Source organism: Muntiacus reevesi, chromosome 5 (genome assembly GCF_963930625.1).
Source record: "Muntiacus reevesi chromosome 5, mMunRee1.1, whole genome shotgun sequence".
NCBI classification, from domain to species: Eukaryota; Metazoa; Chordata; class Mammalia; order Artiodactyla; family Cervidae; genus Muntiacus; species Muntiacus reevesi.
In genome coordinates this window covers 73,876,097-74,164,454 of record NC_089253.1, presented here as the reverse complement: position 1 = coordinate 74,164,454, position 288,358 = coordinate 73,876,097, and the positions used below count along the sequence as shown (strand labels likewise).

At 43.1% G+C, this 288,358-nt stretch overlaps 3 protein-coding genes and 1 long non-coding RNA gene across 7 annotated transcripts; 1 reads left to right on the top strand and 3 right to left on the bottom strand.

Annotated features, from left to right (window-relative positions):
- Positions 1–17,362: 17,362 nt before the first annotated feature.
- FBXO28 (F-box protein 28) lies at positions 17,363–45,752 on the bottom strand. Its single transcript, XM_065938400.1, has 5 exons — positions 45,471–45,752; positions 33,837–33,946; positions 29,207–29,345; positions 21,370–21,565; positions 17,363–19,940 (listed from the first exon to the last, which is right to left on the bottom strand). Exons 1-5 carry the CDS (start codon positions 45,735–45,737, stop codon positions 19,546–19,548), a joined length of 1,107 nt encoding a protein of 368 aa, XP_065794472.1. The 5' UTR covers positions 45,738–45,752; the 3' UTR covers positions 17,363–19,545.
- An 86,448-nt stretch (positions 45,753–132,200) lies between these two features.
- On the top strand, positions 132,201–198,968 carry TP53BP2 (tumor protein p53 binding protein 2). Of its 4 annotated transcripts, XM_065938395.1 has the most exons (19): positions 132,201–132,217; positions 159,653–159,800; positions 165,708–165,821; positions 169,327–169,409; positions 174,346–174,447; positions 176,543–176,717; positions 177,271–177,452; positions 177,814–177,978; positions 178,361–178,589; positions 180,288–180,398; positions 180,709–180,857; positions 181,636–181,792; positions 181,883–182,101; positions 183,795–184,570; positions 188,034–188,171; positions 188,857–188,990; positions 191,468–191,634; positions 195,443–195,642; positions 198,183–198,968. In XM_065938395.1, the coding sequence occupies exons 2-19, from the start codon at positions 159,653–159,655 to the stop codon at positions 198,222–198,224; spliced, it is 3,291 nt and encodes a 1,096-aa protein (XP_065794467.1). In that variant the 5' UTR covers positions 132,201–132,217; the 3' UTR covers positions 198,225–198,968. The 4 variants fall into 4 exon arrangements, with proteins under 4 accessions (XP_065794467.1, XP_065794466.1, XP_065794468.1 ...); XM_065938394.1 differs by having other exon boundaries at positions 181,636–182,101; XM_065938396.1 differs by lacking the exon at positions 132,201–132,217 and adding an exon at positions 132,685–133,024 and having other exon boundaries at positions 181,636–182,101.
- A 1,518-nt stretch (positions 198,969–200,486) lies between these two features.
- CAPN2 (calpain 2) lies at positions 200,487–257,333 on the bottom strand. Its single transcript, XM_065938398.1, has 21 exons — positions 256,922–257,333; positions 251,456–251,525; positions 226,207–226,325; positions 225,105–225,238; positions 223,815–223,983; positions 222,546–222,629; positions 221,031–221,116; positions 220,049–220,123; positions 219,190–219,350; positions 217,062–217,231; positions 215,328–215,339; positions 213,940–214,151; positions 212,674–212,710; positions 211,690–211,755; positions 210,216–210,273; positions 207,205–207,269; positions 206,178–206,246; positions 205,627–205,705; positions 203,667–203,783; positions 203,349–203,407; positions 200,487–201,453 (listed from the first exon to the last, which is right to left on the bottom strand). Exons 1-21 carry the CDS (start codon positions 257,156–257,158, stop codon positions 201,430–201,432), a joined length of 2,103 nt encoding a protein of 700 aa, XP_065794470.1. The 5' UTR covers positions 257,159–257,333; the 3' UTR covers positions 200,487–201,429.
- Positions 257,334–266,595: 9,262 nt separating this feature from the next.
- Positions 266,596–269,323, bottom strand: LOC136169019 (uncharacterized). Its single transcript, XR_010663363.1, has 3 exons — positions 269,169–269,323; positions 267,854–268,003; positions 266,596–267,728 (listed from the first exon to the last, which is right to left on the bottom strand). It is a non-coding gene; the product is annotated as an uncharacterized lncRNA (long non-coding RNA).
- Between the last annotated feature and the right edge of the window lie 19,035 nt (positions 269,324–288,358).

Sequence of the window (288,358 nt, the reverse complement as noted above, 5' to 3'; positions counted from 1 at the left end):
TAGAGTGAGTTAGTGATGGTGGACTGGGCTTCCCTTCTCTGGTGCATGAACCAACCACACGTTATGCTGACAAAAAGCATGGTCACTTTGTAAATCCTGGCCAAATGAGGGCTTCATGAAAGCACCCCTAGAACTTGACTTTTGGGTCTGGGGACACACGAGGGGTCTAATCACTGCCTCGGGCCTGACAATACCTAAAGGTGAGAGGTGCTTAGGAGCTGTCAGTGGACAGAGGGTCTCTGCAGGTAGTGGCTTTGCCAGCAGGGAAATCAGGTGAAATGGGTCAGAGTATAACATTTGACAAGGGCTGGATCTGCACCTTCATGGTTGCTGGCATGGCAGAGGAAAACTACCAGTAGTGTGGGATTCTGTCCTTTTAAAAAACCTGCCTATCACCCCCTCGCCTTCTCCCACCTTCCTCACCCTCCTCTCCCCCAGGTTAGATGTCACAGAATCCTGCAAGAGGGGGCAGAGGAAAAGCCAGGAAGAAATCTCCTCCTCCCTGCCTTTCTCCTCTGTAAACATCTAAGCCCAAATCAGGCCTGACCGGTAGAAAGAGGAAAGAAGCTTTTAGTCCAGTGAGACAATATCATGTTTACCTGGATCAGGCTGGAGTTTTAAATACCCAAATAAAGGGAATTAATTTGTTAGTGACCAAGAGAAACTGAAAGGCCCTGGGCTCTGCCTGAGACTTCGTCTGAGTCAGAATTCAGCAGAACAGTGTAAAGGGCAGCTATGAAAGAAAACATATCATCTACTCCTCTCTGCAAGCAGTTGCGCTCCGATGACTCTTGCATCCTCCAGTGTCTCTGGTTGATGAGAAACGAACATCATGACTTGGAAGAGGGGCAAAGGGCAAAGACTAGAAAGAAACGTCCTGGACTTCAGATTCCCTGATGAGAGATGTGTCACATGTTCCGCACGTTGTTATATGGGGAAGCTATGGCCCGGAAAGGGTAAGTGGTGCATCTTAGATCACACACCTTACAAAATGGCAGTAGCTCAGCTGGTAAAAAATCTGCCCGCAATGCAGGAGACACTGGTTTGATTCTTGAAAGATCTACTCCCTTTGATTCCTGGAAGATCTGTCAGGAAGATCTGCTGGAGAAGGGATAGGCTACCCATTCCAGTATTCTTGGGCTTCCCTGGTGACTCAGCTGGTAAAGAATCCGCCTGCAATGTGGGAAACCTGGGTTCGATCCCTGGGTTGGGAAGATCCCCTGGAGAAGGGAAGGGCTACCCACTACAGTATTATGGCCTGGAGAATTCCATGGACTGTATAGTTCATGGGGTCGCAAAGAGTCGGACACGACTGAGTGACTTCCACTTTCACTTTCAAGAAGGAACCAAGGCTATCTGGCTCCAAATCCCAAATGGGGAAGGGAATGATCTGGAAGGGACTTGCACTGTGAGGAAGGCGGGGCTTAAGACCCTGTGAACACCATGAACCTGTGACAGAACGGTTCACAGGGTGAAGTATTTGCCAACCACACTACTTCATGAGTGGAGGAAATGGTGTGTAGCTTTTATTCTTTCCGAGTCTGGATTTTGCAGGCTGAGTGACTGTTTTGTATATTTGTAATAAATATACAGGGGACTTAGGGTTTTTCAATGCTTTGAATTTTCTAGAAAACAGAGGCTGTTTTCTAGGCTTTTATTGATATGATGCATATCCAAAATAAAACCATAAAAGGCTCATGCTTTCTTAAAAATACTATGTTTCTGGTTCACTGATGCCTGGAGAGGCATTAGAATTGGTACAGACCATTTCAGGAAAAAAAAAAATAGGAAGAAAGAAAAAGAGGAAAGAGTTTTCACATTATTGCCCGTAAAATATATAGAGCCTGAACATGAACATACAGAAATTATTTCTTCTGGCAGATGTGTAAAGGAGCTTCTTTACTTTTTTTAGCCACAGCACTTCTGACACCAAATGAGAGGCTTTTTTTCCCTCCTGACATGAAATAGGTGGTGTCTTTTCCAACATCATTTCTTCAACTTGCTGACATGACCTACTGAGAATTAGCATCAGATTCCACAGACTTAAAGATTCAGTCCCCCCCCCCCCCCAAAAAAAAATTCAGTCACCTCAGTGGTCCTCCACTTCAGATGTCAATCATAAGTCCTGGGCCTCGTGAATGTTTGACCAAGCCCAGCTATAAGTTGGGGGTTCCCATAGCCCCTCCTCAGGTTTGATAATTTGCTAAAATAACTCACAGAACTCAGGAAAGTGCTTTACTTTTCTCTCTCTCTTTTTTTTTTGGCTGCACTGAGTCTTCGTTGTGGCTTGTGAGGATTTCTCCTGTTGCCGAGCGTAGGCTCCAGAGTACTCAGGCTCTTTATTGAGGTGCGTTCAGCTTAGTTGCTCTGTAGCATGTGGGATCTCAGTTCTCTGACCAGGGATTAAGGTTGAAAATTCTAACTCTGTAATCATAACCTGGCCTTTCTGGTGACAAGGCCCATCCTGAAGCCATCTAGAGCCCTGCTAAGAAACGCTTCATTAGGGGAAAAAAAGAAAAATTCACCAGATGACTCAAGGAATTTCAAGCCACTTAGGAGCTCTATGTCAAGAATAAAGATCAAGAATCGTTTTTATATTTCTTATTGTATCACAGGAACAGGTACAGCTTAGCTGCTTTTGCTAAAAAAAGATTCTCCACATTGAACATTTTTTTTTTTTTCACATTGAACATTTAGAGAGACATATACCCTCCCTCAGTCCTGAAAAGAATGCTATTTGCCCATACCTATCAGGCTCAGGAGGTACAAGTGCTCTAATAATTTTTTTTTAACTTTTTAATATAGTCCTCCTGCCCCAGATTATTATATGTATGTATTTATATATGTATGTATGTATTTGGCTCCATTGGGTCTTAGTTGTGGCATGCAGGATCTTTATTGCATCATGCAAGATTTTTCTGCATTTACAATGGAGAAAAGACAATCTCTTTAACAAGTAGTGCTGGAGAAACTGGTCAATTACCTGGAAAAGAATGAAACTAGAACACTTTCTAATACCATACACAAAAATAAACTCAAAATGGATTAAAAATCTAAATGTAAGGCCAGAAACTATAAAACTCCTAGAGGAAAACATAGGCTCTGACATAAATCACAGCAAGATCCTCTATGACCCACCTCCCAGAGTAATGGAAATAAAAGCAAAACTAAACAAATGGGACCTAATTAAACTTAAAAGCTTTTGCACAATGAAGGAAACTATAAGCAAGGTGAAAAGACAGCTTTCAGAATGGGAGAAAATAATAGCAAATGAAGCAACTGACAGTTAATCTCTAAAATATACAAGCAGATCATGCAGCTCAATACCAGAAAAATAAATGACTCAATCAAAAAATGGGCCAAAGAACTAAACAGATGTTTCTCCAAAGAAGACATACAGATGACTAACAAACACATGAAAAGATGCTCAACATCACTCATTATCAGAGAAATGCAAATGAGAAATGCAAATCAGAAAACCACAATGAGGTACCATTTCACACCAGTTAGAATGGCTGCTATCAAAAAGTCTACAAACAGTAAATGCTGGAGACGGTGTGGAGAAAAGGGAACCCTCTTACACTGTTGGTGGGAATGCAAACTAGTACAGCCACTATGGAGAACAGTGTGGAGATTCCTTAAAAAACTGGAAATAAAACTGCCATATGACCCAGCAATCCCACTGCTGGGCATACACACAGAGGAAACCAGAATTGAAAGAAACACGTGTACCCCAATATTCATCACAGCGGTGTTTACAATAGCTAGGACATGGAAGCAACCTAGATATCCATCAACAGACAAATGGATAGGAAAGTTGTGGTACATACACACAATGGAATATTACCTAGCTATTAAAAAAAGGCATTTGAGTTCTAATGAGGTGGATGAAACTGGAGGCTATTGTACAGAGTGGAGTAAGTCAGAGAGAAAAACACCAATACAGTATATTAATGCATATATATGGAATTTAGAAAGGTGGCAATGATGACCCTATGTGCAAAACAGCAAAAGAGACACAGGTATAAACAACAGACTTTTGGACTCTGTGGGAGAAGGCAAGGGCTGGATGATTTGAGAGAATAGCACTGAAACATGTATATTACTGTATGTGAAATAGATCACCAGTCCAAGTTTGATGCATGAAACAGGTACACTGGGACAGCACAAAGGGATGGGATGGGGGTTTGGGACGGGGGACATGTACACCTGTGGCTGATTCATGTCAACATATGGCAAAAACCACCACAACATTGTAAACTAATTAGCCTCCAATTAAAATAAATTAATTAATTTAAAAAAACTTTAAAAAATAGCCCTCCTGCCCCAGATTATTTTATGTATGTATGTATATATATGTATGTATGTATTTGGCTGCATTGGGTCTTAGTTGTGGCATGCAGGATCTTTATTCCATCATGCAGGATCTTTCACTGTGGCATGCGTACTCTATAAGTTGTGGCTCTTGGACTTAGCTGCTCTTTGGCATCGAACCCAAGGCCCCTGCATTAGAAGGTGGATTCTTAACCACCAGACCATGAGTGAAGTCCCTGCTCTAATAATTTTTGAATGCATTTCTCGTGACGTGTTTTGAAATGACTTTGATTATAATAGGAGCTTCTCTTCATGGCCAACCAACCTGTTATTTGAAAAACATGTTAAGTCTTGTGCAAAAAACTCTTTTCATCATCTTATCATCTTACAGCAAACAATTGATATAAACAGTAATTCCTTAAAACCATAAATTTTGAGGTTCATAATCTTTGGGAACACGAGCAGACAACATACTCAGGCACCATTCCTTTCCCTGGGCTTGCCCTTGAAACCATTCATCTATGCTGTGTGGTCCGATAAGGGAATCAACTAACTTTATATAATCTTTGCTAATTTAAGCTGAGATTTGTCCTACTGATAAACAAAGATATTCTGGAGTCCTTGGTGAGATGAATCACCACCATTCCCAGTGGCCACTGGCTTATATTTGCCTATTTTTTTTTCCCTAGGCAGTTATTTTGTCAAATTATGTATATAAGTCAAAGAATTGCCCCTGCTAAAGTGTGACTAAAAAGGGAGCTGCTGTGGTTAAAGTTTAAAAGTTGACCAGATGTAGAGACAGAAAAAATAATAGACGTTAACAGAGGGACAAGAATGGGGAGTTATTTTTTAATGAGTACAGAGTTTCTCTCTGGGCTGATGAATGGATAGCAGTGATGGTTGTATAACATTGTGTATATACATAATGCCACTAAATTTTACAGTTAAATATGGCTAGAATGGTAAATTTTATGTATATTTTATGACAATAAAAGAAATGAATAGGGCCTCAGAGAAATATGGGACACCATAAGCTCATCAACATACATGTACTGGAAATACCAGAAGGGGAAGAGAAGTAGGAAAAAGGAAAAAAAAAAAAAAAGCTGAAAACTACCCAAATTTGATGAAAAACGAAGCAATCTAAGCTCAATGGACTCCAAGCAGAATGAACACAAAGCAAAGAGCTCCTGACCCAGGCACATCACAGTAAAAATGCTAAAAGACAAAGAGAAAACCTTGAAAGAGCAAGAGAAAAACCACATAAAAGGAGACCCCAAAGGATTAACAATTGACTCCTCACCAGAGACAAATGGGAACCGGAAGGCAGTGGGATAGCATATTCCAAGTGGTGGGGATAAACACTGTTAACCAAGAGTTAGATTCCGCGGACTTACTTCCCTGGTGGTCCAGTGGTTGAGAATTTGCCTTGCCATGTGAGGGACTTGGGTTTGGTCCCTGGTCAAGGAGATAAGATCCCACATTGCTGCTGGTCAACTATGCCTGGTGCTGCAACTACTGAGCCCATGCTTTTACAACTAGAGAATTCACGCACTGAAATGGAAGATCCGGAATGACGCAACTAACATCCCACACAGCCAAATAAATGCATAAATCAATCAATCAATATTAAATAAAAAAGAAGGTCCCGCACACCATACTAAGGGAACTTGTGGGTCACAGCAAAGATCAAAGACCTTTGCAACTAAAACCTGGCCCAGTGCTCACTTTGGCAGCACATATCCTAAAACCTGGCCCAGTCAAATAAATAAATATTTAAAAAAAAAACCCAAAAACCAGATCCCACATGCCGCAGCTAGGAGTTTGCATGCCACAACTAAAAAGATTATGAATGCCACAACTAAGACCTGGCACAGCCAAATAACTGAAAATAAATAAATATTTTTTAAAAATTCTCTTTCAAAAGTGAAGACATAATGTAGAGGTTTTCAGGTAAACAAAAACTGGGAGAATTGCGGCTCAAAGAGCCACTTGATAAGAAGTATGGAAAGAAGTTCTTTAGGCTAAGAGCAAAAGATCTCAGAACGTAACTGAAGTCCACATGAAAAGATAACTAGCACCAGTATATGTCAAGTAATGATGAAAGACAGCATAAATGCTTATTTGTTTTCCTTTCTCCTCTTAACTAATTTTAAAAGCAATTGTGTGTGTTTTGTGTGTGTGTGTATGTGTGTGTGTGTATGTGTGTGTAGTATATATATGTAAATTGTATTATTAGGCCTATAGCATATAAAAATGTAAAATATTTGACAACAGCACAGAAGATATAATGGGAGCAAAGCTGCCTTGGAGTAAGGAAATGACACCAGATGATGACTTAATTCCACAGAAGCAAAGGAAGACAACTAGAAATGGTAAACAAGGAGGCTAGTATAGCAAACTTTATATGTACTTTCCTCTCAGTTTCTTTACAAGACATAAAACTATATAAAGTAACAATTATAACAGTGTATTTTTAGGATTTGTAATGTATATAGATGTAATATGTTTAACAATAATATTAGGTTGGTGCAAACATAATTGCAGTTTTGGACCATGAATTTTAAATCACTATAACTAGGCTCATTATAACACATCTTTATTAATCAAAATAGGAATCATTACAATCAACATGTTTTTGCCAATGAGAAATAAGTTTGTTTATTCCTGTGGCATAAAAATCCATGAATTTCCTGTATCCTGGTGGTTGTGGAAGCATTTTCCTTGCAAAAAGATGTCAGTATGCTTGAAGAAGTAGTAGTTGGTTGGCAAGAGGGCAGATGAATATGGCAGATGAGGCAAAACTTCGTAGCACTATTTGTTCAACTTTTGAAGCATTGGTTGTGACATGAGGTCAAATTTGTCATGGAGAAGAATTTGGCACTGTTGACCAATACCAGCTGCAGGCGTTGCAGTTTTCAGTATATCTCATTGATTTGCTGAGCATACTTCTCAGATGTAATGGTTTCACTGGGATTCAGAAAGCTATAGTGGATCAGACCAGCAGCAGTGACCATGACCTTTTTTTGGTGCACGTTTGGCTTTGGGAAGTGCTTTGGAGTTTCTTCTCAGTTCAGCCACTTAGCTGGTCATTGCTGGTTGTTGTGTAAAATTCACTTTTGTCACATGTCACAATCTGATTGAGAATGGTTTGTTGTTGTTGTGTAGAATAAGAGAAGACAACACTTCAAAATGACAATGTTTTTAATTTGTGCTCAGCCACGAGATACCTATTTATTGAGCTTTTTCACCTTTCCAATTTGATTCAAATGCCAAACAACCCATTGAATGGTCAACTTTGAGTTCTTCGGCAACTTCTGGTGTAGTTGTAAGAGAATCAGCTTCAGTTATGGCTCTCAATTGGTCATTGTCAACTTCTGATGACCAGCCACTATGCTCCTCCTCTTTAAGGCTCTGCACTGTACATTTGTTAGCAGTTCTTGGTCCAAATGCATTATTGAAGTTGCAAGTCCTCTCTACTGCTTTATGACCCATTTTGAACTCAAATAAGAAAATGCATTGAATTTGCTTTTTGTCTAATATCATTTCCATAGTTTAAAATAAATATAAAATAAATAGCAAGTAATAAATCATTAGCAAAAAAGAGAAATGCACATTAAAATGATGTATAATATAACCACATTTATTTAAGAATGTATTCTAGTATCAAATGGCAAAGTTCAACAGTGCAAGAACTGCAGTTATTTTGTACCAACCTATCAGCACGATCGCTTCTCAGCCTTTTGGCTAAGATCAAGTGCAACCTATCAGCATGAAATGGAGGAAAAGGAAATAGCTATATATTTCTACATCTTATTGGAATTAAATTAGAATAAATTTAAAATATTCTAATTAGTTAAGATGTATATGTTAAGTTCTAGTGCATCCACAAGGAACATAACAAAAACACACAGTGAAAAACTTAATGGAATTAAAATTTTACATAAGAAAATATTCATTTAATGCAAAAGAAAGCAATAAAAGAGGAATAGTGTGAAAAAAGAGGTGGAACATACAGAAAAAACAAAAACTAAAAAAGCAAACATAAATCCAAACATACCAATAATAATATTAAATGTGAATGGGTTAAAGAATCCAATCAAAAGATAGAGATTGACAGATTAGAATTTTTTTAAAAAAAGATTCAATTACATGGTGACCACAGGAGACATACTTCAGATTTAGAGATACAAATAATGAAAATAGATATGTGTGCAAACGGCAATCATAAGAAAGCTGGACACAATAGACTTAAAAAAATTGTTAGCAGAGTTAAAAAGGAACTTTTTTTTAAAATGGGATATTTTATAAGGATTAAAAGGTTAATGGATATCCATCTAAGAACAGAGCCCCAAAATACATTGAAGGGACAAATAGAAACTCAATAACTGATGGAGATGACAATGTCCTACTTTCAATAATGGATAGAACAACTACACAGATGTTCCACAGGGTAACAGAAGAACTGAAAACAAACCCACTAGACCTCAAAATCCATAGAACACTCTGTGAAAAAGTGCACATCCTTTAAGATATACCACATTTGAGGCCATAAAGCAAGCCTCAAAATGTTTGTAAGGATTGCAACATGCTAAGTAAGTTTTCTGATCACAGTTGAATGAATTAAAGTCAAAAGTAGAAATTTGAAATTTGGAGAATCCACATATGTTCTGGATATTAATTCCTTTTCAGATATATGCTTTGCAAGTTATTTATTCCCATTCTGTGGGCTGACTTTTTAAAAACATTTATTTATTTGGCTGCGTCAGGTCTCAGTGGTAGCACGTGCAGTCTTCATCGTGTCTTGTGGGAGCTTTTGTTGTGGTGCAGACTCTCTTTTTTTGTGGTGCAAAGGTTCTCTAGTTGTAGCACGTGGGCTCTGGAGCGTGGGGGCTCAGTAGCTGCAGAGTTCAGGCTTAGTTACCCCGAGGTATGTGGGATCTTAGTTCCCTGACCAGGGATCGAACCAGAGTCCCTGGCATTGCAAGGCGGATTGTTCATCACTGGACCACCAGGGAAGTCCCCAATACTAGCGTTTAGACTGATGATTTTTTTTTAATTTAATTTTATTTTATATTGGGGTTTAGTTTTACAATGTTACGTTAGTTTCAGGTTCCAGCAAAGTGATTCAGTTATCTATGTATATGTATATCCATCCATACATCCATTCTTTTTCAGATTCTTTTCCCCTGTAGATGATTATAGAATACTGAGTAGTTTCTGTGCTATACAGTAGGTCCTTGTTGATTATTTTACATATGGTAGTGTGTACACATTAATCACAAATCTTTTTAAAAAAAATTATTTTTGTTTTTTTAACACCAAAAACATTTTGTCTTGGGTATGAATGGATACATGTAGGAATGGCTGAGTTCCTTTGCTATTCACCTGAAACTATTGTTAATTGGCTATACCCCAATCCCAAACTCTCAATTTATTCCCCCACCTTTCCCTTTTGGTAACCATACGTTTGTTTGTGAAGTCTGTGATAGACTAGTTCTTTTTTCTTTTTTTTTAATTTTAAAAAGCTTATTTATATTAAAAATAATTATTTCTGTATTCTTGGTCTTCGTTGCTGTGTGTGGACTTCTCATTGTGATGGCTGCTCTTGTGGAAGCCCTGGGTACGAGGGCGTCAGCAATCACAGCTTGTGAGCTCAGTAGCTGTGGGGCTTTGCTGCTCCGTGGCATGTGGAACCTTCCTGGACCAGCGATTGAACCCACGTCCCCCCACATTAGGCAGGCAGATTCTCATCCACTGCACCACCAGGGAAATCCCTTTGAGCAGCTCCAAAAAAGTTATTTTAAAGTGTCTGTCTTGTATATCTGCCATTAGGCCTTTCTAAGGGACAGTTCTGCTGATTTGTATTTTCCTCTTTAATGGACTGTAAGTATAAGCTTATACTGATAAGTATACTTATGTCCTGTGTCTTTGTATGCCTTGTGGGCTTTTGTTGGTGGTGCTGAAAACTAGACATTTGAATCTAATAATGCGGTGACTTTGGGAATCAATCATCTTTATATGTTTATTTTGACAGGCTCTCTGTGCTGAGGCTCTGGCTGAGGTGTAAACTTAATGTCCTTTCACGTCTTTATGTGAGCCTTTCCCTCAGCATACCTCATCACTTTCTAGTTTTCTCTGTACATATAGAGGTTGTTAAATGTCTTAGTCTTTAATGTGTGGCTTTTAGACAGTAACAGAGAGAAAGATGAAGGAGTGTTGGGAAAAGGAGTGCTGGCTTTTTAAATCTCAGGGCTTCCCTTGTGACTCAGACAGTAAAGAACCTGCCTGCAATGCGGAAGACTGGGTTTGATTCCTGGGTCGGGAAGATGCCCTGGAGAAGGGAATGGCTACCCACTCACTCTACTATTCTTGCCTGGAGAATTCCACGGACAGAGGAGCCTGGTGGGTTACAGTCTATGGGGTCGCAAAGAGTCGGACACGACTGAGTGATTAACACTTTCGCTTATACTTCAGAAGGCTGGTTGGGGAGAGGCTTGCAACAATGGAGGAAGGTACCACAATGGCTTCCCACCATCTTTATCTGCACTCCTGTGATTAGAAGCAGCAATCAGTGATCAGAGCACAGATCCCGAACACGGCAGGGACAGGGCTCCTTTTTGCCCAGCATAGGACCCTGTCTATTGCCCAAATCAACAGATCTCCAGGGTTCCAAAGTAATTACATCAGACAGGTTCTGCCAGTGTAATTTTTCTCTAGGTGGGAAGACAGATTCTTGGTTCTTCCTACTCCTACTCCACTCTTCCCAGAGTCCTTTGGATTTTTGTACTGACTCTCTGAGGTAGAAAGTATCTTACAGATGATGAAACTGAGCTTCAGAAGTCTTAACTACCCAAGCTGGTATTACATAACTCCTAACAGGTCTAGCTGGGAATAGGAGCCTACTAATTCTGGTTCCACAGCATGTATGCTTGACTCTTGGTTGTGTCTTAAGGTGACAGAAGTTCTGAAGAGTCTCCTCTCTTTATTCTATCAGGTGCAGCTCAAGGTCTCTTTATTCTATCAGGTGCAGCTCAAGGTCCTCCTTCCCTTTCAGGTCCATCAGCCCAAGGTGGAGAAGGATGGAGGCTGCCAGACGGGTTTCTCTCCCGTGGCTCTCAAGGAAGTACTGTTGTTGCTTAGTCGCTCAGCTGTGTCTGACTCACTGCGACTTCATGGACTGCAGGACGCCAGGCTCCCTTGTCCTTCACGATCTCCTGGAGTTTGCTCAGATTCGTGTCCATAGAGTCAATGATGCCATCCAACCATCTCATCCTGTTGTCCCCTTCTCCTGCCCTCAGTCTTTCCCAACATCAGGACTTTTTCCCATGAGTCAGCTCTTTGCACCAGGTGGTCAAAGTATTTGAGCCAAAGTATTCAGCTTCAGTCCTTCCAATGAATATTCAGGATTAGTTTCTTTTAGGATTGACTGATTTGATCTCCTTTCTGTCTGTCCAAGAGACTCTCAAGAGTCTTCTCCAGCACCATAATTCAAAAGCATCAATTCTTCAGCACTCAGTTTTCTTTATGGTCCAACTCTCCCATCAGTACATGACTACTGAGAATCCATCGCTTTGACTAGATGGATCTTTGTTGGCAAAGTGACGGTACTAGGGGGCAATGTAAAAAGTTCTGAGAAATATTAAAAATATCAAAAGCAAAAGTTTTAAAATATTAAAAATAAACTTTTCCGGGAGGTTGGAAAGGCTGTAATAGCAAATTGTTTTCTGTGGTTAAAAAAAAATAAATATGCTTAAAGTAGGACTTAAAGGAAATACATGTAGCCAATGCAATATATATTCTATACTTCTATTTCCTTAGTCATATCTATCGCCCTGTATAAACCACTATTTATTATTAGTTACCTGCTTATTATGCGCTGAGCACTGTTAACCCCTTGACATTCACCCCTTTATTATCCTCTTATAAGTAAGACGGGCTTCACTGGTAGCTCAGCTGGTAAAAGAATCCACCTGCAATGCAGGACACTCTGGTTCAGTTCCTGGGTGGGGAAGATGCCCCGGAGAAGGGATAGGCTACCTATTCCAATGTTCTTGGGCTTCACTAGTGACTCAGACAGTAAAGAATCTGCCTGCAACGCGGGAGACCTGGATTGGGAAGGTCCCCTGGAGGAGGGTGTGGCAACCCACTCCGGTTTTCTTGCCTGGAGAATTCCCCATGGACAGAGGATCCTGGCGTGCTACAGTCCATGGGGTTGCAGAGCTGGACATGACTGAGCGACTAGGCGCACACAAACTGCATTTTCTTTGGGAATGAAAAGCCGCTGCTGTGGCAGCCCCTAGGGTTATAGAACCTGGATATCTAGAGAGCTAAGGCACTTTCTCGTAAGCTTGCTGCAACCCTTCAAAGGAAGAACAAGCATTTTAGGTCCCCTTCCCTTCTTCCCTCACCCCATCTTCTGTTTAGCCTTGAAGTTTTAGCAGAAGTTTTCCCTGTGTCTTTTTTTGTTGTTGTTAATTTTTTTTATTTTTTTTTTTCTGTATATTATTTATTTTTTTTTTAATTTTACAGTGGGTTTTGTCATACATTGATATGAATCAGCCATAGAGTTACAAGAATTCCCCATCCCGGTCTCCCATCCCACCTCCCTCTCCACCCGATTCCTCTGGATCTTCCCAGCCCAACAGGCCCGAGCACTTGACTCATGCCTCCCACCTGGGCTGGTGGTCTGTTTCACCACAGATAATATACATGCTGTTCTTTCAAAACATCCCACCCTCCCCTTCTCCCAGAGTTCAAAAGTCTGTTCTGTACTTCTGCGTCTCTTCTTCTGCCCTGCATATAGGGCCATCGTTACCATCTTTCTAAATTCCGTATATATGTGTTAGTATACTGTAATGTTCTTTATCTTTCTGGCTTACTTCACTCTGTATAATGGGCTCCAGTTTCATCCATCTCATTAGAACTGATTCAAATGAATTCTTTTTAACAGCTGAGTAATATCCCATGGTGTATATGTACCACAGCTTCCTTATCCATTCATCTGCTGATGGGCATCTAGGTTGCTTCCATGTCCTGGCTATTATAAACAGTGCAAACTAGTACAGCCACTATGGAAAACAGTGTGGAGATTTCTCCCTGTGTCTTAAGACAGAGAGACACACCTTAGGTCATCCCTGGAGCCAGTATTACTATTTACACTGCTGCTTCAGATTCCAAGTAGAAACTGACTTTTGTTCAATGCAAAGAACCCAGGGAAAAAGAATTGAAGGAAACCTAAGACTTGAGGAAGTTGAAAGCTCTTTGGCTGAACATTTTTCTTTGAATAAAATGGACTGAATTTGGGGGAAGTTCATCCTTGATTTGTATTCCCTTTCCAGTTGTACTTTGGACTTTGTGCTCAAACATCCACATTGTTTTCTTCTCCTTACAATTTCCTATAATTTTGCTTTCAGGAAATGACTCACCAATACCAGAGCAACACAAGCATGTTAAAACATTTTCTGGATGAAAGAATCACCTATAATGGATCCTCTAAGTGTTGTTTCAGGAATTAACATGAGAAAGGTCATAAATAAAGAGACATACTTTTATTTTTAAATCAACAATACTGGTGAAGTTCTTGGTTTCCCAAAATGTGCTTTTTACACAACTGAACCACCTGAGTGCTACAAAGAATTCCATCCCAATCCACCCTCTGAAGACAGGGAGATACACAAGGTGTCTTTATTTTTCTAGGTTTCTATGATAGCTTGATGACTAGAATGCAGTGATGGGTGTTGGGATAACTGGTAACACCGATGTCATCCTCATCTTTCAGCATAAATTCATCTGTGATCTGTTTTCTGAACATCTAAGTTATGAACAAAGTGGGTAAAGTGTGTCTCAAAGAGTGTTTCCAGTCATTTTGTTTCTAGTAATTCCTTATCAGTTACATCTTTGTGAAACAGAGGTGAAATTGATTTGTATGGTTTTATTTCATTGAAATTTTGAATATTTAGTTTTGGAGCTAGAAGGAATTTTGAAAAGAGAACTAGTCTTCTTCCCTGGCAGGGCAAGAGAATTGGTATCACTTCCTTTGTACTGATCAATAGCCAACTTTATAATAAAGTGACTGCGTTAGTGGCCTCTGACCACATCTATTACCAGGACTTCCTATTTAAGATTACGGGTTCTCAGAAGTTGGACATGACTGAGCGATTAAGCACACACACACACAGAGGTCTTAAAAATATTTTTTACCCAAATGCCTAATGTAAACCCATTGCCAAAAAACTTAAGGACAAAAGCTGCCTCTTTAAAACCTAGTCTTTCCATGATTTTAAGCTTTGTATATTACTCTTAACATTAGTGATTTTGGCATAGACTGCTTCTGATGTATGAAATCTATGTATTTACTGAATTTGAAGAAGTAATGTAATCTGGAGTCCCACAGCTCCCAGACATTTTAGAATGTAGTAGTGTAGCAGGAATACATAAGCTTTGGAGGCAGGGATCAAGTCGCACGTAGGTGACATTGAGGCTATGTTGCTTAACCTGAGCTTTTAACTTCCTTATAGACAGTGAAACCTGCTTTATAAAGCAGCTGCTGTGTTGCGCTCCGTCGCTCAGTCGGGTCCGACTCTTTGTGACCCTGTGGACTATAGCCTGCCAGGCTCCTCTGTTCCTGGGAATTCTCCAGGCAAGAATACTGGAGTGGGTTACCATGCCCTTCCCCACATCTTCCCAACCCAGGGATCGAATCCAGATCTCCCACACTGCAGGCAGATTCTTTACCATCTGAGCCACCAGGGAAGCCCAAGAATACTGGAGTGGGTAACCTATTCCTTCGCTGGGGATGGATCATCCCTACCCAGGAATCGAACTGGGGTCTCCTGCATTGCAGGTGGATTCTTTTACCAGCTAAGCTGCCAGGGAAGCACTTATAAAGCAGCTGTGAGGATTAAAATAACAAAATGAACTGCTTTTAAGAGGTGGTAGCTATTAAGATGGCATTTAAGATGTCTCTGTAATCTTCTGTGTATGAAATACAAAGAAAACAAGTAGCACTGGTAACAACACATTTATTTACGTACCCTGTTGTGTGACCGGGAGGTGTTTTTCACTTTCCAGTAATTAAATTAGGTTATAACAATTAAAATTCCAGAAGATAAACTATTGTAATTTATTGTTGCTCATGACCATAAGTAAACAGACATGGCACGACATAAAGGAATTTTAAACACGTCTAACTTTAGGTATAGCTTTGAATACGGACCAGTATCTACTTTTGGCAATGGACCTAAGAGATTACCAATATGCTTCTAAATCTCATGGTTCTCTTCTGACACAACAGGAAAAATTTCAATTTTTGACGTTTGAATTTCAGAAATTTAACAAAGATTCTTAGGAAGCTGAAAAGGCCATTACTTAAGCCTATCATATTTATCACAAATATAAATATATTGCCATTAAAAATAAACTCATGGTAGGCAGCAGTCAACTAATTGCTAATTTCATTTTGTAGATTATATAGTATTTCTTGAAAATAACTCAAGATGGCAGGCTACAGAGCTTTTTGAAGTAGTTCTTACTTATTAACCTTTTGAGGACTAGTGAAAGAAATTCAGATCCCAAGCCAAATCACTGAATGTATTGGATTTTACATTAGGAACAGCCATTTTCAAGAGATTGCATTATACAAGGCAGAATGCCTTTATTCCTGGCTTCAAATCTTACTTACAATGTATGATTATTTTAAAGAAGGTTTGGTAAGTGTTAACAAATGGGTACTCATTGCTAGAGCGGTATATTAAGAATGTGCTGATCACCAAGTATGAGATTTTAAATTAAATTATATACTGTTGGAAATAAGATAGGGAGTTCCTAGATCCTAGAAAATATTATGGCTAAGGAAATAGAGAACTCAAAAGAGGAATCTACCTCCAAGAAACTACTTCGATATAGTAAAATAGAATTAAGTGCCCTGTCTTAGGAAACAGTTATTAATAAGGAACAACTGGGACATCACACATCGTTTCTTTGGAGATTAAAGTGCAGGCTATGAAATGGCATATAAAATAATGCATAAAATAGTGCAATCTTAAGGTGCCATTATTTTTATTATACATAGCCTATGTTCATATGTCCATTTTCTCTCAAAAATCCAGCTGTAGTGACACCTTTTAGCTTATTTATTTAAGCATTACTTATACTCTGTCTTACCCACCTTAGGGGCTACATAGAATATTTTAACAAGTAGAATAATAGCACATATATCTTGAAACTACTAAATAGAGATTAAGGCAAGCCCCTGTAAAGTTCAGTACTCCAAAAACACACACAAAAAAATGTTGCTTCCAAAACCAGTGGCTTTAGACCTGATGGCACCCCAAGTTTTTAAAACAGTATGATTACTCTGATTACATTTGTGTTTGCCCTTATTTCCAGGCTCTGTACATCAAAAGAGGAGCTTCAGAAACAACAGGTTCTATATCCTCATGTTCTAAAATAATACCTAGTTCAGAATAGGTGAAAACCAAGTCCACTTGAGAAACAAGCAGACTCCTGTGGGGGTGAGCGGGCGGCCGTCCTTTCCATTTTTCATCCGCCCTTCCACATTTTATCTATGTCTGTAGTGTTGCGATCAATTTGTAAGTGGGACAACTTTAAGTATCCTCTGAAAGACCAGCCAAGGAAGATGATGGGAATACTTTATGAAATGTCCTAATATTTAACATATTAACATAGTATTAACATACAGCATTTAAATTACTGACCTACAATCCAGAGCAAGATAGTTCTCTCTCAGGTTGCTAACTTACAATTTTCCTGTAACATACGTCAGTTTTAGGTGGTGGAAATATTTTGTGATTTGTTGACACTTAAATACCATTATACTACCCAAATGCATGTATAACAGCTATCAAACTGGCCAAGACAATATCCTAACACATTTTAGCTAGTTAAGATTTAAAACAACTGTAGTGCTTTATTTCCTACTGTTATGCCACATTCACCCATTAACAAGTGCAACTCATAAAATTTATGGGCAGATGATTACAAGTGTATATTGTAGAAATTTGGATTTTGAAACAGAAAATCTATCTTTTAATAGTGTGAATGTTTATTATGGAAGCCAAATATTCGTGTTAACTAAGACTGTAGATACATTTAGGGTATCTAGATGGAGTTTAAAAAGAAACCCAGGAAACTTTAAATAATTCATTAACATTATTAAAAAAGATCATCTGAGGTTATATCCCTTTGATGCATAAAGATCATACTTACAAACCTGTAAACATGTACTTTGTTATTTAAAAACATCTTCGTATTACCAGGAAAGCAGACTATTAAAGGCCATGAGTAAGTATTCCAGTAGGCCTCCTCCAAAGTTGTGATAATATGGCTAAATCCTATGACTAAAGAAATGAGACCTGCTGAGAAAATGAGTTCCAGACAGGGACTTTTACGGATGATCTTGGCTGACAAATGTTTTTTGGAAATTGTTTATTTTAAAATTACCTTCCCAACAAACCATGAAAACACTTGGACGTTATTTTATGGTTTTTCATTGAAAACATAACTACATTGTAAATGGAGTTTTAATGTTAGACAAAGAATTGATCAAAATCTAAGGACACTATTATGTAAGGACAATATTAAAAATGGATAAGAAGTTTCACTTGGTGAGGTTAATCTCAAGGATGCATAAATATATCATGTTGGACGGATTAAAAAAAGATAGTGACCTTGTGCTTTTCTTCAACTAAGGTACTTACCAAAACCTTAGGTTTTATACAGGTGTCAAACTCCCGCCTGGAAAGGGATAGTATTCTATATTACACCTAAGTCTATCTTAAATAACTGAAGCCCAAGGCAACAGTCGTTTAACTTAACAGTCAAATAATGACTACATAATTTAGTACATTAAAATAAAACTAGACAGTAATAGTTGACTGTTTCAAAAATACACAACTGGGGAAAATAATCACTGTACAGTTGTTAAAGTGACCACTTAGAAGGTTGACAGTGCAAGACATGCTTTTCCAGTTACAAGCTCAAAACAGGAGTGCAAATGAAATTAAAGCTTTTGTTGAAAGCTGAAGGATAAGGAAAGCCTGAAATTAATATTAAAAAGCTTCCCTCAGGTCACCCCCCCAGAAAGGAAAACAATCAAAATGCTTTTTCATAGTACAATTTTCTTCAATGAACTGTTTTTCAGTGGCAAAACAACTGCATCCCATAAGTTGGGTTCCCTACTCACACCACTGGTCATGGCCACATTGGATCAATGCGCATACACAGTGGTGAGTAAGGAATAGTACTAGTTACCAGAGGTCTGACATCAACATAAAGAATTTGGGGTTCTGTCTTAGCCAGTGTACCTGAACCCTACGGAGAATAGCTAAAGCAGCGGGCTTTAATACTCTCTTATTCTGTAAAACTGGAGGACAAATGGACATACAAATACCACTCCCCCTCACCCACGGAAGCAAGCTGTTGTGGTGGAAGATGTTAAGCGCTTAAATGAACTAAGACACTGCTCTAAAAAGTGGAGAAGTATAGAGGTTCAAGATCAATACCAGTGCAAGAGCTTTTTTAAGTGAGTTGACTAGGCAATGCATGCATGCATCCATGCAGATGTAGGTCATGGCCCCAAAGGAGAACTGAAAACATGTATATAACAGCTGGATAAGCCCCTTGCCAGTAGTTTATAAAAATATATAGTCAATACTGTAGAGGCCCCTTCTACAGTCAATACTATGGAAGTCCGTTTTAGTTACCCATCACTTCAATACCAAAAAGCATTTACTACTTTTCAGACATTCCAGACAAAGGTCACTTATAACAAAAAGTCAACTTTTTTTTTTTAAAAACAAGATACTGTCCATTTAAAAAGTAGGTCTTTTCTTTCAAGTGAACAGGACATTTTCTGTATTAAACTTAGTTTCTAGTCTGTCAAGACTGGTTTAAGATCCTTATGTAATGTGCATATATGCAGAAACAAATTTGCTTTAAACATTATCTGCACAAAAAAAAGGTTAACTTCTCAAAACATGATAGAATAGGTCTGGTTAGTACAAATCTATTGCAAAGTAAAAAGATTTTGTGCATCAGTTCAATGAGGAGAAGCAGGAAAAAAAAAAGTCCCAACTGTGAGAGTTCAAGTTTAAGTTGTGTTCTGAAAGCCTAGAGCTGAGGGACACCACGTCGCGCAGTGTCCACATACGCAGAACTGGTCAAGCTACAGAGCCAGGTCTTCCTCTGGCGCTAGAAGCACATTCTGATTTACTTTCTATTCCGGAGACGTTTAGATTTCCTAAGACAGTCTATGGCTTCTGCGGCCTTTTTCCGTTTCCGAGGAGACTCTTCGCTTTGCCCAGACCCTGAGGAGTTACCCACTGCACTTTCCATTACTTCTCGCAATTTGCGCTCCAGCTCTGCCAACCGTGCGTTCTGTTCACCTATGATCTGGGTCTGCTCTAGAAGTTTCTGGTCCTGGTCTTGAAGTTGTTTCTGCTGTTCTTGCACTTTGGTGCGAAGCTCAGAAATTTCACGCCTGAGAACAGTCACCCCAGCACCATTTGTCTTAACCTGCTGCTGGAGTTTGGTAACCTCTTGTCTTGAAGGGTTTTGCTTGGAGAAGAGTTGCATTGTAGTCAAGGCTGCAGAAGGTCCTGGAACTGTGGAGAAATGGTTTAAAATGGTCAATCACTTCAATGGCTCACCACCAGTAATACTTCATTAATGAGATTTCTTCAAAATAGAATGTCCTTAGTAACATCATCTCTGCAGATTTCTTCTTTGCAACCTACTTGGTCTAATGAATTAATCAAATACTTTGTCTTAACTATAAATGAGTCTGAATTCTGATTCTCATGTTCATGTGGCAGTATGTGGATTGCCAGCAAAAGCAGAGTGTCCAGGGGTGTTAACTTGGTTTTAAAAATATTATAAAGCTCTTTTAGAACCTAGTTAAGAAAATAAAAATGTAAAATTAGAGTAGAATTTCTTTCTTATTACATACAAGGAACATAAATATCTGAGTCAGAAGCACAGACCTATTAGGTTCATAAGTCCTCTCTGCACTTAACAGTTGACTGTTTGGTCTCAACATTAGCCAAACAATTGGGATATCACCAAAAAGGGTTACATCACACTCAACGATCAGGAAGAACTTCTGACATGATGTAGGAAGGTTTGGAACTATTCTGTTTCAGGAATAACAATGTACCATGGGCATAAAAATCACTATATAACCTGCTTTTTTTAACCTTATCTCTGAAGCTTTTCTAAAAGAATCATATGGATCCATCCACACCCTAAAACCCATCTTGTTAGTTTTCTCCTCACACATTTAAATAACCAGAATATTTTCCTTGATTGATACATTGTTCTTTCTCAGCTTACCTTTAGCCAACTAACAAGGCTCAGACCAGTTCTCACCTCTTGTGAAGTCTCAATCAGACCAGCCAACAATGATCTTATCTTCCTTAAGATTTTCTCTCTACTCATTTGGCATGTAAATAGACACTCCTTTAAACTATTCTCTTGCCTGCAATAATTTAAGTCATGATTACATCTTGCCCTATAAAATAAGATTCTTGAGAGCAGATACCATGTATTACATTTCTTTTTAGTCTTCATAGGACACAGTATAGTGCTGTCTGCATAGTAAGTACTCAATAAGTAATAGATATATTAATGCTGAGATGCCATAAACTTTATTATTAAATTATAGACAGCCACTCACTCTACTGAGTACTCCAGGGAGCTAACTAATCTGAATGAAACAAATGTTTTACTAAAAATTGCTCTAACAAATTTATGTCCAGTTAAAAATGTGGATATGTACAAAGATTCAGCCACAAGATTGTTCTTCAGTGTGGTTCAAATACTGAAAAACCTGGAGACAAATGTGCATAACAGCAGTGGATGAACTACGTAAGATATGGTCTGTAATCTAATCTGTCATTAAAAATGATGCTGCAGATACATAGTTACAGACCCAAAAACGTTCAAGATACACAGTTAAGTGGGAGAAAAAAAGGCAAGTTACAAACCTATGTATGAACATTATTATAAACTGAAAGTATTATAAACAAAAGATACCTGGAGGAGAGCCCATGAGTCTTCCAGATACATCTGATCCTGGTAATTTCCTCTTTAGAATTGGAACAATTTTTTCATCAAAGTATTCCATTGCCATGGAGGAAATATCCCTTAACTCTTGAAGTACTTCATGAGCTCGCTGAGGGGCTCTGGTAGAATTGACATATCTCAACACACGATAAATCTCATCAATCACCTAAAATAATGAGCTCTCATTAGCACTTTATTTTTTTTAAAGAAAATAGGTAAATAGAGAGTAAGGTGACTACTTGTTTTGCAAATTCTACAGAGATCTACAGGGTGACTGAACTGATATACTGACCACTGGTAACATTACCACCTGTAACAACTGGCTTTGGGCTTGTTATAATACTATATATGTTTCATATTTATATTTATTAAGCATATTTACTGTTCTGGGGCTAAAAAAATTACCATTATTTATATATAAGTAGAAAATGGTGAATTACAAAATATACACTTATATACTTTAGTAGTAGTCCTTCATATTACTAGTCTGTCACATTCTACCACAAAGAATCTACTAGTGATAGGATATTAACCGATCCATAATAGCGCTACATGTGTGTTATAAATATGAGAAGTACTGCAACACTCCAGTATTATTTGATGTTGTCCTCAGTGCTAGTACACTCCACCTACAGGTACAAAGTAACCCTCGGCTATCTGACCTAAAGCAGACCCTCTCTCTCTTTGCTGCTCAGGGTTTTGCACATTATGATCTCCTTTCTGTCATGTTCTCCCTGCTTATCTCCCCTACCTTCTCCAGCCCCAAATTTCTTATTCACACCTGAGGTCTCAGTAACACTTTCTCAGAGTAAGAAGTCTTTTCTGAACCTTCTTGCAGTTTAAGTATGTTAACACCTTCATCAAATCCTTTATTTTTTCTTCAGAATACACATTACAAGGTTTAAGTACTACCTTTTTCTGTTAATTTCTTCTTCCCATAACATAGTAAGCTCAATGAGAGAAGAGACCATACCTAGTTTCCACTGTCAGATCCCCACAGCCTAGCAGTATCTGGCACATAGCAGACACCCTAAACAATGTCCATTAAATGAGTGATAAAGATTGTCATAAACTGTCTAATATTGACACATCTAAATAAAACTGTTCAGGGACAAGACACAAGGTTAAAGTCAATACAAGAATATGATTTTTAGAGGCTAGATTTTGTTTTGAATACAAAGGTCACTGTTACAGAATTTTTACTGAGAGGATAAATGGACCTAGTTAAGTTTATGTACATAAATACTGGTAGACAGAATATTTACTGTATGTTTGACCTAGACTAGATATGACTGTTATAATGACTCAAGCATGAATAGGACCTATGCAAGATGACTTAGTGAAAGACCCATACACAGCAAAGACTAGTTCAAACTGAATAAGTTCAATGTACAAACATAGCATTGTGTGAAAAAGGAAGTCGAAAGGGCTAAGATTTGTCTGAGGATGGAGTAGGCCTAAAGAAGGACTTGTCAATGAGAAATAAGCAGAATTTCAATGAGAAGAGAAGTCTGAGCAGGAGGAGGGTGTACATGACTAAAGGAGGAATGCTGCAGTGAGGAGCTGGCTAGGAAATAAAAATGTATGTAGTGTTATTATGTACCATGGGCTTCCCTGGTAGCTCAGTTGGTAAAGAATTTGCCTGAAATGCGGGAGACCGGGGTTTGATCCCTGGGTTGGGAAGATTCCCTGGAGAAGGAAATGACAAACCACTCCAGTATTCTTACCTGGAGAATCCCATGGACAAAGGAGCCTGGTGGGCTATAGTCCATGGGGTCACAAAGAGTCAGACACAACTGAGCAACTAACACTTTATTATGTACCATATATTTATTCTAGGTTTTTAAAATAAATTATGTAGTGAATCCTCTTCCATAACCCTGATTCTTCAGAATTAATTTCATATCAAAATATTGCATAGGGATTACTAATGCTAAATGACATCTGTAAACCAAAGTGTGAAATATTCTTATCTACTGTATTCAGTCTTCTAAATACAGTGTGAAAGCAAGGTGCATCTCTTTCCCTTTGCCTAAGTGTTCTATTAGGAAATTTAGTGTTTTTAAATCTTACTACATAGAGGTTACTTTAATTAAGTGGACTCATCCAATCCATGTTATCAATAAAATTAAAAACATTTTCTTTCCTGTGTCCAAAAGTTACAAGACAAGGACAAGGTGAAGAAAAACAGCATGTTAGAACCAGACTGCTTCGAGCATTCAGTCATCAGTGACTGAAATGGTTGTAGAGGTGCATGTTAAGAAAGCACAGGATTTACCTGATTTTTAAAACATTTCATTTTCTAAATAGGTTTAATCACTTTCTGAAAATTACTTTAGCAACAAGAATGTAATGGTTTGAGTCTTGTATCCAGTGTGAGGGCCACAGGTCTTAGGCAGGTCACTGAAACTCTTTAATGGCTATTTACACACTTTTCAAGTAATATTTCTCTGCTGAATACTAGAGATAATTAATACTTGTGAAAAATATTTTTAAGTTTAAGAAAGAATGGTAAGAAACCAAGTGTGAACAGCCATCTCATTCCCAGCACATACAGTTTACTCTATCATGCTTATGTTTAAATTGGCACAGTAATAAATGACATACTATGAACATCATTTAAGGTTGTTAACTATTATAGATGAGAGAATTTCTATCTTATTTAATTTACTGTTTAGCAAACAAAGTAGTGCAAGTGAGTGAAAGTCGCTCAGTTGTGTCCGACTCTTTGGGACTCCATGGACTATAAAGTCCATGGAATTCTCTAGGCCAGAATACTGGAGTGAGTAGCTGTTCCTTTCTCCATGGGATCTTCCCATCCCAGGGATTGAACCCACGTCTCCCGCATTGCAGGAGGATTCTTTACCAGCTAAGCCACCAGGGAAGCCCAAGAATACTGGAGTGGGTAGCCTATCCCTTCTCCAGCAGGTCTTCCCGACACAGGAATCAAACCGGGGTCTCCTGTATTGCAGGCATATTCTTTACCAGCTGAGCTACCAGAGATGCCCTCAGCAAACAAAGCTCCCATTAGAATACTGAACCTTGTATGTTCTCATTTTCTGTTTCTTTTTGTTCCACTTGCTGATGTGCTCAGTCATGGGCGACTCTTTGTGACTCCATGAACTATAGCCCACCAGGTTCTTCTGTCCATGAAATTTTCCAGGCAAGAATACTGGAGTGGGTTGCCATTTCCTTCTCTTTGCTCCACTTGAGATTTCCTTAATTTTCCTCTCACCTCTTTTATTTTTTCTTCCATATTTGTGAATAATTCTTTATATACCATGTGTTTGTCTGTATTTTTCTTATTAATATTTCTCTTAGACTATTAGTCACAGTTCGTTCAAGTTTTATATCCTTGTACTGCTTTCTCAAAGGTCTTCTGTTCTCCACTTGTTTTACTTTGTGTTTCTTATTAGCTTGGTGATTCTTTACTCCTTGCTTATATTTAAAAATGCAGCAAATAAAAAGCTGATCAGATTTCCTAGTTAGCCAAACTGGTGGGAAAGGTAGAGTTTAGGGGTGTAAGACAGGGACCTAAAAAATTCAATGAAAATAGATTAATTGTTTCTTCATTTTAAAGGTTCAATGACTGCATGTATTTACTTGAGGACCAGCAAAATGAAAGGAGGAAATGGTTCTAAGCAAGAGTTATTTTTAAGAATGTCTTCACACTAAAACCAATTTTAAAAGAAACAAAAATACAACATTCTGGAAACATTAGATAAACTCAAATTGAAGGATATTTATTCCTCAAAATAACTGATTTATATGACCTTCAAAAATTTGAAGCCCAAGAAACACAAGGTGTAAGGAATTATTCTACATTAAAGAGGACTAACAAATTCATGTGTGATCCTAGATTGGATTCTGGACTCAGAAATAAGAATAGCTAGGAAAACTATTATTGGAATAAGAAATGAAACTTGAATATGAACTGCTGTTCAGTGTATTGCATCAATTTTAAATTCCCTGAGCTTGTTATCTGTACTGTGGTTAAGTAAGAAAATGTCCTAGTTCTTAGGGAATACAATGAAATATTTCAGAATATTCGGTCACAGTATCTCCAACTTTTCTTCAAACGGTTCCGAAAAATAAAACACATATGCAGAGAGAGAACAAAAACAAATGAGACTAAAGGTAAATAATTGTTGATCTGGATAAAAGAAATACGGGAATTCCTTGTCATATTGTTTGTAACTTTTGTGTAAATGTGAAATTGCATCAAAAGAAAGTTATCCCTCAAAAAAAGAATATAGTGACCATCGCCAGTTCCACCCCACCCCCGCCACCAAAAACATTATTAAAAACAAACCAGCAATACAAAATCTATAGATTTTAAGTTCTTTCAGGGAAATCTAGCTTCATGACAATTATACCGTGAAAGCACTGACTTTTGGAGACCACTGTATTTCAATAAGCACAAAAGGGTTACTAGGGCTGTTAGTAACAATGAAGAAAAGAAATTATTCATGTCTTTTTTCATTATTATATCTCCTGGAATGGTTAGCTGGCTTCTGCTCCATGTGTTTTTCAGTTTGTGTGAACTGCTGATATTGATCAAGAATTTACTATAAAAAGTTTGACTTCTGTATATCAGATAGAAGATTTGAGAAATATATATAGGAATAAGCCAAATATCTATACTGGATTCTGAGAAAAGATGAATGGAACATCAATATAGTGGTCAGAGTCTGCAACTATGGTCCTAACTGACCTGTGCCTATTTCTGTAAATAAGGTTTTTATTAGAACATGAGCACACCCATTCATTTACCACATGTAGAATCATGGCTGTTTCTCAGTTGAGAAACAGACTATGACATGACACAGACTATGTGGTCCACAAAGTCAAAAATATTTATCACCTGGCCCTTTACAGAAAAGTTTGCTGATCCTTCCCAGAGCTCTCGTGGCAAACTCCCAACCAGTCTGAATTCTTTAGACAGATCTTTAAATGCCTTTGTTATTTGTATGGCTTCCTTGTCAAGAGACTCCATTTTAAACCTCTCCCTTGAATAAGCCTTAGATTTTCACTGGGTAGAAGGGGAATGATCTAGCTTGTTTGGAGTTGGAGAGGGGACCTACAGATTTAAGTCATTCCTAAATATAGATTCTCAACCAACCTTTCTGTTTTAGCCCCATTTTCAGAAGTGCTTTCTTTCAACTCTAGAATAGAGATTCAGCTGTGCATACTACATTGACTTCCAGCTTCCCCCACTGCCAGGTTAGGAATTAACTTCCTCAGTTTTTCTAAGTCAGTTATCATCTGTTCATCTACTTTCCAACTTCCAAAATTCTGCTGCTACTGTCTACTCTATTGACCTCCTTTTCACGGGGCTTTATCTTTTCTTCCTTTTAAAGATTATATCATTTACTCTGCTCCACTGAGTCAAGTATGGGGAGAAGTTAAGAGATAAACATACATTTAATCTTCTATCTTCATCCTACCATTTAATTTTACAAACGAATTTGATTGTTCTTTCAGAGAATAATTAAAAAAAATTTCTTCCCCCAACTGTTAGTTTAAAGGTCCAAAATTCTGCTATATATCAGGCAATCTAATTTAAATGAAATTGCTATTACTCAGACTCACTTAAGTAACTTGTAAAAACTAATTTGTGAAATGAATCCAGGAGCAAGATGCTGGGGAAACCAAGAATAAACTACTATAGAAATCATATACCAAATCAAGATTATACGCTAAACTGAAAGACAAGTATTTCATAGAATATCTTCACTTAAGGATATGAAACTTAATTCCATATCCTTATGTTCTGAAGACAGAATATGAAAGTTTAAGGATGAGAAAGTTCAAAAAAGAACAACGATAAAACAACCCAAACATTGCAAACTATGTTAAGTTAGCAGTTTAGACTTAGCCTAATTAAGCTAAAAAGTACCAGCTACATAAAAATAAAAAGTAGTAATCTAAGTATACAGTGTTGATTTACGCAAAATATAAGCTATAAAGATGGCAGAATAAGCCAAAGTGATAATCAAAACAAAATTTATTTGTTTTTTGGGAGTTGTTTTTCTAGTTCAGACTTGTCAGAGAAAAATAAATTAGGATAAGATCTTGTGAATAAATGGGTAATATTAAGGAAAAATGGAAGACTTTTCCACTGCAGGTAAGGTAAAGGTCTCAGTTAAGGAGCAAATGCCCAAGGGGAAACACATAAGCTCTAAAACTGAAAACATCCTCCACTGCTACCACCTCAGTTGGTACTAGAATTAAAAGAGAAAACAAGTGGTTTCCAAAAAAAATAGCAAGACTCAACTGAATTTAACCTCATTTGTTTAGACAGGAAATATCATCATTTCAATCACATGATCTTGATAAACTAGAACAACAGACAGACAACTTCTGTAAAGGGTAGGTACTAAAATACCTTTGGCTTTGCAGGGCATATGGACTTTGCCACAAGCTATTCAGCTCCCATTAACAATAACTGGTTGAATTGTCTCTTGAGGTTATGAAACTTAGAGAGGTGTCTTAAATATTCATAATCTTAACATTATTGAGATATGCAATAGAAACTATGAGGCTATAGGAGACAAGCTATTCTAGTTCAGTGAACATCAAGAATTAAGACCTATGAATTAGACCTGGATAATTAGATCTGGCCTAATAATTAGAATCTAAAGTTTCTAACTGGTCACCTTTTTATAGAAAAACATCAGTAACTAATATGAGGAAAGTATTAAAGAATACTTTAAATAAGAAACAGGACTCCTCTGGCTCCCAACAAACATTACAGAATATTGAAAATGAAGAAAGTAATACAATATTGCCAATGTTAATCATCAGTGGAAATAACAAAAAGAAAGCATTCAGATTTTACTAAGTATTAATTAGTTCCAACCATGTTAAGGGAACCTTTTGTCAGTAGCAGCTAAGTAGTGAAATGATCTTTAATTCTACCTCCATCTCTTTCACATAAAAAGATACTGAAGTTATTTCATTTTGAATTTATACTCAATTCAAGAAGCAAGGTATTAGTGAAGGTATGAGCAGCATGTTGAACTGTGGGTCCTTTATTCACTTAGTCACAGTAAATACACCACAATAAACTTATTTCTGTGTTAAACAGCACTATTACTTAGCCCAAAGTATACTGCTATACAGTAATTATCTATTTTTGTAGAATCTGGAAGTTTGTAAGTTGTTTTCATGAAACATTTCTCAAACAAACAAAACCAGCTTGTCTCTCCCAACCCCCCTCCCTAAAATGTAACAGTCTTGAAGGCAGAGACAATACCTATTCTTGCTCATTGCTGTATCTCTGGCATCTTTACAAAAAGTAAAAGCTTCGAATTTTTTCTTTGCATATGGACCCTTAAAAAGCTTTCCTGAAGAACAGTAGGGCTTCTATAGCATATTTCATAATCATAATTTTAAGTATACAGATCACATAAATGACATATATATTTATATAAGTTATTGCAGAGAACCTAAACAAATCCATTCCTAGAAACCTACTCAAAGAAGTAGCAATGGGACTTCCCTGGCAATTCACTGGTTAAGACTCTGCACTCCCAAAGCAGGGGGCATGGGCTCAATCCCTGCTCAGGGAACTAATTAAGATCCCTCATGCCTCACACAGTGGCCAAAATTTTTTTTTAAAAAAAGTCAAAAGCCCACAATTATCTATACAACTTACCCTTTAATATTGTGACTACTGAATTCACAGATGACCAAAGAAGTAGGAGTGATTCTGTCATTTAAAAAAATCACTTTGTAACTTCATAGTAATTTAAAGCTTACACAGTTCAACCCAGCTGTTACTAAATAAGCAATTCTATTTTACCTTTCCTGGGATGAAGCAACAGAGATTGGAGTCCACATACTTCATGAAAGTCATATTTAATAATGACAGCCTTGTTTCAACAGCAGCGAGGATGTCTGCATGCCGAGCTAATGAATGGTTTCTCCTTTCTGACTCTCTCCTACCAAAAAAAAAAAAAAAACAACCATTAAAAGAAGTACTGTGGGCTAAAATGCTAACCAAACAAAATACCTTAATGTAAGCCTAACATTTACATGTTAATTTAGAAATCTACAATTGGGTCATAATTTAACTGCAATGATAAATGAATCACTATGTTTAGAAATCCTTGCTAAGGATCAATCAAATATTTATTGATAAAACATTTGAAAAAAATTATTTTTTTTGTTTTGCCCTTTGGCTATATGGATTCCCTAGTGGCTCAGTTGGTAAAGAAGCTGTCTGCAATGCAGGACACTCGGGTTCGATACCTGGGTTGGGAAAATTCCCTGGAGAAAGAAATGGCAACCCACTCCAGTACTCTTGCCTGGAGAATTCCATGGACAGAGAAGCTGGGTAGGCAAAGAGCTGGACATGACTGTGCACCTAACTTATACTTTCACTTGGGTATATCAAGCTCAAGCCTAATGGCTATTGGAATCAGAGAAATTAGATAAATGAAAGTATACATGGACATAAAGACAAGAGATCATATATTTTTGCTCTAAGATCAGCTCATTTTAACTTTTCAGAAGTTTTGAGACATAATTCACATATAATTCACTTTTCAAGGGTACCATTTAGTGATTTTTAGTATGTTCTTGTGTACACATCACTACCATCTCATTTCAGAACATTTTCATTATCATAAAAAGAAAGCCTGTAACCATTATTAATTATTCTCATTATCCAGCCCTTGGCAACAACTAATTTACTATTTCTATGGATTTGCCTATTCGGGACACTTCAGATAACTGGAATCATAACAGTATGTGTTTTGTGTCTTTCTTTCTTTCACTTGGCATTTTTCCAAGGTTTATCCATGTAGAAGGATGTCTCAGTAGTTCATTCCTTTTTATTGCTGAACATTATTCTATTATACGGACACACCATGATTTTGATGATCCATTCATCTGTGCTGGACTCTTGGGTTGTCTCCACTTTTTGGCTATGATGAACAAAGCCGCTATGAATATCTGTGTACTTTGTGTAGACATAGTTTCATTTCTCCTGAGTATATACAGCAGTGAAATGCAGTATACAGCAGTATATGCATATAAGCAGTATACACAGCAGTGAAACTGCTACATCATTTGGTAACTCTGTATTTCATTTTTTGAGAAACTGTTTTGTAAAGTGGCTGCACCATTTCATTATGCCACCAGTAATATGTGAAAGTTCCAATTTGTCCACCTCCCTCCCAACATTTGTCATTTTAAATTTTAGCCATCCATCCTGGTGGGTGTTCACTGGCATCCCACAGTATCTTGCATTGCAATGCCCTGATGACTAATGATGTTTAGCCTTTAGTACAGCATCTTTGGAGAAATTTCTATCAAATTCTTTTCCCATTTTCAAATTGGGGTTATTTACCTTTTTATTGTTTATGCCTTAAAAAGAAAATTTTGGTAACACCAGGAAAATATGGGATCTTAATTCCTGGACCAGGAGTTGAACCTGTGCCCCTTGCATTTAAGTATGGAACTTTAATCACTGGCTACCGGGAAGTCCCCCTTTTTATTGTTGAGTAGTTAGAGTTCCTAATATAATCTGGATACAAGTCCCGTAACAGATACATGGGCTGCAAATGTCTTGTCCCATTCTGTGGCTTGCCGGGAGCCATTGTGAGATCCCACCCATGACGAGGTCATGAAGAAAACACCTGACGGGCAAGGCCGTCCAGGATATAAGGGACTCTCCAGGTTGGCCTCGGTCTCTACCGCACCCTGTATCCCCCCTCCTTTTCTGTTGGTGTTCTTGTTTGCCCTGCTGCAGATTCTTGTGTTGCCTGCCGAGAGTTCTCCTGCTCCTCTTTCACTGAATAAAGACCAACTTAAAATGCTAATTAATAAATCTCCTAGACGCTGGTACCCTATGAAGGGGCCAGGGATGAAGGAAATGTTTCAATTCAAACCCTTTTGCTGGCATTCTGGCTTGTTTGATAAATGTGTGCTCATTGCAAAAAATGCTCATGATTGTTCTAAACATCCTAAGCACAGTACACTAACAAAAGAAACTATTAAGCATAGATCCCTCCGAGGGGTGAGAAAAACTCCACAGATAATAGTCACAAATGTGCCTAATAGAAAATACTTTAGATAGAGATTAGCTGGTGACTTCTTGCAAGTAGTTAACTTTTACTAAGAGCCTGTTTTGTGCTATATCTGCTGTTTTTGCAATCCTTTGCATTTCTGTTCTGTAAAAATGTAATCCTATCTAGTTCCCATAGAGATGACACCTATTAGAAAGAAAATAGATTAATCACAAGAAAAACAGGGTCAGCTACTGAAGTTGCTTAAGTCACACCAGGTGCAAGCCATAAAATGTTAGCAGGCCTGAAGGCCAAATGATAAGACAGACTCTGAACAAAAAGTATGTGGGTGACATCCTGTTTCTGTTGAAGGTCAAGTTGCTGTAATGTTTTGAGATGACCTGTGTGTAAGCAACATGCACTTCCCCAAAAAAGATGTTGAGAGTATAAAGTGGCCGTGCAGAAATAAACTCCAGACTTAGCCCCGAGCTTTGTCTCACTGTCTCTCTCTCATTCGCCGACGCCGTTCATCCTGAGGGTTCCCCTGGATCCTCCTGGGGCTGGACCCCGGCAGTGGCTGTCTTTTCATTTTCTGGATGGTGTCCTTTGAGGCACAGGCATTTTAAATTTTGATGAATTCTAGTTTGTCTACTCTTTTCTTTTGTTACTTGTCCTTTTAGTGTTGTACCTAAAGAACCTAATCCAAGTTAATAAAGGTTTAAGACTGTTTTCTTCTCAAGGTTTTATAATATAGCACTGACATTTACACTTAAGCCTATGATTCATTTTCACCTAATTTTTGTATATGGTATAAGGAATGTCTTCAACTTCATTCTTTTGTCCCAGCATCATTCGTTGAAAACACTATTCCTTCCTCACTGAATTTTCTTGGCATTCTTGTTGAAAATCAATTGACAAAAAATGTAAAGGTTCACTTTCTGGACTCTATTCCATTGATCTGGGTGTCTATTTTTATGCTAGCACCAGAGCGATTATTGTAGCTAAAGCTTTGAGACTGGAAAATGGTAGTTTTCCAATTTTGTTCTTTTTCAAGATTGTTTGGATTATTCTGAGTCTTCTGCATTTCCATAGGAATTACAGGATCAGTGTGTCAATCTCTACAGAAAGACAGCTAGGATTCTGACGGGGGTTGCTCTGTGCGCTAAGTCGCTTCAGTCATGTCCGGCTCTTTGAAACCCCATGGACTGTAGCCCGCCAAGCTCCTCTGTCCATGGGCTTCTCCAGGTAAGAATACTGGAGTGGGCTGCCATGCCCTTCTCCAGGGCATCTTTCCGAACCAGGGATCAACCCTGTATCTCTTATGTCTCCTGCACTGATAGCCAGGTTCTTTACCACTAGTGCGACCTGGGAAGCCCAGGGATTTGCACTGAATATATATGTGTCAGTTTGGGGACTAATGCCATTTTAATGGGCTTCCTAGATGACTCAGTGGGTAAAGAATTTGCCTGCAATGCAGGAGACACACGAGACTCAGATTCAGTCCCTGGCCATCTTAAAATGAAATCTTCCAATCTATGATCACAGAATGCCTTTCCATTTATTTAAGCCTTTAATGTCTTTTTTTTTTTTTTAATTTTATTTTATTAGTTGGAGGCTAATTACTTCACATCATTTCAGTGGGTTTTGTCATACATTGACATGAATCAGCCATAGAGTTACACGTATTCCCCATCCCGATCCCTCCTCCCACCTCCCTCTCCACCCAACTCCTCTGGGTCCTCCCAGTGCACCAGGCCTGAGCACTTGTCTCATGCATCTCACCTGGGCTAGTGATCTGTTTCACCATAGGTAATATACATGCTGTTCTTTCGAAACATCCCACCCTCACCTTCTCCCACAGAGTTCAAAAGTCTGTTCTGTACTTCCCTTTAATGTCTTTTAACAGTGTTTTCTGGTTTCTAATAAACAAGTTTTGTACTTCTTTTGTTATACATTACTATCAATGCTACTGTAAATGGAATTGTCTCCATTTTTGGATTGTTTATCGCTAATGCATAGCATTATACAATTGATTTTTGTATACTCTTTTATTTAGTATCCTTGCTGAACTTGTTTTTAGCTCTGATAACTAATCAGTGTATTTTATATACAATATCATGTGTATACAAGATCATGTTATCTATGAATAAGAGTTTTATTTCTTCCTTTTAATCTGGATGCCTTTAATTTCGTTTTCTTGCCTAAATGCCCTGGCTCAAACTAAAATGTTGAATAGATATGGCGAGAGTGAAGAAACCATAGTAAAATCATTTATTGTGATCTGTGTATACTTTGCTACAAAAACTTGGAAACGACTTAACATGTAAACCCTTACTTAAATTAAAAAAAACAATAATAATAATCAAGAAACAAATAAAATCCCCAGCTGTAGAATTACTGCCACTGCTAACCACAACATACCTCGGGAGTTGTGCTTTAACTTGTTTCTGACATAGATTATGGTACCTTTCCACCTTTAGAAATCCCTGATTCAACATTCTCTGGCAGACCAAGTCCATTCTTTTACAAACCTATGGGAAGACAGAATGAGAAAGAATTTTAAAAAGTAAAAACTTCAGAAAATTTTTGTGGTAACCTAAATAGAGAGGAGATCTAAAAAGGGGATACATATGTATGTACATATAACTAATTCACTTTGCTGTGCAGCAGAACTAACACAACATTGCTAAGCAACTCCACTCCAATAAAAATCAATAAAGGGACTCCCTGGTAATCCAGTTGTTAAGACTCCATCCATGCTTCCAATGTGAGGTGTGTGGGTTCAACCCTTGGTCAGGGAACTAAGATCTCAGATGCTGTATGGTGCAGCCAAAAAAGTATATAAAAATTAATTAAAAAAAAAACCAAATTGATAACAATTAACTTAGACTCATTAACTGATGGTTCAAAGTTCTCTGTGCTAGAATTGTTCTCCAGTTTGCTATCTGAATCTTTGAATCAGTATATGTGAATTCCTCACTGTAACCTTCAATACTACATTTAAAAATTAATATTATATGTAAGCAAGGAATAATTCACTCTTTTTAAAAAAAAGAATATATATGTTTTCTCGTTTATTTATATATTTGACTTTTTTTTGGCTGTGTGACATGGCTTGCAAGATCTTAGTTCCCTGACCAGGGATCAGACTCATGGCTCATGCAGTGGAAGCTCAGAGTCCTACTTGACTTCTTTACTTTAGATATCTGTTGAATATTCTGAATGTATCCCCTCTATTATGGTCAAAGTCTATAATTCCAAAGATCATTAAAACAAAATATTTGAAGGCTTTTAATGATCTGAAACAAGAAAATTCTTCTCTGGCCAAAAATACATATTCAAACTTGAGTCTAACCTCTCACAAAGTTTTTATCATTACCAGAATGAAAGTTTTAAATCATTTCTTCTAGTGACTTGGATGAAGTATGACAGTTTATAATGGTCAAAGCCTATACTAGATATTGTCATATCCTTCAAAATATTTTAACATGTATAGCAGAAATTTAACTTTAAAATGGCATCTTTATACAATAAAAGCATAGGATCTAAAGTCAAAACACCTAAATGTGAGTCCAGCCATTTTATGTCCTTGGGCGAGTCAGTTTCTTTTTGAAAGCCTGAATCAGACATCTGAAAAATTTGGATAGTACCTCATACACAGGGATATCATTAGGATTAAAAGAAACAGACATTAAATCACGGTAAACTATAAATCACTATATAAAAATTGTTTAAAAAATTTTGTTAACAATTATGTTTAACTTTACCACTAATTTGAAAACTTTGCTTTATATACTTAGCTTTTATATTTCTGAAATATCCCAGTATCTTTCTTATCTTAATGAAACCTACTACACAAAATATGTTTGTTGTTTGTTTCCTGAGTATTTTGCATTGACTCAGATGTATCAACCTGGACCTTAATTCTCACTGTAAAGGTGTGGATGTTGAAAGCACAATGCTGAGATAAAATTGAGATAAATCTACATCAAGGCTAAGTTGATTAGGCAAGGGCTGTCTCAACACTTCTATCTCTCATAGCACCCAAACACAAATGCTTTGAAAAATACTTGCTAAAACCAAATACTGATGAAACTCAAAAGTTGCTTTCTCCTGAGATTATATAAATAAAAATTCTGGTAAATTGGGCTGAGCTGATAAAGGTTCTGATACTCTAATACTAAATACCAGCCACTCCCTATACAATAGTATGCCAGATGAAAGGTATGACGGTAAACAGTTCTTTTCAATTTCAAAGCAGATGAAAACATAAAAAAGTACTGATACTTTACTGATAGAGTAATTCTAATAAATCATATTTTAAAATACAGTGGAATCTATTTCTAACCGAATAAGTTATAAACATTTGTTCAGTGTCTACTGAAAAAAAATAATAAACCCAATACGTACTGATATAAATGTTTCTAAAACAAAACATTTAATGAGTACATTTACAAATCTCTTTAATCTAGTTTAGGTCTAGTAGTTTAATAGAAATAAGTGAATTTTCATATCTGCTTCCTTTTTTTTTTTTTTTAATTTTATTAGTTGGAGGCCAATTACTTCACAACATTTCAGTGGGTTTTGTCATACATTGACACGAATCAGCCATAGAGTTACACGTATTCCCCATCCCGATCCCCCCTCCCACCTCCCTCTCCACCCGACTCCTCGGGGTCCTCCCAGTGCACCAGGCCTGAGCACTGGTCTCATGCATCCCACCTGGGCTGGTGGTCTGTTTCACCATAGATAATATACATGCTGTTCTTTTGAAACATCCCACCCTCACCTTCTCCCACAGAGTTCAAAAGTCTGTTCTGTACTTCTGTGTCTCTTTTTCTGTTTTGCATATAGGGTTATCGTTACCATCTTTCTAAATTCCATATATATGTGTTAGTATGCTGTAATGTTCTTTATCTTTCTGGCTTACTTCACTCTGTATAATGGGCTCCAGTTTCGTCCTATCTGCTTCTTTTGCATTAATCTACTGAGGTATTCTTACCTAAGAAAATTCTAGAAAACACAATATACAAGTGCACATGTCATTAGCTGTATGATGACACCATCACATGTCACAGAACTACTGGAAAACTCCACCGGACCTTTGTGGAAGAAGGGGAGTAACAAATGCAAACAATACCGTAACAGTAATGAAAGTATTTTAGATCATGCAGACTCCCCGAGTCTTGGGAGTCCTTCTGGTAAACCTACCGCATTTGAGAACCACACTGCCATAAACAATAGTACTGAACTTTGTGTGAGGAAAAAAGAAACTTTTATCATATTATTGGAGGAAGAAAAAGAAAGTATGTCTTTGTGTGTGTGATGAGGGAATATAAAGCTGACTAAATCCTCATCTGTCATAGGAGAAAATCAGTCAGTTCAGTCACTCAGTTGTGTCCAAAAGTCAACAGATATTATCAAGTAGAAAAAAAAAACCCACCCAAAGACTTCAAAATGAACTCTGAGGAATAAAAATTGGGGATTTCATTGTTGTTAAAACTATTTAATGTGAGGCACCCTCTAACACAACTTTGTAGAAAAATACTCTTTCGATCTGTGGACTCTATAACTCTGATAATTTCTGAGTTGAATAATGGAACTAAACCCACTGTGGTAATGATTTCCTATTTTTTTTTTAAGTCAAATCATTATTTCGTACATCTTAAACTTATACAGTGCTATATGTCAATGCCATCTCTAGAAAACTGAAAAAAAATGTTTATTTACAAAGTAAAAAATTAAAAAGTCAGGAGGCTCAGTGGTAAAGAATCCGCTTGCAAGGCAGCAGGCACATAAGCAGCAGGCTCAATCCCTGGGTTGGGAAGATTTCCTGGAGGAGGGCATGACAACCACTCCAGTATTCTTGTTTGGAGGATCCCACGGACAGAGGAGCCTGGAAGGCTACAGTCTGGAGTGCTGCACAGAGTAGGACATGATTGAAGTGACTTAGCACACAGAACACTGCTGTAATAACCTCCAAGGTACTTTCTAAATTATTTCATTATTCTAGGATATTGCTGCGCTAAATCTATAGCTAAATGCTCAATTTAGGAATCTTTTAATAATCTAGAAATCCAATGGAATGAGTACTGATTAGTATGAGTATACACTCGACTGAGTAATTTGCTATAAATAAATAACCAGGTAAGGTCAACCAAGGAGACTTAACGTGATCCTAGGCTTTAAAAGAAGAAAGGACAGGAATTCTAAGTTAATGCTGATGGAACAAAGGCACAAAGCCTGGAATGAATAAACCATTAGCAAACTACTTCTGAAGACAGTCAGATACGTAAGCAAAGCTGAGAGGAATAAAATCTTCCATGCTTTGATCAGGAAAATCAGACAGTAATGAGAAATAAATTTAAAAGGAAAAAGAGCATCCATTTTGGGAAAGACCTGGTATTGGGACAGCTGACTGGTCATTTTCCGTAGGCAACTATAATGTTACAACTAAAGATAAGGTTCTGGAAATCTCACACGAAGATAGCTGAAACAACTGCAGATGAATCCCAAATAAAGAGGTAAAAGACAAGAAAAAAGACTTATAAATGAGTCTTAATTGACCATTCTAATTAAAAGCTGGTAAAAAGATCAGAAAATATACATCTGAAACAAATACTATAAATCAACTATACTTCGACTAAAAAAAATTAGAAAATAGGAGGTAACAAAAGCAAACTAGAATAGCACCACAAAAACCAAAAAGATCTGAAGCATCAGTTGATATTATAGGAAAAGAACAGTATTTAATGTAATATTCTTCCTTTCATAAATGTTTTATAAGCACTGACTGACCAATAGCATAAAAACAAAGACACCATAGAGCATATAACTATTTTTCGTTTAGGATTCAGAAGGAAGCAAAGTGACCTCTGAAAAAACAGAAATATATTAATTTTCCCCAAGGTGAGCAGTATAATTATAACTGCTGTCAATGCATATTAACTTGCAAAACAAAATTACCTTATTTCAAGTGTAGCTCTAAATTTGGGGTTACTTTATTTCCCAAGGCTACAGTAAAGAAATATCATTTCCCCAGTTATTAAAACAAAACAAAAATCCTAGCAGTTTGGCGATTTACTCAGGACAGAAAAATTCTAGAATCTAATAAACAAAGATGATGACTATCTCAAAAAAAGATCAATGTATTTAGAGATTAGGAAAATACATACTATATAAACAAAAAGTAACTAATGGAATAAGTATACAACAGAAACATTTAGCTTGCCCCTCTGTTATTTGCTGTTCTAGTATGAAGAACACATTTGTTTTCTTTGTTAATTATTTCAAGATTTAAAATGCCATGTTTATTCTTTTTACCATTTTTTAACAAGTGATCAAAAATAAAAATTTTTCTTCACTTGTAAATCTTTTTCAATCTGTTGTGCCACTATGGCCCTTCTTAAAAAGGCAAGACACACACCTTAAATCCGTGAAATCCACAATTTTCTTGTTAAACCTAATCTCTAATATAAAATCTTGGTTGACTCTAAGATGTACATTTTTCATCTTTTAACATGTGACAGTGGAATGACCTTACAATATATATTATAACTGCCGAGCATTTCTTTCTCAGATATCTTAGATGCCTTAAAATACACTGGGTTTCTTCAATTTTAAGATGCTGTGGCGACTTTAAGATATGTTTTCAATTTAATAAAAAAAATTTTTTTTAAGTACCACTATAATAATATAATTTGATCAAGATGCGCTATCATTTCAAAAATGTTAAAATATGAAACTATATCTTAGAATCAAGGAAATATTGTAGTGGAATCACACTTTTAATGTACTCATTTCATTCTCTACAGTTCTCAAATGAACTGAACAGTCAATGCATGTGTGCTAAGTCGCTTCAGTCGTGTCCGGCTCTTTGTGACCTCATGGACTGTAGCCCGCCAGGCTCCTCTATCCATGGGATTCTCCAGGCAAGAATATTGGAGTGGGTTTGCCATGCCCTCCTCCAGCGGATCTTCCTGCCCAGGAATCAAACCTGCATCTCTTATGTCTCCTGCATTGGCATGAGGGTTCTTTACCACTAGCGCCACCTGGAAAGCCAACAGTTTTCCCCAATTACTAAGGAAGCTATTATCGAAGATTAGGCTGCTTATTAGACCCTTGACCTGAAAGGGACATAAGACACCAGAACCTACCCTTTCTTTTTACAATGAGAAATCTGAGGCCGTAGGAACTTAGAAGACTTGTTCAAGGTCATCCAATCATAAAGGGCAAAAAGTGAACTTAAGAATTTGGGTAGGGGTACTCTTTGCCCCCTTCTGATGCCTATGTCAGAAGCTTTCTCTATCTCCTTTATACTTTAATAAAATTTTATAAAAAAAAAAAAAGAATTTGGGTATTTATTCATACACACACACACACACACACACACACACACACATGTATCATTCTAATATGAACTTTAATATGGATTACTCTCAGTTTCCTCATTTTTTCATACTGGCAGGAAATGGCAACCCACTCCAGTACTTCTGCCTGGAAAATTCCATGGACTGAGGAGCCTGGTGGGCTATAGTCCATGGGGTCGCAAAGAGTTGGACACGACTGAGCAACTTTCACACATTTCAAGGGTTAGCAAAGTATCTAGGATGGCACCTCAATACAAACCAAGCTATGCTGGGGACGGGGGGGAAACAATCCAGGTCTTCTGATCTGTGTATTCCCTTCCCTAATTTGTTTATTTATTTTTGGCTGTGCTGGGTTGCACCAGCTTTTCTCCAGGTGCAACAAGCGGGGGCTACGCTCTTGTTGGGGAGCATGGGCTTCAGGGTGCTTGGACTTCAGGAGCTGCAGTTCCTGGGCTCTAGAGCACAGGCTCAGTAGTTGTGGAGCAAGGGCTTAGCTGCTCCAAGGCATGTGGGATCTTTCTGGACTAGGGGTTGAACCTGTGTCTCTCGCACTGTCAGGTAGATTCTCTACCACCAGGGAAGCCCTGATTTGTGTCTTGTTAAATTTAGTGATCAGTAGCTATGTATATTGAAATGTTTATCCAAATGATTCTCAACTGATTAGGGTCTCTAATACTCTACTGCTATAGAAACTGTTGGCACGAATCTAGAAAGCAGGACTTTCGTGGGGGCGGATTTTGCCACATTACTAGTTTTGCGATGGAGCTAGACCAAGATCTTCCTATAATCCTCTCAATCAGACAAATCTTCTGTGCAGAATATTTCACAGCCATCTGCGCTGGATTCTTTAGAAAGTCATGAAAGAATGAAAACAGTGAAAAGGCGGGAGAAATGTTCCAGATTAAAGAGACTAATGCTTTATTAGATTTAAGAACTTAACTACCTCCCCAACCCTTCTCCAAGCTATCAAAACACATTTTGGGGACAACTGAGAAACCTGAATATAAAATGTAATATTAAATACCTTGGAAGTGATGAAATAGTGATTATACAGAAGTATTTTAGGGGTAAAATGTCACTGTATTTGCACCTTACTTTCAAATGGTGAATGAGCCACAAGTAAATGTGGCAAAAAGTTAATGATGGATGCATGCGTGCTCAGTTGTGTCCAACTCTGTGTGATCCCATGGACAGAGGTAATAAAATCATTTAAAAAATGAATAGTGAATGAGCCGGTCCTCTACAACTTCCCATCTCTTTTACAAGAACACTTTAATCTTTTATAAGAAAAAATTCTATCCTCTTGGCATGGACCATTTAAGATATACTACATACAGAGACAGAGAGTTAATTCTCAATTGTCTGTAGGTAAAATTACAACAAATTAAAAATACCCTGAGTGTTCCTCCTAAATATGCACTTGGAAAGAAAATATAAATTTAATATTAGCTTGAACAAAACAATTAGGATAATTATATATCTTTTTTTTTTCCCCCTACTGGGAATGTTCTTCCATCTTTACTAACTGGATGAAAATTCATGACTCTGAGGAAGCCTCTGCTGATTAACCTCAACATTCTTGTATTTACTACTATGCATTTGTTATACTGATTCTTTGTAAATGTGCTCAAGGAAGGTGTGTACATTCTGTCTCAGTGATGATACTGTGGACAGGGTTACTGATTGGACACCTTTGAGAATCTGCAGGAGTGAAGTATTCCCAAAATATAATTTCTTACCTATACTTAAGAACTTGTTAACAAAATAAATAACCTGATGATGACATGGTAGGGGAAAAAACCCCCAGCAGTACATATATAATACAGCAATATTATATTCTATAATATAGCAATACAGAGCAATGGTTCTCAAAGTGTGGTCCAGGGACCCTTGGGGTTCCCAAGATCCTTTCAAGAGTTTGTGAAGCTAAATCATTTTCATAATACTAAGATGTTATTTGCCATTTTCATGCTTATTCTCTCACAAGACACAGCAGAATGTGTGTGGCAACACGACATGTAATGACAGCTAATGGAATTATGCATTGTGCATTCTTGTATATTTTAGAATTTTCAAAGGAAAGCAATTTGGGTCCTCAATAACTTTTAAGAGTGTAAAGGTGTCCTGAGACAAAATTGAGAACTATTGATCTAGAGAAAGAGATATAAGGAAGACATCTTGCCTACTTAAAAAAAAAAGGTAATACTTTCCCATTTTCCTTCATATTTTCTACCACTCAACCCTCTCTATAACTGAGTTTTTCAAACACATTTCAAGAAAAGATGTGAAAGGAACTATAAATGAGTAATAGGTTTAACTAGCTAGAGTGCACCAGAGAAATATCCTGGGACAAAAACATAAATTTGTGTATTCTGTTGTCAAATGGAAAATTTCATTCCAGATAATAAGCATGACACTTCAATTGAACTTTTAATCAAATCTGTCCTGAACCACTAACAGGATTCCATTACATTTACAGGAGCTCCACGAGAACCACAGAGGAAAAATCTATAGGATCTCTTTATAAAAAAAGTGGCAGTCCACTGGGCTGCCAGGGAATTTCCTAAGACAACTTTTAAAAAGCCTTCCATACTTTTTTTTTCCAGCGAGAACTCTGTACTCATAAGTCAACGTTATTTGTTCCAATTGGGCTGTGATGTGCTCTGCAACTAGGTGCAGGACCTTCCTTAACCTTTGCCACTTGTTTCAAAAACTCTCATACCTGTGAAGGGGGCCTTATGTGACAGACTATGCTGCATCAGCGCAAATTTATGTGATTTACTGGAAAACAACTCAAAGTACACGCTTTGTCATTTCAAAAGGTATCTTCATCCAAACAACTTTAAATATATTAGAGAAGTTAAATATTTAGAGAACTATTTTTATGTAACCAGGATTTCCAACTTCTGGGTACATTTTGGGAGCAATAGTCAGTGGCAGAAAAAACAAAACAAAATAAGGGATTCAGTTCAATAAGGGATCTGGACATTCCTTGGGAAATAACCAGACTGGAGAGTCAAATTTCAATTATTCGTGGCAAGAGGAAGCAAAGATAATTGGAAAATGTTATTCTAGCAACTTGGGACAAACCGTATAAAGAAAATACAGAGCAGTAAGTACATGGACCTGTCCTCTAATTTAGGTGTTAACAATAGTTATGACTGAGGTCCTAATGTGTGTGCTCAGTCATGTCCGACTCTTTGCCACCCTTTAGACTGCAGCCTGCCAGGCTCTTTTGTCCATGGGGTTTTTTGGGCAAGAACACTGTAGTGGTTGCTATTTCCTCCTCCAGATCATCATCCATGACCCAGGGACTGAACCTGAGTCTCTTGTGTCTCCTGCATTGCAGGTGGATTCTGGACCACCGAGCCATCTGGGAAGCCCAAGGCTCTAACAGGGCAAGTAAGCTGAAGGAAGAAAAAAAGAAGCACCTGACAAATACATAAACCAGCTCATTAACTACTGAATGGCTGACATTTAGCTTTATGGAAACTAATTCTGTTCTTAATATCTCTCTTTTCTAAGTACACCCAACCTTAACTCTATTCAAAAAAATACTTGACAATAAAAGAAACTGTGCAATTTATATGACAGATAGCAGCATACATACTGGTATCGATTTTCTTGTAAACAGTCTGTTAGGTATAAATGGTCACTTAAATTAGAAAAGGCATGTAAAGCACACACTAGGCACTATCGCTAGATTGCCAATTTCATTAACGACCATAATTAAATTAATGCTGACACCTAGTGGCAAGAATCTTTCATGTTACTTGAATTGCACCTTATGACATATGAACCAAAGAATTTAAAACCAAAGACACTTCCAAATCGCCACAAAAGATTACCCACTTAATCTAAGAATTATCCATTAACCTTAAGTAAAGAAAGGAAGAAGAAATAGTTTCCCATTACTAAAACAGAGAAAAACCATCTTTAAGAAGTAAAACTGGGAGCTGAATCTTTTCAGGGGAGTGGTAAGGGACTCCTTATGAAAAAAATATCTGAAACTACAAATTTGCATCTTTAAAATACTAGAATAGATAACCGCTCAAAAATAAGATTGCAGTTGAGTATTTCACTTGAAAGAGATGTCATTTACTAATAAACTGTGGGATGTCTTTTTAACTCTGTCCCCTAGGATAGGCTGGTTTTCTCCCCTTTAAGAATGTTTTTAATTTTTAAAGAAGTAAAATGAATAACAAATGAACACCTCCTCCCCCCAGTTTTTCTCAATACTTATAAAACAGAACGGTGAACATTCCAAGCTTTACAAAGGCATTGTCTGGCTGAAAGGCTCAATCCAAATATCATGTCCAATTTCCAGGCAATAGGAATGTATACCATGAATTCTGATCAAATATCATTCTTCAGAAAAAATGGAAGGAATAGTTAGGATTCTACAAGAAATTCTAGGATAACATGTTTTGGAAATTAAGGGACAATCATTTTGAAATATTACTTTTCAAATGAATTTTCTATCCTGCAGACTGGCATGGTTAATGTGCTCTGTTGACAAGAAAATAAACTGTTCACCAGTTTGAATATTTAATAGCCTCCTTTAAAAAATATGCTTGCATCTCAAAAATACAATTATAATCAATTTTAAATTGAAGGTGTAAATCTAAAATACAGTATATTGATTATTAAGAAAACGCTATACACAGCACATTCAGATGTCTTTGTCCTCTTAAAAACAGTCCCGACCACATATTTAGCTTCTCACAAAAACGGTTTGTAATCATTTCAAAATGTCCACCTCCTTCAATTTGCTTATCACTTAAAGATAAATTCACTGAGGAAGCAAAATAACTGACTGAACTAAGATATTCACTGAACCTTCAGTGAAGCCTCTGGGATGAAGAAAATCCCAAAGGCAAATTCATTTATTTTCATTAATCATGGACAGAATTACTGTGATTTTAAGGTATAAAACCTCTCCTAAAGCTGGCGGGTGGGATTAATCACTAGTTAGAAAATGAAATGCAGGAGAGGAAAAAAACCTTCTCAAGGGGCCAGGTGCTTCACTATGGGGTGGGAAGTGTCAGGGGTGAGGCAAAGCCCGATAGCCACTTCTCAGGACTGCCTTCATTGGTCAACCAAGGCGCTGGGGTTGAGGTTACTAAAACGAGTTTGAATTCCTCCAAACCTCTACTTGCTTTTGGGAGGACTGACCGATCCGACTTTATCTTTTCCAACAAGGAAACTTGGGTGGTAGGGGGAACAATACGTTCTTCTCACAGACAAACCAAACCTAGCCCGGATGATCTCGCCTACTTCGGAGTGCTGGCCCCCAACTCCAGCCTCGGGGTGGAAGGTGATATATAAAAGGCAGGTGATGAGACCCCCTCCAACGTCCACACTCGGGCCAGATAAAGGCTGGAAGCCCAGCTCTTGCTGCCCCCGCCCGTGGCCCGGCTTCCGGGTCGGGGGCCCAGAGCGCCCGAGCCCCCCAAAGCCAAGTTCCCGCAGGCAGTCGCCCCCACTCCCCAAGCAAGGGCGGAATCTGGACAAGCCCCGCGGGCCAGCCCCCAGAGAGACTCTGGGGCGGGAGGACTGCGGTTGGTGCTTTAGCGGCGGCTGCAGCTCGCCAGGGGCTCCCTCCCCGGGGAACGCTCTTCCCTTTCGAGCCCTCCCCAGACCTCGGCTCTCGGAGAGGGCGGCAAGGGTCCCCAGGGGGCCTCACCAGACGGAGCTGGCTAATTTCGTCGTAGGACATAAAGCTGAGGATGTTCTCGATGGCTACGATGGGCAGCGCCACCAGCGTGTTGTTTTGAGGCAGCTGGTCCGGAGCCAGCGCCGGGGCTGGGGGCGCCTGGGACCCCGGCTGCGGGGGCTGGGGCGGGGGTGGTGGGGGCAGTCGCTGGGTAGAGGCGATGGCCGAAGGGGAGCCACCGTCGCCGTGACCGCCGCCTCCTTCTTCAGCCATCCGCTCCTCCGACGCTGCCGCCATCTTGGGGGTTTGATTCCTTCCCCCCACTGCAAGGGGAACAGGGACACTTCCGGTGCGTCACTTCCTTCTCTTGAGCTGCCGGGAGGGGCACCTGGAGGAGGGGGAGGAGCCTATGGGGTGACGGGCCGAGAGAGACACTTTGATGTTAGTTCAAGTGGGAAGAAGACCAAATAACCCCCTGGAAAGGTGGTCATTGTAAGCTCTTTCATCTAAGATTGGAAACGACTTGAGGGCAGGGGAACCCTGTCTATTAACTTCACGGTGCAATTTTTCCTAAAGTGCTTCTCTGATAAAGGGAGATAAAAATAATGTTAACTAGTAAGTGTAGTAAGATCATGGCATCTGGCCCCATCACTTCATGGCAAATACATGGGGAGACAATGGAAACAGTGACAGACTTTATTTTCTTGGGCTCCAAAATCACTGAGGACAGTGACTGCAGCCATGAAATTAAAAGGCACTTGCTCCTTGGAAGAATAACTGTGACAAAACTAGACAGTGTGTTGAAGAGCAAAGTCAGACTTTGCTGACAAATGTCCATCTAGTCAAAGCTATGGTTTTTGTGGTAGTCATGTAGGGATGTGAGAGTTGGACCATAAAGAAGAGCGCTGAAGAATTGATGCCTTCGAACTGTGGTGTTGGAGAAGACTCTTGAGAGTCCCTTGCTCTGCAAGGAGATCAAACCAGTCAGTTCTGAAGGAAATCAACCCCAAATATTTAGTGGAAGGACTGATGCTGAGGCTGAAGCTCCAATACTTTGGCCACCTGATGTGAAGAGCCAACTCATTAGAAAAGACCCTGATGCTGGAAAAGATTGAAGGCAGGAGGAGAAGGAGGAGACAGAGGACAAGATGGTTGGATGGCATCATGGACTCAGTGGACATGAGTCTGAGCAAACTCAGGGAGATAGTGAAGGACAGGGAAGCCTGGTGTGCTGCAGTCCATGGGGTTGCAAAGAGTCACACATGACTGAGCGACTGAACAACAGCAATAGTAAGTGTAGATGAAACAATGTAGAATATCATCATTTTTCAAGAACCATACTAATGATTGATTTAGGCAAAAAGGAATGAAGAATTGACTAAAACTGCCATGTGAATGAGCCTTAAAAATGTTTTCAATTAAAGAAGCAAGGCCCAAAGGACCACATATTGTATGAATCCATTGATATGAGATGCCTGAAATAGCCAAAACAATAAAGACAGTAAGTAGACTAATGGTTCTCAGAGGCTGGAAACAGCAGAGGAAGGGGGAATGACTGCTAAAGGGTGTAGGGTTTTTTCCTGGGGCGATGAAAATGTTCTGGAATTAGACAATGGTGATGGGTACACCTCTGAATCATACACTTTAAAATAGTGAATTTTGGGACTTCCTTGGTGATCCAGTGGTTAAGAATCCACCTTCCAATGCAGGAGACTCAGGTTCCATCCCTGGTCAGGGAACTAAGATCCTACATGCTTGGGCAATTAAGCATGTATTTTGCAATTATGGAGCTTGTGCACTCTGGAGCTGTGTGCCACAACTAAAGCCCAGGGCCACAGTGAGAGAGCTTGTGTTCTAACAACCCAGCCAAATAAAGGAAAAAATAAATATTTTTTAAAATAGTGAACATTATAATATGTGAATTATATCTCCATAAAAATTGATTTAGGCAAGAATCATCAAAAGATGCTAAATAAGAAAGTAAGGGTGTGATCTGGAAAATAATATTTACATAGATTCAAAATAACCACCACAAATTAATTATCAATTACAAGATAAAAAGAAGTTTGCAGTAGAGAGATTTGGTGGACACCACCATAACCAAATGATCAAAATTAGCTTCACAAGTTATGAGTGGAATTGACATCATGTAGCTCCTGTTATGATAGCTTGAAAAGGACATAGCATAATGTGGTATTTCTACCAAAAATGCATAACCTGTATTTGAGGTAGACAAATCTAGTTAACTACCCCATAATCTTTTTATTTATTTATTTTTATTTTTGGCTGTTCTGGGTCTTGTTGCTGCTCACGGGATTTCTCTAATTGTGCCAGACGGGGACTACTTGTTAGTTGTGGTGTGAGGGCTTCTCGTTGAGGTGGTTTTATTGCAGAGCACAGACTCCAAAGCTCGAGGGCTTCAGTAGTTGACCCATGATGGCATGTAGAATCTTCGACCAAAGATCGAGACCATGTCCTCTGCATTGGCAGGTGGATTCTAAACGACCAGACTACCAGGTTAGTCCCCCCATAATCTTAAAAACGATTACTGTCATGAAAGACAAAGACTATGAATTTGTACCAGATGAAAAGAGACTAAAGCAACAAGACAACTAAATGCTTGGGTGATCATGGACTGGATCATGGATTAGGAGGAACAGTAGTGAGAACACTATTGTAAGGATTGGCAAAATTTATAATTTTTAATTGTATTTAAATTTAAATTGTTATCATATTGTGTTTAAATTGCAATCATATTAAGTTTCATATTACTATGAAACTTAAGTGTAACCATATTAAGTTTCCTGATTTGGATAATTTTATGTGGTCTTTTAAGAGAATGTCCTTCTTCTTAGGAAATACACATTGAAATATTTCGGGGTAAATGGTGTCACGATGTCTCTGTTTGTTCTTCAGTGGTTCAATATGTAGATAGAGAATTAGATGAATAAAGCAAATATGATAAACATTAACACTTGGTGAATCCAGATGAAGAGCACACGAGAATTTGTACTATCTTTTTTTTTTACGTTTCAATTTTCTGGAGATACAGTTGACATACATCACTGTTTAAGTTTAATGTGTACAGTATAATGACTTGACTTACATACATCATGAAATGATAAATTTCACTATTATTATTTCACAATAAATTTAGTGAACATCCATCATCTCTTGTAGGTACAAAATGAAAGAAATAGAAAAATTTTTTTCTTGTGGTGAGAACTCTTAGGATTTACTCTCTTAACAACTTTCATATATAACCTATGTGCCTGTTCAGTTGCTTCAGTTGTGTCTGGCTCTTTGTGACCCTATGGACTGTAGCCTTCCAGGCTCCTCTGTCCAAGGGATTCTCTGTGAGTGAAAGTCACTCAGTCGTGTCTGACTTTTTGTGACCCCATGGACTATACAGTCCATGGAATTCTCCAGGCAAGAATACAGAATTTCCCTTCTCCAGGGGATCTTCCTAACTCAGGGACTGAACCCCAGTCTCCCACATTGCAGGTGGATTCTTTACCAGCTGAGCCATGAGGGAAGCCCAAGAATACTGGAGTGGGTAGCCTATCCCTTCTCCAGGGGATCTTCCCAACCCAGGGATCAAACCCATGTCTCCTGCATTGGCAGGCAGATTCTTTACTACTGGGCCACATTGGGAGCCTATCCTTGTAATAGCCCATGACAAAGATAAAGGTGCAAAAATCACTGAATTTTTAACCTTTCTCTTTTTTTTGGGGGGGGGGGGCGGTCTTAACCTTAAAATTGCCAACATGTTTTTTCTTTTTCAGCTTTGGTTTGGAATCTAATTGTTGCATGGTAGAAACCGCAGAGAAAGCCAGGCATGACCAAGAACTGAGGAAAAGCAGGTAACAGTTAAAGCAAGGAGATGAACTGGAAGTGCTGTGGGTAGCTTATTAGAGTTGGCATCTTTTCCTCACTCATGAGTCTGTAAACTGTTGGTCATTTTACCTATCATTGTTTCAGATCATAAAATTCTTTGAAGTTATTGAACCCAGGTCTCTCGCCTTGCAGGCAGATTCTTTACCAGCTGAACCACCATGGAAGCTATATCTTCATAGAACCTGTTCCAATTTGATCTGAAATGAATTCACTATTTTTTTTTTAGTTTATGTGCTGCCGAAGCGAGCACATGAATTCACTTTTTACCTTGTTTTATTAGAGTTAGATACTTTCTTGGTAGATTGGATCGAAATTGAATTTCTATAAATGGAATCATGCTTTTTATTATAAAAGAAACCCATAGAAAATCTTTTAAAAAGTGAATCATCACTGCCTTCGTCTATTCGGTGAATAGTTATGTGCACTAGTTATGTGCACTAGTTATGTGCAGTTTTGTTTGGCTTGAAATGGACATGTGGAAAGCCTTCCTGCCCCCTTATCTCTCCACATGTGGTCAACTAGTTAACATCTAGGGCAGGCTGACCCCTGAGCTAAACAGCAAAATAAAACTTTGGAAACAATTTAAACCACTTCCTGCCAGTAAGCCCACTTAAATTATCCTCTGTTTATGTATATTGGATCTGTGCCCCTATATTTCTTACACATCTTTTTTTTTTAAGTGAAAATTTCAAAATAAATGATTGCTTTGTTTCAATTATTGAAACCAATGCTTGTTTTGGAGACGTTTCCTGATCAAAACAAATACTTGTACCTAAAACAAATATTTGAACTTGTAGGAGTTCTGAGTTGTAAGTGTGGTTTTCACACCATCAGCAAGAATTTTTACACCATTGCAGGATGATGATCTCAAGTATAGGATGGACCTATGCATTTTTAGATCTCTGTGTTTCTAGTTTCACTATTTATACCTTCCTTCTTTATCTCACAAAGTTAATCTGAGGCTGAGTGGAGACAGCAAATGGGTGAGCTTTTGAATTCCCTAGATTAAAGACATTCGAGTCAATTTAACATGAGACAGTTACTGTATAGACAGCATATTAAAAAGCAGAGACATAACTTTGTCAACAAAGGTCCATCTAGTCAAGGCTATGGTTTTCCAAGTAGTCATGTATGGATGTGAGACTTGGACTATAAAGAAAGTTGAGCGCCAAAGAATTGATGCTTTTGAACTGTGGTGTTGGAGAAGACTCTTGAGAGTCTCTTGGACTGCAAGGAGATCCAGTCAGTCTATCCTTAAGGAAATCAGTGCTGAATATTCATTGGAAGGACTGATGTTGAAGCTGAAACTCCAATACTTAGGCCACCTGATGCGAAGAGCTGACTCATTTGAAAAGACCCTGATGCTGGGAAAAATTGAGGGCAGGAGGAGAAGGGGATGACAGTGGATGAGATGGTTGGATGGCATCACCAACTCAATGGACATGTGTTTGGGTAGACTTCGGGAGTTGGTGATGGACAGGGAAGCCTGGCGTACTGTGGTTCTTGGGGTCACAAAGAGTTGGACACGACTGAGTGACTGAAATGAACTGATCTGATCCTGGCCCCCATTGTCCATCTGCCTTCCTGGTTAAGGCGTATGTTGGGGGACAGGATTGGACTGAGTGCAGTGAAGTAAGGTAGGGGCTAAGCTATTCAATGGTACCTTCACAAGATGTTCTTCACAATGAAAAGAGTTAATTAAACCCAGACATTGTATTTCCTATCTGTTAGCAGATTTGTAACTTATAAAATAGACTAAATAAAAAGAGGTTTGAGAGTTTCAATGGATTCTGATTAGCCATATATACTTTTTCTTTTTTAATTGCAGAAAAAACATATAGCACAAAACTTACCACCTTAACTATTTCTGAAAGTAATGTTAAGTATAGTCACATTGTTGTGCAATCAATCTCTGGAAAACTTTCATCCTGCAAAAGTGAAACCCTATGCTCATTAAACACCAACTCCCCATTCCTCCCTGCCCTCAGCAGCCTCCATACTACTTTCTATTTTGATGAATTTGACTACTTATATAAATGAAATTATTCTATTTATCTTTTTGTGATTAGTTTATTTCACTTAACATTATGTCCTCAAGTTTCATCCATGTTGTAGCTTGTGTCAGAATTTCTTTCCTTTTAAGACTGTATAATATTCTATCATATGTATGTACTAGATTTTGTTTATCTATTAGTGGACACTTGAGTTGCTTCCACCTCTTGGCTGTTGTAAATAATGCTGCTATGAACATGGGTGTGCAAATATTTCTGCATGATTCTGCTCCCAGTTCTTCTGGATATATGCTCAGAGTTGGGACTGCTGGATTGTATAGTATTTTCATTTTTAATTTTTTGAGGAACTACTTTTCCATAACAGCAACACTATTTTGCATCACCAACAACAGGGCACAGGGGTTTCAGTCTCTCCATACTTTTGCCAACACTTGTAATTTTCTGTTTTTTTTGATAGTAGCCGCCCTAGTGAGTGTGAGGTGATATCTCCTCAGGGTTTTATTTTTCATTTCCTTAATTATTAGTGATATCAAGCATATGCTTGTTGACTATCCGTAGATCATTCCTGGAGAAATGTCTATTCAAGTCTTTGCTCAGTTTTTAATTGTTTTTGTTGTTGTTGAGTTGTAGGAGTTCTTTATATTCTGGATATTAGCAACATGCAAATAGTTTCTCCCATTCTATTAGTTGTCTTTTCACTTTGTAGATTGTGTCCCTAGATGCACAAAGGTTTTTGAGTTTGGTGCAGTCCTCTTTATTTATTTTTTCTTTTTTGTGTGCTTTTAGTGTCATATACAAGAAATCATTGCCAGCCAGTCCAATGTCATGAAGCTATTGTCTATTTTTTTTTAAAGGAGAGATATAATTTTAGAACTTACATTTAGGTCTATGATCTATTCAGAGTTAATTTGAGCTTCTCTAGTGGCTCAGTCCATAAAGAGTCTGCCTGCAATTCAAGAGACCCTGGTTCAATGCCTGGGTCAAGAAGATTCACTGGAGAAGGAAATTGCTACCCTCTCCATGGGAAATCCCATGGACAGAGGAAACTGACTGGCTATAGTCCATGGGATCATAAGAATCGGACATAACTTTAGCAACTAAACCACCAGAAGGTAAGGGTCAAACTCCTCTGATTCTTTGCATAGATATCCAGTTTCCCTAGTATCATTTTTGAAGAGCCTGTCCTTTCTCCATTAAATGATCTTGGATTCTTGTCATAGATTTTTTGATCACATATAATAACCGGGCTTATTTCTGGCCCATCTAATCTATTCCTTTGATCTGTGTACCTGTCTTTATGCTAGTAACACCCAGTTTTGATTACTATAACTTTACAATAAATTTTGAAGTAAAAAATGTAATACCTCCAACATTACTCTTCTTTAACTATGTCTTTTAAGACCCATTTTTAGACTAAATGAACAGTTTCCTGTCACAGCTTATGTCTGAAATTCTGTCATTAGATGCATTCTTTTAAATTTAAAGCTTTAACTTTAGGGAAAGATGGTTCACTAAACTTCCAATTCAGCAAGTGTTTATTGGTTGCTAGATGGATAAGGCACTAGGGAGATACTAAGATAAATAATGTTTCACATCCTTGAGAGAATGTGAATCTGACTGCAATATTGGTTACCACGTGGATCTGCTGAACTGATTCCATTGGCCTGGCTGACTGGACCACTGTCTCCTTATTTCTTCATAGATAGCGTTCCTAAAGTTATATAGGTCTTCCCAGGTGGCACTAGTGGTAAAGAACCTACCTGCCAATGCAGAAGATGTAAGAGATGCAGATTCAGCCCCTGGGTGGGGAAGATCCCTGGAAGGAGGGCATGGCAACCACTCCAGTGTTCTTGCCTGGAGAATCTGGTTGACAGAGGAGCCTGGCAGGCTACGGTCCATAGGGAAGCAAAGAGTCAGACACAACTGAAGTGATTTAGCACAAAGTTGTATATTTGGAAAGAAAAGGTGGATTTCATGGAATATTTTTCATACAGAGTGATTCAGTTAACTGTGTTTTCCCCTGTCATTAGAAAAGTATACAAACAAAAATTATGGGAATATGTAAGTAGTAGTTAATCCAATTTAAAGAATCAAGGAAAGCCTCACAAAGGTTACATTTCGCCTTTCCTGGAAAGATGAGGGTATTGGAATACTTGTAAAAGCTTTCTAAATTAAAAAGTGAAGAAAGTTATGTTGTTGTTGTTCAGTTGCTGTCGTGTCCAGCTCTTTGCAACCCCGTAGACTACAGTATGCCAGGCTCCCTTCTCCATCACTATCTTCCAGAGTTTGCTCAAATTCATGTCTATTGAGTTGGTGATGTTATCTATCTATCTATCATCCTCTGCTGCCCCCTTCTCCTTTTGCCTTCAATCTTTCCCATCAGGGTCTTTTCCAGGCTCTTCACATCAGGTGTCAAAGTATTGGAGCTTCAGCTTCAGCATCAGTCCCTCCAATGAATATTCAGCACTGATTTCCTTTAGGATTGACTGGTTTGATCTCCTTGCTGTCCAAGGGACTCTCAAGAGTCTTCTCCAGCACCACAGTTTGAAAGCATCAGTTCTTCAGCACTCAGTCTGTTTTATGGTCCAACTCTCATATCCCTACATGACTATTGGAAAAACCATACCTTTGACTATTCAGGCCTTTGTCAGCAAAGTGATGTCTCTGCTTTTTAATGCACTGTCTAGGTTTGTCATAGGTTTCCTTCCAAGGAAAGGAGCAAGCGTCTTTTAATTTCATGGTTGCAGTCACCATCCACACTGACTTTGGAGCCCAAGAACATAAAATCTGAACATGCATGTTCAGTGTGTTTGACACTTTGTGACCCCATGGACTATAGCCCATCAGGCTCCTCTGCCCACAGGATTTCCCAGATAAGAATACTGGAGTGGGTTGCCATTTCCTTCTCTGGGGAATCTTCCTGACCCAGGGATCAATCCCACATCTCCTGAGTCTCCTGCATTGGCAGTTGAATTCTTTACCACTTGAGCCACCTGGGAAGAGTGAAGAATGGTACAAGGACATTTCAAACAAGAGGAACAATAAAAGCAAATAAATGAACTATGTAAATATGCAGAAGATCAGAAAAATGCAGGTGGGTACAGGAGTTTGGACTTTAATTCTGTAGACCAGTGGGGATTCTTTTTGTTCTTAATTCTTTTAAAATTCTTGTGTCAATTATCAATTTATTGCCTCTGAGCTCTAAATTCACTCTTTTTGCCTGCCCTATGAATATTTTTTCCTTCCTGGAGAGATGTTGCAGCAGAAAAGGGTTTTCTTACTGGTTTCTGTGAGCTTGCTTGACAGGCTCCTACAGTAAGCATGTGGGTGCCTTCTCCTTCACCAGCTCCTAAACAGTGTATTAGTTAGCAGCACCCTGTGATCAGCAGCTCTCCCTGGCACCTCCTCCTCCCTTCGTGGTTTTGTATTAAAATGCCTCTGGTCTCCCTCCTGGAGAACAGCTTTCTCTTTCAGTAAGTTCCAGAGGGTGGGTTATTTCCAGAAACTTCTGTCAGCACGGCACGACACAACAGCAACTTTTCTACTGTCCTATGAACCACAGCTGTGCCCTCCCACAAAGTCAGGGTCTCAGCCCTTGAGGAGCCTCTTCCTTCAATGTTGTATCTTAGTTCAAAGAATATGGCTACTCCTTATGTTTGCCATTTCTGTATTCTTTAGGGTTCTCTTTACTGCTTACTAGCCAACCTCTCATTGTTCCAATCTGCTACTATATTCAATCTTGATATTAAAGTTTTCTTGTTCAAATTGCTATATGGTTTCTCTCTCTTGATTGGACCCGGACTGATAAAGTAGTGAAATTGATTTTTTATGATGGATATCTTTCAAGAATCCTAATACAGGGCACATAAAACCAGATCTTTTCTAATCGAAGCCAAGTGGGAAGATCCAAGACTCATCTCATTCAATCTTTCTTTTGTTCCCTGAGGAAACTTATCAAAACCTACTACTCTACAAATACTTGAAAACTATTGCTGTGGGCAGTTGGGAGCCATCTTGAGTTGGAGAAATGACTTGATCAGTGGTGTGTTTCAGGAAAATGATTCTATTAATAATAGACAGACTACATTGGAAGGCAGAGAGTTGGTAGGTAGTGATGCCTATTAGGAGGATAGAGTGGTAGTTACAGAAAAATAAGATTTGGGGACTGAAATAGAGCAGAGACTTTTAGGAGGGAAAAGAGAAATGCACAGAAACTTTAAAATTGCCAAAAATGAAAAAAAACTGACACTACTTAATGACTGATGCTGGAAATCAGGTACCGGAAAAAGATGTTAAAAGATGACACTGTTACCCAAACTCAGCAGTAGGATGACTGGATGGGCCGTTAATGAACATTAGGACTATCGGGAAAGGCTTAGATTGGGGGTGGGAGGAGAGAAAATGAGTCTGATTTGGGGCCTATTGAGATTAAATGCCTATAAGGCACCCAGAGAATGATAACAGCTCTAATTCTTTGAATACTTACCATGTGCCAATGACTCTTGCAGGGGTTCTAATTTTCTTTATGCTCTATTTTTAAATGTATCCAGGATTTTGTTTTAATCAGGTATAGTAAGATCACAGACTCAAAGACAACTACTTTGAAAGGATAGTTTATCACTTACAATTCCTGAGAGGAAGAGGCACGCCACACACACACAGACACACACTCCTCCCTCCCCCCACTCCACGTGAAGTCACGTGGGGAAGCACCATGGTCAGTTACGAGATGGAAGGAACAGAGAGGAAGGTATGGCTGCAGACTTTATTGTGTTTTTTGTAGGACGAAATGGGTGAAGCAAGGTAGGCAAGTTGACCAAGTTTAGGATTGGATAGCTTGAATAATTTCAGCAGACTCTGGGCTCCTGGGTTATCTCTGGTTCCACTGTACTTCTCTCTGGCATGGTTTACGGCAAGGGTATAGTGTTCCAAACTCCCAGAGGCTGTTAAAGGAGTTGGTTGGACTCTGAATTAGTCAGTATGCTTATCAAAGGCATGTTCAAAGACCAGTTGTTTTCTGGGGGAGAATGGATACATATGTATGTATGGCTGAGTCCCTTCCCTGTTCACCTGAAACTATCACATCGTTAATTGACTATACCCCAACACAAAATAAAAGGCTTAAAGTTTGGGGAAAAAAAATAGACAAGTTGTTTGCTATCTCAGGGAATATGCTAACCCTGGGAGGATCAGTCCTTGCCCAGGTTGAAATGCCCCAAGAAGTCAAAGCATCGTAAGATATAGAAAATAAAAAACATGATCAATACATTCTCTCTAATCTCTCTTCTTCTCCCAGTGATCTTACCTTCCATTCTATCACAGCTACTTACTCTCATAGTCAATGTAGTAGAACTTGTCATTATCAGTGACTGCAATTTTTTCTACCTGTTTCAAGCATCCCAATCTCCAGCCATCTCTTCCTGTCTTTGCAGCTCACTGTCTCTAATACCTTAGTGTTAGGAATCCTCTGAGCCCACTGGGACCTACCTCCACTGATCACATTAGTTTTTTCCTGTTCCTCATCCTTCTCATAACATCTCTTCCTGCCTCACTCTGCTAAAATTCCGCTGCTAGTCCTGATCTTTCCTCCCTTGTAGAAATCCTCTACTCTCTCGGCCTTTCTTGCTTTATTGTGTGTGCTCGTGCATGCTCAGTCACTTCCGTCATGTCTGACTCTTTGAGACCTTATGGACTGTAGACCTGCCAGACTCCTCTGTCCATGGGATTCTCCAGGCAAGAATACTGAAGTAGATTGCCATGCCCTCTTCCAGTGCTTTATCATACTTCTGGATAAACTGTGGTTTCAGTTCAGCTCAGTTCAGTTGCTCAGTCGTGTCCGACTCTTTGTGACCCCATGGACTGCAGCATGCCAGGCCTCCCTGTCTATCACCAACTCCCGGAGTTTACCCAAACTCATGTCCATTGATTCAGTGATGCCATCCAACCATCTCATCCTCTGTCGTCCCCTTCTCCTCCCGCCTTCAATCTTTCCCAGCGTCAGGCTTTTTTCAAATGAGTCAGTTCTTCACATCAGGTGGCCAAAGTACTGGAGCTTCAGCTTTAGCATCAGTCCTTCCAATGAATATTCAGGACAATTTCCTTTAGGATGGACTGGTTTGATCTCCTTGCAGTCCAAGGGACTCTCAAGAGTCTTCTCCAGCACCACAGTTCAAAAGCATCAGTTCTTTGGTGCTCAGTTTTCTTTGTAATCCATCTCTCACATCCATACATGACTACTGGAAAAACTATAGCCTTGACTAGATGGATCTTTGTTAGCAAATGTTGTCTCTGCTTTTTAATATGCTGTCTAGGTTGGTCATAACTTTCCTTCCAAGGAGTAAGCGTCTTTTAATTTCTTGGCTGCAGTCACCATCTGCGGTGATTTTGGAGCCCAAAAAAATAAAGTCTGCCACTGTTTCCACTGCTTCCCCATCTATTTGCCATGAAGTGATGGGACCAGAAGCCATGATCTTATTTTTCTGAATGTTGAGCTTTAAGCCAACTTTTTCACTCTCCTGTTTCACTTTCATCAAGAGGCTCTTTAGTTCTTCTTCACTTTCTGCCATAACGGTGGTGTCATCTTCATATCTGAGGTTATTGATAGTACTCTCGACAATCTTGATTCCAGCTTGTGCTTCATCCAGTGCAGCATTTCTCATGATGTACTCTGCATATAAGTTAAATAAGCAGGGTGACAGTTTATAATATGGTTAAAGTGTGATTAGATCCAGTTCTCTACTAACTCCTGCCTATATTAGAGAATTGAATGTGACTGCCAAAAACAAAACCCCCAAAAAACTAACCATGCTGATTGTTCTTACTTTAAATTCATGATCATGACTCTCAATTGAACCTTACCACTACTCTGCAATCACTGTACATTTTCCAAGTTCATTTCCTCTACTGTTTTTCTAATGATTATTTCATACCATCTCCTCTCTTCTCTAACTTTCAATATTTTTCCACCTCCCCTTTTACATTCAGTTATTGATCTGACTTCTAATTGCTTCAGTGACAAAGATGATGCAATCAGAAGAGGGCTTCTACAAGCTCTCATTTCACACGTACCCACTGACCTGTACCTACCTATGTACTCTGACTTTCTTTTGTTACTTTGGATAAATTTTCTGTCTTTTTATTTTTTATTATTTAGCCATGCTGCATGGCATGTGAAATCTTAGTTTCCTGACCAGGGATCAAACCCATGTCCCATACACTGGAAGCAGGGAGTCTTAACCACTGGACAACCAGGGCAGTTCCTGGATGAATTTTCTAGTCCCCAGCGAGGGCTAACCTTTCTGCTTGTGTAGTAGATCCTGCCTTCCCTCCTCTACTCAAGGAATCACTCCAGAAATTTTTCTTTCTATTAAAAGTTCTCTCTTTACTTGGTATTTCTCCTCACCATACATACATGCCATTAGTTTTCCCATCTTAAAAAAAAAAAACAAACAAAAAAAACCTCTTGACCTCACATTAACTTGAGGTAACTTGACCTTCCAGTTACTACTCCATCTCTCCCCTTCCTTTCACAGTAAAACTTCCCTAAAGATTTGGCCATAATTGCTACCTCTAATTTCTCTTCTCTTATCCTGTCTTGATTCCCCTGCAATCAGGCTTTTGTCCTGGCCACATCTTCAATATTACTCTTAATAAGGTTTCTGGGAGCTACTCATTGCTAAATCTAATGGCCAATTGTTAGTTCTCATCTTATTTGACTTGTCAGGGACATTTGTGACAGTTAGTCATTCTACCCTTTTTAAAATACTCTGCATCTGGCTTTCAGCTTGTATGTCATCCTGAGTTTTCTTCTATCCAACTAGTCTCTTCTTTAGTTCTCTCTTCATTTCCCTGATCTCCTAACATTGCGATGCCCTAGGGCTCAGTCCTTGACCATCTCTTTATTTTTATATTCACTCCCTAGGTAGTCTCAGCTAGTGCCTTTTTTTTTTTTTTTAAGTATTTATTTGGCTGTGCTGGTCTTTTTTTATTTGTTTGGCTTGTAGCATGTGAACTCTTAATTGCAGCATGTAGGATCTAATTCCCTGATCAGGGATCAAACTTGGGCCCCCTGCCTTGGGATCATGGAGTCTTAGCCACTGAACCACCAGGGAAGCCCCTGGATGGTTATCTTCTTGTATACTCAGACGGTAGAGAGCAGAGAGTTAGCTATCTTGTTCCCCTAATAAGAAAATAAATCTCATCATGGGACTCCACCTTCTTGACTTCATAGTTCACCTCTTCACATAAGTGGATTTGCCATAAAGCAAAGGAAGTTTAAATGTCAGGCTCTTTCACTTCCTATAATCCCTTTATCTCACATTCAGATGATGTTTTAATGAAAGATGGTGAGAGATGGTGAGTTGATAGCAGGGCAGCTGGATATTTGAATCTCAGTGTTCCAATTAAGTGTCGGGACAGTTAGGTATGATCTGCCCCCATCTCTTGTTGCTATGGATCAGCATGTCTCAGAAGTGGGGCCAGAAACTTGCATCTGAAGAATCTGGAGCATTTGTTAAAAATGACGTTTCTTAGGCCTATCCAAAATCTACCAAATCAGAACCTCTGAAAATCGTCACTGTAAATAGACTCCACAGCTATTCCTTAGACATGGTATAGGGCTGGCTTTTCTGTGTTTATGTGTTTCCCCATTCCTTCTCCCATGGCACAGTCTATGAGGAAGCTGATATTTTTAGATTGCTTAATTGTGTACTCAAGTTCATAGTATTGTTAGAACTCAGATTTTCTCATCAGTTAACTATTCTAGAATTTTTCTTTTCTCTTGCTTTCAGGCACTGACCCAAAAATGTGATTTTCATTTGTGCAGAATAGGTCATCCTACTTTTTTGATGAATAAATACTTTTGATTTTTTCCCCCATAAATTTGGATTTGTGATTCTTTTCAAACATATTGACTCATGTATGCCTTGAATAGCTAGAATCATGTATTAGCAGAATAGATGTGAGCAAATATCCAGTGAACAAGATTAGATGACCATGATGCACAGTAGAGGGATGTTTACATTTATTAGTCATGGAAATGAAATGCGGGGGGTCAGCTCTTGAAGGTCTGTGGAGGTTGGGCAGTGGTAGAGGAATTGTCATCCATGTGAGCAGCAGCAGTCTGATGTTTGAAGGAAATTATTCCCCCCAGGCAGATCCTCATCTACAAAACTTCAGGATTGAAAGTGGTTCTGATTCAAGACTAAATAGAGACTCCTGCCTACAGAGGCTTCAAAAGAAATGATGGTCCATGACTCACTAATAACTGCTTCACATTTTCCTAGGCTTCATTGAAATATCACCATGGTTTGGAGTCCCAAACCCTAAGCAACAAGCTAAAATGATTCTGAAGCTTAAAAAAAAAAAAGCTGGCAACCTTTGGATGGAAACACCACATACAGCAGTTCAAATGTCTTGATTGTCCTCTGTTCATTGTCCCATACCCACTGGAGGGGGCACGTGTTAGGGCGTAGGTATGGTGGACAGTTGTGCAGCAGAGCCAGATTAGGAAGTGAGGACGGAGTTAAGGAGCAAAGCCAATGTACTGCCTGTCAGAAAAGAAGATGCCAAGAGCTGAGAGGGTGGATGGCAGAATTGGAGGCACGGAATGGTAGCCAACAGTCAAGAACTTATCAAACAAAATGAGATGGCAAGAGCTGAAGACTAGGGATGCCTGACATATTTCTGAGTCTTGTGGGGTCTGAACTAACAGTTGTGGTTCAGATCCCATCTGCTTGATTCAAATACATCTCAGACAGCAGAAGGCCAGTGAGAAGGGCTTTTTCTTTTTTTTTTGAGGAGTGGATTTATTTAGAGAGAAACACACTCCACAGACAGAGTATGGGCCATATCAGAAGGTGAGAGTGGCCAGAGGGACTTTTTAAACAAAAATGATTAAAGTAGAGTTGATTTATGATGTTGTGTTAGTTTCTGTTCTACTGCAAAATGATTTAGTTATACATATGCATATATACATATATTCCTTTTCATATTCTTTTCCATTATGGTTTATTATAGGATATTGAATATCCTGTGCTATATAGTAGGACCTTGTTGTTTATCCATCCTATATACAATAGTTTGCATCTGCTAAGTCCAAATTCCCAATCCATCCCTCCCCTCACCTCCTCCTTGACCCTCAAGTCTCTCCTGTATGTCTGTGAGTCTCTTTCTGTCTTGTAGATAGGTTCATTTGTGTCATATTTTTTTAGATTCCACAAGTAAGTGATATCATAAGATATTTGCCTTTCTCTCTCTGACTTATTTCACTGAGTATGATAATCTCTAGGTCCATCCATGTTGCTGCAAATGGCATTATTTCATTCTTTTAAAATTTCTGTGTAGTATTTCATTGTATATATGTGTCCTATCTTATTTTTTTAAACTTTATTTATTTTTAAGTGAAGGATAATTGCTTTACAGAATTTTGTTGTTTTCTGTCAAAACTCAACATGAATCAGCCATAGGTATACATACATCGCCTATGTGTCCTGGGTCCTACCTTCTTTATCCATTCATCTGTCAATGGACATTTAGATTGTTTCCATGTCTTGGCTACTGTAAATCGTGCTGCTATGAACATTGGAGTGCATGTGTCTCTTCTAAGTATGGTTTCCTCCCGATATATGTCTGGGAGTGAGATTGCAGGATCATATGGCAACTCTTTTTTTAATTTTTTGAGGAACTGTCATACTGTTTTCCAGTTGGCTGCACCAACTTATATTCCCACTAACATTATGGGAAGGTTCCCCTTTCTCTACACCCTGAGAAGGGGTTTTAGAGAACTGGATTCCTGCCCTTCTGCTCAAGTTCTGAGCTTTGTTGTCTCTGAAGAAATTAAGAAATTGTTACCTCTTTGAAAGTTTCTTTATCATTGCCCTGTTACAAAATGTCAAGTGCATGCTGTTAACTAAAGTCCTTGAGCATCTTTCAGATGTCCTTTGTGTATTGGTCATTTCTTAAATTGACCCAAGTATACTGTCAGAGGCTGGGATGAAGAATAAAGGGCTTAGGAGAAACTGCCCCCAAGGATGAGTGGTCAGGAATCCACTATCTCAAGGGGCTTGGCAAACTGGAGCACAACACTCTTATCAGAGGGTATTTTGTCTGGTGAGTTGGGGCAATATTTGGCAGAACTAAGCAGTAGTGTTAAGTTCTGGGATGTCATCTCAGAGAGCAGGAAGTGAGGGAGGAGGCTGATGAGAGGAAAGCTCATGTTGGAATCTCTAACTGAGCTAATAATGTTCTAAGCTGGACTCTGACACCAAGTTTGAACTTGCAGAGTTAAATGTGAAACCATGGCATACAGGGACCTAATCTTACAGGTTGGACCAGCACTGTGAACAGTGGGAGGAGGCTCTTGTTCAGTCCAGCAAAGAACATTTAGGAACTCTGTTGCCATCACCATCAGAATTGGGCTATTGTCTAAGAAAGAGAGTCTGCTCCATTCAAGGACCTGGACCCTGAGCCATTTGACCTGTTGTGGCCTTTGCTTTCTTCTTTCTTTCTTTTTTTTTTGGCTGTTTTGTGTCCTTGTTGCTACACTTGGGCTTTCTGTAGTTGCAGCAAGTGGGGACTATTCTTTAGTTGCAGTTCACAGACTTCTCATTGTGGTAGCATCTCTTGTCGCAGAGCATGGGCTCTAGGGCATGAGGGCTTCAGTAGTTGCAGCACGCAGCTTTAGCTGCCCCGAGGCATGTGGAATCTTCCAGGACTAGGGATCAAACCCATGTCCCCTGCATTGCCAGGTGGTTTCTTATCCATGGTACCACCAGGAAAGTCCCTGTCCTTTGTTCTTTCCCCTGACTCCCCTGTTACACGTCCACAGTTCACTTGGCAAGCTTTTGAGACACACTTCCACGTTGTCACATGTTGGGAATGAGTATATGAACAACTCCCTTCCCCTTGGGAACATCTTCCCAGCATTCAGCCTAGTAAAACTTGAGCTGGGCCCTTGGGTAGGATCTGCACCACCTGGGCCTCTCCCCCTTACCCTGGGCTGGAGGTGGGGAGGAAATGAGAAACAGGGGCACAAAGGAAGGTCTATTTTGTGTTCCTCTCTCTTTCCTCCTTCCATTATTACCCTCTCCTTAAACTACCGTCACGATGACTTAACACCTTAAAAAAAAATAGCTTCTTTTTCTCTGATGTCAGATCTCATAAACAGTATGGTGGTCTGCTTTCTACCTGTAATTCGCTGAGGACTCCAAATCAGCCTCCATGCTTGTTTTTTGTTACCATGTACTGCTTGAGAATATTGCTGCTTTGTGAGCTCTCAAAAAGTAGGTTGGGAGGCTAATTAAGATGGTTCACTGAGGTTCTTTAATAAGAGGGAATTCAGAGGAATGAGAAACATATACTTAAGGATAGGAGCAAAACCAATTGGAGGGTTGAAAATGACATTTAATCTTTCAGGTCACAATGATGTCATTTGCTGCCCTAAATTAGTGGTTATCAGATCATCGGTGCTTGTTAAAAATAAGGGTTCCTGGGTACCTCCTCTGGCGATTTGGAGTCAGTGGACCTGGGATGGGTCCTGGGTATCTTCCTTAACAAGAATGCTGAGAAATTCTTAGATGCCAGCAAGTTTGGAAGCCCTGTCTTTACCTATTACTGAACAGTCCCAGAAGATCTGAGGGTACACATGATTTTATTTTGTATAACAATTTTCTCATAAAACTTATTGATTCAATCTTAAAGAAAAGTTTGGAAACATAAACGATCTCTATTTCTGTCATTCAAATACAGTAGTTTCACGTCTTCAATTCCTTGTGTACTGCACTCACATGTTACCTACTTGTAAACAAAAAACAAAGTACAGAAAGTTTTATTCGGCTGTTTTTTAACAAAACATATAAGAAACATTTTTCCTTGATGTTATAGAAGCTTGGTAGTTATAATGTGAAATGTCTATAATTTATCTACTCATTTACCAAGTATTGGCCATTTCAGTTGTTTCTAATTTTTTATTTACATTATAGGTGATATAGAAACATTTAGTGGATATAGCTTTTATTTTTTTTTAAAAAACTTCAGGATAGTTTCTTAAAGATATTATTGAATTTAAGTGTGGATATTTTACGGTCAAAGGGTCACGTATTGGAATATAAAATAGTTCCTCATTGGTAGAAACTGGTTAACTAGTTTCATGTTTAAAATGCTTGTAAACTTATGTCTCCACCTCTTTCTAATTAAAAGTAAATTTTCCTCTATTTGTATAATAACTGTTTAGTGTGCACTTCCTATATAGCAGTTACTGTTCTAATCACAAGGCCATGGGGAGTAAGACAGAAAGGTGGAGTAAGATAGACAGTAAGTTCAGTTCAGTTCAGTCTCTCAGTCGTGTCCAACTCTTTGTGACCCCATGAACCGAAGCACACCAGGCCTCCCTGTCCATCACCAACTCCCGGAGTCCACAAACCCATGTTTGGGTGATGATGCCATCCAGCCATCTCATCCTCTGTCGTCCCCTTCTCCTCCTGCTGTCAATCTTTCCCAGCACCTAGATCTTTTCAAATGAGTCAGCTCTTCACATCAGGTGGCCAAAGTATTGGAATTTCAGTGTCAACATCAGTCCTTCCAATGAATATGCAGCACTGATTTCCTTTAGGATGGACTGGCTGGATCTCCTTACAGTCCAAGGGACTTTCAAAAGTCTTCTCCAACACCACAGTTCAAAAGCATCGATTCCTCAGCAGTGAGCTTTCTTTATAGTCCAACTCTCTCATCCATACATGACTACTTGGAAAACCATAGCCTTGACTAGATGGACCTTTGTTAGCAAAGTAATGTCTCTGCTTTGTAATATGCTATTTAGGTTGGTCATAACTTTCCTTCCAAGGAGTAAGCATCTTTTAATTTCATGACTGCAATCACCATTGGCAGTGATTTTGGAGCCCAGAAAAATAAAGTCTGCCATTGTTTCCACTGTTTCCCCATCTATCTGCCATGAAGTGATGGGACCAGATTCCATGATCTTAGTTTTCTGAATGTTGATCTTTAAGCCAACTTTTTCACTCTCCTCTTTCACTTTTATCAAGAGGCTTTTTAGTTCTTCTTCACTTTCTGCCATAAAATAATTGTACAAATAAGGAGACAAAGTGACCTTAGACGGCAATGACACAGAGTGTGACAAGATGCATGTGAAGTGTAATTGGGATTGAACGGTTTAGCTGGGTCTGGGTGGCAACGGGGAAGTGAGGTTGAGTCTTGACCTGAAAGGCAAGACTGTGCTAGCCAAGCGAAGGATGCAAGCGAGAGAATGTCAGGCGAGAGAACTGCAAACGCAAATGAACCGGGGCCAGAAGGAACTCGGTGCTTCTGACAGAAATCCAGGTGGGCGGGTGACAGTGAGAAGGACAGTGACAAGCTGAGGAAAGATCACATAGACTCTTCTGGACCCTGAGAACGAGACTGGATTTTATTCTAAGGGCTCCAGGAAGCTACTGTAGTCTTTTCATCGGGAAGTAACATGTCCTGATTTGAAAAGGTCACTGGCTGCTGTGTGGAGATTGAATGGGAGAGGATTTAGTGATGTGGGTGGAAAAGTCAGGAGCTATTTTAATGTCATCTTTGTTAAATAGATAATTTTGTTTTTAAAGGAAACTACTGGGGAGTTTTGAGCTAGGAGGTCACATGAGCTGCTATATTGTAAATGGATCATTCTGGCTACAGGGAAGCTCCAGGAAGCTACTGTAGTCTTTTCAGGGAAGAGAATAGTCATAGTTATAAGGCAGGTGATGGAAGCATGGAGACCAGTTAGGAGGTCCTCACATCAGGCAAGAGATGGTGGGGGCTTGGACCAGGGTGGAAGAAGGGAAAGTAGTGAGAAGGGATCAGATTTTGGATATCCTTCCAGTGTAGATGAGACTAAAGAAAATACAGAGAGAAGTCAAAGATGACAGCAAGATCCAAACGAAAGAATGAAGACATTTCCTAAGATGGGGAACATTGGGAGGAAGGTTAGGGTGAAAAGAATTAAGAGTTCTGTTTTGAATCTACTAAGTTTTCTTTTAAAATCAGCTTTATAGAGGTATGATTTGCATATGGTAAAGTACACACATTTCTAAAAATGTAAATATGATAACATAGTTTTATTTCCAAATGTTAAACAAATCTTGAAACAAGCCAAAATTTTTGTGATATAACATCCTTTTACCTAGATTCAAGCAATTTATATTTTATTTAGGTTTAAAAAATTTATTTATTTATTTAATTGGAGGCTAATTACTTTACAATATTGTGGTGGTTTTTGCCATACATCGACATGAATCAGTCATGGGTGTAACATGTGTCCACCCATCATGAACCCCCCTGCGACCTCCCTCCTTACTTCATCCCTTCGGGTTGTCCCAGAGCACCAACTTTGAGTGCTCTGCTTCATGTATTAAACTTGCACTGGTCACCTATTTTACATATGGTAATATACGTGTTTCAATGCTATTCTCTCATATTGTCCCACCCTTGCCTTCTCCCACATAGTCCAAAAGTCAGTTCTTTACATCTGTCTCTTTTGCTGTCTTGCATATAGGATCATCGTTACTGTCTTTCTAAATTCCATATATATGCAAAAACTATACTGTTTTGGTGTTTCTCTTTCTGATTTACTTCACTCTGTATAGTAGGCTCCAGATCCACTTCATTAGAACTGACTCAAATGCATTTTTTTTCACAGGTGAGAAATATTCCATTGTGTATAGGTACCACAACTTCATTATCCATTCATCTGCTGATGGACATCTAGACTGCTTCCATATCCTAGCTATTGTAAACAGTGCTGCAATGTCTGTTTCAGTTCTGGTTTCGTTAGTATGTATGCCCAGCAGTGGGACTGCTGGGTCGTATGGCAGTTCTACTTCCAGTTTCTTAAGGAATCTCCACACTGTTCTCCATAGGGCTCTACTAGTTTGCATTCCCACCAACAGTGTAAGAGGGTTCCCTGTTTCTCCTCTCCTTCTCCAGAATTTATTGTTTGTAGAATTTTTGATGGCAGCCATTCTGAGATGGTAACTCATTGTGGTTTTGATTTGCATTTCTTTGATAATGAGTGATGTTGAGCATCTTTTCACATGTTTGCTAGCCATCTGTATGTCTTCTTTGGAGAAATGTCTGTTCAGTTCTTTGGCCCATTTTTTGATTGGGTTGTTTATTTTTCTGGTAATGAGCTGCATGAGCTGCTTGTATATTTTGGAGATTAATTCTTTGTCAGTTGTTTCATTTGCTATTATTTTCTTCCTTTCTGAAGTCTGCCTTTTCACCTTGCTTATAGTTTCCTTCATTGTGCAAAAGCTTTCAAGTTTAATTAGGCCCCATTTGTTTATTTTTGCTTTTATTTCCATTACTCTGGGAGGTGGATCATAGAGGATCTTGCTGTGATTTATGTCAGAGTGTTCTGCCTATGTTTTCCTCTAAGAGTTTTTATAGTTTCTGGTCTTACATTTAAATCTTTAATCCATTTTGAGTTTACTTTTGTGTATGGTGTTAAAAAGTGTTCTAGTTTCATTCTTTTCCAGGTAGTTGACCAGTTTTCCCAGCACCACTTGTTAAAGAGATTGTCTTTTCTCCATTGTATATTTTGGCCTCTTTTGTCAAAGATAAAGTGTCCATAGGTGCATGGATTTATCTCTGGGCTTTCTATTTTTTTTTGGGGGGGGGCTTTCTATTTTGTTCCATTGATCTATATTTCTGTCTTTGTGCCAGTACCATACTGTCTTGATGACTGTAGCTTTATAGTATAGTATGAAGTCATGCAGGTTGATAAGTGCACACATTTTTAAAAACATTTATTTTTATTTATTTGGCTCCTCCAGGTCTTTCGTTGCATCATGCAGGATTTAGTCCCCTAACCAGGGATTGAATCTGGGCCCCTGCATTGGGAGCGAGGAGTCTTAGCCACTGGACCACCAGAGGAGTCCCAAAGTGCACACATTTTGATGAGTTATGTCAAATGTACAGGCTCATGTAAGCACTATCACAATCAAGATACAGAATATTTTCTGAAATTTCATATAAAAATACTGTACTTTAAAACATAAAAATTAAAATTTATTTCAGAACACCGAAAACTCAGGACAAAGATATAACAGAATTGGCAAGTTTATAACTACATATGATATATTGGGTTTATAATGTTTTTGTAGTATTTTAGCTTTTAAGCATTTATTTCACACTCATTTGTATTACGTGCATATGCCTGGGAAACACTGCTGATCAAGATTCACAGGTTTCCTGCCTTCATTAGTCTTATGGTCAAATAGGAAAGAGAGAACTACCAAAAAAGTTTCTAAATATAACTTTAGGGGAAGTAGGTGATGTAAGTAAAAAGGGAAAAAACACCCTGAAACAAAAAAGCAAGCATGTATTATACTAATTAAGAAATAAATTTGACCTGACACCATAAAGTATCTAGAAGAAAACAGAGAATTAAGCTCTTGTGACGTCAGTCTTGGCAATGATTTTTTGGATTTGACACCAAAAGCAAGCACAACAAAAGCAAGGAGAAAAAAAAGTGGGACTACATCAAACTGCAAAGTTTCTGCACAGCAAAGGAAAGTGAAAGTGAAAGTTGCTCAGTCGTGTCCAGAATTTTCCAGGCCAGAATACTGTCGTGGGTAGCCTTTCCCTTCTCCAGGGGATCGTCCCAACCCAGGTCTCCTGCATTGCAGGTGGATTCTTCACCAGCTGAGCCACAAGGGAAACCCAGGAATACTGGAGCCTACCTCTTCTTTACTGAATCTTCCCGACTTAGGAATTGAACTGGGGTCTTGTGCATTGCAGGTGGATTCTTTACTAACTGAGCTATCAGGGAAGCCCCACAGCAAAGGAAAGCATCTATAAAATGAAAAGGCAACCAATTGAATGGGAGAAAATCTTTGCAAATCATACATCTGTTCTTGTTGTTCAGTAGCTAAGTCATGTCTGACTCTTTGCAACCCCAGGACTGCAGCACCAGATGCAGAAGATATTATAAGGATACACAGAGCTATATCAAAAAAATCTTCACGACCCAGATAATCAAGATGCTGTGATCACTTACCTATAGCTAGACATTCTGGAATGTGAAGTCAAGTGGGCCTTAGGAAGCATCACTACGAACAAAGCTAGTGGAGGTGATGGAATTCCAGTGGAGCTATTTCAAATCCTGAAAGATGATGCTGTGAAAGTGCTGCACTCAATATGCCAGCAAATTTTGAAAAGTCAGCAGTGGCCACACGACTGGAAAAGGTCAGTTTTCATTTCTAACCCCAAAGAAAGGCAATGCCCAAGAATGCTCAAACGACCGCACAATTGCATTCATCTCACATGGTAGTAAGGTAATGCTCAGAATTCTCCAAGCCAGGCTTTAACAATACGTTAATCGTGAACTTCCAGATGTTCAAACTGGGTTTAGAAAAGGCAGAGGAACCAGAGATCAAATTGCCAATATCCGCTGGATGATTGAAAAGGGAAGAGAGTTCCAGAAAAACATCTATTTCTACTTTATTGAATATGCCAAAGTCTTTGTGTGGATCACAACAAACCGTGGAAAATTCTTCAAGACATGAGAATACCCTACCACCTGACCTACCTCTTGAGAAACCTATATGCAGGTCAAGAAGCAACAGTTAGAACTGGACATGGAACAACAGACTGGTTCCAAATAGGGAAAAGAGTACGTCAAGGCTGTATGTTGTCACCCTGCTTATTTAACTTAAATGCAGAGTACATCATGAGGAACACTGGGCTGGATGAAGCACAAGCTGGGATCAAGATTGCCGGGAGAAATATCAATAACCTCAGATATGCAGATGACACCACCATTATGGCAGAAAGTGAAGAAGAACTAAAGAGCCTCTTGATGAAAGTGAAAGAGGAGAGTGAAAAAGTTGGCTTAAAACTCAACATTCAGAAAACTAAGATCATGGCATCTGGTCTCATCACTTCATGGCAAATAGATGGGGGAAACAGTGAAAACAGTGGCAGACTTTATTTTTCTGGGCTCCAAAATCACTGCAGATGGTGACTGCAGCCATGAAATTAACAGACACTTGCTCCTTGGAAGAAAAGTTATGGCCAACCTAAACAGCATATTAAAAAGCAGAGACATTACTTTGCCAACAAAGGTCCGTCTAGTCAAGGCTATAGTTTTTCCAGTAGTCTTGTATGGGTGTGAGAGTTGAACTATAAAGAAAGCTGAGTGCCAAAGAATTGGTGCTTTTGCACTGTGTTGTTGGAGAAGACTCTTGAGAGTCCCTTGGACTGCAGGGAGATCCAACCAGTTCATCCTAAAGGAAATCAGTGCTGCATATTCATTGGAAGGACTGATGCTGAAGCTGAAACTCCAGTACTTTGGCCACCTGATGTGAAGAACTGACTTATTGGAAAAGATCCTGATGCTGGGAAAGATTGAAGATGGAAGGAGAAGAGGACAACAGAGGATAAGATGGTTGGATGGCATTGCTGACTCAATTGACATGAGTTTGAGCAAGTTCCGGGAGATGGTGAAGGACAGGGAGGCCTGGTGTGCTGCAGTCCATGCAGTCACAAAGAGTTGGACACAACTGAGTGACTGAACAACAACAACAACAACAACAACAACAGCCTTCTTTATGGTCCAACTCTCACATCCATACATGACCACTGGAAAAACCATAGCTTTGACTAGATGGACCTTTGTTGGTAAAGTAATGTCATTGCTTTATAATACACTGTCTAGGTTTGTCATAGCTTTTATTCCAAGGAGTAAGCATCTTTTAATTTCATGGCTGCAGTCACTGTCTGCAGTGATTTTGAAGCCCAAGAAAATGAAGTCTGTCACTGTTTTCATTGTTTCCCCATTTAAATGAATGAATTGATGGGACCGGATACCATGAGCTTTGTTTTTGAATGTTGAGTTTTAAGCCAGCTTTTTCACTCTCCTCTTTCACTTTCATCAAGAGGCTCTTTAGTTCCACTTCGCTTTCTGCTATAAGTGTGGTGTCATCTGCATATCTGAGGTTATTGATATTTCTCCTGGCAATCTTAATTCCAGGTTTTGTTTCATCCAGCCTGGCATGTCACCTGATGTACTCTGCATATAAGTTAAATAAGCAGGGTGACAATATAGAACCTTGATGTACTCCTTTCCCTATTTTGAAGCAGTATGCTGTTCATACATCTGATAAGGTGTTAATATTCAAAGTATATAAAGAGTTCATACAACTCAATAGCAAAAATAGTATATAAAGAATTCATACAACTCAATAGCAAACAAACAAACAAACAAACAAAAACCCAAACAATCCAATTAAAAAATGGGCAGAGAAAATGATTAAGCTTTTATTTCTGCCCAAAGAAGACATCAGTCCAGTTCAGCTCAGTCGCTCAGTCATGTCTGACTCTTTGCGACCCCATGGACTGTAGAATGCCAGGCTTCCCTGTCTATAGATGGCCTATAGGTGCAGAAAAAGATGCTCACCATCACTAACCATCAGAGATATGAAGTAAAACCACCATGTGATGTCACCTCACAGCTGTCAGAATAGCTGTCATCAGAAAGACAAGAAGTAACAAGTGTTGGTGAGGATGCGGAGAAAAGTGAACTCTACTGCACCGTTGGTGGGAATGTAACTTGATGAGGCCACTATGAAAAACAGATCACCAGCCCAGGCTGGATGCATGAGACAAGTGCTCGGGCCGGGTGCACTGGGAAGACCTAGAGGAATCGGGTGGAGAGGGAGGTGGGAGGGGGGATCGGGATGGGGAATACATGTAAATCCATGGCTGATTCATGTCAATGTATGACAAAAACCACTACAATATTGTAAAGTAATTAGCCTCCAACTAATAAAAATAAATGAAGGAAAAAAAAAAAAAAACCAGTATGGAGGTTCCTCACACCCATACATGACTAGTGGAAAAACCATAGCCTTGACTAGACGGACCTTGTTGGCAAAGTAATGTTTCTGCTTTTTAATATGCTGTCAAGGTTGGTCATAACTTTTCTTCCAAGGAGCAAGCATCTTTTAATGTCATGCCTGCAGTCACTATCTTGTCTTTTTGATGACAGTTATTCTGACAGGTGTGAGGTGACACTGCATGGTGGTTTTGATTCAGCCATCTCATGTGAAGAGTTGACTCATTGGAAAAGACCCCGATGCTGGGAGGGATTGGGGGCAGGAGGAGAAGGGGAGGACAGAGGATGAGATGGCTGGATGGCATCACCGACTTGATGGACATGAGTTTGAGTAAACTCCGGGAGTTGGTGATGGACAGGGAGGCCTGGCGTGCTGTGATTCATGGGGTCGCAAAGAGTCGGACACGACTGAGTGACTGAACTGAACTGAACTGAACTGATCCTATAATTCAGCAATTTGCCTTCTGACTGTTCAGCCAAAGAAAATGAAAATGCTAGTTCAAAATGATATATTCTCTCCCATGTTTTTTGGAGTTTTTTTTTTTTTTTTTTTTAACAATAGCCAAAATAAGGAATACTAGTGTCTACTGATGAAGTGCTGTTAGTTGCTCAGTATGTCCAACTCTTTGTGACCCCATGGACTGTAGCTCGCCATGCTCCTCATTCCATGGGGTTCTCCAGGCAGTAATACTGGACTGGGTTGCCATGCCCTTCTCCAGGACATCTTCCTGACCCAGGGATCGAACCCGGGTCTCCTGCTTTGCTGCCAGATTCTTCACCGTGTGAGTCACCAGGGAAGCCTTACTGACAAATGAACGGATAAAAAACTGTGGTACAGGAGTACCTGGTTTTATTGGACTTTGCTTTATTATGCTTCACAGATACTGCATTTTTTCCTTAAATTGAAGGCTTGTGGCAACTCTGCATTGTCAGATGCTGGTTAGCATTTTTGATCAGTGAAGTATTTTTGTTTGTTTGTTTGTTTGTTTATTTGGCCAGATGTTGGTTGGGGTATGCAGGATCTTGTTTTTTTTTTTCTTTTCTGGTTGCAGCATGTGGCATCTTTAGTTGCAGGACAGGGGTTGAACCTGGGCCCCCTGCACTGGCAGCATGAAGTCAAAGTCACTGGATCACCAGAGAAGTCCCAGGGAAGTATTTTTTAATTAAACTAAGAAAGGTACTGAACATTTTCATCACCCCCAAAGATTCCCTTGTGCCCCTTTCCAGTCAACCCCCACTCCTCATGCCCCTTGCTCTAGGCAACCACTGAGATTTATTCTATCATGACATGTTGGATTTTTTTTTTTGTCTTGTAGATTTGTGTAAATGGAGTCATAAGTACCGGGCAGAGGAAGATGAATCAGACATGGTCCACTGTCTGGCGCAAGGCTTCTCAACTTTTAAGCCTGTGTCCTCTTTGATAGTGATGGAAATCTCAGATCCTTTCCTGATTTACAGGGTAAGTCTATAGTGAGGCATGACCCCCTGTTTCCTGCTTTCTTAAGACTTTGAGATATGCTGCTTTTTTGTATTCTCTGCAGCCAAGAAGACCTTGTTGAACATTATTTTCAGATGTATCCAAAATGTATCAAAAAGGAAAAACTTTCCTTTTTTCCCATACAAAATTATATTACAACATTATAGTGTGATTTCAAATTACATAGTTCACGTCTCCAAATTTTGAGATGGTCCCATCTTGGGGTTGAGGGTAGGAGAAGGGAATGGTCCTTACCTTTGAGAATTACTTGTCTATTCTTTTTTTTTTTTTTTCTCTCCTGGATATGGGGGCAGCTTGTAGGATCTTAGTTCCTCAACCAGGGATTGAACCCGGTCCACAGCAGTGGGCTTCTCAGATGGTGCTAGTTACAAAGAACCCACCTGCCAACACAGGAGATGTAAGAGATACAGGTTCAATCCCTGGGTCAGGAATGGCAACCCACTCTTGAATACTCTCCAGTATTCTTGCTTGGAGAATCCCGGGCACAAAGGAGCCTGGCAGGCTACAGTCCATAGTGTTACAAAGAGCCAGACACAACTGAGGCAGCTTGGCATGCATGCATGCACAGCAGTGAAAGCGCAGAGTCCTACCTGCTTGACTGACAGAGAAGTCTCATCACTCATCTGTTCTAACAGAAATTAGAAATTAGATGACTTTAGAAATTAGATGAAATTAGGTAACAGAAATGGAAATTAGATGACTAACCATTGGCATTGATCTGCCAGAGGACATTCTGGGAAGAGTTGTACAGCCTTTTGCCTCATCCTGCCTCATTTAAAGAGCTTGGCCTTTTGTGGGTGCCAAACATTTCATGATCACAGACCAAAGCAATTACTCATGTCTTTGTTTTATATCCTTTGGCTTCCTGATATTATTTTTAATAGTTCTTCACGTAATAGCTCATTTATAAGGTCATTGGGATCAGGAAATAATGAACATTCAAATAGGTTTACCAGAGACTTCAGGTTAGTTATACAGGCAGGGCATTCCCAGCCGGGCTGTTGTGGGATTTAGTTTTTACAGCAAAGAAATTACAAAGTATCATATTGCAGCTGCAAAAGAAGAACGTATACCTATTGGAATCTCATGTGTTCTGATAAAACATTGAAATTCTGACTAGTGGGAGGCCAGTGTACAGGGCAGTAGCTGTGGAGGAGGGTTAGTTTGTCAGAAGGAAAGAAAGAAGCAGTTGGTTTATTTCGGGAATAAGTAAATGTTGTTTGGGAACATTCTCCTTTTCTTCTTCTTCCTCCTCTCTATGACAGTAATTGTCAGAATGACTTTGTACTAGGTTTTCATTTTCAGCCCAAGTTTTTATAGCTTTTTCACTAATGTTCATATTACCAAAGAGCAGGTTATTAGAGTAGGGGGAATAAAAAAAAATATATTTAGAAAGGAAAGAAAGAAAAAAAGAGAGAGAAGCTAGACACTGATTTGTTTTTCTAGTTACTATAAAATCTGTGCCTGTGTTGAGCCATCAGCAGGGAGCTGGGTAACATTGTTTTAGTTCCTATAGATGTTTCTGTGGCTGTTGATGACTATATCACACACTATTTCCTTTGTGAGAGCCTGCAGGAAAAAGTTTTTCTCTGGTTTTAACCAGGAACGGTTGTTCTTTTCCTGTGCAACAGATTGCCTTAAATTTCTGAGTACTATGTATCATGTAATTGATCATATTTTTTTCTTCCATTCTAGAATCTTGAGTTCAGAATTTGTGACTCCCAGTGGCTCTACCCAGTGAATAAGCCCTCCTAGCCTCCTTCTACTTTTTCTACCCTGATTGTCTCTTCATTCTGATTTCCTCACTTGATTTTATTTTATTATAGGATATTGTAGGAGTATTGAGACATGCTGTATCCTTTTTGAAAACAATGGCATATAAGTAAACAGTAATTAAAAACCTGAGGGGGAGAAATGCTTTGCTAGTAAGGGACCTTGGGCAGTTGTCTTGTGGTTTTGCAGTTTGAGTTTTTATTGGAAGTTATTTATTTGAAGGCACTGATTCTGGACTCTGGCCACTGGGGTACTTCCTGTTTGATCTAAGGGAAGTCATTTAACTTATTCACTCCAATAGTTTTCTGCTTAAGCTGATTCATCTAATTTTTTTTTTTCATTTACCATTATCATTCAGGAATCCATTTGCTTGCTTTAATCTTCTAGGTTCTCTGTGTCCAGGGCATCACTGTCTTTTAGTCACAACATAGTCAGTGTATTAGTTATGTGCATTCTATGTAACAAATTATCCCCAAATTTAGCAAATTAAAGCAATACATATTTATTATGTTATAGTTACTGAGAGTCCAGAATCTCTGATGGACTTAACTGGTCCTCTGCTTCAGAATTTCTTACAAGGCAGAAATCAGGGTGTTATCTGAAGGCTCAGTTGGGGAGGCATCAGGTTCCAGCCTCACACACATGGTTGTTGTTCTTTTGGGCTTTTCCAAAAAATTGAAGTATAACTGATCTACATTTTTGCATTAGTTTCAGGTGTGTGGCAAAGTGATTATGATCATATATCTATATCTTTGTCTATCTGTCTATTCTTTCTTTTTATCCTTTTCCATTGTAGATTGTTACTGAATATAGTTTCCTGTGCTATATGGTAAATCCTTGTGGTTTATTTTATATATGGTAGTATGTATCTGCTGATCCCGTACTCCTAATTTATCCCTTCCCCTCTTTCCCCTTTGATAACCATAAGTTCGTTTTCTATGTCTGTGAGTCTGTCTGTTTCTGTTTGTAAATAAGTTCAGTTATATTATTTTTTAGAGTTCACACATAAGTGATATCATATAGTATTTGTCCAACTCTGTCTGATTTGCTTTAGTTAGTATGATACTCTCTAGACCCATCCATGTTTCTACAAATGACATTATTTCATTCTCTTATATGGCCAAGTAATATTCCATTATATACATATGTACACATTTTCTTAAACCAGTCGTATGTTCATGGGCACTTGAAATGTTTCTATGTCTTGAATATTGTGAATTATGCTACTGTGAACATTGAGGTGCATGTATCCTTCCGAATTAGAGTTGTAGTCTTTTCCAGATATACATTCAGGAGTGGGATTGCTTAATCATATGGTAGCGCTATTTTTAGTTTCTTAAGGAACCTCCATACTATTTTCCATAGCGGCTGCACCAATTTACATTCCTCCCAACACTGTAGGGAAGGTTCCCTTTTCTCCACACCCTCTCCAAATCTACATTTACTATCTGTAGACTTTTTGATGATGGCCATGGCTCACTGTGTTTTTGATTTGCATTTCTCTAATAATTTGGATTCAGTTCTTCAAGGGTTGTTGGACTGAAGCCTCCCTCAGTACTTTGCCATTTGTTTCATCAAAATCAGTAATAGGGAATACCCTGGTGGTCCAGTGGCTAAGATTTTGCCCTCCCAATGCAGGGGGCCTAGGTTCAATCCCTGGTCAGAGAACTAGATCCCACATGCTGCAACAAAGAGTCTGCATGCCCCAACTAAAGATCCCGCCTGCCACAACTAAAAAAAAAAGGATCCTGTATGCCACAATGAAGGTCATAGATCTCATATGCTGCAACTAAGACCCAGTACAGCTGAATAAATAAATATTTTTTTAAAAACCCAGTAATAGAGTTGTTCTGCTAGCAAGATGAAAGTCACAATCTTTTGTAACCTAATGTATAGTACTCTGTCTGATCTTTGTTTCTGTTTCCTGAAAGATAACCTCTAAAGCCTTGGAATTTCCTGAGTTATAGGAATGTCTTTGCTATTCATGGTGGGACCCTTGACCATGAGGGTCATGAGGTGACTCAGGATGGAAGGTCATATTAGAAGGTTTGAACTTTCAGTTCAACCTCTAGGGAGAGAAAGGGTTGGAAACTGAGTTCAACCGATGATTAGATCAACCCAGCACAGTTAATGAAATACCAATAAAAACTTTGGCAACTGAAGCCCAGTGAGTTTCCTTGTTAGTGAACACCTTGATAAACCAAGAGGTTGCTGTGTCCTGATTCTCTAGGGGGAGGACGTGAGAGCTCTGCATCTGGGACCCTCCCCCAACTGTGCTCTGTGGGTCTTTCTATTTGCCTGGTCCTCATGTGTATGCTTTGCAATAAGACTGTCAGTGTAAGTAGAGCACTTCCCTGAGTGCTGTGAGTTGTTCTAATGGATTATTAAACCTGAGAGCGTCTTGTGAATCCTAGGATCTGCAGCCAGTTGCTCAGAAGGACCAGTGGCTTGGGAATGCCCAAACTTGTGACTGGCATCTAAAGTGTAGGTAGTCTCGTTGGGGTCTGTGCCCTTAAATCTGTGGATTCTGCAGTCACTTCAGGCGGTTAGTGTCAGATTGCATTGCAGTATTGCACCTCATCATGAAATGACATTGCGTCACTTTTGCTATATTCTGTTGTTTAGAAGCAGTCGGAATGTTCAGCCCACACTGGAAGGCAGAGGGCTGCGTAAGCATGTGAACCCCAGGAGGCAGAGAACATCGGCAGCCTTGCCAGAAGTTTTTGATCACAGTCAGTGTGGCCCACAGAGTACGCTTACTTGTCTTAGAACATCTTGATTGATTAGACGCACATGAGGTCACGGACTGTGAAATTTTAATGCTGGAAAGGACCTTAGGTATTGTCTAGTCTAGTTCAACCCTCTTGTTTTACAGATGAGAAAAATCAGGCTTAGTGTGCGTAGGTGTCTTGCTTGAGAGCATGCAATGAGCCAGTGTCAAGGTCAGGACAAGAATTCAATGCTCTTTTCTCAATACTGTGCTAAATTATTTAATCTAGCCAATACGTAAATCAAAACTGCTATAGATAAATGTGTGTGCTTAGTCACTCTGTCATGGCCTACTCCTTGTGACCGCATAAACTGTAGCCCTCCAGGCTCCTCTGTCCATGGAATTTTCTAGGCAAGAATACTGGAGTGGGTTGTCATTTCCTCCTCCAGGGCTATAGATAAATAGTTATATTGATTAAAACACATTCACAAAGTTTATGGACTCCTTAGCCAAGACAGAAAACTCCAAGGATGAGAAGATTCAGGTAGGGCCAAAGATTTTGCAAAAGGCAAAGATTTTAACTGACAGAAAATTGAAAAAACCCTTTGTTTCCAGGACATGATGCTGTGATTTTTTTTTTTAATTTAGACAATTGAATTAAGAAGGAAGCAAACAAAATATAGAAGCAAAAGGAAATTAAGCTTCAGTCTCACAGTTCACAGTATTAGTCATGTTCTCTCGACTGATCCATACATGAATTCAGCTTTTTGATTAGTGTCAGGATCAGTGTCAGGGGAGTTCTAGAACCTGTACTGAAATGAATGTTGCACAGCTCATAACATGCTAGCAGAAATTGTATGATATGCTGAAGTGGTTTGACTTTAAATAAGATGGGCAGAAAAAATGCTATTAGGACATAATAAAGGAGCTAATTGTGGCTTCTCTAATTGGGTTTACAAAATAGCTTCAATTCTGACCTCTGGTTAGGTTGCCAGGAAACAGCAGATTTTGGAGCAGGATTTGGAGGGAGTGGGCAGGAAGCAATGGTCTGCTTCATTTTCAGCAAAGACACAGGGCAGCTCGCACAGTCAAGGTAAGCTTCAAACAATAATTCAGGACTAACAGGGGCTTTGGCTTCCAAAGGCATTTTTGGAAGAAAGGACTTCTTAGAGCAGTGTAGTCATGTCACTGATCGTAAACAATGTCACTAACTCTATCATCTTTACCAATAAGACTGTGCCCTTTGGCGTGTAATTCACAGCTGACACTCCCAGCAGCGTTATCTCTCTTACCACACTCAAAGTGAAGCCCTTGTTCCATTCCAACAGTTACTCAGAGTTCCTCAGTTGGGGAACCCAACCTCCTATGGGGTTCCCATAGGGATGATGGGGTCCCCAGCCTATGGTGGTTTTTCCCAACCTCAGGGCCTTAGACCAGTACCTCCTGTCAGATTGGTGGCAGCATTAGATTAGAAATAAAATACACAATACATGTAATGCGCTTGGATCATCCTAAAACCAGCCCTCTCATCCTTAGTCCATGGAAAAATTGTCTTCCGTGAAATTGGTTCCTGGTGCCAAAAAGATTGGTGACCGCTAACCTATAACTGCTGTGTCACCTATGACATTTTTGCCCTTATGTCAAATCCTCCTACAATGCAGGATACCCCCGGTTCAATTCCTGCATCGGGAAGATTTGCTAGAAAAAGGAAAGGCTACCCACTCCAGTGTTTTTGGGCTTCCCTTGTGGCTCAGCTGGTGAAGAGTCCACCTGCAATGTAGGAGACCTGGGTTCGATCCCTGGGTTGGGAAGATCCCCTGGAGAAGGGAAAGGCTACCCGCTCCAATATTCAGGTCTGGAGAATTCCATGGACTGTATAGTCCACGGGGTCACAAAGAGTCGGACACAATTGAGCGACTTTCACTTTCACATTCCCTGTTCCATCTAAATCTTCCTCATTTTTCTGGACCAGGTGAAGCCTCCTCCTCTCTTGGAAAACATCACATATGACTCCACTTTATCATTGAACAAAAGGCTAGCATTGTGCTAAGTGCTTTATAAGTATTAATTCAATCCTTACAATAGCTTTAAGAGGTAAATCCTATTGTTACTGTCAAATGAAGGCTCAGGGAGAGGAGTATTTCAAAAAGGAAAGAAAAACTTCACTTACAAAGAATGCAGGAGAGGCAAACTTAAGCAGGTCTGGCTCAGCAAACCCAAACACAGGATTTCAAGGGATAAAACCTAAAAGTTACCAAGGTTACAAGATTACATATCTGTTGACTATGTAAAAACAACTTTCTCACATGATTGTCATATTCTCAAAAGTTATGATCGCTCTTCAGACAACAGTATTACATGAAATAAGAGATAATATCACTTTTTTAACGGGAGTTTATGGAAAATATTCAAGATTTTGTTATTTGGGGGGCAGAATCAGACTTATTTTTCGTTTATCTCAGATTCAAGGTGGTTTTTGTTCATCTGAGTCTGGAATGTACAGAATCATGTTGAAAACAAGGCAAATTATCAATTTTTTGCTTCTGCATTATTCCCCATCCCAACCTTGGCTCATTGCATATCAGGAAACTGAGGCAAATAGAGGTTAAAGTCACATGTTTCCGGTTGTAAGGGTGGCAGATGGAGGAGTGGATTTGAATACAGGTGGCCAGGTTCCACTGGGTAGTGATATCTGCCCATTCTCAAGGGTACCTCCTTCCTCGGAAATTTACTAGCTATTTCCTGCCTGTCATTTAATGATGCATGTGTGTGTTAGTCCCTCAGTAGTGCCTGACTCTTTGCAACTGCATGGGGTGTTGCATGGGGAGGAACCGCCAGGTTCCTCCATCCATGGGATTTTTCCAGGTAAGAATATTGGAGTGGGTTGCCATTTCCTTCTCCAGGGTATCTTCCTGACCCAGGGATTGAACCTGGTTTTCCTGCATTGCAGGCAGACTCCTTACCGTCTGAACCGCCAGACAAGCCCTTAATGATGCATGACCCTATACTATTATTTCATTTTGCATATGTGATTGTTCTCTTTCTCCACTGGCCTGAAGGACCCTTACTAGCAGGGATTTTGTGATGCTGGCATTTGAAAGCGCTACACACACAGCTTTTGCTCTATAAATATTCAAGAATGGGTGAATGACCTCTGGGCCCATTTTCACTTGTAAAAATTGGTGGGTGACTGCTTATTATTTATCAAACCTATTCATGCTCAGGATTTTTGGAAATAAATGCAGCATTATTTTGAACAAATAATTTGAGCAAAATTTTGAAAATTTTAGCAAAATGTTGAAAATTGACAGCAGAAAGATCTGCTCTAGGCTTGGGAATGCTAAAACTCAAGTTATTTTTCTTCCCATTTACATTGAAATACTTACCAGGACTTCTGAAATGTCACTGAAGGTCAAAATTTGAGGTTGCCACAGAGAGGTGCTGCCATCCAGGGACATGGTTTCAGCCAGTACCCATAGCAGTGACCGAGGAAAAATGGCTTAATCTTCCTAGGCTCTCATTTCCTATGACACAAGCTTAAGAATTCATCAGTATAATGATCTCCCCAAAGAGCTGAGGTGAGAAATGTCAGAAATAAGCTTTTCAAGAGAAAGAGATTCACAATAATAAACTTTTGCTAAAAAGCCTTCAATATACTCATAGGCTAGAAAAAGAACCATCTTTTCTTTTCCGGTGAAAAATAACATTTTCTTAGCATTATCAAGAGCTGATTGCTGGTGAGTTGTTCCCTATTCATGGGTTATTTGATGATGGCATTTTAAACTCTTGTAATAAATGGTTTCTATCAAAAAGCTTGGCACATCCTCATGTCACAGAGTTATCGCCAGCAGTGCAAACTTCATCTCTGTAGCTTAAAAAAAAATCTAACTTCCTCTAAGTATTTACATAGTGCATAGTATTCTTTACTTTGCAAAATGTTGGCTTCAAAATGCATACTTTGGATGTCATTCTTTTGACGCAGAGAATTTCATAATGTTATTTTAACATACCAGTGTGTAGTACTCCTTTTCCCCTTGGATAATTTTTTCCCCAGTCAGTAGAAATCCCTTTTTATGAGAAGTAAAGAAAACCACACACACTGTTTAGTTTCTCTCTGAACATATTATAGTAGCATGCTATCTAATTTTTAAAATAAGCCAGATCCTAAGTAACACACAACCAAACAAAAAGAAAATTAATTATGGTATAAGAATAACCTCTGTAAGGAAGCCACAAAAACACACCATTATTCTACTTTGGGTAAGTCAAGAGATGTGGCATTGTCAGCCAGTGAGAGAGTTGTTCTAGCCTTGGGCAGTTATTGAAATTGTTCCGCTTTGCCACTGACTATTGGTTTTGACTTTTATTTTTCTTTATTTTTCCTCTTTCTCTTCGACTAGTTCAACTTCAAGGGAACTATTTCATGTTCTTCTATCGCATGATGAAAAATTCCCCCAAATGTTCTTGGAACTAGGGTCTTTCGAGGCTGGGTTTTTTGGCTGCCTTCGGTCCTAGCTTGTTGAGTGTCTAGGCTCTGCTCAGTTTTAGCACCAGCCATTTGATTATGGCTCAAGCCGCTCCATGGAAAAGGTCTGATGAGCCAGGACCCTGCAGAGAGTGGGACACGGCATGAGCACCTACAGCGAAGTTCAGTGGCAGGTGTTGTTCTGAGAGCGCTGCTGTCCTTTCTGTCTTCTAGTAACACATCCAGATTAGGCCTGGCCTAATCTCTTTTTGGCCACAATAACCCAGGCTTGGCCAGAGTACTTTCTTCCTTTGTTCAGGGATCAGTATACATCTCAAGCAAGGATAATCTGAGTCTTTCCCAGGATTCTTCTCTTGAGCCAGGAAAGAAGACTTATCCCTTATTTTGAATCCCAATGTGGAGAAACCTCCTCCTTTAGTAGGAGAGAATAAGACCAACTCACAGAGAAAATCTGCAGATAGAGGAAGAGGATGAGAGTTGAGAACTGTGTCTATAGTTGAGACCTATTCCACTCCTGGGCACCTATAAGCCAATAAATCCCCATTTCTGCTAGCTGGTTGGAACTGGAAATGTATCATTTGCAACAAGTTGAGTCACGATGAATGGGGAATTAAGACAGATATTGTCTCAGCTTTGGTAGAGCTTACTGTCTAGTGGAAGAGTTCTAGAAATTGGAATACATGTGCTGAATGTTTCAATGGTGTGTGAGAGGAACTCCCAGAAGGGGAAACCACTCTGGTATAGGAGGTCAGGGGGTGTTTTGCACAACCACATCCTGAAGCATGTGCAGGAATGAGGCAGGGGAAAAGGGGCAAGAGTGTGAAAGCTCAGTGGAGAGACAGCAGGGTAAAATGGAGAAAACGTATAATTTCCATATGGAGGGGAATGAAACTGAAGAGGCTGTTGAAAAAATATATAGTTCCTATCAGATTGCTGGGTAGTTTGCTAAAATGATGATGCCATTAAAACATGTCGTCAGGGCAATGATCTGATCAGACTTCTAGTTTAGAAAAGGCCATGCAGCCGCCCTGTAGAGGGTAGATTAGAAGAGAATAAAGCTGGAGGCAGGAAGGCTGTTGTAGGAGCCTGGGAAAGTGAAGCAGGTGGCCTTGTTTGGACAGCAGGAATGGGGTTGGATAAAAGTGAATAAAATCAAGAAGGTGACATTGACCATCCTTGGTGACTGACCTGTGTCCTCTTTCTTCAAAATCCAATTATATGTTCAAGTGGTAGTCCTTATTCCTTTGCTTCACTTCTGGTGCCTTTCCACTTGGTTTTGAAGTATTGGATGAGTTCTATTCCCTTTTCACTCATCATCGAAGGATTTTCTTAGCAAGGCTAAATGGCTTTTTCAATTCCTTTTTTCCCCCCTTCATTTATTCATTCTGATTTCAAATAGTTTTTATTTTTATTACAATTTTTGTGCACATAAAGAATCAATTCTTCAGTGACAAAAAATACTGCTTTCTTCTGCACCCTGTTTCTTTCCTTAGAGGCTATAGCTTTCAAATCTTTAAGCTGCTTCTTTTGATATATATCTTCCTATCTCTACATGTTGTCATTCAAGATACCGTTTATATTGTTATTTCTTGGTATTTCCGTTTTAGACATTATCTGTTGACTCCTTCCATAAAAGGTAAAGATTTAATTCTCTTTCACCACTGCCCTCTGCTACTATACACACACACACACACACACACACGTACTTACATATATACATGTATATCCCATCACTCCATTCCATCTTGGATAGAGGATGATTCCCTGTGTTCACTATAATAACTACATAAATACTATTCACAAATGGACCAGGTAGCATACTATGATTCTTTACCCTTTCTTACAGAGCTTTTTTATTTTCCCTGAGGTTAATAATTGTCTTTTAAAAAATTGTTGTTGTTCCTTGGTTTTCTTTATACTTATAATAAATCAACCACAAACTTTCCACAATTGTCTAAATCTTCTCTTAACTCTTGCAACCTCATCTGTCATCTTTATCTTGAAGAATTCTTTCCCTGAGCTTTCTAGCTTGCTCCTATATGACTTGACTGCTCTCTGTGCTGGCTGCAAGGTGGTCTTCCTGGATTATCTCCGCACCATCTTCCTAGGGAGATCCTTTGCTTTCCTCTTGAGTTGGAACTTCTGTTTCTTGTGACTTTCTCTCCCATGGTTGGCTCCTTGTTTTGGTGGTATGCATTCTTTCAGGAGCTTCCTGAGAAACTATAAATAGGAAGGAAAATTTGGGGGCCATTCATATCTAAAAATATCTTTATTTTACCTTTACATGTAATTGATACATGAGAGAGAATTTGTAGTTGAAAATAATTTTCCCTCTGAATTTTGAAAGCAATGCTCCATTTTCTTCTGTTTTCTAGACATTCTGATTCCTGATTATATATGGCCTGTTTTATAGATCTTTTATGAGTTCTCTTTGTCACTAGTGAACTGAAATGTCATGTTGATTTGTTTTTCTGTGGTTCTATTTTCAGATATTGTGCTGGACATTGGATGAATGCTTTCCATCTGAAAACTTAAATCTTTCAGTTCCAGGAAATTTTCTTGAATTATTTATCTGATGATTCCCTCTCTTCCATTTCCCCTGCCCCCATTCTTTCTTTATAGAAACTCTTACTATTCAAATATTAGACATCCTTGAAAGATCTTTTTTATTTTCTTATCTCTACACTCATGTTTCCCATCTTTTGATCATTTTTCTCTACTTTCTGAGAAATTTCTTCAACCTGATCTTCTAAACCTTTTACTGAGATTTTCATTTCTGCTAATGGTCTCCAAATATTCTTATTTCATGAATGCAACATCTTCTTAACTTTCTGAGGTTATTAATTATTGGTTTGCAATGTTTTATTTCAGCAACTTTTGTTTCCTTTAAGTTTTGTGTGTGTGTGTGTTTGTTGTGATCTGTTTTTCATGCTGGGGATTTTCCTCAGATGCGTGGTGAGCCTTAAAAGTCTTCTTATATTTTAGAGAGGCACCCTTGCAGGTTGTTGGGAAGTTCTGAGTATGTGGGTGGGGCTTGCTTGTGGACGTCACCTATGATGACCTAGCTGAGGCATGTCTTTGAGGAACACAAGTCTGAATTCTTGGGTCTTTCCTCTTGGACTGGTTGGATTCTTTTGAGAAGAAGCCAATAACATTTTGTCTATAAGAATGATAAAATGAAAATGATACTGAGCTGAAAATATTCCCTTTAATCCTCTGAAAACAGTATATCAACCTTAGATGGTGCCTTACTGTCCAGATAATACATCTCCTACTAATAGGGTGGGGAAGGGGCAATCTATGAAAGTTAGATAGCAACTTTCATTCAATCAGCTGTTTGGGCCCACCTTCCTCCTCACTTCCAGCAGAACCTCAAGCCATCAATTCCGGAGCATTTTAGGACTTTGGGAATACACATCAAACTGCATCTTTCCCACTGCTGGCTGAGGATCTAGCTTTCTCTGATGTCCTGAACTACTACTTGTCCATCAGCTTTTCAGATGCCAAAATTTTATTACTGTCGTGGCCTCTCCATTCTCTTTATCTTTATGAGTTTGTGGCTTAAACCCCAAATCCCTATTTTGTTAATTTATTGGGGTTTTAAGAGGCAGTAAAAATAAACGCAGGGTTCAGTCTGCCCTCTTAATTTTGAAGTCACTAAACTAGGCTTCCTACTTAACTCTTTGCTTCCCGGGGCCTATTTCCTGTTTCATTTCCTTGAAGGTCCATTACTGATCCCTTTAGCCTTGAGATTTTGCTGTAGAATCTTTCAACACTAACTGGATGAAATACAGCAGAGGTAAACTTTAAGGTTTTTCCTTGGAATAAAAATCCTAATTAAACATGGACTATAAGAGGTATTGCTTAATGCCCATATACATGAAAAAGATTATAAGATCAGTGTAATTCAATAATGTGATATGACTGTTCGTCAAATGCTAATTGATATGTGGGCTGCATTAACAGAAGTAGAATGCTCATAATAAGGGAGAGGAGATGTTCCTTCTATCTTTGGTATTCATCTGCGGATGCTCTAATGTCCCCTACCGTGTCCTTTGAGAAAGATGATGACGGCACAGAACAGTATAAGACAAGAGTGAAATGCGTGGAGACGGGACTTGAAATCTCAGTGAACAAGGAATGTGTGAAACAACCAACAATACTTTGCTTGAGACAGAGAATGTAGGAAGGGAAATGCAAAGAGCTGTCATGTGAATGGGGATTAAATTTGAATTATGGGAACTTCCCTGTTGGTCCAGTGGCTAAGACTCCAAGTTTCCAATGCAGGGGGTCCGGGTTGGATCCCTGGTCAATTCTGTCAGTCAGCTCATTCACCCAGTCATGTCCAACTCTTTGCTACCCCATGGACTTCAGCACACCAGGCTTCCCTGTTCATCACCAACTCCCGGAGCCTACTTAAACTCATGTCCATCGAGACAGTGATGCCATCCAAACATCTCATCCTCTGTTGTCCCCTTCTCCTCCCACCTGCAATCTTTCCCAGCATCAGGGTCTTTTCCAATGAGTCAGTTCTTCGCATCAGGTGGCTAAAGTATTGGAGCTTCAGCTTCAGCATCAGTCCTTCCAATGAATATTCAGGACAATTTCCTTTAGGATGGACTGGTTTGATCTCCTTGCAGTCCAAGGGACTCTCAAGAGTCTTCTCCAGCACCATAGTTCAAAAGCATCAGTTCTTTGGTGCTCAGTTTTCTTTGTAATCCATCTCTCACATCCATACATGACTACTGGAAAAACTATAGCCTTGACTAGACAGACCTTTGTTAGCAAAGTAATGTCTCTGCTTTTTAATATGCTGTCTAGGTTGGTCATAGCTTTTCTTCCAAGGAGCAAGTGTCTTTTAATTTCATGGCTGCAGTCACCATCTGCAGTGATTTTGGAGCCCCCCCAAAAGAAAGTCTCTTGCTGTTTCCATTGTTTCTCCATCTATTTGCCATGAAGTGATGGGACCACTTTATTGACTTTATTTCTTGATTTGTTGCTTTATTCACTACACCAAAGCCTTCAACTGTGTGGATCACAATAAACTGTGGAAAATTCTGAAAGAGATGGGAATACCAGAACACTTGACCTGCCTCTTGAGAAACCTGTATGCAGGTCAGGAAGCAACAGTTAGACTGGACATGGAACAACAGACTGGTTCCAAATAGGAAAAGGAGTATGTCAAGGCTGTATATTGTCACCCTGCTTATTTAACTTATATGCAGAGTACATCATGAGAAACGCTGGGCTGGAAGAAGCACAAGCTGGAATCAAGATTGCAGGGAGAAATATCAATAACCTGAGATGTGCAGATGACACCACCCTTATCGCAGAGAGTGAAGAGGAACTAAAAAGCCTCTTGATGAAAGTGAAAGAGGAGAGTGAAAAAGCTGGCTTAAAGCTTAACATTCAGAAAACTAAGATCATGGCATCTGGTCCCATCACCTCATAGGAAATAGATGGGGAGACAGTGGAAACAGTGTCAGACTTTATTTTCGGGGGCTCCAAAATCACTGTAGATGGTGACTGCAGCCATGAAATTAAAAGACACTTACTCCTTGGAAGGAAAGTTATGACCAACCTAGATAGAATATTAAAAAGCAGAGACATTACCTTGCCAACAAAGGTCTGTCTGGTCAAGGCTATGGTTTTTCCAGTAGTCATGTATGGATGTGAGAGTTGGACTGTGAAGAAAGCTGAGCGCCGAAAAATTGATGCTTTTGAACTGTGGTGTTGGAGAAGACTCTTGAGATTCCCTTGGACTGCAAGTAGATCTAACCAGTCCATCCTAAAGGAGATCAGTCTTGGGTGTTCATTGGAAGGACTGATGCTGAAGCTGAGTACTTTGGCCACCTGATGCGAAGAACTGACTCATTGGAAAAGACCCTGATGCTGGGAGGGATTGGGGGCAGGAGGAGAAGGGGATGAGAGAGGATGAGATGGCTGGATGGCATCACCAACTCGATGAGCATGAGTTTGAGTAAACTCCGGGAGCTGGAGAAGGACAGGGAGGCCTGGCATGCTGCGATTCATGGGGTCACAAAGAGTCAGACACGACTGAGCGATTGAACTGAACTGATGGGAACAGATGCCATGATCTTAATTTTCTGAATGTTGAGTTTTAAGACTACTTTTTCACTCTCCTCTTTCACTTTCATCAGGAGACTCTTTAGTTCTTCTTTGCTATCTGTCATAAGGGTGGTGTCATCTGCATATCTCAGGTTATTGATATTTCTCCCTGCAATCTTGATTCCAGTTTGTGCTTCCTCCAACCCAGTGTTTCTCATGATGTACTCTGCATATAAGTTAAATAAGCAGCATGACAATATACAGCCTTGGTGTACTCCTTTCTCAATTTGGAACCAGTCTGTTGTTCCATGCCCAGTTCTAGACCTGCATCCAGATTTCTCAAGAGACAGGTCAAGTGTTCTGGCATTCCCATCTCTTTCAGAATTTTCCACAGTTTGTTGTGATCCACACAGTCAAAGGCTTTGGCACAGTCAATAAAGCAGAAGTAGATGTTTTTCTGAAGTTCTCTTGCTTTTTCTATGATCCAATAGATGTTGGCAATTTGATCTTTTGTTCCTCTGCTTTTTCCAAGTCCAGCTTGGACATCTGGAAGTTCATGGTTCATGTACTGTTGAAGCCTGGCTTGGAAAATTTTGATCATTACTTTGCTAGCATATGAGATAAGTGCAATTGTGCAGTAGTTTGAGCACTCTTTGGCATTGCCTTTCTTTGAGATTGGAATGAAAACTGACCTTTTCCAGTCCTGTGGCCACTGCTGAGTTTTCAAAACTCCAAACTCTGACCCATGGTCAGGGAACTAGATCCCACATGCTGCAATTAGACCCGGTGCAGCCGAATAAATGAATAAATAAATTTTTAAAATTTCGGATTACGTTGTCTAGAAGAAAGGATTTGGACTGAGGGTAGAAAATACAAAGAGAAAGGTGGCTGTTCAAGATGAAGATCTTTCTCTGGTATGGCTTCATTGCCTGGTTTGCCCCTGATTCTGGTAGGCCTCTTCTATGGTATGAATATCTTGTCCTTATTGAGTACCTAAAGATAGGCCACCTGATGCGAAGAGCTGACTCATTGGAAAAGACCCTGATGCTGGGAAAGATTGAAGGCAGGAGGAGAAGGGGATGACAGAGGATGAGATGGTTGGATGGCATCACTGACTCGATGGGTGCGTTTGGGAGGACTCTGGGAGTTGGTGATGGACAGGAAGGCTTGGCGTGCTGCAGTTCATGGGGTCGCAAAGAGTTGGACATGACTGAACGACTGAACTGAACTGAACTGAAAGATAGGAGAAACCATGTATGGATAGCGAGGGGAAAAGGGGTAGGTGATATGGGAACTCTCCGGATTAATCTGTTCAAATTTTCTACAACTCTGAAACCATTCTAAAAACTGAAATATGCTGGGACTTCCCTAGTGGTCCGCTGGCTAAGACTCTGCCTCACAATGCAAGGGGACTGGGTTTAATCCCGGGTCAGGGGTCTAGATTCCAAATGCCACAACTAAAGATCCTGTATAGTACAATGAGAAGGAAGTGGCAACCCACTCCACTGTTCTTGCCTGGAGAATCCCAGGGACGGGGGAGCCTGATGGGCTGCCGTCTATGGGGTCGCACAGAGTGGGACACGACTGAAGCGACTTAGCAGCAGCAGCATAGTGCAATGAAGATCAAATATCCTGTGTGCCACAACTAAGACTTGGTGCAGACAATTAAATATTTTTTAAAAACCCTAAGATTTGTTAATAAAAACAAAGCAAGACCTTTCTCCTGATAAGAGTTGTTGGGAAAGGGCATGGACTGGCTAGGGAGAGGCTGTCCTTTATGTCTTGAAAGATACGGTTGAATTAAGAAGCTTCCAGGATCCTTTCCAGACTTGTGATTCTATCTCAAGGTCAGAGAATCATTCAGAACTGGAAGTGCTATAAACGTGGTTCAGAACCACCTTCCTTAACTTTTTAGACAAAGGAATTGAGAGCCAGCAGATCAGTGCCTGAGCAAGTTCTCCAGCCAAGCCTTCTAATTCCCCACCTGGCATTTATCCTGGTCTTCCAGACTATTTTCATTTTAAGAACCTTAACATTTTTGAACATTTACAACAATAGCTTCCCCGTGGAATGAAACTAATTTTACATACAATGTTTTTGCATTTGCTGATGATAAAGTGCTTCTCAGAATTTATATACTTCATGGTCTCTCTTCCACTGTCAGCCCAGTAGCAATTCCCTGACTGTGTATTTTTTGCTGTATATTCCAGGGTGTATTTTGAGGGCTATGCTCCCTGTTCTGTGATCTAGGTTTGAAAAGTCTATCTCTCATTAGTGTCCTGAATGAATCACATAGATATAATAAATGAAACCTAAGGCCTTATAGCAAGTCATATGTCCCCTCATTTGGACATTTGTATGATCACTGAATCCTTGGGTGGTCTGAGCTTATTTATCATGAACTCTGATCTTGACCATTTCAGTCTATGAACATCTCCATCTTCCCCAGACTGTAAGGACTGGCCTTTCAGGAACCCAACAATCACAATTAAAAATCAGGTGGAAGGCAAGGATCTACATAGGTAGAACTGATAGGTATTTAGTCAGACATGAGTGGGTCCCTGCATCCTTCTGGATGGAGTCATCTTCCCCTCCCCAATCTGTACACTGGTGATCAAAACATGCTCAGAGATCCTCCCCTTTTTGTGGTCCAGGACTGCTAAATTTCCAGCTTTATCAGGACCAAACAAGATAAAACCCACCAGCATAGGTTGGTGGAGGTGCACCAAGACCTAAAAGGTGACTCAAAGTAACCCGGGGCTCATCATGCCATATTTGTAATAAAGTATCATTGTGGTTTTTGACCACCTCCATGGCTTTCACTTGGGTGCTTATGGATAAATGCCCACATACCAGGAGAAAATATATGACCTAAAACTGTCAGTCAACTTGTCAATCAAATGACACAGCACAGAGGGAGGGACTTTCTACCACTCAGAGAAACCTACTCTACCCCCATTGCCGGGTGCCTTCTGGTATCCAGACAGCCTGTTCTCATCCTGTTTTGGGAGTATGCTATCACTTTGCTTAATACAGCTCTTGCTACTTGAAACTGCTCTATATGTCCCATCTGAATTCTTTCCCTCTAGAGGACAAGAACCAAGGAAATCACCATTCTGCGAGTAATAGCGCAAATGTTAAGGGACGTGCTGTTGCTGGAAGTCAAGAATAGATCAGGAAGCTGGGGGTGGGGCAAGTCACAAGTTAAAGGACAGGCAAAGAGTCTTAAATCCAAGCCCATTGGAAAATCAGGCCCAAAGGCCAGCACTCAGAACACTGTGATGGAAACCAACCCCTGGGGCAAATCAGAAATCTAGGTATATATGGGCATAAGCTTGAAAATCACTTGTCACTGTGCCTACCTGTTCAGAGAGGGGATCAGATTCTTGGTAGGATCTGCTGATAGAATTAGAGAATAGCTTTGAAAAATGTCATACTTCCTTCTGACTGCCTAAGGAAAAAACTCTATGGTGATACTTAACAGTGCATGCTCAGTTCACTCTTTGTGACCTTTTGGACTGTAGCCCACCAGGCTCCTCTGTCCATGGCATTTTTCAGGCAATAATACTGGAGTGGGTTGCTATTTCCTACTCCAGGGGATCTTCCTGACTCAGGGATCGAGCCTGTGTCTCCTGTGCTTCCCACATTGCTGGCAGATTTTTTATCTGTTGAACCATCAGGGAAGCCCTGATACTCATAATACTTTGTGATTACAGAGTACTTCTTCTAGAAACACCATTTAATTCATTCCCTTAAATTTCAATTGGAGAAAGCAATTTCATTCTTGGAAAATAAAGGGCAGTTGTGATTTTAAATTCCTATGCTGCAGTTTTAGGAACAGGTGGGGCAAAATTTGAAACAGCTTTTCCTGACCATCAGAAGTAAGCCAACACCCCTAATAGCAAGGTCTTGTTTTTTTATCTTCTCCTTTCTCTTTGTCTGTAGGTAAAAGCAGAATAGCACCAATCTTTTTGATTGAGCAAGGGTCAGGAGGTTACAGTAGAGAATAATAGTCAGTGAGTAGCAAGGATAGGCTAAATATTAATTCCTTCATGCGCAGGATGGGTGACCACAGATGAAATGCCCTATAACCCATGACCAGGCCATGGAGTCATCCTAGCTTGAAATGACAGGCTTCTATTAAAGTAAATGGAAGGAGACCAGTGATGGAAGGAGACCAAAAAAGCAGTATCGACCTTCTTATTTATAAACCTTTCCATTTTCTTACCTTAGGCTCATTTTAGGAAGTATAATTTTTCCTCTTGATCCAATCAAATAGGAGTTTTTTTTCTTACATTTTTGGCAAGACTTGAATATACTAATCTTATCCTAGGAGACTTCCTGATTTGAAATGAGAGAGGGAGGCAAACATAAGAGAATTAAAAAGAAACAACCCAGTGGTTGGAAAAAAATTTTAAAGATTATTTAATTGAACTCTGAGTAGCAGCTTCACTTGAAACCCGACTCTTTCAGGAAATGGAATTTATTTCCTTAAAAATTCTCAAGGAAAGACTTATAACCATTTTAGGCACTTAGGCAAGTACTTAAAGGTTAGGTTTCATTTAAGTTCATTCCAGTGTTTCTTGCTTCTATAAAGGATATAACCCAGTCATAATCTGCAGAGCCCTTTTGGTTTTAAATGATTCCATAGGGAAATTAATTCTTAAAGGGGCAGCTACAAGTTGTACTACTGTCCTGAAATTTTCACTTGGAACTCGTCTTAGTATTTGTAGAACATTTTAAATACCAGCCCTAGGGCATTCATACAATGGGCATGGCAGGTTACAGATGAGGAAACTGAGATACAGAGAGCTCTGGTGACACTATTAGACAATCTTGCTTTTACAGCAAAGATAATTCTTTCTGGATAAAGATTTGTCTAGACAGTTGTTTTTGTTAATGGCAAATGACTTCAAGAAGAGCCTTCAGCCCATTTGCTCCTTATGATCAGAATCTAAGCTGTCAACCTGGCAATGATGAGTGAGGTTTGCTGTTCACTGCTGCTTGGAATAAATTAATATTTCAGGAAATTTTTTATGATAAAGGTCAATAACTGACCTTGAAAAAATTAAGTAAAAAAAAAAAGGAAGGAAAATTGCCCTTAATTGTGATCAAATAGCAATGGAATTTTCAGACCAACTGCCTACATTTGGGATGGCTTAGTGATTTGCTTAGGTTGTAACTTCCTTCTCATGTTCTTCTATCTTCTACTTCCTTTCAATGTGTGTGTTTAGTTGCTTAGTCGTGTCCGACTCCTTGCGACCCTTTGGACTGTAGCCCGCTAGCCTCCTCTGTCCACGGGGTTTTCCAGGCAAGAATACTGGAGTGGGTTGCCATTTCCTTCTCCTTTCAATATCCTCCCGAAAAGATGGCATGAGGGGACTTCCTGGGAGGTGAGAACATGTTCATTGTTTACTTTTGGCAATCTGTCTCTTACAGAGGGCTTCCCTGATAGCTCAGTTGATAAAGAATCCTCCTGCAATGCCGGAGACCTGGGTTCGATCCCTGGGTTGGGAAGATCCCCTGGAGAAGGGAATGGCTACCCACTCCAGTATTCTTGTTTGGAGAATTCCATGGACTGTATAGTCCATGGGGTCACAAAGAGTCGGAAATGACTGAGTGATTTTCACTTTTCTCTTACAGAAGGCACTTAGATTTTCTTTTAGGCTTCTGAAGTAATTGCCACCCATTATCTTTTTACTTTATTTTATTTTAAAATTTTATTGAAGTTTCATTGATTTACAATTTGTGTTAATTTTTTCTGTACATCAAAGTGACTCAGTTAGATGTATGTGTATATATACATATCAGTTCAGTGCACTCGCTCAGTGGTGTCTGACTCTTTGTGACCCCATGAACTTTAGCACGCCAGGCCTCCCTGTCCATCACCAACTCCCGGAGCTTACTGAAACTCACGTCTATCTAGTTGGTGATACCATCCAACCATCTCATCCTCTCTCATCCCCTTCTCCTCCCACCTTCAATCTTTCCTAGCATCAGGGTCTTTTCCAATGAGTCGGTTCTTTGCATCAGGTGGTCAAAGTATTGGAGTTTCAGCTTCAATATCAGTCCTTCCAATGACTATTCAAGACTGATTTCCTTTAGGATTGACTGGTTTGATCTTCTTGCAGTGCAAGGGACTCTCAGGAGTCTTCTCCAACACCACAGTTCAAAAGCATCAATTCTTCAGCGCTCAGCTTTCCTTATAGTTGAGCTCTCATATCCATACATGACAACGGGAAAAACCATAGCTTTGACTAGACAGACCTTTGTTGGCAAAATAATGTCTCTGCTTTTTAATAGTTTTTCTTCCAAGGAGCAAGCATCTTTTCATTTCATGGCTGCAATCACCATCTGCAGTGATTTTGGAGCCCCCAAAAATAAAGCCTGTCACTGTTTCCACTGTTTCCCCATCTATTTGCCATCAAGTGATGGGACTGGAGGCCATGATCCCATGATTTTAGTTTTCTGTATATTTTTTTCCATTATTGTTTGTCACAAAATATTGAATATAGCTCCCTGTGCTATACAGCAGGACCTTGTTGTTTAATAATACTTAACCTCTGCTAATCCCAAACTCCCATTCCTTCCTTCTCCTACCTCTCCTCCCTCTTGGCAATCACAAGTCTGCTCTCTTTATCTGTGAGTCTGCTTTTGTGTTGTAGATATGTTGATTTGTATTATATTTTAGATTCCACATATAAGTGATATTGTATATTTCTCTTTATCTTTCTGATTTATTTTGCTTAGTATGATGATCTCTAGGTTGATCTATGTTGCTGCAATTGGCATTATTTCATTGCTTTTGACGGGGTGAGTAGTATTCCATTGCACATGTTTATCCCATCTTCTTTATTCATTCCTCTGTTGAAGGACATTTGGGTTGGTTCCATGTCTTGGATATTATAAATGGTGCTGTTATGAATATAGGGGTGTATGTATCTTTTCAAATTATAGTTTTGTTGGAGTATATGCCCAGGAGTGGGATTGTTGGATCATACTCCATTATCCATTTTTCTTGGCTGTGCTGGGTCTTTCTTGAGACCCACAGGCTTTTTTCCTCTAGTTGTGGCACCAATGGGCCTCTCTTGTTGCGATGCCTGAGCTTTAGAGCATGCGGGCTCAGTAGATATGGTGGGCCAGCTCAGTGGCCCTGCGGCATGTGAGATCTTAGTTCCCAGACCTGGGATCGAACTCACGTCCTCTGCATTGGAAGGCAGACTTTTAACCGCTGGACCATCAGGGAAGTCCCTGTAGTAGAATGTCTTTTGATGTGGGTTTATTTTATGTTTTCCCATGACTAAGCTCATGTTTGCCTTTTTTTGCTGGAATAGTACGGAAGTGCCAGTGCATCCTACCAATTGCATGAAGTCGGGAAAACTCAGCCTGTCAATTTGTCCCACTAACTACTGGTGATGTCAGCTACTTTCTGGTGTTTTGATCATTGACCAACACAGTAAACACTACGGGAACAATGACTAGTCAATATGTTGGAATACACTTAAGTGGAGGACTTCTTAGACTAACGTCATATGTTTCCTGGAGTTTTTTGTGTGTCTGTTTACAAGTTTCTCTGTATACATCTTCCAATTTTCAATTAGTTCAGAAAAAGCAAATAATTGTAGTGCTGTAACAGGATGGATTTCAGGAAAGAGGACTTGAAACACTTTGAGGCTGGGAGGAGATCAGCTAGAGGGTTGATGGGTTCCCCACCTTTGAGTGGAGAGGGTGTGCTCGGGTCCTGGGACTCATCAAAGCTGTAGATGGACCTGAAGAGTGGGCCTGACCCCCCGCCCTGCCACACACACACACACACACACTCACCTCCCCCAACTTCACATCCTGTGTGACTGGTGTTTGCCATCCTGCTTATACTTCCGGATTTTACACGAGTGTGCCAGTTCAGGTGGATGAGAAGGGAAGGGACTGATGTTTATTGAGCTCCTGCTATGATCCATGTACTTTGATGATGCAGAATGAAAAGCTGAGTCATCAGGAAGTTGAGGTCAGTAGAAAGAGTAACCAAACAAAAGCTAAGGTAGTCAGTTGTCAGCATCCAGAAGTTCCTTTCCAGAGAGACTTTCCTTGTCTTTTTAAGGTCTGTCTTTCTTTTTTTCCCCCTGAATTGACTGTACTGGGTCTTCGTTGCTGCTCCTGGGCTTTCACGAGTTGCTGCCAGCAGGGGCGGGCAGCTCTTCGTTGGGGCGTGCAGGCTTCTAATTGCGGCTCTCTTGTTGTGCAGCATGGGCTCTAGGTGTGTGGGCTCAGTAGCTGTGTATAAAAGCTTCCATCTGCTAACCCCAACCTCCCACTCCATCCATCTTCCCAATCTCCTCATAAAGTGTATTTATGTTCGTGAATCAAGTGCTACTTTATTATGTTTAATAATAAAATATATTGCTGTGTTTCTGGACATGAATTAGAGATTGTGCTAGGGCAAAGGGGGTGGTTTTTCTGTCATTAAGTACTAAATCTCAATCACTCATATGCAGTAGTAATGTATCCTACATGTGGCATTTCCAGGGGAAAGATAATAGAGAGAGGTGTATTGATTGAGGGTGACAAAAGGTGTGATTGAGAACCCTGGTGAAGATGAGCAGAAGCGATAAGATTTGTAGGAAATAGTGATGCTAAACCAGGAGCCAGTAAGGTACTTTTGTGAGCATGGAAAGCTGACCAGAAATTGGCGGTCAATCCCAGTGCTACTTAGCTTGTCTTGCTACCTCTAACCTCTGAATCAACTGAAGTGTAATTCTCCGATGCAGCCACCAGGTGGCCATAAACTCCCTTGGGTGGACAACAGGCAGTTGCAGGGCCCTTGGTGCCAAAGGTGGGACATCAGTAACCCAACGGAGAAAATCTCTCCTCTGCTGGTACTGACCTATCGCTGAGTCCATCTGCTCCTCCCTGTTCAGTCGTAATGTCGACCAGATGGCTGGACTCTGTCTTGAGACCTGAAGCAACCGTTCAACCGAAACCTAATGAAGACTTCATTATAAATTGTTTCCACTCCTCCACGCTCATTTTAAAAAATCTTTGACGATTCCTCCACATAGGCTTATGTAATTATAACAAATGTTTATCTACTATTTGGTGTTCTGTTTTTAATTCATTGTTATTTCAGATATTCGAATTAGTATTGTCTACATGCATACACTTTAGAAAGTTAAATATTGTTTCAGTGCATTTCACACAGTTTCACTATTATAAATAGCAGGAGTAAGAACACAAACGTTTTGATCCAAAGCAGAACTAAAGGATAAAAGAATGATTTTACAATTCATTATAAGTGATTTTACAATTCATTACAATTCATTATATATTGCCAGGTGACTTTACAGGAAAAAAATTTTTTTTAAGTGTTGCTTTCTCTGAAGCCTCTAATTTCTGATAAAAAATAAGTTGCTGGTATCTTGAGAAGCTGAACAATACTCCCTTGCCTTTCCTGCATTGTGTATGACCTGCCACCTTCTCTATTCAATTGACTGTGAACTTGCTTCTTCTGAAAGATTAGGTAGGATAAGAAATGTATTTCAGCCGATACATATCAGCTTTGGGGAAAGTGCTCAGACACCCTTTGAATGATAGAACCATTTTGAAAGTTCCAGGTTTTCATCTTAGATAGTATGTTTTCTACTTTGCCTGAATCTTTCTTTCTTTCTTTAGTAACATGAGTTGGCCCTCCCTGGCAATAATTATCTCTTTTCTACTTAACTGTCTGAAAATGACTCACTGGCTTTGACCACTCATCACAGGAAATCTGAGCACCAACATTATTTGTTTTTTAAAAATATTTTGTTGATGGTATGTTTCACACCTTGTATTCCTGATTTTCAATTTTCATCAAAATTTTTAAGTTGCATTTTTCTTGGGAAGAAGCTGTTTGAAATTAAGTAATTCATTACTCTCAAATAGGTTAATAAAATCCAAAAGTATTCATAGAGTGTAAGTAAAAAGAAAGTATCCACTCCTCACCAAGTCTCCCAATTTCTTTTCCCAGAACCAACCACTGTTCATGGGTTGTTGTTGTTTTTTAAAAAATATTCCCCAGATATAGTCAATGTATAAAAACATGTATATATTTATATTTATACATCTAAATGGGCTTCTCCGGTGGCTCAGGGGTGAAGAATCCGCCTGCAGTGAAGGAGACTGGGGCTCAATCTTTGGGTCAGGAAGATACCCTGGAGGAGGAAATGGCAACCCACTCCAGTGTACTTGCTGAGAAAAATCCCATGGACAGAGGAGCCTGGCAGGCTACAGTTCATGGGATCACAGAGAGTCAGACATGACTGAGCATAGCACAGCCAGTCTGTGAGTAGCAAAACTATACATTTAAATTTGTGCTTTTGTTTTTAAATACTGAGAATAACTACATACACACGATTTAGTTTCCTGCCTATTTTTAAATTTTATGCTATTTCTTGGAAATCTTTCCACATCAAGATGTATGCCCTGTCTCATTGTTTTAACAGCTGCATGGTATTTCATTGCATGGCTATATCACAATTTATTCAACAGTCTCCTTTGGGTGTGCATTCATTTTATTTCCAAACTTCTATTACTAAAGAATCCACCTGCAATGCAGAAGACCCCGGTTTGATTCCTGGGTCAGGAAGATCCACTGGTGAGGGAATAGGCTACCCACTCCAGTATTCTTGGGCTTCTCTTGTGGCTCAGCTGGTAAAGAATCCACCTGCAATGCGGGAGATCTGGGTTTGATCCCTGGTTTGGGAAGATCCCCCAGAGAAGGGAAAGGCTACCCACTCCAGTATTCTGGCCTGGAGAATTCCACGGACTGTATGTATATCATATCCGTGGGGTCGAAAAGAGTCGGACATGGCTGAGAGACTTTCATTTTCATTACTATAAGTAGTAGTGCAGTGAATATCCGAGTATCTATGTTTTACATTCACTTGCAAGTTTAAATGTTTGGAAGAGGAATTGCTGGGTTAGAGATATGAGTTTGAAATCTGATTGCTATTGTCAGTCCCCCCCATTTGCATATTTAACATTATAAGTAAGGTCAAGTAGCTTTTGATAAATTAAGAAGCCACCTGTTTTTTTTATCTTCTGGGAAATATCTTTTGTTTTCTTTTTAAAACATAATTTTTTGGTGTGAAATTCACATAGCACAAAATTAACCATTTTAAGGTGAACAGTCCAGTGGCGTTTGGTGTATCTCCAATACTGTGCAACCACCACCTCTGTCAAGTTCCAAAATGCTTTCATCATCCCGGACAGAAGTCCCATCCCCAGTAAGTAGCCACTCCTCACTCCCCTTTCCCCCAAGCAGTCCCTGGCAACCACTAGTCTATTTCCCATCTATGGATTTATCTATTCTGCTTATCTCTTCTTGTTCTTTTTGTTTTATTGGGTTTTCAAATTTAATATATAGGAATTCTTTAAACATTAAAGAAATTAGTTCTTTGTCTTATGTGTTATAAATATCTTCTTTCGTTTCTCCCTTGTCTTTTGCCTTTGTCCATCATATTTTCCTGCAGAATTTTAATCTATATGAAATTAAGTATGTGAAATTATTACCAAAAAGTGGGATCCGGCTGCTCACCGCTCAAAAGCCAATAAACAGGCTAGGTTGGTAGGAAGGAAAGTTTGCTTTATATCAGATGCTGGCAACTGGTGGGGAGGGCAGATGTCTGTCCAAAGGCCATCTGTCTGCCACTGACAGCCGTGGGCCAAGAGCTTTGATAGGCCAAGGGAGGGGGCTACATGCAGAAACAGCAGAGTCAGCTCTGAAGGTTGTCCTGAAATCTGTCACTGGTGGTCTGACCAGCGTCATCTGGATTGTTTTAGGTACAGTTAATCGTCACTTCCAGGGTCAGTTTGTTTCCATCTGAGGCCAGTTCTTGGAACTGTGGCAGCTAATGTCGTGGGTCAGCTTGGTCATCATGCAGTTAACTTCTTCCCCCTGGTGTGGGTTTCAGTATCTATAAGACCAGCTCACAGGGTATGGCGCAGGATGTTATCTATGGCCCTTGAGAAGGAACTAAAGGTCCTTGACTGTGCTCAGTGACTACATTATTTTTGTTTGGTCTCCTTTGTTTTCCTTTGTTTCTGCATGTTTTCATGTCTCTGATTAAACCTATTCTTTGACTAAAGTTTTCCACAGCAAAATGCAGGCAGAAGACATGAGGGGCCAGGACCATAGGGTCATGCTTCATTTCAAAACTAAAATACATATATATATATACGTATTATGTATATCATGACCATTGAAACCTGACATCACAAGTTTTTACCCTGCCTTACCATTTTCTTTATTGTATCTCCCTTTTCCTACAGAATATCCTGTTCCTTGAAATGTCAGTAAATTTACTCATTGCTCTACAATGCAAACAAAATAGCTTTGGCTGTATCACCAATGCAACTACTAAAAATAAATCTATTGATTAAAATTCAATGTTTCTAGTTCTTTTTGTCCTTAGAATATGTCCCACTAATGATGTGTCGTGTTAGTAATTACTTTCAATACATTCCTTTCTCTGTGTCCAATGGGATCACTTTTAAAAGATGTAATTTAATTCATCAATCTTTAAAAAAAAAAAAGGCATCTGAGTTTTGTGTTGCTCCCACTAAGGTTATGGAGAACTTTCCCCATGTTTCTTTAAGTACTTTTAATTTTTTATTTTACATCCTACTGCTGCAAGGAACAAAATTTAATAGACTAGTAACAGAGGAAAAAGAGAATATAAAAAGCAATTACTAATAGTGACAGAAAAAGTATAGCCAAGGCAGACTTCTGGTCTTGCAGAAACCAATGTAGTGATGAAATGAGTGGAGCGTGAATCTAGGGTTGGAAACCAGATTCCCCTGCCAGGAGAAGGGGCGCAGAGAACAAGCCCTGTCCCAGGAATGGATCAGGACTGGGAAATGTGGTATCATTATCACATAGGTATGACTTCTAAGCATTCTGATGTGTAAAAGTTTTTCTTTTTTTGAGGGGTTGGTGGGGAGGGAGGTGGGTATGGTCATCACTGATGGGAATCCAGCAGGTCACACTAGTGGCACCTCTGAGAGATCCCTGAGGTCAGGACTCAACTCAGTCCTTGGTTTTTGGGTCCAGTACCCAGATTTTCTTTGTCCAGCCAGTGATAGATTTATGCTTGTTAAACATTATGTTGTTGGTGTTGGTGTTATATTTCAACAGGACAGTGCTATCTACTCTCTTTTTTTTTCTTTTTTTTAAAAATTACTTATAAAGCTTTATGGAAAGAATACATCTGAGTATCATTCTATTTGGTGATGACAACTGAGCAATACCCATAAAACATAACTATTCTTGAGTAAATAATAATTATCAAAGATTGTAATTGACTGGCCTTATATCAATACATTTTTAGAGAGTGATACAATTAACATCACTGTGCGAATTTGATGGAGCTTAAAATAGATCAAGGGTTCATTACACAATTTACGATTGTTGTTATCAATCACATTTTGCTCTGTTAGGCTTTTGCTCCAACCTTGTGTATATTATAAACCAAACTTACCGTAAAACTTAAAAAAAAATGACACAATGTGAAATTTTTAGTGAAGAAGAATTTTTTGGTGAATTTTAAGCAGATGCTTTACCCAGTATATACACTAGTGTCTCAGAAGATAATAGTTCTTCGGAATATACTTCTGATTCAGACGATGTGAATATTAGATTCACAAAAAGACAGAAAGCCTTAGTGATTCATTTTGGTGAGGAAAGTAAAAATGAAACTCTTGGTGCTGGAGAAGACTTTACAGGTGTGCCAGGTGTAACTATGGAATATCCCACAAAGTGTTATGATATAACAGAATTAATTTTAATTAATTAACTGAATTAATTTTGTTAAAATTCAATTAATTAATATCTGGCCAACCAAAATAAAAATCGCCAGCCACAGGCATTAGTTTCTGCAAAAATCCCCCAGTCAGTAATGAGTTAAACTGACAATGGACTGATTTGTTCGTTAGAATTCCAGCAAAATGATTGTAACAAGGGTTTCCCTTTGCAGTGACCAAGATGCCTGAGTCTCCAAGCCTTGCCTGTGGGAACAGAGCCATCATTTGTAGTAGAAGGGACTTGGGTGACCAGGTTATTAATCAGAAGGCTGTTTTCTGTGAACAGAGTATAGACAAGAAAGCATTCTACCTGTGGGGAACTCTTCACCTATGTTCCTGTAAAGCCTGATGAAAAATCCCTTCTCTTCATCAGAAGATACTTCTCCGGTGACAAGGCTGTTTGTCCAGTGACCCCAGAAGCAGGGTCTTGGATAGAAATAGATGCTATTGGTTTCTTTTGTCTCCCTAAATCCATTCTTTCTCCCTAAGTCACCTCCTCTCTGACACTTTCTTCTTTGGATGGTTTTAGCATAATTGATTGAAGCTACCATCAAGGGCTATTTCTGTCAGCCTGGCACATGATTCTGGAAAGCACATCAAGCTTTCCAGAATTTGAGGGGTGGATTTCTGTCTCAGTTAATAGTGTTTGTTGGATCGGGAGTTTGGGAAGGATTTCAGCTACCCTCAATTTTTTTCCGAGTTGACTAATCTGTTGTTTGTGTTGAGAAATCTGCATGACTCTTTTTCCCAGCAGCCTTGACTATTCTCTCTGCAGCTCCAGTAAGAGGGGATAAGCCAGAGGGATGAAACATTCTGGCTTCTACACCAGCTCCTACAACACACCTTGGATTCACCTCCACTAATTTCCCATTTCTTCATCCACAGGAGAAGTAGGTGGCTTTGCTACTAAGAGGGGTCCCACACATTTCTCTAGACTACTGTTTCCATTGTGTATTTTTAGTTCATGTTACTCTGGCCCTGTTCAGGGGCTCCCGATGAAATCCTAACCTTTGACATCTCTTCTAGCACCCTACTCCGTTGTAGGATTGTATGTATGTGTGAATGTTATGGTGGGAATACCATTCTTCCCATTGCAACCCTCTCATGGGCACCAAGGAGGGAGCCTGCAGTAAACACTGAGGCAGAAGGTCTTTCAAGTGGAAATCCCAGGGCGGGGAAGGAGGTGCAGGTCATTGGATGAATGCCTTCAGGGTTGCTGGCAGGTTGCTACATGGATGAGGACCAGAGAGGATGAGTCATCTCAGGAAACATAATCCATGGGTGGAGATGGGAGGTAATGTCACACTGAGCATGCTTGTTTTAGAGTTAACTTATTAGCATTGATCCCCAGGGATTTAAGCAAATCATTTACCTCTGTTTTTCTGGAAAATAAACATGAAAAACCTCATGCAATCACAAGAATGAGATTAAGGGTCATTGACCCAAAAAAAAAAAAAAAAAAAAATAGTGCTGATCTGTCTTCTCCTTTGTGGCCTATCACTCTCAAGCTACCAAGACCCCAGGTAGGTCAGGATTATGTAGCAGAAAGAGTGGGATTTGACATCAAGCAGACCTGGGTTTTAGTCACATTTCCACTTATCTGGTTCACATTACCATACCTTTTTGAGTGTTTGTTTTCTCTGTGAAATGGAGATCTAATAACTACTTCATGAAGTTGTGAGAATTAAAAAGAATAATACCATAAAAGTTCTTGATAAATTGTAACCACTCAAAAAATGACAGCCCTCATTATTTGAAAGACCTAACAATGTCATTTTGTTCTTTTGGTCAGCTGGGAGAAAAGACATTTGGCAAAACTTAAGGTTTTAAAGTGAGAGACTTTATTTTTTTGGGCTCCAAAATAACTGCAGATGGTGACTGCAGCCATGAATTTAAAAGACGCTTGCTTCTTGGAAGGAAAGTTATGACCAACCTAGACAGCATATTAAAAAGCAGAGACATTATTTTGCCAGCAAAGGTCCATCTACTCAAAGCTATGGTTTTTCCAGTAGTCATGTATGTGGATGACTACATGGATGTGAGAGTCGGACTATAAAGAAAGCTGAGTGCTGAAGTATTGATACTTATGCACTGTAGTGTTGGAGAAGACTCTTGAGACTCCCTTGGACTGCAAGGAGATCGAACGAGTCCATCCTAAAGGAGATCAGTCCTGAGTATACATTGGAAGGACTGATGCTGAAACTGAAACTCCAATACTTTGGCCACCTGATGCAAAGAACTGACTCATTTGAAAAGACCCTGATGCTGAGAAAGATGGAAGGCAGGAGGAGAAGGGGATGACAGAGGATGAGCTGGCTGGATGGCATCACCGACTCAATGGATATGAGTTTGAGTAAACTCTGAGAGTTGGCATTGGACAGGGAGGCCTGGCGTGCTAGAGTCCTACAGTGCTACAGTCCATGGGGTCGCAAAGAGCTGGGCATGACTGAGCAACTGAATTGAATTGACTGAAGGTTTCATCTTTGATTCTATTAGAACCTTGAGGACTTGGTTTTGTTTTTATTTCCACACAATTGAGGTTAAGTTATAATACAATAGTTTTGTTGGAGGCCTGGAAAACACACACTTTTTGTTCTTCTTGTTATATGTTTGCAGGTAAGAATAAAACATCTTGCATCTTCCTACCTAGGGAAGTAAGCTCTTCGTTGGTTCTAGTAGATTGTGAAAAGTCTGGTGCTGGGTCACATATTAGAGTTAGTTACATATTGGAATTCCACCGGGTAGGAGACAGTGGGAAAGGCCAGGGAGGACGTGTCCACCACAGGCAAAGCCACCAGTGTGGCCCATGGAGGTGTGTGATATTTTAAGAGCTATTGGTACCATCTGGAGCTTTTTTCTGTACCCCCACTCCTTTACACAAATAACAATTGGTAAGCCCCATCTATGACTTAGTATTTTACAACAAAGAGCAACAGGATATAAGACATAAAACATGACATTAATTATGGTGTATGGCTCTATAGCTTGTATATATATAAATATTGATGTTAAAGTCAATGTTGGTCCGAGGACTGCACAAATGATATGTTTTTACTCCATGGTTGACTTTTTTGTCAATGACCCTCATGTTTGAAGCCTTGGTCTCCTCTTGGGCTCTTCTCTTTTTGTTCTCTTCACATCCCAAGGGTTTGGTCTACTGCTCAGTTAGCTATGTAGTGTTTCTATCTCTTTCTCATCCACACTGCCAGCCTGGATTCAGCCCTCTTTACCTGGGTGTATTAGTGTGGGTTTTCCCCACAAAAGAGCCTGACATAAGGACTTGGGTATAAGGAGCAGGAGTGAGGGGGAGTGGAGAGAGAGAGAGGGAAGGAGGGAAGAAAAGCCAACATTGGGGTATGTTACTGAGGGTCCAGATCGCTTTGAACAAGGGAGATGTGATCCCACTGGGACCTTTTAGAAATGTAGAGAGTAGCTACCACAACAGTCCACCTAAAGGACAGAAGACAGACATTTATTCAAGGTTTCTGGCCCTGGTGGGCTCTCAGAGACTTACAGAAAGGCTGAAACAGTCACCTGAAATTGTTACCGAAAGGTGCAGGGTCTCGCGGCTCACCACTCAAAAGCCAATAAGCAGGCCAGGTTGGTGGAAGGGAAAGTTTGCTGTATCTCAGATGTCAGTACCTGGGGAGGAGGATGGACATCTATCCAAAGGCCCACACCACCCCTGACAAGCAGCAGGAGAGAGTTTTCTAGGCTGAGGGAGGGAGCTACATAAAGAACAGTGCAGTCAGCTCTGACAGTCATCTTGACATTGGTCATTGGTGGTCTGACCAGCGTCATCTTGGTTGTTTTAGGTATAGTTAATCTTCAGTTCAGGGGCTTCCCTGGTAGCTCAGCTGGTAAAGAATCCACCTGCAATGCAGGAGACCCTGGTTCGATTCCTGGGTTGGGAAGATCTGCTGGAAAAGGAATAAGCTACCCACTCCAGTATTCTTGGGCTTCCCCATTGGCTCAGACGGTAGAGAATCCGCCTGCAATGCGGGAGACCTGGGTTCGATCCCTGGGTTGAGAAGATCTCCTGGAGAAGGGCATGGGAACCCACTTCAGTGTTCTTACCTGGAGAATCCTATGGGCAGAGGAGCCCGGTGGACTACAGTTCATGGGGTGGCAAACAGTCGAACGTGACCCAGCACAACCTTTAGTTCCAGGGTCCATTTGCTCCCATCTCTCTGAGGCCCGTTCTCGGAATTGCGGCAGCTTATGTTGTGGGTACAGCCTGCTCATCATGTAGTTAACTTCTTCCACCTGGGGTTTCAGTAGCTATAAGACAGCTCATGGGATATGGCTCAGAATTTTATCTATTGCCCTTGAGAAAGAACTAAAGGTTCTTGGCTCTGCTTAATGACTACATTACTATTATTTTGTCTCTTTTGACTGCTTTCCTTTGCTTCTGCATGTTCTCATTTCTCTGATTAAACTTATTCTTTGGCTAGTGTTTTTCATAGACAAAAGGCAGGCACAGGACATAGGGCGGGGAGCTGGGCAAAAGCCATAGGGTCCTGATTCTGTTTCAGAATCACAGGTGTGTTGAGGGGATGGGATGTGGGCCCCGAGGTGTCTGGTTCTCTGGGCAACTGTGATAACTCCCTACTTCTGAATCTCTGCCTCCAGTCTACCTCTACCTGTGATGTCAGCTTCATCTTCCTCAAGAACAGTGCTTATAATGTACTCCTCTGCTTGAATATCTTCAGTATCTCCTTATGACATCCTGGAGAAAAGATAACCTTGGGATGGCATTCTGGATCCCGGGAAACTGACTGAAGACACTTCAACCTCACAGGAAACCTGGCAGCCGTGTTATTAGTGCCTCCTTGAAGACTTCCTGACATTTCTTTTGAAATTCTATCCATCCTCAAGGGAAAGTTCAAATGTCACCGTATTAGTTTTCTATTGCTGTGTAACAAGCTACCATAAACTTAGTGGTTTAAACCAACAGCCATGTATTACCTCCTGACTTTGTCGGTCAGAATTCTGAGCAGGCTCAACTGGATTCTCTGCTCAGGGTCTCACAAGATGGAAACCAAGAAGTCAGCTGGAGTAGGCATTTACCCAGAGGCTCCCAGGTAGAATCTGTCTCCAGCTCATCCAGGTTGTTGACTGAATTCTGTTTCTTATGTTGTAGAAAGATCATTGTTCTTGCTGGCTGTTGGCTGGGGTTTCTCTGACCTCATAGAGGTTGCTCTTGGCTCTTTACACATGTCCTCCTCCATCTCAGCTGCAGAAAACCTCCCTTGAGTCCCAAGTTGCTCTCATGTTTAAGTTTTCTTCTAGAGATTCATGTGATGAGACTGGGCCCACTTGGATAAGCTCCCTTTTGCCAAATAAAGGAACATGATCACGGGAATAATATCTCAACATATCCACAGGTTCTGCCCATACTGAAAGAAGATGAAATTATAAAAGGGTGAGGATCACTGGGGTCATTCTTTAAATTTTGCCCATCATACCACCTCTTTGAGAATCCTCTTCCGATCCCTTCGGATGAGTGCCAGCCCCTTCTCTGCACCTCACAGCATGTCGTGAGAATGAATTCACTCTCTGCACTGGAGTTTCTATGACCTGGTCTCTCTCCATAGAAAGTAAGAGCCCTGATAACCCTGTATGCAAAACAGAAAAAGAGACACCGAAGTACAGAACAGACTTTTGAACTCTGGGGGAGAACGTGAGGGTGGGATGTTTTGAAAGAACAGCATGTATATTATCTATGGTGAAACAGACCACCAGGCCAGGTGGGATGCATGAGACAAGTGCTCGGGCCTGGTGCACTGGGAGGACCCTGAGGAGTCGGGTGGAGAGGGAGGTGGGAGGGGGGATCGGGATGGGGAATACGTGTAACTCTATGGCTGATTCATGTCAATGTATGACAAAACCCACTGAAATGTTGTGAAGTGATTGGCCTCCAACTAATAAAATAATATTTAAAAAAAAAAAAAAAAGTAAGAGCCCACAGGTCTTCCTTTCCTCCTCTTTGTCTTTCTTAGTCTTGGTTCTTCAAAGTCCCTGAATTATTTTTGGGCCAGAATATATTTTGGTATTGTACTATATTTAAATACTGAAAGACACATAAAGGACTAAACCTTAAAATGTTAAAAAAAAAAATGTACAGAGCCATGAAATAAATGAAGTTCTAGAGAAAAGGAAGTTCTAGTATAATTTTTACAAGAGTTTTCCATGACATTTTCAGTTATGTCTTCTTGGTGGGTTAAGTATGAAACACCCCTCTTTGTTTCTTTTATTACTATTCCCTTAAATTCTATAATGTTTTAATTAAGGTATTAATTTTCTTTTTATAAATAGTAAGCTGTATGTCCTAAAAAGAGTTGGAATTTTTAAATCCAGTCCAAGAGTCTGTCTTTTATTTGCTGTGTTTTACCATTTACATTTATCATGATTACTAAGTAGACATATTACTACCATCTAATTTTGTTTTCTTTTTTCTGCACTTTTATTTACTACTTTTTTCCTTCTTTCCTGCTGTCTATTGTGTTGATAAATTTTTCTTTATTCTTCTTCTTAGAACTACATCAGTTTGTTTATTTTTTAAAAGATTTATTATTTATTTATTTTATTATTTTTTGACTGTGGCGGTTCTTTGTTGCTGCATGTGGGCTTTCTCTGGTTGCGGTGTGCAGGCTTCTCATTGTGGTGGCATCTCTTGTTGTGGAGCACAGGCTCTAAGCACTTGGGCTCAGTAGTTGTGGCCCATAGCTGCTCTGAGGTATGTGGTATCTTCCTAGACTAAGGATCAAACGGATGTCCCCTCCATTGCAAGGCAGACTCTTAACCACTGGACCACCAGGGAAGCCCTCTTTATTCTTATAGCTCTGGGTGTAGTATTTTTGTGATGACCTTAATTTTTAACATGCATACCTAGTTTTTTCCAATAAAGTTTGAAGCTAATTGGTGTTTTTATCCTCTTCTTGAATGAGGCAAGAAGGCACTTGAGTTTAGTGCCTAGATCCCCTGGAGAAGGGAATGACAGCCCACTCCACTATTTTTGCCTAGAGAATTCCTTGGACTGAGGATCCTGGCAGGCTGCAGTCCATGAGGTCACAAAGAGTTGGACAGGACTGAGCGGCTAACACTAAAACATTGTATCACCTTCTTAAATGAGGCAAGAATTTAGTGCCTGTCAACTTCTTGCAAACTCTATACCTAGCCTGATATGGTGTTTGTTTTAGTTCGTTTTTAAACATGCAAAAACTATTTTTATTATTACTATTAATGATTTAAATTTAGTTTTAGATATAGATGTATTACCATATACTACCAATTTCTCTGTTCAGTCTTATTTTTTATTTTATTATTTACATTTTGGCCACCCTGTGTGGCATGTGGGATCTTAGTTCCCTGACCCTAGGGATTGAACCCACGTCCCCTGTGGTGGAAGTGCAAAGTCATAACCACTGGATTACGAGGGAAGTCCCCATTCTTATTTTTATTTTGTACATCTTTCTTTATTCTTTTGCATCTTTTGAAAATTTTTCAGTGAGAATATTTAGGCAGTAAACTTTCTAAGTTATATATTTAAAAGTATTTACTTTTTTGTTTTGTGTCTTAATTTTTATAACACAAAATTTCAAACATGTACAAAGGCAGAGAGTTTTTTTGTGTCATATTTCATGTGTTCATCACAACTTAAACAACTACCAATGCATGCTAACATAACTTCATCTGTATGTCTTCCGCCACTTCCACTGTCTACTTTCTCTTTTGAAGCAAAGCCCACGTTATTATCAAACTGAAGACAAACAGTAATTTCTTAGTATCATCAAATATCCAGTTAATGTTTAAATTTCCCAATTTTCCCTTTTTTACTCTCTCTCTGTAGTTTGATATTCAAATCAGCATTCGTACATTGCAGTAGACTGATCTGTCTCTTGTCTCTATAGGTTCTCCCCCTACCTTACCCTTTTTTCTCTGCAGTGTATTTTTTTTTAGGAAATAGCATTGTTTGACATATAGTTTCCCATAGTCTGAATTTTGCTGATTGTGTTTCCTGGATGTCATCTAACCTGTTCTTTTGTCTCCTATATTTCCTAAACCAGTAGTTAGCTCAGAGGCTTGCTCTTCTAGGTGCAATTGATTTTAGCAAGGATTTATATGCATAATATATAAGTAATTCTCAAAACAATAATACAAAAAACCCCACCCAATTTTAAAAGTGGGTAAAAAATTTAAATAGGCACTTCACTAAAGGATATTTAGTTGGCAAATCGTACATGAAAAGATCCTCAATATTATTAGTCATTATATTTTAATTTTAAGTACAAGCAAATACCACAAATTACCCCTGTATAATTAGTGGTCTAAATTAGAACGGCTAAAATGAACAAGAGGGACCTTGCCAAGTGTTGGTGAGGTTGTGGAGGAATTAGAACTCTCATATGCTGCCGGTGCAACGTAAGATGTTACAACACTTTGGAAAGCAGTTTGGCACCTTTTTAAAAAAAGTTAAGCATATATCTATCATAGGACCAAGCCATTCCACTCCTAGTTATTTACCAGAAATGAAAACATGTGTCTATACAAAGACTTGTATACTAATGTTTGTAACAGCTTTATTTGTATTAGGCCCAAACTGGGAACAACCCAGATTTCCATTAACAGATTAATAGGTAAACAAATTGTGGCATAACCAGACGATGGAATATTACTAAACCAAAATCACAGCAAAAAATTAGGATGAAACATTGATACACATAAAAGCATAGGTGAGGACTTCCCGGGTGGCATAGTGGAAGAGAATCTGCCTGCCAATGCCGATTGCATGGGTTCGCTCCCTGGTCCAGGAAGATTACGTGCACCTTGGAGCAACTAAAGCCTGTGAGCCACAACTATTGAGCCTGTGTGCTGCAACTATTGAAGCCTGTGCACCCTAGAGCCCGTGCTTAGCACAAGAGAAAGCACCGAAAAAAGAAGCCCGCACACTTCAGTGAAGAATAGGCCCTGGCTCACTACAACTAGAGAAAGCCTGTGCGCAGCAGCAGAGACCCATTGCAACCAAAAATAAATAGATAAATAAATTTTTAAAAAGACGCTGCACCTTAAAAAAAATAGGTGAATCTCAACATAATTATTCTGAGCAAAAGAAGTCAGACCACTCTCCAAAAAGCACATACTGTATGATCCCATCTATATATAAAATTCTAGAAAATGCAAACTAATCTACACTGACAGAAATCAGTCTGGTAGCTACATAGGGATGAAAGGGGAAAGGAAGAGGAAGGAAGTAGAGATTATAAAGGGGCACAAAGAAACTTTTGAGCATGATGGATATGTTATTATCTTTTAAAAAGATGTTTTATTTTTACTTTTTTGGCTGCACCATGCAGCATGTGAGATCTTAGTTCCCTGACCAGGGATCAAACCTGCATCCATTGCATTGGAAGTTTGGAGTCTCAGCCACTGGGTCTCTAGGGAAGTCCTATTTTTATTATCTTGATTGTGGTGACATTTTCAGAGATTCACACACATGTTAAAATTCATGGATGGTATGCTGTAAATTTTGCAGTTTTTAGTATGTCAATCATAGCTCAATATAACTGGCAGAATAGTGACCCTCTCAGAACCAATGAATATATTACATAACAAAAAGTAATTAAGGCTGCATATAAAATTAAAGTTGCCAATCCACTGACCTTAGAATAGGGAAATTATCGTAGGTTATATGGATGGGCCCAATGAAATCACAGGGATCCTTAAAAGTGGTAAGTAACCCTTTAATTATTTGAAGACCTTTTCTTACCTTTTTACAATATTGTGGAAAAATTTAAACTTATACAAAAATGTAGAGGATATTATAGTGAATTCCCAGGTACCTATCACTTTTCTTTAACAATTATCTGCTTCAGGCAAATCTCATTTAAGTTATACTCTCATCTACTCCCCCCTTATTATTTGAAGTAAAAGTCAGATATCATATCATTCTATCCTTATCTATTTCAACATGTATAATTAGAAGATAAGGACTTAAAACGATAGCCACAGTAGTATCATTATCATTCTTTATCTTTTTTTAAAGACCTTCGGATATGAACCATTTTTTAAAGTCTTTATTGAATTTGTTACAACTTTGCTTCTGTTTTATGTTTTGGTTTTTTGGTGGTCCCGAGGTATATGGGATCTTAGCCCCTCGATTGAATCCCATGGATTAGAAGGTGAAGTCTTAACCACCAGATCACCAGTCTAGTCCCTGTCACTCTTAAGTCTGTAATGACCTCATGATATCATCAATTATCCAATAACGTATTCTTAAATGATAGTTTGGTTGGGCATATCACCTTTTTGGGGGAGGAAACAATTCGTATGAAGATTTTTTCAAAACATCAGACACTCAGAAGAGGGGTACCAGCTTCACCTCTAAGCTGCACGTGCGACAACTTTTGTGTAAGTAATAGTGGGAAACGCCTCACCTGGAGAGCTGAGGAACCATGTTCACTTTGGCATATGGCAAAAAGTTTATCCAGACTTGTGAAACAATCATGTTAAAATTTATTTTTTATTTTTAAAAATTCTTTTGAAGTAGTGGTATTCAAATTTAAATCTAACTCCTTTACAGAGTTCATAGTCATATAAAATGTCATTTTTCATCCAATGAATGTTTAGTTTTGCAAATGTTTTATTATTGTTGTTGTTCGATGACAGTCCTGTCTCACTCTTTGGGACCGCAAGAACTGCAGCACGCCAGGCTTCCCTGTCCTTCACTATCTCCCAGAGTTTGCTCAAACTCATGTCCATTGAGTCAGCTGTGCCATCCAACCATCTCATCCTCTGTGGTTTTATTAAGTTACAACATTTGTTAATTCCATTTCTTATAATCTGGTGGAAACTATTCATAGGATCTGAAAACATTTACAAAGTATTTCCACATCTGGTGCAGGTATTTTCCTGGGCTCCTCAGCCTCTGGAGGCACTCAAACTGTGATATGATAAGAAATCTCTTATTCCCGGGGGCCGTCTTGCGAACTACCAAGTCCTGCACATCCTGACATGCCTCTTCGCTGCTGAGTTTCTGTGGGGGAGACTCTCATTGCCCCTAGATTACCTCTGTCTGCAGTGCCACTACTGATGCTGGGAGCATCTGTCTTTGCACAAACACCACACCCAGAGGTTCTGCCTGCCCTCTCTGCAGCCCCTGTGTGGGGCAAGTACCTGTGCTTTGAGGTATAGCCAGCAAGCAGCTGGATGAGCTTATTCCCAACCTGCTTGTCACGTGCTTGGGTCTCAGGACAGAGCTGACCACGTCTCACACGTCTTATCTTAGTCTTGGGCCATGTTGGTCATTGGGAACCAGGTTATTTTCTTTCCCTCTTCCAGGTGCTGGTTCTAGAGTTGAATCAGTCATTTTGACCTAAACCTCGTGTTTCTCAGTGAGGTTTCACTTCATCTATAGTCATATGGGCTTCACTGGTAACTCAGCCGGTAAAGAATCCGCCTGCAATGCAGGAAACCCTGGTTTGATTCCTGGGTTGGGAAGATCCACTGGAGAAAGGATAGGCTACCCACTCCAGTATTCTTGGGCTTCCCTTGTGGCTTAGACAGTGAGGAATTCACCTGCAATGCGGGAGACCTGGGTTCAATCCCTGGGTTGGGAAGATCCCCTGGAGAAGGGAATGGCTACCCACTCCAGTATTCTGGCCTGGAGAATTCCACGGACAGAGGAGCCTGGTGGGCTATGGTCCATGTGATCACAAAGAGGTGGACACGACTGAACGACTTTCATTTTTTATAGAGTAGTGTCTGATCCCCATGGCAATCTCATGAAATAGGAAAGGCAGGCATGATGATCTTCACTTAAAGACAAAACTGAGGTTTAGAAACAGTAAAGTCAGGCTTTGAGGGAGCACAAACCTGTGAAGGAACAACTGGAGTCAAACACTGAGGTAAGACTAGACAGCCGCTTTGCTCGGGACATGAAGGGCCTGAGGAAGACAATCACAGAACCGGTCCTCCGAGCTGAAAGAGACATCCCTCTCCCGCCTCCCCCCCACCCCCACCCCACCCCCACCCTGACAGAGACACGCAGACCAGATTTCCCCAGAGGGTTTGCAGGTTTGCTCTGTATAATGAGCAACAACAGCTGTGGTTGGGGAGGAGAAGGTCTGACTTTGATACTATGTAAAAATATGTGTAGCCCCCTTATGGAATGCTTACTAAGGATCAGATTCTGGGTTAAACCTTCCCCCCCCCCCTTTTCTCTTAGTCTTTTTTGTTTTTGGTTGTGCCGGATCATAGCTGCAGCATGTGGGATCTAGTTCTCTGACCAAGGATTGAGTTCCAGCCCCCTTTGTCGGGAGCTTGGAACACCAGCACTGTGCTGGCTGCTGGAACACCAGGGAAGTCCCTGGGCTAAATCTTTTGCATGTACTATCTCCCTTGATTTTCACAGTAACTTGAGAGCAAAATAATACTGTTCTCATCTTAACGCTGAGAAAATGAAAGCTTCCAGAGGTTTCAATAACTTGTCTGATGCTACACTGCTAGTCAGTGTCAGAGATGGCTTCCAGTATGGTCCTGTGTGTGACACCGAGTCCATAATTCTAGTCACTCTGCTGTTTTCTTACAGGAACTGAAGCCCCTAAACACAAAGTTGGCTTTATTCCAGGGGCAGTTAGGTAGACTCATGCTGTCTCTAGTTAAAGAGACTAATTTTCCCTTGCTTGTGGCTGAGAAACATTTATGATCAGAGACTCAGCGGCTCTTAGATTTCTTAATGAATCAATCTTTTGCTGCACTGCAGTCCTTGGTACCCTGGAACCAACATGCTCAGTGGAGGTTTTCTTTTAGCTTGTTGAAATTTCTTCTATTTATGTTTACCCTGTGTGTGTGTGCTAAGTGGCTATGGTCGTGTCTGATGCTTTCTGACCCTTTGGACTGTAGCCCACCAGGCTCCTCTGTCTGTGGGATTCTCCAGGCAGAAATACTGGAGTGGGTTGTCATGCCTTCCTCCTGCGAATCTTCCCAACCCAAGGATCGAGCTATTGTCTCTTATGTCTCCAGCATTGGCAGGCAGGTTCTTTACCAGTAGACGTCGATTGCCCTATACCCCTTTGAAAGCAAAAAACTTATTCTCAGGCTGACTTAAGATTCATGGCTTAAGCTGTTGGTGTTAACCAGGAGGAGCCATTTACTTGATCACTGTCCATGTAAACATCTCTCGCTATCCTCAGGTTCAACCAGCTGTTGGTTACATAGGCCCAGCTTAACTACTCAGCTTGGTGTTTAGATTCGACACATCTCCCCAGCATTTCCCTTTCAGATTGTCTTTTCTGAACCTTATCCCGGCCACAGACATCCCCAGAGATGATGGTGTCAACTCACCTTCTGCTTCTCAATGTAACTGTGAGGTCCCAGCTTTATCCCAACTTTGCCATCTGGGGGCATCCAGGCTGTTATCTGGTTCAACAAGTTCTATCAATGAACTCCAGGTCCAGGAAGGTACTCCTTGCTAGATGCAGGTATGTTCTTGCCAGGCCTCTTCACAAGAGTGGTTTATAAACCTTTTCATGGTCACCTAGAAATTCTGGTGACCTTCAATTTGGAGAGAGAATCTGCTAGTTAGTGGATACCTATGCATTTGTGTCCATATAAAGAACCAGATAAGCTGATCAAAAGAAGGCCTCAAATAATTCCAAGAGAGGATGGAATCCTTCTTGAGGGTCTGATGCATCATCCTGGTAGTTTTTGCAGCCATGAGCTACTAACAAAAGTGACAGACTTCAGGGTCTTCCCTGGGGTGGTTTAGTGGTTAAGAATCCCCTGCCAGTGCAGGGGATACGGGTTCAATCCCTGGTCTGGGAAGATGCCACATGTCACAGGGCAACTAAGCCCGTGTTCCAACTACTGAGCCTGAGCTCTAGGGCCTGTGCTGTGCAACAAGAGAAGCCACCTCAGGGAGAAGCCCACATACTGAAGCTAGAGAGTAGCGCTCACTCACCTCAACCAGAGAAAGTCTGTGCGCAGCAGTGAAGACCCAGCACAGCCCCAGAAAAAGTGACAGAATTCAGGCCCTGTTGGGGAACCCACGGTGTTGGAGCTGCTGCGGTTACTGCTGCCGTGGTTGCCGCTCAAGTGTTCCTCCAAGGTTTCTTTACTTATGGTTGGAAGGGTAGGCTTTAATCCTGCTTCTGGCCAAGATGTAGTAATTGGTACTAAGCTAGCCATCCTGTCATAAATAAGCTTAAAGCTAGGCAAAATATATGCAGCAACTGTTTTCAGGGATTTGGCAACAGACTCTATAAGACCGCGATTCTCGAGGACAAGGACGCTCACGGGGTGAGCCCCACGTGCCCTGCATGTGTGCGTGCTAAGGTGTTTCAGTCGTGTCTGAGTCTTTCGACGCTATGGACTGTAGCCCACCAGGCTCCTCTGTCCTTGATATTCTCCAGGCAAGAATATTGGAGTGGGTTGCGTGCCCTCCTCCAGGCGATCTGCCTGACCCAGGGGTTGAACCAGCACCTCCTGTGACTTCTGCACTGAAGTGGATTCTTTACTACTGAGCCCCCAGGGAAGCCCTCATTTGCCCTGATTCGGGCAAACTGCACCTGGGGATAATTTGTATGGCATCATGATATAGAGCCCAAACAGAGTCTGGGGGTCCCTCTGAGGTGAGGAAGCAGAAATCAGAGTTTGGGGCTGTGAATGTGGCTTGAATCCATGGGCTGGGAGGCAGGAACTATGGGACATCGACAGGATAGAGTGGAGAGCCCAGAAATATACCCACACATATATAATTAGTTGATTTTTGACAGAAAAGCCAAAATAATCAAATGAAGAAAGGATAGTCTATTTCACTGAAGTAGACTGGATAGCCATATGAAAAAAAAGAACTTTGACCTTATTTTATACCATACACCCAAAGTAACAATATAGGTCATGGGACTAAATATAGAAAGTAAACTTATAAATTTTCTAGAAGCAAATATAGGAGAGAAATCTTTGAAAGTTTGGGTTAAGCAAGATTTCTTAGGACAGAAAAAGCACAAAACAAAAGTATGATAAATTGAACTGCCTCAAAATTAGAATTTCTCCTCTTTGAAAGACACCATCAAGAAAATGAAATGACAAGCCACATAATGGGAGAAATAGTCTCAACGCACATGTCTGTCAAAGGGCATTTTCCCAGAATATACAAAAATCCTTACAACTCAATAATCATAAGCCAAACAGCCCAATTAATGGGCTAAAGACTCGGACAGATACTTCACAAGAGAAAATATGCACATGGCCAATAGCACAAGAAGATATTTACCAGAAGTAAAGAGGCAATATCAAATATCCTTTTTTTAAAGAAATAATTTTATTTATTTATTTATTGGCTGTGCTGGGTCTTACTTGCAACGCAGACTTTTCTCTAGCTGTGGCTAGCAGGGGCTACTCTCTAACTGTGGCGCGTGGGCTTCTCGTTGTGGCGGCATCTCTCATAGTGGAGCACTGGCTCTAGTGCACTCGGCCGCAGTAGTTGCAGCACGTGGATTCAGTAGCTTCCGCTCCCAGGCTCTGGAGCACAGGCTCAACAGTTGCGGTGCCTGGGCTTAGTTGCTCCAAGGCGTGCAGGTGGCGTCTTCCTGGATCAGGGATCGAACCCGTGTCTCCTGCATTGGCAGGTGGATTCTTCACCACAGAGCCAAGAGAGGAGCCCAATCCCAAGTATTCTCAAATATGTGGAGCAACTGGAACTCTCATACCTTGCTGGCAGGAGTGTAAAATTGTCTAACTACTTTGGAAGAGAGTTTGGCAATTTTTTATAAAGGTAAACATACAGAAACCAAATGACACACCAATTCTATTGCGAGATTTCGAGATATTTACCAAAGATAAATAAAAATACATGCTCAGAAAAAGATTTATGAAAGTTCACAGCAAGTTTATTCATAACTGTCAGATCATGACACAGCCCAAATATTAATCAAAGGGTGAAGGGTTTGACAAATAATGGAATGCTACTCAGTAGTAACAAGAATGCTCTATTAAATACATGCATTAACATGAAGAAATCTCAGAAATATGCAGAGCACAGGAAGTCAGACATGAAAGAGTTCAATGCTATCTCATTTTATTTCTCTAACCTTCTAAAACAAAGCCAAACTATCTCTTAGTATAAGAAAGTAGATTGGTGGTTGCCAGGTGTGGGAAGATTGATGCAAAGATACAAGAGGGGGTGAAGAATTATTAACCTTGATTTGATGGCATTTAGCACAGTGGTGAAGAATCTGCCTGCCAATGCAAAAGACATGAGAGGCAGGTTTGATCCCTGGGCTGAGGAGATCCCCTAGAATAGGAAAAGGCAACCCACTCTAGTACTGTTGCTTGGAGAATTCCATGGGCAGAAGAGTGTGGAGGGTTACAGTCCATGAGGTCACAAAGAGTCTGACACAACTGAGCGATTGACATGTATGCATGCATGCACAAGAGTTTACACATTTGTCAAAACTAAAATGACTGCTCACTTAAGGTATGTGCAATACACTGAATGCAAATTATACCTCAATAAAGTCGATTAAAAAATAAAGAGCACAGACATAGCCCAGGTAAGGAGACCTTTGGCTGTTTCTCACTAATGAGTGATCTTGCATGAGTTACTTATCTAAGTCCAAACTTCTTTATCTGTAAACTGGACTATTAATAGCATCAATTTCATGGGGTTGTGGTGAAGATTTCATAAGATACGATGTGCTGTTTTAGGATCTGGCATGAAAATTAAAATCAGAAGTATTGGGCTGGCCCAAAAGTTTGTTTGTATTTTTCTGTTATAGCTTACAAAGAAAGCCCAACGAAACTTTTGTGCAACCAGATAGTTCCTACTACTACTATTCATGGATTGTTTTTCCATGGATTTTTCCCCCTTAATCAAATCATGAAAGAATGTGGTTCATGATTCATCTCATTTTTAGAAGGGCTGACTCTGTAGATCTCAGAGGAGATCTGTATCTTTGCCCACCACCCACAGATCACACAGGCAGAACATACAAATCACACCCTGGAAAAGCACCTTTTTCTAAATGCCAACTATCAGCAGGAAAATTGGGCTAATCATCCTCCCCTGGCTGAGCTGGAATAGAAGGTTCTGTGTACTTGGATACAGAGAAGAGGCCCAGCCCTTTAAAACTACGTGAGATTTCTCTGGGACACGGCCATGCCATTAAACCCAGGCTGACCTGCCTTAAAGTGGGCTGATTTGACCCAGCAAGGTGTTAGAAAACTTGTCGCTCTTGGATCCACAGATGGTGTTTCAATTTGATAAAGTTTTCTGCCTTCTTTTTCTATGACAGCTTGCTTGGCAACTTGAGCCTCCCCTGCCCACAATTTGGCCCTCTGCCACTTACCCGATGATGACTATCTCACAACAACTCCTGTCTGAACCTACCACCCTCTCCCGTACGTGCACTGGTTTAATCACACCTGATCAGCCAACCCTGCATGGTCTCCTGCAGAAACTCTCACCTGGATGGCTCCTGCCTGCCAAGGACTCTTCTCTTGGAGCCTCCAGAAGTAGGGGCCCTCCAGACTGAGTACTTCTCTGCTGGCATCCGTGAGAAGCTGGAAGAATTCTGGACACTAAGTTTATCTGAGCTCCTAATCTGAAGTATTAGAGCTGCCTCCCATTACCCCCAAGGGATTTCAGTCTGCGATAAGAACTGTGAATGCATAATGGGCTGAGGTTAAGATCAGGGTTAGGTGAAGCTGGGTTTGATACAGCTTGTGCAATACAACGCCTTATTTGTCTTCAGACCTCCTCTCTGAGGGAAGCCTTTCTGCTTACGAGACTTCTATTCTGACTTTTGTATTCCGTGTGTTCCTTTTTCTTTGGATTTTCTTTGGGTTGTTCAAGCTAAAAACACACTTCTACATGTTGATGACAACAAGTAGCACATTTGATTTGTTCCTTCATGCAATTAGTTTAGTGGTAGTGTGCGGGCTGTGGCCATAGGCAGAGCTTGATTTGACTGTCCTCTGTGCGTCTGTGCTGGTTATTGTCTGTATGACTTGGGGTAAGACCCCCTGCTCCAGCCTCTCTGGCTTTCCGCTTGCTCATCAAACGTGTCAGGCTCACTTCTCCCTCAGGGTCTTCGCAGGTGTTCTTTCCTCTGCCTGGGACCCTCTTCATTCAGATCTTTTGAGGATAGTTTCATTCAGATCTCAGTTCAAACATATTCGGACAGAACTTTCCTGACCACCATTGCTAAAGTGCCCACTCCATTCCAGTCACTGTAACATTGTCTCATTTTAACTTCTTCATAGCATCTGTCCCATTTACTTCTTTATCACCTGCCTCCTCCATGAGAACAAAAACTTCTAGAGAGCAGAGCAGGAACCTTCTTTCCTATCACTGTATTTCTAGAGCTTAGAATTGCACTGCACAGGACTTCCTTGGTGGTGCAGCAGATGAGAATCACCTACCGATACAGGAGACACAGGTTTGATCTCTGGCCTGGGAAGATCTCACACGCTGTAGGGAAGCTGGGCCTGTGTGCCACAACTACTGAAGCCCACGCGCCTGGAGCCTGTGTTCTGCAACAAGAGACAATGGTGGTGACAGTGAGAAGCAGGTACGCTGCATTGACGAGTAGCCCCTACTCACAGCAAAGCCCCTGCAAAGCAATGAAGACCCAGTGCAGCCAAAAAAATGACTGCATATACATAGTACACAGAGAAGACTCTACACATGGACATCGCCAGATGGTCAATACTGCAATCAGATTGATTATATTCTTTGCAGCCAAAGATGGAAAAGCTCTATACAGTCAGCAAAAACAAGACCAGGAGATGACTGTGGTTCAGATCATGAGCTCCTTATTGCCAAATTCAGACTTAAATTGAAGAAAGTAGAGAAAACGACTAGACCATTCAGGCATGACCTAAATCAAGTCCCTAATGATTATACAGTGGAAGTGTGAAATAGATTTAAGGGATTAGATCTGATAGAGTACCTGATGAACTATGGACGGAGGTTCGTGACATTATACAGGAGGCAGGGATCAAGACCATCCCCAAGAAAAAAAATGCAAAAAGGCAAAATGGTTGTCTGAGGAGTGACAAATAGCTATGTCACTTACAAATAGCTTACAAATAGTTATGAAAAGAAGAGAAGCAAAAGACAAAGGAGAAAAGGAAAGATATACCCATTTGAATGCAGAGTTCCAAAGAATAGCAAGGAGAGATAAGAAAGCCTTCCTCTGTGATCAGTGAAAGAAATAGAGGAAAACAATAGAATGGGAAAGACTAGAGAGCTCTTCAAGAAAATTAGAGATATCAAGGGAACATTTCATGCAAAGATGGGCTCGATAAAGGACAAAAACGGTACTGACCTAACAGAAGCAGAAGATATTAAGAAGAGGTGGCAAGCATACACAGAAGAACTATACAAAAAAGATCTTCAAGACTCAGATAATCACAATGGTGTGATCACTCACCTAGAGCCAGACATCCTGGAATGTGAAGTCAAGTGGGCCTTAAGAAGCATCACTACGGACAAAGCTAGTGGAAGTGATGAAATTCCAGTGGAGCTATTTCAAATCCTAAAAGATGATGCTGTGAAAGTGCTGCACTCAATATGTCAGCAAATTTGGAAAACTCAGCAGTGGCCACAGGACTGGAAAAGGTGTTTTCATTCCAATCCCAAAGAAAAGGCAATGCCAAAGAATGCTCAAACTACCACACTGTTGCACTCATCTCACACACTAGCAAAGTAATGCTCAAAATTCTCCAAGCCAGGCTTCAACAGTACGTGAACCGTGAACTTTCAGATATTCAAGCTGGATTTAGAAAAGGCAGAGGAAACAGAGATCAAGTTGCCAACATCTGTTGGATGATTGAAAAAGCAAGAGAATTCCAGAAAACATCTACTTTTGCTTTATTGACTATGCCAAAGCCTTTGACTGTGTGGATCACAACAAACTGTGGAAAATTCTTCAAGAGATGGGAATAACAGACCACCTGACCTGCCTCCTAAGAAATCTGGATGTAGGTCAGGAAGCAACAGTTAGAACTGGCCATGGAACAGCAGACTGGTTCAAAATTGGGAAAGCAGTACATCAAGGCTGTATATTGTCACCCTGCTTATTTAACTTATATGCAGAGTACATCATGAGAAATACTGGACTGGATGAAGCTAGAGTCAAGACTACTGGGAGAAATACCAATAACCTCAGATATGCAGATAACACCATCCTTATGGCAGAAAAGGAAGAACTAAAGACAGGCAATGGCACCCCACTCCAGTACTCTTGCCTGGAAAATCCCATGGACGGAGGAGCCTGGTAGGCTACAGTCCGTGGGATCGCTAAGAGTCAGACACCACCGAGCGACTTCACTTTCACTTTTCACTTTCATGCATTGGAGAAGGAAAGGGCAGCCCACTCCAGTGTTCTTGCCTGGAGAATCCCAGGGACGGGGGAGCCTGGTGGGCTGCCATCTATGGGGTTGCACAGAATCAGACATGACTGAAGTGACTTAGCAGCAGCAAAGACCCTCTTATGAAAGTGAAAGCGGAGAGTGAAAAAATAGGCTTAAAACTTACCATTCAGAAAACTAAGATCATGGCATCTGATCCCATCACTTCATGGCAAATAGATGGGGAAACAGTGGAAACAGTGACAGACTTTATTTTTTTGGGCTCCAAAATCACTGCAGATGGTGACTGCAGTCATGAAATTAAAAGACACTTTCTCCTTGGAAGAATAGTTATGACCAACCTAGACAGCATATTAAAAAGCAGAGACATTACTTTGCCAAAGAAGATCCGTCTAGTCAAAGCTATGGTTTTTCCAGTAGTTATGTTTAGATGTGAGAGTTGGACCATAGTGAAGGCTGAGTGCCGAAAAATTGATGATTTTGAACTGTGGTGTTGGAGAAGACTCTTGAGAGTCCCTTGGACTGCAAGGAGATCCAACCAGTCCATTCTAAAGGAAATCAGTCCTGAATATTCATTGGAAGGACTGATGCTGAAGTTGAAGCTCCAGTACTTTGGCCACCTGATGTGAAGAACTGACTCATTTGAAAAGACCCTGATGCTGGGAAAGATTGAAGGCGGGTGGAGAAGGTGACGACAGAGGATAAGATGGTTGGATGGCATCACCAACTCAATGGACATGAGTTTGAGTAAACTCCAGGAGTTGGTGATAGGACAGGGAGGCCTGGTGTGCTGCAGTCCATGGGGTCGCAAAGAGTCAGACACAACTGAGCAACTGAAGTGAAATGAGCATTTAGTAAGTGCACAATAAATGGTGGATCTAGTTATTATAATTTGTACCCACATTTCCCCCTTCACCAGTTTCTAAGCTGGTGAAACTTTCCCGTTTCACCAGTTTCTGATCAAGGGCCCAGATCAAGTCTATTGATATATTTTATACTGCTATGCGTATAGTAGACACTCAATATAACTTAGTTTAAATGAAGTTAAATGTACTATTTAACCAGGGATTCAAAGAAATGAAATAGAAAATACAAACCCTTCAGGTAAGTTAATCTTTTAGACTCAGCTCCTAAGCCCTTCTCTCAGTGTTTTCCAGAGTGTCCTAACCTGGGAGGGTCAGGGGATTAGGGAACAAACAGTTCCCCATGCCAACTTCAGCCAGACCACCTGAGTGTTAGATTTCATGCATGGCTCATAGGGATGCACACACTAGGCTGTATATGTTCTGAGTCTTACTTACCTTTATATCCTCACTGGCTGGTCTGGTGTCCCCAGGCACTCAGGGTAGAAGTGTTGAAGGAAAGGAGACCATAAAGGAAAGTAGAATAGTGGTTAAGAATGCAGACTCTGGACTCAAGTACCTTGGCTGAAATCCTACCTTCTGCAATGCACCCCACTGTGAGGCTTTAGACAATTTACTTAAACTCTCTGGGCCTCAGGCTCCTTGTCCTTAAGACAGGATAACAGAAGTACCAACTTCACAATTATTGTGGAAATTAACTAGTTTAAGATTCCCCTTTGTGTAGCCTTCAGTTCTATATCTGTACCTCGTTTCATTGTATCCTGTATCCCAGACAGTTTGTGGCTCATAGTAGACATTCACTAGTGTTTATTGAATTAAACAGAAAAGCTGTGTGTAGATTGAAAGTTAGGGAAAAATGCCTACCGGTTCAGGAGACGAAAGAGACTCGGTTTGAACCCTGGATCGAGAGGATCCCCTGGAGGAGGGAATGGCTACCTACTCCAGTATTCTTGCCTGGAGAATCCCATGGACAGAGGAGCCTGGCGGGCTATATAGTCCACGGGGTCACAAAGAGTTGGACACGACTGAAATGACTTAGCACAAACACAAAGGCATATTTAAATGGACTGCAAGAACTTGCTGTAGCTGGTCCCACAAGCATGCCTTAATTGATTGAGTTTTTTCAATTGCATGTTTATTCTATTAGATGTGGTAAATGTGAAGTGTATTTGAAATGAGATTTCCACTTTTCCCCCAAATCAATTCATAAACACTCTCAGAGAACAAATTGCTTAAAGAAAAAAAAATAATGTTTAGTGCTTACAGCTTGGGGATTCATTAATTTGAAGTGAAAATTCTCTCTAACCAGATAATACTATCTTTTTTCAGTTTTATTGGCTTCTAAGTATACTTTCTCTGTGGGTCTTTTTTAAAGCTTTCTCTGGGCCTTAACAACAGCAGTAATAACTGAGTTCAGCCAAGACTTTTAGAAATGAGTGTTCTCAACTGTCAATTAATAACTAACCTGAGTGTTGCAAATAATTGGTACTGAAACTGAGTTATGGACTTCACGTAAATGGGGTTTAAATGATGGTACAGAAAATCCAATTCCTTTCTCATTCAATTGGTTATCTTTAGATACTGGGAAAAAATTTACAGTAGCAACATGATTGCATTCATTCAATACTTAATTGATGATGAACCATTGTGTGCTAGGCTAAAAGGAATATCAAAAACTTTAAGCATTGGTCCTTTCCCTAAAGGAACATTGGTCATGAATCTGTAAAACCACAGTGTTTTTCATGGGCACTCTTGAAAAATATTTGAATAAATCCCAAATTTAAAAATGGTTTTAAACAAACCATTTAAAATGGTTTTAAATAGAACTGACGAGACCTCAGTTCATTCTGAGCTAACATAGTGTATTTTAATAAAAACCAGGAGGAAATACATGTACTTTTCTCACAGTGAAATAAAAACCCCTTTGCACTGGGGAGAAGAAAGCCACAGCAGGCTCTGTTGATGGCCAATGGCCTTGGTGACATCCCAGCACTTAAAAGTGTCCATTTTCAGTATTTCAGGCTAGACTTCTCTTGCTGGCTCACTAACTTCCTGAAATCTCACCAGGTGGGCTGACTTTCTTTTCAAATGCTGTGTAGTAATTTTCAATATAGTCCTTTATGGATGATGACATCATAGAATCAGCAGAAGGCAAGTACCTTAGTCTGTTTTTCAGCAATGGACTTTATTTAGTTCCATAGAGCCTTTGACCCCGACTCAACTGGAACCTTTTATAGGCATTTATGAGATGGCTTTTGGGGGTGATGAGTATAATGCACGGCCATAGGATTGGAAAACTGTATAATTACGGCTGTTATTGACAGTTATGGACTGAATTGTGTCATCCCCCCATTCATATTTTGAAGCATTGACACCCTCCCTTCCACTTTCTCACCCCCCCAACAACCCCCCCCCCCCCCCCGCCATGTGATGATATTTGAGGGTGGGGCTTTGGGGAGATAATTAGGTTTAGCTTAAGACCTGAAGGTGAAGCCCTCAAGGTGGGATTCTCACTCTTATAGGAAGAGATGCCAGAGAGTTTGCTTCCTCTTTCTGTCTCTGCTGTGTGGGGATAAATGCTAAGACAGTAGTTTGCCAGCTAGGAAGAGTGTCCTTACCTGGAAACCAAACTGGCTGACACCTTGGTCTTGGACTTCCCAGCCTTCAGAACCATAAAAAACAACAAAAAAGTAAACTCCTTATGGTTTAAGCCACCTATTCTATGCTATTTTGTTATGGCAGCCTGAGCTGACTAATGCACTGGCTTTAATCACATGCATTGCAGACAAATGAACAACTCATTCATTTATTCATTCTTTTGTTCATTCAAATATTCATTCTATTACTATGTACCGGGCCCAATTTTAAGTACTGAAGAATCTGTGGTAAACAAGGATGAGTTGAAATTCCTACCCTATGGTTCAAAGTCTTGTGAGAGAGAAAGCATTAATTGAATGACACTCGAAACACAAATCATCTGAATATCCAGTGGTGACACGTGGTATAAAGGTGAGGTCCTCAGAGTATGCTGCCGTATGTCCTGGAGGAAGCACAGAGGGCGAAAGGAAGGAAAAAGGATGGTGTGACTGAGTCTCAGGAAGGGAGGGGACTGTGGTAGCTGGTAAGGAGAGGGGATGGGTGGGGACAAACAATCAGGGCTTGGAGGCAATGTTAAGGAAAGACTTTAAGTAGGTAAGGCTATCTATGATAAGGCAAGAGAGAAATGGTTATGACTTTAACAGGGTGGTGGTGGTGGTGATGGAAAATGGGGAGTATGAAGAAGTGTTAAAGAAATGGAATGAACAGGGGACTTCCCTGGTGGTCGAGTGGTTAACACTCCATGCTTCCATTGCAGGGGACATGAGTTTGATCCCTGGTTGGAGAATAAGATCCTACATGCCACATGGCATGGCCTATATATATATATCTCCAAAAACAGAAATAGAATGAACTGAGTTTGATGACTGAATAAATGTTGGAGATAAGGAAGAAATAAAGTTAAGCCTGATTCCTGAGTTATTGGCTTGAGAAAATGGATGAACACTTGTGCCATTCACAGAGACAGAATATACTGGGGAGAAAGACCATACCTTTGGTTTTAGACAAGTTGAACTTGCAATCCTTTGAGACAGCCAAGAGGAAACATCTAATGGGCAGCTGGATATGACTGAATATAGATATTTAACACTCTTCAGTAGAACTTTCTGTAATGATGGAGCTATTCTGCATCTATACTGTTCACTATTTTAATCACTACTGGCCACTTACATTTGAATGAATTAAAGTTAAAATTTTAGTTTCTCAGTTGCACTAGCCACATTTCAAAGGCTCAGTAGCTATATATGGTTAGTGACTTTGTCACTGGATAGCTCAGTTCTAGAGTCCAGAGAAACAGTCTGGTTTGGAAATATAAAAATTGACACCATGTGTATATGAGGTTTAAGACTGAGGATAAGATTGTCTAGGAAGAAGGCAGTCAGTGAAAAAAAAAAAAAAAAACAGTTAGGATTGAGCCTTGAGGACCTTCAACATGTAAAGGCTGGTAAGGAGGAAGCAATCTTCAAAAGACACAGAGAACGGACTTCCCTAGCAGACCAGTGTTAAGAGTTTGCCTTCCAATGCAGGGGGTACTGGTTCGATTCCTGGTTGGGAAGTTAAGATCCCACATGCCCGGTGGACAAAAAACCAAAATGTAAAACAGAAGCAATATTGTAACAAATTCAATAAAGAGTTTAAAAAATGGTTCACATGAAGAAAAATCTTAAAAACAAAACAAAACAAAACAGAAGAAGCAGGGAAAGAATTAGGAGGAAGACCACGAGAACACTGTCCTAAAAGGCAAGGGAGAGGGGTGTTTTGGGATTTCCCCTGTGGCTCAGTAGTAAAGAATCTGCCTGTGATATAGACATCACAGGAGACACAGGTTTGATCCCTGGGTCAGGAAGATCCCCTGGAGAAGAGAATGGCTACCACTCCAGTAATGGTCCCACATGATACATCCAGACCAGGGCTACATCTTCCACCTCCCTGACCACTCTCCTCCTTGCTCACTCAAGGCCAGGCACATTAGCCTTTGTTGCTGTTTCTTTAATTGCACACTCCTGCCTCAGGCTCTTTGTTCTTGCCATTTCCACTGCCTAGAGTCTAATTTTGTCCCTCACTTCATCCATCAGAGCCTTTTCTGACCACTTTATCCAAAACAGACTTTACTCTCTTTTGTGTACCTAGCTGCTCCCCACCCCTGACCCAAAGCATTTATTATAACCTCATTCATTTATTGTCTAACTCCCTGACCTGAACACAAGCTTCATGATGGCAGAGTCTTTGTTTTGTAGGCTGTTGTAGCTCTAGAGTCCAGAACAGTGCCTGGTACTGTGTGCCTGGTAAAATACAGGCACACAGAGTATTTGTAAAGTGAATCCATAGGAACTTCTTTGGTGGTCCAGTGGCTAAGATTCTGTACTTCAAATGCAGGGGGCCTGGGTTTGATCCCTGGTCAGGGGAACTAGATTCCACAGGCAACAGCTAAGAGTTTCTTTGTCTTCTGCCACTTAAAATCCTGCAAAGAAGATCAAGGGTCCTGAGTGCTGCAACTAAGATCCAGTGCAGCCAAAGAGAATAAATAATTTTCTTTTTTTTAAAGAACAGAATCCACAGTAGGAGAGGGAAGGAGAGGAAGAACGCAGAGAAGGCCACATAGGTTGGAGGTGGAGAAAATAATATTGCAGGTGTGTAGTGCAAGCCCCAATAACCTCTATATCATTGGGTAAGGAAGATGGGAGTTCATCTCCTGGGGGTGAGGGGGAGGGATGCAAGGTTTGGGACACTGTGGGAAAGAAAGTAACATGGGAAGGAAGTTGGGAACACAAACCTCTGAACTCAAGCCAAACAGGTAATTAATTGTACTGTGCCTGGGGGTGAGGTGAGATCGGAAGAGAAGACAGATGCTCTCCACCCAGCGAGTGGTGATTTGATTTATCTTTCTCAGGGGTGAATGCAGAATTATCGAGTTGGGAGAACTGAGGGTAGGTTCTCCACGAATAAGCAGGTGAGAGTGGGCATGAAGAAAGAGATGGAAGGAAGAAAACAGCTTATCTGAGAGCTCAATATGATGGCACAGAATTTGAACGAATGAAACCAAAGCCCAGAGGTTTCTTTGGTTTCATGCTTCTATGCTAAAAAAAAAAAAAAAAAAAAAAAAAAAAAGAGGAAAGAAAGAAAACAAAACAAAACCCTCAACTAGAAACATACCTGCTCTTTGGCAGCGCGGAATTCTCAATTGGCTGGAAGTAGGTTTCGGGACACACTGCCAGGTGCTATCCCCTTTTCTTTCCTGTTCTTGGGAGAAACAAGCAGCGAAACAGCCCGTTTGTGAAAAAAGGCAGTAAAGAAATAGACCCGGGCCATCGCATCCCAATTCTTCTCTCCTTTCTTCTACTTTGGTTATTATTTTATTAATAAGTCAGGGCTGCTAATGCTCCCTCTAAATATAATTTACTATTGTGTGTGACCAGTAACACACAATATTTTTTGGATATGAAGGAGAGATGTTTTCTCATTGTTGAGAATGGGAGGTTTAGTGATTGATACCCAGAATTCTTTTTCTGGATAACCTAGATCATGGTTGTTTCTGAAACTTTATTTATAGTTGTTTCTGATATTTCTTTGCATGCAAGAAAATAATGAAAGTCAGTGGAATACGAGATAGGTTTTTTTGGTTATACAGTCCCTGCAGGTTGCCAAAAGTCAGTCTTGGTTCCCATAAATGTGCTAAAATCCAGGATTAGGGCTTTTTTTAATTAAGATTCTCAAATTTAACGATTACCTCTTTCTGTAACATGCTCTACTCAGGGTTTTCTCTGTCTCAGGGGGTAGCAATTTCCATTCTTTAGGACAAAAGCCTTGGACTTCTCTTTGACATTTTACTCTTCTATTTCATATCTATCTTGTCACAAAATTCTATGAGTTTGGCCTTCAAAATACATCCCACATCTGACCACTTTTCATGTTCACCATTACTGCCCAAGCCACTTTCATCTTTTTCTTGCATTATTGCAAGGTCTTCCTACAGGTTCTCTGCTAAACTTTCAGTCTGTTTACCACAGCAACTAGTATGATTCCATTAAAACAGAAGTCAGATCATGGTAGCCATTGGTTAAGATTTTTCCATGACTTACCACTTCACTCAGAGTAAGAGCCAAAGTTCTTATAACGGCCCGAAAGGCTGTATATCATCTGGCTCCTTATTTAACTCTACCTCATCTTCTGCTTTTCTCCACCTCATCCAGTCCGCTCTAGCCATCCAGGCTTCCTTTAGGGTCCTGAAAACACCAAGTAGTCTCCCACCTCAAGGCCTTAGCACTGGCTGTTCCCTCTGCTTGGACGCCTTCATGAAGGCTGTAGTTCACTCCTTCAAGTCTGTGATCACACATCATCTTTTCAGTGAGGGCTATCTCGACCACTTATTTAAAATTTCACCTGCATGCCTCTTCCCCTTAGCCTCTTAATTTTTGTCTTATAACTATAATTGGTCATTTTTTTTGGACTGGCTGAGATAATTGGTAATTTATGTAAGTATTAATTATTAATATACTCAGCTACTGATTTTACTGTCCACCTAATTTTGTTGTCTTCATTAATGTATCCCTGTACTTAGAAGAATACTCAGCATGTAGTAAGTATTAGACAAATATTTACTGAATGAAAGGAAACCTTTGCAATTTAGGACAACCCTCTTAAAGTAACTAGGCTTTAAACGAGACTTTTGGAGAATTTTTGATTCTAATTGAATTAGCCATAGTTTAATATATTAGTATTTCCAGACATGTAGCTGGGATAAGAAGGCTAAGAGTGTGATGATGGAGATTCTGGTTAGGAATATATTGGACTATAAGACTCTTGAGAGTCCCTTGGACATCAAACCAGTCAATCCTAAAGGAAATCAAACCTGAGTATTCATTGGAAGGACAGATGCTGAAGCTGAAGCTCCAATATTTTGGCCAGATGTGAAGAGCTGACTCATTGGAAAAGGCCATACTGGGAAAGATTGAAGGCAGGAGGAGAAGGGGGCAACAGAGGATGAGATGGTTGGATGGCATCATCGACTCAATGGATATGAGTTTGAGCAAACTCTGGGAGACACTGAAGGACAGGGAAGCCTGGTGTGCTGCAACCCATGGCGTCCCACAGAATTGGACACGACTGAGCGACTGACCAACAATATTGAACTAAGAAAGATCTGTCCATGCTTGAGGCTAGGTGAATCCAGGTGCTTTATTCCACTTAATCTCACTCACAAGGACAATTTAAACAGAACTACAGTTTCCTGTAGTTAGGGTTCCAGGAATCTGTGTCCTTGGAAGGTGGAAGAAGGTGCCTAAACCAGCTCTGCTACTCTTTCAAAATGAGCCACTGCAATTCTCCTAGGCCTTCACCTAGCTCCTTGCAAAGGGAGCAGAGTGGCCATTTCCGAGACTGTTCTGAGGGTGTAACAAGCACCCTTCAGAGAGGAAATCCAGGACTTTCTAGGGCAGCAGAAAAAGAAACTCCTCGGAAAGCTGCATTATGCACTTCAAATTTTTTTTGGTTTTATTCACTTATTTTTATCGTGGTAAAACAAACAAAATTGATCATTTTAGTTATTTTTAAATGTTCAGGGTTTTGTTGTTTGTTTTTAGTTACAGAAAGTCACACGGAGTTCTAAACCAGAGTTTGGGCGATGAGGAAGAGAGGGAAGGCGACAGTCCGAGGACTCCTCCACCAGGAACTCTCGGAATGCGCTGCCAGCTGAGACGGCCCCGCCGATCTCCATCTTGCTGGGACCGGGCCATCGCCGGAGCCTCCAGGGACATCGGCCGCTCCAGCCCCGCGGCGGGGTCCTCCCAGGAGGTACGGTCGTCTGGCTCCGGCCGAGCCCGGCGGCGGTGCCGCGGGGAGGAATCATCCAGGTGCCGAGTTTCCGCCCAGGATTCAGCCCCCACTCCCCCCGCTTTTCCCCCACCCCGGCCCAGTTCGAAACTGCGGGGAGGTGACGGCCGCAGCCCTGGGGCTCGTCCGGCGCTTTCCTTATTTTGTCTTCCAGAGGCTGCCTCACAGTCCCCGGCTCCGCCTGCGGGAAGCGCGCGCGCGCTCCGGTGGCTCCGCCGCGCGCGCCCCCGGCAACTTGTCATCCCGAAGGCAAATAAAGGCGGCGCGGCCCCGCCGCCCTGGGCGCGCGTCCGCTCCCTGGCCTCCCCTCCCGCCGCGGGCCCGCGCAGGCGCGCGCGGCTTCGTCCCCGCGGCCTCCCCTCCCCCACCCCGCCTCGCGCGCCGCGGGCGGGGCCCGGCGCGGGGGGCGGAGCCGGCACGGGCTCGGTGGGGGCCAGGCCCGGGGATTAGTTGGTTTCGGAGCCGAGGAGCGAGCCCGGGCCGTGACGAGCGCCGAGCAGACAAAGCCACGTACGGGGGGGCCCGGCCGGAGGTGGGCTCGGGGCTCGCTGGCGCCCCAGCCCGCACTGAGAGCTCTGGGAGCCCGCACGCCGCCCCGCCACCCGCCGCCTCTTTGCAACAGGTCCGCCGCCTCCGGGCTGCCTCCCTCTGCGCTCCCCTCCCCCACGCCGTGCGACCCCCCCCCCCCCCGCCCGGGGCGCCTCCGCTTGGCTCCGGGCCGTCATCTCGCCACCAGCTTCGATGCGGTTCGGGTCCAAAATGATGCCGGTAAGCGGACGGGCCGTAGGGGCCGGGACCGGAAGTGTGCGGGGTCGCGGGCTGGGGTCTGGTGCGCGCCTTCGTGCGGGTCCTCAGCAGAGCCCCGGGATGGAGGCGGCGGGGGGCTGAGTCCGCGTCGCGGGTGGTCCATGCATAGCTCACCTCCCGCGAGCGGCTCCATCCTCCAGACTCCCCACCCCAAGCTCCCTCGTGCGGGAGCGGGGAGACCCTCACCGCGGGGAGGGGTTCCAGCAACTGCTCCCGAGTCGGTGCGGCAGCCACTCTAAACTTTTTTCTCTCTGGCTGGGTCCTGACTTTTTTTTTTTTGCAGTTCCTGAAGGTCAAGAACAAGGGAACCGGGAATCTTATTTGCTTTGTCTTAAAAAAAAAACAAAACCCCAAAAAACAACTTCAAGTTGGCGTGAAATACACATACCGAAAAGCGTACCTTTGTTTTTAGTTGAATTTCGATCTTGATATCGGTGATGACCAACTCACTCTCTTTTTATCTGGAAACTGATTTGAATAAATGCAGCCTCAAAGTTTTTGATCGCAGTAAAGACGCATTTGCCAGGCTCCCACCGTTTCCACAGCTTGTTTAGCGAGTCCTTGGAGAGGGTTAGTGAGTTCTTTATAGACTCCATAGGCTTTCGACGTGTCCACCAGGCCATACAGGTGAACAGCAGGTTTGAGACATTTGAAATGCCCATTTTCTTCAACGGTCACAGAAGCTGGAGGGTTGCAGTGGCTTATGCAGGTTTCAGTAGTGTGTTTCCTCTAGCAAATTGTATGTACTTTACACTTCTGCCACTGAAGCGGGCTTATCTTGCAGTAAGCGATGTTGTCTTATGGCTTCATTTGTGGAAACAAAGAAACAACTTTTCTTTTACTTTTAGAGAGTCTGTGGAATGAGTGAGGACAAATTTTGTGTATATGCAGTCACAGATGCAGAATATACTACCTTCTGGCTCCCTAGCTTGTGTTGTGGGAGGGTTTCTTAAACTTTCACATACCTGACACATTTGATTTATTGTTTTTGATAATTGAGTTTAGATGGTTTGGGATATTTTGTCCTGCCAGGATTCAGAGAATTTGAAAGTGTTAATAGCATTATGTGTCCTTTTTTAGTTTGATACCTGGTTATGAAGTTAGATTTGTGACATGAATGACCAATATTTAAAATATGGAGAAGGGTGAGGGATTTTGTCATTAAAATGTTTTATTCCTTGGATTTACATTTCTTTGCCTAAAAATAACTTTTGCAGTTTGTGAATTTTTTTTCTTAAAATAGGAACAAGACAACAAGTGTTAGTTGTTGCGTTATGATTTCTTTCTTAAAGATAAGTTGTATGTTAAGGTATTCTTCGGCCTTTCTTAATGCTTATGAAAGTTTTCCTTCTCCCAACTACATACCAGATCATCACAATGTATAGAAAGTTATATAGCTCTTTAGGCTATTGCCTTTCCTAAGGTCAGTAGTCTCTTTTAAAAAAAGATTTATTTGCTTTAGACTGTGCCGGGTCTTCCTTGCTGCCCGTGGACTTTGTCTGGTTGCTGGGAGCGAGGACCACTGTTCATTGTGGTGCATAGGCTCCTCTTGTTGTGGAGCACAGGCCCTAGAGTACTGCCTCAGTAGTTGTGGCACGCGGACTTTGCTCCTTCTTGGCATGTGGGATCTTCCTGGACCAGGGATCGAACGCTTGGCCCCTGAATGGCAGGCAGATTCTTAACCGTTGGACCACCAAGGAAACTCTGTCAGTAGAATCTAACAGGACTCATTATGATGTGGTGGCATGTGCAGTATTTGCTCAGCCCCTACCTTTGTGACCATAGCCTTTTTTCTTTTTTAGTGATTTGTTTCACGATCTGTAAAATGGGGATTTTAGTAGTAGTACCTAGCTTTAGGATGGTTGTGAGGATTAGAGTTATTGTTTATGAAACAGTTAGTGCCTCCTTGCCTCTCTTGGGATAGTTGCTAGGTAAGAACTTCTGAATTTGCAGTATTGGTTAGGTTAAACTGGAGATTCTTATACTTGCAACACATAAAAAATATGAAATAATATTTCATTTATTAACCTCATGTTATATCTTTATCCTGTAATATTTGGGATATTTGAAAATAAGACTTTTCTTAAATATATCTCTTCTCTTTAGCTTTTAATATGTATTTTTATTCCATCATCAAGTGAGGTTTTGAATTTATTACTTTGAAAAACTCTAACCAATTTATCAGAAAAAGCACTTTGCTTAATAGGGAAAAATGGATAGTCTCAGAATATGGACAGTTACCCTGATATGCTTTCTTGTTGTGGTGAAATGTACATGACATAAAAATGACAGTTTTCACCATTTTTAAATGTACAGTTCTGTGACATTAAGAATACATTTTAAAAATTGCTTTTACAGGAATGCTGGAGATAACAACTTACTATTTAGACTGCATTATATTAAAGTTGTGCAAATAAATTGTGTTCATGTGTTTTCTCACCAAATGGTAGAGAATCAAGTGAATTTCTTTCATGTGGGACATGAAGTGATAATTGGATCCCAAACAAGAAGGGGATGATGCATTTTAGTAGGCTAACTAAAAATAAGTAGGCAAGTGCTGAGAATCACAGTAGAGATAATGATAGGGTACTGCAGAAAAGCGTGTAATAATTACACTCATTTTCAGATACCTGCCATAGTTGGTATGTCTGGTTCTGTGATATTTCCACAACTTGGTGAGGAGAAACTGATTACTTCTTCTTACTTGACACCGTATCTTTTTCTTCATTAAAGAAACAGTCGTTTGTAGTTTGACAATATGGCTGTTTAATGAGCCATTCTCATGTATTTATCAACTAAAGGGAAATCATCATTAAAAACATTTCTCAGCTGTTTAAACTTTTCATTTTGTGAAACGTTGTATTCAAACAAGAATATTTTTTATGAAAGAGCTTAGCTAACTCTAAAAGCATTCACTGTTCTTTTTAGATACAGTTTTATAAAAATTTCTGTTTGTACCTGCTAAGTGGCTGAAAGGTAAATGAATAAAACCTGCTCACAAAACCACACACAGTGTTCCACAGTGCCATGTGGAAGGCTAGAGCACTTGAATTTGCCTGTCTCAGTGGTTGATGTCATATATGTGGCATTTATATTCAGCTGTGATAGAAAATGAACTGTATCTGTGCTGTCCAGTGTGGTAGCCACCAGCCAGTTGCAGCTACTGCACTTAAAATGGGACTAATGAGACCAAGGAATTGAATTTTTTAAAAAAATTTAATTTTAATTGCATCTAAATAGCCGCATATGCCTGGTGGCCACTGACTATCGACAGGGCAGTCAGTTTGATGAAGGGGCACAAAGGGGCATTTTCCATTTGAATCCCATATTTGCAGCTTCACATTAACATTGATACTTTAAATGAAATTGTAATGGGTCGTTTATCCCTAATGACTTGGAGAATGGGTTTTCCGATTATTTAATTTAGTGTTCTGTTTAAATGAATTTCATCACATAGCCCTAATATGGATAAAATTTTCGAGAAAATAATAGCTTATTTTAAAGAGCTCCATTGAACTAATCATGATTTATTTTTAGGTTTATGGCATTTTATCTTTTGATGCTACAGAGGTATCATAATTATACCTAGCTATTTCATTACACTGTGAAATATCGTCTGATTATTGGAACTTATAATTTTGGAAATCTGGGACCAAAAAAATGGGATATTGCAGTAGCTCCTTTAGAAGTCTGATTCTTGGTCAGTCGGATTTATGTATTTCTAAAGGCAGCCTGGTCAGTTCCCCAGCCTGAGAGCTTAACTTCTGCTGAAATACTTGCATTTTCATGTTTTAAAGTATTATTTGTATTATATATAGGTTTTATTTGCACATACTTTCCCAAACTTTGTGTTTTGAAATGACAAACCTTTCAAGTTATAGCATCAGAACATGGTATTATTATGATTATACCATGTTCTGAAAGAATTCCTGTTGTTGAGAAGTAACGTAGTCCGTTAGCTTAGGTTTTATTGCAGAGTAAAGTTTAAGGTAGGTTCTCTATAGAATTGTAATTCTCAAAGTTGTTAAACAAATCATCTATTTAAAAGAAAATGTGCAGAGTATCTCATGTTTCCTGTGCTGTAGTGAAATTTGTTTCTTGTGACTTCTGCTACACTAATTAAAAGCCGAAAAGTATTTAACAATTTCTGTATTTTTACCTGTTTCAGAGAAACTGGATTTAGACTTTATAAAGAACTGTAGCACAATCATACACCTGCTTATATTTTAAAAATTAACTTAGAACTTATCTGAGAGGGATACAGAGGGTCATTTATTCATACACTGCTTCTAGGAAGAACTGTTTTCTCTCCGTCTTCATGTTCCCTGCCCCCCAGCAGCAGATGGTAAAAACAAGAAAACAAAACCTCTCTTTTCTGGAGCTTTTAAGGAACACTGTAGACCTTTATCTCTTGGTAATCTACCATAGTGTGCGAGACTTCTTAAAAAGTCTTTCTAAAGTGAACTTAACACTGAGCCATTCTTGCAGCTCATGTGAGGTCCAGCCTCTTTCTAGTTCGTATAGGGTAACAGTGTACCAATACATGTTGGTATGATTTCCATCATGTACCATAAACCTCTGAATCAACCTGAATATTCCTTGGAAGGACTGATGATGAATCTCTAATACTTTGGCCACCTGATGTGAAGAACCGACTCATTGGAAAAGACCCTGATGCTTGGAAAGATTGAGGGCAGGAGAAGGGGACAACAGAGGGTGAGATGGTTGGATGGCATCATTGACTGAATGGACATGAGTTTGAGCAAACTCCGAGAGATAGTGAAGGACAGGGAAGCCTGGCATGCTGCAGTCCCTAGGGTCGCAGAGTTAGACACAACTGAGCAATTAAACAACAATACCACTGTAAACCTCTCACCAGCCCTTTCTACTTACAAGTACTGCAAAGAACATGAAGAATGGGATAGAAGAATTCAGGAATCCAGAGTGTTCTTTTCAGCTCATGCCACTTTTTCAAGTCAAACATTATTTAAATACTTCTTTTTCTTTTTTCACGGTACTGAAAGCAGGTACTGAACAGAACATTTTCTTTTAATCAGATGTCATTGAGAAAAGCAAACACAGATGACAGCCCTTGTGAGAGGTATACTTACACTGGAGTGGTAGGTGTGACGGTAAAATTTTTCATCTTGTTGGGGAGAGCTGAGAAGTCTTAGTCATTAGGAGAGCCTTCAGGAGCACTGAGCATTAAGGACGCAGTGATTCTTAAAACATTCTGCATACTCTCTTATCAGAGGAAAACTCTCTTATCAAAGAAATGCAAATTCTCAACATAGTTAGAGCCTGTGTAGGAAAAGTAGCTTCACAGACTCTGCGACTGTGGCCATTTTTGGCTTTTCTCTGCTTAAAATTTATTCAAAAACAAATGATTCATTGGGTTAACGGAACCAGATTTTCTTTGAAAATCTTCACGGGACCAGTAAATACTGAATTTTCCCTTTTGGAATGCATACTTCAGTGGTTGTTCTAGAAACATATTTATGACTTGGTACTATTTATTTAAATTTCAGACATCTCAACCAGAAATCCTTAAGAGGCAAGTTTAGAAAAGTAATAGAAAACCATAAGGAGTAAACTATTGTAAAATATGACTAAACTGCTAGTGGTAATAATAAGAAATGGTCCAGACAGTGTGCTAATCTTCCATGGTGGAAAGAATAATTTCTCTGTCAACCAGTGTGGTTGAAAGCTTTCGTTTCCCACCAGGGTGGAGAGGGAGCTTCTGCTGGAACCCCCTGTGTGCCCAACACCTGCCCCTCTGTTGGACTGCTCATCTCAGATAATCCTGTTTTGACCCTGTGAAGCAAGGCTTCCCCCTTCTCATATAACAGATAAAGAATTTGAAGCCCAGAGGGTTTTAGTAATTTACCCTGGGTCACTTGGCAGAAATGAGACGCAAATCAGGTGCACCTGTGAAGAAATGCTCTAGATTGTTTCTGTATACTTACCAAGACAGTAGTCATGTATTCTTTTGGCTAATGACAACTTCAAATACTGCTTTACAGAGCATAACTATAATCATTTTTGACTTAGAAAGAGGAAAACAGAGGTATCTTCCCACATGTAAATCCAGACTGGGTGAGAAGATTGGTAAGTGGGTCTCTTATCAAGTTTCGGCTGATGTGGCGCTGACCTCACCCTGTGTGAAGGAAATGGCTCAGTGACTATTATTTTTTTCTACCTTTAATGCTTCCATAGAGATCTTGACTCTTTTCTCATCAGCTGGGAAAGAGAAAGGGTGTAATGATTCTGATTCCTTTTTTTTTCCTTCTTCTTTCTTTAAAACAATTGCCTTTTGTCTGAGGGGTATTGGATAATCTTGCTTTTTTTTTTTTTTTTTTTATCACCTCCGCTACCCGGGGGCGGGGGCGGGGGCGGGGGCGGAGCGTCCCGCGACCTGCGCGCGTGCGTCCGCCCCGATAATCTTGCTTTTGATGGTATGTTTAAACAGGGTGTGAAAGTTGTGAGGTAGGAGAGTAAGGGTCAGAGTGGCATAGGTGGTTGAGAGCCACTGAGGGCAGGGAACCAGAGAGTCTGCTGTGAGGTTGCCATCCTTGTTGTGCAGTCATTTCCGGGGGCTTGAGAGGTGAATCTGTGACTTGCAGAAGTGCCCGCTGCTGGCAGACTCTCTGGATGAGGGTGAAGTGACAGCATCTCCCCTTGCTGCCCCAGGGGGATGTGTATAGTGAGGAAGAGTGATTCCATTTAATCAGATGAATTTATTGGAAATAAACTGGAGACTGGTATGGAATGAAATCATATTAAATCAGTGATCTTCATTCGTTCTCATTAACCTGCTGATTGTTTCTGGATGGCCTTTTGGGGACAACATCTGTTCAATAAGTGTGTAATGAACATCCACTATATTCCAGGCACTGTTCTAAGTGCCATGGATACAGGAAAGAAGATGACAGTTTTCAAGGAGCATACCTTTCTTAAAGCTTAGTGGGAGGCTTGGAGTGGGGAGGATATGGAAAGTAGAAACAAAAGGAGATTTATGTGGGATTTAAACAGCATCATGTAAATAGGATGGCTGCTGCAGATTGGTGATCAGGGAAGTGACATCATGGCTGAGACCTCTGCAGATTTGTGGGAGGAGCAGCAAGCTATGATAAACCTAGACAGCATATTAAAAAGCGGAGACACTACTTTGCTGACAAAGGTCCATATAGTCAAAGCTATGGTTTTTCCAGTAGTCATGTACAGATATGAGAGTTGGACCTTACTGAAGGCTGAGTGCCAAAGAATTTATGCTTTTGAACTGTTGGAGAAGACTCTTGAGAGTCCCTTGGACTGCAAGGAGATCCAACCAGTCCATCCTAGAGGAATCAATCCTGAGTATTCATTTGAAGGACTGATGCTGAATTTGAAGCTCCAGTACTTTGGCCACCTGATGTGAAGAACTGACTGATTTGAAAAGACATTGATGCTGGGAAAGATTGAGAGCAGGAGGAGAAGGGGATGACAGAGGATGAGATGGATAGATGGTATCATCGACTCAATGGACATGAGTTTGAGCAAACCCCGAGAGATAGTGATAGGGAGGCCTGGTGTGCTGCAGTCCATGGGGTTGCAGAATCGGACATGACTTAGTGACTGAACAACAGCAACATATCAAGTAGGCAGATTTCCCAGGGGCTGGTGCAAAGGCCTGGAGGAAGCAACGGGGACTCTGAGGCTGGAGCTTAGTGGTTGGGAGTGAGGGACCGGAGTGGAGGTGGAGAAGTGCAGCGTGTGGGGTTTCCTGGGCCAGGGTGAAGAGTTCAGTTGTCACGGGAAGGGATGTAACAGCCCCAGGAAAAGTTCTAAGCAGTAACAGTGACATAAATGAGAGGTTAGAAAAGATGCCTCCATTGCTGTGTGAGAACAGATTGTAGAGGTGCCACAGTCAAAGAACTGGGAAAGGTGGGGGGAGCCTGACAGCCTTCATGGTAGGAAGACAACAGAAAACCACAAAAGATGGATAAAAGCTTTATCATATACTGGGAGGGCCCAGCAGTTAGTGTGAACTAGCTGTAAACTCAGTCCATGCAGTGTGTGACTTGCTCTGGAGTTCAGAAGCCCCAGGGATGAGAGAATGGTTGATCTTACCCCAGCGTTGGGCATGAGATCAGGACAGGGTTGGGCGGGGTTGCTGCATGTCCACAAGCTCCTCCTGTGGGACTCAAGAGAAACCAGACTTGTTGCATCCTTAGAGAGCTCTGCAGCGCTTTAGAGAAAGCCGTCTGTGGCTGTGCGTGCACATCAGTTCCTTGCAGATGCCTTAACCCTACAAGTGTTTTACGACAACTGTGCCTTCCACCCCGTGATCATCTACTTTGGAAGCTTCAAGTGCTTTCACCTACAAGTTCCTTCACCTTTTTTTTTTAAAATCAATGGTAATCTTCATTTTATTGACAGAGATATAAAACAGCCAATGACCTAGGAAATTGAAATCAGAGCTGACCTAAATTCTAGAAAGGGTCTCTTCTTGTCAGTGTTTTTTTGTACCACAGCAATATCTAGTTGCTAACTGCTAGCTGTTGATAATTTGTGACGTATAGGTTATTACTGGGTTTCCCTGGTCGCTCTGATGGTTAAGAATCTGCCTGCAATAGGGAGACCTGGGTTAGGAAGATCCCCTGGAAGAGGGCATGGCAACCCACTCCAGTATTCTTGCCTGGAGAATCCCCATGGACAGAGGAGCCTGGTGGGCTACAGCCCATGAAGTCACAGAGAGTCAGACGTGACTGAGCGACTAAGCACAGCACAGGTTATTATTATTTTTCTTGTAATTTGTTGATCTGGAAAGGGGTAGTATTTTGGATACTAATTTTAAAGTTAAATAGGATCCTTTCTCTGGTAGGTTTTGAACGCTGCTTTCGGTCGCTAAGAGACCTGGATGTTATCCTGCATTCCATCCGTTCTTCCATTTTCTCCCATGACGGTTTCATCACTATGTCCCGGACTCCTCTAGCCCCTGGTGCTTTTCTGTGTTACCCCTCTCCTGCCTGGAAGGGGTGATCCTCTCCTTAGTTATCTTCTTACCTTTACTGTCCTTTACCCTGTCAGTCCATCTCCACACTACTTCCACGGTGATCTGAGATAGCATCTGTCGCTTCCCCTGTCCAGAATTCTTCAAGACTGACTTGTATTACCTATAGCATACCAACATAAACTCCTTAGCTAGATCCAAAGTTTCTTTATCATCTGGCCCAGTGGATTGCAGCCTTTTTTGTGTCCAGATACACCTGCAGAGTATTGGCCTCTCAGGGGGGAAGGGACATGATTGAAAGACTCAAAACATGGAGCAAGTCAGCACTTAGACCCAGCACCCTCCGCGGAGGGAAAGGAAGCAGTGCGTTGCTTCATGCCTGGCAGAAGGGTATCCCCCTTCGCCCTGCTCAGCCGGCCTTCCTTCAGGATTGCAGGGCAGTTGGGGAAGCCCTGCTCACTGCCTCCTTCATGCCCCCAAGGGACCCTGCGATAGGACTGTCTGTGGGGCCTGATGATCCTATTTCCTCTCGCTCAGATTGAGTTGTACCTTCTTGTACATTGACATCCATCGCCTGCTCTGCGCCATCTGACTGGGCCATAATTGTCAGTGTAAAATGAGTCGTGTGTGTCCCGAGTTTCTGCGGCACAGCGGTGACTCAGGGGCTGAGAGGTGACCTGTCCCTTCTGTTTGTCCTCCCACCTTCCTGTTTCAGCAGTTCCGGGGCTGCGGTGACGACAGCACGCCGGGTTTCCTCGCCCCGCTGTGCCTTAAATGTGTCGTTTTTCTGCCCGGACAGCCCCGTTCCTGCTTGTCTGACTCAGCCTACCCTTTGCGGTTCAGCAGTATTCCTTGAGAGGGGTGGTTTTTTTCCCTGTTCTCACTGGCCGTCATCTGAGCCTCCACCAGGAAGTGCTCCGGTTGTCACGTGTTTGCGGGGCCCTTGTGCTCCCTGCTGTGTGCGCGGCTGAGGGTGTGACCCATCCTCTAATCTTTGTGTTTCTAGCACTGAGCGCAGTGTTTGACACACAGTGGCGTTTCATAAATGTTGTTCCGGCGAGTGAATGTTCTTCGTTTTAATTTTCCTTGGGGAGGGTAGTGCTTGCCCCTTTAAATATATGTCCACTGTTGGGAGAAATTTCACAGAGGTGAAATCTTTGAACATAGAGTACCACTTCCCTAGCAGACTGCCGGGTAGAAAGGAAAGAACTAGAAGCAGTGGATTAGTTGTACTCGGGCCATCCTGCATGATCTTAAAAATACGGTGCTTACAGGGAACTCTAGGAAACTTTTTCCATATAGGTCTGTAATGACCTATATGGAAAAAGAATCTCAAAAAGAGTGGATATATGTAATATGTATAACAGATTCACTTTGATGTACACGTGAAACTCACACAGCATGGGAAATCAACTATACGCCAATAAAAATTGTTAAAAAATACAATGCTTAGTGAATTAAAGCAGAAGATAGAATGAAGGCTATAACGGTGCCTTTGTGTAAAATAAGACATGCTCCTAAGACAGCATTGCTCAGCTTAGAAGAAAGCTTTGACTATATGGACCTTTGTCAGCAAAGTAATGTCTCTGCTTTTTAATATGCTGTCCAGGTTTGTATAAGGCAACATGAAGCTTATACAGAAGGGTTGAGGTAGGGATGGAGAATTAACTAGTTGAGTATATTTATTTAGTTCTTTTATTTTGTTGTTTATTTATGGCAGACATTGAAAGCAGAGTAGCTTCAAGTGAGCTACTTTGCTAGATGCTTTGGAATTTGAAATCTTGCCTAAATCAGGCTTCTGGCATAGTTGAAACGGAGAGGAAAGATTTCTTAGGTTATCCTAAAGTAAGCAGAATGCTTTGTTTTCTTCCCTTGAGACATGATCTGGCTCTGAGAAAACTCACTTTGAAGTTACGCCGCGAGTTCACGTATAAACACTTCTTATGCCTGATGACGTGAACACGCTGTTCACATCTGTTTCCTGTTCACGTTCCCGTCGTCCGGGGAACTTTGAGTCTCTGAGCCACAGTATCGGTTCAGTTGAACAGTCATATTCTCAGATTTGCTGTGTGTCATATATGGAGATTGTGTTTTTCGGGGGAGGAGAAAAACTGGGAGGGAGCATTTGAGGACCAGAACTTCTGTCCCAGAGGAATTTGTAAACCAGTAAGACAGATAAGACCGGGATCCAGACAACTATGGTGTGAACAGTCGTCTGAGAAGCAGAGAGAAAGCTTCCTTCTGACTGGAGGTGCGTGTCTGTGGGAGGGACAGGGCTGGAGGCAATTTTATGGTTTTGAATTATTCCTTCTGGAATAATAATAATCCTTTTAGATTTCTCATTTGGTGATTTGAGGCTGTGACTGTGGAACAGATAACTTCTATGTTTTAGGTCTTTATATTTCTTATAATTGATTGGAAATTCCTTGAAATTAAAAATATGCAAAGATAGAACATCACTGTATATGAATCTGATTTTTTTTTGAAGTATAGTTGATGTACAAGTAAGTTATAGGTTTAAAAGTCTGTGAAGTTTTGATTGTCACTGGGTTAACCATTGACATTTTAACAGTTAATATACACTATACAGGTTAATATGCACTGCTGTTATCTATTGGGGAAAGAACTAATGCTGTAGTTCATTTACCCAGAAATTTAGTTTCATGTTACATCTCTGCTTATAAGCCCCAATGCAGTGGTTCTCAGACTTCAGTGGGATTGCTGGTGCCTACCCCAAGGTTTTCTGATTTGGGAGGTCTAGGTGGGGGCCTGAGACTTCTGTTTCTGGCAAGTTCCCAGGCGATGCTGATCCTGTTGGTCTGGGGACCATGCTTTGAGAACTACTCTAGTGTTGTCCCTTATTCTTTAGCCTGCATCCCTTATACTTGACCTCAGTGCCCTTCATCAGCTGTTTATCTGTCCGTGCTTGTTCATTGTGCCTATATTCCTGATACACTGGCCTTCTTCGTGGTCACGGCACAGACTAAGCCTGTTACCAGCTCAGGGTTGTTGCCTGGAATGTCTTCGCTGGATGTTTCAAGAGGCCGGCTCCTTCAGCCTCGGTTCAGCTGCTCCTTCCCAGACACCTCCCTCAACTGTGATTAGCCACGTCCTGCCGTCACCTGCATCTTTCTCTGTCAGTCACCTTTTATTGTGTTCATTTGTCTTTTATCAGTCTCTTCTTTCCGCCCTGAAGAATGCAGGCTTTCCCATCACTGTGTTCCCAGTGTGACGTAGGTTCTCAGTAAATCCCAATGGATGGGTGAATGAAAGAAGTTGAAATCAACAAGAAGATGGAATTGAGAGGAAACCAAACCAGGAGCTCCTTTTGAATGACTGACGTTAATGAGACAAGACTGTCTGTCTCAGGGGAGGTGACTGTTTTCTGCTTCTGTCGATGAAGTGGTTATGTAATCAGACATCTAAAACCAGCTATTTTTCAGTATGTAATGAATTTTTTTCCCGCTGTTAAAGTAGCCACTTCATATTTACTCTGTCATTTTTCTCAGAATGGTAGTTGTCTCACAAAATGATTATGTACTCTAGATGATCCTGAATGAATGGCTAGGAAATACCATGTGTGGTGAACTTCTTTAACTGTTCAAGTTTGTGTCATTGATTTCTAGATTCTACTCATTTGCTCTAGTGACCATAGAAATAGTTTATGATATAAAGAAATCCTTTGAATATCATTTTATGGTTTTTCTTTCTTTTTAATGAATCCTTTCTATTTTAAAAATTTATTTATTTTATTTTATTTAAAAAACTTTTTGGCCACACCATGCGGCATGCAGGATCTTAGTTCCCTGATGAGAGCTGGAACCCATGCCCCCTGCTGTGGAAGCTTGGAGTCTTTTTTTTTTTTCTTTTAATTTGTTTTTTAATTGGAGGAAAGTTGCTTTACAGTGTTGTGTTGGTTTCTGCCATACAAGAGCAGACATCAGCCATAGTTATACATATGTCACCTCCATCTTGAGCCATCCTCCTCTCCCTGCATCCCGTCCCTCTAGGTCATCACAGAGCACCAGCCTGGGCTCCCTGTGTTACATACAACAGCTTTTCACCAGCTCTCTGTTTTACACGTGATAATGTATATATCTGTTCTCTGTTCATCCCACTCTCTTTTTCCCCTACTGTGTCCATGAGTCCGTTCTCTACATCTGTGTCTCCTCCATTCCCTCCCTGTGGATAGGTTCATCAATACCATTTTTCTAGATTCCATATATAGGTGTTGATATACAATATTTGTTTTTCTTTTTCTGACTTCACTCTGTATAACAGACTCTAGGTTCATCCTCCTCACTAGAAGTGACTCCAAGTGGTTTTTTCAATGGCTGAGTGTGATATTCCATTGTATATATGTGCCACATCTTCTTTATCCATTGATCTCTAGAAGGACATCTAGGTTGAGAATTGTGGAATCTTAACCACTGAATCGACAGGGAAGTCCTGGATTTTTCTTTAAATAACTCACATGTCTGATAGAAATTAATGGGCTGATGTTTAAAGTATTCCATGAGCAAAATGCAGTACATTTAGTGAATACGTGATATACTTAGTATAGAAGTAGGTTTAAATATCATTGATCTTTAATGGAACATTAGTAGATGTAACCCATGGTAATTGATGAAGATTTTATAAAGCAGTTTAATGGCCTCAGGAGTAAACTCTGGGCAGGAGAGATGGCTCATAATAAGCCTCTGTCAGCAGTGATCGTCCGATAGCTGTAGCAAGGTTGGACCGATCAGCAGGGAGGCTGGAGAGTGTCTCTGAGGGAAAGGACTCAAAGACTTAGTGTCCTCGCTGCTCCTGAGGGAGACGTCGCGGAGACGGCTGTCGGGGTGCCCACTGAAGCGCTGGGGACAGGCGGCGGGGTCGTCCATGCGGGGTGACTGGGCAGCCCACCCTCGGGATGGAGCATGTCCAAGTCAGGCAGCCAAGCGAGCCGGCCCGTGTTCCTGGTTCATGGCCCCTGGAGCAGGGTTACCGCGGGAGGAGACGGCGAGGTCTCTGAGGAGCAGGAGGCTGAAACTGCTGGAAGATTGGAATGATCTGCATCTCATTTCTGACCCCTTTCTCGGGGTGGAAGCCATAGTTGGGCTGAATGGCTCTGTATGTCTGAGAGACTGAAAGAAGCTTTGGTTGTTCTTGTTGTTTTCTAACCCCTTTCTGTGTATCTGAGTGTTCAGAGAGGTGTTTTTCTTGACCAGGTTATAGGAAGCCTAGTAGCAGCCTCCTCTTCTAGAAGGTAGTCTGGGGTCTTCCTTCCTTCATTACATTTCTGTCTCCATAGAGGAATAATTAAATACAAAAGTCATCTTGACTTTTCTCTAATCTCACTACTAGCATTATTATCTGATTGTCCCTATGGTGAGTTTCCTATGAGTTGTAAGATAGGGGAGGATTTGTGTCACTCTTTTCATAGATTGTTCATTTTTCTCTAAAGGACAATTTTTTTTCTCATATATGAAAAAAATATATATGTATATATATTTTTTCCCACCCTTAGGTAAACCTAAGTGATTTGAGATTTTATAAATCAAAACTCTCAAAGTTTTATTGCAAAGCTTAAATTCCTTTCTATGACAGGGATCATCCTAAACTCTTAGTTCTGTTTTTCTTTCTGTGAAACTTCACATGGTTTTTCGGTCAAAGGAATAAATTTAGCCTGTGACACAAAGTAAATTACTTATAAATGCCCTGGTCAATTTTTTTTTAAATTTCCTCTTGGAAAAGTCTTCCAAATTTTAATCTAAAATAATTCCTCTTTGAAATGAGTCATCCTTGTATTAATAGCATAACTTTATAGTTACAGTGCATACATATCCTCTTAAAATGGAACTCTTAAAAATAAATCTTTGATCTCTTTTTTTTTTTTAATGAGAATTGTCTGTGACTTTGGATTTTTGGAAGGGCAAGCCTTCTTCAGACATGACTTGGGCATGAAATACTATGCAGAGCGTGTGGGGAGGACTAGTGCAACTTAATGTAATGGTGTTTGATCTTTCCCTGAATCTTTTTCTTCAGATTGATCACTTTAAGAATCAAATCTTATTTACTATTTTTAGGGAAATATTTTCACATTATCACAGTTTGTATTGTGTTATGTATACTTTTAAATTGTACATTATTGTAAAACTATACTAACGTTGATATTTGAACAAATTTAAAGTGATGTCTACCCGATCTCCTAATACCAGATTTCTCTTATGTATTCTGTACAAGACAGTTCCTGTGTCCATATGTTTAATTTTTATTTTTTGGCTACTCCATGCAGCAGGTGGGATTTTGGTTCCCTAACCAGGAATCAAACCTGTGCCCCCTGCAGTGGAGGTGGAGTCTTAACCACTGGACCACCAGGGAAGTCCTATCCATTTGTTTTAAATGGTTAAAATCTACAACTTAATATTACTATTTTGTAACCTTATCTTACCGTTTTCTAACACTATACTTAGAGTAGTTGGTACCTGGGTCATAGTCCCTCCAGCAACTGTATTTTGTGTTACTTTTCCATGCTTAACTTATTGGATGTTAGTTTCCTATCTTACTGTTTATAGCTCTAACACCACAGTGAAAAATCTTCAGCAATTTACAGTTTTTCTTCATTTCAGTTATTTCTGTAAGGGTAATTCATGGGGTATACGTAAATTTACAGGTTTTGATAACATGATACACTTTACTTTCCAAGTGGTATTTTTAACAATTTTTAGTACCATCATTATATCTTTGAATGAATCAGTCTCATCTCTGTTGGATCTTACCTTTTAATCACAGACTAATTTAATAGTTGTAAGTGATGTCTCATTGTTTTTAATTTACATTTATCCTTCCCACTCCGTGTTTTACCCTATGGTCTGTCTTTGAGAGTCTCTGCTGCTAAGTATATATTAGATTTGATGCTTTACTGTTTTTTAAAAACATGAAGTTCTTGATGTGCAAGTTGGGAAGAAGTGAACAGTTCATGTCTCTGTCAATGGGAAGGGCTGACCTGGTATCAGGGGAAGAAAAGCCATCTCTTCTATTCCTTCCATGCTAGACTGAGCATTTTCAGATGCCCCAGCAATTTATCGTCCTCATAGCTGCAGGTTCAGCTGTAAAAGCTGATGTGTTGTTTTGATCTGATTAATGTTGTGCTTATGATGAAAATAACCTACGTCACAAGTTCCCAGGAACACATTTGTGAGTCAGTGAGAATAACCAAGTTTCTCACAGTAGCCTCCCAGGCGATTTGACTCCAGGAAACTCTATTCTCCTTTCTTCCTTACAGGAAAGGAGCTCAGGAAGACTTTGTTTTCTTGAGAATATGGTGTTTTCAGAAATCGAAAGAGTCAGGAAAAGATGGCATTTTTAGAAGTAAGGTTACTATGGATTATTATTTTTCTTTTTTATTATTTCTTTATGCATACATGCTTGCTAAGCTGTTTCAGTCGTGTCCAACTCTTTGTGACCCTGTGGACCTTGTGGTAACCTGCCAGGCTCCTCTGTCCATGGGATCCTCCAGGCAAGAATACTGGAGTGGGTTGCCATTTCCTACTCCAGGGGATCTTCCCTACCCAGGGATCCAGCCCACCTCCCTTCTGTCTCCTCCATTGGTAGGCAGGTTCTTTAGCCCTGGTGCCTACTGGGAAACCCAGAATTTCCTTTTTTATGCTTGCCATTAGTTTATGCCTGTTTGCTGAAACCTCAGTCTGCCTCAGATCACATTCATCTTTCTCCTTTCTGAATTTTCATTTTATCTACAGCCCCACTCATGTAATTTGGTACTGCTGCTGCTAAGTCACTTCAGTCATGTCCGACTCTGTGCGACCCCATAGATGGCAGCCCACCAGGCTCCCCCCGTCCCTGGGATTCTCCAGGCAAGAACACTGGAGTGGGTTGCCATTTCCTTCTCCAGTGCATGAAAGTGAAAAGTGAAAGTGAAGTCGTTCAATCCCATCCGACTCTTAGCGACCCCATGGACTGCAGCCTACCAGGCCCCTCCGTCCATGGGATTTTCCAGGCAAGAGTACTGGAGTGGGGTGCCATTGCCTTCTCTGAATTTGGTACTGAGTTGTTCTTAATTTGGTATTAAGTTTTTTCATGAGTAAATTTTGTTTCCCTTAAGAGATTTTTGTATCTCTCACATAGTAAGCATGTAGTGGTTATTTAAAATTGTGATATAATTCACATACCATAAAATTCACCCTATAAAGTATATAATTCAGTGTTTTGGTTTTTTTTTTAGTATATTCACAATGTTAACCGCCAGTAGTTCCAGAACATCTTCATCACCTTAGAGAAAAACACCCTCTAGGGTCACACGCTGTTCCCTCCCCCCAACCCCTGGTAAACATTAATCGACTTTTCGTCTCTATGGATTTGAATATTGTGGTGTTTCTTTTTGTGCCTGACTTCTGTCACTTAGTATAGTGTTCTCAGAGTTCATCTATGTATAGTATGCATCAGTACCTCATTCCTTTTATGGCTGGATGTATTTCATCCTAATGCAGTGGATGTTTAAGATGTATTTCGTGTGCGTGTCTGTGTCTGTGTGTGTATGTACGTGTATGTATTTGTAGGCTCAGTAATTGCGGCACACAGGCTTAAGTTGCCTCACAGCACGTGGGATCTTACTTCCCTGACTCGGGATCAAACCCGTGTCCCCTGCACTGGAAGCTGGATTCTTAACCACTGGACCACCAGAGAAGTTCCAGGATATATTTCTTGATTGTTAGGTTTTAGTCCCTGGCTAAAGTTGAGGCAGTATGGTAACCCTAGAAAACAGCATTGTCATTCAGATATTTGCTATATATATCACATAGTAAGGACCAAGGAATAAAAATGTTTGCCTTATTAACTTAATTATTGATTCTTTATCAATTTTATTATCCAAGTGATGTTTAATCATTCTAGAAAGTTTAGTCATAGATAAGTTCCCCAGAATTCATTTCATAATCTTACCACCCAACCATTACTACTGTTAATTTGGTGAGGTCTTGTTTTTATCTGTACTACATGTCTGTTTACACATATTATATGTTTCCATTTGTATAGTGGGATATGGTGAATACTGTTTTTGTAACAAAACAGTACATACCTGACACATTCTTGAAAGTTTTGCTTTTTGTGCTTTTTCCTTCTGAAATGTTTTGGTATTAGATGCTGAAAAGTTCTCAGATTTAGCCGTTTTATTTTTTATCATTAAAGATCATGAATTTTTGGCCAGAATTACTGTTTTCAGAAGGACTTGGTTGCTAGAGTAGGTTAAATTTTTTTTCTTCAGTAAGTTTTCAACATGCTGATAAAACTGCTTCATCAAAATGAAATAAAAACAGCTTCATCTTTTGTTTTATTTTTTAGGGAATTGAATTACACTTTGAAGAGTGATCTTTTGTGGCACAGTCCACTTATGAAACAAAGATAAAAAGAAAGTACAGTATAAAGAGCCTGTGTGCCTACTTTTTCTCAGGTTAGCATGACAGGTTGGTTTAACTAGCCTTTTCTTTCGACTTGACTCTCTTTTCTTTATATTAAAAAAAAAAATTCTTTCCCACTATGGTTTATCCCAGGAGATTGGATATAGTTCCCTGTGCTGTAAGGAGGACCTTGTTGTCCGTCCCTTCTAAGTGTGGTAGTTTTGCATCTTCTGACCCTGAACTCCCAGTGCATCCCTTTTCTCCTACCCAAGTTAGCAACATCATCTTTTTATGTTGTTGTTGTTCCTCTTCCAAATAAAGTAAGAAGAAAAGATATTCATTGAGAAAATGCCTGATTTACTTCCTCTGTAAAATTTGAAACAACTATAAATTATTACAGTAAAGCCCATAATTGCGGGCAGGTTATAATGAAAAGATTTTAAATGATAAGTGATATATAAATGAAAGGGGACATACTTAATGTCTATAAATTTAAGATGGGTGAAATGAGTTTAAACTGTTTATTTCAAGTGATGTGATGCCTTTTTGCTCTAATGGAAATTTACTAGGGGGAAATGTGGCAGTTAAAGGTCTCGTGGCCCCCAGCAGCAGCTGGGGCCGGTGGGTGGTCCCTCTCTCCCACCCCTTCTCTGGGATGGTTAGGAAGACACCTGCCCTCCGCAGCACATCAGCTGTCACAGTCACGGCTCAAAGCCACCTCTTCCAGCTATATTGGTGTCCAATTAAGAAATTGTCAAACTTGATAAACTACCTTTGTAACCTAAAAACTAAGACAATCACTACAGCAAAGAAAGTCAGTGAAAGTGGGACTGTGCTGGTTTGGCCAAGCTAAGCATGAAGCATTTGTGGGTCCTCCAGACATAGGTTGCCCCTGGGCAGTGAGTACTGGTCTGGGAATAGACAGTGACTACAGATACAGAGTCAGCATCATCGAGAGCATTGCCCTCTTGGCTGAATCAGTCCGTCCATTAAAATGTTCTGTAAAAACTCCATGTTGAAATAAAGAAGAAACAAGCGCCGCTTTCACTGTCTTCTTCCATCTGTGGCTCCGTATTCTCCACCTTTCTTTTCTTTTGACTGCACCATGCAGTATATGGGATCTTAGTTCCCCGACCAGGGATCGACGTGCCCCCTACATTGAAAGTGCTGAGTTTTAACCACTGGCCTGCCAGGGAACTCCGTGTTTTCTCCGTCTTTCTGTTCTGAGTCTCTGCATCCTTCCCTTGGGTTCTTAGCCTGTCTCAAACAGGCCTTCGACCTCATTCCTCAGACAGCACTGGTCAAGGCTTCCAACAACCTCCGTCTTGCCCAGTCTGGAGAACTGTCCTCATTCTCATTTCTAAGATCGCTGAGCTTTATTTGACTTAGTTGAGACACTGCTTTACATGGTCTCTGGTATTCCACACTCCTTTGTGTTTCTTTCCATTTTTGTGTGGATGGATCTTTTCTAATCCTTTACTGGGTCCTTGTCCTCTGTGGGACTTCTGGACGAGGCCCCAGTCCTGTGGGCCCTTCCCTAATCTGTTCCTCCTTCCTCATAGTAAATGACACCCCTGTTTACTCTGTTGCTTAGACACCAGATCCATGTTCATTCAATTTCTATGGTTGCATCCCACATTCTGTCCATTAGACAAGTCTTGTTGACTCTATCTTCAAAATGTAATCCCAGTCCAGCCATTTTTCACCACTTGCTGTTACCTGCAGCCTGTGCTACCATTATATCTCATTTTATCTGCTGCGTGTGTGCGTGCTAAGTCCCTTCAATCCTGTCCGACTCTGCGATCCTGTGGACTGTATCCCATCAGGCTCTCTCTGTCTGTGGGATTCTCCAGGCAAGAATACTGGAGTCAGTTGCCATACCTCCTCCAGGGGATCTTCCTGACCCAGGGGTCAAACCCATATCCTTCTGTCTCCCGCATTGGTAGACGCCTTCTTTACCGCTGAGCCATCAGTGAAGCCCCTTCATGTGCTACATTTCCTCTTAGTTGGTCCTCCATGCCTGCCTCTGTGGTCTATTCATACAGCAGCCAGAGTAATTTTTTAAAAAAATGACTTCAATACTCTATTCAAAATCCTCCAGTGACTTCTTCTTTAAAAAATCGAGATATGATTAACATATCACCATTTTGAAGTATCCAATTCAGTGGATTTTAGTATGTTTACAAGGTGATAAAACTATCACCACTAATTCCAGAACATTCTCATCACCTCAAAAAGAAACCCTGTACATGTTAGCAGTCAGTCCCCCAGCCCCTGGCAACCACTAATCTAATCTTTTTGTTTCTAATGATTTGCCTCCAATGGCCTCTTAGATTAAAATCCAGATTCCTTGCTCCGGCCTTGGTCTTTGAACAATGGTTCTCGGCTTGCAGTTTCCAGAGCCTCAGGATCAGCATCTCAAGGGAGCTTCTTAGAAACGCTGAATCTCTGTCCCCACCCCTGTCTACTGAATCGGAATCTCTGAGGGTGGGGCCTTGCCATCTGTGATTAATGACCCTCTGTCTGCACCACAGCTTGAGGACTCTATGCATAGCTTCTATGCATGATCTAGTCTCTGAGTTAATCTGTAATCCTTTCCTCTTGCTCAATCTGTCAGTGACCTTCCTCTTCTACAAATGTGACTAGCTTGATTCCTCCTCGGGGCCTTGACATTTGTTCTTCCCTCTGCTCGGGCTGTTCTTTTCCTGCACCTGTGTTCTCATTCTCTTTAGATTGTGGCTCAAGAGCCCTCTCGCCATGGGGAGGTTGAAGTCATCGAGTTTGAGGATGGAGCGGGGAAGCATCTTTTGCTTGCCTGTCTCCACCCTGCCTTGTGCCCCAGGAAGCTGACTTCTATAAAGGCATCAGGAGCCTCCCTTTCCATCTGCCTTCTAGTTGGGTTTGTCCAGTGAGGAGTGGTAGGAGGGATGACCTAAGAAGGGGGGAGCCGGGTTGGGGTGTTTATTCCCCTGGGCTGGCTCTGTGCCTCTCCACACAGCAGTCTCTGTCTCTGCCTCTCGTTCTGTACTGTGTGTGCTGTAATAGCTGCTTAATAAAGATTATGTCTGCGTTAGAACTTAAACCATAAAATAGATAGCCTATAAATCTTGCATGAATGAAGAGGATGTCGAAACCGAAGTAGGATGGCATAGCATGATACAAACCGAAGAGGAGAGGACACTAGCTTCTGTCAGCGTGTATAGCTGTGCTGTGTACTGTCTGCTCTGCCTTCTGTCAATACCTGTGGGAAACTTCCTGTGAAAATAAATCAGAGGTGAATTTGTCAAGTGCAGTAATAGCTGCGGTATTTATTCATTCCTAAGCACACACTTAACTGTGTGTTTGTTACGAACCAGGCACAGTTCAAGGTGCTAAGAATGCCATATTGAACAGACAAAACCCTGGACTTCATGGACCGTCCGTTCTAGCAGGGAAGACAGTAAAAGCAAGTGAAGTAAATATAATACATGGTATGTTGGTCACTGTGCCAGGGAGAGAGAGAAAGTGGGAAAGTTCATGTGTGCGCATGTGCATATGTGGGTGCACACATGTGCGTGTTGAGGGTGGTGGTGGGATTTTAGGCAGGATGACCAGGAAAAGCCTCCCCGGGCAGGAGTCGGTTGCATCAAGACCCAGGGAGATGAGTGGCAGGCCTGTGCTGGCACACAGGGAACAACATTTGTCAGGGAAGGTCATCAAGAAGACGTGACTGCAGGCTCGACCTACAAGCTGACCCAGGCACTTAGAGGCTGTTCACCCACTTTCCTATCCTTGGAACGTGCCCTCTGCCTGCCTGCCTGCCGTCCCAGGCTCAAGCTGCCCAAGGACGCAGGCTGGAGACTGAACCCAGGGGGACCCTCTCCATAAGTTTTTAACCATTCTGTTGGGCAGGGGAGCCACTGGCCCTGCAGCCCCCAAGACCAGTCTCCTGAGCAAGCTGCCTTGCTTACTGAAAGGCCAGTTGCCAGTCCAGAGTGGGCTGCCTTCCTTCTGTCTCTCCCTGCCCTCCGTGCCTGGCGCCAGTTTCAGAGTCCACCCCAGAAGCTCCAAGGAGGTTTCGAGCCAAAAACTTGGCAGTCAGGATGCACAGTCTCCAGGGGGTGGACGGCAAGGAAGATGCTGGTGGAGTGGAGTGTGGAGAAGGTCAGAAGGCCGTGAGGGCTGGAGGGGGAGTGGGGACAGGCAGTCCCAGGTCAGCTCATCCAAACGAAACTCTTGCTTTTCTCTCCTCCCGTGCCTGCCGCTACCGTGATCTCAGAGCAGAGCAAGCCTGGTCTTCCTCCTGAATTTGCTGTGAATTGTTCAGTTCACACCCACCCCTATGCACTGCATCCCCCCTCCGCAACATTTAGTCATCAGATCCAGTCTTCCTGTTGAATCTGTTCTTTCCCCCTCTGACCATTGCCTTCATTCAGGTCCTCACTTTGCGACTGAATTGCTGACTTCCTTCCAGGTTGTGGACTGTTGTGAAGAAGTTGGCTCTTGCTGTGACACCCAATAAACACCCGAAATAAATGGCAGCTCTCAGGGAACTTGGGACTCTTATTTTGAAGACCAGGAGGCTGGGATTCAGAGAGGTGACATTACTTCCCTAACAATGATTAACAAGTCTGGGTAAGAACCCAGATCTCCCACCTGGGCGTCAGGGGCAGCTCACATTGCTGGCCGGTCTGGGAGCACTCAGCCCAGGACAGTCACCACAGAGCTGTCTTCAGGCGTGCCTGAATGGGGTCCATTCACCACTCACACCAGTATTAATCCTGTGGGGTTTTGGGGGAAAAGTGCGGTGATCTTAGAACACGTTTCTCATCATTCGTATCTGTAATTTGTACTTTTAAGTAAATGAAGTTGTTGTTTTCGAGTTTGTTTGTGTGTGATCTCTATTCAAGTTTGTTTTTATGCTTTAGTCGCTCAGTCGTGTCCAACTCTTTGCGACCCCATGGACTGTAGCCCGCCAGGCTCCTCTGTCCGTGGGGATTCTCCAGGCAAGAATACTGGAGTGGATTGCCTTGCCCTTCTCCTGGGGATTTTTACTGGGGTTAAATAGAGCATTTCCTAATACTCTTCTGCTATAAGGAACAGCTGAAAGAATAGAGGACAGGTGAAGAACAGAACTGTACTCTCATCCTCTCATTTTAGTAGCCAGTATAAAGACTCTTTATAAATGAGTCTTTTGCTTCATTTATAGAGAAAGTAATATCTGCTCTGCTTATCTGAGAGTTGATGTAAGTTTCTAAGATAATGTGTGTGAAAGGACTCTTTAAGATGACGTTTACGAGGTAAGGTGCTATTATCTCGGGAAATAACCTCTTATTTGTTGATACAGTATGTGTTTTGTATATATGTGTACTCGGTCGCTCAGTTGTGTCCGACTCTGCGGCCCTTTGCACAGTAGTCCGCCAGGCTTCTCTGTTCATGGGATTTTCCAGGCAGGAATACTGGAGTGGATTGCCATTTTCTCCTCCAGGGGATCTTCCTGACCCAGAGATCGAACTCTCATCTCCTGTGTCTCCTGCATTGAAGGCAGATTCTTTACCTGCTGAGCCACTGGGAAAGCCTGTTTTGTGTATATACAGTATATTAAATATTTCTATAATTTGATAAATGCCTCTTAGTCTCATATTTACAATGAAAACAGTTCCTATGTTTGACTTGTTAAACTTCAGAGAAAGTTCAGATGTGGGTAGGGAGTATCCAGGAGGAGTGCTGTTTAATACTAAAGTGTAAATTATTTTTCTCCCTGGTTACGTGTGCTGTATATGTATCCAGAGTCTCACCAGGGTGGAAACCTGTGTTCATTTTGTGTAACAGTTTTAAAGTGCTGCCTTGTTGGCTGAGTTGAGGCCTAGAACTATGTGTCTTTCTGTAGCACAGTTTATCAGAATGTAAAGAACCTGATACAGTTAGCTTTAAAGCTTCTGAGCTCATGCTGACAAATTCTACGGTTTTGTTTTCATACATTTTTTTTTTTTTTTCCACTAGCATCCACTTTAAAAAATTTGTTTCTGAGTTGCCTTCTAGCTGTAATGGGTTCCTGTCTGTATTTTCCAGTTTTGGGGGTTACTTTCTTTGTTATACATGTTTCTCTGAATTAAGAGCTTCAGCTGCAGGAAGTGGAGACTTGGCTTACCTTGAGAAAACATAGTTTTACTGCAGGGAGGAGTGGGGAAGCCCCGTGGGGCAGAGCCCACTGACCCGGTGGGCCTTCTCTTGTGCATGTTTGCTCCCCTTACTCAAACCAGATCCTTGAGGCAGCCAGTCTGCTGTTTTATCCAGTTTCCATCATCATCGCTGGTCAGGTGCTGCCTCTCTCCTGCTGTGCGCCCCCCCGAAAAAGAAGAGTCTAATGCAACTCTCATTTCTGGGGTAATAGGAGAGAGGTTTATGCTGGGTGAGATGCCGTGTGACTGAGGGCAGGCACTGTGGCTTGTGTGATATTCTTGTGTTATTGTGATCACAGTGTAGATCCTACTCATTCTGCCTTTAAAAGAAAAAAAAATTGTTTGGCTGCTTCAGTTCTTAGTTGCACCACAGGGGATCTCCATCTTGTTTTCGGCATGTGAGATCTGGGGTTGTGGTGTGTAAACTCTTACTTGCGGTTTGTGGGATCTAGTTCCCTGACCAGGGATTGAACCCAGGACCCCTGCATTGAGAGCTTGGAATGTTAGCCACTAGACCACCAGGGAAATCCCCTTCTGTTTTGTTATAGCCTTAAAACTCAAACTCCTGCAGTGTTTGGCTTAGTTGCATTAATTCTTTTTACAGAATGTATACTGGTCCATCAAGTTCATGTTTCAAAACCTTTGCATTCTCTTTCTTTGATAAGAATTATTTTCATAGAATATAAAGCTCACAGTGGAATCACACTTTCAAATTGTCTGGGTTTTGTTTGCTTGTTTTAATCCCAATACAGATTAATCCGCCCAGAGTAAGTCCTCACTGAATGAATGAGCATGGGGTTTTGGTGACTTGCATTGTCATCAACAATTTGTTTGTTAATTTGCTCAGTTTTCTTCAGTGCTAGGAATTAACAATGGTTGTTTTTTGTTTGGTTGTTTTTTATTTTGTTATTTGATAGGTGTGAACACATGAATTCTTTAGTAGCAGTGTTTTTAAGTTACAGTATCTGTTTTTGTGGGGAGGAAGACTGAGTTTTAGACCTAAATCTTCTGCTGGCCTGAGTGTTTCTATACAAGGTCATAACCGTTTTAGCACGACAGCCATTCATTTCTACTTACACCTTATTGATGAAAACGTAAGCTTTTTAAAAATACTTTTATTTATTTATTTTTATTTTTGGCTGTGCTGGGTCTTTGGCTGTGCTGGGACTTTTCTCTAGTTGCAGCGAGCAGGGGTTACTCTTGAGTTGCCATGTGCAGGCTTCTCGTTGGGGTAGCTTCTCTTGTTGTGAGCATGGGCTCTAGGGTGTGTAGGCTTCAGTAGTTGTGGCCTGTGGGCTCTAGAGCACAGGCTCAATAGTTGTGCAGGGCCTTAGTTGCTCTGAGGCAAGTGGGGTCTTCCTGGATCAGGGATTGAACCCGTGTCTCCTGTATTGACAAGTGGATTCTTTACCACTGAGCCATCACTGACTTATACTTTAAAGTATGTATCTAATCTGATTAAAACATCTTAGATTTGAAGATATAATTGTTTGAACAGGTGATACATGCATGTGGTATAAAATAGTAGATATCCCTCTGAGTTCAGTCCCTTTTTCCCATCCCCACCTTCAGAGGCGACACATGTTTTGTTCTTGTATCCTTCCCGGAAGAGACTTTGCTCAATTAAGCATGTGTTTGTATGGTCATCATCTCCTGGTCATCCTCACAGGGCTGATGGGAGAATCTCTTTGTAATATGGGTCAGCACATCAGACTAAGAACTACAGAAGTCTTGGTAAACAAGTGACATAAATAAAATGTCAGAGGAAGATTGAACTTGACCTTTTGTGTGCATCAGTCTGTTTACTCTGCTCCAGGGGTCCCCAAGGGTTCTGCAGGCGCAGCTGATGGAGGGAGGGCAGGGGCCATCGGCAAAGCGCTGGGCCCCTCTCCACCTTGGGCCTGGAGACAGCCAGATGGTCCTGTTGTGCATTTGCATTTCGGTTAAGACGGTTGGGGAGAGGAATCTAAGGTAAGTGAGAAGTGGCCAGCGCCAGTGTAGATGGCACTAGTAACCCTTGTGTTTCTCCTTCTGTTTCCAGATGTTTCTCACTGTGTACCTTAGCAACAACGAGCAGCACTTCACAGAAGTCCCTGTCACTCCGGAAACCATCTGCAGAGATGTGGTGGACTTGTGCAAAGAACCTGGCGAGAGCGATTGCCACCTGGCCGAAGTGTGGTGTGGCTCTGGTGCGTCTTCAGCCGTGCCGTCTTTATTACCATCAGTTTTAGAGAGGGCAGTGTGCACCTCTCCTGTTGATCCATGAGAAACTGGAGAATGGGGTGTCTAGCAGAGATCACGCTTTCAGTCCAGTTTTGTTGCCTCCTCCAAAGTTTTTCTTTTTTTTTTTAATATTTACTTTGACTACACTGGGTCCCAGTGCGACACTTGGGATCTTTAGTTGTGGCATGTGGGCTCTAGCTCCCTGACCAGGGAAGGAGTCTGGGCCCTCCTGTATTGGGAGCGTGGAGTTGTAGCTGTTGAATCACCTGGGAAGTTCCTCCAAGGTCCTCTTGCTGTTCTCTTTTTCCACAGCGCATCATAGACACTACAGTATTAAAGGTCAAAGGATAGGCAGCTGATACACAGGGTGGAAGCTTCTGGGGGTGTTAGGGTAAAATGTACAGTGCTCACAAGTGTTTTTGGTATACTTAGGTGGTTTCGCTTTGTTAGAAACTTGAGGCATTCTGAGCCATTCTGATTGTCTTGCCGTCTCTGAGTCTGGAGGTTTTTAGGGAGAGCTCTTCGGTATTGAGTTTCTATGGTGGCAGGAGGCAGTGGTGAAATCATACTCATTATTTTAAGCCTTGAAATCGATCCCTTACCTAGTTCTTTGGAGCCCTGAAATGGAACAACCTGCTTTCTCTTTGGCCCTTTAGGAGTTTGTAGATGAAGGAGTAATTTTTCACGTGTTCTGCTCTATTCCTCTGCAGCTTGGGTGAGCCCTTACTGTTTCCTTTTCCTCCCCTTTGGGTGCAGTTTGTCTAAGTGCACGTTTCCCACTGCGTTCACTGCATTCACACCTTTCATGGTGTGTGACTTCAGTGAACACCCTCTGCTTCCCATGTGAGTCTTCTTAATCATCTTCAGTTGATTTTCCTACAGCTGGGTGTTCAGGAAGACTTCCTTCATTCTCCCTGAGCTGCTTACTTCACATAGGAACTAGTTTAGCTCATTTTCGTAAAGAAACCCAAGTGATCCTTTTTGTAAAAAAAAAAAAATTTAAGTTTATTTGACTGCGCGGGGTCTTTGTTGCATCATATGGGCTCTTCCTTGTGGTTTACCAGATCTTTTAGTGTTTTTCGGCATATGGGATCTAGTTCCTGACTAGGGATCGGACCTGAACCCCCAACATTGGGAGCATGGAGTCTTGGCACTGGACCACCAGGAAAGTCCCCCTAAATGGTCCTTACTAAATGAAAATTTGTTAGTTTGACTTTCTTGCTTTAACTGTTTTATTCCACTTAGGATAAAATCCAAAGTCTTGGTTTTAGCTTGTGAGGTCTTGGATGTCATCTGGCACCGTTTTCCTCCTTGCTTGCCTCCTGCAGCTGTTTTTATGTTCCTGGATAAATGAAACTTTCCCACCTCAGAGCCCCTGGTGCCAGCTGCTTCTACTGCACTCCCAGATTTTGTCATTGCTGGTTCCTTCTGGTCATTTGGATTGCAGCTAACACGTTGGCTCTTCGGAGATGTTTCTTCTGAGCGTCCCCCTAAAGCAGGCACGAGGTTCTCTATTACATCATCCCGGTTTGATCCTGTGCATGAGACGTGTCTGTCTGGTTTTTGTGTGTGTTTATTAATCTGCTGCCTCTTTAATCCCCATAGCCACACACACACGCACGAGAATGTAAACTCCTTAAGAGTGGAGACCTGCTTGTCTCATTCCTTGCTGTGCCCCAGCTCCGAGGGAGTGCTCAGTAAATATTTACTGAAAGAATAAACGAGCTTCTAGCTGCCCTGGTGGCCTCCCTGCATTCTGCACATAACTTGCCCGGAGAGAAGTGATTGAGACCAGGCACTGTGAGCTTCCTCACTCTCCCCCGGTGCTTACCCCAGGTTCCTCTGGACGTGCGCCTGCCCTTCTTTCTGACTTTCTTCCTTTGCCAAGGCTCACCCTGTCCCTTGAAACTCTTGATTCCTCTCTAGTATCTTGCTCACTTGAGTTCAGTAGCCCTTGCTATGGAATGAGGATGTTTAAAGGATTTTCTTTCTTCTATTTTTTTTAATTAAAAAAAAGAGAGAGACCACATGAATGGATTCTTTTTTGTAAGGCAAATAATACAGATGGAATGGAAATCTCTCCCACAAGCCCATCTTGTGTCGCTTTATATATAATTGCTTATAATTTTAGCAGATAACTTTTCAGACTTTTCTCTGTAATGTAACTATAGAAATAGTTTTGTGTCATCTCTATTTTTTCTTCATGTAACAGTATCATACATCTCGCTATCTGCAATTTATCATTTTACCTTACAGTATAGTTTGGAGGTCTTTTCTGATTAGCTTGTGTAAATCTACACCATTGTTTTTAATTATCATAATTTTCCATACTATTACGCACAAACTGCAGTTGATCTGTTTCTTTATTCATTAACATTTAAATTAATTCTCTTGTTTCTATAAATGCTGCAGGAGAAGTTCTGGTAGGAACCTTTTGATCATGTGCAAACATTTCTCTAGGGTAGATAACCCAGAAGTGGGATTGCTTGCTTAAAGGTTCACACATTTTAAATTTGAATATATTTCACCAGATTTCCCTCAGCAAAGGCTGTAGAAATTCACACTTCTACCAGTCATTTCTAAAAGTATCCCTCATCAAAAAAAGATACTAATACAATAAAATCCTTACTTTTGCTCAGCTGATGCTGAAGTTGCTCATTTTTCATTTGTCTACTGGCCACTTGGATTTCCATTGGAACAAAAAAAAGATTGTTTCATCATAGTCTTTGCTCATGTCTCTTTTGACTTTTGCCTTTTTCCTTCTTGATTTGTAGGTGTTATAGAAAAACACAATTCTTTTAGAACTCAGGCCTAGTTCTATGTTGTTTAAAAAAGTCTTTTCTTTATGTCAAGGCTGGAAACATAGTCTGCTGTTGTTTTGTACCATTAAGTTTTAAAGTTTTTTCCCTTCCCTCCTCACTCTCCCCTTCTTCTTTCTCATTAATTTTTCTGACTAGTGTGGATTAGAGATCTAATATTTTTCCCCCAGGTGGATAGTGAATTTTTTTAAGTGTCTTATTGAAGACACTTGGTTTCTTCCTTACTGATGTGAAACTTCACTTCACATTCTTGTTATATCTCATAGGAAGTATGTTTCTATAAGCTTCAGCCAGTTACTTTTATTTTTTTCTTCTATTTATGATAGGACCAAATAGTTTTTTTTTTTTAATTTTATTTTTCTTAGTTTTTAAATTATGAAAATATGATAACTCATTTACAGAGACTTGGGAAATACAGAACAGAGTTACATGTAGTTCCACTATACATTGCAATCATTTTTTTAAGTAAATAAAATTTTTACTTGGAGTTTCAATATCAAACCCTCAAAAATTAATAAAATGAATATACAGAGAAGTAGAAGGATATAGTAGGCCTGAAAAGTACTGTGAACCAATTCAAGATAATTAAGAATTATACAATTTTTACACAGCAGTAGCATACTCTTAGATTCCCATAGAGTATAACCTAGGAGACACTGGAATATATCCAGTGACATGAGACCAGATGCAAAAATTTGATGAGGACCAAATAGTTTAAATTTACTCTAGTTTTATAATAGATTAGGTATCTGTAAAGGCAGCTGCTTATTTCATTGTGCTCCTGTACTATTCTTGTGTATTTTCTTTTTCAGATATGTTTTAAAATTGAAAGGTTCCATGAAAAGTTCTTTGGGGATTTTGATTGGTTGCAGAGAATTCCTAATTAATTCGAAGGTTCTTTGTATGATGTTGTGATTAAGAGCAAGGTCATGGGTATCAGCATCTTGTCTCTCTTCATTTACTAGCTTTATAACTTCAGACAAGATACTTAATCTCTATAATCCTTACGAGTTTTTCCTACAGAATTGGGATAGTAAATGAATCTATTGCACAGGATTGTGTGAGAATCCTGGGAGTTGACATTTGAAGGGGGCTTAGCATAGGCCCTGGCACATTCAGTGTTCACACTCAACAAGTAATAGCTGTTACGTTTTCAACTCCTTTTTTTTTTTTATAACTCGTCCAAGGTGTGCCGTTTTAAAAATAGTAAATCTGTTACTTCTACTTTGTTAGCTTCTCAAGTTTCCCATTTCCTTTAACTGTCTTTTAAAATAAGTAGCTTTTGGGACTTCCTTGGCAGTCCAGTGGTTAAGACTGTGCTTCCAACGCAGGGGACACAGATTTGATCCCTCTGCAGGGAGCTGAGATCCCACATGGCGCTTGGTCAAAAAGTAAAAATTTATAAAACAGTAGCTTTCATTTGCCATCTCCATTTCCTTCCTCCCTTCTGGTTTATTTGCTGAGAGAACGTATCTTGGATTCTTGTTGTTTGCTAGGAACTGTACTTGACTGTAAAGAGGAGAGAGGTGAAAGTGTGCTGTCAGAATAAAAGCAGGAATCAGCAGACATTTCTCTCATACAGAGTGAGGACTTCAGGAACAGATGGAGGTGCTCCATCTGCAGAAGGAGAAGAGGGTGCTGGGGACAGTTCTCAGTGCTGGAAATGGCTTGTTCAAAGTCACATAGGCATGGACGCCAGGACGAGGGATGGGTGTTGGTGGAGCATGGGGTAAATGGGTGACTTTGAGAACCATTGAAGTGTAATTCAGCTTGTGCTGGCCTAAGTCTGATTTATACATTTTGTCACTGTAGGCCATTAGGACCTTAGCTTCTAGACCTAGAAGGTCCACACTCAACGTGGACTGGAAGTCACTTCATTTCTTTTGAAATAAAGTGTGTGTGTGTGTGTGTGTGTGTGTGTGTGTGTGTGAAAGAGAGAGAGAGAGAGTGATTTTTGTTTTTGTGAGGAGGTGGAGGATCTGCATGGACTGGAAATCACTTTTTTTTGAAATAAAGTGTGTGTGTGTGTATGATTTTTGTTTTTGTGAGGAGGTGGAAGGGCTGCCCAGAATTTCTTTCAGGAAGGTATCTGCTCAGCTCCTGGTGTTTCCTCTTGGGGGAGTCTTGGTTAGACTTTCTCTGGTTTAGAGAAGAGGGTATCTGTGTCTACTCATTATGTCATGTTGCTGTAAATAGAACCCAAACTGTACTTTGTTGCCACCAAGCTGATTAAGTTCAGGGTTAGTTCACAGAATTGGCTGCTGAACCTTTGGCTGCTCCCTTCTGTGCCCATGTTGTTTATTTAAGGTACTCAGATAGTGTCCTTGATTACTGACAAGTGCATTGAATTTTTTTGGGGGGGGCCATTGCAGCATTCTTACATTAGAAATGATTAAGTTCTTTGATTTTAAACCGTTGGCATCCTCAAACAGTATATTTGGTTTTTATGTTCAGATTCTTTAAGATTGGAAGATTACAGTTCCCATGTAGTGAGTATTTAGCTATGCCTCTTTTTTTTTTTTTTGGTATCAAGAAATATTTTCAGGGCAGTAAACAGACTTTTGTTTGGAAATGCATGTGTATGATTTTTTTTTTAAACATGGTTTGTAAAATTGTCCAAAAAAATCCCCAATAGAAAGACAAGGCTATTTAGAAAGTTGTTTTTAAGTTTTCGTTCATATACTTGGAGAATCATAGAACCATTAGAGGTAACAGGGACCTCAGAGACCATCCTGTGGGATAGATGACAGGAACTCTGGAACCTGTAGAGCTTCACGGCCTGCCTCGAACTAGTGAGGGGCTGCTGAATCCAACTCCTGAGCTCTTGCCAGTGGCCCTGACCCTGTCCTTTCCTACCCCCATATTCCACCCAGCTTTGACCCTGATTATGTGGGTGGTAAGCTGGTGATACTTCATTTTCTAAGGGTTTTTTTTTTTTTAAGATCCTAGATAGTATTTTCTACATTTATAATGCATAATTTGTATGAAGGGTAGACAGTAAGTGATGTGTTACCAGGTAACATGATTTGTACACGATTTGTTCGTTTCTTTTAGAACGTCCAGTTGCCGATAATGAGCGAATGTTCGATGTCCTGCAGCGGTTTGGAAGTCAGAGGAGTGAAGTTCGGTTCTTCCTTCGCCACGAACGCCCCCCTGGTAGGGATGTTGGTAGGTAGCATCCCTGTTGATCATGACAAAGATTCAGACCTCAGTTTCATGCTCGGGAGAGGTGACCCGTGATCAGGAGCAGGCAGTTTGATGGATGAGTGAGCAAGAAGCAAGGGGGAACAGTGAGGATAGCCCTCTCTCCCAAGCCCTGACTCTATAGGGTGGGCAGAAAAGGGTGTGGTTCTGTTTATTGTGTTTTGTTGGAAGATGGGAAAAGCTTGATGACAGGTTTTTTTTTTTTTAATGTTTTATTTTTTGGCTGCACCACACGGCATTTGAAATCTTAGTTCCCCCACCAGGGATCAGTTCCGTGTCCCCTGCATTGGAAGAACAGTCTTAATCACCAGACCACCAAGGAAGTCCCCTGACTACAGCTCTTAATATGGGCAGGAAGGAAAGGAGTCAGTAGAGCAGGAGTTTGAAATACAAGGAAGAAGGGAATGCTCAATGGGCAAGTTAGCCAAGGGGAAATTCGGGGTCGAGGGGGTCGAGGGGTGAGTTAGGAGGGTAAGGGAAGGGTCTGTTCCATTTTAACAGGGTGGAAGGGAAGCTTCCCAGAGGCAGTAAATGTGTGCTGTCTATGGGAGCAGTGGGAGGGGCTTCTCATCTGAAAGCATTTGTTTTCTCTGAGGGAGGAGGCCCTGGTGGGGAATAGGAGAGAGTGTGGCCAGGGAAGCTGGCAGGCCAGGGCCCCAGAGGACAGTGGAGATTAGACACCAGGAGACCATGGGTGATTTTGCCACAGTGATGCTCTGCAGCCCAGAGGGTTGTAAGAGGAGAAGGTGGTTGGATTGACCCAAGCTTGGAATTTGGCCAGACAAGTTCAGTGGAAAGTTGGTGAGACAAGGAAAAAGAGGATGTTGGCGAGATGGCATTCAGGCAGAGATGGGGATGAAGTGAAGGCAGAGGGGCTGCAAGAAGAAGAAACTGCAAGTTTCAGGTTATTGAACAGGTATAGCGAGAGGTAATTGTGGTCAAAAAGTAAGAAATTTGAATTTAACATGTCAGGAATAGAGGATTTCTAGATAATGTGATCTTGTATTGAACCATGAAATAAACCTGAATTAGAGAGGAGACAGAAAGTTGTGGATATGAGAGGCAAGCTTTTAGATGGTGAGGTCATCCAAAATGAAGGGGGAACTTGGGCAAAGAGAACAGGGGGGTCACATGGTCACATCTGCTATGACAGAGAGTTGTGACCAGAGTTTCTAGATGATGGTAAGCAGAGGGTAGAAGGTGAAACGTGGAGATCAGAAATGGTGGGCTGAAAGCAGCACTAGACATTGAGAACACAGTCAAACCTGTGACTCTGGAGGTCTCATAGGATGTAGGAGAGAGAACAGTTTCAAGTCTTGAGATCTGTAGGGAAGCCTTTGTTCTCAGCGGAAAGCCATTGGTTGGAGCTAGGTTACTAGGTGTTTCTAAAAATGTTGGGACGCTTAAAATGGAAAGTTGATGGTTTGTGACTTTAGCATATATTGAAAAATTCTTGGGAGTTAGAATGTCGATAACAGAGGTTAATTATTACATGTTACAGAATTTAAGTTTTATTCCTTTAGTACAGATGTCCATGTGGCAGCCATTAGACATTATCAGAGGTGTGAGAGACCCCAGAATTGACTTAGTCTGGTCTCTTCTGCTCTATAGATGAGAAACGCTGATACTTAGGGGTTAGATGCGTTGTCAGAGGCCACATACCAGGAGGCAGAGCCAGGAGGGGAACCTGAGTCTCCTTATCCTGGCTGGTTCCTCAGCCTTTGGGCTTCACTGTGTCTGTAATTCTATTTTAAATAAACATGCATTTTTTCCCCCCAAAGCTGCCTTATTTTTTGTGATTTTGACATCTGCATCTTATTTTTATTTTGTTCTTTATTTACATTATTGGATATATCTCCTGTTAATCAATTAGTTGAATTTTCTCCCTTCATCTGTCAGTTCAAATATCTTCCTCTATGGTACCTGGTAAATTATTAAATAGCTTCTCAATGGTGCAATATGCAGTTTCAGTGTGTCTGTAATGTGAGAAATGCAATCTGAAGATAAAGGTGCTGTTTTTATATTGTTGCAAAACACCAGTGCCACATAGTGTCAAAACTGGGATAAAACAGGATTACTCTTTGGTGTCAACCTTTGTGGTTGTAGACTTCTAGATTACAGATTAAGAGACTGTTACGGTAGTCTTTTTCTGGTTTAACTAGGACCTGTGACCCAGAATGTATATAACTTTTTGTTTTTTTTGGCCACACCATGCAGCATGTGGGCTCTTAAGTTACTCAACCAGGGGTCAAACCCATGCCCCCTTCAGTGAAGGCGCTGAGTCAACCTCTGGCCCACCACCATGGAAATCCATTACCTTTTTGTCTTTTTTTAATATGACATTATTTTCAAAGCTCTTGCTTTTTATTCTAATTATGTGACTGAACATGCAAGTTCAGTTGCTCTCTCTTGGAGGCAGCAAAGAAAGCAATTATTCCTGAATGATAGATTTTTCTTTTTTCTAGCAGAAATATTGTGACAGGTACCTGAGCTATTTTGCCAGAAAAATGAACAGTTTTAAAAGTAAAGCTGAAAAAATGTTGGAATTAGGTATAAGTGTGATATGTGGCTCTGAGGATAGACATATTTATTTACTTATTTGTGGGAATTTGTGCCAAGCTTCCAGGCAGATACAACAAACATTTGATTCAGAAGAAATTTTAATCTAAAACTTCTTGGGAAATAGTTTAGTATTTTTTCTGTAACATCTGGGAAGTACAGTTATGAGCTTAATTTCATGTATTTAAGAAACTCTCTTTCATATTTTGCAATTTATCAGTTTAAGTTAAAACTTTTCTCATCATGATACATTAAGTGACACTGAGAAACATATATTTGGACCTGAAAGGTTCTTTTTACCTAAAATAGCAGAATGTAGAATGTTTGCCAACTAGTACTTTGCCACACTAAGAAAATGAAATTTTTTTACTTAAATGGGGAAGTACTTGCTAGTACTTAGGAATTACCGCAAAATTCGAAACACTACTTGTTCTGTTTCAATTGCTTCCTTCCCGTGGAAGTTACAAACACTTTAATGAGTACAAGGGTGGGTTGATTAATTTTCACCTATTTCTTTCAGTGAGACTATTCCCAATTTTATTTCTGAGTAGCTAAATAGAGAACTGGGAACAGACACTGTAGGCAAATGGTATGAATGACCCATAATAAGAAGTATATTTATATTCTTAATTTTTCTCCTTTAGCACCTGACTCATGCAGCTTTTCTAGGGAATGATTAGCATGTGGCATTTTCTAGTGCTGACCATTCACTGTTCCAAGTAAAGTTTTCTAGAACAGGTTGAATCTGTGAGACCTTAACTTCATTGGTATTAGAAAGTATTGATATTTTAAGTATATTTTCAACTTAAAGTATTAGAGAACATTAATAACATAACTGAGAAATGAACTGGTACTTAAAATATCTGTCACCTCCTAGTGTTAATGCATCCTTTTTGAATTTTGTGCTTAGTGAGTGGACCAAGGTCTCAGGATCCAAGTTTAAAAAGAAATGGTGTAAAAGTTCCAGGTGAACATCGAAGAAAGGAGAATGGCGTAAGTGATCATTGTTACCCATTTGTGTTTGGACCACAGTGATGCTGTTTTTTTTAACTTTTAATTTCATTCACTGTTACTTTTTTATTCAGTAGGTGATTAAGAGCAGCCCTTTTTTAAAGGCTTATTTTAAATTTATTTCATGAGAAAGTGATTAATGATCTCTATGGTCGTTGAAATATCCAACAACCTTAGATATGCAGATGATACCATTCTAATGGCAGAGAGTGAAGAGGAACTAAAGAGCCTCTTGATGAGGGTGAAAGAGGAGAGTGAAGAAGCTGGCTTGAAACTCAACATTCAAAAAACAAAGTCTTGGCATCTGGGCCCATCACTTCATGGCACAGAGAAAGGGAAAAAGTAGAAGCAATGACAGATTTTATTTTCTTGGGCTCCAGAATCACTGTGGATGGTGACTTCAGCCATGAAACGAAAAGACGGTTGCTCCTTGGAAGGAAAGCTGTGACAAGCCTAGACAGCAGTTGAAAAAGCAGAGACATCATTTTGGTGACAAATGTCTATATAGTCAAAGCTGTAGTTTTTCCAGTAGTCGTGTTTGGATGGGAGAGTTGAACCATGAAGACTGAGTGCCAAAGAATTGATGCTTTTGAACTGTGGTGCTAGAGAAGACTCTTGAGAGTCCCTTGGACTGTAAGGAGATCAAACCAGTCAATCCTAAGGGAAATCAACCCTGAATGTTCATTGGAAGGACTGATGCTGAAGCTGAAGCTTCAGTACTTTGCCCACCTGATGTGAAGAGTTGACTCACTGGAAAAGACCCTGATACTGAGAATGATTGAAGGCAAAAGGAGAAAGGGTGGCAGGATGAAATGGTTACATTGCATCACTGACTCAATGGACATGAATTTTAACAAACTCTGAAAGATAGTGTAGGACAGAGAAGCCTGGACTGCTGAAGTCCATAGGGTCACAGAGAGACACAACTTCATGACTGTACAACAAGAACATGGCTGTTAAAAGGAGTCAGATGCTGGATATATCACAAATACAGAACAAGTATTGAATAAGTTCGAGGAAGTATTTGTTTTTTTGGTGATTTTATTTGTTGCTGTTATTGCTTTTAGCATTAATGATATATTAATGCTCTTGCTATTGCATATGAATTTTAGCAGGTGTCTTTGGGACTCCTTGTAGACATTTTCTTTTCAGAGCGTAGAATTTTTAACCTTGTTAGGGATTAGCTAAATTACCTCTCCAACCCACACTGCTTTTATTCCACCTTCCCCAAATTCTTCCTATTTCTCTTCTTTGATCTCATAGTTATCTTAGTGATGAAAGGCTGATATGAGGATAACAAAAATGGTCTGACTGTTAATGAGATTTCAGTGTATCTTGACACAATGTATCTTTCCCCATCACTGGATTTTTATTTTTTTTTAATGATTTATTTATTTTTTGGCCTTGCCATGAGACATGCAAAATTGTAGTTCTCCAACTAGGGATCAAACCATTGCCCCCCACAGTGGTAGCTTGGAAACTTAAAATTTTTTTTTTTTAATTTATTTATTGGCTGTTCTGGGTATTTGTTGCTGCTTGGACTTTTCTCTCATTGCAGCAAGTAGGGGTTCCTGTCTAGTTGCATTGTGTGGGCTTTTCATTGTAGTGACTTCTGTTGTGCAGAGTATGGACTCTATGGCCCACAGGCTTCACTAGTTGCGGTTCCCAGGTTCTAGGGCACAGGCTCAACAATATTTGTGGCACACAGGCTTAGTTGCTCCGTAGCATGTGGGATCTTCCCAGACTGGGGATTAAACCTGTATCTCCTGCATTGGCAGGTGGATTCTTCACTACTAAGCCACCAGGGAAGCCCCCTTCACTGGGCTTTTAAGTAATGTCTTTATTAATATATAATTGACATGTAATAAATTACGCATAGCGCTTCCCTGGTGGCTCAGATGGTAAAGAATCTGCCTGCAATGTGTGAGACCTGGGTTCATTCAGTCCCTGGGTCGGGAAGATCCCTGGGAGAAGGGAATGGCAACACCCTCCAGAGTTCTTGCCTGGAGAATTCCATGGACAGAGGAGCCTGGCAGGCTCTGTGGGGTCGCAAAGAGTTGGCCATGACTAAGTGGGCTTCCCTGGTGGCTCAGAGGTTAAAGCGTCTGCCTCTAATGAGGGAGACCTGGGTTCGATCCCTGGGTTGGGAAGATCCCCTGGAGAAGGAAATGGTAACCCACTCCAGTATTCTTGCCTGGAGAATCCCATGGAGGGAGGAGCCTGGTAGGCTACAGTCCACGGGATCGCAAAGAGTCGGACACGACTGAGCGACTTCACTTTTGGGCTTCCCTGGTGGCTCAGAGGTTAAAGTGTCTGCCTGCAATGCAGGAGACCCGGGTTTGATCCCTGAGTCGGGAAGATCCTCTGGAGAAGGAAACGGCAACCCACACCAGTATTCTTGCCTGGAGAATCCCATGGAGGGAGGAGCCTGGTAGGCTACAGTCCATGGGGTCGCAAAGAGTCAGACATGACTGAGCAACTTTAAAAATTTCAAAAAAAGTGATTAACACAACACGACAACAAACAAGCTGCTCACATGCTGGGTATACATTTTGATGAGTTTTGACTTGTGTACATCTCTGAAGCTGTCGCCATAATCAAGATAACATATTCGATCACCCGCCCAAAAAAGTTTCCTTATATTCTTTTGTAATCGTTCCTTCTTGCCTCCCTTCCCATCCTCAGGGGACTGCTAGGTGGTCTGCTGTCTGTCAGCATAAATTAGTTTTGTTTTCCAGAATCTAGGATAAATGGAGTCATTCAGTATATACTCTTTCTGTCTGAATTTGCTCAGGATAAATAGTTTGAGGTTTATTCATTTTGTTGTGTATCAGTAGTTGATTCCTTTGTATTGCTGAGAGATATTCTGTTGTCTGGTTATACCACTCCTTATCCATTCCTCTGTTGATGGACATTTTGATTGTTTACAGTTATTCTGTATCATGCTGTGATACGTACTTGGGTATACATCTTTGTATGGACATATGCTTTTATTAATATTTCTCTTAAGTAAATACTTAGGAGTAGAATGGTTGGTTCATTTGTTAACTTTTTAAGAAGCTGTCAGACTGATTTCCAAAGTGATTGTTTTATCGTCCTCATCAGAGAGTTCTAGTTTTTCCACATCCTTGCCAACATTTGGTATGGTCAGTCCTTTTAATGTTGGCTTCTGCTAGGTGTGTGGTGGTAGTACATTCTGGTTTTATTTTGTATTTCTCTGATGGTTAATGGTATTGGGCATCCATCATGTGCTTATTTGCCATTCATATATTGTCTTTAGTGAAGTGTTAATATTTGTTCACTTCTTTTTTTTTTTTTATCATGTTGCAGGGCTTTTGGGATTTCACTTTCCCAGCCAAGTTTTGAATCCAGGCCATGGCAGTGAAATAACTGAATCCTAACCTTTAGGCCACTAGGGAACTTCCTGTTCACCTCTTTTGCTTATCTTTTTCATGATTGGGTTGTTTGCTTCCTTATTATTGAGTTTAAGAGTTCTTTATATATGCTGGATCCAAGGTTTTTTATTAGATAATTGGCAAATATTTTTCCCAGTCTATGACTTTAATACAGTATAATTAATCAACTTAGAAGTTTTAGATCTTACATGTGAGTTTAGGATCCATTTTGAATTAACATTTGCATGTATTGTGAGAGAAGTGCATTTTGTTTATTGTGTATGGATATCCGGTTGTACAAGCAATATCTGTTGAAAAGACTATTCTTTCTCTACTCAATTGCCTGTTCTCTTAAATCAATTACCAGTGTATGTGTGGGTCTGTTTTTGTACTCTGTCTTCTGTTTCATTGATCTGTTTATCTAGCATGATATCAGTAACACAATGTATTGATTACTAAAGTGTGGTTAGTCTTGAAGTCAGGCAGCGTATGTTTTCTCTCTTCTTTTCGAAGTTGTTTTGGCTATTCTGTATCATTTGTACTTCCATATGAAATTGTAGAATTTGCCAATTGATTTATTTGTTTATTAAAAAAGCCTGCTGGGATTTGGGTGGGTATTCTCTTGACTCTGTAGGCCAGTGTGGGAAACATTGCGATCGTGACAGTATTGAGCTTTTTAGTTCACAGGCACCACAGTATTCCTCCCCAGATAGGTCTTCTCTCTCTCAGCCATGTTTTGAAGTTTTCAGTGTCAGGCCTGAGCATCTGTCAGATTTATTCTTGAGTGCTTCATGGTTTTTATGCTGTTAATGATATTAAAAAATTTCTTTTTTCAGTTTCTGGGTGTTGCTAATGTATAGAGATGTAGTTGATTTTGGCATATTGATGTTTTAGCCTGCATTCTTGCTAAATAACTTATTAGTTCTGGTAGCTTTTTATAGATTCTATAGACTTTTCTTCATAGATGATTATATTGTCTTTGAGTAAAGACAGAAGATTTTTCCCTTTGCAATCTGGATATAGTTTCTTTCTTCTTGCCTTCCTTTCTTTCTAGCCAGAACCTCTTAGGACCATGTCGAATGGATGTTTAGGGAGTATAGTAGACATCTTGCTTTGTCTCTGATGACCTACTGTATCTTGAATTTTTTAAATTCCAGTGTTGCATTTTTTAAAGAGTGTTTTCATGGCTGTATTCTAAGTTTGCTGCCAATACCCCAACATCATGTTTGATATGGTCAAACACTGCCTTCCTAATTTAACTACAGAACAAGGTGATTCCAAATTGTTCCATTTGTGTCAGTACTGAAACTATTTAATTTAAATTTACAGCTTAAAAGAGTCTGTGTATCATTATGTTTTAAATCTTATTAAGTCAATATGGGAATATTAATATAAAATTAATGACTTCTTTAATATGATGGGAGAAAAATAGCCAAATAATTTTGTCATGATTGCATGATTTGAGGGAGGAGCCTCCATGATCATTTTATACTGAGTTGGAGTATTTGCACTTTTTTTGGTAGGTTAATAGTCCTAGAATGGATCTGACACTTGCTGAACTTCAGGAAATGGCATCCCGCCAGCAGCAACAGATTGAGGCCCAGCAACAAATGCTGGCCACTAAGGTAATGGCCATGTTTTCAGAGACCTAGCAGGCCACTCCCGTTCATGTGTAAGTAAAGCTGTTTGCACTCCACCCTTGCTAGTAAGCCGGTTCCCTCAGATATAAGTTGATAACATCAGCCTGACAGGTATCTGCCGTGTGGTGCTTTCTTCTCTTCACTGTAGCGTTTTGTAGAAATCCTGAAATCATTCAGTTGTTTTAGATCCTCCTCGCCCCGATCCTGATCAAAGTTAACCACGCTATGCTGAGTGTCAGTAAAACAGGGAAGGTGTAAAGAGCCTTTCAGCTTTGCTTGCAGGCGCTAGTCTGGGCTGACTTCATCTTGAATCAGGAGGAACTTCAAAGTCTCCTCTTGCTCACCTGTCCCCAGCTGCTACTTGGCACCGATAACAGGCTGCTTGCCTCTACTTGGGGACATTCTCCACCCACAAATTAAAGCTTGTCCTCTCCTTGAACAGAGAAAATATGGGAAGTTTCTCCATTACTCTCAAAACTAGTCTTCCTGCAGGTGCTCCTGCCAGCCTTGGGCTAATAGTCTAAACCAGATGTCGTCAGACTTTCTGAAGGGCCGAAATATTTTAGGCTTTGCAGGCTGTGCAGTTTCAGCTCTGCGTTTGTGGCTGGAAAGCAGCCATAAACAATAGGTAAACGAATGGATGTGGCCATGTGCCAAGAGAACTTTGCTTACGAACACAGACAATAGGCTGTATAGTCTGTCAGCCCTGGTCTAAACACTCAGTGTCTTTGCCGACCAGTCTTTGAGGGTCTGTAAGTTCACTGACACTGGGGTGGACACCTGAGGGTTTGAGTAGCAAGGTCCCCAGCACGGCTTTGAAGTGATGGCCAGGGATTTTTCAGTGTCATTCTTTGCACGCACTGTGGCCTTCCTTGTAATACTTCTTAGGGTTCTTATGCATCCTTTTCTTTTCTTTTTTAACACTTAAAATATGTATTGAAGTTACAAATCAAACTTTTCCATATGGTTCCCACATAGAAAACATAATATTTAAAGGTATTCAATAGCTATTTTTTTATACATCAGAGGATTACTGGCACCAAATGTACCTATGCATCCTTTTCTACTTTTGATGCTAGACACCAGCTTTTTCAAAATCCTGTGTAACATTGCTTCTCATACTTTAATGTGCATATGAATTACCTAGGGATTTTGTTAAAAATGCACGTTCTGATTCAGTCGGTGGAGGTTGGGGGTCTGACATTTTGCATTTCTGATGTGATCCCATGTGGTGCTGATGCAGCATTCCTTGAGTAGCAAGGACATGAATGTTCAAATAAAAAATTCGATTGTTAACAGAATAAATCTTCAAAATCAAGGCCTTATTTTGAAACTGTGTTCTTGTATGTGTTAGCCACACAGATTTGAGAAGTTTACTCTTGAGTATAAATTGTGTGGCTCTGTTATCCTCAGTTGAAATTTTAGATATAATAGGAATAAAATTGTAAGTTGCATAATTGCAGTTTTCTACAGGCATTCTTTAGAAAGTGGTTCTTTGGCTCTTTACTAAGGGTACCGAGTGTGCCCTAACTATGTAAGATGCTGTTCACAGAGATTTCCATTGCACGTTGCATTGAATCCTCACTGCAGCCCTAGAGGGACTAGTGATCATCTCATTTTATAGGTGAAGACACAGACTTGTAGAGTCAATGAGGTTATATAATTTGCCCCAAAGTCTCATAGCTAATAAGTGGCAGAGCTTGAGTCTGAATCCAAATTTAACTTCAAAGTGTGTCATTTAATAACTTTCTTTTATCGCCTCCCATCTCTGCATGAGCTCCTTCTTAAAATTAATGGCTGCAGCTCATGAAAACTAGTTCACAGATCACTGCTTGCTTGCTGCAAAAAGACCATTTGGATAATAGTGCTGATTCCTGGATCTTACCGCCTTAAGAAGCAGATTCTAGGGTTGAGCTCGGGAGCGTGTTTTTCACAAACTCCCCAGGTGGTTCTGATGGCAGGGTGAGGACAGATGGTAAGACCAGAGCGATGCCATAGATAATACGTCAATCAGGGTGTGATTGTAGGTTAGTGGTCTGCTGTTTAAAATGACAAGTTTGATGATGGCTTATATCTTTAGGAACAGCGCTTGAAGTTTTTGAAACAGCAAGATCAGCGTCAACAGCAACAAGCAGCTGAACAAGAAAAGCTTAAGAGGCTCAAAGAAATAGCTGAGAATCAGGAAGCGAAGCTGAAAAAAGTGAGAGCACTTAAAGGCCACGTGGAACAGAAGAGGCTAAGCAATGGGAAACTTGGTGAGTTGCTCCCAGTAAGTTTACTTCAGTGCCAAATGCCACAAACTGTTTGCGTGTAGAAAAACCCTGGTGTAGGAAGTTTGTGTAAATTCGTAGTAAGTAAGAGGACTAAGATGAGTCTTTGTATGTAGGTCACTTTAAAAGGATTTTTTGGGAAAAGTATAATTCATTGAAGTTTTGAAGCTGCTGGTTCCCCTGAATTGAATTCAGTTATTGAATGTTTTAGACAAGGTTGCTTTTAAGTAGTAGTATTTTTTTTTTCTGTCTCTCAAAATATTTTTGTGACTGAAGCTTCAATGAAGGCAAGGATTTTTATTCATATTAATAGCTCCATTGATTATAATACCATTTTAATTAAAACTTTAGTGATTTGGTTTATAGATATCTTTGTTGGTTTCAGTTGCTTATAAAGGAATCGGTTGGTTCTAGGACATTTCTGAAAATTTTCTTTGCTTTTTATGAGAAAGTTTATGGTACATCTTAGGTTGCCCGGGAAGCGATCCCTTCTCATTTTTCTTTTCAACAACTGTTGCTTTTCTTGTTCTTCTTTTAGTGGAGGAAATTGAACAGATGAATAGTTTGTTCCAGCAAAAGCAGAGGGAGCTTGTTCTGGCTGTGTCAAAAGTAGAGGAACTTACGAGACAACTGGAGATGCTGAAGAATGGCAGGATTGACGGTCACCATGACAACCAGTCCGCGGTGGCTGAGCTCGATCGGCTCTACAAGGAGCTTCAGGTAAACAGTGGCCTCTTGTGACATTTCAGTGGCACCTCTTCTCCAGCACCACAGCATTGTCCACATACAGGGCAGGAAGTCCTGGAATTCCACCTCTTTTCCTTAAAGGGACAGGGATGGGGAGGAAGACCTAAACTCCACAGAATCCAGAATAAACTTTATGATACCTCAAACAGGAAACTTGAGGCCTTCATTGTGACCACAGCTGGTGGTCTAACACTTCATTTTAAACCATGAGATGAGAAGTGTGGAGGGACCTTACATTTTTAGAAATTATATAATAGTGAACCGTGTGATTATCTGTTTGAGAAATTTTTCTGCCTACTCCTTGGCTACCTTTTTCTCCCCTAATTTTATTCAGTTAAGAAACAAACTGAACCAGGAGCAGAATGCCAAGCTGCAACAACAGAGGGAGTGTTTGAATAAGCGCAATTCAGAAGTGGCGGTGATGGACAAGCGTGTTAATGAGCTCAGGGACCGGCTGTGGAAGAAGAAGGCGGCCCTGCAGCAGAAAGAGAACCTTCCTGTAAGTGCGCGGTTGGCCGGGGCCGGGGGGGGGACAGTGACCATCCCAGTGAGGCCGGTGCTTGCGGATTTCAGAAACACTGCTGGGTGCATGCTCGGCAGAGAGACAGGGCCTGGGGCTCCTTGCAAGAGAGTCCCCTTTTCTTGTACTTTTAACATTATCCCCTCCGTAGCTCTGCTCTTCTTTCTAATTCTTGTAATGAAGTGTGGGTGAGACTTCACCCGGGGGTGTTTTTGTCGGGGGACGTTTCTGGTACACTCGATGGCTAGATCTTGAAAGTGCTGGATTTTAGCAGTTAAAATGATCACGGTGTCACGGGCTTTTCTGAGTTGGATCCGGCCTGACTTGCAATGCGAAAGGCCCCGTGCTTTCTCTGAACAAGGTCTCGTCTGATGGACACGTGCCCCAGCCGGGGGCGTCGGGGCCGAGTCGCGTGGCGGCGGTCGGTCCCTACATCCAGTCGTCGACTATGCCCCGGATCCCGTCGCGGCCTGAACTTCTGGTGAAGCCAGCCCTGCCCGACGGGCCCGGGGCCACGCAGGCTTCCGAGGGGCCCATGAAAGTCCAGACGCTGCCCAACATGAGATCTGGGGCCTCTTCGCAAGCAAAAGGTAAAACCAGGCACTTCCTAGTCCTTCCATGGCCTAGCTGTTCCCCTCCTCACTGTGATTTCCCTTCAAGTTTGAGTTTTATTTATTTATTTTTGTATACCTTTCTTTTATTTGTGCGTCACAGCAAGTCTTTTTTTTTATTTAAATTTTTTCCCCCCAAGTTTTGAGTTTTAAAAGGTGTCTTCCTATATATTGCTTGTTCATGTTGAAGTTCTAAAAACCTCCTTGTATTCTTTGGGGTTAAGAAATGATAATTTTCTTAATGCTCAATAATATAGTTCTGCTCAGGAAATGAAATAAAACATCAGGTTTTTGAAAACGTAAAAATTGGTTTCACTCATTAATAAAGAAATTTTGATCTGATGTTAACAACTTGAGAACTTTCCCTATTGTGTAAAAAGGCCAGATATCTGTTAGTGGTATCATCTCCATAGACTGTGAGGTGGTGGGTCCGCTCTGTTGATCGTTGGTGTTTACTGTTCGTATGTGCTTCTGGGTGAGAATTTGCCTACGGATAACATTTAGAATAAAAGGAATAAAAGGAAACACTGGGAGAGAAAAGTGAAGGTAAAAGGAGGGAGGTTCAAAAGGAAGGGGATATTGTATACCTATGGCTGATTCATGTTAAGGTTTGACAGAAGACAACAAAATTCTGTAAAGCAATTATCCTTCAATTAAAAAAAAATAATTTTTTTTAAAAAGTGAAGGTAATAGAGGCTCCTTGTGTTAGTGACCTTTGCTTTCTCTGTGTAGTCCTCAGGTATTTTGGAGGGTGGGGGTGCATGCCAGAGTTTTATATTAATTAGAGGAGAAAATGAAAGGAGAGTTGTAGGAAAAGCTGGGTGAAAATATCCTTTAATGAGCTTAATATTCAGGAGAAAAAAATAGATTTGTGTCTTTTCCCTAGCCACTATCATGTGTAAATAATAGCTAACTTTAAAATTATTTATTATTTTGCTGTAATTACCACTGTGACGCAGTAGTGCTATGTAGTCTGGGTTTTATTGTAGAAAGAGTTACTTATGTAAAAGAAAAGCTGTGGTTTTGAAACTTAAATGCCGGTTTAGAAAACACTTGAATGTTTTGATTTATTCAAGACTGTGGTCAGAATCATGGACTGAAAGCCTGCGTTTTTGCTTTCGTTGTGCGTGCATCACTTGTGGTGGTTACGTAAGACACACCAGCGAGCCCTTGGTTTGCTAAATTGGAAGTTGTTTTCTGGGTGTGATGGTGATGTTTTCTTACCCTGTGAGAAGTCGTGTCCTTGCTGCTTCAAGCAGACTCTGTGCTGATTGTGATTATTTAAAGTAAGCGAGAACACGCTTAGGTTGTTAATACAAGTTTAAAGTCTGATGTTTCTAAGTAAGTTTACTGGGCTTGTCATGAGTCTGAGATTTAAACCAATTTTTAGAGATTAAGGGCTTTCCTGTGGCTTAGCTGGTAGAGAATCTGCCTAAAATGCGGGAGCCCTGGGTTCGATCCCTGCGTTGGGGAGATCCCCTGGAGAAGGGAAAGGCTACCCGCTCTAGTATTCTGGCCTGGAGAATTCCATGGGCTGTATATGTATAATCCATGGGGTTGCAAGGAGTCAGACACAGCTGAACGACTTTCACAAGATTAAAGGTCTTAGCAGCAAAGGGAACCATTAAAAATCTCCTTAGCATGCTGGGTTATTGTAGCTACTTTTCTGTGTTCTAGGCTCTAAAATCCATCTGCTTGGCCCCGATTGGACTCCTCCAAATGCAGATCTTTTCTCTAGCCAAGCCTCTGCCTCTGTGTCTAAAAGCTCCGGGAATGTTCCAGACCAAGGTGAGGTTTACTTGTGCTGTTCCTGAGTTTTCTCTTTTGGCCATCTGAGGGCTCTAAGTATTCTTTTTTAGATACCTACTTTTTAGTGTGTTAAAACCAGGGACCATGTTTATTTCCAGAACAGCTTCCTTTAGCCAGGGAATTAAGGTACGAGCATTGTAGTATGGGGTTATTCCTTAATCAACTTAAAGATAGAGCATTTAATGACTATAGGATTTCAAAGAGATTGTGGAGAGAGTAACATGAGTGAGAAATTTTTATCACAAGTAGTTTGATTATTAGAGTGATTTTTTTTTCCTGTCTTCTTCAGTGGATGATGGAGAGGTTCCGTTGAGGGAGAAGGAGAAGAAAGTGCGTCCCTTTTCGATGTTTGACACTGTGGACCAGTCTGCCGCCCCACCTGCCTTCGGTACCCTGAGGAAGAACCAGAGCAGTGAAGATATCCTGCGGGATGCTCAGGTATGTGAGGACGTCCCAATTTTAACATTTTATAGTAATTCTTTGTGCATTTTTCAAAAGAGAAAGTATTAATGTGAGGGAGAATAAAGAAACAAAGTCTGGAAGATTAGAAAATACAACTGCATTCTGCTATTTTCAGCTCTGTTACTTGAGTGTATTTGTGGTCTCCCATCATACAGGAGGAGTATGACTGACTGGCTTGTGGATCTTATTTTGTGTGACTCTCTAAAAAATACAAGTGCATTAAAGAACATTGTGTTCACACTGCTTAGTTACGTTGTCTCTTCAAAATTTGGGGTTAAGGCAATATCAAGCAATTTGATGGTAAATCTTCCATAACTGTTAGAATCCCAACCTTTGACCACCAGGCTGTGGCTGTGTGATCCAGTTAGGGTTTTTTTGTTTTTTTTTTTCTTTTTACAACATGGCCCAGATTGCATAAAGTTCCATTGAACAGGAATGGTTTTCAGTTACTGGTGCCATCTGTGAATATGTAAAATGGCAATTAAAGGTTTTCAAGTGGACACTTTAAACAGTTGCCCCAGTAGGAAGGCGTGACTCAGAGGAAGTCATACCAGATAGGATTTGTATTACATTACTGAAGGTCCTTTTACATGTGATTAAACTCAGAGATCTAAAACTTTTTAATGACCTTTCAATGTAGAGCTAGTCTTTTCGGTCTATATTGATGCTTGTAAAATTTAGGTTATCTAGAACATTCCATGTACCCAATTATACAATATTTTAATTGTATGTATGTGTGTGTGTGTGTTTACAGGCTGCAAATAAAAATGTGGCTAAGGTACCACCTCCTGTCCCATCAAAACCAAAACAGATAAATTTGCCTTATTTTGGACAAACTAACCAGTCATCATCCGACATGAAGCCAGACGGAACTGCTCCGCAGTTGTCAGCAGCTGTTGCATCCATGGGAGGTAAACCTAAACCCACAGTGCAGCAGCAGAGGGTCCTGCTGGCCCCCAGCGGGCCTTCAGTGGGCCCAGCAGACCAGACCCTTCCTCCAGGTTCTAAGCAAGAGAGTCCCCCTGCTGCCGCTGTCCGACCCTTCACGCCTCAACCTTCCAAGGATGCCCTCCTTCCACCCTTCAGAAAACCCCAGATGGTGGCCGCCAGCTCCATATACTCCATGTACACACAGCACCAGGCTCCTGGGAAAAACTTCCAACAGGCCGTGCAGAGCGCGCTGACCAAGCCCCATCCCCGAGCACCCCACTTTCCAAGCGGTAAGATTCTGGATCTCATCTTCACCTGCGTGGATGTGTTTCTGCCCTTCGCTGGAGCTGCCCTCTCTCTGTAAACAGCACGGTGACTTGTACCTGCTTTGACTGCTGCTTTTGTCCTAAGAGTTTTATTTCAGTATGGCTTCTCTTCCGCATAGGGCTTCCCTGGTGGTTCGTATGGTACAGAATCTGCCTGCAAAGCAGGAGACCTGGGTTTGATCCCTGGGTTGGGAAGATCCCCTGGAGAAGGGAATGGCTGTCCACTCCAGTATTCTGGTCTGGAGAATCCCCAGGACAGGGGAGCCTGGTGGGTTACAGTCCATGGGGTCGCAAAGAGTCAGACACAGCTGAGTGACTGACTTCACTTTGATTTTTTTCCTGTTCTGCATGGGGAGTTTAAAGGAGTTTGTGCTAAATGCCAGCTCTTATGGTAGCTGAAAATGATAGGTAGATAAAATAAAATATGAGTAAAATGAAATAAATGAATGAAATAGATAAGTAAAACCTGTAGGGATGACATCACCTCCTGTGTTGAATTTCCCGTGTGTGTTGGTTTCCTGTTCACGGACAAGCCCCTTGGTGAGTGGGAAAGAGTGCCTGTGGGTAATTACCATGCAGAATGCTATGTCTTCGCTCAAGGTCTGACCAGACGTTCTTGGGGCATAGAGGATTGGACAGCTGCCTCTGTGAATGGCTTTGTTGTGGGTTTTTTTTTTATGCTCTCTACTATATTTTAAGTTGTTCTAATGAGGACACAGCTACTACTTAAATATAAAACATCAAAAGATTACTTTGTGTTAAATGTACATGGTCTGGTCATTTGTTGAATCCTTTCAAGAGTCATTACTTTATGGGACTAGAATAAAATTCAGTATGTTCTAAATGAATGAAAAGGCTTTCTAACTACGAAATAAACATGTGATTGTGGCCCCAAATGTTGTGGAAGTAATTACACAGCAGAGAATTTGTATACATACTTCATCTTTCTCTTTTCATGAGTCTTTGGTGTGAACTGCTCATATAATAATTTGGGAATTAGATAATGATGATAGACTGTCTAAGGGGACTCGTTTTGGTAAATATGCTGCTCCTGCTGCCAAGTCGCTTCAGTCGTGTCCGACTCTGTGCGACCCCATAGACGACAGCCCGCTAGGCTCCTCTGTCCCTGGGATTCTCCAGGCAAGAACACTGGAGTGGAACACCATTTCCATATAGGTGGTTATTAATAATTTTGTGAGCCAGATGATTTCTCACATTGATTTACTTTTGAAAACTGTAAAAGATGGGATCACGGATGTTTAAGTTTGGACACATGAAAGGATCACCAGTTTTCATTGATTCTAAATCCTTTTCACAGTTTGACATTTTATTTATTTATGTATTTTACATTTCAACATTTTAAATGTGGATGCTATGTAAGTGATTTCTTACAGTTGTACTTGGCAGCGTTTTCTTATTGATATATAAAATAATGAGGCCTGTTTACAATCAGTGAGGCTTTGATTCTACCATAAATGTATTATGCAAAGGTGGAAACCTTGCTCTGTTTGTTATTTTAAAAAATTAGTTGTATTGAAGGGTATTGATATAATAACTATGAAATTAAAGAAGGCTTTAATTATTGTTACTTCTTTCTGTTATTTGCTAGTTTTGTTTAATATTAATCAAGGCTTTTTTCCCCCCCAATTCCAATTAGTGTATGGCAAGCCTGTGATTGCCGCTGCTCAGAACCAACAGCAGCCCCCAGAGAACGTTTATTCCAATAACCAGGGCAAACCTGGCAGCCCAGAACCCGAAACAGAGCCTGTTTCTTCAGTTCAGGAGACCCATGAAAATGAAAGGATTCCTCGGCCGCTCAGCCCGACCAAATTACTGCCTTTCCTATCTAATCCTTACCGAAACCAGAGTGATGCTGACCTCGAAGCCCTACGAAAGAAACTGTCGAACGCACCCCGGCCGCTAAAGAAGCGCAGCTCTATTACAGAACCCGAGGGTCCTAATGGGCCGAATATTCAGAAACTTCTCTATCAGAGGACCACCATCGCCGCCATGGAGACCATTTCTGTCCCAGCTTACCCATCCAAGTCTGCTTCTGGGACTGCCAGCCCGGAAAGCCCGCTGGAGATCCAGAATCCGTATTTGCCTGTGGAGCCAGAGAAGGAGGTGGTCCCTCTGGTTCCTGAGCCGGCGTCCCCGGAGGAGGCTGGGAGCGCCAGTACAGAGAGCAGTGACGCGCCAGCTCCTCCTCCAGGCCTCGAGTATGTGCCTGAAGGAGTCCCAGACAGCAGCCCGAATTTCCAGAACAGCGTGGAAGAACCAAACCCAGAGGCGCCCCCTCTGCTGGAAGTGTACCTGGAGGAGTACCCCCCCTACCCACCCCCGCCGTACCCATCTGGGGAACCAGAAGGCCCAGGAGAAGACTCTGTGAGCTTGCGTCCACCTGAGATCACCGGGCAGGTTTCTCTGCCTCCTGTAAGTAAAACCTTTCATTGCAGAAAGCTTTTATCTTGTCACAGCCTTCTCCGTGGCTGAGGGTCACAACTCAGCAAAACACCAGCGAGTACTTAGAGCCATTAACAAAAGAAGATCTGTCTTTAAACTGCTGATTGTAACAAATGTCTTCCACAGCTTGCCTTTTATTTTGCAATTCTCTTGGCACAGAGTGGATCTTACAAATGTTATCAAAATGCAATATATTCAGTATCATGAACATTTTCACTTTTTAGGAAGAACTCCTTTCTTTATGAAGGAAACAAAAGTCTTGTTCTTAGACCTATAAATACCGTGTCTGCTGTTTCTTCTGTAGCTGGTGTTGCATGTGTATTAGGGAAGCAACACTGGAATGAAAAGACTGCATTTGGAATTTTTGATCATTAGTTTAGCTCTGTGAAATAAGGCAGCTGGTTTAACTTCTTATTGGTGACATCACTCTTTCAAACTTTTCTTTTTCTAGCATTGAAATTTATTTTCAGATTTTCGGTGTCGTACTTAGATGAAACCTCAAACCTCTGACATTGATAAAATTGGGAATGGTTCTGGAAGAATTGGGTTCTGCTTGAATTGGGGCCTAGGAGAGAGTCGGGTGGACAGTGTTTAGCCTCATCCTAACCTTCACCCTGGCTTGAAATCTCCGGGTATCATGGTGATCCTCAGGCTTCCTTGTGCTCTGACATTAAGTTATTCTGTTTCAGCAGTTGTAATTGGTCTGTTCATATTTTCTATTTCTTCCTGGTTCAGCCTTGAAAGATTGTACCTTTCTAAGAATTTGTCCATTTCTTCCAGGTTGTCCATGTTATTGACATGAGTTTGTAGTAGCCTCTTAAGGTCCTTGGTATTTTTGTGGTGTCAGTGGTGACTTTTCGTCTTTGTTCCTAATTTTGTTGATTTTCGCGTTCTCCCTTTTTTCTTGATGAGTCTGGCTAGAGGTTGATCAATTTTACCTTCTTGAAGAACCAGCTTTTGGTTTCATTCATCTTTCCTGTTGTTTTCTTTATCTCTATTTAATTCTTTCCTGCTCTAATCTTTGTGATTCCTTCTGCTGACTTAGGGTTTTGTTTGTTCTTTCTCTAGTTGCATTAGATATAAGATTAGGTTGTTTATTTAAGGTGTTTCTTGTTTCCTGGGGTAAGTGTGTAAAGCTCCCTCTTAGATCTGCTTTTGCGCATCCCATACATTTTAGATGACATGAAGCTATTCTAAAGCTTTGTATGTTTTGACTTGGGCATGTCTCCCGGACTCCTTCCAAATATTAAGCTTTTCTTTGGAAGTTTATTATGCCTCTTTGAAGTAAAGAGAAGATCAAAACCCCAGAATGTCTTTAAAGTTGGTTTTTTCAGAGTTTAATTTGAAGTCAATTTTATTTCAGTAGGAATGCAAGCTGTGAATTTTTAAAACCTGGGCAAAGGCAACATAGCATCTTATAAGGATTTCTAAAAAACTGCTTTAGGGACCTTCCTGGGGATCCAGTGGTTAAGACTCCTCACTTCCATATAAGAGGCATGGGTTTTTGATCCCTTGTTGGGGAACTAGAATCCCACATGCCACGTGGCCAAAATATTTAAATAAATAAATATTGCTAAACCTTTTTTTTTTTTGAGTGCTTTATACATTTGATCCCTTATTGCATCTTTAAATGTGGCAGTATTCAAAAGTAATGATTATCCAAAGTTGCTTTAGCTACTAGTTTACAGTCAACATTTGTTTAAAAGTTTTAGATAGTGAACATTGAGTTGTAAGGGGAAATGTTTTAGATTAGAACTTAATAATTTTTTTTTTAACAATTTTGTGCTTCTAAGTTCTGAGGCGTGATTCTCTTAAACATGCAAGATTCTGTTATTTTCTCCTAGGAAAGCGATTTATAAAGTTTTTCCTTCTTAGCTCATGTTAAGTAGAAGCCTTTATTTTGTACTTTTTGCTTGAAAGTGGATATGACTGTACTATTTATAAGTTGTATTATCGCTGTCATGTAATATTTACACTTCTTTTTTTTCAAGAGACAGCATTTTAGCCACTGCACATTTGTGAAATATATTGATTGCCACTTAATGTTTTTCAAAACTCAGTAGTTTTCCACATCTGAAATTAAAGAAAGAGAAGTGTGGTCTATTATACCCTAGGAAATGTTTCTACTCTGTTGGTTGTGTTTAAGAAACCTATCTTAGAGAGAATGTTAGATCTGGTTGCCTAATTTTTTAAGCCTGATGTATAAAAATGTAGAGAAGACTTGATTAATTTATCTGTGTATCTTGGAATACAGTTAAATTTTTAAATATAAAATACTGATAACATTTTAAGACTGGTAGGATTCTTCCCTGGTTTATCAGTCAGACTGATCTTTATATTTTTCCTTATAATATACTTCCCCTCCAACCCCACAAGAGGCTTTACGCTGTGAAATGGTTAAAAGGAAGGGTTTTGAAGAAGCCTAACTTACTTGGATTTGATTCCATCTCTGACTGATGTTTACTGGCTGTGTGCCTCAATTTCCTTACCTCTAAAATGGGATAATAGAGTTTTCGTGAAGAATAAAGGAATAATCATTCCATAAATGTCAACTGTCTGTCACAATTTAGAGTTTGTGCTCTTGCCCAGATTAATCATGTGGGGTTTGCTCTACTATATTAGGTAATTTAAAGACCAGTCTTGGCTAATTTTGATCCTCAATAAATATCCAGCCTGCTTTACAGATTTTACTCTTAGCCCAGTGTTACCCAAATGTGATTTCACTAAGTTTTTTTTTTTTTTTTTTTTGAGTATTTTATATCTTTATTTTTATATTAAACAGACAGATACATTTGGTACTGAAATGTGAAATCTGCATGAATTATTAAGAGCAAAGAAATGTTGTGCCTGCAGCAGACCACCTCCTACCACATCTTTAAACCCTCAGGGACTCACTCTTGGACAATTTAACATTTTTTTTTTTCTCACCAGAAACTGAATTTATAAAGCAAAAAATAGAAAACTGTCCAGGATAGTGAACTTGGGACCAGTCTCCCAGTAATTTTTAATAAGATATGTTTTCAAAAATCAAGTAATGTGCATTTATTTATTTATTTATTTTTCCCACTGGTGAATTCCATAAAACATTTTTTTTTCCATTTATTAGTTGGAGGCTAATTACTTTACATTATTGTAGTGGTTTTTGTCATACATTGACATGAATCAGCCATGGATTTACATGTGTTCCCCATCCTGATCCCCACTCCCTTCACTAAGTTTTAAAGAGTTAAGTTCTTCCCACTCTATTATGTGCATATATAAATATTAAGCTATGTGTTATGATTTATATATTTTCTAGCATAATGTTGCACTTTAATAAAATGTGCTAAACATATATGTTTTAAAATTCTTTTTACTAACTCAGCTGAGGTGTTATTTCTCCCCTGTTTGTTGTGTTTCGGTCTCTTAAATCTTCCGCGTGTTTCTTCTGCAGGGCAAAAGGACAAACTTGCGTAAAACTGGTTCCGAGCGGATTGCTCATGGAATGAGGGTGAAATTCAACCCCCTTGCTTTGCTTCTAGATTCCTCTTTGGAGGGAGAATTTGACCTTGTACAGAGAATTATTTATGAGGTATGACTTGAATTAGTTAATTTCATAAATATGACCTTGTATTTTGTTTTAAAGCTCTGATCAGGAAGCTACTGTAGTTTACATTGTTTTCTCTTTTGGGAGTTGGGTTTGTTGAGAGCAGCTCTTGAGCAAGCTCCACAACCAGCTTCTCTGCTCTAAGAGTGTGGCTGTAACAATTTCAATAATGTGGATGTTCAGTTTTCTCTGGGGTTACTTTGCTTTCCCAGGGAGATCATGACCCTCCTTTAAAAATTGTTCAGGTATGGATTTGTACTCTGCAGTGGTTTCAATTGTGGTCCCTACTTTTCAGAAGCCTGCTATTTAAAATATTTTTAGTTTGACCTTTCTTCCTCTTTATGGGAAATGTGACTTCTACTTAGACACTAATTTGTGGTGGAAAGTTGGAGGATAAATAAACAAAAATGACTGTAAGGTTATAGTTTCTGGGACTTTTTCAGTTTTTAAAAGACCTTTTTATAGTGAGTGCCTACTTAATGTCTATCTTACTTCTAGAACTGTTCTTGGTACAGTTTTTTTTGGCTCCTGTAGGTTTTAATTATGATTTTCTTAAAAAAAAAAAGTTGGTACAAGAATCTCTTTCAGTTCTCTTAGTCCTAAAGAGCCAGTTGATCGTTCAGGTGACAAGAAATTTGAGTGACAGCCGCCCTTCTTATTGATGTCACAGGTTGATGACCCAAGCCTGCCTAATGATGAAGGTATTACAGCTCTTCATAATGCTGTGTGTGCAGGTCACACCGAAATTGTGAAATTCCTGGTACAGTTTGGTGTGAATGTCAATGCTGCTGACAGTGATGGATGGTAAGATTTTCTTTTAAACTCCATTCTGGCGTCAGTTGTATCTGCTGTGTAGGCAGCAGATGAGCAGTGTTGTAGGTGCTTCTGGAAGGCAAAGAAGTATGTCAGTGTGCGTGCTCATGCTGTTTATAATCTAGAAGGAGAGACGTGGGAGGTGCTTTCAAGGAATGAATATGTCCTCATGTTAGCAGTCCTCTCACTCCCATTCTGGAAGCAGGTGAAGTTTTAGAAGTTTAGTAAATAATAAAAATAAGAAATGTCCTAAGGTGGGACACAGTTCACTGGCGTGTTTCAGCAGATCTGAGAAATGCTGATTTAAGCAGCTTCCTTCCACCTCCCTGAAACCTACCATATGTCTCTTAAGAGGGGATCGTATTGAATAATTTATAACCTTTCCCAAATATTTTTGACTGTGGAATCCATTTTTCATGGAGCATTTTGTGGAACTGGTTTGTGGATAAAACCCAGTAGATACTGTTGCAAATGATGACTATTATTGTTCATAAGATAGTGCATTATTATTAACTAATAATATCAAAGGCCCAAATAAGTTACTGTCAATCCTGATAACCATAGTAAATTTTGTATTTCATTTTTTGAAAAAACAAAATTTTAAATTATGATATGCTTTCTTTTTGGAAAAAATACCAAAAATTTACTTCTTTCTATATGGAAATTTTTTTTAAGTTGTAAATCACACCATGTTTATTCAAGTATTTTAATTTTATAGGTTGTTTTTTCTCTTGATGTGGAAATAATTGTAATATCAAATTTACATGTATACACATAAGTTGCAGACACCCATATGCATAGATTTGAAAAAGTTTCTTCTACCACTTGGCTGTGACTTGTTTACTGTAACTGTCTCCTCCTTGTTAGACATTCAGGTTGTTTTTCCAACTTTTTGTTTTGTTATAAATGATACTCTGAGAAGGATTTTGGTTGTAGTTAAGAAAAATTAATATGTATGAAATATGGGCCCAATATGGAAACATGCAAAAACAGAGAAATAAGAGGAACACAAGCCATGTGTACCCCACCATCAGTATTTTAATATATTTCCTTCAAGCTCATTTATGAGTGTGTGTGTATATATATATAGCTTTTTGTGTCTCTCTCTTTTTTTTAGTTTAGCTCTCAGTAGAGTTTTGTGGTTATAAATTGAGATATAGTTGAGTTACAATATTACATTAGTTTCAGGTGTATAGCATAGGGACTCAAAGGTTTTATAGATTATACTCTGCTTATAGTTACTTTTAAAACATTGGCTCTGTCTCCTGTGCTGTGGCGTATTTATTTGCACACAGTGGTTTGTGCCTCTCAGTCCCTCATCCCTGTCTTGCTGTCTTCCCTGCTGCACTTTACTCCCTGGTAACCGCGTCTGTCCTCTGTGAGTCTGCATGTTTTCTTGTATTCATTTGTTTGTTTTATTTTTTAGATTCTACATAGAAGTGATAACATGTACTATTTGTCTTTTTTATGCCTACTTTTTTAGTTTAACTTTATAACATAAGCAAAACAAATTCTTAATGTGTCGTAATGCCTTTGTTTTCCTAATATTGGGAGTTTAGATTATATATAATTATTCACTATTAAAAAAGCCATGCAGTTAAAAAATCTATAGTAATATTCACCAAACTATTGAACACAGTGATTGGGACAGGTGATAGGAAATAAATTTCTATTCCAAAAGACCCAAAGGGAATAAAATGATGAGGGGAGGAAAGAAGAGGGTAAAGAAGTAAAATCTCATGTATTTCAGGGCCTGATTAATGTCCTCAAGCCCGTCTTCTGAGTTTGAGCAGTGGTCCTGACTCTTCTACCTTTCCTATGAATCTGGAGTCATTTATAATACATTACAAAACATTTGAGGTGCTAGAGAAGATTCTCTGTCATGGTATTCATAAGTATCTGCTCACCAGAGATTGAAATGTGTATTTTGCAGTCATTTTTTCTGGTCTAAATTGAATTGGCAATGTTTTTTTTCCCAACTAAGTTTTAGTAAGGATTTTAAGCATTGGATGAAGGGAGTTGATGCAGCTTAGTTCCTTCAAAAGGGATTTTAAAGGTGCATGTTTTGAGGAGAGGCCTGTTATTTAAAGAATTACAGCCTCCACTGTGGCGGAAATAATTAGACTGGATGCTGCAGAGCATGGAACTAAATAAATGCATTTTATCCTGCTTTAGATTGTCAGACACATTTCATGTCCTTGCACTCCAGTGCTCGATTCCTCTCACCTGCTGTGCTGCCCCGGCCCTGGTGTAGTCCAGCACTCTGACATTTACCTCTGTGGCTCTGTGATTCTCAGATGGGCTCAGATATCTGTGCTTAACTGATTTTCAAAAATCTGTGTGAAAGGTTTGCAGAAGGGGCTTGGTAGATGACAGACTTGAGAACTCTCTCTGCAGATCCTCTGTCGGAGCAGTTGTCGTTCAGTGTAGGAAGCCGTCTCTAGCCCTTGCTGTGTCCTTCTCCGCAGGACCCCGCTGCACTGCGCTGCCTCCTGCAACAACGTCCAGGTGTGCAAGTTCTTGGTGGAGTCAGGAGCCGCTGTGTTCGCCATGACCTACAGTGACATGCAGACGGCTGCTGACAAGTGTGAGGAGATGGAAGAAGGCTACACCCAGTGCTCGCAATTTCTGTATGGTATGCAGCAACTAGATGCACACGTATTGATTACTGCATTCGTGTATCCTGTATCTTTAGGGTATCACTTGACAAGTGTTGTTATTATTTGGGTGTTCCTCGATAGCTCAGTTGGTAAAGAATCTGCCTGCAATGCAAGAGACCCTGGTTTGGTTCCTGAGTTGGGAAGATCCAATGGAGAAGAGATAGGCTACCCACTCCAGTATTCTTGGGCTTCCCTTGTGGCTCAGCTGGTAAAGAATCCGTCTGCAGTGCAGAAGACCTGGGTTCGATCCCTGGGCTTGGGAAGATCCCCTGGAGAAGGGAAAGGCTACCCACTCCAGTATTCTGGCCTGGAGAATTCCAGGGACTGTGTAGTCCATGGGCTTGCAGAGTCAGACACAATTGAGCTACTTTCACTTATTATTTGGGAAAGCATTTTGTGTTGGTACATTGTCCTAGGCATTGAAAATAGGACAGCCTTGATCTCAAATGTGAATGCAGCTTTTGTGTGTGTGTGTGTGTGTTTAGAAGCAACTATTGTCAGGGACATCTTTACCAACAAAAGACAGTGATGCAGCATTGCATCTAGCTAGATTAATAGCTTTTGACCATCAAAAGATCCTCTAGTAAGACCTCAGTACTTGGCAAATGATGCTGTATCTTTGTGCATAAGTACACAGAACTCTCCTCCTTCCTTCTAAGATGATCAGGAGAAATACATTGTTGGAATAAGAATCCAACTGATTCAAGTTTTCCCGCTAAATCAGACTTGTCACAAAGTAGACCACATATACTTTAGAGCTAATTTTTTGACTCTTGTTTTCTTATTTTTGAGTTTATGATTCTAATGGATAACAACATCAGTGCTGTACCCAGAGAAAAATGGACTTGAAGTTTTAGATGGATAGATGTTGGTTGGCATTGTTATTTACAGGGAAAATTTTTTTTTTATTTACAAATCTTAGAACTTGAGGTTAGTACTTGTTTTTAGACTGGCCTGAGAGGAAGGGAGAAGGGATAAAGCCAGAGACAAATGAGGCGGCAGGTCCCAGGACCCCGAACCACTCAAGCATCAGACATGGGAAAGTGCCCAAGGTGAAATGTCTTCTCTGACTGCTCTCCATGTTGTCACTAGGCCTGTTTTCAGGCTCTAGGAGAGAAGGGAGAGAGGCAGAGGAAGAACCACAGATCGCAGGTTCTCTTCTTTATCTCTTAGCTCTTAGTTTTTATTGTTGGTATTATGATCATTTACTGTTTATGTTCTGAACTCTAGATCGAAGAATAATTTTGATGTATTATTGTATTTAAAAATCAGCATTATATAATATGTGTTTTGTTTTATTAAAAACATATTAAAAATATGGCTCATATTGGTGATTGAGCTATATTTAAGTAAGAAATATGATTTTTAAAAACATTTAAGGACATTTGACCAGAAATTTAAAAAATTTGTGAAATGTATCGTGGATACTGAGAGCATTTCTGATGCATACTAGATGCTACTGACACTACTAGACTGAACACAGTGAAGCGTCCAGGTATCCATCCTGGGAAACAGAACCTGAGCTTTCTCAGCCATCCGATGGGGACATGACCGCCCCCTAGAATTGATAACAATAGTTGTATCACCGCTGTATGACTCCTACAACTAATATTGTTTATCCGCCTGTTTTTGATCTTTATATAGAATAAACCATACCAATGATGCTCTGGCTTCTTTTTTCATTCACTGTGGCTTTTGAGATTCATTGGTGGTGTTGCCTGTAGCGGACGTTTCTTTTCACTGGGCTGCTGTTCCACTTTGGGACTCTACCACAAGTTGTATTTCCACTTTACTTTGGGCGGACGTTGGGTTGTTTTCCCACTTCGTTCCTCCCGCCCTCCCTCTCTTCCTTGCTTCCTTCTTTCTGCCCTGATGACCGTTTTTATCCTCATCTCCTGGTGTCCCTAGAAGTAGTCGCAGGTCACAGGGAGGCCTGTCAAGCTTGTTCTCTTTAACCGTTGGTGGGCTTGGAATCCTATCCCATTGTGGCTTTAGCTTGCATTTCCCAAATTACCAGTGAGGTAGAGCATGTTTTTAGGCCCTCAGAAACTGTTTAAAACAATAATTTGTAACTCTTTGTTTGATAAACAATGAGAAATTGTCTTTCATGTCTAATGATTTTCCTGGAATTGAGACTCAAGTTGTTATTTCAAGTGCATCATTCCATCCCAAACCGATAACCAATCTGGCCAGCTTTAATACTTAGTGGAATCATGGTTGTATCAAGTCTCATTGTCCTTGTGAATCTCATATTTTGCATGTCTTATATAAACAGGAAGGTTGGAAATTCACTTGTCCCCATGAGTAGAAACTTGATCCTCTAGAGAGGCAGAGCTTTCTTTTGGAAAAGAATGATTTAATTTCTAGTTTTGCCCAGAGTGAGAGACAAGTAGCGTGTGTTACATCATTAACTGACACAGGAAAAATAAGTTTATAATTAATAATTTAGGTTCACATAAGTTGAAAGACCTGACTATTCATAAACAAGCAGATATTTTCCTGGCTTTTCTAAAAAGTGAAAATAATAATGAAGTGTGCCTTGCTCAGGAGATTGTTGTCTAATTCCTCCTCCCCTTCCCTTGTGTTGCCTGCCTGTTGATGATTGCTACTCCTTATTAGCGTCACCTTAGAAGATAGGGAGGTATAAATGGAGAAAGATGAAACCTGCAGTCCTAGTTCATCTGCAAATCTGTTGTTAACTTTGGTAAAAAATGAGCATTTGGGGTTTTTTTTTCCTTCCCCCAGTTTGTGGACTTCAAGGACCTTTAGAATTCTGATTCTCATTCAAGTTGACTATACATAGACTTTTATATCCTAATACCTGTCCCTATTTCTGCATTCTAACATTTTATATATATATTTTTCCATCTTTCCTTATTTGAAAATTGATAGAAACCACTTTAACAGGCACAACACTTTTCTCTGCCTGCTTTAAGTTTTAGGTAGAGAACAAAAATGATCCCAGAGTTCCTTGGTCATCACACTTAGTGAGTCTGCTAAAATTTGACAGATGGGTCATTCACTTTTTTAATATTCTAGACTTGAGCAGTTGTTTTCTTCATTCCTGGGTTTGTAATTGTTTTTGTATTCTGTGTGAGAGTAGTTTTGAGAGCTGCTTATAAAGTGTTGGTAACCCACTGAAATGTTGTGAAGTAATTGACCTCCAACTAATAAAATAAAATTAAAAAAAAAAAAAAGAATAAAAAAAAGATCAGGACTCTTTTTAAATAATGTAACAATACTGCTAGTACATCTAATAAAATAACAGTAATTCCTTAATATCATCAAATATCTAGCTGGTGTTAAAATTGCCTGTTGTATAGAAGCTTTTTTTTTTTTTAAATGTATCTTCTATATTGGTTCTTGAGATATTTAAATTTTTATATTTTATGCTTAATTAAACAGGAAGAAAAGTGGCAGAGACTGTGATATATATTCTTGGTTATTTTGAAGATCTTTCTAAGTTGTTACTGATTTTTTAATATATGAGATCTAAATAAAAACTTATAAGCCAGTCAAAAAAAAAAAAAAGTGTTGGTTAGTTTTAGAGCTGATTTAAAGCTAATAGCATACATTAACTTGTCATTTATATGTTCCTTCTACCCTGCGGACTTCCTCTCCTTCCCCAGTCCCCAGGAAGTTTCTTTGTTGAATGTTTAATGTAGTAGTTTCTCCCACTCCAGCAGGTCCCCATTACTTCTCATTTAGTTTCATGGAGTTGCAGGTTCTGAGCGTGGTATCCTCTGAGTTACTTACTCTGTGCTGTATCTTACATGATTTTAGGAGTTCAGGAGAAAATGGGCATAATGAATAAAGGGGTCATTTATGCACTCTGGGACTATGAACCTCAGAATGATGATGAGCTGCCCATGAAGGAAGGAGACTGCATGACAATCGTGCGCAGGGAAGATGAAGACGAGATTGAATGGTGGTGGGCCCGCCTGAACGACAAGGAAGGATACGTTCCACGCAATTTGCTGGGAGTAAGTGAATGATGTCTTTGTGTGCGTCAGAGAGGGGCTTGGGGAAAACTGCCGTGTATTGTAGATTCAGTGCAGCCTGCTGCCCTTTGTTAATGAGAAGTGGAATTTAACATTTTTGATAGTCTTAAAAATAGACCCAGAACCTCATTTCCAGTGATTCCTATTATGATCAATAGCATATTTACAGGTTTACCAGCCCCTAGAAGTCTGGGGTTCTGTCTTCATTTATAAATAGAGTGAAGATAATTGGACAATGTGATGGGAGTTGAGCTTATGAAATTTGAAATGCATTTTGGATTTAAGTCAGGATTTGTGAATCTGCTAGAGTTTGAACAGGGCACCAGAGGCAAGATTCTTTGTTCTTGCTCTACCGTTGAATTTTGTTTCATATAAACCAAGAAAGTAATCAAATCATACCAGCACATATAAACCAATAACATATCTATGTTAGTCTCAAGGGGCTGCTCTCTTTGGGCAGACATTCTGGGGGTATTTTCAGGGAAAGGCTAGTGTAGTTGGATGGAATCTAATGTACAGCAAATGGGAGATATTTTTACTGTATTCTCATCATTTGTCAGGCCAGCATGGTCTGTGCCTGCAGAGAGCTTCTGCCCAGCTTGAGGTCCTAAATCAGGGAGCATCTGGGTGTCCCTCTGCCTGGGCATTACTCTTTGGGGAGATGGCTGAAATGACTCCTGTGTTGGGACCCGGAGCTTGGATTCTGGCCCATATCTCCTCGTTCTGACTCATTCTTCTCCTTTGTTGTTTGGTGTACAGTATAAATGGCTTCATACATCTGACTCCCTCATAGCTCAGTTGGTAAAGAATTCGCCTGCAATGCAGGAGACCCTGGTTTGATTCCTGGGTCAGGAAGATCCACTAGAGAGGGGATAGGCTACCCACTCCAGTATTCTTGGGTTTCCCTTGTGACTCAGCTGGTAAAGAATCTGCCTATAATGCTGGAGACCTGGTTTCAATCCCTGGGTCGCGAAGATCCCCTGGAGAAGGGAAAGGCTACAGACTCCAGTATTCTGGCCTGGAGAATTCCAGGGAATGTATAATCCATGGGGTCGCAAAGAGTTGGACACTACTGAGTGACCTTCACTTTCATCTTGATTCCTGTCTTCCTGGGAGCACAATTTATTATTAAGTAAACATTTGGGGTGTGGATAATATTTATTCATCTGATCATAATGAAAATGGAAAAAAACAAAACAAGCCATGGAGCCCTTTAAAAAAGCTTTTCAGATTACCAGACGAAAGTAGAAATATAGAGATGCTTCTCTTTCCGGCCCTCCTGTTTGCTTCTAGAAAGACTTTTTAGCGCCAGAGAAGCATAATCTCTTACATGCAGCCACTTTCCTTCTTTAATGAACACCAAGAGCAAATGTGTACTTTTACTTCTTATAGTTTCTTGGGGAAAGCTCTGCCTCTTAGAGGTAGTTGCTTATTTGGGTCTTACTTTAATTTTCTAACAGAGAGGTCCAGTGGTTACTGAAACGTGGGGAGAATGATTCGTTTCCAAGTGTGGAAGCACTTGGTCAGAGACCAAGCTCTCTTCCTGTGTATGGCTTTCAAAGGTTCTGAAATCAGTGGACTGGATTGAAGATTTTCATTTTAATCCAACATTTAAATATTCTTAGTCCTTTGGAAATCTTTCCTCGGTAGAAGTGGCTTCTACACAACTTCGTTGGGTTTCTTTTGAAGTTTTTTAAAAAGGAAATTGCCTAAATGTTGGATTTTTAGTCAGAGGCTCACATACAAGTTTTGAAAATTGTATTGGCCAAGTATATTTCCTCACAGAGAGAAGCATTCCTTGATATAACATTGATCCCTCAGTTAACTTGTCAGTTTTGGCTTGAAGTCCGATTTCATTTTCTTTTTTTCCCTTTGTCTGGAGGAGGGGAAGGTGGGAGGAGGAAGGGTTTTGTTTTCTTTGCCAGTTGAATGACTAGTTTGACTTGCTCTTGGCTTCATGAACACTCTCCTTCCCAGCTCTTGTTATGGAAAACACAAAAGCACAAGATCCTAAAACAAAAAACTCCACTTATCCTCCCTCAAATCTGTAGACTTTTAGTCTGTGGCATTTCATTCATGACAGTCTCCAGTCCCATGACACCATGTGATGTCCATTGTGCATAAAGTTAAAAGAGACTTTTCAACTCCTTATCTTTTCCCTCAGAACGGAAGTTCTTGGTGTTGGAGTTTATATAGAGTATTGCAAGTCACTTCTAGTCCTTTGTGGTCCTTGTTGGATTTGATTTACAGTTCAGTAGGCTACGTAGAGGAAGTTAATGCTCTGAGCCATCCCAGATTTTGTATCATTGCACCATGGGTGTTCCTGTTGAGGGAACCCCTATGACAACAAGAGTTATTCAGCTACTTTGGTTGCTTCACATGGCAGAGAGTCCTTTCTTTGGTTTTATTTCTCTCCTGTGACATCAACGTCCAACTCCCCCCCCGCCCCCCATAATTTCTTGAAGATGTGTTATACTCCCATGTCTGTGCATAAGTAAATATTTAAAAAATTCTTTTAACAGCTATACCCAAGAATTAAACCAAGACAAAGGAGCTTGGCCTGAAACTTTGCAGATGTTTAGTTCATGAAGAATTAACCTCTGTTACCACTAAGAAGAAACAGTACGATCATTTGTGGCAGAAATTTCTCAAGACTTATGTTAATGACAGTAACTTGAAAGCCATGAAGAAGGAGCTCTGGAAACAGATGAAGGCTTGGAGCAGCCACCGTTGGCGAAGGATGCTCAGCTCGATGGAGCAGAGCTTGGCAGGAAGCTGGTGCACTGCGCTGGGCAAGGTGCCCTGTGTTGTACTCAGAGAGATACATGGTGACAATCCTGTTCTCTGCAAGAAATGGGACCACTTATTGGACTACTGGGGGCTCAGCTTCACGGCCTGCTTCCGTTGGTGTTCTTCAGCACCTGCCACATCCCTGAGCTCCCACCAGAAGGACCAGTGCCACCACGGTGCCACCTCTGGTTGTCCCCCAGAACAGCGGGCCCGCGGGGGACTCGATGGAGGCCCAGAGGTGCCGCACACTGTGTATTGTCTGAGAAGGACTGTTGGATGGTTGTCCGTGAGCAATAACTTGATGGTGTGATTCCTTGTAGCGCCGTATCTTTGAAATATTGAAACCACACTACACTACAGGTAGATTTAGATTGTTTTTAGGCTGAGATTTGAATCTATATTTATTGTCTTTTGTATCTCAGAAATTAGAGACTTGCTATAGACTTACTCATGATATTTGTCAAGATCATAGTTGACTTTAAAAACAATTGCAATAAAATTAAGCTTTTGGACTCTAAGCTTTTTACTGGCTTTAGTTTTTTATGTCATTAACAGCTGTGTTTCAAGTTCCTAAGTCATTGGAATATCATACTCTGCTGAAAAATAGTATTTCTTTACCAGCCATGTGATTAAATACAAGTATTTCTTTGCTCAGTTTTGCAATTTGTGATTTTTGTGGTGGTCTTTGATATGGAATTAAGACATTTTATTAAAGTTCTTAGAGGCCATGGTGATAGAAACTTGTACCTTTACCTAGAGCTTCTGACAGGCTGTTTGTGTCCTCATTTTTTCAGATTCTTCATACATTGAGTTACAGGATGTAAAGTTATATAGACCCAGCCTGCACATTAATATGTTACCAAGTTCGTGAATTGTTTAGTAAAACTGCATAGTAAAACTGTTTCATTTATTAGAAGATACAGGTGCGAAAACCAGTGGTCGAGTTTCCTTAGACATTTTTACCAGTAGTAAATTGTAGCAAGAAGGAAAGGTAGCCAGCAGAACATACTGTGCCTTTCAGACTAACAGTGAATAGAGAAAACATGGATGAAATGTCAGAGGACCTGTGTGGTAGACAAAATTCTGAAGATGCCCCTCCAGTCCCCCGTATTCTTGTCCTGTTGTGTTGTGGACTGAATATTTGTGTCCTCCTAAAATTCATGTCGATGCTCTAACCCCCAGTGTGATAGTATTTGGAGGTGGGGCCTTTGGGAGGTGATTAGGTTTACATGAGGGTGGGGCTGCATGAAATTAGTGTCCTGACAAGAGGAAAAGTCTAGTATACTCTGTGAGGATACCCCAAGAAGGCTGCCATTCTCACTAGACACTGAATCTGCTGGCACCTAGGTCTTGGATGTCCCAGCCTCCAGAACCATGAGAGATAAATGTTTAAGCTACACAGCCTATGGTATTTTTTTTACAGCAGCCTGAGACACCTGGTTATTTAACCAAGCACTAATCTAGGTACTGCCAAGGATTTTTCAGATTTAAATTAAATTTACTAATCAACTTACCTGACAATAGGGAGATTATCCTAGATTATCTCAGGTGGGCCCAACGTGAGCAGCTATGTGTTCTTAGGATTTGACTTTGGGAAGTAAGTGGTAATCATCAAAAGAGGTCAGGCCAGTAGCCAGTGAGTGCCGTTCACTTCTCTCCTAGTCATCTTTCCCGTCCACCATCCCTCAAGGATCCCCAGCAGTTGACCAGGGGTTTAGCTGCATGCCTTCCCGGATCTCTCTTGCCCCCTCCACCAAAGGGACATGCAGGTGGCAGGCACAGCACGAAACTGCCGGTGCCTCTTCAGGAGACCAAGCAGCAGCAGGCATTGGAGTGAACTTTGGGGACAATCATCAGAGCTTCTGAATTGGATTTTTACAAAGTTTTACAGTTCCATGAAATGGTAGATCAGCAGGCCCCTCCTCCCAAGACAGGCATTTTTGGAGGGAGGGAGCGCACCTCGCTGGAGTGGGATGGGCTGTGACTGGGGGTGCTCACTGCTGCCCCTCTCCAGGAAGAACAGCACCCACGTGGGATTGCCTGGGTGACTCTTTATTGAACAGTACACTTGGAAGAAGATAAGGCAACAAGGCAGTATTTGTATAATGTCACTAGCATTTTCCCCAAGGTAAAGCCAGGAAACAAGCTCGGGTGGTCTCCCTGGGGGTTGCTACGAGACGTCTCCCCAGTCCATGCATGGACGCTAGCGGGGAAGTTCGGGAAGGTTTGAGGCGGGTGGCGAACAGCTGTGCTGTCTTCCATCACAGTGGGCTTGTGGACAGATGCCCAGTTAGGGTCAGTGCTTCAGCTGAGCCAGAGGAGCATCCTTTTGGTATCATAACGCTCAGTGTGTTAAGACCAGATTCACTCCAGCACTTGAGTTAAGACATGCTGGTTAACCAATCAACATTATGTAAAATCTGTCCCTTACTTAACCCAGTGACTGAGATGTGCGTCTCACCTGGCCTCTTGGGTTGCCTTCATGATGCATCATATTTTTCCATTTTACTCAAGGGCAATGAGAAATCCCCGGACAACTGGTAGATGTCACAGCTGCATTTTTAAACTTGAAGTTGCTTTAACTATTGCTGGCAAGGACATTGTGTCCTTTGAGGTTGACTGAATGTTCAATTAAGCTCAGCTGTTCAACACCTCCCTGCAGTTTTTCCTGATTTAATATTGCTCTAAACAGGAAAGTGTGTAAAAGTAAAAAGTGTATACTATATACAGATGGAAGGCTTTCTCTTAAGTTTGTCAAGGGTTAAGTGACTCTCATTTAGTATGATTATATGCAAATCTTTTACTTTGATATCTGAAAGTGCTGCTTTCTCAAGTCGACAGTATCATTTTCAGCTCTAATCAACAGTTTAAGTAAATATTCCCATAATTTCAAGATCTAGATAAAAAGTTTCTCCATGGAGGCTTAATCCTCAGCTGATTTTCTTTCATGAGAAGTCTTCAGGCAGATTGGTTATCACTTCAAAGTACTGAAAAACACAGCCACTGTGAGGAAAGGAAGAAAAAAAAAAATCAGGGATCACTTTTTAAACTCAAAGGGTGTAGATTATTTTGAAAGATTGATTGTTGCACCAGAAAAGCTGATTAAAGGTTAAGATATGACTGCACTAACTCACATTTTTCCTACCTGATTTCTAGAGTCTAGCTTTTTACAGGGCAGTAAAAAGTGGTTATTTGAATCAGGTGGTCATGAATTGAATTACAGGGTTGACTGACGCACAGGAAACCTGAAACTTGGACACTTGAATTAGCATTTCCACCTCTCTGCCTCAAAGTGTCACATCAGAGGTTAGCTTGGGGTGTGGATAAACCCTTAAACTCGTGGTTTCCAACCTTAGTTCTATATTGGAGGAATCTGGGAACTTTGCACCAGATTCTAATAAAATTAAGTCTGGAATGGGCCTGGACATCAGGACTTTTTAAAGCTTCCTAGGTCTAACCTGCAGCCAAGGTTGACCATCATGGCAAACCAAAGGGGAGATCTTCCTGCTGTTACTGCCTTAGCAAAAAAAAAAAAAAAAGTGCGGGGAACTCCAGGGACCTGTAAAAGGAAAGGCTTACAAAGGATGGAAAGCCAGTGGGTGAGATGCTTTTCAGAGGAAATGGGGATGGTGGTGTGAGTAGGCTGGTCGTAGGGAACGCGGTGGCAGCCGGGGAGGAATAAGATTTCCATCAAGAATGATAAAGGGGGCTACAGTTGCAAATGTCCTACATGGCATGTTTAGGCCCCAACTGGAATGCCTCTACCTTAACTGCAGTCTCAGGGGAGAGTTATTTCCTGGGTTACATGAGTTTTAAGCAAATTAGTGTTCTTTGGAACCAGCTAAAATGTATCTGCAGTTGGCTCATGTTACTTTAAAATGCATAATAGCAGAGTGAAAGAATCATTTAGTTGCTGGGTTCCTCCAGAGTTCTAAATTCAAGGAAAGAAGTGCCAGTCCCTCATCCTCCCACCCCAGCCCCTATCCTTCTTGCCACTCTGCTCCTCTCTGGCTCATGGGATCAGGTCATCCCCACTCAGCACTGGTCATGCCGCCCGCCCTCCGTAGGTAGCCCTTGCTGCTCCAAGCTCAGCTCCCCCTCACACAGAGGAAAAGCAGGTTGGGGCCCTGCGAGGATGAAAGTAACCCCAGTGACCTCCTTTGAAGTGAGAGTACTTTCCGTCTTTGGATGACAAGAGAACATTTTGTGCTTTGCTTTCTGTGGAACTGGCGTACCAACTGAATTTGGATTGGTGATCATTTTATAGGTGGCTGTCACTGGGGTTCCAGACCATATGAATACAATTATTACATATGGCAACCTTATTCACTATTGTTTGTTTTACTTTAAGGGCAGAGGAAGTGGAGAAAAGTAATTTGCTCAGAAAGTCCTTTTAAGCAGAACTAAGAATGACAGATCTTCTTAAGACCCACTTAACTTTAAGCCAAAGGACTTCTTTGCATAAACACCTCCCATGCATGCTAATTAGCAGGTCATTTTTTTTTATTAAAAGAAAATTTAATTAACAATTCATAGAGCATGGTTATGCCATTTTGTAAACATACAATCATTATGTTACATTAAGTAACAATATGCTTGGACACAGTCAGGTATCCTGTGGCCAGCAAGGTCATTTTTCTAAGAGGCATTCTGCAGCCACCCTCTCCTTATTCTAACTTTGTGCTATTCTCAAGGCAAAGCTCATGGCAGGAGGAGCCAGGTGTATTTTCTTGGATTGGGGAATCAATAGGTAGTTAGGAACAACCAGACAGAAGTGCAGTTGGGGATCTCATAACCATCTACAGCCAGTCCCTGACAGACCAAAAGCTCCAGGCCTCTGTCGCCCGGGTAACAGCATTTCTCCCCTAGGAGTCAGGGCTGGGAGGCTGCTGACTTACAGAGATAAGGTCGAGCTGGATCATGCCAGTATTCTCGGGGTCCAGCTGCTTAAATACCCCTGTGGAGGCAGAAAGAGGATGTCGCATAAATGAGGGAGCTGAAACAAAGATCACATTATCCCCTTCCCCAGGCTGGCAGCCAGTTTCATCGAATGTCACAGCTATGATTTCTTCCCACTATCCCCAGATTAAAGAAGGAGTTCCATTCTCAGCTGAACAGACTCGTCTCTGGCTCAGGTTGTTTCACCCGTGAGGAAAAGCAGGCTGCTTTCCTGCCGAGAGGGCTGAAACGGGTCTTTTCCGCCAGTGGGCACTTACTGAATAGGGTCTCCAGTCGAATCAAACACCGGACGAAATTGTCAAAATCGATGATGAGCTCGTCATCTGCAAACCGGGCGGTGATCACTTGGTGGAGCTGGCAGGGCATCTTGAAACCTGAAGTTAAATGAATAAGCAAACTGATGGTGAGCTGTTCGATTGCACCCCTGGGCTCTGTGTATAGGCTGGGGACCTGGCAGGGCAGTTTAGATGACAGTTGTCATTGTTTTGGTCCCCCTGGCTGCTCTGCTGTGAGACTGTTTATTTTGCAAACCCAGTGCCTCTGCCGCTGCTGGATGGATGTGGCAGAAACTCTTCATGCTAACCCAATATTAATTCTCCCTTTTTCCACAGTAGTAGAATTTTTTTTTTTTTAATTTGGCTGCCCTGGGTCTTAGCTGCAGCACACAGGATCTTTGTTGCCATATTTGGGATCTTCAGTTGGAGCATCTGGGCTCTATAGTTGGAGCATGCAGGATCTAGTTCCTTGACCAGGGATTGAACCCAGACCTCCTGCCTTAGGAGTGTGACGTCTTAATCACTGGACCACCAAGGACATCCCCCATAGTAGTAGAATTTTTAGCAGGTCATGGCTGCCTAGAATTCAGGCTACACTTCTCATTTTCCCTTACACTCCTCTGAGGCCTTATGACTAAGCCCTGGCACTAGGATTTGTGTACAGAGTGATGTGTGCCATTAAAGGCAAGGAGACCGGGACTTCCCTGGTAGTCCACTGGTTAAGAATCCACCTTGCAATGTAGGGAACACGCGTTCATGCCTGGTTGGGGAACTAAGATCCCACATGCCTTGGGGCAACTGAGACCACACTCCATGGACTACTGAGTCCACATAACATGACGAAAGATCTCGTATGATGCAAGGTAGATCGCAAGCAGCCAGATAATAAATACTTTATGGGTGTGTGTGTCTGTGTGTGTGCACACTTAGTCACTCAGTCATGTCCAACTCTTTGCAACCCCATGGACTGTAGCCCGCCAGGCTCCTCTGTCCATGGGGATTCTCCAGGCAAGAGTATTGGAGTGGGTTGCCATGCTCTCCTCCAGGGATTGAACCCAGGTCTCCAGCATTGCAGGCGGATTCTTTACTGCCTGAACCACTAGGGAAGCGCATGAATACTGGACTGGGTAGCCTATCTCTTCTCCAGGGGATCTTCCCCACCCATAAATCAAACTGGGGTCTCCTGCCTTGCAGGTGGATTCCTTACCAGCTGAGCTACCAGGGAAGCCCATATATATATGAAGACAAGGAGACCGTCTTTCCCTCCTTCTGTCAGCCTGTTGCTAGTATGTGACTTTGGCAGGCTGTCCTGGTCCTGCAGATACAGGCAGTGCTCTGCAGGCTGGTGACACTATATGACAGAGGGAACCTGGGTCCCTGACAGCAGGACACACCATCTTGGCCTTGGACGACTTGAGCTTGAATTGTTATGTGAGACAACGGTGTATGTTGCTTAAACCACTTAATTGGGGGTCTCTGCTGAAGCATTATCCCATCGAATGAACAACTTCTTGTTGTCATTATCTGTCCCCATACCAGTCTCCCACTCTGCAGGTCTCCCACAGCTCGTGTCCTTTTTTATGGACATCACATTCTGTTAGGGACTCACTCAAGGGTGGAGCTGGACACCCCACTTCTGCTGGACCAGCTCTGCACCTGAACAGGGTGGGGAGTGGGGGTGGTGGGTCTGTTGAGACTGATTTTGCCTGCAACCCGCCAGGGCCCTCAGAGGGAAATGGGATTCAAGAAGCCTTAGAGAGCAGACACATCCCGGACTCCATTTCATTTTACCAATTCATTTTTAAAAGGTGAATGAAAAGGATGTGTTTGTATTGAACCAGCGCCTACTTTATTTCATAGTTTACCAAGCTTTGTATCATATAGTCTAAGTTTTCACATGTTCTACAGATAAAAGAAAGAAAATACAGTGAGGAGGTATTACCTGCTTCTTCTAATGCTTTCCGCATCTCATAGGAGTTCATGGTTCCAGATCGGTCCACATCGATTTCCCGGTAAATTTTCTGGAACATGCAAAACAGAAAATCATGACCTGAAAGGCAGCAAGTTACCTCTGTGCTGTGTACTAAGTGGGGCTTAGCACACTCTACTTTGGCCCTGGAAAATCATCCACGTTTCAGCCTTAAATGGTATTTTGCCTCTTTGTGTGAGCTGGATTATAAATAAGCCCATCAAATCACCTAGCCAACTACATGAGCCCTGATACTATCTTCTGTAATTTTTGCACTTGAGCTGTCAGAAACCCAAACTACAAGGGATTACAGTTATACAAATCTTTTCAGGATGTTTGATGGTGGCTTTTAGATGACCCTGTTTCCAGTCCATAACACAGGAAGTATACCACTTAATTTGCCCTGACCTCTTTGCACTCATTCTCAGCTCCATCACAGGTACAATCCCCTCCCCTTGGAGCTGTTCCTCCACATCCCGACACAGACCCACCACCCCTGCCGCCTGGCCCTCATGAGCTCTCACCTGGTATTTCTGAATCTTCGTCCAGAGAATGTAGAACTCCTTCAGTCCCAGTTTGCCACTCCCATCCGACTGCCTTCAATTAAGGAAAGCTCCCAGAGTCTGGGTCCACCCGGGCTGAGTCACCTCGTCTGTCCTCTCCCCTGGGGAGTCTGGTAACCCCAGTCATCCACAAGGAGCTCTCGTAGAAGGCCCTTTTCCCGATTTTCACACAGGCTAGACCTCCATCTAAGGGCTGGTGGAAGGGCCCAGTAGAGACTTGCAGGCCCCCTGACTCTGCGTGCTGACTGGTCTGGGGGTGGTCTGCTGAAGGCCCCAGGTCCTGCTAGCAATGAGCCATCGGATGATATGCAGAGGCTGCAGGTGGCTTTTAATGGCCTGGCCCTTGTCCATTTGGGGAGAATTATTATTTCTAAGAGGCCTTTTGTGAGGGGAGCTCACAGTAGGTGCCATGAGCCCCCCAGATGAAACTTCAGAGAAGCTTAGACCACCCAGACCACTCCTGCCCAGCACCTCCCAGGAAGCAGGAAGGACACTGGATGGGTGATGAGTAGGCCTCGGGGCTGGGTGGTGGCCTAGGAAGGGGCCAGAGCAAAGAGGAAGGACTGTGCTCTTGTTGGGGGCCCATATGGGGGCGATCTTAGGAATCAGGAAGAAAAATCATGCCTGGGAAATATTCACATCAGAAATACCACAGTTTAGGGACTGTTCCCCTAGAGGTAATAAGTCCAAACTGCTCTGGGCAGGCGATGGTGGGTGTGCTGTTGGGCATTTTCTTCAAGAGCCCAAGAACCACTCAGCCTCTGGTGGGGGTGGTGATGGGGGGCTGGGGGATGTGGCATCTCGCATTCCCTCATTTGAAGTTCCCTGAATTTCCCCAGCAAGGGAGGTCAGTGCTGACGACAGCCCTACACCTCAGCCAGCGGGGACAGCTGGCTGCTGTGAGGGGAAGGAAGCGTGTGTTTGACTCTTCCCGGAGTGGAGTTTCACACTCCCCCAGCCTCTGTCCTTGGGGCCTGTTAAAGGATACATCGAGCATGTCCACCATGATTTTGCAGGTCTCGATGCTGAAGCCGTCAGACTTGATATCTTGGCCTAGAAGACAAAAGAAGTTGAGAGGAGCATCCTGTGGGGCAGTGCAGTTCAACACGACCTTCTAGGGGGACAGGGACCCCCTGTATCGGCACCCCTGACATGGGATCCACTTGGGTGTGCTAAGTTGTCACGTCTGACTCTTTGTGACCCCATGGACTGTAGCCCACCAGGCTCCTCTGTCCATGGGATTTTCCCAGCAAGAATACTGGAGTGGGTTGCCATTTCCGCCTCTAGGGGATCTTCCCCGCCCAGGGAAGGAGCCCAGCATCTCTTGCATCTCCTGCATTGCAGGTGGATTCTTTACCTTTGAGCCACCGGAGGAACCACTTAACGTTATTTTAAATAGCCACATGAGGCTGATGGCCACGATACTGGGACAGTGCAAAGATATGTTACCTTTTTCTGACTTCTCTGTATATTAGCCATGGGGCACTCAGGATTTTAATAAGAGCTTTCTAAAAAAATTTATTTGTTAAAAAAAATTGTTGACTGTGCCACATGGCATGTGGGATCTTAGTTCCCCGACCAGGGGTTGAAACCTTGCCCCCTGCATTGGAAGATGGAGTCTTAACCACAGGACCGCCAAGGAAGGCCAATTGTTTTTTAAATAAATAACAGGATGATGAGGGTCTGGGTCTTTAAGTGCAAAGCCACCTGTGGACAGATCGGAGGCCCCATGTGTTCATGCTAGGCTGGGCTCTGAAGAGGAAGATGTTTACATAACTATCTGTCTGCAGGCATTCAGGGGTCCTCTGTGTCCCCAGCTGGGTGGGAACTGAGGGCTGGATCCTGTATTCTCCTGGATGAGTCACTCGGAAGGTGAGTCCCATGTAGTTGGTGGTCAGTAGGTGGAGTGAGCCTCGTCACAGATGTGAGTCTGTTCCCACAGCCTTCAGGGGAGCCCACCGGTTTTGCCATGAAAGGTTAGGACCTAACCTGTCTCCAAGCTGCCCTTCTGGGCACTGAACCCTGCTCTGTGTGGGCATGAGACGGTGTGGGGGGCCCTTGGGCAGTAAGAGAAATCACTGGTGTTGCTCAGGGGAAGGTACTGAGCTCTGAGGTGCAGGGGGGCCACTGCTGTGCCCCCAACAAAGAGCAGCTGAATCTGAGCTGGCCATACCCCTCCCTTCCGCCTCCCCACATCTGTGCAGAAACAACGAGGCTCAGTGTCCCTGGGCTCATGACGGCCACACAGCTGAAGAGCCGTGACCTCACTTGTGCCTGGCGGCCTTGAGGGTAAACACCATCTTCTCGTCACCCCCAGATCAGAGGAGGGGGGCCTAGGACCGGGACGTGTTTTGGTGAAGCCCTGCCACGGCCCAGCCTTTCTGGCCAATCGACCCCCTAACTGTAGCGTCTCGAATCACAGAGGCTCAAAAGCAGCCTTTTGTTCCAAGGCCACAGATGGTTCCCATGAAGGGTGTGTTGTTCCAATCCTCTGTGATGGAAGACCCTGCTGGCCTAGAACCTTCTTTGGCTTCCAGAGGAGAAATTTCATCTCTTGGGATTGAGCCAGAGTGAAGTCCCTGGGACTTCTGGAGACAATTCCCAGACTGATACTCAGACCAAACAACATACTCACTTGTTTCTGATTTGGTCTGAGAACTGATACTCTACAGACCCTGCTCAGCAGACTGCTGTCTTATCAAAGCAGCATAGTTCTCATGATAACTTGAGGGGCAAATGCCTCTATGTGCGCATGTCTGCGTGTGCACGCGTACACACCTTCTCTCTAACCTCTGCAGTGGTGACCAACACTGGGGAGGTGGACCATCCATCCCTCGTTATTTTTTGCTCACATGTGTGGTAACTCGGATCCGACTCTGTGTGACCCTATGAACTGTGGCCTGCCAGGCTCCTCTGTCTATGGGATTCTCCAGGCAAGAATATTGGAGTGGGTTGCCAGGCATCGAACCGGTGTCTCTTATGTCTCCTGCATAAGCATGTGGGTTCTTTACCACTAGAGCCATCTGGGAAGCCCTAGTTTTTGCCTAAGGAGCAGTGAAACCCGAAAGGGTATGTGAGGACCATGGCTCTCTAGCTCCTTCTCATGCTTCCACCCACTTCTGTCCATTCACTGTGGAAGCCCATCAGCCCAGGCTGAAAGCAGCCATTTCTGCAGCCTTGAAGCCACTTGCCTGGCCCACTGGGTCAACTGAAGTGACATTTCTCCCAATAAGAACTGGCCTGACCAGGCACACTTAAACACACATTTGGGAGATGAGCCTTTTTAATGCCATCCCCTTGAGAGAAAGTTTGAGTGAAAGAGAGATCATGCATTTTTCCATCCTGGCTAATCAGTGAGCTAGTGCCACTCGGTCAGTCGTTCCCCACTGAACACAGCTAGGAGTCCAGCGGTGGGGAGTGCTTTCTGGCTCCCTTCGTCTGGACTGACTCACTTTTTCTTACCAATTAATCATGGTAACAGCCACCATTTACAGAGCCCAGACTTGGTACTATGCAATTCCTACATGTCATCTTGGTCGCTCTGAAGAGCTAAGTAATAATGTGCCCATTTTGTAGATAAAGAAACGAGAGTCAGAGAGGTTACCTAATTTCATTTAGACTGCAGAGCTAGAAGGTCATGGAAACTTGACCTCCAGATTCCAGAAACATTTGCCTTTTTAGGCCAAGCCACATGGCATGTGGGATCTTAGTTCCCTGCCCAGGGATGGGAACCCATGTCCCCTGCATTGGGAGTGAGGAGTCTTAACCAATGGCTCACCAGGGAAGTCCTACTTTTGCCCTTTCTTCTTTTTTTTAAAATCACATTGAGCAGAACCTCCTTCATCCAGTTCTTTGTTGGTGGTGGCAGTATTTGAGCAGGAGTGGGAATGATGGTTCAGCCATCACAATAGCTGAGATGGGAAAGGGAAGGATCCCCGTGTCCCCTCATATTGCAGGAAGACGAGCAGGATGAGGGATTTGCAAGGAGGGGATACTCACGCTTTGCTAGCACTCTTCTCAGGATTGTCTGCAACTCAAAGGCAGAAATCTCTGCATCCTGTGGACACACAACCAGAGTGTCATTACTGGTTTCCTTGGGATGCCTGTAGCATAGAGCAGCAGGTGGGTAATTGGTGTCTGCTCCAGCGGAGCCCTGGGGTCTATGCGTGCGCATTTCTGTTTTTTAAAGATGCTAATGTTTTGTTTTATTTTTAAAGCATTTAATTTTTTGTTTATTCACTTATTTATTTTCTTGGCCTTGCTGTGTGGCAAGAGGGATCTTAGTTCCTCAATCAGGGATCGAACCAGTGCTCCCCTGCCACTGGACCACCAGGGAGGCCCCGCATGTGCATTTCTAACAAGCTCCCAGGAGAAGATGCTGCCGCCCCCAGACGGCACTATAAGTAGCACAGCCACAGCCTGAATTTTAGTTAGTGCTTTAATGTACAACATGAAAACAGGCAGAGTTCATTCACCATTGCCTTGCTGTAGAGAACGTAAAGAATAAATCCTCCACTCTATCCACGTTTGTGGTCTTTAGACTCAGCCTTTACACTCAGTTCTCACACAGCATGCCTTCCTCTGTCTTTAAAACCCAGACCTGGCTTCCTGTGGCATTAGTTGGAACCAGCTGTCTCCAAGAACTGGTCCAGCATGTTCTCTGTGGCCCCTGATGCCAGAGCTCCTCAGGAGTGGTGTGGGTGCCTCTGTTCACGTACACATATTGTAACTGGGGACAAGTCCTATTATTTGAGACCAAGATTGACATTGTGCCTTCGTGGGGAGTGTGTATGTGTGTGTGTCGGTGTGTGTGATTCAATTAGTGAGGAAATAGATCTCTGTGATGCTCCTTCCATTAGAAACCAGGAGGCATGCGGAAGCATGTGGTGCCTGCTTCAGCTCTTTGATGAGGAGGCCTAGGTGAGTCGACGGTGGCCACTGGCAAGAGCTAGAGTCCTCCATATATGGAGAAGAATGAGATTTTTTGAAGTTGTTGGAACAAGAGGCCCATTAACTCTGTAGTAGACAGAAGCCCAAGTATCTGAGAGATTTCTTTTTAAAGAACAGGGAAGTCTGGTACTATGTTGCTTACATCCTTGAGATTAAAGACCCTCCATCTCCCCAAATGTTTTTGTGGGAATCAAGGAGAAGGGGCCGAGTTCCACGCCTCGGTCACAGTGGCAGAGAGCAAACGACACAGCCACAGGAGAGGCCTGGAGTCCTCAGGTAGGAGGATCTCGAGAGCTGACTGGACAGCGGAAGCCCCTGGTGACTGATGTGCAAAGATTCTAGGGAGGCCGTTAGCAAGGAATCTCAGCGGAAACCTCAGTTCCATTTGCAACTCCTCTTTGCTTTTGTTCTGTTTGGTTTTTGTTTCTGCTCCCTGCTTAAATGGAAGTCTCCTTGAGGACAAAGACTGTCTCTTCCTTGGCATCAAAGCAGGGCACATAACAGGGACCTGGGGACCACTCACCTCTCCGGCCAGCTGGGCAAACAGCCTCCTGAATCCATCATCGATGTCGTCCTCGCTGATGTCAATCTGCAAGGCGAGGGAGGCCCAGGAGTGAGGTGAGACAGGGTGACCAGCAGATGTCTGCTCTCCCTTCCAGGGTGGCCTCCCCTCCCTGCTCAGGTACCCTCTCTCCCTCTCTTGGGCCTGAATTCTAAGGTTACTGGGATTGAGACTAAGGACAGGTGAGGAATTAATAAAAGAATTTTTTCTAGTTAAAACCTACGAGACGAAATCTATATACTATGTGAGAGGGAGTTACACTCTCATTTCTCACATAGACATCCTCTCCTACATTCCACTAAAATGGACTTTTATGGCCTAATTAATGAGTGCTCAGAAGCATAAAGACTAGCTGGCAAGTTCTGGAGGGATGCTGACCATGTCGAGAGCACAGACATGAGGCTGCTGGAAATCGTTCTGTGTCTCACTGAGGACAGGTGATGAGCATGGAGCCTCAGCAGCTGCGAGTAACAGAATCATCGAGTCATGGCGGGCATCGGGACGGCTGGAAGAGCACTCCCTCCTCCACCTGGGCCAAGTCTGAAAGGCCTGAGCTGTAGCCCTCAAAGCCCTTAAGACTTATCCCGAATCACAACTCTGGGGACTCTAGGGAACCTGAGAAATCTTGTGCAGCACTTTTATCGATGAGAAAACTGAGGTCCAGAAAGAGGAGTGATAAGACTACCTACTGCTCAGAGCAGCTGGGGGGTCCCATCCTCCATGGCACCCACACCTGTGGGCTACGGCCAGGGCACCTCCCAGGCCCCACGTGGCGGCCAGAGCTGCCAGGGCAGGAGGTACCCTCAGACTCCTAGGCCAGGGCTACACTCCAGTTTCAAGCTGTGCTCCTGAAGTCCCAGGGGCCTCCAAAAGCCCTGGGGTTATTTTCTGCTCCTCTCCTCTTGGGCTGTGTGGGACAGAGGGCATGGAATTCAGTTACGGTACCTCGTCAAGGTTGGCCTCGATTTCATCATCGACAACTCTAGAAACAGAAGGAAGGTGTGTGTTACTGCAGAGGGAGTGGGCAGAAATCACTGCTAAAATGGAACTGGGATATTACACCCAGCATGGGGTGGGCACAGGGGGTTTCTCTGCATCCCAAGTTTTTGTGACAACACATCCCGTAATTTCAGCAGAAATTAAAGCAGAAATGATCTAAAAAAATGTTGTTTTGCTATTGTTGCTTTTATTGTGGCTGAGCCTTTTCTTTTTCTTTCAGGAAAAGTCACATATTGGGATCATTGAATTAGTAAATTTGATTGCTTTTCTACCAGAATACATCAAAAAAAAAAAAATTTGGAGCGTCAGAATGTTTTTGGTCCCTACTTTTGGTCTTCATTGAAGAGCACAGGGTTCCCATGTACTATGGCGGTCGTGCTCGGGCCTGGAGAACAGCTTTTAGGTTCCCTTGGAAACACTCTTTGCCCTCGTAAATCTTCACACCAAGAATCAACATACCCTGCTGTTTACTTGCTCTGCCAAGGGCAGGAGGAGGCACAGCTGGGGAGGCCTGGGGGAGATTTCAAATGAAGCTCAGGCACTGGCTGGTTTATCCCCCACACAGGTCTGTGTGCAGGGCTGGGTCCTTCTGCTCCATGGGGAGGGAAGTTAAGCCCAGGAGGGTCTCCCTCAGGCTGCTGGGATCTCAAACTAGACCACCAAGAGCCCCGTCTACCATGCTGATGCCTCATAGAAGGAAGGATGCGAGGACTTCTTGGTGCTGACAGCTGGAATCAGGATTAATATCCTGGGACAAGGAGGTGGACACCTTTGAGAGGTGGGATGTCCCCTTGGGGGAGGGATACTTACACCCTCGGCCCTGCCAGGCTGGCAGACTGGGAACACAAGGATCCCACCAGCACTGTCCCTACTGGTGGACATTTGGAGACATGGCTGTGAAACTGGGTTCTGCGATTGGCTCTGCCACCACCCCTTTCTAACCCCAAAGATCCTGAGTGGCTATAGTCCTTGCTGAATTGACGACAGCACTAGAGTCCTTCAATAGCTCTCTAGAGACCTAGAGATGGCAGAGTTGGTGGCGGGGAGTGGGGTGGTTGAGGTTTCCCCAGGAGAGGATTGAGGTTGACATAGGACCATGTCATTCCAATGCCGGCAGGTGTTACAGAAAAAGAAACTGACATTCAGAGGAGTGAGGTTGCTCCAGGCAGGCCAGGAGCAAGGAGCCGGGAGGAGGAGGGCTGAAAGACCTACTGGTAGTCGGCTTTCTTCTCGGAAAAGACCCGGATGCAGAAGTCACCGTCCTTGTTGGGCTCGAAGGTGGAGGGCACCACGATATACTCCCCGGGGGGCAGCTTGAAGCGGTTGAGCACCTCCCGCATGTTGATGAAGGTGTCCGACCGCTCCCGCGCCCGGGTTGTCAGGAAGAAGTTTTTGCCGAGGTGGATGTTGGTCTGTCCAGTCAACTGGTGAAGAAAGAGGAGCACGTGGGAGAGGATGGAGGGAAGGGCTCCAAGCACCGCCCTCTCCAATTGTTGAGATAAGAGGATCCCAGCCACAATGCTGGGATAAAGCGCAAACCTTCCAGCCCAAACAGCAGCTCAGAGACACACATAATAGGGGACCCACATTCACCCACTGTCTGCAGACACCCCATCTCTCCGCTTGGACAGAGGTCCTCAGCCTTCCTCCAATGACCCGGGGACATCAGAGTCCACACGGCTGGGATCTTCTCGGTTCTGTGTGGTGTAGACACATTGACACCAGCAGACAGGACCAGGGTGAGGAGGGGGCCCAGCTCCCAAGCCCGGGGTGTCACCTGTCCATAGCACCCACAAAGACCCAGGACGCCACTAGCTGCTCTGCCTCGTGTGTATCGACTTGAATAACTGTGGCCTTTAAAGACACACACCGTGACTGTGCATCTCACCACTCAGTGAAGCCTAACTGTGGGCCTGTTAAGTGCTCTCACGTTTCTCAATGCATCCCAACAATCTGGTGAGGTGGACGGTTGATCAGTTTTACTGATGAAGAAACTCAAGTTGAGGGAGGACAGGTAAACTGTCCAAGGTCACAGCCTGCAAGTGGCAGAACTGGGAACGGGGTCCAGGTCCCTTGCTGTGTTCCCCCATCTTCTTATAATACCACTTGCAGGGCTCATCATTTCTCTTTTGGCCAGTTTTTGTTTGTTTTGGTCGCACCATGAGGCAGGTGGGCTCTTAGTTCCCTGACCAGGGATTGAACTTGTGCCCCCTGCCCTGGCAGTGCAGAGTTCTAACCACTGGACAGCCAGGGAAGTCCCTCTAGCTTGTTTTAGGAGCACTACAGGACCCCGAGAAGATCTCCCACAGTCCCAGGAGCAAGGAACCTGCACCCAGGACTAAACATGTTCGACTCTGCTGGCCTCGGGGAGAAAGTATGTTTCATGGGGACTGTACCGGATGCCTCCTCCTTCGCTTAGACCCTGAGACCTAGGACCTGAACAACCTCACCAGGGCTCAGGGGGTGGGGGTGGGCATTTACTCTGCATAGACACGAGGCCCTGCCCAGGCTTCACGAGACCCCAGAGCCAGAAGTCTAAGCCTTTTCCTGGTTGGTGAACCTGAGCCCCAAGGATGGGGGCTGTCGCGTGCCAGACGTACCTCCTCTGGAACCTGCAAATAAAGGAAAGCATGTGTAATTCTGACTCTGGAAGAGCTCCAGAAAGAAATGTCACCACTGAGATGGTCTCCTTTGTTACACCACTCCTTCTGTAGCCTTGGTAATAATAACTAAGTCATCAAAGTAATTATTTTCCAAGGAACTCAAAGCATCTCACATTTTTAAAAAATTAAAAGAAATTATTAGGACTTGGCAATAATGAGGATGAGCCCTTAGCACCATTCCTAACTTACAGAGCATGAAACTGAGGCCTGGAGCTGGGAGGTGACTGTCCAAGGTTACCCGGTTGCCTGCAGCAAAGCCTACACCCTGCCTCCCCCAGGGAAAACAGGGCTGAGCCGCTGGAAGAAGCATCAGGGTGTGCTCTGGCCTGGAGCCAGCAGGTGATCGGTTCTAGGCTCCTGTTGGCCACATCCATCTGTACTTCCTCAAGTAAGTCACTTCCCTTCTCTGGCCTGCGTCTCCTTATCTCTAAAATGGGAACAAACGACCCCCAGGTCCTTCTCAGCTCTCGCAGCCCATGGCTAGATTTCCTAGCCTGTGAGTGGCGGGGGGAAGGGTGGGCTGTGTGTCACACACAATTCAGTCTGTATTTTTCTGGTGGTTATTCTGTCCCAGCTCTGAAGTCCTCAGCTCCTACTTCAGAGACTGAGGAGCTTGAAATTGTGTGCATTTTTAGCAAAGATGGTGTTTGCCCAACTCCACCTGTTGGTGTGAGAAGGTAGATCACTGCCCTGATGAGTGAAGTGAGCAGAGAGCCTTCTCTCCGACACTGTGCCTGACTCGCACGTGCTGTGCTGGGAGCCCGGCTCTCGGGGTATGGTGGGAACGCTGGTTTGCAATATTTGCTAATTTCTACAGTGCAAATACTGCCCACTCCTTGCCAGGGTCGTTTTTGGGCTGCCAACGTGACTTCACTGAAAGGTGGGGCCAGAAGAGTGAGCCAGCTCCAGCACATCACCAGGGCCCCCCATCACCCCGAGGTGCACCCCAGTTCAGCGGCTCTGAAGTCCTCCTTTCACCCCTATTCTCCCACTGCTCCCCCCAGACTGGGGGAAACTCTTCTCTGTGCTGTAGAAAGGAATGGGCAGAGCACCCAGTGGGGGCAATGACGTGGCTGCTCTCTGACTGTGGCTGAGCTGGGCTTTGGTTTATGTTGCAAACTTCCAGACGAAAGGACATGGGGGCAGTCAGCGTGCCTGTACGGGGGCCGGGCTCCACCAGGGGAGCCCTGATGGAACCCTATGACCAACTAACTGCTCCCCTGCCCAGCGCTCTGCCATGAGAGCAGACGCTCTGTGGACTCGGACCAGAGTGGCACCTGCTGGCTCAGTTCTTGCCCTCACGGTGGTGCCCAGTGTGGTTCCATATGCTCTGTCCTCAGTTCACTTCTGTTCGATTTACTAGAGGTTGGTGACCAACCACAGGGCCAGCCCTGGGGATGTGAGAAGGGCCACAGAGGCTCTTTGATAGCGTGGGACCTCGGGAAGCTGGCTGCAGGGGAAGAGGGCCTCCAGCGACACAGACCAACTGCAGGGACCTCCCTGCATGTCTTCTCCTAAGACTGGCCTGGACCCTGGCTTTGGTTTTCCTTGGCTAAGCTTCTGGTTTGGGGTCCCCTCGCCAGGTCTGCCTCTGGGGTTGGCAGAGGCTGAGAAGAAGAGAGAAGGAAGGGAAGACGGAGCCGCGCCCCCGTGGATGCCCCGCCCCCATACCTCGTAGATGCCGAAGCCAATGGTGTGCATGTCCTCGCCCATCTTCCTCTGCCGACGCCGGTGCTTCTGGATGAGACCCACCAGGAAGGTGCAGCCGCTCTCTCCGTCCTCCTGGTCCTCGTCCTCTTCCTCCAGCTTGATCAGGTACTGAGGGTTCATCCAGAAAGTGTCTGCAGACAGAGAGGGGCGGGGTCAGTCACCCAACACACAACACACGGACCCCCGACCCGGCAGGTGTGCATGGGGGGAGGAGGGTGCTGGGAGTGGGGTGAGCGTCGGGGGGGGGGGGGGGGGGAGATGGCAGAGGAACCAGAGACCAGGGCTGGTGAACAGCCCATCTGGGCAGAAATGGGCCACGAAGCAGCAGAGGGGTGGTGGCTTGTTTGAACCTCACAGGAACCTAAATTAGACACTCCTCTTTGCAGTTCTCTCTTGCTTTTCCTCAAGCTGGCTGGGCTTGGGGAGGGGGGTGTGTGTGTGGGTGCGGTGCATTTCTCACCCCGGAACAGGGTGGTCAGAGCTGAGGCCCAGTTCTCCTTTGGCTCAGCTGAGACATCCCCTACTTTATCCTCCCCTCATCAGGCTCTAACTCGGAGGTCAGAGATGGCTTGGATGGCATGGCTAGGGAGACTTGGGGACTAGCTCTGCAGCCCCCTCAATGAATTAAGGGCCAGGAACATCCAGTGCACAATCTCAGCCTCTTGTTCTGTGTCCCTGTCCTCCTGGACCTGTGCCCTTGCCCACTCCCATGGTGCTGGAAGGAGCTGAGATTCATTCATTTTAAGGATAATTAAGATGATCACCTCCCCTTCCTTGACAGGATAATACTTGGATTCTGGAAATGAAGGCATCATCTAGTATGTGTTGGTCACTCAGTCATGTCTGACTCTTTGCGATCCCATAGACTGTAGGTCGTCAGGCTCCTCTGTCCATGGGATTCTCCAGGCAAGAATACTGGAGTGGGTTGCCGTTGCCTTCTCCAATCATCTAATATAGGGCTTGGCAAACTATGGCTCTATAAGTTGCGAGATGCCTGTTTTTACAAATAAAGTTTTATTAGAACACAGCCACATCCATTCATTTAAGTATGGTTGCCTTTGGGCTATAGCAACAGTTGATAGTTGCCATAGAGACTGGGTGGACCACAGAGCCAGGTATCAACTATCTGTCCCTCAAGAGAGAGTTTACCAACCCTTGAAATAAGGGGTAGAAGTTAGTTTTATCTGAGGCAGAGGACAGTCTCCTAGGACCTCTGGAACTTGCTTGCTACAGAGCTACAGGCACCAGCTAGTCCCAGTCTGACTACTTGTTCTGTGGCCCGAGCATGCCACTCAGCGCCTCAGTTTCCTCATCTGTAACAGAGAATCCATAGATGACCATGCCTTGCCACTGCAGTGCTTAAAGGCTGACTGTACAGCCAGACTGCTTGGGTTCTTAACCCCAGGCACAGTCAAGGCTGTGTGGCCTTGGGCAAGTCATTTAACTTTACCAAGCCTCAGTCCCCTCATCATAAAGATGGAGATGATAATAAAGTGCCTGCCCCAGAAGTCTGCTGTGAGGACTAGCACCCAATGTATATTCCACAGTCGGCAGATGTCATCATGATGAGATAGTTTCTGAGGGTGAGAGGGCAGAGCAGTACTGAGTCATCGAGGCAGAAGAGTCAAGGGAATCAACAAAAGATGAACCAGTAGGGGAATCCTCACCCTACCCCCTACCCAAACCGCCTCTGAGCAGGGCCCCATCAGCATTGGCTGAGTGAATTGGGCACAAAAGGGTTGCCAGGCAACAATCAGGGCCTGGATGTGCAGAGACCCAGCGGGTGAGAACCTCTGCTGGGCTAAGCTGCTTGGGCTTTGGGTGGATAAAGTAGCCCATGAGCATGACGGGGGGTTAGTGCTACCTCAGTGTGAGGTCACGGCATCAGGGAATATAGGGCCTGGAGAGGAACCACAGACTCAGCATGTCTTGGGTTCTGCCCAGGCAGGTAGAAACGTGAGTGCTGAAGGGAAGGGGCTGAGGAGATCGAGAGGGTGTTGAGATAGAGATTCAGGAAGAAGAGAGCGTCCCAGTGGTAGGAGCAGCCAGGATGGGGTGCAGCACCCCAGGGTAAGTTTGGGTGGCTCACTCGGGTAGTTCCTGCAGCCGCCCGCAGTGGAGCCCCGCCTCCAGTTCCCGTCCATCTTGGTGAGTTTCCACCTCTTATAGGTATCACAGGTGAGTGTGTCAGGGGTTAGGTTGCAGATTTCCAGGCGGGAATAGTGTCTCAGGAAGTCGCTGAAAGACATCCTGCAAAAGCAAGGACGCGTGACCCAGGTTACCAGAGGATGCACTGGCGAGCCTGGTCCTTCCACCCAAGTCCAGACTAGGACGCAGTTAGGGCAGACAGGGGACAGCATGTCAGGGCCGCATGGCCACTAGGTCAGCCATCAGAAGGTGCGGGTTCCAGTCCTGGTGCTGCCACCTCCTAACTGGTAATCTTGAGCAAGTTACCTGAGTCTCTCTGAAACTCAGAACTCTCATCTGTAGAAAACAGGGGTATCAAATGAGACATGAGTATAAAATGAGACAAAATATGGACGCTCAGTTGGTAAGATGCCAGGACTGTACAGATGTGGCTGGTCTCAGAGAAGCACAGACACAGATGCTCGGGCCCATCCGTGTTGTCCCAGGGTCCTGTTTCTTGAGGCCTTGGGAAGATTCTCTAGGAACTTGTTAGGAGTGAAGTCCATCTTTCCCTTCTTTTCTCTTGGGACCTGAACACTCCTGCAGGAATTCTTAGCCTTCTCTGCTAAGCTGCTCAGCTTTGAAACTTGATTGTTGAGATGGATATATTGAAGAGGTTCAGAAATTTTTTGTTCAAGGTCTTACAGTGAATTTAAAACAACAAAACCCTGATCCCATGCTCCTGTGCCCTCCACACAATAATCTCACTCTATTTCTAGTAAAGATCAGTCACCTTTTTTCTTAAAGTGCAAGAATCTTACCAGAATTCCCCATCCTCCTGCCGTCTGGTCAGTGTTTCCCTCACCTCCGGGTCGATCGTGTTCCAGTTTGGGCAGCTGGAAAACCAAGTGATGAGAGAGACATTAGAAACTACTGTGGAGCAATGATTTCTCCCCAAGTTGCTCCAAATTTGAGGACTAGGGACACGCTCTCTCATCCGAGGGCCCAGACCCCGGTAAGGAAGGGAAGTGACACCCAGGTGGCTGAGAGGTGCAGGGCAGCAGGGTGAGAGGATACCTTATCCTGGAAGACAGTGGCAAGGAAGATTCCAAAAAATGAACACAGCCCATTGGATAGACATGAAGTAGCATCAGGGACCCAAACTGAGAAGGGCTTGGCAGCTTTTTTAAGGGGTGACTGGAAATCCAGTGGAGTGGGGAGGGGTGCTCATCTTGGCCTCTGCAGCTGACCTGTAGGCCCTGGTGGGTGTCTTTCTGCCACAGCAGAGGCTGCCTGGGAATCAGCCAGGGAAAAGGTGGAACTGTAGGTGCCGGGCTATGGAGGAGGATGGGGAGATAGGAACAGAGGAGGACCAGGAGAGGGGCTCACGGGAGATTTCACCCCAGAGTTAAAGGTTGAACAGGCCATCAACAGAGGGACTTCTATTGGCACAACGTTTACATCCTTGGGATAGAATGAGTGCTTGGAGGAGGAAAGGTGTGTCTTTTCCCTGAAGATCCAATAGCAGAGTGACTCTGAGCCAGGGAAGGGGTGAACCATGAGCTGATGAAAGGATGAGCATCCCGGGAGCTTGGACCTTGTAAAGGCAGCCAGGTGGCTGGAGCATTCTGGTGAAGAGTCCTGAGAGGCCACCAGCCCCATGGGTCCCACTCGGGGTTGGGGGAGCCCTGTGCTCTGGAGGCTTTTATTCTCAGCACAGCAGCTGTGCGCTCTCTACTCAGCTCCCCTCCCAGAGCTTCCTGGACAGACGCCCCCCACCCAGACCCCCACCACCCTCCTCACTTGTCGCTCCACTTCCCGGTCCACTCCACCTCTCCCCAGGGATTCCGGATGCGGATCAGCTTCTGCAGGCTTCCTCTGCTTTCCACCTGAAGGACGGGTGGGTGAAGGAGAGGAGGGAGATGCTGAGTTCAAGCCAGGCCTGGAGGTTCCCCGGCCCAAAGCCCCTTTCTCCATGAGCCAGGGATGGGAGCCATGTTACGAGGGGATCACAAAAGGGGGAAGGGTTTGACCCTAGACCCTTGCTGCTGCTCAGCCTGTGGCAGCTTCCGGGATCTAGCCCTCAGAGGATCAGGGCTCTTCAACCTCTGTTGTGAGCCTGAGGCACAAATGCCCTTGTTCTGGGCTCTGCACTGGGACATCACCTTTGAACCTCCGTTCAGCTGACTATAATAGGATGTACTTTTATCGCAGGAGCTCCATCAAATGAACACTGGTGACGACAAGCAAATGCAGTACATGGATCTTGACTAAACCTTGGACTGGGGGCGTTGAGGGTGCTATAAAAGACATTTTGGAGCAATTGGGGAAATGTTTATATGGCCTACTTATTGCATCACATTACTGAGTTATTGTTTATTTCTTCAGCATGAAAACAGTACTGGGATTATGTAAGACAGTGTCCCTATAGGCAGGAGATAAATACTGAAGTGTCAGGATCGAGTGAAGTGTTGTGACGTTTGTGATTTCCTTCCACTGGCTCAGAAAGAAAGTACACACTAAGCAACGAAACAGATATGGAAAATCTTAACCACTGTTGAATCCAGGGAAATAGCATTTGAATGTTTACTGTATGAGTCTTTCAATTTTTCTGTAGACTTGAAATTTTTCAAAATACAAAGATGTGGGGAGTTGGATAAAACAAAGATTCAAGGTTAAAAATAAAAAACCGCACTGGGTATGTCAGACGACCTGAGATCTAGTCTTCATTCAGTGTTTAGAAGATGGCTATTTAACAACATTTATAGTAATGATAACAACAGCAAAGTCAAGGAGACCGATTTGTTTACACACAACTCCTCAGGCAGTCTGAGCGCTTTACAAATATTAACTCGTTTGATTCACCTCAACAACCTTACAACAGGTATCACTGTACTATTGTTTCTAATTCAACTTTGAGGAAACTGGGGAGTAGAAGAGAGTTTAAACACCTGCCCAGGCCACACAGCGTGCAAGGGGCAGTGTCAGGTGTGAACAGTAACTGGGGCACCGATGCTTTTGTGAGATCAAATGCGAAAGCACTTGAAAGAGGCTGGAACACGACACTTGATGCAGTGTCGTGTTATCTTTAGCTGGTCCGGAGGAGGGAGGCGATTCTGGAACTTGGTGGCAGGGCGGCTGGCCCCCCTCGCGGCCAGCAGAGGGCAGCACGCGGCCGGCAGGCGCTGGGGAGGGCCGCCCGTCGCGAGCCCTGAACTTCAGCAACGCGGGGCCCCACCCTCGGCAAGCAGGCAAAACTGTGGTTCTGCCGTCGGGTGAGGGAGGGCAAGATCCCCGGGAATGCCTGCCGGGCGTTACCTCCTCGGCGCCGGTCACCGAGTACGCATGCCCCTTCACCAGCTTCTGGAACGTGACGGCCTCCGAGTCCGCAACGCTGGTGATCTGCAAACGCGGGAGAAATCAGCCTGGCCTCCGCATCCCGCCTTCTCCCTCCTTCCCTCCCTCGCTCGGGTCCTACCGCAGGGCTGGGGGCCTGGGCGGTGGGTGAGAGAGCCGGCGCGCTCCCGCCCAGAGCCCTCCCGCCGTTATTTACAACCAGAGGAGAGGCTGCAAGCAGCCCTCGGGGGCGGGCGGGGTGGTGGTGGGGACGCCGCACTTGCACTCGTGTGGGTGCCCCGCGCAGTCACAAATCCGCGCAGGAAAAGGGCAGGCCGTGCCCTCAGGACACACACCTGGGCGGCTCAAACGCGCTGGGCCTCCGGAAACCGCGCGGGTCGCCCTGCCCCGCCCCGCTGCAGCGTTTACAGGAGGGCGGTCCTCCGTTTCTGCCTGACTTCAGAACTGGCGTCTGTCTATTAAGGCTTCCCCAGGGATCCCATTCCCCATCTGTTGTGATGGAGGTGGTTATTTTCGTTTGAGTCAACGAGAAGGGCTGCTAGTAGAAAGGTCTCTGCTTGGACACGGTCTGCAGAGAAGGTCTGCAAATCCCTGCCTAGAGTCGCACTGAGACTTGGATCCCCCAGAGTCAGGCTTCTTATGCCTGAGCCCAGAGCAAGCAGCTCCTCCTGCTTAGGACAGGACTGGGCCGCTGGGCACAGGCAAAGCCTGGCGGCCAATGGGGACAGGATGTCGCACCCACCTCCCTTCCTCTGGCGAGGTGTGCCAGCAAGGATAGCAGGAGGGGATGCTCCTCCCTGTGCCTCCTAAAGTCTTCCTACAGGTCTGCTAACCCTGTAGCAGGTGGGGGGAGGCTGCTGGGCTCTGGGCACAGGTCCTGCAGGTGGGCCGAAGGTGAATGGGGTGGTGCTGCCCTTGGGCCCAGCAGAGGGCAGGGGACTTTCACGGAAGCTGTGGTCTGGGTGGTGAGTCACAGGAGGCTGAGGGTTGTACATGGGCTGGAGAGAGAACGGCTGGAGGCTGGAGTCACCATTTGGGCACCAGTTGTACCCCCAGCCAGCCTGACTGTTGCCTAGCCACCCCGGGGCTCCAGGTGATGTATAATACGGTGGACAAAGGATGGGCTGGTCGTGTGGGGAGTAAGGTCAGTGGGTCTCTTCGGTCTCTGTTGGAAGCTCACTTCCACTAGAGCAGATTGGGATGCGGCTGGGGAGGGAGGCTTGGACTTACATCGATGGAGCAGCCCAGGAGAGAGCCTTTCTCCAGAGCCTTCTGGATGATCCTGAACAGGTTGGGAGGGGCCTTCCTCAACTCATAACACTCGGTGATGCCTCCAGTGAAGTCCTCGAAGCCCTCGCTGGTGGCACCCCCAGAAAGTGCTTCATAACACCCGTTGATCCTGTGGGAAGGGGAGAGACACTGTGACACCGGAGTTGAAACGTCCGCTTCTCCAAGTGTCCCCCTCCCCGACTCAGGCCTCTTGTTGGATGCTCCAGGGACCCTCTGCCCAGCCTCTCCTTGGTTTGTCTCCAGCTTGGGGTGCCCCTGAGGGCAGGAGACTGTCCCTGTGGTTACCACTGCCTGGTACTTTATGCAGCTTTTGGAAAAGTCTCACAGAACCTTAGAGCTGGAAGGACCTGGATGTTTATCTGGCCAACCTCCTGTATTGATTCTGTCTGCATCCTGGCAGGAAAGGGGTCTGCTAAATGGACTGTTTGGCAGTTATAGCTTAAAAGGGGACAGCAGTTCGGTAATGAAAGCGGCTTCCCTGAGCATCCTCGGCGCTGTCTTAGGAGGTGCTGGTCGCTCCTGATGGTGCCCTGGTCGCCACGTGGGTGCCCTGTGGCTTCCCTAACTCTACTGTTTGCGTGTAGACTCAGCAGCTTTTCAGGCCCCAGCTTCTCACAGCTGGTGTCTGACTCCTGGCCCTCCTCCCTGGCAGGGGCTGGAAGGAACAGAAATCCTCCTGATGCCTGAGAGCTGCTCATTTTCCCAGAGGGAGCCCAGGCAGCAGGGCCATGACCGGGCACACTCTGGAGGGGGATGGAGGGATGGGGGTGGGGGTGGGTTCCTGCTGAGAACAGGCAGTGCTGAGCACTGGAAAAGGCAGCCCGTGGGCGATGCAGCTCCCCGGAGGGCTGGGGAAAACCATTACTAATCAGTGTGTTATGTATTCTGGGCCAATTTCCATAATTTTCATACCTCTGCAATGGATCGTTTTGCCCATTTGGCGAAAAAATCTCTGCTGCATTTAGCTGACAAAAATGTAACATGACCTGCCAAGGAAGTAGAACTCCTCCAGGCCAGCACGATCAGTACCGTGACGTGCTCCTGTGCATCTGGTGAAAAATGGCAATAGCCATGTGCGTTATCTCCTCGAATTTCGAGCCCACATTTTGTCCAGAGTAGTCCTTCCGTAGTATAGAACTTTTTTTTTAAAATCGTCCTTGAAGTTTCTGTCTTTTCCAGAACGCAGGGCAGCTGGGGGCAGGCTGGCAGGGGCAGGGCATAGGCACTTACTTGGCATAGGCCTTCTCCAGCAGCGCGCTCCAGAACTCACTGCACTCAGCCGAGTGCACGAAGAGCAGCTCCCCGTCCTTGGTGGGCAGCCTGTCGTCCACCACCACCTCCACCCACTCGCCGTATTGCCAGAACTGCGGGGCAGGGAGGGAGAGGGGTGGCCTGGAGAAGGAGCCGGTGGCAGGTGGCAGCCTGGGGGTCCTTCCCACCCCGAGAGCCTCAGCTGCACTTGGCTCCTCCCGGCCTGGGCCCCTGGGCCCCTGGGCCACTTGGCTCCATGAGGCCATCCTGGGAAGAGGTGCTCCCTCCAGCCCTCTTCCTGCAGGTACATCCTCACTGAGAAACCAAGGACACACCTCCCTCTGAGGCCACACCCTCCCCTCCCGCCCTCTGCCCTGCACCTTGTATTTTAAAAAATACCATTTCTCATTTACCAGCATACAAGGAGGACAGTGAGCTGTACTTTAACATTTTGTCTCAGATCCTAAATAACACACTATTTTAAAACACTTGGGAACTCCCTCCGCGCGATCGCTGTCCTTACAGGGTCCCAGGTCGGTGGCAGGCCAGGGAGCTTCCTGCTATTTCTGTGTCCTTCGTAGAAGAGTGTTGTTCTCGGCCCCTAGCATCTGCTCCTGGTCCCCAGGATCCATTCCTAACCTTCACACTTGCTCCTAGCACCCAGGACATGATCCTGGCCCCCAGGACCTGTTCGAATTGTGGTGTTGGACCAGACTCTTAAGAGTCCCTTGGACAGCAAGGAATCAATCCAGTCAATCCTAAAGGAAATCAACCCTGAATATTCATTGGAAGGACTGATGCTGAAGCTGAAGCTCTAATACTTTGGCCACCTGATGCAAAGAGCCGACTCACTGGAAAAGACCCTGATGCTAGAAAAGATTGAAGGCAGGAGGAAAAGGGAATGAGATGGTTGGATGGCATCACTGATTCAATGGACACGAATTTCAGCAAACTCGGGAGGCAGGGAAGGACAAGGAAGCTGGGGTGCTGCCGTCCATGGGGTTGCAAAGAGTCAGACATGACCAAGCAGCTGAACAATAGCCAGGACCCATTGAGAAGCTTTTGCCAACTATGAAGTTACCTGGAAGCGGAAGATCCCCGCATAGTTCTCCTGGAAGCTCTGGTCCAGGGGGACGACTCGAGCCAGGATTTCTTCATTCAAAGTGAGGGAGGCAATGGCGGCCAGCAGCCAGCAGTCACCTGTGAACACAGCACAAGGAACTCTCATCAGAGGGGTCTCAGTGCCGAGAGGATGTTAAACAGCTTGTCACCACCTCTGGTGCGGGAAGCCTAAGGCCAACCTGGCCCAGATGATCCAGCTGGCCCTCATGTGAGGGGTATGGAGGAAGGCTGGGGTGATGCTTTGAGGGGACTGCTGAGGGAGAGATGTTTTTGTTGTGATAGCAGTTGGGTGGAGATGGGAGAATTCATTCCCTGAAAGACGTAGACCCTGGGATGGCTAGACTGTGTCCTCACGGCTGGCTCCGTGCTTGGTCCGCTGGAGGCGCTCAGCAGTGAGCACGTGTGCAGTGAGGAGGCCAGCCTGGCAGAAGAGGTTGCCGGGAACACAGGCTTTAAAGGTGAGATTGAGTGACAGGAAGAAAACATCGTGATGGTTGGGAAGGGATCGAATATCATGCACCTTCTGGGCGAAGGATGTAGAGGCAAGGGAGGAGAGGCCAGCAGCTGGCCCGACGGATGCAAACATAAGAGCCTGAGTCTGAGAAGGCACCTGGGCTGGGCTGTCTCCCTGAGGATGGACAAGGACGTGTGAAGCCCTCTGCAGGGGGTGTGGGCACCATGCCTGGGGAGTAAGGATGGGGACAGCCAGATGGGTGGCTGGTCTGGCAGCCTGGCCTTGGTCTCAATGCCCTCCTCTCTGATACGTGGGTAATTCACGAGGTGTAACGAGAGCACGTGTGTGAAGCGCGCACTCATTTCACGTGGTCAGAAGCAAGCTGGTGGCGGGGAGGGGTCATGTTTTCCACGAGACAAAAGGTCCGACTGATGGAGGCTCCGGGGCAAGGTTGAGGAAGTTTACTCCCTTCTTAAGGAATGTGTACTTTCCTACAACTTCGCATGACAATAATAGGAAATAGCCTCAGATGAGTTTGATTTCCATGACTGGGTTTCTTTTTATTAACTGGCAGATCTATTAAAAGTGTCATGGGCTTCCATGTGGCACTAGTGGTAAAGAATCTGTGTGCCAATGCAGGGTTCAAACATAGGTTCAATCCCTGGGTCAGGAAGATCCCCTGGAGGAGGAAATGGCAACCCACTCCAGTATTCTTGCCTGGAAAATCCCATGCACAGGCTAGCCTGGTGGGCTATAGCCCATGGGGTCACAAAGAGTTGGACACAGCCTAGCTCACATGCACGTGTGTGTGCACACGTGCGCGCACACACACACACACATATTAAAACTGCCACTGAAGTTCACCATGATCTCTGATTTCTGCAGACCATTTGGTGTCCTGGTAGTTCTTGAACTGGACTGTCCTGCTCACACTTAGCAGTGATGCTGTATGGGTAGCTCTGAGGCCTCTGTGTGCTCATGACAACCCTGTGGAAAGAGGGGGTCCACCCCTCCCTAATCAGTAAATCAGTAACCAAAGGAAGTTAAGTCGCTTTGCTCCTCCGGTTGGGCGGGTGCAGTGGGTTCTCTGTAGTTTCCCACTCAGTGTCCATCGCTCCCCGTCTGGCACCACCGATGACCCTCTGAGAAGCAAGCCCCCCTGCCTCCTCCCTGCCTGTGAGGTTTGGGAGGCACAGACCCTGCCCCCAGGTGGGAGGTAGGTGGGTCTCTAGCAAATAGGTAGCACATTCCCTGGCTTCAGTGGTTGGCTCGGGGAAGGTGCTGTAACCCAGCCAGAGCCAGGGAGATATGAGGACACCTCTCCTGGGGCTTGGGGGAGAGCGGACAGGTTCCTTCTTCTACTTCACTGGCTCTACAGTGATGTGTGGTCTACTGCTGCCGAAGCCATCTTGCAGCCAACTCAAAGGAAGAGGGGCTGAATGGTGGAGAGAGAAAGCAGGCCCTGGTGTTATCACTGGATAGTTCCCTGGATCAAACTGTACCTGAAGCTGTATCTATTTGGACTTCTATTACCTGAACTGATCATGTCCCTATTTCCTTACCCATTAGTCAGGGCTACAAGTTCCTGCCACTTGACTGCAAGCGGTACATGGACACTAGCCATTACTTATGAGGCTGTCCTGTGTGCCAGTCACTGTTCTAAGAGATGCAGGTTCATCATCTCATTCATTTCTCACAGAAGCTCTGTGATGGTGCTGCTACCACCTCCATGTTAAAGCTGAGGATAACAAGGCTTAGGAGGGTAAGTGCACTGCCAACTGTGACACATACAAGGAAGAGTTTAGAAGGTATGTTCGTCAGATCTCAGAAGACAACTTTTGGGTCAACTAGATCTTTATATCGGAGAAGGCAATGGCACCCCACTCCAGTACTCTTGCCTGGAAAAGCCCATGGACGGAGGAGCCTGGTGGGCTGCAGTCCATGGGGTCGCTAAGAGTCGGACACAACTGAACGACTTCACTTTCACTTTTCACTTTCATGCATTGGAGAAGGAAATGGCAACCCACTCCAGTGTTCTTGCCTGGAAAATCCCAGGGACGGACGGGGGAGCCTGGTGGGCTGCTGTCTATGGGGTTGCACAGAGTCAGACACGACTGAAGTGACCTAGCAGCAGCAGCAGCAGCAGATCTTTATATAAACCAAACTAGAGACTCTTTGACACACTTAGAATAGGATCTTGCAGAAAAACTTGGCATTGAGAGGTTTTACTGCTGGCCATGGGAAGGAGCCCCTGATTGGTAGGGATGGAACTCTACATAAAGGAACTTTCATGGCCTGATTCCATATGCTGCCAGATAGGAACAAGATTGTCATTAAAACAACATTCAGCCTTTTCTGAGAACCCACCCTTCTCTCAGGCTTTATCATATTATCATTGCTAGAGGATGATGTCACCAAGTGTCAGTTGTTCTGAGTCAAGAGATCCTCCTTTTCAATCTATTCCCCCTCTTCTAAGCCAGACCTTCTCCTGACTCTAGTCAGGAGACTCTAGTCAGAACCCGGAGATGTCTGTGATTCTTATCTTTCTTGAGTTTATTTGAGATTTTCTAGGAATATTGGAAAAGGATTTGGGTCTCTCAACACATGCACGCAGACAGCCTTGTGGATAACATGGGCCCAAGTGTAGGAATTTCAGTGGCATTTGTCCTGAAACCAGTTATTTCCATGGTTCCTGTGGATCCACCATAAAATCTCCGAGCATCCTCAGAAGAGCTTCCCTATCTGTCTGACTCTGGAGGGGCCATCCGAATGCCCTGCTGGTTCTGTTTCCCTCGGTACCAATGGGGAGATGGCCTTTACCTTGTGCATGTGTCTAGGTATCACGCTGGTGTGAGTCTGCAGGACCATTCGGTTGCTTTTTAGCACTGGAGATCACAGCTGACTATGCTACTACTCAGGGGACAGTGACTGAATGCACGAAGGACTGGATTTAGGTAGTGGTACCATTTCCTTTTTTATTTTTCCTTTTTCCCTTTCTGTGGGTCATCCATCTAGGTAAGTGCTGGCCACATCCCTCTCTCATATTACTGCTCACCATCAGACCTGGATGCTGTTGCCACATCCCAGGAATCAGTGGCCATGCCTCATGGCTCCCTGTTTTCTCCTTTCATGTCCTAGAACGTTTTTCCTGGTCACTCCGGGAAGAGTAAGACCTCATCTCCCCTGGTCCTTCAGAGAGGGTTGCTTTTTTGATCCTTTCCTATTCCAATCTAGCTTGTTTCCTCTGATTATAAATTCTAGGATTTGTAATCCTAGAATGTTTCCTAGATGACAAAACTATCCAAGAAGCAGTTTAGAGATTTAAAATACTTTAAGAGATTAAGTTACTTGCTTGAGGTTGCAGGTCCTGGAAAGGGCAGAGCAGGGACCAGAGTCAGGACTCTTTTGCTTCCGCCAAAAGAAATGAGAGAAATAACAAGTAGCTAATATTTTGTGTGATATTTTGAAATTTACAGAATCATGGTTTACGTTTTACTTGATCCTTACAGATATCCTTTGAGATGGTGGTCCTTACAGTATTACTAATCACCTTTTTTGGATGAAGCTCAGGAAGTCTGTGTTCTACCCAGATGACAGGTCTTACAAGCAAATCGTCTGAATCCACACCCTGGGTTTTGTTTAAAAAACATACCTTGCAAAAGACTTCCTTTAGTTAAGAGCATCTGACTCTTATAACTAGGGAAAGAACCCACTAGGGAAATCCAGCTGCAATTCAAATTTAAAACTAAGTGGTAGGGGCTTCCCAGGCAGTCCAGTGGTTGAAACTTTGCCTTCCAATGCAACAGGTGTGGGTCCAATCCCTGATCGGGGAGATAAGATCCCACATGCCTTGTGGCCAAAAAGCCAAAACATAAAACAGAAACAATATTGTAATGAATTCAATAAAGACTCTAAAGATGGTCCATATCAAAAACATCTTTAAGAAACCCCAAAACTAAGGGGTAGCAAGCAGCCGCTTCCTGAAATCCTATATTGCATGTTCATATCCCAAAATACTTGGCTCAGAAATATTAAAACATGTCACCTAGTCAATGCAATGCAGTTCCCTAAGGCAACAGGAGGATGGCCTGTCATTGCACAACCAAGCCCCTAGCACTAAGATCACAGCACAAGCAAGTGTAAACAAGAGTTAAATGCATTTTATGGTCAAAGTTTCAAAGTTTTTCATATATACACACATATATGGCTCTAAGTCTTATTTCTAATAAGGTAGAAACATTTGAAATCCTATTTTATAATAGTATACTTTAATATTATTTTATACTTCTGATTTCTTAACTCTGTCCCTTACCACATGCAGCAAAATATTTTTAACAAAGTTGGGAAGCTCCCTTACAAAACCTTTTTTTTTTTTTTTGTCATACAGCAAATTCCCTTTGGCTTTCTATTTTACATATAGTAATGTAAGTTTCCATGTTACTCTTTCCATACATCTCACCCGCTCCTCCCCTCTCCCCATGTCCATAAGTCTATTCTCTGTCTGTTTCTTCACTGTTGCCCTGTAAATAAATTCTTCAGTACCATTTTTCTAGATTCCGTATATGTTAGAATACGGTATTTATCTTTCTCTTTCTGACTCACTTCACTCTGTATAACAGGTTCTAGATTCATCCACCTCATTAGAATGGCCCTCATCAAAACCTGTTTTTAAAGTTTAATATCTGTTCATATAAGCTTTTTCAGTAACAGAATCTGAAAACAATGGTTATAGCAGTTTACATTCATGAAGACTTACTATGTGCCAGGCCCTGTGCTAAAATGCTTTACATGTACTGTGAGCAAAAAAGGTATCACCTGTCACTTTAGTAAACAAAGAATGTTGTTGCCGTCAAACCATCAGACACTGCAGCAGCCCTGACAGTGACCCCTGAGGGAAATTTGGGATGGAGAAAACTGGGACACTGGTCCTAGACAGTTAGGATGCATATCTAAGGAGTAACTTCAATAAACCAGACTCTTGCATCTTCTCATACATGGAAAAGCACAGAAATCATTAACTTGAGAGTCTGTTTTTTACGATTAGCAATAACATTTTAATGTTCAAATCCATGTTTTGTTTTTGTTTTTCAGGAAACCCCCTGCTGCTACCTTATGTCTTTGGAATGATTCCTCAGAGCTAGCCGAGAGGTTGTCTCCCAGACTACAGTCCTCAGTAACATCCCCGAATAAAACATAACTCACAACTTTTAGGTTGTGTGGCTTTTTTTTTTTTTTTTTAACTTGAAAGTATCATGAAGTTGCCACAAAGCAATTTGAGAGGGACTTTCCTGTTGGTCCAGTGGTTAAGAATCTGCCTGCCAGTGTGGGGGACATGGATTCGATCCCTGGTCCAGGAAGAAGATCCTACATGCCACGAGGCAGTTAAGCCCAGTCACAACTGCTGAAGTTTTCACTCTAGAGTCCATTCTCTGCAACAGGAGAACCCACCAGAAGGAGAAGCCCGCACAGCACAACTAGAGAAAACCCTCACACAGCAAGGAAGACCCAGTGGAGCTAAAAAAATTAAAAACAAAAAATGAAAACCTAAAAACCAAAACAAAACCATTTGCTATAGGTGGGTACTGTTACCACCTTCTGTAAGGAGACGGGGTGGCTCAGCTAATGAATGGCTGTGAGGTCTGTCTCAGCAAAGCACACACTTTTAATGCATAATTGGAACAGTCTCCTTGGCAAATAGGTGTCAATTTCTAAGTCACTTAGTTCACAGGACGTGGTCCCGGGGGGCCTTTGTCCTTGAGAGGTGACTCCATTAAGGTTCAGCATTTGGGCTGCACAATGCTTTTTCTTCCTAGTTTCCTGCTCGCTGCACCTGGATGGCCACCCCTGCCTGAGGGTTTTCTCCCCACATGGAAACCTGTTCTACACCCTCATCAGCTGCAGCCTCACTCAGCGCCACCCCTCCTGGCTGAGGGTTCCCCCTACCAAGGTCAGAATCTACCCACCCTACGATGGTTTAAAAACACCCATCTGCTCTGGGTAACCCCATGGTGACCTGCTTCTGCAGAGGCAAGCAGGGTGGAGAGGAGTCACTGGAGTCTCCTCCTGGCACAGCCTGTTTGGGTCGGCCACGCTGGGGTCTGGGTAAAACCAGGCTGGCTGGTACAGGCCAGGCCTGATGACCCACTGACCTCTGAGGCTCCAGCCCACCTGTGGTTCTAACTGGTTTGAGAGGATGCCTGCCAGTGACCAAGGCCTCTCCTGGAATGTTGCCACATGGATGGGGCTTGAAAAAGAAAGATCTGGTGTGTACTTCTATAGATGTTTAAATTATATGTCTATAAGAGATCTGAAAATGAAAATGGCTGTCATGTGTGACTCTTTGTGACCCCATGCAGTGTAGCCCGCCAGGCTCCTCTGCCCATGGAATTTTCTAGGCAAGAGTACTGGAGTGGGTTTCCATTTCCTTCTCCAGGGGATCTTCCTGACGCAGGGATCAAACCCATGTCTCTTGCAACTCCTGTATTGGCAGGCAGTTTCTTTTTTTTAAATTATTTTTTAATTTTAATTAGAGGCTAATTACTTTACAATATTGTGGTGGTTTTTGCTATACATTCACATGAATCAGCCATGGGTATACATGTGTCCCCCATCCTGACCCTCCCTCCCACCTCCCTCCCCATCCCATCCCTCAGGGTCATCCTAGGGCAATAGCCCCGAGCACCTTGTCTCATGCATTGAACCTGGACTGGCGATCTATTGCACATAAGATAATATACATGTTTCAATGCTATTCTCTTAAATCATTCCACCCTCGCCTTCTCCCCTAGAGTCCAAAAGTCTGTTCTTTTCATCTGTGTCTCTTTCGCTGTCTCACATATAGGGTCATCATTACCATCTTTCTAAATTCCATATATATGCGTTAATATCCTGTATTGGTGTTTTTCTTTCTGGTAGGCAGGTTCTTTACCACTAGCACCATCTAGGAATCCTGGGAGGGATGGTTGCTAAGTCACTTCAGTCGTGTCCAACTCTGTGCTTCCCCATCCCTGGGATTCTCCAGGCAAGAACACTGGAGTGGGTTGCCATTTCCTTCTCCAGTGCATAAAAGTGAAAAGTGAAAGTGAAGTCGCTCAGTCATGTCCGACTCTTCTCGACCCCATGGACTGCAGCCTACCAGGCTCCTCTGTCCATGGGCTTTTCCAGGCAAGAGTACTGGAGTGGGGTGCCATTATGCCTCCTCATTCAATTGCAGAGGCTTCCAGTCAGGCTGTTTATGTCCAACAGTGTTCAAAGCTTCTCTGACTAGTGTGATCTGTCCTCTACCAGCTGTTCACCCTTAGAATTAACTCCAAGGGCATCATCCTGCCTAGAGAGGCATAGACAATCATTTACTCCATTTAAACTGTGGCCCACATTCTTGGCTAGAGAAATTCATCATCATAAATTGGCTACTTCCTGTTAAGCCAGTCTATAAATCTAATGCAATCCCAATAAAAATAGCAAGAGGATTTTTTAAAAATTGGAACACAGCTGATTCTAAAATTTACTGGGAAAAAATAAGCATGAAGCCTAGCCAGCAAAAAATCTAAATATCTATTAGATATTAAAACACACACAGAATAAATAAAATAGTACAGAACTTGTGCATGAACATACAGAGATACATAAATGGCACTAAATAGAAAGTCCAAAAATAGTTACAAACATAGGAATTTAGTAAAGACAAACTATTCACAAATGAAATTGGAACAACTGAATACCCATCTAGAAAAAAAATCAAATTATAGCTCATTTTGTCATGAGAATAAATTCTAAATGGAATAACATTTATATATAAATATAACATTGTATATCTTAATTATATACTTTATATTTTTATACTTTATATGTAAATATTATAAATCTAGCCATTTGTATTATCTACATATTTTTGCTTATGTATTTATGTGATATACTGTTATGTTTTAATACATTCACAATATGATAAATCTAGCCATTTGTATTATTGACATATTTATTCTTTATGTATTTATATAATATACTGTTATGTTTTAATACATATTCACACTATGATAGCAATATAATATTTTTATAAATCCATATATTCTATAAGAGATAATGGGAAAATTCTTTTATAACCTTGGAGTGGAGATATGATCAAATGACAACCTAGAAGTCACAAAACCTTTTAAGAAGTATTCTTTGGGTCTTTTTATGTCTTGTAGACAGCACAGTGTTAAACAGTGTTTATTTATTTATTTTGGCTGTGCTGAGTCTTCACTGTGTGCGCAGACTTTTCTGAGTTCCGACACGTGGGGGCCCCGCTGTAGCTGTGGTGTGCAGGCCGCTCATTGTGGGGGCCTCTCCTGTTGCAGAGGACAGGCTCTAGGGCAAGCTCACTTCAGCAGGTGCTGCTCTGGGCTCGGTAATTGTGGCGTGCGGACTTGGTTGTTCCGAGGCGTGTGAGATCTTCCCAGATCAGGGAAGGAACCCGTGTCTCCTGCACGGGCAGGTGGCGTCTTTACCACTGAGCCACTGGGGAAGCCCACAACGGCTTTTAAATTAGTTCGCTGAGTAAGGTTGCTGCTAATGGATTTTAAAAGCCATAAAATTTTTAAATGATAAACTTAACTACATTAAAGTAAGAAAAAAAAAAAAAGAAAAAAAAAACTACATGGTAAATAAATCACAATAAGCAAAGTCAAACTAAAAAATAACAGGGAAAAATATCTGTTACTCAGATCCCAGACCAAAAGTTATATATAAATCTCAGTATTTAAGGAGAAAAAAATGAGAGCTCAATAGAAAAATGGGCAACGACATCAACAGAGTTAATGGGAAAAGGAAAAATTAATGGCTCTTAAACATATTAAAAGGCACTTACCCTCACTCATCATAGAAGAAACATAAAGTAAAACTACACTGAGATACCATTTTCACCCTTGGGATTGCCAAGGTCAAAGCGGGATGATCTGGAGAGGTTGTGGGGGATGTACACCCTCAGTCCTGACAAAGGCAGTTTGAGGCTATTGTCGATGTACTCCAGTAATTTCATATGTAGTCATCCCCCTACAGACATTCTCACATGAGAAATGATGTATGTACAAGCTTATCTACTGCCGCGCTTGCTGCAACAGAAAAGTCTGAAACAAGGTAAATATCCATCCACAGAGGAGAGGTGAAACTAACTATTGTCCTTCTCCAACGGTAGTCTATGCAGCCATAAAAAGGAATGAAGATGCTCCCTGTTGATACAGAATGATCTCCAAGATGTGCTATGTGAAACAAAGCAAGTACAAAACAACAACAACAAAAAGAGGAAACAGAAAAAGAAAAAGGGGGGATGCTGTACTGGCCTCCCTTTTCTAATTCACATCTTCACAATCTGAAGTTATTTTGGGATGATTATATAGAAGAGTAACCTGTTCTTCTATAAGCTTAGACTGTGGTTTTATTACCATAAACTCTAGTTTATTGCCCTCAATTGGTTAGGTTAATGCTTGTAGTGAACCAAAAAAGTAGCTTAATATCAATTACTCTAAATGAAAATTATTTTTGGCAGAAGTCTTCTATAATAATTGCTCCATAGTCAATAAGAACCCTGGAGGAGGGCATGGCAACCCACTCCAGTCTTCTTGCCTAGAGAATCCCTATAGACAGAGGAGCCTGGCAGGCTGCAGTCCATGGGGTTGCAAAGAGTCAGACATGACTGAGCGACTAGGCATAGCACAGTCAGTAAGAACAAACAGTCACTCAAGCCACTTATTCCCGTGTCCTCCAAAGTGTGTTCTGTAGAAACTAGTTCCTCAGGTTAATAGATGTCCCTTCAGAAATGTACTCTGTGATCAGAAAAGTTTCGGAAATGCAAAGCTAACTAGGTCAAGTGTGGAGACATTCAAAGTCTTTCAATAATTATACATGGTGACCTCCCCAAAGCAGGGACTGGATGACTCAGTGGTAAAGTACCTGCCTGCAATGCAGGAGATTCGGGTTTGACCCCTGGGTCAGGAAAGATCTCCTGGAGGAGGAAATGGCAACCCACTCCAGTATTCTTGCCTGGAGAATCCCACGGACAGAGGAGCCTGGCGGGCTACAGGCCATGGGGTCAAGAGTTGGACACAACTGAACTCATGCACACATACTTTAGAACTGATTGTTTTGCTATAAGACACACACACACACACAAACATGTATATATATATGCTTTTGGGGCCGGGGCGGGGGGGTAAAGCCAAAAAAATTTCTGAGGAATGAGGCGTGGTATATCTAAATACCAACACATTCTGACTCACCACCTCTCCTCTGCCTTTCTCATCCTGGGAGGCTGATACCTGCCTTGGTCTGTCCTGAGCCCTGAACACAAGCAGGGACAAGTGTCAGAGCTGGGTCACTACAGGTCCCTGACTGCCCAGGCTGCCGGTGACATCTCCTTTCAGCAGGCGGCTCCTGGCCAAGGCCATCCCTGAGGCAGCAGACAGGGTCCTGCCCAGAGGTTCCCAGACCACAGCGAAGCCTGGCCGCAGGCTGGACAGACCGGCTATCCCGGACATCCAGGCTCCCCGCACACCCAGCTCAGCTTCGGCTCCTCCGTTCAGTCCTGGGAGACACTCAGCCAGTCCAGGCCTGCAAGGCTGGGGAGGGGGCCTGGGGGATTTTCCGTTAAAGCCCACCTGGTGCCCAACGCCTCCTGCCTGGCCCAGCAGGGGCTCGCCGGCCCTTTCTCCCAACACCGGCACCACATCCAGACTTCACTCCCGGGCAGGGACGGTCCTCACCCCACATGGACAGGGGACATAGAATGCAAGTACCCCTGGGAAAGGGAACCGTGGATTCAAATGCCCTCACGTGAAAATGACGGAGTGCAGGCCAGTGTGGGGATGAGAGAGGCGGTATTCTGGAGCAGGCTGGCCGGGGTGGGGGGCAAGTGGAAAGCAGGATGGAAAGGAAATCACCCAGAGGAGGGGATCCAGGGCCTCAAGCCAGACTTGCCCCTTGATTTTAGATGTAGGCAGGCACTGCCCCGCCCAGTGGGGACCTCTGGATCCCTATAATACACGTGTCTTGCTGGAGGCTGTTCATGCCTGTTTCCTGAAAGAACTGCCTCACTGGCTCCTCATCTTGCCTTGCACCCCATTCTCTCACCTTCCCACACCCCTTTTTGCCTCCAGCACCAGGAAGCCTCTGTGCAAACTCCACCCTCTTGGGACTCCTCAGAGGCTGGCTCTTGGCTGCCCTGTCAGTCCCCTTTGGCCGGGTTTTCCCCTCCAACCCGGGCCCTAGGGATTGTCCTTCCAGCAAAACTTCCTCTACAAGTTGGCTCCGTGATGTCCTAGGAGCCTGCTCTGCGGCTAAAAGGCGGTGCACAAACCCACAGGCAGGGTGCCTGCCTCCTGGGAGCACTGGCCTGCAGGAGGAGAACCTCGGGCTGGCAGTACCCAGGCTGACGCCCAAGTCATGTGGGTTGACGGTTCGCCCACCCAGGAGGTTAGAAGAGCCCCAGCCAGAAGACACAGGGAAGGGGATCCACAGGCACCCACAGTCCCCCCAGGCAACCCCCAAATCAGACGGGAAAGACCCCCTGGATAGAGCTGGGAGGGCAGATCTGGATATAAATCCTGACCCTGCCACTTAAGACTGTGTGATCTTGGACACCTTTCTTAATTCCTCTGGGCCCATGTTTTCTCAGCTGTAAAGTGAAAAGACATGCATACCCTCAAAGGGTTGTTAGGATCAGATGGAAAAGGGAAACTAGGGTTCTCGGATGGGTTTCAGAGATCTGTAACCCAGAAACAGAGTGTGCACATTTTGCCTGTATGCAAACACATGCATTTTCTAGGGAGGAGTCGGGTTTCACCCCCACTTCATACCCCAAAAGTTAAAAAACACTAGAACTGACACAGTTCAAATCCTGCCTCTGACTGGGGGCATCTCTGTGCCTGTTTTCTCATATATAAATGGGCTTCATAACAGGAAACTGCCTCAAGAAGTTGAGAATTAAATGCAAGAAAATAAGCATTTAGAATACTGTCTCTAGGTGTTGGCTGTTTTTAATCTTCTAATATTATAGAGGAGAAACCTGAGGCCTGGGAGAGGTGAAGTCTTGACTGAGGATGCGTTATGCACCAAACATTGGCCACAGTGGGCTGCCCTGTTTTGGATAGGGTGACAGCTCAGGATGGGGGGGTGCAGGAAGGTGGGAGTGAGGAGGGAGGGGAGCCTCCCAGGCTGGGGAGGAGGAGGGGGTAAGAGGGGAAGGACTGAGGCTACTAGTGCACGTGGGGCCTGTCTCATCATTGTGAACCCCTGCCAACTCGTCCAAAGTAAGCGGGGAGGGGAGGTGTAAATAAAGGTGAAGGACGAGCACTGATGAGGGTGTAGATCCAAATGCATTCACTCAAAATCCCAGAAAGACAGAGAGATTCCCCTGTGGCTCAGTCGGTAAAGAATATGCCTATCAATGCAGGAGACTCAGGTTCAATCCCTTGGTGGGGAAGATCCCCTAGAGAAGGAAATGGCAACCCACTCCAGTATTCTTGCCTGGGTAATCCCATGGACAGAGGAACCGGGTGGGCTACAGCCCATGGGGTCACAAGAGTCAGACACAACTTATCGACTCAACCACCACCACTCACCTTCACCCCCACCCCTGCCTCGCTTGGGACTGTGGCAGCTGTCCCTCCCTACTCCCAGCGCAGGGCCAGGGACTCAGTACCACCCCTCTGGGCTGAGGCTGATTGGTGGTCTCTTCTCTGCTCTGTCCCCTCGCAGAACCCGGGAGTCTCCTCCTGTGTCTGCAGTTTGATAATCGCTTTCTCTCCTTGCACGCCTTTCCCAGGTGTTTTCCGCACAAAACTTCTACTACCTTTGTGCCTACAGCAGAAGAGGATTCGTCAGTTCAGTTCAGTCCTCAGTCATGTCCAACTCTTTGTGACCCCATGGACTGTAGCACACCAGGCCTCCGTGTCCATCACCAACTCCCAGAGTTTACTCAAACTCATGTTCATTGAGTTGGTGATGCCATCCAACCATCTCATCCTCCGTCATCCCCTTCTCCTCCCACTTTCAATCTTTCCCAGCATGAGGGTCTTTTCCAGTGAGTTATTCTTTGCATCAGGTGGCCAGAGTATTAGAGTTTCAGCTTCAGCATCAGTCCTTCCAATGAGTATTCATGTTAGCTTTAATTTTTTCACTTGTTCAATGACAACATCGTGTCTTCTCTCTGGCCCACCCTCGGGCACCTGCTGAGATCTCTTTGGCCACTTTTGCTCAAGGGAACCCAGGAATCCCCTGCAAGTTCAAACGTCCCCCTCCCTCCCCTTCTAATTTGTTGGAAAAGGGAGGTCTGAGCAGGGGTTTGGCCGTTAAGCACAGCTGCCGCGCCCTTCCAGACTCAGGTACCTGGATAAAGGTCTAAGTGTCCCTAGCCAGGCTGCCCTCCCCCGGCTCCTCCGCAGCCTCACCGTGACCGTGACCATGTACACACAGGCTTCCCTCCATGGCGCACACTCGGCCGCACCCAGACCCCCACCCTCTGAGCACACAGCATCCCCAGGCAGACCTCATGAATGGCTCCTTTAAGCTCCAGAGCCCTCTTCTGAAAAGGTAAATACATGCAGAGCCACGTGGGTAAATTTCCAGAGCCGTACGCCCCGGGCCTCTGTGTCTGGTCCCAGGATCAGTGTTGAGCACCGGCCAGGCCGCCTGGGGCCCGTTGCGGGGAGTGGAACGTTGAGGAGGATTGTATTTGTGGCTGCTGGAAAATTTTCCGAGTGGGGCAGGCTATTTGTTAGGCCTTCTCCTCCTTTCTCTCCCGAAATCACTGTCTTCCCTCCAACCACAGGGACGTGGAGCAGAGAATCTGGGAGATGCTGGCTCACCTGCCCCGTGGCCGCTCTATTACTCTAGGGAGAGGTGCCTGCTGACGGTCCCAGGAGGACGGCAGCTCTGCAAGGAGCCGGGACCCTGTCTCCGTGGAGCACGTGCTCCGTGAAGCAACAGACGTCTCAGAGAAAGAGACAGAACCTGAAGCCCAGGGTTGGCCTCCCAGGGCCTTCTCTGCCTTCTTGGCCAGACTGGCGCCTCTGAGCACCTGTCCTTGCACTGACCCTGCGTATGTGCCTCTTTTTTCCCTCCCATCTGGGCTCAAACTCCCTGTTTCCGTGGTCTCTCCTGAGCCAGGTCTAGAGAAGGATAAAGCTTCCTCTCCAGGGTTCATCAGACAGCAAGGCGGATGATAATCAAAGAAGACAGAGTGGAAGAGATGGGGATAGGAGAGATGAACATCGAGCCTCAAGTCCAAACAGGGCACATGGGCTGTAGGGGGCTGGGGCTCGAGGAGGGGAGCTTAGACTGGTCCTGAGAGGGAGTGGAGGTGGGGCGGGAAGAACTTGCAGGGACAGACAAGGTCCAGTGCAGATACCGAAAGGTATGGGGGGGCGTGTCACCATCCAGGAGTGTGGAAAGCAGGGCAGAGTTGCAGTGAGGATGCTGGGGAGGATGGAGGCTGGACATGGGTTATTCCGCAGAGTCTGGACTGACCCCTGAGGGAATTTAAACTGAGGTTCCTTTTCACCCTTTCTTCTTCCGCACAGACCCTCCAGGCACAAGAGAATAACACTTGCACCTTCCAGAAAGGGCTTCTCCCTGCTAGGGAAGAAGGACCCAAGGACCGAACCCGGGTCTCTTGCATTACAGGCAGATTCTCTACCAGCTGAGCCAGCAGGGAAGCCCTGGAGAGAAAGTAAGGACACAGGACAGAGAGGACTGGATGGATGGGGGGAAAGTGGGGGACTGGGGAGAGGCAGAGACAAGAAGAGTCCAGTGTAGAGAAAGGACTGTGATGGTTTTTGTTGTTGCTGTTTGTTTTCTTTTGCCTAAAGTCCAGTCCACTGATCTTCCTGTCGCAGGTACACAATAAAGCTGGCAATGAAAGCAGAGAGGGTCTCAGGGCTGGGCGGGGTGTCCTAGGAAAGCTCGGTGGGTGAAGGGAGTCCAGAAAATGGGAGCATCAGCCCAGCCAACTCAGTGCCCCTCCACCCTGCACACTGGGAAGCCCCGGAGAACACACCCATCCCGACCACGATGGGCTCGTGTCCAAGCAGCCTTGGGCCACCACTGTGGTGAAGGAAGGACAAGGCCATTATGCAAACGGGAGGAACCGTGGCATCTTCCAAAAATAGCAACCTTGATATTTTTGGTTGTGCGTGTTCTTCTGGAACCTTGCCCATCCCCACCAGGGGGTGGAATCTGCACTCTCCCCTTGAATCTGGTGGGCCTCTGTCTGTCTTGATGAACAGGCATGGCAGAAGGGATGCTTCCTGGCTTCTAGGGCTCTCTACAACTTTTGTGTAAGAGGGTGAGCTCCCTTATAGCCCCCGTGGAAGACACTCCATGGGAGGCAGAGAGACCCCAGAGCTTCAGCTGACGAGCCTCCAGCCTAGATACCCACCTGTGGCTGAGGGATCTTCAGGTGCCCCCTAGCCGCATCCATCCCAACCCCATGGGAGACCCTGAGAGAGTCCCCTGGCTGAGCCCAGTCATCCTTCAGAACCACAAGAGAGAACGAGAAAATGATTGCCATTGTTTCAAGCCTTTGATGGCGAGGGGCAGGTTGCTAAACAATAGATACAAGTGTAAGGAGACCAGGACCTTCCTGAAATCTGTGCCTGGCCAGGGGCAGTGAGATGCACCTGCCAACTAACAGAGAGGAGTCCACAAGGAGAGATGTCAGTGCGAGGATGCTGACACCCAGTCACTCTGAGGTCCCCGGGGCACCCCAGTACCTGAGGTACTGCACACGCCTGGTCCAGAAAGCGGGCATGACAGATGGCCCTGCCAGGAGGCGTGTCCCCGACGTTTGGGAGGGCCAGTCTCCTCCTCTGCTGCAGCAGCTCCTCAGCGAGGGCTGGAGCTTTTCTCCCACGGGGTCAAACATCCCAGCAATGCTGCCCTGACTGCAGCTCCATGTCGCTTCCTCCTTCCTTAGGATGACGCCTGCTCCTGTGGCTGGCACTGTGTGGAGTCTTCACCAGTTCCCAGCACTGGCATTGCACCCTGGGTGCCCAGTGACCACCTCGGTCTGCCCCGTGGTACTTAATATGTCCCTAGTCTCCTTCTCTTCCCAGGTCTATCACTGGTCCCCCCAGGAACATTTTTGCTCCCTCTACCCCCAAGGGCCGTTTGGCACTGTCTGGGGACATTTTTGGTTGCCATGCTTTGGGAGAAGTGTGCCAGTGCATCTTTCAGGCAGAGGCTGGGAGCGGGCCACGCAGCCTGCAGCACTCAGGACAGCCCCCGGGGACGGGGAATGACCCGGTCCCAGCGGTCAGCCGTGCTGGGGCCAGGAAACCCTGCCCTCTCTGGAGTCCTGCTCGCCTTGCGCTTCATCCCTGTAGTACTTGGTTCCTTAGCTTTCCAGGGTGACGGGTAGATACATGAGCCTTCTTGAGATTGAGACACTGGTATGGGCTTCCCAGGTGGCTCAGTGCTAAAGAATCCACCTGCCAATGCAAGAAATGCAGGTTCGATCCCTGGGTCAGGAGGATATCCTGCAGAAGGAAATGGCAACCCACTCCAGTATTCTTGTCTGGGAAATCCCATGGACAGAGGAGGCTGGTGGGCTACAGTCTATGGGGTCACAAAAGAATCGGATACAATTTAGTGATGAAACAACGAGACACTGGTATCTAACAGTCCCCAGCAGGACTGAGAACCCTGCTGACGGGATGAATCTCTCTTGGCCGAGGCAGCCTGGTGAGTCTCAGCTTCGGAGTGGAGGGGAAGGAAGTCCTAAGGAGCCAATATTGCCCCCACTTGGGATGCTGGTGGGGAGGCGGGGTTCCCCGAGGAAGCGTACACTCTGCCAGGGCCTGGGCCGGAGAGATGAGTCCCACGGGGCCATCCCTTCTGTGACTGCTCCTTGCCTGGAGCAGCCCAGAAAAGGCTGCCTCCAACCAGAATGATGCCTCCGTACAATCACGTTGCATTGTCTCAGCGCTGTCAGGGGCAGGAGGGGGAGTGGGGGGGGGAAGGGGTGGGGTGCTTCACGCTGCTCACATCGCAACCCTGGCTGTAACACGGGGCTTCAGCCTCCTTCCATGAGCCACACGCAGAGCTGGAGGAAGAACAGATGATCCAAACCAGGTGTGCTCCCTCCCTCCCTCCACCTGATGCTCCTGCGGAGAGTTCTGAAAGGGAGGAGAAGGGAGGATGGAGGGGGACGGGAGTGCCAAGACCTCAGCGGCACGCTGTCGCATTCCCAGCTGGCGTGTATGACCAGAAGGAGGCCGGGCTCCGTGTGCCAGGAGGACACAGCCTGTTCCCTATCATCTCTGCTCCCCAGCTCCCTGTGAGAGTGGCCCCCACGGTGACCCTCTGATAGCAGCGTTACCTGCCAGCTCCCTCTTGCCTTCCTGCCAGCCACAGCCACATCCTCACCGTCCTCCTCAACCCCTCTGTGCCCCAGGCCCCCAGAGGAGAGGAGGTGGGGCCAACCCTCACTCTAGATTCCTACTCCTCAGAGCTCTTTCCTCACCTCCGGGAGGATCCAGCCAGCGGGTGTCTACTTTCCTGACTTCCTGGGGGCCTTCACAGTGTGGAACTGAAGGAAAAGCCTCACTGTGGCTGGGGCAGCAAATGCAGGGGAGAGATCACATCGGAGACTGTGGTAAGAATGAGCACGGGAGGGGCTTCCCTGGTGGCTCAGGGGTGGAGTCTGCCTGCCGATGCAGGAGGCACGGATTCCATCCCTGGGCTGGGATGATCCCACATGCTGCGAAGCACCTGAGCCCATGAGCCACAACTACTGAGCCTGCGCTCTAGAACCTGGGAGCTGCAACTACTGAAGCCCTTGTACCCTATAGCCCATGCTCTGCAACGAAAGAAGCCACTGCAATGAGAAGCCCACACACGGCAACTAGAGAGTAGCCCCCACTTGCCGCAATTAGAGAAAAGTCTGTGCAGCAAGAAGACCCAGCACAGCCACAAGTAACTAAAAATTATTCAAAAAACAAAACAAAAGAATGAATGTGAGAGGTTTCCTCACGCTGGTCCTGATCCCCAGGGAGAGAGAGACCACCAGTCACACACCCTTAAGGTTCTGCCCTTCATGGAAAAGGAAAGATGCAAATGCCACCTTGTTCCCAATTCCCAGGTGGGTAAGTGGAAGCTCGAGGCTGAAAACAGCAGGGGCACTGCAGAAAAAGTGGGTGCTGGGAGAGGAGAGGGCCAGGCAAGGGGGAGTGAAGAGCCTCCCGGCTTCTCCCGGAAACATCAGAGAGAAACGGCTGTCACACAAGCCCTGAAAGCTGGGGCAGGAGACCTCACTGAGTTTCCTGAACTCTCCTCCCAACACCAGTTCCTCCGTCACCTCCTCTCGCAGCTTTAGTGTTTGTCAAAGCCAAGTGCTGGAGCCGACCCCGTGCAGTATTCAAACAGTGCTACGTGCTCCACCTCCCAGCTTCAGGTACCTCCTCCCCTCAAGCCTCACTCTCCCCAAAGGTAATGTGCAATTTGCAGCTATTAAACCCTTATTAAGTGTCAGCCTCTGGCAAGTAGAGCTTTCCATGCATTATTTAATTCCATCTCCATAGCCTTATGATGTAGATACTATTATCACCCCATTTTATGGATGAGAAAACTGAGGCTTGATGAGGATGGTGATTTGCCTCATGTAACAGAGCCAGGAAGCGACAGGACCAAGAAGGCAACTTCTAACTGATGGACACTCAAGTCCGCACTCTGGACCCTGCTGTTTACAGATGTTTATTGATGTATGGGGCTTCCCTGGTAGCTCAGGCAGTAAAGGATCTGCCTGCAATGCAGGAGACCCAGATTCAACCTCTGGGTTGGGAAGATCCCCTGGAGAAAGGACTGGCTACCCACTCCAGTATTCTTGCCTGGAGGATCCCATGGACAGAGTAGCCTGCAGGCTAAAGTCCATGGGGTCGCAGAGTCAGGCATGACTGAGAGACTAATACTTTCACTTCACTGATATATGTGCCTTGCTTGGCTCTGTGTGGAGACATAAAAGGCCTGTGAGGATCATCCCACCCTGAAAAGTCAAGGATGGGGGGCTGGATCCCAACAGCAGTAGCCATAGTGCACACATGGCTTTTTCCATTCAAACTGAATAAGATAAAAAATTCAGTTCCGTGGTTGGATTAGTCACACTTCCAGTGTTCCCCATATAGCTTGTGGCTACCGTATGGACAGCGCAGAACATTCCCATCACTTCTGAAAGTTGTGGTGGACGGTGCTGGCTTAGAGTCTGCCCCACTGCACACTGGCCATCCAATGTTGGGCCAGCCAGCAGGCCACCCTCCTCCTGGGGCTCCCGTGCCTGTACTGTAGCTGCCTAGGGTCCCACTAGACCTCACAGAACACGTGGCCCTTCATTTCTGAAATCCCCTGGATGGGGACCTCGCTGTGACTGATGCCGTGTGGGAGCGATGATCTGAGCAGGGGTCTCGGAACTTGGAGTGGAGATGTTATTGCTCAACAAACATGAACTGAAGCCCAGTGCGGGGGAGATGTGCGGCAGCCAGGGGAAGTCACAGAATGTCAGAAGTAGTGAAACCTCAGGGAACTGAGATCCAATCCCCTCATCTTAGAAAAAGGCCAGAGACCACATGGGGATGTGGCCTGGCTCCCAATTCAGGGAGCATCAGAATAAGCGAAAATTCACATTGTGACCCACAGGCCCATGGGGAGCAGAAGAACCCGGTCAACTCCTCAGGAGTTTCCTGAGATTGCAGAGGATCCTGTACGCGACAGTGGGGTGGGGGAGAATTCTTTGGGGACAATTCCTGCTGCCTCTGGGCAGATGAGGTGGGGGCAGCCAAGGAGAGATGTGCTCAACCTTGGGCATCTGACGGGCAGGAACCCCGCTGTGTGACTGCCAGGCTGGGGCGGCCAGGGCAGGACGGGGCCTCTGGGCGATCCATCCCTGCCCTGTTTACGGACCTGTCTCAGGTGCAGCTGGAAAGGGAGCTGGGAGCACAGGCAGCAGCCACAAGGGAGACGAGCTGTGAAAGAGCATTTATAACCAGAAGAGCCGGGAGAGGAAACGATGACTCATGGACTGCACACATCTGCCCCAGGAGGCTGGGGGTGGGGAGTGGGGCAGCGAGGGCAGTGCTGGGCTGGTGGTGAAGCCATTGTTTTAAGAAAGAGGAGAAACATATTTATTTTCTCCATCAAGCCAGCCAACACTCATTTTTGAATTAAAAAAAAAACAAAACTATAAGCACTATCTTTAAAAAATGCATCCTACAAAATCCTGGAGCAGGACTCCTGAATAGTGGCAAGCTCATCAAAAGCTGTCTGAGAAACTGTCACAGCCAAGAGGAGCCTCAGAAGCCATGACAACGAAATGCAACGTGGTGTCCTGGATGGGATCCTGGGACAGAAAAATGACTGGGGGAAAACTCAGGAAGGTCAAGAATGGACTTTGGTTAATGATAATGTATCAGTATTGGTTCATTAATCATAGCAAATGTTCCACACTAACAATGTAAGAAGTTAACAGTCGGGGAAACTGGGGGTGGTGTGTATGGAATTCTCCGTACTCATCATCTCAATTTTTCTGTAAAACGGTTCCAACAAATAAAGGCTATTAAAATTTTTTAAAGGTGCTTATTAAAGTGGCTTTTAAAAATTATAGGAATCACTTAAAAATGATTATTATTATTTACAACCTTTAAAAATGGGAAAATAGGGAGAGGCCGAATTTGCTTAGGATTCTAAAACTTGTCAAGTGTCTTTGCCTATATTAATTGCATTTTTCACCACGGCCCCGGGAAGGAAGTATTATCATGATTCCCATTTTCTAGAAGAGGAAACTGAGGCTCAGAGTGCCTGGATAACCTGTTCATTGTCACCTGGGCTAGGAAGCAGGAGAGGAAGTCAAAAATGGAAACCTCCTTCCTGGTGGTTTTCCCACTGGCTCTGGGCTCCCCACTCTCTGCTGAGCTCGGCTGTGAGGGGAGACACCCCGTGACCCCTCCCAACAGGTGCTGTGGGGCTTGTGTGACCCTCAGCTGTAGGGTGAGGGTAGAGGCCGGGTGATCCACCTTAGGGGGCCAGGTTACAAAGACACGGGGCTGTGCGGTTTCAGCATTGGCAGCCTGGAGCCCTCCCTCAAGAAGCTGAGGGCCTTTGGGGGCACCTGGCCAGGGCAGCCAACTTCCCCTGAGAGCTGTGAGGGCAGTGGGGACCGTGGGGAGCGATGTGAAAGGGGCAGCGTGAAAGCTCAGCAGTGGCCCAGTGAAAATCAAAGGCAGAAGGAAGGAGCTCAGCTCTCGGGTCTCCTAGTCCTGGGGGCCACCATGGCCATCATCTGTCACAAGAGGCTACCAGCAGCAACTCCAGGCTGTATTTAGCTGCAGGGCAGCCTGGCTGAAGCTCAGCCTGGATCTCTAGCCCTTCCTCCAGAGAGGCGGATTTTTCTCCACTGACTCAGTGCTTAGCACAACCAAGGTCTGCAACACAGGTAGCTCCCATCAGAGCAGCCTACAAACAGGATTACTCTGGTGAGACTTTGAGCTGACCCTCTGGGAAGGCAGTAGAAGTCTGTGGATTAACTATTGCCTGGCAGCCCTGTGAAGGGAGCCCCGTTGGGAGACGTACAAGTCAAGGATGGCCCTGGCCCAGGTTCCCTAGCAAACTGAGTGAGTCTCCAGGTAAAAAGTACAGGTAAGGAAATACATTTCGCTTTGAGAATGTTACCTCCATATTCCCTCAACAAAGCCTCGTGGCAACTCGTGATGGGAGTGAGAAGAGTGTGAAAAGATTTAAAATCATATTCGAGTTCTTTCCTTGGGCCATTTTTAGCTATGTGGCCTTGCATGGACTCCCCACCTGCTGCCTTAGTTTTCTTATCTGCATAGTGGGGTGAAAATATTTATTTGGATGATCATAATAATATTATTATTACATGTAATAATATTTATTACATGAGATAATGAGATGAAAATCCTCCATGAGTTGCACACTGTTTCTTAGTCACAGGGGCTTCCTAGGCGGCGCTAGTGGTAAAGAACCTGCCTGCCAATGCAGGAGATGTAAGAGACACGGGTTCGATCCGTGGGTCAGGAAGATCTCCTGGAGGAGGGCATGGCAACCCAGTCCAGTATTCTTGCCTATGAAATCCCAAGGACAGAGGAGTCTGGAGGGCTACAGTCCATAGGATTGAAAAGAGCTGGACATGACAGAAGCGATTTAGCACGAATACACAGGGTCGCAGGGGCTGTTATCACTCCTCGTCTGAGATAAGAGATCTGGTGGCCTAGCCCAAGATCTCCACGTGTCAGGCACGAGGAGTGACTCTAGAACAGTTGAAACCCCCATAGTAGGGGATCTTTGAGATCACCCTGCTGACCCTCCCCACCCTGCATTTTTAGAAGAGACTGAGGTTCCTAGTGATGACTTGCCCACCGTCAGCCAACTGTAAGCTGAGCCTCGACTCCTATCTCTAGTCGTGTGGCAGGTGTTTCTGCCCTTTGTTCCTGATGCTTCTGAACCTGCGGGGACCTGGTGACAGCCACCACTCCACACCCACCCTCTGCCCAGATGCCAGAGTCAGGGTGAGAGTTCAGTTCACCACATTTCACAGTTCATAATCAAATCAGGTTCCTCCAGTACAAAAGGCCAAGAGAACAAAATGGCCAACGTGGTGTAAACAAAACAAAACAAAACCTTAGAAATGACAGACCTAATTACTGAGAAGTTTTTAAAGGATTTTAACTTAAACTTGTTTTTATTTAATTTGGTGCATATCATGTGGATTTTTACCCCAGGAATGTACACTTTTTGTGTCTCCTCTCCAAATGGCCTGACAGTATCCCAACAGGACTTACATCTTGCAATTTGGTCCTTAAGAGGTCATTAAGCTTTGAAGTGGATGTTTAGCCCAGGTGTGGAATCTAGCCCAGGTATTGCCACTTCTGTTTCCAGATTTTTCTAAAGCCCCTGTAGTTAGCTGTAATCTCCATCAACTTCTAGCTCAATTAACTTTTCTTTAACCAATGGATTTTTCTGGAGTATCCACCTTTAGGTGCCTAAGGCTCCCTTTTGTGAGGGAGAGAAAGCAGGAAATGGGAGGTAGGTATTCTTTAGGTAAGAGTGTGCTCTGGCATCTCCGGAATTTGCACAGAGATGCTGAGCTCAGATAGTGGGCTTTGGACGCCTAGCCCTGAGTCATGCTCTTCATTTCCCAAGGGGCTCCCAGCACACCCGTCTTAACATCTTAATGATTCACAGAGCTGCTCCGACATCCCTCAGAAGTTGAAAACTTTCCATGCCCCTTCTAGGGAGTCTAGTTCAGGGGTTAAACACACAGACTGTCTGCATTTGCATTCCAAGCCCTCGCTTTAGCTGTGGGATGACCTTAAGCAAGTCACTCCTAGAACAGAACCTCTGCTGGGTGGGCCAGGAAAGAAGGCACAATTCAAAGATGATTAACTCTGTTACTGATGGACTAGTCTGGAAAACAAGTCGATGCTGATGGCTCAAAATAAGGTTTTGGTTTATCGCGGCAAATAAGCTGCTCCAGCAATCATAGGCTCATACTTACTATGAGTAAAACATAATAAGCATGGATTCTATGAGAATCTTAAACAGCGGTCCCAGGCCCCTTTGTTAAGACTTCTTCAAAGAAACCCTGCAGGCAATAACCAACCAGGTCCTGCTATACAGCACAGGTAACTGTATTCAAGCTCTTGTGATAAACCATAATGAAAAGGAGTGTGAAAAAGAATGTGTATATATATAACTGAGTCACGGCTGTACAGTAGAAATTAGCACAACATTGTGAATCAACTATCCTTTAATAAAATCAATAAAAAAACAAGACTCAGGTGCTTTCATGTCAAAGCAGACTGTAGGTTCCAGTCCCAGCAGGCACTGTACTCAGAAATCAGAGCCCGGTTTCAGTTAGCCTCAAAACTCAGCTACTCCAGTTAAAAGTACTTAAGTGAACCTTACAGCTGCCTCTGTAACAACAGCACCACGTCCACTGTTGTGCTGCCATGGTGAGCGCGTCCTGCAAACACCGAGAACACCCTGGTACGTTAACTTCCTCCCAGCAGTGACTACTAGGGTTTCCACTTCCTCTACAATGAGTCACCACCCCATCCCTGAACCACAGAGAACTGATGTCTCAGAGCTGCAGCTGACCCGGGGGAGTCCTCCTAACTGGTCCTCGGTCCGGAGCCTGACTGCTCCGCGGGCCACTAGTAACACTGGCTCTGGGAGGTGCAGACGCTAAGGGTGGCTGAGATCCAGAAGCTCCTCTGTCCCCCAGTGGGAGCATCTTTGCAACTTCAACAACTAGCCCAGCACTTCCCTGGTGTTCCAGAGGCTAAGACTTCTCATTCCCAGTGCAGGGCAGGGACCCGGGTTTGATCCCTGGTCAAGGAACTAGAACCCATGTGCCACAACTAAAGATCCCACATGCTACAATAAAGATTGAAAATTCCATATGCTGCAACTGAGACCCAGCACAAAAATAAATACATAGTAAAAAAAAAAAATAATAATAATAATCTCAACTCTTTAAAATGACAACAGCAACAAATAGCCCAGTCTGGTGCCCGGGACATAGAGGGCCTCACTGCACCTCTATTTGTCTACCACAGCACAGGATCCTAAGGAGACAAGACACTCCAGGAAGCTTCTAGAAATGGAAATTGCCAAAGGGTTTGGCAAGAGAGTGAAATCATAACTCATCCCTCACTCTTTCCACCCACAGCTGTGTAGACAGGCCCCCGTAGCCTGCTTAGATGTCATCACTTACCTAGGGCTCCTTGGCAGATGTCTGTGCAAGTAGCTCCTCCAGTAATAAATTGGGGATCATCGCAGATCTCCTGAAAATGAGACCCACAAAGTATTGTCAACGTATCTGCCATATGCTTTTGTAGTTAGGACACCTCAGTTTCCAACAGATGCATCGGACCCCTCTGTCTCTCCCCTCTCCACTAGGGAATGCCTGGCAGCTAGTTAGACTGCCATGGGGTCCTTCTCTGACACCTGCTCTGTGGGTCCTCATAGGTGGTAGGGGACCCTACTGCTCCACCAGATCCCAGCGCCCCACACTGCCTGGAGCCTACTTCATCACGATACTTCCTCGGGCCAGGGCAGTGCCAAGTCCAGCCTCCTCTGGGGGCCTGGAGATGGTCCACACTCTGGAGTTGCCCTGCCCACCACACCCGCCCCTCTCCTCTGTTCCTGCATGGGATTTCTCCTCTCCCACCCAGATCCCTCCTTTTCCACATCTTATCATATCTCAAGATCCACTGCCACCATCTCCTTGAAGCCCTCCTTCACAATCTGGCCCTCACCCATCCTTTCCATCCTGAATCCCAGAGTATCTATACTCTGTAATTCAGCAGCTAGCTGTGTGCTGTGCATGGTGCTGGGTACCACTGTGTCTTCCTAACACTTATGCTTCTTGAGGGTAGGGGAAGGTATCTAGCTTTCTGGATTTGCCCACAGGCCATGATGCTTGGGGCAGGGGGTCCACATACTGTGAGCCTGCTGTATGTCAATACTGTGTGTGGTGCTTTATCTCAGGAACATGGATGGGTAACAACCCCATTTTATAGGTGAGGAAACAGGCTAAGAGATGAAGCCACGTGTCCCAAGAGGTATCGCTCATGGCTGTAGACAGTAATGGGATTTGACTGCTACAAACCGTACACTCCCTCCCCTCCTGCACTACCTATAAATGATTACTAACAAGCCAAAAAGGGGTGTCCCACAGGTCGCCTTCTGGAAGCCAGCCTTGAACAGGGCTGGCCTCTCTGCTGCTCTCTCTGAGCATGCTTCTTGATTCTGAAGAGCCCCACCCAAAACCACAGAGGAAGCACAGAGCAAAAATCTGGGCTTCCCTTGGCCAGGACCATTTGATTTGGAGGAGCTCCACCCCAGAGCGCCTGGCGGGGCCCCTTTCTGTCAAGCAGAATCGTTTCCTGGGTGAGGCCAGGATCTAGCCCCTGTCCATCCTGGCTTAGACTGTAGACCCTTCTGGAATCCACAGCAGAGCACACTCCTCTCATGCCCTGCATTGTCCCTTCCCTGTTCGGGTGGGTCTGTCTGGGGGAAGACAGGCACAGTGAGAATGCTTTTCTGCTGAGGCAGACGAAGGCAGCTTGGCCCGAGGCCTGCCAGCCAAGCACTTATCCTGCGGGGAGCTTGGTGCTGGGAGCCTAGAAATCATACTGATAAGCCTCGGTGTGCCAGGCACTTACCCCAGAAGGGTTTTTCCATTATTTTTGAGAAATTTTTCACGCCTTTGGCAGCCTCTCCAAAGAAGGCAAGTTTAGAGTGGCTCTTAGAGATGCTTCAGGAAATTGAAACTTGTACACAGCATGAAGGGCACGAATTAAATACAGAACATCACAGTCTCAGGAAAGGGGTTGAGAGCCTGGGCTTTGGAGTTAGCTGGAGTGTGACTCCTGGCTCTGCCACTTCTTATACACTGGGTTCTATGACCCTGGCAAGTTACTTCACCTCTTTAAGACTCAGTTTCCTCATCTGTATAATGGGGATAGTGATGACAAGTGTACCTACGACATCTGAAGGTTAAAGGAGATGACTATGTACGTGTGCCTTGGTAAGCACTGTGTAAGTTACCAACTATTACAGCTATTGAAGGAGTATCATAATCACTGAACTTGGAGGCAGGAGATGCAGATTTGAGGCTGACTTCAGCTAGCTGAGTGTAAACAAGTCATAAAGCTCTCAGGGGCCTTAGATCAGTGGTCCCCAACCTTTTTGGCACTTGGGACTGGTTTCGTGGAAGGCAAATTTTCCCACAGATGGGGTGGGAGTGGGGAAATGTCTGGGGATGATTCAAGCGTGTTACATTTATTATGCCGCCGCTGATGAGACAGGAGACTGAGCGCAGGTGGTAATGCGAGCGACGGGGAGCGGCTGTAAACACTGATAAGCTTTGTTGCTCAGCTGCTGCTCTCCTTCTGCTGCGTGGCCTGGTTCCTAACCGGCCATAGACCTGCGCCGGTCAGGGCAAGGTGGGGACTGACATGTTTGCCCTCGCTCCAACCTGACTGGAGCCATCCTTGACGGTGACAGCGTTTTTCTCTGCACCAGCCCACAGTGACTTTAGCCGTGTCCTCTTCCCATCTGCGGAGCCCTCTGTGGCCAGTGTTGGGAAACTCCCACTGAGGAAGGGCAGCCCTTTGGCTCCAGGGCTGGCCTGCTCCCCTCCCTCCTCTTACTCCCTACTCTCACTTCCTCGGGTCCTCCTTTTCTCCTTAGTTCCTTTCTCTCTGGGACTTGACATACGATTGTGTGTGCTCAGTCGCGCAGTCATGTCTGACTCTTTGCGACCCTTTGGACTGTAGCCCACCAGGCTTTTCTGTCCATGGGAGTCTCCAGGCAAGAATACTGGAGTAGGTTGCCATGCCCCACACCAGGGGATCTTCCCCATCCTGGGATCGAACCTGCACCTCCTGTGGATCCTGCATTGCAGGCGGATTCTTTACCACTCAGCCACCAGCGAAGCCTGGGACTTGACATATAAAACATTTCAATTGCTCTCATCTGAAAAAACAACCTCTCAAGTCCCAGGTCCCACTCTCCCTGCCACTTTCCCTCCTCTCCTTTCACAAGAATGTTTCTGGAATTGCATGAGCACGTGCTTCATTTCTGGTTCTTTACTTTGGGGTCTACAGCCATCTGGCTCCTACCCACTGCAATTCGGTTGTTGTTGTTCAGTCACTAAGTTGTGTCCAACTCTTTGTGACCCCAGAGACTATAGCATACCAGCCTTCTCTGTCCTCCATTATCTCCCGGAGTTTACTCAAATTATGTCCATTGAGTTGGTGAAGCTACCTAACCATCTCATTCTGCTGCTGCTGCTGCTAAGTCACTTCAGTCGTGTCCGACTCTGTGCGACCCCATAGACAGCAGCCCACTAGACTCCCCGTCCCTGGGATTTTCCAGGCAAGAACACTGGAGTGGGTTGCCATTTCCTTCTCCAATGTGTGAAAGTGAAAGTGAAGTTGCTCAGTCGTGTCCGACTCTTCGCGACCCCATGGACCGCAGCCCACCAGGCTCCCCCGTCCCTGGGATTTTCCAGGCAAGAGTCCTGGAGTGGGGTGCCATTGCCTTCTCCGAACCATCTCATTCTACCCCATGGCAATTGATCTGTTAAAAGTCACCAGTGTCTTGCTTTTGTCTAGATCCAGTGGATACATTTTTGTTTGTCTTGCTTGACCTGAACTACAGCTGTGTTTGAGAAGGCAGAGAGGGTGGCTGCGAGCTATGGACTCTAAACACCCACAGGCGGATAGTCCTGGCTCCAGCCCCAGACACCTGTATAAGCAAATATTTAATCTTCTCAAGCCTCAATGACTTCAGCTGCTGAATGGGTCTGTATCTGTTGCCCTCCCCGTTGGTTGTTCAGTTCATACCCTGTCCTGCCCTAACCTGGGGCTCTAAAATGGGCTCAGATTTCCATTTTCCCATCTGGAAATCCTACAGGCATTTCCAACTGTTGGGTGACCTGTCTGTCTAGCCCCTAATGCCTTAAGAGAAAAAAACCAATATGTACTATGTCTGGCATACAGTAGGAGTTCAATATAAGCTTATTGAATGAATGAAAGAATAAGCAAAGAAGTAAATAAATTTACTTCACAAACTGTCAAGTATTATACAAACGTAAGGCAATTACATTCTTGTTTATCACTTTCACAGTTGTAATTTTGTTTGAGGCTCATTACAATCTTGCATTCATTCATTGCACAAAGAGTCTTTTTGTTCACAGATATATCCCAAGCATTTAAGACAGTGCCTGACATTTAACAGACACTCAACAAATACTGTTAAATGAATGAATGAACAAATAACACATACTCTGAATGCACCAGGGATTGACTGGTGAACAACACACACATGGTCCCTGCAGTTCAGTAGGAAGGACAAACAAATATATGTAATTATGTGTGTGAACTGTGAAATGCTGTGAAGGAAATTAGCAGAGTTCATGATAAAGAATGACAAGATGAGAAGGGGGTGCTGCAAAGAATGGTCAGGACAAAATCTCTTTGGGGAGGAGACATCCAAGTACCAAAGAATGAGCGAGCCAGATTCCAGAAAACCAAGAAAGAGCATCCCTGGCCAGTGAGGCAGGAAAGAGCAGGGTGCCCTTGAGAAACTAAAAGGTGCTGGGCTTGGTGAGTCAGTGGAGACAGGAAACTATTTTGGCATCACCTCTTCTTTTAGATAAAGAAATGGAGGCACAGAGGTTAAACAGCTTACTCAAGTTAGCAAGAATTGAAGTCAAGTGCTCCGGGTACCTCCTACTGCACTTGCTGCCTGCAGGCTGGGTTTGGGGTAACGGAAGGTGATCAGCTGATGGGGGTGGGGATGGGGGTTCGGAGGAGGGGAGGCAGGACAGGAATGCTTATTTTCCTAACAGGAATCTAGAGGCTGGATTTCCCAGGAGGCCTCCTTGGGTTGTGGTGGGGGAAGGTCAGCGAGGTGTCTGTCCCATAGGAGGTGGGGCCAGGAAGGGATCCCAGGTACAAATTGATCAGGGGAGCAAACTGCCCCCAAGGCCTGCCAAGGCACAGAGGACAGAGATCCAGGGAGAGTGGGAAAAGGGAGTTTGGAGGGGGCCCCGCGATTCCGGGGTGAGGAGCAGGAACCGGCTCCCGGCTGCATCTCCTCTGTCCTTTTGATAATCACCAGGGTAAATATTACAGGGAGCTGTCTTGCCAGTTCCCCTCTGGAAAAATAAACAGGAAACTGAGTGGATAAATCTAACCATCACTGCAAGAGACCATCCCTAGTCACAAACGTCCAGGCCATGCGTGGACTTTCTCCCTGAAGCAGAGAGTTAGAGTCCGACTTTCCCCGTGAAATACCGTAACACCCACGCCCGGGTCTCCCGCCCACCCCCGCCCCCGGCCTCGGTTCTCCGAGACTCTCTCTCGTCCCCGCCCGCCAGAGTCCAGGAAGTTTCCTCCAGGTCCCCTTATGTCACCCGAGTTTTTGTGAGTTTTTGCCGGCGGACCTGCTCGTGGGATCTGCGGGCAGTGTGCACCTCGGCGCGTCCTAAGGGCCCCGTGGGTGGCGGATGGGACGCCGGCGACCCCGCGCCAGCGGAGCCCGGGATCCGGCTCCGGGCCGCGGGGCTCTGCTCTCAGCGCTCCCGCAGCTCCCCGCGCGCAGGGCTGGGTTCTCCCCCGCTCGGAGGCCGGCCCGCCCCGCATCCCGCCCCGGGCGCGCTCCCTACCGTGGGCCGCTTCCACTCGATGCCCCGGGTCTTGCTGGAGTAGGGTCCCAAATCCTTGAAGCCCAGGGAGGACGGCAGGGCCGGGAAGGAGGGGTCCTGGAACAGCGCCCCGGCCTCCAGGCACTCGTCCCGCAGCGCCTCGTAGTCCTGGTTGAGGTACTTGACCGCCCTCTCGTGCGAGCCCAGCCCCTCGGCCGCCTCCCGGTCCTTCGCCAGCTTGGCCGCGATGCCCGCCATGGTTGGCCCGGTGCCCGCGCTGCCGCCGGGCGAGCAAGCGAGGGTCTCGGCTGCGGCGATGAGCGGCGCTCGGCTGCTGCACGGCCACGGCCCGGTGCGCTGCAGCGGGACTGTGAAGCGGCCGCCGCCGGCGATGATTCACCGGGTCAGGCAGCGCCCTCCGCCCGGCGGGCGTGGCCTGGCCGCTCCCGGCCTGCTCGGCGCCCCGCCCGGGACCTTGGCGGCCCGCGGCCTGCACAGCGCCAGCCGGACGGCGGTGGCCCGCGGAGCCGGTGCTGCCACCTGCGGACGGCGCCCGGGATGGCCGAGCCGGCCGGCTGTGAGCACCCAGGGAATCCCGGTGGAAAAGCGGGGACTCAAACCCATCCTCAGTTTAGCCGGCTTCCCGCTTGCTGGAGAAGGCTGGCGGAAACCCAAGGCTGGGGCTATCCTGACTCTCCAGGAAACACCCTGTGAGTCAGAAGGCGAGAGAGCTGGAGGAGACGAAATCAGCTCTGTAGGAAGGTGGTTCCTCTGCTATATACCCCATTTGACAGATGGGAAAACTGAGCAACAGAGAGGTTAGATGACATCACCCAGTGTTGCTCAACTAGTTTGAGGCGGAACGAGGATTCCAAGTTACCAGAGGCGTGTTACAATCAGAAGGCTACACATTGCTACTGGTTAGGTGTATGGCCACAGATAGCAGGGTCAGATTTGGCAAATAAAAATACATTCACCGGTAATAGGGAAGAACAAATCTGATTCCATGTTAGATCTGTTGTGTTGCCTGTGCTTACTCATGCTGGTTCTGTACCTTTTGTTTAAAAAAAAAAAAGTTGCCTATAGCCTGAAATATATAGGGTAGCCCAGTCTCAGGGCTCTGACCTAAAAGAGTCCATTCATATAGAGATAAAAAGTTGCAGAACAGAGAATAACATTTGTTTCATTGAAGGTTTATGGGAACATCTTGACCTGACCTATATGGACAGCTAAGAAAGGATTCCAACACCAACAAGTTTGCAACAGCTAACCATGCCCCTCCCTCAGCTTGCCTTTTAAAGGTGCTTTGCTGAATTCCTTCAGGGAGTTAAGAGCTTTTTAACAATGAGACACCCCGTCTCCTTGCATGACCCTGCAATAAACCTTCCTCTGCTCCAAACTGTTTCCATTTGTTTGGCTTCACTGGGCATCAGGCACACGAACTTTCATTCAGTAAAACACCCAGCTAAATTTGAATTTCAGGTAAACACTAATGATTTTTCACTATACGTATGTTCCAAATAGTGAGTGGTGGCATACTTACACTAAAAAATTATTTCTTATTTAAGGGAGCAAAATTTGCCACCTCAAAATGTCTTATTTGGCATGTGGATTATTTTGAGCTGAAAACAATGGAGGCCCAGAAGACTCAGGAAGAAACTGACCTTCCCGGTAACTGCCTGAAGAATTTAGATAAAGGACCTGTTTCCAGAACAGAGCAATCACCAGAGATATCTGCAGAGATTATAGGCTCAGTGTGGTGGGGACCTGCGGGGCCTAGAGATCAGATACCTCTGTGTTCCCATTGTCTCTTTGTTGTTCGGTCCCTAAGTCCTGTCCGACTCTTTGTGACCGCATGGACTGCAGCACACCAAGCTTCACCATCTCCCGGAGCTTGCTCAAACTCATGTCCATTGAGTCGGTGATGCTATCCAACCATCTCCTCCTCTGTCACCCCCTTCTCCTGCCCTCAATCTTTTCAGGCATCAGGATCTTTTCCAATGAGTCAGCTCTTTGCATCAGGTGGCCAAAGTATTGGAGCTTCAGCTTCAGCATCAGCCCTTCCAATGAATATTCAGAATTGATTTCTTTCAGGATTGACTGGCTTGATCTCCTTGCAGTCCAAGGGACTCTCAAGAGTCTTCTCCAGCTTCTCAGTTTGAAAGCCTCAGTTCTTCAGTGCTCAGCCTTCTTTATGGTCCAACTCTCACATCCATACATGACTAATAGAAGAAATCATAGCCTGACTATATAGACCTTTGTTGGCAAAATGATGGCTCTGCTTTTGTCATAGCTTTCCTTCCAAGGAAAAAGCATCTTTTAGTTTCATGGCTGCAGTCACCATCGATAGTGATTTTGGAGTCCAAGAAAATAAGTCTCTCACTGTTTCCATTGTTTCCCCATCTATTTGCTGTGAAGTGATGGGACCAGATGCCATGATCTTATTTTTTTGAATGTTGAGTTTTAAGCCAGCGTTTTCACTCTCCTCTTCCATCCTCATCAAGAGGCCCTTTAGTTCCTCTTAGCTTTCTGCCATTAGAGTGGTATCATCTGCATATCTGAGGTTGTTTGTATTTCTCCTGGTAATATTGATCCTAGCTTGTGATTCATCCAGCCCAGTCAGTATATATATGTGATTTTGGTGACAGGGGATGCGTGCAGTCAAGCCCACATTTTGGCAGAAGGTTTCTGTTAGTCACCAGGAGCAGATGTCTCTGTTAATGACTTTTGTCCGACTGAAGTGACTTAGCAGCAGCAGATGTGAGAAGATGCATGAGATTTGGCTCATAAAACCTGAAAATATCTATCTCAAGGTCTGTTCTGCCAGTTTTTCCCAGAGCACTGAGTGCCTCATTTCTAATCCCTACCCTGAACTTCTTTCAGAGTGTATTGAAGGTCAGTGACCATAGTGGCTAGAGGAAACTAGATGGCAAGTGACAATTTTTAGTCAGCATCCAAAATGTCAGTAATCCCCGAGGCTGAGAAAGTCTGGTTTTGAGCACCTTTACTCAGGTTATCTGATTCCAGCTTTTCATTGTTTTTGAGTCATTTTACAACCCAAATTGTAGATAGCTGTAGCAGTGCAAAATAATTTTTCTCTATATTAGCTGTAGCAGTGCAAAATAATTTTTCTCTATATTAATTCTCTCCAGTGAGGGGATCTCTCTATCCATCTTAGAGAAGCCTGTTGAGTCCATTTGCATATTCATTTTTAATATTTTTTATTCTTTACTTCATATAAATGTGTGCTTCTTTGACTTTTTTATTTGAATTAGTTATTGTATCACTTGGTCGCTTCATTTAGGGCTTCCCTGTAGCTCAGATGATAAAGAATCATCTACCTGCAATGCAGAAGACCTGGGTTAGAGTCCCGGGTCCAGAAGATCCCCTGAAGAAGGGAAAGGCAACCCACTCCAGTATTCTTGCCTGGAGAATCCCATGGACAGAGGAGCCTGGTGGGTTACAGTCCAGGGGGTCACAAAAAGTTGGATACAACTGAGCAACTAATACTACACTACCACTAGTTGCTTCATTTAATTAAGTTAAATAAAAATTTTAAAATGCATCCATTAAAATGGACACATCTGTATGAGTTATGATTTTACCATTAAAAAAATTATCTTTTAGTTCAAGGAAGGGAGACCAGATAAAGTGGCATTTTAGTCAATCTTGAAGGATAGTTTGAGATTTAAATAATCAGAATTTTTTTAGTGAAACAATGATCTTTAGGGATAGACTTAAAAGTCTTTGGAATTAAAAAAAATATTCCTGGTACCCTATGGAATTGAAACTGGTGTCAGGGGCTTCAAGAAGCTCTGATCCTTTAAGTCTCAGTGCAGAGAGAATTCAGCAAGAGGTAAAGTGATAGATAAGAAACAATTTATTAGAATAGGAACCTTGTCAGGCTTACAAGCCGGGGAGGGGGACAAGAGGGTGCTGCACATTGAGAACTTAGTGGGCTGCAGTTTTACAATCAAAGGAAAAGCAGGGAGGAGGGAAAGGCCACTTTCTTCCTCATTTTTGAGTAGATGTCAAGTTTCCATCATCGGTTCCCCCTCCACATTGGGCAGGGGAGTTTTCTTGTCCCTGTGTGGTCAAACCAGGACTGTCATGGCACTATGAAAAGATTATTTCAGGTCTCAGTACAGTGATGGCCTTTCACTTTGAAGAATCACCTTTCTATAAGTTATTATTATTATTTTTTATGTGTGCAGAGAGCATGTCCTAGGGGTCATTAACTTACTGAACTCACTGGTCAGGTTGTGGGTCTCATGCTACCATTGTTTTATTGTTTTGAAAGTATGTCTGATGCTTCTGTTGCATGGTTTTGTTACTAAGCGAGCCTGCTTGATTTTGTGGTTAAGGAAACCTGGCTTTCTTGAGTGATCATTAATTTACTGTGGTCTCCCAAAGCCTCCTAAAGTTGCTTCTCTATCTAGTGATATAATCTCATAATGGGATTTCAGAGCTATTTGATTATCCTACTCTGTCCCTATCAGAATTAGATGAAGCCTAATCACCTTGCCAGTGTCTGTGCTTAAGCATCCTTTCATAGTCTTCAGGATATTTTACTGCTCTGTGCAATATAGAAGATGATAGTAATGCAAATAATTCTTGTCTGTGCATATGCAAATGGATTTCTTGGGGTAGAAGTGCAATCAACCGTCTTCCCTCCCTCAGTTTTGTGTATATTAACAAGTTCCATTTAGTATTCCTAATTGTTCTTTCCAATTCTCCTTTGAACTAATTTTTCAAGAACATACACTGGTTCCCTCATTTGTTCAGGAGTTAAATCAAAACTAAATAAATAAATAAAATGGGTAAGAAACAGTCAAAGAAAACAGAGGTAAAAAAAGGAAAACAGAGGAGTTTTTCCTTGGATAAGAGGATGGGCGTGTGTGCATGCTCCATCCTGTCTGACTCTTTGTGACTGCATGGACTGTAGCCAGCCAGGTTCTTCTCTTTTTGGGGTTTCCCAGGCAAGAATACTGGAGTGGGTTGCCATTTCCTTCTCCAGAGAATCTTCCCAACCCAGGGATTGAACCCATGTCTGTTGAGCTGCATTGGCACGTGGGTTCTTTACCAGCTGAGCCACTGGGGAAGCAAGAGAAGGATATTGGGCAGGTAACACTAACTTTAAGTGTTTGCAGGATTGTCCTGGAGAAGAGGAAGCATATTCATTCTGTGTTGCTTCAGAGGGAGAAAAGGAACTAGTGGCCGATTTAAAGGGGCACAGATTTTAATTCGCCATGAAAATTAATTAAATAGTGGCTGGAGCTGTGCCATGTGCAATGGGCCGCCTTGTGATGCTGAGAGTCCAGCACCACTGGTTGTGTTCAAGGGGTCAGGAGTTCCCCAGCTTGGCTGAGTATCAGAATCACTTGGGTAGTGTGTTAAAAATACAGATTCTGGGCTGTGCAGCCAAGGTTCCCTAGGTCAGAAAGTGTTTGATCTTTAATGATTGAGGGCCAGCCAGTGTGGGGTCCCTCTGCCAAAGGGGACTCAGAGATGGGGGTAGTGACCTCTGGGGTCTTTTCATAGCCAAAGATTCCATGACCAGAAGGTTTGCTGACAGGTGGTATGGGCCAATGCTGTCGATACTTTCCCATCACCAGGGTGCCAGCTTCTTTTTTAAAGCCAGCACTGATGTTGATCTTGAGGGCCACATGCCCGTTTTATAGGGGGGGGGGGGGGCTGCACTTGAAGGAACTACTTCTCTGCCCCTCAGAATCTTCTGGGGACTGCCTACTGCTCCCCACTTTCTAAGTTTCCTGGAGATAAGGACGAGTCATAGGATACGTGAATGGCATTGGCTGCTATGAGCATATCTTCATGTCTAAGGACTAGCCCTTTGCACCAAGCGCTTCAGGAGTGGACTTCCCAGTCACTCCTGGTTCTGTGGAATCAACCTCCACTTGGTTTGGTTTTTGTATTCACCAACTTTACTCCTCCTCCTTCATCTGTTCTTGTCCTTGACCAGATGTTCAGGGGTCCATTTCTTACCCTCTGCTTAACCAAACTTAATCAGGTTTCTCTTGCCTCCAAGCCCAAGTCAACATAGAAAAATATGGACTGGGCTCCCCTTATCAGCTTCTCCTGAGAATCTGCTGACCTCAGCATGACCATTTCCTATCCTACCCCATTCCTTTCCCCTTGTTTGTCTGGCTTCCCCTCCAAACATTCTGCTTATCTCTGTTGCCCCTCCTTTATTAAAAACACACACACACACACACACACACACACACGTCCTTTTTTGTTTGATTTTGAGACTGTTGCAGCTTTCTGAGCCCGGAGAGTTCCCCTGATTGCAACAGCGGTTCTTTCTGATTAGTCTTCCCCATCTAAGTCTGAATGTGTTTCATATACTGCCAGCACCGGGCTTTGCTCTCTGTACCCTTGGATGAAATGGGGGCATTCGTTTCCAGCTCACGGGTTTCTGATGCAAGAGTTTTAGGAAACCATGCCAGTGGAGAACAGAGGGAAGAGACAGCCCTTCCTGGAATTTGTTCATTTCCTGCAGTATGAATTTCCACTGGGGCGCTGAGCTCTGGGCTCCTGAGAGAAAGCTCCTGCACCCCTCCACCAGCCAAGTGGGCAGGCTGCTTCTCCAGCTGGTCTGCTGGAGGACAGGTGATTCCGGGGAAGCACCTTCTTCCAGGCAAGTGGCTGAGGTTCCCCGCCCCAGGCCTTTTAGTGACAAAGGCAAACCCGCTCTTGGCAGAGGAGCCTCCTTGTCACCCCCAATTGCCTCCCTCTGGGTTGGTGCAACGCCCAATTTTCTCTGCAGCCCTGGCAGCTGATTCGCCAGCCTTTAGGGCCTCTGCACACAGGACTCTCACAAAGAAACTCACATTTACTTGTAGTTACACACGATGATGAGAGAAGGCAATGGTGCCCCACTCCAGTGCTCTTGCCTGGAAAATCCCATGGACGGAGGAGCCTGGTAGGCTGCAGTCCATGGGGTCACTAAGAGTCAGACACGACTGAGCGACTTCACTTTCACTTTTCACTTTTATGCGGTGGAGAAGGAAATGGCAACCCACTCCAGTGTTCTTGCCTGGAGAATCCCAGGGACGGGGGAGCCTGGTGGGCTGCCGTCTATGGGGTCGCACAGAGTCAGACAAGACTGAAGCGATTTAGCAGCAGCACACACGATGATGACCCCGCCCACTGTTGGAAGAGATCCAGTTTTTAAAACCTGCATAACCACTGCCCTGTACTTCTCAGTACCTCTCACATAATGCTATCTCGCTGGATCTGGCGAAACCTCATCTCTCTCTGACCACACAGTCGCTTCCACAGGACTCACCAGCACAGACAGACGCACATACACCCCATCAGCCTCAGCGATCCGGTGAGTCACCAGTCCTGAGAGCAGGGGCGAGTCGGTGCTGCTGGGTTTACCCAAAGCTGCCTGGGGGTGAAGCACAAGTCTCTGCCCCAGCAGGCGTGTGTGTGTGACAGAGAGAGACAGGGAGTGTGTGTGTGTGTCAGAGGGCCACAGCAAAGGAATTTCTTTTAGTAGACTTTTTTCTTGATCAATCTATTTTTAATTGAAGTATAGTTGATTTATAATGTGTTAATTTCTACTGTACAGCAAAGTGATTCAGTTAAATCTATATATACATTTCTTTTAAAATATTCTTTCCCATTATGGTTTATCGTAGGATACTGAGGGTAGTTCTCTGTGCTATATAGTGTGTGCTCAGTCCCTCACTGTGACTCCATGGACTGTAGCGTACCAGACTCCTCTGTCCCTGGGGTTCCCCAGGCAAGAATATAGGAGTGGTTTGCCATTTCCTCTTCCAGGGGATCTCCCCAATCCAGGGGTTGAACCTGCATCTCTTGCATTGGCAGACGGATTCTTTGCCACTGAGTCACCTGGAAAGCCCTGTAGGACCTCCTTTCATAGAATTTTTCTGTAGATTATTTTCTGCAAGTGAAAAGAAGAGAAAATAAAGCATCTAGGTCATACCAACTCTGCAGCACAGCTGCTTGAGAGGTGATAGGGACACAGTATGAACGTTTTGGGGATGCTCTTCCAAGCCAACTTCTTAGCTGACTTCTCGATGTGCCGGACTGAGCTCCTCCTCTCACTATACACATTTGCACATTTACATCTTTAATTGGTCAGGGAGATCTTATTTCCTCATTTGACAGACTAGGAAACTGAAGCCCAGCAGAGTGACAACTATTATGCAATAGAGCCTTAGTCCTGTCCAGTCTCTTTTCTTGGCTTAAGAGGGCAAGGGGCCACCTCTCCTCTAGGACTGAGGCTGCAGCCAAAGCTAGTTCTGTCTTCTCCTCAACTTTCAGGTCTGTGATCAGAATCTAGCAGCAAGCAGGGAGAATACGAATTCTGCAGTGTTAACAACATGTGGTTTTGTTTTGGAGATTTCTCCTTGCTGGAGCTGCTACAGACCTTATTCTTTCCTCATGCCATTCCTGTGATGGTTGGACGGGCCTGTTGATTCCACCGAGCAGAGGCGGTGTCCTGTGTGTTTCCAAGGACTGAAGAGGGGCTGGGCTGGGCCGTGCCTGGCAATGCAAGCTTCCAAAAGCCCAGACAGTTTCCTGGGCCCTTTGATGATTTTATCAGTCGGCCGGAACTCAAGATATTTTATCTGACTCTTGCCAAGAGGCCAGAGAGGCAGTGCTGCTGCCTACGTACCACACACCATCTCTGGGAGCAGTTTCCATAGAAGGGGTCCCCTGGTGATGGCTTTGCTGATAATGTTATATCTTGTATTTGTGGGGTCCTTTGGAGTTGTCAAAACACTAACCATCAATTCTCTCATAGCTTCAAATGGGGAAAACTACCTATGCCGCAAAGTTCCTGGAGTTGTTTGTTAGCATCGAATCACAGTGTGGGTGAAATTGCTGGCACTGGACTGCCTGGCCACTTTAGCAGCAGCCGCGCACCTTTGTCTTCAAGGCCGGGTTGTCCTTGACACTTCGGGAGCGATTCCTCTATTTTCATGCCACCTGTAGCAGGGAGGGACCACAAGGTGGGTGTTCTCTCCTCTGCTGGAAGCAATAAGCTCCAATGTCTGCACCAGAGGTGCTGGGAGGGGGCTTGCCCCAACCATAACCTCCATCAGCAGAACCTCTAGGTCCCCCACATAAATACATTTCTGAGCCGGAACAGGGGGCTTACTAGGCAAAAACGCCTCAAGACAAGGCCCCAGTGCACCCCGATATACCTACCACCCCCATCTCCAGCCCTAAGTTCTTTCATGTAGAAATTCTAGAACTCCCCACGTATGCTCCAGCTCAGACGATGAGAAGTGTGTATTCGGCTTCTGCCCTCTGCTCTCCTTTTCTGCAGGCTTGGTGGTCAGCATGCAGTTGTCCCCACCACACCCACATGAGCTGTGACAGAAACCAGCTTCCTCAGTAATGTTTGTGGATGTTCAGAGCAATGGTAAACATCAGCAGTGCTCATTTGTTTACACTGGGATGTGGGGAACTGCATCTTGAGAAGCCTGGCTCTGTCTGGTCTCTTGGATTCATTACTTCTCCCAATTCCATTCCAGTTTTTTTCACCCAATCAGTTAACAGGCTTGTTATTGGAGAATGAACTTGAAAGTGTTTCATAACAACTGTGTCTCCAGATATCCATTCATTGGAAGGGAAGCTGGTGGCTGCACTGATCTAGCCTCTGCTGGGTTAGGTGGTAATCCTACAGCGCGTGGACTGGGTTGACGTGGGGCTGGGGTGGGTCTGGGGATCGCAGACGGGACTAGAACAGTGAGCAGACATGGATGGGGCTGGGACAGCCAGTCGCTAATCCTGCTGTTACAAGGACAGCCACCCAGCCCTCTCTCCTAATCCCTTTGTGTTAGTCGCTTGGTCATGACCAAATCTTTGCAACCCCGTGGACTGTAGCCCATCAGGCTCCTCTGTCCATGGGATTCTCCAGGCAAGAATACTGGGGTGGGTTGCCATGCACTCCTCTAGGAGGAGATCTTCCCAACCCAGGATTCAAACCTGGGTCTCCAGCACTGCAGGCAGACTCTTTACCATCTGAGCCACCAGGGAAGCCCCATGCGTCTCCACATTTCCCACACTCTGTTACAGATGCTATTTGGCAATTTTCTGTATTTTTTTCTCCTCTGTGCGATGTCGCATTCCACCTGGGCTTAGGCACCATTCTCTTGCTGTTACTTTTTACCTTCTTTCTCCTTTAGGCACAGGGCTCTACCTAGTGACATCTTGTTTCTGCTGTCATCCAATTTATTCCTGGGACCTAGATTCGGGAACCTTTCCATTTCCCCACTCCCTTTGGCCACCCATCAAGGCAACATCTCAAAATGATCATGACTCAGTGTCAACACCAGGAACATGAGTGTGGATCTGAGGCAAGTGTCTTAACCTTTCTAAGCCTCAGTTTTTCCATCTGTAAAATAGGGATGATCACATTGGTATTAATAAAGTACTATGTGCTTTAGGAGGAGACATCTCTTGGGTTGTTGAGAAAAATCAAGTGAAGACTTGGGACTTCCCTTCTGTACAACGAAGCCCTGGAAGCACTCTAATCACTGAAGTGTTTCACCTTTTGAGAGCCCTGTGACAGAATCCTAGGATCAGATGGAACTGTAGAGGCCTTCTCCTTCAGTGTTCATCAAACTTTACTTAGCAGATCGTAAGTTCCATGAGATGTCAATGGATGTTCCGTGGTGTTGTGGGTGTGAGTATGGTGTGTTAGCTTTTAGAGATGAAATAAATTTGGGATTCTTCTTGCCATAGAGCTCTGTGATCCTTCTGCCTTCTTTGTTTTGGCAACGTAAGCCCTTATTACCAGAATAAAACCTTTGATAGGTCTGACCTTGAAAAAAAAAAAAGAAATAAATTTGGGACACATTTCAGATTATGTTCCCCTCTTGGGAATCATAATGTATATTCTTACGTTAAAGACTTAGGCAAGCCCTATAGCGAAGAATTCTGTTTTACCTAGTTTGTCAATTTAGGTCTTCCAGGAAGCAAATGCCAGCATGGAATTAGACATGCAAGACATTGATTGAGGGTGATACCCATGAAAGAGAAATGTGGAGAGGGCAGAGGATGTCGGGGAACCTTTGGACCACAGTATAAGCCTGACACCTGTGGAAAGAGAGAAAGAGAAGGAAAGATGACGGGGTAGCTGGGCCAGCAGTGCCACCTGAGAAAGTCCCAGCCAACCCACGAAGGACACCTGAGCAAAGCTGGCCTGTTAGAGGTGGACAGGAATGGCCACCTCGGTGCCTCTGCTGTATTGTCAGGGGCTGGAGCAGCCTAGGGAGAGCTGGTCTTCATCTTGAATACTCTGCACGTTTTTTTTTTCTTTTATTCCTCACGGTAACCCTAGGATATGGGTCTTGTCGTTTTCCCCACATTTAGAGATGAGGAAACCGAGGCACCAGGAGTTCCAGTGACTTCCCTGGGGTCATCCAGCCAGTGAGTAGGGGAGTTGGAATTTGAACGCAAAGCTGCATTTGGAAAGCCCTGCCCTAGACCCAGGGCCATGTGGTTTGCAGAACCAATGGGGTGAAAACTGAACCTTCTGACCCTTATTCACCGGTGTGCCCCAGATTGCAATGGTCACAGTCACTGATGGCTTCCAGATTCTCAGTCAAAGATCTTAGTTCTGGGGCTTCCCTGGTGGTTCAGTGGTTAAGACTCCCTCTTCCACTGTGTGGGACACAGGTTCGATACCTGGTCGGGGAACCAGATCCCACAGGCAGTATAGCACGGTCAAAACAAATAAATAAAATTTAAAAAGACATCTACATTTCCTACTGGCTCAATTATTTTTTTAAAGAAGATCTTGGTTTCTCAAAGGCTATAGATGCTGTTCTGAGCCATACCCTTTGAGCTGTTTTGCAGACTGGAAGGCTCCTCTGTTCTTGCCTCATCCTGTGCAGCCCTTTCCCTCCTCAAAACCTTTCTCCGCCTCTGTTTCCGTGGACACTCCCTCCCCTGGCTTTCCTCCCAGGTCTCAGCCTATTCTTCCTCAACCACCTTTACCAGCTCCCCTTTCTCTGCCTGTACCCCTTGTGGACAACTGATTTGGCTTTTCCTGTTTCAGAATCTGCCTGGTCCATCTTCTGCTCTTGCTTTCAACTTCCAGCCACAGGGGCCATGTCTACATGCAGCCAGCGCTGGGGGTAGAGCTAGGATATTTCCACTGCCTGACGCTTCCTCCTCGGAGAGGTTGTTTGTCTTCTTTAATACACACACACACACCCACAAGCGCACACTTGCACGACTTTTCTACAGAGATATTTACCTTTTAGAGTGTTAATTTGGGCTTCCAGGCACAGTGAATCTTAATGGTGCCCAGGTCATTCTTCAGACAATTTATAACCTAAATCTCCATATGATTTAAAGCTTGGGAAGAGCTTCCTTAGCACCAGGACCTTCTGAGGATGAGCCGGTCAGTTACAGAGCCCGTGACAGGCCGTCCCTGCCCGGGTGTTGGGCACCCAGGTTCTTCCTCGGCCCAGAAAGAGGCCCTGCCCGGCAGCTCCCAAGTGAGCCCCTGCCTGGGGCCAAATAAGGGAATATTACCAGAGGAGCCTCCCAGCTGAGTCCGGGTCTGAGTCATGTCCTAGTGATGCAGCCACACAGGGTCTGACTCAGAGAGTGGAAGTTCTTCTGCATCTAATGGCAAGGATGAGGCTCACCAAGGCCACCGGCTTGGAGGTGGAGAGGGCAGGACCGTCTCCTCCCGTCTCATCACTAGATGAGAGGCCGAGGCCAGAGAAGGGCTGTGGCAGCTGTAGGGAGGGCTGGAACTGGCACTGAGGCTTCCGCTTCTCAGAGCGGGGTCCGGTCCTGCTACCCGCCTCCACCACCCCGCCCTCCCACCCCCCTCAGGCTGTGCCCAGACTCTGCTTGGAACGTGCAGGGGGGCCCAGTCACCCCTGCTCTGACCCAGTTTATGCCGGAGAGGCCTCAGCTTCCTGACTCATACTCAGAAGGGAGTGTCCTGGAGGAATTCTTTTCTAGAGACTGATCAGAAATGCAAGTCATGTCAAGACATAAGTGCTCTCTTGTGTACATTCTATGATGTGGATTGAATATAAATCAGAAAACACGATAATGAATAGTTAGAGCTATTACCTTAGCACTTTTTGTATAACTTCTGCTACTGCGTTTATAAGCAGCTGTGACAAATATTTATGGGTCTGATCCCCGCCTAGCCTGTAAGTTCCTGAAATGGAGGACTGGGTCTTTCTTATTTACTTTGTGACCTTGGCACAGTGCCTGACACCTGCTGGGTCCCTGGTAGAGGTCTGTTGACTGAAGGATCATAGACACGAAGCTTCCCCAAGGCAAAGCTTGCTGTTTTCTTCGATGTCTGTGTTGCCTATATGCACTTCCCTGGTGGCTCAGCAGTAAAGAATCCTCCTGCAATGCAGAAGTTGCAGATGTGGCTTTGATCGGTAGGTTGGGAAGATCCCCTGAAGGAGGGCATGGCAACCCACCCCAGCATTCTTGCCTGGAGAATCCCATGGATAGAGGAGCCTGGTGGACAACAGTCCATGGGGTCGCAAAGAATTGGACACTGCTGAAGCAACTTAGCATGAACGCATGCCACTTATATAGGGTAGAGGAGATTCTGCTTAGGGCCTTGTGTCCTGCTAAAGGGATCCCTGAATTCAGAGTTTTTCAGTCAGTTCAGTCACTCAATCATGTCCTACTCTTTGCGACCCCATGGACTGCAGCAGGCCAGGTCTCCCTGTCCATCATCAACTCCTGGAGCTTGCTTAAACTCATGTCCATCGAGTTGGTGATGCCATCCAACCATCTTATCTTCTGTCGTCCCCTTCTCCTCCTGCCTTCAATCTTCCCCAGCATCAGGTCTTTTCTAATGAATCAGTTCTTTGCATCAGGTGGTCAAAGTATTGGAGCTTCAGCTTCAGCATCAGTCCTTCCAATGAATATTCAGGACTGATTTCCTTTAGGATGGACTGGTTTGATGCTCAGAGTTTTTAGGAGCCCAGATTTAACGTTCATGATGCTTGTTTCTCATGTCCCTGGTTTTTGTGGGGGTGGGGTGCACCATCCCTCTCTAGAGGAGAACCAGAAGGTTTCTTCTCCAGGATGGGGGCCTGTGACGTCTCCTCTAGGAGAAAGGTGAGAATGTTCTTGATCAAGATCCTGCAAGCGTCTCCTGCTGCCTCCCTCCTCCTCTCATGCCCTGTGGTTGGACTTCAGGTGTGGGTGCTGTTGCTGGTATGTGTGTGTGGCTGGGGGAGCCCAGAAGCCTCTAGGGGGTCTGCCTGGGACCAGGCTGGCCATCACACAGCCCAGTCTCTCTACCTCATCTCCACCCACTGGGGGCATGTAGGGCCAGTTACAAACCAGAGACCCAGGGCACTCTCTCTTGGCCTCTTGCAGGGGGTGGTGGTGGTGGGTAGGGCGGAGGGGAGTGGAAGTGTGGAAGAGGGGAGAGAGCCCAGAGGTGAGCCTGGGAGTGAGGAGGGGCTGGCTCCTCTGCAGGCCCTGAAAAGCAAAGGAAAGTGAAGTTGCTCAGTCATGTCTGATTCTTTGTGATCCCATGAACTGTAGTCTACCAGGCTCCTCCATCCATGGAATTTTCCAGGCAAGAATACTGGATTGGGTTGCCATTTCCTTCTTTCTGACCCAGGGGTCAAATTTGGGTCTCATGCATTGCGGGCAGACGTTTTACAGGCTGAGCCACTAGGAAACAGGTCCTCGAGGGAGTCATAAAAAGGTTAAGGTCAGGGTGAAGGTCAGGCTGGGTAGGGGAGGGATCGGGGTCAGCGTAGAGGGGGCCCCTGAGCCCCATTGCAGGAAATGCCAGAGACACCGAAGGCTCCTTCCAGAAGCAGAATCTGGTCAGATTGCAGACTCCCTCCTCTCCTACCCCCCTCTGAGTCCCTAGAGCCTGCTCGACCTCAGAGGCAGGCCCAGAGGGAAAAGGACTTGACTGTCAAAGACAGTGGTTTCTCCTTACTCCCAGTGGAACAGCTTGCTCACTTATTTCTTCCCAACTGGCTGACAGGCTCTTGGAGGGAAAATACCCTTCTCCACCCTTTTGTGAAGCTGGGATGATTTCTTTGAGTCTGAGAATTTTAACTATTGCCGTGATGTCTCGAAGAACAAAATACAAGCCCCTAGTAAATCTTCACCGTAACAATGCTGTCCACCGTCCACCGGGGTGGGTGACGTCACACCCAGCCAGACGATGAGGGCGAAACGGCGCCGCTGAAGGCATCTTTGGTGTTGTGCTGGCGCCACCACGTGGCAGAACGCAGTATTGTCATTTCAGAGCCATAAAACCCCCAATCTAGCTGCGGAAAAGGAAATCGAAGTCCTTTGATACTTTTCGGTATCAATGAGTAAAACTGGTAAAGCGTTTTGCCATGGATCTCAGGAAGTTATGAGTCCAGAGTCCAAAGCCCTCTGGAGTTTGATACTGAGTCATTTTGTTCATTTATCTATCTATCCGTCTGTATCTAATCGGTCATCTATCACCTACTATCATCAATCAACCAAGCATCTATTGATCCATCCATCTATCCATCCATACATCTATCACTATTCTGGCAAGGTGTAATGTGCCAGGTATAACGATGAGCAATGAGGCCTCAGCCATGAGCAAGACACAGAGGATGTAGACAAGTAGCTAGGAAATTACAGTTCACCACGACAAACGACCCCATCCAGGACCATGAAGCGCTTTTAGTTGTTATATCATTTCAGAGTTCTTTAAACTATAACAGTTCTTCAGTCTTATTTTGTCTTTCATGACTTCAACATTTTTGAAGAATACAGGCTAGTTTCAGTGTCCTTCAGTTTGGGTTTGTCTGATGTTTCTTCATGATCTGAGCTGTGCATTTTGGCAATAATATCATAGAAATGACACTGTATCCTTTTTAGGACTTTACATCCAGGAGGCACATGATACTGATTTGTCCCATTACTGGAGATGTTGATTTTGATTACTGAGGGAAGGTGGTGTCTGCCAGCTTCTCCATTGTAAAGTTATTTTGTCTTCTGTAATCAATCAATCATTTGATAGGAAATATTTTGAAACTGTATTAATGTCCTGTGCCTTATCAAAGTTTTGTGTCCACTAGTTATAGCATTCATTGATGTGTCTTGCCTGAAACAACCATTACTATGAGTATTACAAAATAGTCTTTTCTTGTCTTATTATTTCTTCTGTTTTTCTTGGCTGGCATTCTGCTGTTAGGAAGAACTTTCCCTTGTCCTCCAATAAAGACACACAAATTCTTATTTTACTCAGTGGATTCTAATCCATTACTATCATTATTTATTTCTATCCTCAAGTCACCCAGTTGGAGTCCAAGTTGGTTCCTATGTCCTTTTAACATATCCCCACCATTCTTTGAGCACTCTCTTGCTTTTTGGCACATAACTAGACTCCAGATTCCTCTTAAATGTTTTCTGCCCTAGCTCCATTACTTCACGGAATCTTTGTACCTTTCAGTGGAGAAAGGTGTTTAGAAAGATCTAGGTGCTTATTGCTATTGAAGCAGCAATGCCCCCTGACCCTCATGGCAGACGTATCTTGTCCTCTCTACAGAGGACTCTGTCCTGTCTCCAGCTAACGGGTCCACTCAAGGATTTTTAAAAAAATTCTTTAGGGAAATGAACTTTTGTTTGAGTCATTGTCCACCACTGAATAGAGTCCAGACTCTATAAGTTTACATGCTAATACATAGATTTTTGTCTGGTACTGGGGCAAATTATTTCTTTCTGGTAAAAAACAAAACAACAAAACCCAAACAAATCAGAAACTAAATCCTCAAATACCAGAGGTCACAGCTTCCTTGCTCTGTATGACATTAACCAGCTTTGTATCTAACCCACATGTCCTATTTTATCATTCTTTATTCAGTATCTGCAATATTTAATCTCTCAAATTCTCTTTGAACCACCTTTTACCACCTTGCTGGTTTTCTTTTCAATAGGAAAATAAATTAGTTTAAAAATTGGGTAAATAAATGCATCTTCACTTTTATGTTTATGAAAGTGAATAAATGAAATAACATTTTAACTCATAAAAAATTATACTTTGCCTCATGAGTTTGACCTTCAATTTCCAAACAAATACCATGTGGTTTGTTTTAAAGTTCCCTCTCTCCTTATTTGTAATTCCCTTCACCAACAGTGAAGAACGCCAACAATGAGAACACCATTCTTAATATATTTCTTCATTTACTTAATCCAAGAATACTCTGAAAGTAGTTTTAAATTGCTAACTCATTCTACTGTGAAAAAAATCAAAACTGCCAACCAGTATTCAATATTTGTTTCCAATTCTTTTTGTCTTTACTGAGGATATATGGTCAAAATGCTGTAGATAAATCTGTTGGATTAGTTTTCCTTCTGCCTGACAGATTCTTTCTGAGTCTGAAATCTGTTTATAAAAGGCCTGGAACAGCACCCATCGCTAAGAGTGTTGTTAACTGTGGAAATTCCTTTCATATGAAAACAGATCCTCACTTTTTGCACAAAGTAGGCATGTAAATAGAAACATCAAATGCACATTGAACAGAATGTGAAAGAAAAAAAAAGTTGTGTTGTGATCACGTCCTAGGAGTTGTGCATTTAATTTACCGGTGACTAATATTTTTACTAACCTTTTGCTGATGTCCTAACTACACATTAGTTCTTTGTGCCCCATGGAAAATGACAGCACTGATACATTTTAATTAACTCTCAATATTTTTCTCTATTTAAAACTCTGATCAGAGTTGATATCCCTCCAGAGAATCCCAGACCATAAAAGCAGCTCCAATTCTCCAGAGTTCGGCAATTCAAAGCCAGTTTTAAACAAGAGGTTGAATGATGTTCCCGATTGTTCACTTTTAAATGTGGTGTTAGCGTATGTCTGGTGGTAAGGGGATTTTTTTATGACTCATATAAATAATATCTTAATTTTTAGTGTTTAAAAGCTGGGCTGTACGTCTTGTTCACATTAGTGTTGGGAACAAGAGTCTAACAAAGCCTAACAAAGTCTAACAAGAGTCTAACAAAGGTACAAAATGTGGAGTTTATTTTTAACCCTGGCCTGACCCATTCCATCACCCTTTCTCTCTTTGGCGGTGGTTTAGTCGCTAAGACTCTTGCGACCCCATAGACTGTGACCCGCCAGGATCCTCTGTCCATGGGCTTCTCCAGGCAAGAATACTGGAGTGGGCTGCCATTTCCTGCTCCATTTCTCACTTTAATAATAATCTGTTTTTCAGGTACGTAGTGCCCCTAAGCTCTCTTCTTACACATTTTTAGATGTTTAATAAAAATGAGAGAGTAGGGAAGGGGGTAGGCACAACCTCTAAAAGAATGACAGCTAGCTACCACCCTCTTGAGGGGTGAAACAGGAAGAGTGGTACCACACAGTCACTGTTACACCAAGCACTTGATTGCAAATGAATCTATAAGGCAGGTTGAAATGAAACAGGAATCCAGGGGGCAGCAAAGACCACCAGCCGCTGGAGTCACAACACCTTGGCTCTGACACCTTTAAAAATTCCTTGCCACTGACGGTTGCTGCTTGCAGCTCTAATTTCTGCTAGCTATAATCTCAGCTGATCTGAGAAGGCACATCCCTGGCATGCTGTAGGGAGAACCTGGGCTCTCTCACCTCCCACTAGCAGCAGGAAGTCGGGGGGCTCTGTGGGAGGAGTCTGTCTGTGACAAGAAATCAGCCTCCACCAAGTTCACTCCAGGGTGCATTCTACATGTTTCCAAGCGATCATTTGTCTGAGTGTATATGTGTGTGTTTAGTTGCTAAGTCGTGTCCGACTCTTTACAACCCCATGGACTGTAGCCCGCCAGGCTCCTCTGTCCATGGGATTCTCCAGGCAAGAATACTGGAGTCGGCTGCCAACTTCTCCAGTATTTGTCTCTTTCAGTTCAGTTCAGTTGGCTCAGTTGTGTCCGACTCTTTGCCACTCCATGAACTGCAGCACGCCAGGCCTCTCTGTTCATCACCAACTCCCGGAGTTTACTCAAACTCATGTCCATCGAGTCGGTGATGCCATCCAGCCATCTCATCCTCTGTCATCCCCTTCTCCTCCTGCCCCCAATCCCTCCCAGCATCAAGGTCTTTTTCAATGAGTCAACTCTTCGTATGAGGTGGCCAAAGTATTGGAGTTTCAGCTTCAGCATCAGTCCTTCCAATGAACACACAGGACTGATCTCCTTTAGGATAGACTGGTTGGATCTCCTTGCAGTCCAAGGAACTCTCAAGAGTCTTCTCCAACACCATAGTTCAAAAGCATCAAATTTTCGGTGCTCAGCTTTCTTTATAGTCCAACTCTCACATCCATACATGACCACTGGAAAAACCATAGCCTTGACTAGACGGACCTTTGTTGGCAAAGTAATGTCTCTGCTTTTTAATATGCTGTCTAGGTTGATCATAACTTTCCTTCCAAGGAGTGAGCGTCTTTTAATTTCATGGCTGCAATCGCCATCTGCAGTTATTCTCTTTACACGGTGTCAATATAGTGCCCTAGAGAAGAGCATAGACTTTTAGGTAAGACAAACCTGTGGCCTAGTCCTGGTTCTGCTATTTACGAACTGTGTGATGAAACTTTGTATCCCCGTCGGTAAAGCCTAGTCGATGAGAGTTGCTACTGCACACTTTATTGCTGAAAGGAGACGGTGGTGGAAATAAAGGGCTCAGCCAGAGCCCCGATGCGCAGTGCACGCGCGCATGCGCAGTCACCGTGAAGGCGTGCTCCGCCCCTTCCGCAGGAGTGGCTTGTTCCAGTTCCAGGGCTGGCGGGTGCGTTCAGCTTGCTCAGGAGCCCTTCACTTCCAGACAAGTGTAGCCTTGTTGAGAGCATAGCGAAGCCGTGTTCTGGGCCTCTCATGTCCTCTGTGTCAGGTGAGTAAAGGAAGACTCAGGATACATGGGTACTGAAATGCGTATAATTTTACCCTTCCTGGGTTTCCAAGGCAATCCAGGGATGCAGGATACAAAGTCTGAACATAATTTGTATGTGTAGATAGTTATTCATTCATCTTGGAAGTGTGTCCTCCCACTGCAGTCAAGCCTCAGTTGATTACAGCTTCCCATCAACATTTTACCTGCAGCCTCAAAAAAGACTCAGAACAGAACCACCCAGCTAAGTTATGCCCGACTTCCTTACTCACAGAAATGGTGAGATAGTAAATGGTTGTTGTTCTAGGCCGCAACAACTGGGATAAATTGCTAGCAGCAATAGATAACTAGTATACAGGCTGATTTGTCTCACACTCTTTTGATATCACTGACTGCACTGCGCTCTTAATACTGCCTGAAAGAAAAAGTGAAAGTGAAGTCGCTCAGTCGTTTCCGACTCTTTGCGACCCCATGGACTGTAGCCTACCAGGCCCCTTTAGTCCATGGGATTTTCCAAGCAAGGGTACCGGAGTGGGTTGCCATTTCCTTCTAAAGAGAGTCTTCCCGACCCGGGGATCGAACCCAAATCTCCCGCATTGTAAGCAGACGCTTTACTGTCTGAGCCACCCGGGAATACTGCCTGGCAAACATACTATTATGTTTCTGTCCTTCCCTTCTCCCATTCCCCATCATAACGTCTCTCTTTCAGATCTCCAACACCTCCACCTCGTTCTCAGTCTCACCTAAATGTCCTTAATTCCTACTTCCATGAGTGAAAATTAAAGCAGTCAGAAGAGAGCTTTCTGGGGTCCCACGGTCATACCTACGCTCCTATCTGTTCTACCTTCTCTCTTGTGACTAAGGATGGGCTGTCTATGCTCCTAGCTATGGCCAGCCTTTTCCTTTGGGTTTTAGATCGGATCCTTCCTTGCCCACTCAAAGACATCCCTCCTGAAATTCTCCCCCCACCTCCGTTTCTGGAAGGAACAAGCATTGATCTGTGTCTAATTGCTACTTATCAGTTCAGTTCAGTTCAGTCGCTCAGTCGTGTCCGACTCTTTGTGACCCCATGAATCGCAGCACACCAGGCCTCCCTGTCCATCACCAACTCCCGGAGTTTACTCAAACTCATGTCCATCAAGGCGGTGATGCCATCCAACCATCTCATCCTCTGTCATCCCCTTCTCCTCCTGCCCCCAATCCCTCCCAGCATCAGGGTCTTTTCCAATAAGTCAACTCTTCGCATGAGGTGGCCAAAGTATTGGAGTTTTAGCTTCAGCATCAGTCCTTCCAATGAACACCCAGGACTGATCTCCTTTAGGATGACCTGGTTGGATCTCCTTGCAGTCCAAGGGACTCTCAAGAGTCTTCTCCAACACCACAGCTCAAAAGCATCAATTTTCCGGTGCTCAGGTTTCTTTATAGTCCAACTCTCACATCTGTGTATGACCACTGGAAAAACCATAGCCTTGACTAGACGGACCTTTGTTGGCAAAGTAATGTCTCTGCTTTTTAATGTGCCATCTAGGTTGATCATAACTTTCCTTCCAAGGAGTAAGCGTCTTTTAATTTCATGGCTGCAATCACCATCTGCAGTGATTTTGGAGCCCCCCAAAATAAAGTCTGAAACTGTTTCCACTGTCTCCCCATCTGTTTCCCATAAGGTGATGGAACCAGATGCCGTGATCTTAGTTTTCTGAATGTTGATCTTTAAGCCAACTTTTTCACTCTCCCCTTTCACTTTCATCAAGAGGCTTTTTAGTTCCTCTTTACTTTCTGCCATAAGGATGGTGTCATCTGCATATCTGAGGTTATTGATATTTCTCCCGGCAATCTTGATTCCAGCTTGTGCTTCTTCCAGCCCAGCATTTCTCATGATGTACTCTGCATATAAGTTAAATAAGCAGGGTGACAACATACAGCCTTGACGTACTCCTTTTCCTATTTGGAACCAGTCTATTTTTTCATGTCCAGTTCTAACTGTTGCTTCCTAACCTGCATATAGGTTTCTCAAGAGGCAGGTCAGGTGGTCTGGTATTCCCATCTCTTGAAGAATTTTCCACAGTGTATTGTGATCCACACAGTTGAAGGCTTTGGCATAGTCAATAAAGCAGAAATAGATGTTTTTCTTGAACTCTCTTGCTTTTTCGATGATCCAGCGGATTTTGGCAATTTGATCTCTGGTTCCTCTGCCTTTTCTAAAACCAGCTTGAACATCTGGAAGTTCTCGGTTCACGTATTGCTGAACCCTGGCTTGGAGAATTTTGAGCATTACTTTACTAGTGTGTGAGATGAGTGCAATTGTGCGGTAGTTTGAGCTTTCTTTGGCATTGCCTTTCTTTTGGATTAGAATGAAAACTGACCTTTTCCAGTCCTTTGGCCACTGTTGAGTTTTTAAAATTTGCTGGCATATTGAGTGCAGCACTTTCACAGCATCATCTTTCAGGATTTGAAATAGCTCAACTGGAATTCCATAACCTACACTAGCTTTATTTGTAGTGATGCTTTCTAAGACCCACTTGACTTCACATTCCAGGATGTCTGGCTCTGGGTGAGTGATCACACCATCGTGATTGTCTGGGTCCTGAAGATTTTTTTTGTACAGTTCTTCTGTGTATTCTTGCCACCTTTTATTAATATCTTCTGCTTCTGTTAGGTCCATACCATTTCTGTCCTTTGTTGAACCCATCTTTGCATGAAATGTTCCCTTGGTATCCCTAATTTTCTTGAAGAGCTCTCTAGTCTTTCCCATTCTGTTGTTTTCCTCTATTTCTTTATTTTGAACGCTGAGGAAGGCTTCCTTATCTCTCCTGGCTATTCTTTGGAACTCTGCATTCAAATGGGTATATCTTTCTTTTTCTCTTTTGCTTTTTGCTTCTCTTCTTTTCACAGGTATTTGTAAGGCCTCCTCAGACAACCATTTTGCCTTTTTGCATTTCTTTTCCATGGGGATGGTCTTGATCCCTATCTCCTGTACAATGTCACGAACCTCCGTCCATAGTTCATCAGGCACTCTGTCTATCAGATCTAGTCCCTTAAATCTATTTCTCACTTCCACTGTGTAGTCATAGGGATTTGATTTAGGTCATATCTGAATGATCTAGTGGTTTTCCCTACTTTCTTCAATTTAAGTCTGAATTTGGCAATAAGGAGTTCATGATCTTAGCCACAGTTAGCTCCCAGTCTTGTTTTTGCTGACTGTATAGAGCTTCTCCATCTTTGGCTGCAAAGAATATAATCAGTCTGATTTCGGTGTTGACCATCTGGTGATGTCCATGTGTAAAGTCTTCTCTTGTGTTGTTGGAAGAGGGTGTTTGCTATGAACAGTGCATTCTCTTGGCAAAACTCTATTAGCCTTTGCTCTGCTTCATTCTGTGCTCCAAGGCCAAATTTGCCTGTTACTCCAGGTATTTCTTGACTTCCTACTTTTGCATTCCAGTCCCCTATAATGAAAAGAATATCTTTTTTGGAAAAGGGAATGGCAAACCACTTGAGTATTCTTGCCTTGAGAATCCCATGAACAGTATGAAAAGGCGAAATGATAGGATACTGAAAGAGGAACTCCTCAGGTTGGTAGGTGTCCAATATGCTACTAGACATCAGTGGAGAAATAACTCCAGAAAGAATGAAGGGATGGAGCCAAAGCAAAAACAACACCCAGTTGTGGATGGGACTGGTGATAGAAGCAAGGTCCAATGCTGTAAAGAGCAATATTGCATAGGAACCTGGAATGTTAGGTCCTTGAATCAAGGCAAATTGGAAATGGTCAAACAGGAGATGGCAAGAGTGAATGTTGACATTCTAGGAATCAGTGAACTAAAGTGGACTGGAATGGGTGAATTTAACTCAGATGACCATTATATCTACTACTGTGGGCAGGAATCCCTTAGAAGAAATGGAGTAGCCATCATGATTAACAAAAGAGTCCGGAATGCAGTACTTGGATGCGATCTCAAAAATGACGGAATGATCTCTGTTCATTTCCAAGGCAAACCGTTGCTACTTATAGTTCAAGTAAAATGAGAACTGAAACTGAGAAATAAGCATTGGTTTTAGCAACATCATGGTCATGAGGTTCTTCACCCAATGGTTTCTCCTGAAAATCTGACTAGAAGAGAGACTGGGAAGTGAGCGTTGGACACAGTGAGTGTATATACCTCTGATGAAATTTTGTTGTAAAAAGAAAGGGGAAAATGGATCAGAAATATGAATTCAAGAAAAGTTAGAAACAAGAGAAATTAAAGGAGGGTTGTATGCTGAAGGAAATGACCTCATAAGAAAAGAGAAAACTGATGATGCTACATCCGTGGTTACCTGGCATCAGGGATGGAGGGCAAGGGAGTGTGTGACCTAGTGATACTCCGAAAGAACAACCTCAAAAACTCTAAGCTCTGGCAATTACCCGCAGCACTCTGTGGGGGCTTCCATGATAAACCAGATAATGCATGCACAGTTCCAGCCTTCCATGGCTTTGTTTGCTGCAGTAGACTGGCCCAGGACAGCGCTCACCTTTTCCTCCAGCTGTTTTTTCCCTAGGAAGTAGTTTCCTTTTGGAGGAAATCACATTGCCTCTGTTACTCAAAACGTGAGTCCTGAACTGTCAGAGCTCTAGGGTGGGGGTGGGAGAGGGTCTCCACAAGGCCGGTGTTCAGCGGTATCCTGGCGGTTTCCCAGCCCACCCCCCGCCTTGGCCACTCCAGAACATGCAGAGGAGGGAACCTTGGCAATTCATCTCACCACCTGCCCAGTCCCACAGACACTACCTGCCTTAGACTGTCATCCATTCTTGCCTGGTTTGGAGCAACTGCATCTTTTTTTAAAAAATATAATTTTATTTATTAATATTTATTTGTTTTTGGCCGCACTGGGTCTCTGTTGCTGCGTGCGGACTTTCTCTAGTTGTGGCCAGTGGGGGCTACTCTTCCTTGTGGTATGCGGGCTTCTCATTGTGCTGGATTCTCTTGTTGCAGAGCATCGGCTCTAGGTGCTTGGGTTTTGGTAGTTGTGGCTCATGGACTTAGTTGCTCTGCAGCCTGTGGAATCTTCCTGGACCAAGGATCGAACCAGTGTCACCTGAATAAGCAGGAAGATTCTTAACCTCTGTACCACCAGGGAAGTTGCTAGTTGCTTTTAACTAGAGAAAAATTCCATGTCTGAAGTACCTACGTGCCCTGTCATCTTGTCCATCACCTCATCCTTCACTCCAGCCACTCTGGAGCATTAATCGTGCATGTTAAGTTGCTCAGTCATGTCTGACTCTTTGCGACCCCGTGGACTGTGGCCCACCAGGCTCCTCTGTCCATGGGATTCTCCAGGCAAGAAGACTGGAGTGGGTTGCCATTTCCTCCTGCAGGGGATCTTCCCGACCCAGGAATCGAACCCGTATCTCTTACGTCTCCTGCATTGGCAGGTGGGTTTTTTACCACTGGTGCCACGTGGGGGCATTAATAGTCCTTGCCTTTATTCTCGATGCGCCTCTAGGCTCAAATGCCATTTTCTTGTTTCCCTTTTGCAAATCCTGATCATCCTTTAAGTCCCTCAAATCTTCAGGATCCAGCTGGAATGCCATCTTCTCCATGAAGCCTTCCTTACCATCTGTCCCCTCGGAATCGGCCACTCCTTTCTTTGAGGGTTGCTGTCTCTCCTGTAGCATCCACGTTCTTGGCGGGCAGGGGTGGTGTTCGCTTGTCCTTTGATCCTTCTCCCTGGCGTCTGCTCATGCACGGAAGTGCTGGTGTGGAGAAGGCTGTGGGTTGAAGGACTGAACGGTCAGTGGGCTTTTTTGTCTCAGGTTTCTGCCTTGTGGCCTATTGCCCAGACCAGAGCTTTCTACTCGTAGGCAATGTAGGTCCTGTACTGTGGGAAGAGCGTGGAATTTAAAATCAGAAGGCCTGAAAGGTCATGTTCGCCACGTGAATGACTTTGGGTTAACCTGACAATACAGTCTACCCATAGACTTGCTATGAGTCTCAAATTGGTCATGGGCTTGAAAGTGGTGCCTCTATTCAGATATAAGTTTTTAGAGCATTAGGTTAAAGCATCTGCCTGCAATGCAGGAGACCAGGGTTCGATCCCTGAGTCGGGAAGATCCCCTGCAGAAGGAAATGGCAACCCACTCCAGTATTCTTGCCTGGAGAATCCCATGGATGGAGGAGCCTGGTAGGGTTCAATTCACGGGGTCGCAAAGAGTCGGACATGACTGAGCGACTTCACTTCACTTCACTTCACTGCACTTCAGATATACTGGGTCTGCAAGATCTAGGTTGGCCACTGGGGGGCAGTCTCAGCTGGTCTCTCAGCTTGGCTTGACTGGGTCCACCCCTTCCTGCCAGCGAGGAGGGCCTGGGATGGTATGTGAACCCATATATCTGGCCTGCCCAGACTTCTGTATTCTCAGGACTGTTTTAGGGTTCAGTCTTTCAGCTCTGGTACTCTTTGGTATGATGGGATTCTTGCTGTCCTGGCAGACCAGAAACCCATCTTTTCCCTTAGAGACCACAAATGAATGCAGAGGTCACATCAAACCATCTTCTTTGCAATATTATTTTCTTCTATTTTAAAAATTTTATTGTGAAATAATTCACATATTAGACAACTCATTATTTTAAAGTACACAATTCTGTGGCTTCCATTACAGTCACTATGTTGTGTAACCATCACTGCTGCCTAATTCCAGAAAATTTCCATCATCCCAAATAGAAACCAAATACCTGTTTGTACTCCATCCCAGTTTTCCTCTCTACTCAGTTCCTGGCAGCCAATAATCTACTCTGTTTCTGTGGGCTTGGCTAGTCTGGTTATTTCCTATAGCTAGAACCATACCTAATGTGTGGTCTTTTGTGACTGCTGGTCACACTGGGTCTGCAGGGTCTAGGTTGACCACAAGGAGGCAGTGTCCACTGCTTTCCCAGCTTGGCTTGCTGGTCCACCCCTTCTTTCACTGAGCCTAGTATTTTCAAGGGTCAGCTGTGTTGTGGTGTGTGTCCATTTTTTCATTCCCTTTTATGGCTGAATGATATTCAGTTGCACGGCAATACTACATTTTGTCTATTCATCCGTTGATAGACACTGGGCTGTTTCCACTTTTTGGCTGTTGTGAAGTACGTGTTATGAGCATCGGAGTACAAGTTTTCCTGTGGACTTGAGTTTTCAATTCTCTTTCAATTCTCTAGAGTGGAATGTTCCTAGGAATTACTCTGTCACTCTGTGTTTAGCATTTTGAGGAACTGCTAGACTGGTGTCCACAGTGTCTGTACATTTTCCATTCCCACCAGCAGTGTATGAGAACTCTGTAATCCTCTTGACATTAGATTCACTGCCTGCTTGCCTTAGAAATCTGAAATGGGAAGGCCCAGGAGGGAGACTGACGATCGGGTTCCACATGACAACAAGCTTGGCAAACTTCGTCTGAAAAGCACACTTGGGCTTTGGGGTGATTTGTCTTCCTTGCTGAGGGTTCAAGGCAGCCTCTCCTGGCTGAGAGGAGCCGCTGGATAAAACAGCGCTCTGCCTGAGCCGCATTCACCAGCGCTGTTCGCCAAGAAGTTCTTACTAGTCGGTGCCGCCTGGTGGGTTTCTGCGGGGCCTCGTCAATGGAACTTGGGCTTCCTGGGTGGAACTGGCAGCAGCACTTGCCGGGGTGTCTGGGGTGTGAGGCTGGGGAGATGTCTGTCCAGGTTGACAGGGCCAGCGGGCATCTGGCTGGGTAACGGGGAGACGCTGGCTGTCAGCTCAGGTGGGGCTGGTGAGCAGAGACGCCTCCTGACTTGGGAAATGAGGGCTCCGTTCACAGCGCTACAGACCTGTCTGCCTAAAATGAAGGCGGGTTTTTTCGTGCAGTGTCTGGAGGTGATTTAGGCAGATGGGGTGGGGAGGAGATTGCTAACCCCAAAGGAGCCACTTATGGATAAAGGAGGTTACCAGCTGCACTCACGCTGCCATTAGATGGAGGGAGGCTTGTTTATTTCAGTCCATCTACGGGGAGTGTTTCAGGGAGGCTTGGAGAGAAACATGCAGGGAGAACAATCCCATGAGCTTTCTGCCTGAAGGTACCGGGTCCACTGTCCCTGGTATGTACCTCTCCAGTCACTGGGCATCTTATAGCCATGGGTGTTTATTCATTCAGCAAATATTTATTCAGTCCCTACTATGCTCCAGGAGCTTTCCAGGCTCCAGTGACACAGTGATCAGCAAAACAAACACAGACAGTTGTCCTTGTGGAGGTCAGAGCCTGCTGGGGTGGAGGGGGCGTTCATCAAATTCACCCTGCTTGGTTGCCAGGCAGGGTACCGCTGGCTGCTGCGAGAGCCTATAGGAGGTGGATGTCTCTGGGTAGGGGATCCAGGAAGACTTCCCTGGGGCACTGGGCATCTGAAGGCTAACTAGGGGTGGGGGTGAGGAGAGGGATTTCTGGGGGAGGGCTTGGCAGGTTCAGAGCCTTCAATGGGACAGAGCAGGGCATTCCATGGCCTGAAAGAGGTCAGAGAGTGGAGAGCAGAGAGGGAGGGGGTTTGGGACAGGGGGGAGAGAGGGAGCAAAGGGCCAGGCTGCTGAGCGATGGGCAGACTTGTTCTCCTGAGTGATGGGCAGCCATTGAGGGGGCTTTAGGTTTGGAAGAGACATGGTTGGATTTGTGTTTGAAATGACTGCTCTGAGTAGAGTAAGATTGGCCATGGACGTCAGTCACAAGCTTCAGATAATTAGGCAGTAGATTAAAAAATGGGGCTTCCCTGATAGCTCAGTTAGTAAAGAATCTGCCTGCAATGCAGGAGACCCTGGTTCGATTCCTGGGTCGGGAAGATCCCCTGGAGAAGTGAAAGGCTACCCACTCCAGTATTCTGGCCTGGAGAATTCCATGGACTGTGTAGCCCATGGGATCGTAAAGAGTTGGACACAACTGAGGGATTTCCACTTTCACTTTCAGATTCAAGAGTAAAAATAAGTATTTCCTTGACTTTTGCAGAGTTGCTAGATTTCCCCTGGAATCCCATGTGCTTGAGAGGATTCTGTATTGACTGAATGGAGGAATTACGGCTCTGGTTTTAAAGGAGGATGGGGCCACCCAAGTGAGACCAGGAGCAACGTTAGTGAAGTGAAAGTCGCTCAGTTGTGTCTGATTCTTTGCGACCCCTTGGGCCATGGAAGATTCTCCAGGGAATCTTCCCAATCCAGGGATCAGACCCAGGTCTCCTGCATTGCAGGCAGATTCTTTACCAGCTGAGCCACAAGGGAAAAGGTAATCTTGAACTTCAGATGAGCTTACTATTGGGGCAGATGGTGAATCAAGGTGCGGTTGAGGAAATGCAGGTGGGACTCCCAGAGAGACGAGGGCCTAGCCAAGTCTTTGTGATGCTAGCTTGATCCTCTGAGGGTCATTTTTTGGCCTTGAATTTCTGGTGAAACCTGAAACCATGTCTCATGCTGGATGCCTGGGGAGCAGACACTTCTTCCTCTTTGTCCAGACCCACCTGCCTGGTGAGCTGCTCTACACACAGACAGTGGCTGACTTAGAAGGTGGGAACCTCAGAGTTCAGCTGGTTGAGAGCTTCTCAGAGTGTGGACCGTGGACCCCTGCATTTGGCATCATCTCTGTGATAACAGTATAGAAACTGCAGACTCCTGGATCCTACCCCACACCCACAGAATTAGAACTTTGGAGGGAGTGGGGAGCAAAGGCAGGAGTCAGCATTTTATTTTTTAAAAAACTTGAAAAAGATTTTATCTATTAGGTTGAGCCATCGGGTGGGATCTGAGTTTCCTGACCAGGGATCAAACTTACACCCCCTGCAGTGGAAGGTAGATTTTTAACTCCTGGACTGCCAGGGAAGTCCCAGGAATCAGCATTTTAAGCAAGTGTTTCATGGGAGTCTCACACACCCCGAATTTGTTTCCTGTGGCTGCTGCAACCAGTTAACAAACTTTGTGGCTTAAAACAGCAGGAATATGTTCTCTCTCAGTTTTGGAGGCCAGAAGTCTAAAATCAGTTCCACGGGGCTGAAACCAAGATGGTGGCAAGGCCACAGCCCTTCCAGAGACTCTTGGGGAGGATTCATTTATGGCCTCTGCCTGTTTCTGGTGGCTACTGGCACTTGGCCTGAGACAGCATCACCCTAGTCTCTCTGCCTCTGTGGGAACCTTCTCCTCTTCTGTCTGTTGTTAAATCTCCCTCAACCTCTGTCTTATGAGGATACTTGTAATTACACTTAAGGTTATGATCGTCTCCTCATTTTAAAATCCTTAACTTAATCACTTCTGCAAAAATCCTTTTTCCACATAAGTTATATACTATTCACAGGTTCTAGAAATTAGGACTAGATATCTTTGGGAGATCATTTTTCAGTTTCTCCCCACTCCCAAATTTTGAAAATCACTGATGTTTCCATCCTTAGGGTAGACCAGGCCTCGGAAATTAGAGCCCTGAGAAAAACGATCAGTGCAAGGTCCCAGAGCCCATTTCTCTACTGAGATTAGAACCCACAACTTCCTCTTTTTTAAGATGATACTTCCTATACAAATTGAGGACTGGTGGAATTTTTATTTAATCTTTTGGATCTTAAGTATGACTCTCCCTTACCCCATGCCCAGAATTTGAGTTCTAACGATACCTAATTATAGAATTAGAATATCAAATACTTCTCATTTGCTTTCTCCCATAATATGCACACAATAATTTCTAAAGAATGACAAAAATTTTACTACCAACCATATGATTAGTGAAAATAGTGTAAGATTTTTTTCTTCCAAGATATGTCGTATTACAGGTTGTAACCAAATACCTTTTTTCAGCCACTTTGAACTTCTAAATGGTGTGCTACCAATACGTCCATCCCATTTTATTTTATGGATTTTTTTAACGACAATTTTTAGGATTAAATATTTACACGTTCCAAGTCAAACCTATAAAATAAGTCTAATTTCTATCCTGGACTACCCCTCCCTATTTCCTTCCTCCCCTGTGTGTAATCACTCTTCATACTGCGTTTTCTTTCCTGCATTAATTTTCTATTTCTGCCATAACCAATTATGACAAACGTAGGGGTTTAAAACAAGACAAATTTGGTTTCTGTAGCTACACTGGAGAAGGAAATGGCAGCCCCCTCCAGTATTCTTGCCTGGAGAACTCCATGGACAGAGGAGCCTGGCGGGCTACAGTCTATGGGGTTGCAAGAGTCGGACGTGACTGAGTGACTAACCACAGCACATAGTTACGTAGGTTAGAAGACTGACAGCTTTCACTGGGCAGAAATCAATTTGTCAGCAGGCTCTGCACCTTTCTTAAGGCTCTATGGGAAAACCCATCTCCTTGCTTTTTGCGGCAAGGATGGCTTTTAGAGGCTATCCACAGAACCCACAACCCCTGATCCTCAGGCCTTCTGTTTCTGGTCCTGGTTCCCAGGAATAATGATGACTGATTATTTACTGAGTGCTTCCTATGTACTCTTCTAAGCAAATTCTATGTCCTATCTCATCACCCTTCCAAACAACCCTATATAAGGTAGATCCTACTATTACCTTCCATTTTACAGGTGAGAAAATTAAGGGGATGAGAGGTTAAATGACTTGCCCCAGGTGACAGGGCTAATTAC

Excerpts from the sequence above, each read along its gene's own strand:
- FBXO28 (XM_065938400.1), bottom strand. The coding sequence starts at position 45,737 with ATGGCGGCAGCGTCGGAGGAGCGGATGGCTGAAGAAGGAGGCGGCGGT. Across the intron at positions 21,566-29,206 it reads GTTGCTTCATCCCAGGAAAG|GTGATTGATGAGATTTATCG; the intron begins GTAAAATAGAAT and ends TCATTATTTTAG. Across the intron at positions 19,941-21,369 it reads ACTCATGGGCTCTCCTCCAG|TTCCAGGACCTTCTGCAGCC; the intron begins GTATCTTTTGTT and ends ATTTCTCCACAG.
- TP53BP2 (XM_065938396.1), top strand. The coding sequence starts at position 132,998 with ATGCGGTTCGGGTCCAAAATGATGCCG. Across the intron at positions 180,858-181,635 it reads ATATCCTGCGGGATGCTCAG|GCTGCAAATAAAAATGTGGC; the intron begins GTATGTGAGGAC and ends GTGTGTTTACAG. Across the intron at positions 195,643-198,182 it reads TTCCACGCAATTTGCTGGGA|CTATACCCAAGAATTAAACC; the intron begins GTAAGTGAATGA and ends TTCTTTTAACAG.
- CAPN2 (XM_065938398.1), bottom strand. The coding sequence starts at position 257,158 with ATGGCGGGCATCGCGGCCAAGCTGGCGAAGGACCGGGAGGCGGCCGAG. Across the intron at positions 207,270-210,215 it reads GAGAAGAGTGCTAGCAAAGC|GCCAAGATATCAAGTCTGAC; the intron begins GTGAGTATCCCC and ends TTTGTCTTCTAG. Across the intron at positions 206,247-207,204 it reads TCATGGTGGACATGCTCGAT|TCGGATGGGAGTGGCAAACT; the intron begins GTATCCTTTAAC and ends AATTGAAGGCAG.